This window comes from Macaca fascicularis, chromosome 1 (genome assembly GCF_037993035.2).
Source record: "Macaca fascicularis isolate 582-1 chromosome 1, T2T-MFA8v1.1".
NCBI classification, from domain to species: Eukaryota; Metazoa; Chordata; class Mammalia; order Primates; family Cercopithecidae; genus Macaca; species Macaca fascicularis.
This window is the reverse complement of record NC_088375.1, coordinates 206,478,058-206,764,879: the sequence shown is the minus strand read 5'-3', so window position 1 is coordinate 206,764,879 and position 286,822 is coordinate 206,478,058. Positions and strand designations below refer to the sequence as shown.

The window sequence follows — 286,822 nt, the reverse complement described above, 5'->3', positions numbered from 1 at the left end:
AAAAAAAAAATAGTTCATAAGGTCCTTATGTCTATTCAGTTAAATCAGTGGTTCTTACTTAGGGATGACTTTGTCCTCACAGGACATTTGGCAAAGTCTGGAGACATTTTTGGCTGTTACGGGGTGCCTCTGGCATCTAGTGGGTAGAGGCCAGGGATGCTGCTAAACATCCTCCAATGCACACGGCAGTCCCTTTGAATGCAGAGTTATCCAGTCCAAAAAGTCAATGGCCCTGAGCTTGAGAAATTCCGAATTATATAATGCATGTAATGTGTTCAATACAACACTTGGCACATATCAACTGCTTAGTAAATGGAAAACAAACAGACTTTGGGGAAAAACATGTTTTCAGGAGCAGGAATATGAGTCTGATGGATCCAAATCGTCATGGTCCTTTTCCCAAATATCTCTACCACAAGGCTGTTATGACGTGAGGAGGCTCGCAACAAAGAACAACTGGTTTTATCACCTAAATACCTCGGAAACCAAAAAGTGAGCAATATGTTCAAGACAGCAGACCTGCAGCCTTGGACCTTGGACTCCTCTGTGTGGGGGAGGATGGGAATGCTTGCACGTTCCATGCCTCCTCCCCTGCCAGGCAACATCTCCCCTGGCCTGAGTTCCAGCTATTGTCTGGGTCAGCGCAAACAAAGACCTTTGGGCTGCCCAAGATCCAGAATTTACAGCCCACAGACTCCTCCCAGTTTACCGGAGTGTTTGGAAGACATTCCAGGTCAGCAGGAATTAAGTAGGGCCCCCAAGGGGAGTATGTGTCACGTGGTCTGATGACACAGCCAGGATGAACTGGAGAAGGGCAAAGCATAGTCCAGAGGAAAATGCAGTCAAAGCAGAACTGATTCAATTAAACAGAGTCAAGCATTTAGCAACATTCGTGGTGCGCTTACTGTGCCAGCCTCTCTCTCTCCTACGTGGGAGGCCCTTTGGAATAGAGGTTAGGAGGACAGTCTCTATGTAGAGAAGGACATTTGAATCCCAGCTCTGACAGCACTAGGTGTGTGTCCTTTGCAAGGCACATCACCTCTCTGAAACACATGGCATATATGCAATAAATTATGTGTGTACGTATGTCTCAGTCCTCACAAAAATAAATTTATGGTAAGAACTACTACCATTCATATTTTACAAAAGAATAAACCAAGGCTCAAAGAGGTGAAGGACTTTGTCCAATGTCATAGGACTAATTAAGTAGCAGAGGATCACTGTGACAGGCTTTTAGGGAGATGGGAAGATGAGTAAGATGGAGTCCCTGACTTCAACAAGCTTGGGGTCTCATAGAGGAGATAAAGGCAGGTAAAAGTCTAATTTCCAGCAAAGAGACAATGAAAGGTGCTAATAAAGAGCATTCAGCGGCCAGGTGCCAGTGGCTCATGCCTGTAATCCCAGCACTTTGGGAGCCCGAGGCCGGTGAATCACGAGGTCAAGAGATCAAGACCATCGTGGCCAACATGGTGAAACCCCATTTCTACTAAAAATACAAAAATTAGCTGGGCATGGTAGCGCACACCTGTAGTCCCAGCTACTTGGGAGGCTGAGGCAGGAGAATCACTTGAACCAGGGAGGCGGAGGTTGCAGTGAGCTGAGATTGCACCACTGCGCTCCAGCCTGGCAACAGAGAGAGTCTCTGTCTCAATAATAATAATAATAATAATAAAGAGCATCCAGGTGTGGTTATGGTAGGACTGAGGTCAATTCCAGGTGAGGGGCCGGGCGCGGTGGCTCAAGCCTGTAATCCCAGCACTTTGGGAGGCCGAGGCGGGCGGATCACAAGGTCAGGAGATCGAGACCACAGTGAAACCCCGTCTCTACTAAAAATACAAAAAATTAGCCGGGCGCGGTGGCGGGCGCCTGTAGTCCTAGCTACTCAGGAGGCTGAGGCAGGAGAATGGCGTGAACCCAGGAGGCGGAGCTTGCAGTGAGCCGAGATCGCGCCACTGCACTCCAGCCTGGGCAACAGCGTGAGACTCCGTCTCAAAAAAAAAAAAAAAAAAAAAATTCCAGGTGAGGGCAATTAGGAAGGCTTCACAGAGGAAGTGGTGGCTCAGCTGGTCTTTGAAGGTGAGTCAGACTGAAAGCACAGTCAGAGACCCAAGTTCTAAGAAGTGTGACCATTGTGTTGGGCCATAGGATGTGTACATGTCAGGGTGGTCACAGATCTGGCAGGGAAAGTTGATAAATGGGGCCAAGATTCTTTGGTGAAAATGGGCTGGGATTACAGGCATGAGCCACCGTGCCAGACCCGATTCTTTTTTTTTTTTTTTTTTTTTTTTTTTTTTTTTTGAGACGGAGTCTGGCTCTGTCACCCAGGCTGGAGTGCAGTGGCGCGATCTCGGCTCACTGCAAGCTCCGCCTCTCGGGTTTATGCCATTCTCCTGCCTCAGCCTCCCGAGTAGCTGGGACTACAGGCGCCCGCCACCTCGCCCGGCTGGTTTTTTGTATTTTTTAGTAGAGACGGGGTTTCACCGTGTTAGCCAGGATGGTCTCGATCTCCTGACCTCGTGATCCGCCCGTCTCAGCCTCCCAAAGTGCTGGGATTACAGGCTTGAGCCACCGCGCCCGGCCCCGATTCTTTATAATAGTATTTCAGTCTCACTGGGCTTGGTGGCTCACGCCTGTAATACCAGCACTTTGGGAGGCCGAGGTGGGCAGATCACCTGATGTCAGGAGCTCGAGGCCATCCTGGCCAACATGGCAAAACCCCATCTCTACTAAAAATACAAAAATTAACTGGGCATGGTGGCGTGTGCCTGTAATCCCAGCTACTCTGGAGGCTGAGGCAGGAGAATCGCTTGAACTCAGGAGGCAGAAGTTGCAGTGAGCCAAGATCATGCCACTGCACTCTAGCCTAAGCAACAAGAGCAAAACTCCATCTCAAAAAATAATAAAATAAAAATAAAAATAATATTTGAGTCTCTAGATCCAGCAATGCCTGAAATCTTCACCTATGCTCTTCAATTCCATAAGCAAAACATTCTCTTTTATGAGTAAGACAGGTTGAGTTGGGTTTTTCGTCATTTGCACCTGGAAGAATGCTGACTTATACAGATTCTCAAATCTCACCCTAAGGAACTCTACATAGGTTCTAGAAAGACATGAAAGGGAGAGGAGAAAATAGCCAATGAGAAGGAAAAAGATGTGACAATTACTGAAACAAGCTCCCTAGAGGGCAGAAAGAATTCGAAGTGAAAGTAGAAGAGAGGGTAGGCCAGGCACGGTGGCTCATGCCTGTAATCCCAGCACTTTAGGAGGTCAAGGTGGGCGGATCACTTGAGCTCAGGAGTTCGAGACCAGCCTGGCCAACATGGTGAAACCCTGTCTCTACTAAAAATACAAAAATTAGCAGGGTGTAGTGGCTCACACGTGTAGTCCCAGCTACTTGGGAAGCTGAGGTAGGAGGATTGCTTGAGGCCAAGAGTTTGAGACCAGCATGGATAACACTCCATCTCTACAAAAACAAAAAAATTAACTCAGCATGGTGTTGTCCACATGTTGTTCCAACTATTCAGGAGGCTGAAGCTAAAGTGGAAGGATTGCTTGGACCTGTGAAGTCCACGCAGCAGTGACCTGTGATTGCGCCACTACACTCCAGCCTGGGCAACAGAGTGAGACTCTGTCTCAAAAAATATATATATAATAAAATCATGTTATCAGTGAATAGTATGAGTATGGAAAGATAGATCCAGCATATTGTTTAGTGATAAATCAAGTTACAAAACAGTATGGACTATACAATTTCTTTCTTTCTTTTTTTTTTTTTTTTTTTTTGAGATAAGAGTCTCACTCTGTCACCCAGGTTGGAGTGTAGTGGCACCATCACAGCTCACTGCAGCCTCGACCTCATGGGCTTAGGTGATCTTCCCACCTCAGCTCCTGAGTAGCTGGCAGGCACCACCACATCCAGCTAATTTTTTGTATCTTTTTGTAGAGATGGGGTTTCGCCATGTTGCCCAGGCTCAAACTTCTGGCTCAAGTCATCTGCCTGGGCTGGCCCAGTATGATTTCTTTTGTTTGTTTAAAAATATACGTATTCAGTTAATAGGGTTGATAATAAAGAAAATAAAAAAATAAGAAAAAACAAAAATAAATACATAAAAAATAAAAATAGATTTATATGTAGAACCAGGATGGTGGCACAGACCTGTAGCCCCAGCTACTCAGGAGGCTGAGGTGGGATGATCACTTGGGTCCAGATGTTCGAGTCCAGCCTGGTCAACATAACAAGACCATGTCTCTAAATACAATATATATTATATTTATATTTTTAAATGTCTGTAAGAAAAATACCCAAAAGACATTGAAACAGAGTATCATTACCTCTTTCTCCTTTCTTCTTTGTTCATTAACCCTCAAGTTTGTTTAGGTATTCACCTTTCAGAAAAGGTGACCACAGCCAGAGGTTAAGCTGGAGGCTTGATTCTAAGTCAGTCAAGGTAATGCCAGGGACTGGGATAGGGGCTGTCACGTGATAGAGTTCTGGCCAATGAGATGGGAAAGGGAGTCCGCTGGGAAGCTTAAGGGAAAAGTTTCTTTTAAAAAACAACAAAGAGGCTGGGCGGCGGTGGCTCACGCCTGTAATCCCAGCCCTTTGGGAGGCCGAGGCAGGCGGATCACAAAGTCACAAGTTCAAGACCAGTCTGGCCAACAGAGTGAAACCCCGTCTCTACTAAAAATACAAAAAATTAGCCGGGTGTGGTGGTGGGCACCTTTAATCCCAGCTACTTGGGAGGCTGAGGCAGGAGAATCGCGTGAACCTGGGAGGCGGAGCTTGCAGTGAGCCGGGATTGCGCCATTGCTCATCAGCCAGGGTGACAGTGCGAGACTCTGTCTCAAAAACAACAACAACAACAACAACAACAACAAAGAGAGGCGGGGCACGGTGGCTCACGCCTGTAATCCCAGCACTTTAGGAGACCGAGCCAGGCAGATCATCTGAGGTTGGGAGCTCCAGACCAGCCTGGCCAACATGGTGAAACCTCATCTCTACTAAAAATTAACCGGGTGGTGGCGCACGCTTGTAGTCCCAGCTACTCCGGAGGCTGAAGAGGGAGGATCGTTTGAACCCGGGAAGTTGAATCACGGAGGCTGCAGTAGCCAAGATCCCACCACTGCACTCCACACTGGTTAACAAAGCGAAACTCTGTCTTAAAAAAATATATATATCTGGGCATATAGTCCCAGCACTTTGGGAGGGCAAGGCGGGTGGATCACCCCAGGTCAGGAGTTTGAGACCAGCCTGGCCATGATGGTGAAACCCTTTCTCTACTAAAAATACAAAAAAATTAGCCGGCCATGGTGGCGGGCGTCTGCAATCCCAGCTACTCTGGAGGCTGAGGCAGGAGAATCTCTTGAACCCGGGAGAAGGAGGTAGCTGTGAGCCGAGACTGTGTCATTGCACTCCAGTCTGGGCAACAGAGTGAGACTCCGTCTCAAAAAAAAAAAAAAGACCAAAAAGTGGAAACAACCCAAATATCCATTAACCATGAATGGGCAAAAAATATGTAGTATGTCTATATAATGGAAGCTTATTCAGCAATACAAAGAAATGAACTACTGATACATTTTGCAACATGAATGAACCTTGAAAACATTACGCTAAGTAAAAAGAAGTCAGCACAAAAGACCACATGCTTTCTGATTCCATTTATATGAAATGACCAGAATAAGCAACTTTATAGGGACAGAAAAATAGGAGGGTTTGTTTTGTTTTGTTTTTTAGAGAGGATCTTATTCTGTCACCCAGTTGAAGTGTGCTTATCATAGCGTAACACTGCAGCCTCAAACTCCCAGGCTTAAGTGATCCTCCTGCCTCAGCTTCCTGGGTATCTGGGACACCATTCCTGGCTAATTTTTTTTTTTTTTTTTTTTTTATAGTATGTTTTGCAGAGACAGAATTTTGCTGTGTTTCCCAGGCTGGTCTTGAACTCCTGGGCTCAAGACTCCCAAAGCAAGCCAAAAGGCTCAAGCCTCTTGTCTCAGCCTCCCAAAGGGCTAGGGTTATAGGCATAAACCACCAAAAAGTAGATTAGCTGTTTCCTGGGGTGGAGGGGAGGAGAGTTGCGGAAAACTAGAGAATGACAGATAATAGGTGCTAAATTTCTTTTCTTTTCTTTTTTTCTTTTTTTTTTTTGAGACAGAGTCTCGTTCTGTCGCCCAGGCTGGAGTGCAGTGGTGCGATCTTGGCTCACTGCAAGCTCCGCCTTCCGGGTTCACACCATTCTCCTGCCTCAGCCTCCCGAGTAGCTGGGACTGCAGGCGCTCACCACCACGCCCGGCTAATTTTTTGTATTTTCAGTAGAGACAGGGTTTCACCGTGTTAGCCAGGATGGTCTCAATCTCCTGACCTCGTGATCCACCCACCTCGGCCTCCCAAAGTGCTGGGATGACAGGCGTGAGCCACCACCCCTGGTCAATAGGTGCTAAATTTCTGTGAGGGATGATAAAAATGTTCTAAAACTAACTGTGGTGATCGTTGCACAGCTCTGTGAACACACTACAAACCATTTATTTGTTTTTTGTTTTCATTTTTTTCTAACCCTCTTCATTAAGGTATGATTGATACCTAAAAAGCTGCGCTTACTTAATGTATACAACTAGATTAGTTTGGGATGTATATTTGATGGGTGAATTATATGATATGTGAATTATATCTCAATAAAGATATTATTTTAAAAAGAGAGGAAGATACTTCCAGGAATCGGTAGCCCTTCTTTGTTCCATTACAATCTAGTGGAGCTGGATGTCATGTCCTCAGGCAGTTCTTGGAACTATGAGAACAATCTTTTAACCACGGAAGAGCGAAAAATGGCAACGTGACAAGAATGGAAAAACACACAGAGAGAATTCGAGTCCTTGATAAAATCTTGGAGCTACTGAAAGAACCAATTCTAGAGCTTCTCTATTTTGGGGCTTCTTAATATAAGACATAATAAATTTTTCTTAAATAATTCTGACATGTTTTATTTCTAGTAAATTATTGAGGTAAAATCCACATAACGATAAAGTTAGCTTTTGGGGGAGAGGTATGATAGGGTCTCACTCCGTTGCCCAGGCTGGAGTGCCAGGCACAATCATAGCTCATTGCAGCCTCAAACTCCTGGGCTCAAGCAGTCCTCCCCTTCCAGCCTCTCTAGTAGTTAGAAATACAGGCACACACGACCAAGCCCAACTAATTAAAATTAACCATTTTGGCCGCATGCAGTGGCTCATGCCTGTCATCCCAACACTTTAGAAGGTCAAGGAGGGAGGATCACCTGAAGCCAGGAGTTTGAGACCAACCTGAACAGCAAAACAAGACCCCTGTTGCAAAAAAAAAAAAAAAAAGCCCGCATGGTGGCATGGACCTGTAGTTCCAGCTACTTGGGAGGCTGAGGCAGGAGGATCCCTTGAGCCCAGGAGTTTGAAGCTGCAGTGAACTATGATCTCACCACCGCACTCCAGCCTGGGCAACAAAGCGAGAATCTGTCTTAAAAAATAAATTAGGCCGGGCGCGGTGGCTCAAGCCTGTAATCCCAGCACTTTGGGAGGCCAAGACGGGCGGATCACGAGGTCAGGAGTTCGAGACCATCCTGGCTAACACGGTGAAACCCCGTCTCTACTAAAAAATACAAAAAACTAGCCGGGCGAGGTGGCGGGCGCCTGTAGTCCCGGCTACTCGGGAGGCTGAGGCAGGAGAATGGCGTAAAAACCCGGGAGGCAGAGCTTGCAGTGAGCTGAGATCCGGCCACTGCACTCCAGCCTGGGCGACACAGCGAGACTCCGTCTCAAAAAAAATAAATAAATAAATAAAAATAAATAAAATAAATTAACCATTTTAAAGTAAACAATTCAGGGGTCTTTAGTATAGTCACGATACTGTGCAACCACCACCTCTATCTAATTCCAAAACATTTTCATTATTCCACCAATTTGCATATTGTCCCTGTAGATTTATCTTTTTTTTTTTTTTTTTTTTTTTTTGAGACAGAGTCTCACTCTGTTGCCCAGCCTGGAGTGAAGTGGCCTGATCTTAGCCCACTGCAACCTCAGCCTCCCAGGGTCAAGGGATTCTTGTACCTGAGCCTCCTGAGTAGCTGAGATTACAGGCATGTGCCACCACGCCCAGCTAATTTGTGTATTTTTAGTAAAGACGGAGTTTCACCATGTTGGCCAAACTGGTCTTGAACTCCTGGCCTCAAGTGATCTGCCTGCCTCGGCCTCCCAAAGTGCTGAGATTATAGGCGTAAGCCACCATGCCGGCCTGATTTAGCTATTCTGAATGGCTCATATAACTAGAATTATGCAGTGTATGATCTCTTATGCCTGTCTTCATTTAGCATAAAATTTTTTGAGGTTCATTTAGATAATAGCATGTATCAGCACTTCATTCTTTTTTATGTCTAAACAATATTCTTTTGTATGTATTTTTTTTTTTTTTTTTTTTTTTGAGACGGAGTCTCGCTCTGTTGCCCAGGCTGGAGTGCAGTGGCCGGATCTCAGCTCACTGCAAGCTCCGCCTCCCGGGTTTATGCCATTCTCCTGCCTCAGCCTCCCGAGTAGCTGGGACTACAGGCGCCTGCCACCTCGCCCGGCTAGTTTTTTTGTATTTTTAGTAGAGACGGGGTTTCACCATGTTAGCCAGGATGGTCTCGATCTCCTGACCTTGTGATCCGCCCGTCTCGGCCTCCCAAAGTGCTGGGATTACAGGCTTGAGCCACCGCGCCCGGCCTCTTTTGTATGTATTTACTACAATTTGTGTATGAGCCATCCATTGACGGACACTTTGGCTATTTTGACTAGTGCTCCTATGAAAAAGTGTGTACAAATAATTGTTAGAGTACATTTTTTCTTTTCTTTTTTTTTTTTTTTTTTTTGAGACGGAGTCTCGCTCTGTCGCCCAGGCTGGAATGCAGTGGCCGGATCTCAGCTCACTGCAAGCTCCGCCTCCCGGGTTCATGCCATTCTCCTGCCTCAGCCTCCCGAGTAGCTGGGACAACAGGCGCCCGCCACCGCACCCGTCTAGTTTTTTGTATTTTTTAGTAGAGACGGGGTTTCACCGTGTTCGCCAGGATGGTCTCGATCTCCTGACCTCGTGATCTGCCCGTCTCGGCCTCCCAAAGTGCTGGGATTACAGGCTTGAGCCACCGCGCCCGGCCAGAGTACATTTTTTCAATTATTTCGGGTGTATGCCTAGGAATGGAATTGCAGGGTTATATGGTAATTCTATGTTTAACTTTTTTTTTTTTTTTTTTTTTTGAGATAGAGTCTCTCTGTGTCACCCAGGCTGGAGTATAGTGGCGCCATGTTGGCTTACTGAAACCTCCGCCTCACCGGTTCGAGCGATTCTCTTGCCTCAGCCTCCTGAATAGCTGGGACTATAGGCACATGCCACCACACCCAGCTAATTTTTGGTATTTTTTTTAGTACAGCCCAGGTTCCATGAGGTCAAACTCCTGATCTCAAGGGATCCGCCCGCCTCAGCCTCCTAAAGTGCTGGGATTACAGGTGTGAGCCACTGTGTCTGGCCGTCTATGTTTAACTTCTTGAGGAACTGCCCAAATGTTTTCCACAGAGGCTGAACCATTTGGCCTTCCCACCAGCAATGTACAAAGGTTCATATTATTCCATATTCTCACCAGCAGTTATTATCATTACTTTTTTAATTGTTAAAGCCAATGAAGTGGTACTTCATTGTTGTTCATTTTGTTTTTACTTGCAGCTAACAACATATAAATTGATACAGGTGTTAAAAGTGGTGGAATTATGGTTGTTTAAAATATTTTCTTCATTTTGATTATATTTTGTAATTTTTCTGTAATCATACTAATATTTATTAAGTCTTTACAATATATCAGTACTAATGCTAATATATAGTGTACTAAGCATTTTATATACAAAATATCACTTATTTCTTATTTCTCACAATAAATCTATAAGACAAGTAAAAACTAAGGGACAGGTAGGAAAAGCAACTTACTCCAGGACACATAGCATGTTTTAAGCAGAGGGCCTAGAATTTTTTTCTAATTAAACTTTTAATTTTGAGATAATTATAGCTTCACATGCAGCTATAAGAAATAATATAGGCCAGGCAAGGTGGCTCACGCCTGTAATCCCAGAACTTTGGGAGGCTGAGGTGGGCAGATCACTTGAGCCCAGGAGTTATAGACCAGACTGGGCAGCATAGGGAGACTCCATCTAAAAAAAATGTTTTAAAATGAACCAGGCGTGGTGGCACGTGCCTGTGGTCTTAGCTACTTGGGAGGGTGAGGTGGGAGGATAACTTGAGCCCAAGAGGCCGGGGTTGTAGTGAGCCACGATTGTGCCACTGCACTCCAGCTTGGGTGACAGAATAAGACCCTGTTTCAAAAAAGGAAGGAAGAAAGGAAGGAAGGGGAAGGGAGGAAGGAGGGAGGAAGGGAGGGAACAAAGAGATCCTATGTACTCTTCACCTAGTTTCCCCTGATAGTAACATCTTGAAAAAATACAACACAGTATCACAACCAAGATATTCACATTGATACAGTCAAGACACAGAATATTTCCAACACTACCAGGATTCCTCATATTGACCATTCAATGGCCACCCCCACTTCCTCCTGCTTCCATCTCCTCCTTTACACTGGTAATTCTGTCTCCATTTTTATAATTTTGTCAAGAGTTTTATGTAAATAAATCATACAGTGTTTAATCTTTCAAGATTGGCTTTTTTCCACTCATCGTGATTCTCTGGAAATTCATCCAGGTTGTTCCAAGTATTCATATTTATTCTTTTCTTTTCTTTTCTTTTTTGAGACAGGGTCTGGCTTTGTCACCCAGGCTGGAGTGCAGTAGTGCAATCAGAGCTCACTGGCATCATTGACCTCTCTGCCTCAAGTGATCCTGCCACTTCAGCCTCCTGTGTAGCTGGGACTACAGGTGTGCACCACCATGCCCAGCTAATTTTTGTATTTTTGTGTAGAGGTGGCGTCTGTCTCCCTATGTTGCCCAGGCTGGCCTTGAGCTCCTGGGCTCAAGTGATTCTCCCACCTCAGCCTCCCAAAGTGTTGAGATTACAGGCATGAGCTACCACACCCAGCCTCATTTCTTTTTATTTCTGGGTAATACTCCATGCTGAGTGGTATTCTGTGGATGTACCATGGTTTGCTTAACCATTCAGCTGTTGAAGAACATCTGGGTTGTTTCCAGTTTGGGGATACTACCAATAAAACTGCTGTAAACATTCAACTACAGGCTTTTGTCTTAATGTAAGTCTTCATTTCTCTGGGATAAATATTCAGGATTGCAATTGCCGGGTTATCTGGTAGCTGTGTGATTCTTTTTTTTTTTTTTTTTTTTTTTTTGAGATGGAGTTTTCCTTTTGTCGCTGCTCAGGCTGGAGTGCAATGGCAGGATCTTGGCTCACTGCAACCTCCTTCTCCCGGGTTCAAGCAATTCTCCTGCCTCAGCCTCCCGAGTAGCTGGGATTACAGGCTCCCACCACCACTCCCAGCTAATTTTTGTATTTTTACTAGAGATGGGGTTTCACCATGTTGGCCAGTCTGGTCTCAAACTTCTGACCTCAGGTGATCCACCTGCCTTGGCCTCCCAAAGTGCTGGGATTACAGGCATGAGCCACCGTACCCCACCTATGCGGTTCATTTTTTAAGAAACTGACAGGCTGGGCACAGTGGCTCACACCTGCAATCTCAGCACTTTGGGAGGCCGAGGCAGGTGGATCACCTGAGGTCAGGAGTTCAAGACCAGCCTGGCCAATATGGTGAAACCCTGTCTCTACTAAAAATACAAGTTAGCCGGGCATGATGGTGCACGTCTGTGATCCCAGCTACTCAGGAGGCTGAGGCAGGAGAATCACTTTAACCTGGGAAGCAGAGGTTGCAGTGAGCCAAGATTGCACCACTGCACTCCAGTCTGGGCGATAAAGTGAGACTCTATCTTAAAGAGTCTTAAAAAATAAAAAGAGAAAGAAAAAAGAAACTGACAAACTTTTCCAGGGTGCAGGGCCCAGGATTTTAATCATACTATTCTACTGCTTATAAATTAACCTTTAAAATTTTTTATTTTTAAAAGAATAAAAAGAAATTTTCTTCCTGTTATGGCTGTGATTAACTTTAGTAAGCGTATAGTTTAAAAAACAGCAACATAAGTTATTTTTTATTTTAAAAACTCTTCACAGGACACTTACACATTGAAATACATATAGCCAAGGGCTGCTGAGCTGTTGGCCTTTGGGGAAGCTTAAGCACTTCGTCTTTTCTCTGGCACGTGGTCTTTGTGGGCTCCCAGATGCTAGGATCACATGTTCTCTGCTCACTGAGCTCTTAGGAAGCCCCTGTGCTACCCTGTAGGCAGCATTTGCCCTTATTGAATCAGGTATGTAACAGAAACCTCCTCAGCTTTAAGCTAGAAAGGGGACTTTCTTTCTGAAGATACAGGAAGTGCAGCTGAGCCATGCAAAGGACTGGAGGTAGGAAAGGGAGAGTTCTGCAGATCCAATCAGCCAGCCCAGGGGGCCAGTCCCATGGTGCAGGTGTAGTTGCAGACAAACAAAATAGTTAAGATCTTGGGCTCAGGAGTCCAACAACTTGAGTTGAAATCCTGGTTCTACCACTTACAAGCCGTGTGAACCTAGGCAAGTTATTTAACCTCTCAGACCCCAGTTTCCTTATCTTAAAATGGGCTAATAAGCCTGGGCAACATAGTGAGACTTTGTGTTTGTAAAAAAAAAAAAAAAAAAAAAAAAAAAAAAATTAGCCAGGTGTGGTGGCACATGCCTATAGTCCCAGCTACTTGGGAGGCTGAGGTGACAGGAACACTTGAGCCAGGGAGCTTCAGGCTGCAGTGAACCATGATTGCACTACTGCGCCCCACCAGGGTGACAGAGCAAGACCCTGTCTAAAATAAAATAAGATAAAATAAAATAAAAATAAGGGGTAATAATTGTATCTACATTTTTAGGTTCATAGGGAAATTAATGAGTTGATGCATATAAAAAATACTTTAAAGGAGTCAGGCAGGCCGGGTGCAGAGGCTCATGCCTGTAATTCCAGCACTTTGGGAGGCTGAGGAGAGTAGATCACCTGAGGTCGGAAGTTCGAGACCAGCCTGACCAACGTGGAGAAACCCCGTCTCTACTAAAAATACAAAAATCAGCTGGGCGTGGTGGCACATGCCTGTAATCCCTGCTACTTGGGAGGCTTAGGTCGGAGAATTGCTTGAACCCAGGGGGCGGAGGTTGCGGTGAGCAGAGATCACGCCACTGCACTCCCTGGACAAAAAGAGCGAAACTCAGTTTCAAAAAAAAAAAGAGACAGGGTCTGTCTTTGTTGCCCAGGCTGGAGTACAGTGATGCCATCAAAGTTTAGCACAGCCTCCAACTCCAGGGCTCAACCCTCCTGCCTCTGCCTCCCCTTCCTCAGCAGCTGCAACTACAGGCACATGCCTCGATACCTAGCCAATTAAAAAAAACAAAACAAAAAAAACAACTCATACTGAACAATGAGTTCTAGATTGCTATATAAGTGCAGTGCTGGTTGCTTTTCGTTGTTGTTGTTATTAGACCTCAAGACCATTGGGAATGGTGGTTTTTTTACTACCTCTGGGTGAATGAGAAAGTACTCTACAATAGCAGGAGAGCAGGAGGGGCAATTTCTCTCTTTCTTTCTTTTTTTTTTTTTTTTGAGACAGAGTTTCACTCTTGTTGCCCAGGCTGGAGTGCAATGGCACGGTCTTAGCTTATTGCAACCTCCACCTCCTAGGTTCAAGCGATTCTCCTGTCTCAGCCTCCCGAGTAGCTGGGAATACAGGCACTCGCCACTATGCCCGGCTAATTTTTGGTATTTTTTTAGTAGAGACAGGGTTTCACTATGTTCACCAGACTGGTCTTGAACTCTTAACCTCAGGTGATCCACCTGCCTCAGACTCCCATAAAGCTGGGATTGCAGGCATGAGCCACTGCGCCCGGCCAGGAGGGGCAATTTCCATTTAGAGTGAAGGAAGGGGCAGATTTGGGCTCAGGAATCTAATAACAGTTTATGAAGAGTTTCTATGTTTCACGAATTTTACATCTTTTATCTCTAAAAGATAATTTTGACTGGACACAGTGGCTCACACCAGCACTTTAGAAGGCTGAGGTGGGAGGATCACTTGAGTCCAAAAGTTTGAGACCAGCGTAGGCAACATAGGGAGATCCCATCTCAATTAAACAATTAGCCAGATGTGGTGGCACATGCCTGTGGTCCCAGCTACTCAGGGGGTGGGCTGAGGCAGGATGATCACTTGTGCCTGAGAGGTTGAGGCTACAGTGGGCCGAGATAGCGCCACTGCATTCCAACCTGAGCACCAGAGCAAGAGCCTGTCTGAAAAAAATAAATAAAATAAAAATAAAAAGGTGAGCATTGTATAGAATAAGGAAGTTCAAACTTGAAAGGGTTGCCCAAAGTCTTATAGCCAGTGAGCAGCCAGAGCCAGGATGTGAACTCAGCTCTGCATGATGTGGATGCCAAAAGCCCAGGTCCTGGTCACCGTGCCAAGATGCCTCTTGAGAAATAGGACCTCTCCAGCCTCCAAAACATTCCCCTCTTCCTGACATTGGCCCTGGAAGGTTGTTAAACCAGAACAACGACCAGGAGATGTTGTATGCAACTTAGGTACCCCAGTTCAGTCATCTGTGACGCCTCAAGGACCAGAGTTCACAGTCTGTGCTTGGCACCCCCGTCAGAGCTTTGACAACCAATGTGTTTGTTAGACATGGTGTCCTCTCCAGGCTCAACCAAACAGCTCCAGTCTGCCCGCGCTGACTAGTAGAGCAGGCCTCCAGGCTGAGTCACCACCCGGGCTTGTTTCACAACCAACCTGTTTGTGCATTGAGGCAAGAGAGGCAGGAAAGGTCACTGGGCGGCCTCGGTCATCCTGAGCTCCTGGACAGAAAGGTGGTTCCCAGTGATAGGTGCAAGGAGAGCCTGGGTTACCTGTACCCATCCAGTTCTCACCCAGGTTTTCTTTCTCTTCTTGTAGGCTCTCTAACCTGAGGTACCATCCTGAGCCAAGGGAAGTTTCAACAAGCTCCAGTTCCTCATCTGTAAAATGGGAACTACATACATATTTAAATTACTGTGCACCCTACATGCCCTGTATAATTTAATCTTTATAGCAAATCAGTGAGATAGATGCTATTATTTCATTTTACAAATGCAGGTACTGAAGATCAGAGATGTTACATCACTCACCAAAGTCACACAGCTGGTTAGCACAGGGTCAGGAATCAACCCTAAGTCTGTATGACTAAAGAACGTGGGTTCAGAAGGAAATGTTCAAGAGAAAAGTCTGTCTATGGCTCAGGGCTTGCTATTCCCTGTTGAGTCATTTAGGCAATTCCCTTCCACTCTAGGGGTCTTGATTTCCCCATCCGTTCTGGGGGGTGGGAGATCGGAAGCGGGACTAACGAGGCTGGAGGCCTCTTTCACCTTTAAGTCTATGGTCCTATGATTTTATGCAGAAAGGCCTTTCCTTCATTCACACCTTGAGTGTGGTCTTTGTTTCCTGTACAGCCCCCTCTTGAACTTCCTCTGGGGGAACAGCAGACAGCAGTGATAAGAAGTTCTTTTACCTCGGAGATTTCCTAGCAAGCTGCAGCTCTTGCACATGACAACTTTATTGTGACTTCCATTGAGCCATGTCCACATCTGTAAAATTGGGATGACTATAGTACCAGCAACCCAGTCACAGTACTCACCATTGTGCTAGGTGCGTCATCTACATTTCCTCTTTATCTTATAATGACATAGGAGAGGATGTCACTGCTTGAGGCCACCCGATTTATAGGAAGTAGAGCTGCCATCTCAGCCTGGGCATGTCTGCCTCTTTGCCCTTCGCCATACTGCTTCTCTCCTAGCCCTGATGGTAGGAGAATGCACTGAAATGATGAATGAAAAGCACCTGGTGACCCAATGTTACTGGCTCGCTTTTTCCCATTATAATGGGAGCTGGGACTTGAGTCTTCAACTGTTTTTGCATCCACAAATAATGCCAATGTGGGCCTTTCTATGGGTTCTTGGCACATAATTGCTGACTGATATAATTCTATTCGCTGAGGACAAGCAGGTGGAATTAGTCAATAATACTCCGGCCAAGCAGGAAGGACAACAATGTTGACAATTAGCTCTGTGGTTGGCTTGGTCATTGCCAAGCAACTAAGCCCACTTCCCCTCCCCCCCTTTTTTTTTAATGGAGTCTCCTTCTGTTGCCCAGGCTAGAGTGCAATGGCGTAATCTCGACTCACTGCAACCTCCGCCTCCTGGGTCAAGCAATTCTCCTGCCTCAGCCTCCCGAGTAGCTGGGATTACAGGTGTCCACCACAATGCTGGCAAATTTTTTGTATTTTTAGTAGAGACGGAGTTTTGCCATGTTTGCCAGGCTACTCTTGAATGCCTGACCTCAAGTGATCTGCCCGCCTCAGCCTCCCAAAGTGGTGGGATTACAGGCGTGAGCCACTGCGCCAGGCCTTCCCCCTTTATTTATTCTTAGATTTTCTCTTTTTATTATTTTATTTTATTTTATTATTTTTTGTTTGAGATGGAGTCTTGCTGTTGTCGCTTGGGCTGGAGTGCAGTGGCACAATCTCGGCTCACTGCAAGCTCTGCCTCCTGGGTTCCAGCAGTTCTTCCTCGGCCTCCCAAGTAGCTGAGATTACAGGCACCTGCCACCACGCCTGGCTAATATTTTTTGTTTCGTTCTGTTTTGTTTTATGAGACGGAATTTCATTCTTGTTGCTCAGGCTGGAGTGCAATGGTGTGATCTTGGCTCACTGTAATCTCTACCTCCCAGGTTCAAGCAACTCTCCTGCCTCAGCCTCCCGAGTAGCTGAGATTACAGGCACCCACCACCACGCTCGGCTATTTTTTTGTATTTTCAGTAGTGACAGGGTTTCACCATGTTGGCCAGGCTGGTCACAAACTCCTGACCTCAGGTGATCCACCCACCTGGGCCTCCCAAAGTGCTGGGATTACAGGTGTGAGCCACCGCACCTGGCCTATTTTATTTTTTGAGACGGGGTCTCGCTGTGTTGCTCAGGATGGAATGCAGTGGCACCATCACAGTTCACTGCAGCCTTGACCTGTCGGGTTCAAGCAATCCTGCTGTCTCAACCTCCCAAGTAGCTGGGACCACAGGTATACACTACCATGTTCGGCTGATTTTTGTATTTTTTGTAGAGACGAGGTTTTGGCATGTTGCCCAGACTGGTCTTGAACTCCTGGGTTCAAGTGATCCACCTGTCTCATCCTTCCAAAGTGCTGGGATTATAGGGATGAGCCACCATGCCCATCCATACTCTTAGCTTTCCTTTGCCATTATGATTTTTGACATTTTTGTCCTGACACATTCTCACTCTCTTTTGTTTGTTTGTTTGTTTGCTTTGAGACAGAGTCTTGCTCTATTGCCCAGGCTGGAGTGCAGTGGTGTGATCAAGCTCACTGCAGCCTCTATCTCTCAGGCTCAAGAGATTCTCCTGCCTCAGCCTCCTAAGTAGCTAAGACTATAGGCATGTGCCATCACACCTGGCTAATTTTTATTAATTTTTAGTAGAAATGAGTTCTTGTTATATTGCCCACGCTGGTCTCAAACTCCTGAGCTCGGCCAGGCATTGTGGCTCATGCCTGTAATCCCAGAACTTTGGGAGGTCAAGGCGGGTGGATCACCTGAGGTCGGGAGTTCAAGACTAGCCTGGCCAACATGGCAATACCCCCATCTCTACTAAAAATACAAAAATTAGCCAGGCATGGTGGCATGTACCTGTAGTCCCAGCTACTGGGGAGGCTGAGGCAGGAGAATCACTTGAACCCGGGAGGCAGAGGTTGCATTGAGCTGGGATCGCACCACTGCACTCTAGTCTGGATGACAGACTCAAAAAAAAAAAAAAAAAAAAAATGTCCCCTGAGCTCAAGCAATCCTTCCGACTCGGTGTCCCAAAGTACATGAGCCGCCATGCTGGCCTCACATTCTCACTCTTTCCCCCAAGGAAATGAGAGAAGAAAATCCTAAAGAGTTTGTAGAAAAGCCATTCAAACACTGATTCCTTATCAGCTCACCTGTCTAACCTCCATTCTCACTTCTCTCCCACCTGTCGAACTCACACACCTATCTGCCACAGCTGACAGTCTTATCCTCTAGCAGGACTTCTAGATTTCTGTAGAAACCTGGGATTTCTGGGCACTCCAGTCTATTCATTCTTCTCTGCTTCCTAATGGGATTAATTATCTCTCTTACTCTGTTAGTTTATTTACTAATATTTACTGTGTACCAAACCCTGTGCTTAGAATTGTAGTGACTTTCTAATTTCTCAAAATGGCAAAAGTATTTTTTTTTCTGTACATTTTAGAGTTTTCTTCTAAAATAGTATAATTTCTAGGCCTGCCATGGTGGCTTATGCCTGTAATCCCAACACTTTGGGAGGCCAAGGGGAGAGGATCACTCGAGCTTGGGAGTTCGAGACCAGCCTGGGCAACATGGTGAAACCCCATCTCTACCAAAAATACAAAAAATTAGCCAGTCATGGTGGTGGGTGCCTTTGTTCCCAGCTACTTGGTGTTTGGTTGTGTTTTTTGTTTTTTGGGGTTTTTTTTAGATGGATTCTCACTCTGTCGCCCAGGCTGGAGTGTAGTGGCACGATCTCGGCTCACTGCAACCTCCGCCTCCCAGGTTTGAACGATTCTCCTGCCTCAACTTCCCGAGTAGCTGGGATTACAGGCGTGCGCTGCCATGCCCATGCCCAGCTGATTTTTGTACTTTTAGTAGAGACAGGGTTTCACCGTGTTGGCCAGGCTGATCTCGAACACCCGACCTCAGGTGATCTACCCACCTCGGCCTTCCAAAGCGCTGGGATCACAGGCGTGTGAGCCACCTAGCCCAGCTATTCACAGCTACTCGGGAGTCTTCAGTGGCAGGATCACCTGAGCACGGAAGCTGGAGGTTGCAGTGCCCAATGCACTCCAGCCTGGGTGACAGAGTGAGATCCCATTTCAAAATAATTAATAAAATAAAATATATTAGAATTTCTTTCTTTTTTTTTTTTTGAGACGGAGTCTCACTCTGTCGCCCAGGCTGGAGTGCAGTGACCGGATCTCAGCTCACTGCAAGCTCCGCCTCCCGGGTTTACGCTATTCTCCTGCCTCAGCCTCCCGAGTAGCTGGGACTACAGGCGCCCGCCACCTCGCCCGGCTAGTTTTTTGTATTTTTTTTAGTAGAGACGGGGTTTCACCGTGTTAGCCAGGATGGTCTCGATCTCCTGACCTCGTGATCCCTCCGTCTCGGCCTCCCAAAGTGCTGGGATTACAGGCTTGAGCCACCGCGCCCGGCCTAGAATTTCTTACAATGAGCACATAATGCTCTTGTAACCAGAAAAAAACTATAAATGTTTTTCATTATTTTAATCAATTTTATTGAGATACATTTACATACAATTAAAATGCATCCAGGTAGGCCGGGCGCAGTGGCTCACACCTGTAATCCCAGCACTTTGGGAGGCCAAAGCAGGCGGATCACCTGAGGTCAGGAGTTCAAGACCAGCCTGGGCAAAATGGCAAAACTCTGTCTCTACCAAAAATACAAAAATTAGCTGTGCATGGTGGTGTGTACCTATAATCCCAGCCACTTTGGAAGCTGAGGCAGGAGAATCGCTTGAACCCAGGAAGTGGAGGTTGCAGTGCACCGAGTTCATGCCATTGCACTCCAGCCTGGGTGACAAGAGCAAAACTCCATCTCAAAATAAATAAAATAAAATAAAATAAAATAAAACGTATCCATTGAAATGTACATCTTGATGAGTGTTGACAAATATACACACTTGAGCACCTGACATCACAATCAAAATATAAATATTTCCATTTTTCCAGAAAGTTCCCTTATGTTCCCTTGCAATGAGTCCTCTCTACTTCCCACCCTAGACAAGCACGATTTTATTTCTCTCACTGTAGATTAGTTTTGTCTCTTCTAGAATATCACATAGATGGAATCACGAATTACATACTCTTTTGTGTCTGACTTCTTTCACTTAGAATATGGTTATTATTATTTTAGAGGAAGGGTCTTGCTCCATCACCCAGGCTGGAGCACAGTGGCACAATCATAGCGCACTGCAGCCTCAAACTCCTGGGCTCAAGGGATCCTCCTGCCTCAGCCTCCAGAATATCTGGGACTATGGTTGCATGCCACTGCACTCAGTTTAGATTAATCTATCTTCTTATGTACATCAGTAGTTTTTTTTTTTTTTTATTGCTGAGTATTCCATTGTAGAAATAAATCACAATTTGTTTATCCACTTGTATGTGGACCTTTTGTTTGTTTCAAGTTTTTTTTTTTTTTTTTTTTTTTTTTTTTTTTTTTTTTTGAGATGGAGTCTCCCTCTGTCACCCAGGCTGGAGTGCAATGGTGCGATCTTGGCTCACTGCAACCTCTGCCTCCCAGGTTCAAGCGATTCTCCTGCCTCCGCCTCCCAAGCAGCTGGGACTACAGGCATGGGCCAACACACCCAGCTAATTTTTGTATTTTTAGTAGAGACAGGGTTTCACCATATTGGTCAGGCTGGTCTTGAACTCCTGACCTTGTGATCCACCCGCCTCGGCCTCCCAGAATGCTGGGATTACAGCCGTGATCCACTGCGCAGGGCTATTTTGTTTTTGTTTTTGTTTTTGTTTTTGTTTTTGTTTTGAGAGAGTTTCTCTCTCATTGCCCAAGTAGGAATGCAATGGCATGATCTCGGCTCACCGCAACCTCTACCTCCCAGGTTCAAGCGATTCTCTCACCTCAGCCTCCCGAGTATCTGGGATTACAGGCATGCACCACCACGCCCTGATAATTTTGTATTTTTAGTAGAGACAGGGTTTCTCCATGTTGGTCAGGCTTGTCTTGAACTCCTGACCTCAGGTGATCTGCCCGCCTTGGCCTCCTAATGTGCTGAGATTACAGACATGAGCTACTGCACCCGGCCATTTTTTTTTTTTTTTTCCTTTAAAAGAAAAAAAAGTTATTTTCTTTTACTCTTTTTAAGTAACCCACACTCATCAAAAATTTGGAAAACAGGCTGGGTGTCGTGGCTCACTCCCAGTTACTTGGTAGATTGAGGCGGGAGGATTGCTCGAGCCCGGGAGGTTGATGCTGCAGTGAGCTATGATCTTGCCACTGCACTCCAGCCTGGGTGACAAAGTGAGAGCTTGTCTCGAAAAAAAAAAAAAAAGAGGCAGGAGAATTACTTGAACCCAGGAGGTGGAGGTTACATTAGGCTGAGATTGCGCCACTGCTTTCTAGCCTGGGTGACAGAGCGAAACTCCGTCTCAAAAAAAAAAAAAAAAGGAAACCAGAGACAAGTAGAGATAAAATAATCTCTGGTCCCATTAAACAAAGTTAAACAAAGGCAATTATTGTTAATATTAGAGTGCTATGTTTTCTTCCCCTGTGTAAACATGTTTTAAGGACTGTATATAATTAAAATCACACTGTACATTTGTAACTGGCTTAATATTATATTAGTTAATATTATATCATAAATATTTTCCACCTTATTTCTTTTGTAACCATTTTAATATTAATATTATTTAATATTTTATCACTAGAATGTGGACTCTGTCAGGGTAGGGGTTTAGGTTGTCCCACTTATTCTTTATATCAAAGTCCAGCATGGTGCCTTGCCTACCGCAGGCACATAGTAAGTGCTGACTGTATTGTGTGCCACAACGCGCTTGCTATGCCCATACGGAGAATATGCCAACTCTCCTTACAATGTTCTTTTCACTAATTCTCTCTCTTTCTCTCTCCTTTTTTTTTTTTTTTTGAGACAGTTTGGCTCTGTCACCCAGGCTGGAGTGCAGTGGCAGCATCTCAGCTCACCATAGCCTTGACCTCATGGGCTCAAACAACACTCCCACCTCAGCCTCCCGAGTAGCTGGAATTACAGGCACGGGCTACCATGTCTGGATAATTTTTAAATTTTTTGTAGAGATGGGGTTTCCCTATGTTGCCTAGGCTGGTCTCGAACTACTGGGCTCAAGTGATCCACGTGCCTCGGTCGCCCAAAGTGCTGGAATTACAGGTATGATCCACCGTGTCCAGGACCCATCTTGTCCAGGACCCAACTTAAGTCCTAAGCACTAGTGTGTTAACCTCTGCCCTTCTGCTTCTCCATGAAGTCTTTTTGGGCTTCCTCATCTCCTCTGGGTTGTACAAAGAGTCTCCTCCAGAAAACATTTAAGTTGATGGTATAAATAATGGTGTAAAACCATTCGACCCAAGGAAGCGGGTAATTGTGATGAGATATTAGAGGACCAGAAACAAACCGTTTTACTTCCAAATAGATTATATAGCAGACTTGCAATTCTGGCAGCTAGGAGATGGAGACAATACCACCTGCTTCTGAGAGCTAGTATGAGGAGGAAATGAATTATACAGATTCAGCTGAGCATGGTGGCTCACACCTGTAATCCCAGCACTTTGGGAGGCTGAGGCGGGTGGATCACCTGAGGTCAGGAGTTGGAGACCAGCCTGGCCAATGTGGTGAAACCTCGTCTCTACTAAAAATACAAAAATTAGTTAAGCGTGGTGGTGCACACTCGTAATCCCAGCTATTTGGGAAGCTGAGGCAGGAGAATCGCTTGAACCTGGGAGGTGGAGGTTGCAGTGAGTGGAGATCGTGCCACTGCACTTCCGTCTGGGTGACAGAGTGAGACTTCATCTCAAAAAAAAAAAAAAAACAGATTCACAGAAAATGCTTACCCCAGAGCCTGCACCCAGTAATCACTCACTCAAGGGGAGCTGTCCAGGAAATTTGAGACCCAGTGGGTTAATTATCTTTAGACTAAAACCAACACTGATTTCCCCAGACAGCCTGGGAGGGGAGAAACCCAAACAGACAGTTACAGTTCAGCTAAAACAGAGCTAATCTTTAATCTTTTATGGATACATGTAATACATTAACTATTATAGCCTATCCCCTCAAGGCACCTCAACACCTGGTCAACCAGAGGCTAGAGTTGGGTTGGCTGGGCTAAGAGGAAGGGAGCAAGTAAATAGGCCAATTACCCTTCTGCAACAGACTTTCTCAGGGCCCCGCCTTGAGATTAAGAGAATTAAATGGCTAATGCTGCCTGTCATTCAGCCAGCGGCATGGGGAGGTGAATTTCTTGAGTCAGCACCCAATGAAGAACACTAGGCACAAAATTACATGAGATGTTTTATCTGTTTCTCAGCAAACTAAACTCCTTAAGAACAGGAGTAGTGTCATTTCTTATTTGTCATTGGGTGTTTGCTGATGGTCATTACTATTAATAATGATGCTGTAGTTGTCATAACAGGAAAAAAATCCAAAGGCAAAGAATTACTAAGGCTAAGTATCTATGAAATCATAAAGTTCGACTACTGCATTTTCTCAACTCTAACATGCATTTTGTGTCTGGGTTTATCGGGCTTCAATTTATAACAGATATATACATATATAGAGAGTGTTTATCAATTGCCTGAAACTCTGTTATTGAATCAATACTATGACTTAGAGTGGATAGTGTCTAGGAATCAAGGAAATACGATAATGCAATCTCTCCCACTCAGAGCAAGAATTCTTTCTTTTCTTTTTTTTGAGATAGAGTCTCGCTCTGTTGCCCAGGCTAGAGTGCAGTGACGCCATCTTGGCTCACTGCAACCTCCGCCTCCCAGGTTTAAGCGATTCTCCTGCCTCAGCCTCCCGAGTAGCTGGCATTACATGTATGTGCTACCATGCCCAGCTAATTTTTGTGTTTTTAGTAGAGATGGGGTTTCACCATGTTGCCCAGGCTGGTCTTGAACTCCTGACCTCAGGTGACCTGCCCACCTAAGCCTCCCAAAGTACTGGGATTACAGGTGTGAGCTACCATGCCCGGTCAAGAATTCTTTTTTTTTTTTTTTTTTGAGACGGAGTCTTGCTCTGTCGCCCAGGCTGGAGTGCAGTGGCCGGATCTCAGCTCACTGCAAGCTCCGCCTCCCGGTAGCTGGGACTACAGGCGCCTGCCACCTCGCCCGGCTAGTTTTTTGTATTTTTTTTAGTAGAGGCGGGGTTTCATCGTGTTAGCCAGGATGGTCTCGATCTCCTGACCTCGTGATCCGCCCGTCTCGGCCTCCCAAAGTGCTGGAATTACAGGCTTGAGCCACCGCGCCCGGCCTAAGAATTCTTTCTACCACAGTCTCTCCTTCAATATTTCCACTGGAAGGGAGTCTACTTCATATCTGGGCCCCCCTTCCATTACTGGACACCACCACTGTGACCAGTTAGTTGTTCCTTATATTAAGCTGAAATCTATATCCCTGTAATTTTCACCCAACAATTCTAGTCCTGTCCTCTGGAACTATACAAAAGCAGTCAGTTTTTCTCAGAAGGCTTTTATAGATTGAATGTTTGTGTCTCCCCAAAATTCATATGCTGAATCCTGGGAGGAGCAGAAATTTGCCCAGCACTACATAGGCACTGTGAACACCTGGAGGGCCTTTAAAAAAAAGAATCCTAACCTCCAATGTGATGGTGAGCCTTTGGGAGATAATTACGTCATGAGGGTGAAGTCTTCATGAATGAGATTAGTGCCCTTGTAGGAAAAAACAAGAGAGATGATTTTTCTTTCAGCCATGTGATGAGAACAAAGCCATCTGCAATCCATGAAGCCGACCCTCACCAGACACCATATCTATCAGCACCTCAATCTTGGACTTCTTAGCCTCCAGAAATGTGCGCAGTCATTCATTGTTTTGGCCGTCCAGTCTATGGTAATTTGTTATAGCAATCCAAAGTAACACAGAGCAAAGTCTTAGTACAATAAATCTCTGGAGGCAGACAGATTTGGCTTTTAATCCTGACTCTGACACTTATCAGCAACGTACTTAACTTCTCAGAGCCTATTTCCTCATCTGTTAAGTGGGCTGAAGTCCCCATGGTTGTGAGAGTTAAATGAGTTAAATATACCCTAACCCTAACCCTAACCCTAGCCCTCTCCTCTTCATCTCTCCTCAATCCCCACTGGCTTTGTCATATATTCATATACTGGAAGACAGATGTCATGTTCCACTCTTCGTAAGTCTTTTCTAATTAAACATTCCCCAGTTCTTAAACCATTCTCCTAATAGTAAATCTGATTCATTGCGTACCTACGATATACAGTATATGCCAGGCACTGCCAAAGACCTAAGAAGTTAAATAAACTGCCTAGACTCACAAAAGCAGTGGCCAGAATTATGGATCTGTCTGGCTGTAAAGCCACAGTTTCAAATCTAGATCCTATAGCAGTACTGTCCAATAGAAGTATGTGAGTCACATATGTACTTTTAAATATTCTAGGCCAGGCATGGTGGCTCACACAAGCAATCTGGGAGGCCGAGGCGGGGGGATCACTTGAGGACAGGAGTTCAAGACCAGCCTGGCCAACATGGTGAAACCTGGTCTACTTAAAAAAACAAAACAAAACAAAAAAAATAGGCGGGCGTGGTGGCATGATTCTGTAGTCCCAGTTACTCAGGAGGCTGAAGCATGAGAATTGCTTGAGTTTGAGAGGCAGACGTTGCAGTGAGCCAAGATTATGCCACTGCACTCCAACCTGGGAGACAGAGAAAGGCTCTGTCTCCAAATAAATAAACAAAAATATAAATAAATAAATATTCTATTAGCACCTTGTAAAAATAAGCTGGGCTCGGTGGCTTATGCCTGTAATCCCAGCACTTTGGGAGGCTGAAGCGGGTGGACACCTGAAGTCAGGAGTTCAAGACCAGCCTGGCCAACATGGTAAAACCCTGTCTCTACTAAAAAATACAAAAATTAGCCGGGCGTGGTGGCAGGCGCCTGTAGTTCCAGTTATTGGGGAGGCTGAGTTAAGGAGAATTGCTTAAACCTGGGAGGCGGAAGTTGCAGTGAGCCAAGATCACGCCACTGCACTCCAGCCTGGATGACAGAGCAAGACTCCATCTCAAAACAAAACAAAGAAATAAAAATAAATAAACAAGTTAAATTAAATGTAATAAAATATTTTTATTTAATTCCAATATCCAAAACGTTATCATTTCAGCAAGTACTCAATATAAAAAATTATTGACTTGGTGTTGTGCCTCACACCTATAATCCCAGCACTTTGGGAGGCCTAGGCAGCAGAATTTCTTGAGCCCAGGAGTTGGAGACCAGCCTGGTCAATATAGTGAGACCCTGTCTCTATAAAAAAAGAAAAGAAAAACAACAACAAAAAAAGCTGGGGCTGGGCGCAGTGGCTCACGCCTGTAATCCCAGAACTTTGGGAGGCTGAGGCAGGCAGATCACCTGAGGTCAGGGGTTCAAGACCAGCTTGGCCAACATGGCGAACCCCGTCTCTACTAAAACTACAAAAATTAGCTGGGTGTGGTGGCTCACGCCTGTCATCCCAGCTACTTAGGAGGCTGAGGCACAAGAATCACTTGAACCTAGGAGGCAAAGATTGCAGTGAGCCAAGATGGCGCCACTGCACTCCAGTATGGGTGACCGAGTGAGACTCTGTTTAAAAAAAAAAAAAAAATTGGCCGGGCGCGGTGGCTCAAGCCTGTAATTCCAGCACTTTGGGAGGCCGAGACGGGCGGATCACGAGGTCAGGAGATCGAGACCATCCTGGCTAACATGGTGAAACCCCGTCTCTACTAAAAAAAAATACAAAAAGCTAGCTGGGCAAGGTGGCGGGCGCCTGTAGTCCTAGCTACTCGGGAGGCTGAGGCAGGAGAATGGCGTGAACCCAGGAGGCGGAGCTTGCAGTGAACTGAGATCCGGCCACTGCATTCCAGCCTGGGCGATAGAGCGAGACTTCGTCTCAAAAAAAAAAAAAAAAAAAAAAATTTACATATATATATATATATATGATTCCTCACTTCAAGATGTTTATAATCTCTCCAGGTAGATGAGCCATGCACAAAATACATTCACAGATCCAGTGAGTCTCCCGAAAAATGAAAAAAATAATTTTGAAAAAATGAATTAAAAACAGAACAAAAGGCCGGGCACGGTGGCTCAAGCCTGTAATCCCAGCACTTTGGGAGGCCGAGACGGGCAGATCACTAGGTCAGGAGATCGAGACCATCCTGGCTAACACGGTGAAACCCCGTCTCTACTAAAAAATACAAAAAATTAGCCGGGCGAGGTGGTGGGCGCCTGTAGTCCCAGCTACTCAGGAGGCTGAGACAGGAGAATGGCCCGAACCCGGGAGGTGGAGCTTGCAGTGAGCTGAGATCCGGCCACTGCACTCCAGCCTGGGCGACAGAGCGAGACTCCGTCTCAAAAAAAAAAAAAAAAAAAAAAAAAAAAAACCAGAACAAAAATACACTCAGAATGTGGCTAGGGCAGGGCATGGTGTCTCACACCTGTAATCACAGCACTTTGGGAGGCCAAGGTGGGAGAACTGCTTGAGCCCAGGAGTTCAAGACCAGCCTGGACAACATAGGGAGACCCTCGATCTTTACCAAAAAAAAAAAAAATTAGCCAGGCATGGTGGTGTGCCCCTGTGGTCCCAGCTACTTGGGAGGCTGAGGTGGAAGGATCGCTTGAGCCCAGGAGGTTGAGGCTGCAGAGAGCCGTAGTCACACCCCTACCCTCCACCCTGGGCAACAGTGAGACCTCATCTCTCTTTTTTTTTTTTTTTTTTGAGACGGAGTCTCGCTCTGTCGCCCAGGCTGGAGTGCAGTGGCGCAATCTCGGCTCACTGCAAGCTCCGCCTCCCGGGTTCACGCCATTCTCCTGCCTCAGCCTCCCGAGTAGCTGGGACTACAGGCGCCCACAACCGCGCCCGGCTAATTTTTTGTATTTTTAGTAGAGACGGGGTTTCACCGTGGTCTCGATCTCCTGACCTTGTGATCCGCCCGCCTCGGCCTCCCAAAGTGCTGGGATTACAGGCGTGAGCCACCGCGCCCGGCCTAGAGACCTCATCTCTCAAAAAAACAAACAAACGCCAGACATGGTGGCTTACGCCTCTAATCCCAGCACTTTGGGAGGCTGAGGCGGGTGGATCACAAGGTCAGGAGATCAAGACCATCTTGGCTAACACGGTGATACCCCGTCTCTACTAAAAATACAAAAAATTAGCTGGGCGTAGTGGCGGGTGCCAGTGGTCTCAGCTGCTCAGGAGGCTGAGGCAGGAGAATGGCATGAACCCGGGAGGTGGAGGTTGCAGTGAGTGGAGATTGCACCACTACACTCCAGTCTGGGTGACAGAGCAAGACTCCGTCTCAAACAAAACAAAACAAAAACAAGGCCAGGCACGGTGGCTCACTCTTGTAATCCCAGCATTTTGGGAGGCCGAGGCGGGTGGAACACCTGAGGTTGGGAGTTCGAGACCTGCCTGACTAACATGGAGAAACTCCATCTCTACTAAAAATACAAAATTAGCTGGGCCTGGTGGTGCATGACTATAATTCCAGCTACTCAGGAGGCTGAGGTAGGAGAATCGCTTGAACCCGGGAGGCGGAGGTTTCAGTGAGTCAAGATCGCACCATGGCACTCCAGCATGGGCAACAAGAGCAAACCTCCGTCTCAAAAAAATAAAAATAAAACATAAAAGATAGCATATGACTCAAGTGACTGCTCCAATGAGAGCTATAAAATAAAATAACAGCTAATAGTGGCCGGATGCTGTGGCTCACGCCTGTGATCCCAGCACTTTGGGAGGCTGAGGCAGGTGGATCACAAGGTCAGGAGTTTGAGACCAGCCTGACCAACATGGTGAAACCCCATCTCTACTACAAATACAAAAATTAGCCTGGTGTGGTGGCATGCACCTGTAATCCCAGCTACTTGGGAGGCTGAGGCAGGAGAATAGCTTGAACCCAGGAGGCGGAGGTTGCCGTGAGCCAAGATCGCGCCACTGCACTCCAGCCTGGGCAACAGAGCGAGACTCCATCTAAAAAAAAAAAAAAGGCCGGGCGCGGTGGCTCACGCCTGTAATCCCAGCACTTTGGGAGGCCGAGGTGGGCGGATCACAAGGTCAGGAGATCGAGACCATGGTGAAACCCCGTCTCTACTAAAAATAGAAAAAAAATTAGCCGGGCGCAGTGGCGGGCGCCTGTAGTCCCAGCTACTCAGGAGGCTGAGGCAGGAGAATGGCGTGAACCCGGGAGGCGGAGCTTGCAGTGAGCCAAGATTGCGCCACTGCACTCCAGCCTGGGCGACAGAGCAAGACTCCGTCTCAAAAAAAAAAAAAAAAACAAAAAAAACGCTAATAGCTACTGCTTATTAATGCCTACAGACCAGGCACGATGGCTCACGCCTGTAATCCCAACACTTTAGGAGGCCAAGATGGGAGGATGGCTTGAGGCCAGGAGTTTGAGACCAGCGTGGGCAACACAGTGAGACCCCGTCTCTAAAAAAATATATAAAATTAGATAAAAATAAAAGAAAATAAAAATATTAAGTGCTTACAATAAGCCAAGCACTATGCTAAACGCTTTATAACCATCTCATTTGATTTTGGCAAACTTCTTTGAAAGTACTATTATTTATCTCTATTTTACAAAACAAGGAAGCTGAGGCTCAGGGAGGGGAAGTGAATTACCCAAGGTTGCACAGCTGTGTAGTGGCAAAGTACAGGAGTGAGTCCCATCCTAAGCTCTAGGCATCATATCCTTATCAGAGAAACTCATCCCTATAATCCCCAGGCCTCCTTCAGGTATTATCATATTGTTTAGCCATTTTCTGTCTATCTCCCCTACCTTTTCAAAAAAATTTACCCTTCTTCAAAATACCAGCTAAAATCTGGGTAAACCCTATGGAGTCTCAAATGACCTGTAATTCACTGGACTTTCTATGCTGCAATTACTGTCTGTATAGGAAAAGAGAGGCCAAAGAAGTTCACAGCCTCCTCTAATCATTACAGCACTTGAGAGCTGGTCACTCTGCCCAATCTTGTGCATCACCAGGTCGATCAGGAGGCACATGCTAAACCCTAGGGCATATGCAATTCTAATAACTGCCAGAGTGCTATGCAAGGCCCAGTCCTTGTCAATCTTCTTTTCCTATTTAGTACACTCTTTCAGGATGATCTCATTAAATGTCATGGCTTTTAGCTACCATCTATGAGGCTATGGTTTTGAAATCTCTATCTGTAGCCCATTTCTTTCCCCTGAACTTTGCCATTTGGGTGTCCCATAGACACCTGATGCTCAATGTGTCTACATATGAACTCATCTTTCCTGTCTCACCCACACTGCTCTGTGTTTTCTAGCTTAGAGAAAAAAAGTGCTGCAATAGCCACCCAAGGTAGAAATCTGGGCATTTGTGACTCCTTCATCTCTCTGCCTCTACCTCTGGTTAGTCATTAAAGAATTCTTTTACATATATATATATATAAATATATTTATATATATATAAAAATATAAATATAAATATATATATATATATATATATATATTTTTTAGGACAGAGTCTTGCTCTGTTGCCTAGGCTGGAGTGCAGTGGCACGATGTTGGCTCACTGCAACCTCCGCCTCCTGGGTTCAAGCGATTTTGGTGCCTCAGCCACCTGAGTAGCTGGGACTACAGGCGTGTTCCACCATGCCCGGCTAATTTCCTCTTTTACATTTTTAAAATCTTTTTCTGACAGTTGTTTCTCAGCCGGAGTTGTACTAAAGCGCCTAACTGGTCTTTTTTCTTTAATTTTTTTCCAGACAGGATCTCCCTCTGTTGCACAGGCTGGAGTGCAGTGGCACTACCTCAGCTCACCACAACCTCTGCCTCCTGGGCTCAAGCAATCCTCCCACCTCAGCCTCCCAAGTAGCTGGGACTGCAGGTACAAGCCACTACGTTCAGTTAATTTTTGTATTTTTTGTAGAGACAGGGTTTCACCATGTTGTTCAGGCTGGTCTTAATTCCTGAGCTCAAGCTATCTGCCCGCCTTGGCCTCCCAAAGTGCTGGGATTACAGGCCTGAGCCACCATGTCCCGCCTGGTCATTTTTCTCTAGGCTCTCTCCTTTCCCAAACTTTTCTCCATGTTGCAACCAGGGTTCTTTTAAAGCTCACACGTGTTCTTTTAGTCTGGCACTGCAGAGTACTCCTGGATCTGGACCTACTCCTTTTCCAGACTTTTAAATTTTTATTTATTATTTATTTATTTATTTTTTTGAGACAGAGCCTCTCTCTGTATCCCAGGCTACAGTGCAGTGGACGATCTCGGTTCGCTGCAACTTCTGCCTCCCACGTTCAAGCGATTCGCCCACCTCAACTTCCCTAGTAACTGCGATTACAGGCGCGTGTCACCATGTCCGGCTAATTTTTGTATTTTTAATAGAGACGGGGTTTTACCATCTTGGCCAGGCTGGTCTCAAACTCGTGATCTCAAGTGATCCACCTGCCTCGGCCTCCCAAAGTGCTGGGGTTACAGGCGTGAGCCACCGCGCCCTCAGTTCATTTTTCTTTTTAAGCCCATTATAATCTCTGTAAGTCCTATCAGTTCCAAGAGACTTTCTGCACAAATACATCTCCAGGTTGTCAAACCTAAAAATATTTTCCTAGAGGATGGCCTGTGACGTCAAGGCGCCAGGTAGACCCCGGAGGAAAGCTCCAAAGGAGGCCGCCATCTTTCTTACAGCAGCCCGGCATTTTGCGCATGCGCTTCTGATTGTCTGTCCGCAATGACGCTCTTCGGCCTTCTCGGCACCCATACGTTTGGGAACGGCAGTTTCGAGGTTTGTGAGACTTCGGCTTCCGACCGGAAGTGAGAAGAGCAGGAAGTTGGCTGGTTGCACCGGTCTGGGGGCTTCCCGGGCTCCGGTAACCGGAGGACTGGGATCTAATCGTCGCTCAAAGGCTCCTAGGTGCGCGGGTGCATATAATTCCCGACTTCTCGAGAAGACACTAGAGCCTCAAGGAGGTGTGCTTCTAGTGTTTAAGTGGACACGTGTTGTGGATGCTGGCTTAGAAGGACCTATATACCATCATTTTAAAATAACTTCCTCTTGGCTCTCTCTTTTTTTTTGAGACGGAGTTTCGCTCTTGTTGCACAGGCTGGAGTGCAACGGCGCGATCTCAGCTCACCACAACCTCGCCTTCCGGGTTCAAGCGATTCTGCTGCGTCAGCCTCCTGAGTAGCTGGGATTGCAGGCGCTCGCCACCAGGCCTAGCTAATTTTTTGTATTTTTAGTAGAGACGGAGTTTCTTAATGTTGGTCAGGCTGGTCTCGAACTCCCAACCTCCGGTTGATCCGCCAGCCTCGGCCTCCCAAAGTGCTGGGATTACAGGTGTGAGAAACCGCGCCTGGCCTTGGCTCTCTTTAAAAGGCATTTTTAGGCTAGCCGCAGTGACTCTCCCTCCTGTAGTCCCAGCTACTCGGGAGGCTGAGGTGGGAGGATCGCTTGAGCCCAGGAGTTCGAGGTTATAGTGAACTAGGAACTCCCCCACTGCACTCCATCCTGGGCTACAGAGCGAGATCCTGTCACCAAAAAAGAAAAGGGTATGGGGGAAAGGCATTTTCAGAGCGATGGAATGCCTAGATTCTAGTTTGGTCCCAACTCTGCTACCAAGTTGCTGTGTGTATCCTGTCCCTCTCTGAGTCTCAATGTCCTCATCTGTAAAAATGAAGGTCCCTTAAGACACTTTTCAGTTCTTCTGAATTTTGTTGCCTCTTTATTATCTCGTTTGAGCCACATAACCTTGGGAGTTAAAAATCATTGGCCTTTGGCTGGGCGTGGTGGCTCACGCCTATAATGCCAGCACTTTGGGAGGCCCACTCACCTGAGGATCATCTGAGGCCAGGAGTTCAAGGCCAACCTGGCCAACATGACAAAACTCTGTCTCTACTAAAAATATTAAAAAAAATTAGCCGGGTATGGTTGTGGGTGCCTGTAATCCCAGCTACTCGGGAAGCTGAGGCAGGAGAATCGCTTGAACCTGGGAGGCGGAGGCTGCAGTGAACAGAGATTGCACCATTGCACTCCAGCCTGAGCGACAAGAGTGAAACTCTGTCTCAAAAAAAAAAAAAAAAAAAAATTGCTGGTCTCATTTTATGAGGAAGATATTGAGTCCCAGGGTGAGGGGTTATAGACAGGACTTTCTCAAGATTGCACAGGTAACTTGGAGGTTTCAGAACTTGAGACTAGAAGGCAATGCTGTAACTCCATGACCAGATCTCCTTTTTATATTTCTGTATCATCAGTTCCTGGAACTGGCCATGTAAGACACTGAAATGTTTTTAAATGAATGAATCTTTTGATTTGAAGGCCAGTGCCACAACAGATTTGGTCTCTCTCGACTACTCTGATGTATAAACAAGTGAACTCTTTTCCAGGTATATCCCGTGCCTTACCTGACTGGGGGCTCTGAGTCCAGTTGTGTTGTCTTCAACTTAGACACCATGGAGGCACCTCCAGTCACCATGATGCCTGTCACTGGGGGCACCATTAACATGATGGAGTACCTATTGCAGGGTAAGTGAACCAGGGAACTTGGATTACCTGTTTTCCTCTTCTCTGTTCAGCTTCCCTTAAGATGAGAGACAACACAAAAGCAGCCTGCACAGTTTCTGGCACCCAACTATGTTTTTAACTGTTACTTTAAATTACAGTTTTACATGCACTAAACATATTAAATCTGCCATCTTGGCCGGGTGCAGTGACTCACGCGTGTAATCCGAGCACTTTGGGAAGCCGAGGCGGGTGGATCACGAGGTCAGGAGATTGAGACCATCCTGGCTAACACGGTGAAACCCTGTCTCTACTAAAAATACAGAAAGAAATTAGTCCGGCGTGATGGCGGGTGCCTGTAGTCCCAGCTACTTGGGAGGCTGAGGCAGGACAATGGTGCGAGCCTGGGAGGCGGAGATTGCAGTGAGCCGAGATCGCAACACTGCACTCCAGCCTGGGCGACAGAGCAAGACTCTGTCTCAAAAAAAAAAAAAAACCTTAACATATTTAAGTGTACTGTTCAGTATTGTTAAGTATATTAACATTGCTGAACAACAGATCTTTAGAACTTTGGTTTATTGTGAGTAGCTTGAAAAAATACTTAGTACAACTGTTTTTTTCTTTGAGACAGAGTCTCGATCGGTCACCCAGGCTGCAATGCAGTGGCATGATAACAGCTCATGCAACCTCCACTTCCCGGTTCAGTGGATTCTTGTATTTCAGCCCCCCGAATAGCTGGGATTGCAGGCGTGCATCACCATGCCCGGCTAGTTTTTGTATTTTTAGTAGAGAGTTGCAGTTTCATTATGTTGGCCAAACTGATCTTGAACTCTTGCCTTCAAGTGATACACTTGCCTTGGCCTCCCAAAGTGCTAGGATTACAGGGATGAGCCGCCACGCCCAGCCTAAAATGCTTGTTTATCATCCTATAAAACTGCAACTCTTTACCCCTTAAACACTAATTCCCACTCCCCTCTATGCCAAACCCTCAGCAGCTATCTTTCTAGGTCCTGTTTCTCTGATTTTTTTTTTTTTTTTTAAGATGGATTCTCACTCTGTTGCCCAGGATGGAGCACAGTGGTGCAATCTCAGCTTACTGCAGCCCCCACCTCCCAGGTTCAAGCAATTCTCCTGCCTCAGCCTCCTAAGTAGCGGGGTTACAGGCGTGCACCACCATGGCTAGCTAATGTTTGTATTTTTAGTAGAGACGGGGTTTCTCCACGTTGGCCAGGCTGGTCTTGAACTCCTGACCTCAGGTGATCCACCTGCCTTGGTCTCCCAAAGTGCTGGGATTACAGGCGTGAGCCACTGCGCCAGGCCAGATTTTGTCAACAAGTATCTGAATATGTTCCAAACATTTGAGCCATAGCCATGGAGGGAGAAAGATGACTAAAAAATAATGTATGTCAAGCCAGCTATTACAGGCTTATGACTGTAATTCCAGTCGTTTGGGAGGCTAAGGCTGCAGTATTGCTTGAGTTCAGGAATTCAGGATCAGTCTGGACAACATAGCAAGAACTCACCTCTACTGAAAATAAAGAAAAATTAGCTGGGCATGGTGGTATGTACCTGTAGTCCGAACTACTTGGGAGGCTGAGGTGGGAGGATCACTTGAACCCCCAAGATGGGGGCTACAAAGAGTTATAATCTCGCCACTGCTCTATAGCCTGGAGACAGAGCGAGACCCTATCTAAACAACAACAACAACAACAACAAATCTATGCCATAAAAATAAAGCAGGAAAGTGGCTAGAGATTGGTAGGACACATACTATTTTATTAGGGTGATCAGAAAAGGCCCTGATGATAAAGTCACTTGAGCAGACCTGACAAAAGTGATAGAGTAGACATGCAGATGGGAAGAACATCCTAAGCATAGAGAATAGGGGAAGGGGTCTGGCAGGAAGGTCACTCCTGAAGATAATGATCAAGGGGAAGAATAGAAGGAGATGTTGTTTGGCAGGTAGCGGAGACCATAATATGTAGGGCTTTGTCAACAATGGTAAAGACGTTGGCTTTTATTCTGAGTGACACAGGAAGCCACTGGAGTGTTCTGAGTAGAGGAGTGCTAGACATTGGCTTTTATTCTGAGTGACACAGGAAGCCACTGGAGTGTTCTGAGTAGAGGAGTGTTATTATCTGCCCAATAATATAATAGATCATTTGGCTTTTGTGTGGAGAAGAGAGGAAGAAGGCAAAGGTAGAAACAGGCTATTTGCAAAGACCAGGCAAGAAATGAGGGTGACTTCATTTGAAGGGACTATAGGTTGAAGTGACCAGAGGAGCAAGAAGTGATTGCATTCTGCATTTGTTTCAAAAATACGGATTAAATGGAGGGTGTGGGAGAAAGAAAGAAGTGAAAGATGATTTTCCGGGTTTTGGCCCGGGTGACCAACTAGAAGCAGAGAGTTGCCATTTACTGTGATGGTGAAGACTGCAGGATGAATAAGATTTTGGAGGAAAAAATCAACAGTTTGATATTGAACATGTTAAGATAAAGATGTCTGTTAGGCATCCAAGTGAGGAAATTGAGTAGTCAGTTGGATGTTTTCTTCTGTGGTCCAGAGATAAAAATGTGGGAGTCCTCAGGGCCTAAATGATATTTAAAGCCATGGGACCAAATAAAGTCACCTAGGCAGGAAAAGAGTATTGATACAGAAGAGGACCAGCATTGAGTCCTAGTCCTCCAGTGTTTAGGGAAGATGAGAGAGACCAAGCAAAGAAGACTTAAACGGGCTGCTCAGCAAGTTAAGTGAAGGACCAAGAAAGTTGTGTCTCGGCCGGGCGTGGTGGCTCAAGCCTGTAATCCCAGCACTTTGGGAGGCTGAGACTGGCGGATCACGAGGTCAGGAGATCGAGACCATCCTGGCTGACACGGTGAAACCCCATCTCTACTAAAAAATACAAAAAACTAGCCGGGCGAGGTGGCGGGCGCCTGTAGTCCCAGCTACTTGGGAGGCTGAGGCAGGAGAATGGCGTGAACCCGGGAGGCGGAGCTTGCAGTGAGCTGAGATCCGGCCACTGCACTCCAGCCTGGGTGGCAGAGCGAGACTCCGTCTAAAAAAAAAAAAAAAAAAGAAAGTTGTGTCTCAGAGGCCAAGGGAAGAATAGATTTCATAGTGGGTATAAGCTACTATAAGAACTGTGTCAGATGTTGCCAAGAGGATGAAGATTCTATGAAGCAATTCACTCTCTTCTACTTACACATAGAAGAGGAAAACTTTTCCTGATAAAAAGGAAACTTTAGCTGAGTGCGGTGGCTCCACGCCTGTCATCTCAGCACTTTGGGAGGCTGAGAAGGGCGGATCATGAGGTCAAGAGATCAAGACCATCCTGGCCAATGTGGTGAAACCCTATCTCTACTAAAAATCCAAAAATTAGCTGGGCATGGTGGCGCACGCCTGTAGTCCAGCTACTCAGGAGGCTGAGGCAGGAGAATCGCTTGAACCCAGGAGGCGGAGGTTGCAGTGAGCTGAGATCACACCACTGCACTCCAGCCTGGAGACACAGCTAGACTCCGTCTCAGAAAAAGGGGGTGAAACTTTATATTTCTATAAATGGAAAAGTTTGATTTGTTGGAAATAGAAGGCAATTGTTAAACTATATGACAACAAAATAGTGTTATTGGCTGGGCATGGTGGCTTGTGCCTGTAATCCCAACACTTTGGGAGACCAAGGCCAGGAGTTCAAGACCAACCTGGGCAACATAGTAAGACCCCATCTCTACCAAAATAAATAAATACATAATTAAAACAGTATTATTACATTCTAGATAGACCCTGTTGCTGATTAAAGGCTCTAAGCCCAAGGCCTGCTGGAGATTAGCATTAGAGGAGGCCTAAAGACATTGTAGTGTTAAATAAGAAAATTCCAAAAAATTGAAAAGGGAAATAACTTTCTCACAACGTTATACAATACCTTGGTAGTGCAACTTCTCTAAAATCTCATGTTTGGCCCTATGTTTTATGAAATGCTTCACTAAACTGTTTTGGTTTTTCATTAAGTTTTTTCAATTGTATGCTAACTCCATGACCTAAAATGAAAGATAGGACTCAGTGGTGCTTGTTCCGTTTTCAGGAAGTGTTTTAGATCACAGTTTGGAAAGCCTCATCCACCGCCTTCGTGGTTTGTGTGACAACATGGAACCTGAGACTTTCCTTGACCATGAGATGGTATTCCTCCTTAAGGGCCAGCAAGCCAGCCCATTTGTTCTTAGGGCCCGACGCTCTATGGACAGGGCAGGAGCACCCTGGCATCTGCGCTACCTGGGACAGCCAGAAATGGGAGACAAGAATCGCCACGCCCTGGTGCGAAACTGCGTGGACATTGCCACATCTGAGAACCTCACCGACTTCTTGATGGAAATGGGCTTCCGCATGGACCATGAGTTTGTTGCTAAGGGACATTTGTTCCGTAAGGGCATCATGAAGATTATGGTGTACAAGATTTTCCGCATCCTGGTGCCAGGGAACACAGACAGCACTGAGGCCTTGTCACTCTCCTATCTCGTGGAATTAAGTGTGGTAGCACCTGCTGGGCAGGATGTGGTCTCTGATGACATGAAGAACTTTGCAGAGCAGCTAAAACCTCTGGTTCACCTAGAGAAAATAGACCCCAAGAGGCTCATGTGACTAAGAGGATCTGTCCACATTTGGGGCCTGTCCTTACTTGCTTGAAAAAATGTTTGCTTTTTTTTTGGTTTTTGTTTTATTTTGTTTTTGAGACAGAGTCTCGCTCTGTTTCCCAGGCTGGAGTGCAGTGACACGATCTTGACTCACTGCAACCTCTGCCTCCCGGGTTCAAGCAGTTCTGCCTCAGCCTCCTGAGTAGCTGGGATTACAGGCACCCACCACCATGCTCAGCTAATTTTTGTATTTTTAGTAGAGATGGAGATTCACCATGTGGGTCAGGCTATTCTCAAACTCCTGACCTTGTGATCCACCCACCTTGGCCTCCCAAAGTGCTGGGATTACAGACATGAGCCACCATGCCCGGCCAAAAAAATATGTCTTAAATGCTTCATTTCACCATTGCCAGGCAGGCATTCTTCCTTCAGGGAGAGGATGGTGAGAATTAATTGGTTCTTTGCATTGTTCTTATGTGGTGATTTCACTTTCGTGACAGCCTTTCTACATTAAAGGCTCAGGATGTCACGGAGAATCTATCTAATCCCACTGTATTATTAAAAGGGGAAACCAGGCCAAGCGCAGTGGCTCACACCTCTAATCCCAGCGCTTTGGGAGGCCGGGGTGGGTGGATCACCCGAGGTCGGGAGTTTGAGACCAACCTGGCCAACATGGTGAAACCCCATCTCTACGAAAAATACAAAATTTAGCCGGGCATGGTGGCGGGCGCCTGTAATCCCAGCTACTTAGGAGGCTGAGGCTGGAGAATTGCTTGAATCCAGGAGGTGAAGGTTGCAGTGACCAGAGATGACACTATTGCACTCCAGCCTGGGTGAGAAGAGCAAAACTCTGTCTCAAAAATAAAAATAAAAATAAAGAGGGGAAACCGGAATAAATTAGCTTTTGGAAAGGAAAATTTCTTGTTTGGCCATTTGTGTATAAGGTTTGTAACATTAGAGGCTGTGAGCTTGTGTTATATGGTAATAAAGCCAATGAAGAGAAATGTCTGTGTAATTCTGATTCTTTATTCCTTTACCCTGTAAATTTGGGGTGGATTCATTACCAGTTGAAGCAAAAAAATGACAGTTCCTAGTTTTAATTATGGTAGAGATGAGGATGAGAGTTTTCACCTGTCATAAAAGTAGCACATTTATTGTTGAAAACTTATAAAATATGGTACAGATAAAAAATAACACCTATTATCCAAAGAGAGTACTAGTTCTATTTTGGTATTTATCCTTCTAGTCTTTACTTTTTATAAATTTATGTATATGAAATGTGTTTATTTTATAGAGAAGATTCCATATATACTGCTTTATAACCCTTTTTTCCCATTCATCTATCATTAACATCTTTCCAAGATATTTGTCTACAATCTCCTTTTGTTAAATTTTTTTTTGTTTTTTTGAGACAAGAGTTTCGCTCTTGTTGCCCAGGCTCAAGTGTAGTACTGCCATGATCTCAGCTCACTGCAACCTCCACCTCCCACTTTCAAGTGATTCTACTGCCTCAGCTTCCCAAGTAGCTGGGATTACAGGCATGCACCACCACGCCTGGCTAATTTTTTTTTTTTCTTTTTTTTTTTGAGACAGACTCTTGCTCTGTCACCCAGGCTGGAGTGCAGTGGCACAATCTCGACTCACTGCAAGCTCCACCTCCCGGGTTCATGCCATTCTCCTGCCTCAGCCTCCTGAGTAGCTAGGACCACAGGTGCCTGCCACCACACCCAGCTAATTTTTTGTATTTTTAGTAGAGATGGGGTTTCACTGTGTTAACCAGGATGGTCTCGATCTCCTGACCTCATGATCCTCCTGCGTCGGCCTCCCAAAGTGCTGGGATTATAGGCATGAGCCACCGCGCCTGGCCTAATTTTCTATTTTTAAGAGAGGGAGTTTCACCATGTTGGTCAGGCTGGTCTCAAACTCCCTGCCTCGGCCTCCCAAAGTGCTGGGATTACAGGCATGAGCCACCGCACCCAGCCAAAAAAATTTTTTTTAAAGCTAGTTTATTGAGTTCGTGTTATGTGTCAGTGCTATCCTAAGTGCTTCAGGTATGTTAAACCCATTTTGTAAACAGGAACTGGTGCATATGGATTAATTAACTTTCCCTGAGCTATACAGCTACTGATTGGCAGAGCTGGTATTTAAATATTGACAAATACAATTGTTATTTCTATTTCATCATATGAATTTGCTATAAATTATCTAATTGAATACTTCATGATTTTCAGTTTGATCCCAATTTTTTTGGTTTTATAAGCCGTGTAACAATAGAGCTTTTATTTATTTTTTTTTGAGACAGAGTCTTGCTCTGTCACCCAGGCCGGAGTGCAATGGCATGATCTTGGCTCACTGCAACCTCCGCCTCCCAGGTTCAAGTGATTCTCCTGCCTTGGCTTTTCAAGTAGCTGGGATTACAGGTTCATGTCACCATGCCAGGCTAATTTTCGTATTTTTAGTAGAGACAGGGTTTCACCATGTTGGCCAGGCTGGTCTTGAACTCCTGACCTCAGGTGATCCACTTGCCTCGGCCTTCCAAAGCGCTGGGATTATAGGCGTGAGCCACCAGGCCCAGCCCCCCACAACCTTTTTTTTTTTTTTGAGACACAGTTTTACTCTGCTGCCCAGGCTGGAGTGCAGTGGCACAGTCTTGGCTCACTGCAACCTCTGACTCCTGGATTCAAGTAATCCTCGTGCCTCAACTTCGCGAGTAGCTGGGATTACAGGTGTGCGCCACCACACCTGGCTAAGTTTTGTATTTTTAGTAGAGACGGAGTTTCACCATATAGACCAGGCTAGTTTCAAACTCCTAACCTCAAGCGATCCGCCCGAGTCAGCCTCCCAAAGTGCTGGGATTAGAAATGTGAGCCGCAGCGCCTGGCAAGTGTAAACATTAACATTTTCTTTGTGATAAGTACTTTTTTTTTTTAACATTTTTTTTTTTTTTTGAGGTAGAGTCTTGCTCTGTTGCCCAGGCTGGAGTGCAGTGGCTCCATCTCGGCTCGCTAAAACCTCCTCCACCTCCTGGGTTCAGGTGATTTCCAGCTAATTTTTGTATCTTTATTAGAGAGAGGGTTTCACCATGTTGACCAGGTTGGTCTCGAACTCCTGAACTCAAGTGATCTGCCTGCCTCCCAAAATGCGGGGATTACAGACATGAGCCACTGTGCCTGGCCCAATATGTACTTGTTACTCTGTGTAAATCTAACTCATAATTTCCAACTTGCATATGCTTTCATACTAATACAAGTATTAGTGTTTAAATAGTGCTTGCTCCATGACAGGTACTTTATTTTTATTATTTATTCATTCATTCATTTTTTGAGACAGAGTCTCTGTCTCGCCCAGGCTGGAGTGCAGTGGTGCCATCTTGGCTCACTGCAACCTCCTCCTCCTGGGTTCAAGCAATGCTCCTACCTCAGCCTCCTGGCTAGCTGGGATTACAGGCGTTTGCCACCACACCTGGCTAATTTTGATTTTTTTTTTTTTTGAGACGGAGTCTTGCTCTGTTGCCCAGCCTGGAGTGCAGTGGCGCGATCTTGGCTCACTGCAAGCTCCGCCTCCTGGATTCACGCCATTCTCCTGCCTCAGCCTCCCGAGTAGCTGGGATTACAGGCGCGTGCCACCACACCCGGCTAATGTTTTTGTATTTTTAGTAGAGATGAGGTTTCATCATCTTGGCCAGGCTAGACTTGAACTCCTGACCTCATGATCCACCCGCCTCGTTCACCCAAAGTGCTGGGATTACAGGTGTGAGCCACCGCGCCTGGCCTTTTTTTTTTTTTTTTTTAGAGGGAGTTTTGCTCTTGTTGCCAGGCTGGAGTGCAATGGTGCAATCGCAGCTCACTGCAACTTCTGCCTCCCAGGTTCAAGCGATTCTCCTGCCTCAGCCTCCCGAGTAGCTGGGATTACAGGCACCCACCACCACACCCGACCAATTTTTGTACTTTTAGTAGAGACAGGATTTCACCATGTTGGTCAGGCTGGTCTTGAACTCCTGATCTCAGGCAATCCACCCACCTCGGCCTCCCAAAGTGCTGGAATTACAGATTTGAGCCATCATGCCCAGTCATGACAGGTACTTTAAATGTTTCAACTCATGTACTTCTCATAACAACTGTATGAGGGTTGTGATTTGTTATTACTTCCATTTTATAAATGAGGTTATACAGAGAGGTTTCTCAATTTTTTTTTTTTTTTTTTTTTTTTTTTGAGATAGTCTTCTCACTCTGTTGCCTAGGCTGGAGCGCAGTGGCACAATCACAGCTCACTGCAACCTTGACCTCCCGGGCTCAGGTGGTCTTCCCACCTCAGCCTCCTCGGTAGCTGGGACTCCAGGCATGCAGGCACCACCACGCCTGGCTAATTATTGTATTTTTTTGTAGAGATAGGGTTTCACCATGTTGCCCAGGATAGTCTAAAATTCGTGGGCTCAAACAATCCGCCTGCCTTGGCCTCCCAAAATGGTGGGATTACAGGCATGAGCCTCTGCAACCAGCCTCAAATTTATTTTTTCTGTTGTCCAAAGTCAGAACTAGTAAGTGGTAGAGCCTGAATTTCAAATCAGGCAGATCATCTCCACAATCTAGGCCCATAATCACTGTGTATCCACCATGTTTTACTCATTTAGTCCCTTTGTTTGATAGAAACTTAGATTGCTGCTGGGTGGGTAGTTCATGCCTATAATCCCAGCACTTTGGGAAGCTGAGGTGAAAGGATTGCCTGAGGCCAGGAATTTGAGACCAGCCTGGACAACATAGTGAGACCCCATCTCTAAAACAAAAAAAAAATTTTTTAAAGCTTGGCATGGTGGCACAGGCCTGTAGTCCTAGCCACTTGGGAGGCTGAGGCAGGAAGATCATTTGAGCCCAGGAGGTTGAGGCTGCAGAGCTATTACGGTGTCATTGCACTCCAGCCTCAGGGACAGCAAGACCCTGCATCTATTAAAAACAACAATAAAAAACAAATCTGGCCGGGCATAGTGGCTCATGTCTGTAGTCTCAGCACTTTGGGAGGCTGAGGTGGGCGGATTACCTGTCAGGAGTTCGAGACCAACCTGGCCAACATGGTGAAACCCCATCTCTACTAAAAATATAAAAATTAGCCGGGCGTGGTAGCACATGCCTGTAATCCCAGCTCCTTGGGAGACTGAGGCAGCAGAATTGCTTGAGCCTGGGAGACAGAGGTTGCAGTGAGCTGAGATTGTGCCACTGCACTCCAGCCTGGCCGACAGAGTGAGACTCTGTCCCCCCACCAAAACAAAAACAAAAACAAAAAAAAAACAACACCTGAGATTGCCTACAACTCTTCACTGCCATAAAAAATGATAAAATAAGCAAATTCATAGATTGTTATAAAAATTCCCCTGGGTGACTGGGCACGGTGGCTCACGCTTGTAATCCCAGCACTTTGGGAGACCGAGGTGGACAGATTACCTGAGGTTAGGAGTTCAAGACCAGCCTGACCAACATGGAGAAACCCCGTTTCTACTAAAAATATAAAAATACAAAATTAGCCAGGTGTGGTGACGCATGCCTATAATCCCAGCTACTCAGGAGGCTGAAGCAGGAGAATCGCTTGAACCCAGGAGGCAGAGGCTGCGTTGAGCCGAGATCCCGCCATTGCACTCCAGCCTGGGCAACAAGAGTGAAACTCTGTCTCAAAAAAAAAAAAAAAAGAAAGAAAAAGCCCCTGGGCTATATAGCTATGGGCATGCTCACATTTGCCAACTATTGCAGGTTACTTTTCAGAATGGCTGTAACATTTACTATTGTATTGTATTTACTATTAGTATTGTAACAATTACTATTGCTAGTGAACAAGAACTCACAGCCTCATCCTCACCAGTTGGTGTGATGTGGCATGAGTCATCTTTCTAATTTTTGCCAGTTTGATGGATGTAAAATGGCAGCTCTTGGTTGCTTTGATTTGCTTGTCTCTGATTATAATTATATTTGAACCTTTTCATTTCTTTCTTTGTATGTAACAGTATATAAACTTTTTTAGTATGTGAAACTAAGGTATCTGTATTCTTTACCCATTTTTAAATTTTTTATTTTCAATGGTATTGATCTGCAGAAACTTTGTATATTCTAGATATTAATCCTTTGCTTAAAACATTGTAAATATCTTCTCTCAGTCTGTCACCTTTCTGTTAACTTTATCTGTGATGTCATTATTTAAGCAGATGTCCTAAATTTTGACGGTATTATGGTTTGGAATCTTGTTTCTTTGTTTTTCTTTTTGAGACAGAGTCTTACTCGTTCCCCCAGGCTGGAGTAAAGTGGTAGGATCTCAGGTCACTGCAACCTCTGCCTTGTGGGTTCAAGCGATTCTCATGCCTTAGCCTCCTGAGTAGCTGAGACTATACGTGTGCGCCACCACGCCTGGCTAAATTTTTTTACTTTTAGTAGAGACGGGATTTTACTATGTTGGTCAGGCTGGTCTTGAACTCCTGAGCTCAGGCAATCCTCCCGCCTCATTCTCCCAAAATGCTAGGATTATAGGCATGAGCCATGGTGCCCGGCCTAGAATTTTGTTTAGGAAGTCTTTATTTACCCCTAGGGAACACAGATTTTCCTTCTTAGCTTTATAGTTTTAACTTTCATATTTAGGTCTTTAATCCATCTGGAGTCCATCTTCTAGGTGGTTTCAAGTAAAAATCCAGCTTTCTTCTCCCTGCAGTGAATTAGTTTTTCTACCACCATCTGAAAAACAATTTTCAGTGCTTTCTGATGCTACCGTTGTTACATATTAGGTTTCCTTGTATATACTTTATTTTTAAGCTCTCCATTCTACTTTTTATTTCTTTGTTTCAGTGCCAGCAACACAATGTTTTTATTGTTATGGCTTTATAGTAGAGCCATTTCTACCAATAGGGCAGGTACCCTTACCTTTTTGTCCTCTAAAATAGACTTACAGTGTAGTAATATTTCAAAAAATAATAATAAAGAAAAGAAAATAGATTTAGCATCCAGGCATGATGACTCATGCTTATAATCCCAGTACTTTGGGAGGCCAGGGCAAGAGGATCACTTGAGGCCAGGAATTCAAGACCAGCCTGGGCAACATAGTGAGAACTTATCTCTACAAAAAAATTTTTTTTGAATTAGCCAGGTGTAATGGCATGCACCTGTGGTTCCAGCTATGTGGGAGGCTGAGGTAGGAGAATCTCTTGCGCTTGGGCAGTTGAGGTTGCAGTGAGGTGTGATGACACCACTACATTCCAGCCTGGGTGACACACTGAGACCCCGTCTCAACAACAACACAAATGTAGACTGGATTTTCATAGGCCTTTATTCTTTCATATTCATTTTAGAGTAAGTTGTAGATTCTCAACATTACTACTGGAATTTTTATTGGAACTTCATTGAATATGAATAGATTAATTTGAAAGAGAACCAGCATCTTTTCATGGAACACCCCTTGCCCAGAATTCAGTGTGGCTGGCTTTCTTCACCTTTTAGGTCTCTGCTAAAATGTCAGAGAAGAGTCCCTGACCATCCAGAATTAAGTAGCAAACTCATTCTCTACTCTCTATCTCTCTATCCCTTTATCTTTTTTTTTTTTTTTTGAGACAGAGTCTCACTTTGTTTCCCAGGCTGGAGTACAGTGGCACCATCTGGACTCACTACAACCTCCGCCTCCCGGGTTCAAGTGATTCTCCTGCCTCAGCCTCCCAAGTAGCTGGGATTACAGGCGTGCACAACCATGTCCAGCTAATTTTTATATTTTTAGTAGAGTTAGGGTTTCACCATGTTGGCCAGGCTGGTCTCGAACTCCTGACCTCAAGCAATCCACCTGTCTCAGCCTCCCAAAGTGCTGGGATTACAGGCATGAGCCATCACACCCAGCCTATCTCTTTATTTATTTTTTCATAGCATTTATTACTATCTGACTTTGTTATTTTTTATTTTTGTCTTTTGAGACAGAATTTCGCTCTTGTTGCCCAGACTGGAGTGCAATGGTGTGATCTTGGCTCACCGCATTGTCCACCTCCCAGGTTCAAGGGATTCTCCTGCCTCAGCCTCCCAAGTAGCTGGGATTACAGGCATGCACCACCATGCCTGGCTAATTTTGTGTTTTTAGTAGAGACAGGGTTTCTCCGTGTTGGTCAGGCTGGTCTCGAACTCCCGACCTCAAGTGATCTGCCCACCTCAGCCTCCCAAAGTGCTGGGATTACAGCATGAGCCACCGCGCCTGGCCCAGTTTTAGTATTATGAGCAAGACCGTATGCTTCCTAAGGAGAGGAGCTGTGTTTTGTAGTATAGCATAAGGATTAAGAGCACAAACTTTGGAATCTTAGGTTTAAATCTAAACTCCACGGCATGTATGTTGTTCAAGCTGGGTAAACCTCTGTGAGGCTTAGTCTTCTTGTCTGCAAAATGCCTATGATCATAGACTGTTCCTAGAGATTGTTGTAGAGATTAAATGAGATAATCCACTCATTTAGCACAGTGCCTGGCACATAATAATTGATCAATACATCAATATTTATGCTGGCACTGTGTTAAATGTTTTATTTAGCACTGTTCTAAATACTTTTTATTTCTATGAACCCCATAACCCCTACCTAGCTTAGTACTACTCATATAATGACCTTTCAAATAGTTGTTGAGTGAATGAGTGAGTGAACTTGTGAATGCTGACTTGGAGACCAAAAGAATCTTGCCTGTGTAAGCTGGTTTGTCCCAGGTTAACATTCCTCTTCAATGAGATGGTATGTACGCCATGAGGCTCAGCATCTGTAGCAAGCAGGAGGAAATTGTAGAAAGGGTAGCTTTTTGACCGTGGCTTTATCCTTTTTTTTTTTCTCTCTTTGCTGCCCAGGCTGGAGTGCAGTGGCGCAATCTCAGCTGACTGCAACTTCCACCTCTCGGATTCAAGCAATTCTCCTGCCTCAGCCTCCCAAGTAGCTGGGATTACAGGCATGCACCACCATACCCAGCTAATTTTTTGTATTTTTAGTGAAGACGGGGTTTCACCATGTTGGCCGGGCTGGTCTTGAACCACTGATCTCAGGTGATCCACCCGTCTCGGCCTCCCAAAGTGCTGGGATTACAGGCGTGAGCCACCATGCCTGGCTTATTATTATTATTTTTATTATTATTATTATTTTTTGAGACGGAGTCTCGCACTGTTGCCCAGCCTGGAGTGCAGTGGTTCGATCTTGGCTCACTGCAACCTCTGCCTCCCGGGTTCACGCTATTCTCCTGCCTCAGCCTCCTGAGTAGCTGGGACTACAGGCGCCCACCACCACGCCCGGCTAATTTTTTGTATGTTTTCTAGAGATGGGGTTTCACCATGTTAGCTAGGATGATCTCGATCTCCTGACCTCGTGATCTGCCCGCCTCAGCCTCCCAAAGTGCTGGGATTACAGGCTTAAGCCACTGTGCCCAGCACCGGCTTATTATTTTTTTTTTCAAATTTTTGTGAGACAGAGTATCACTCTGTCATCCAGGCTGGAGAGCAGTGGCACAATCTCGGCTCACTGCAACCTCTGCCTCCCAAGCAATTCTCGTGCCTCAAGCAATTCTCATATGTCAGCTTCCTAAGTAGCTGGGATTATAGGAATGTACCACCATGCTCATCTAAATATTTTGTATTTTTAGATAAAATTTTTAGACAGGGTTTTGCCTTGTTGGCCAGGCTGGTCTTGAACTCCTGGGCTCAGGTGATCTGCCTGCTTTGGCCTCCCAAAGTGCTGGGATTACAGGTGTGAGCCACTGCGCCTGGCCAACTGTGGCTTTTTCACTCTGAAGAAGCTGTTCATGCTTTAGTATCCTAATTTATTTCTCAGAACTGAAAAAATGAATTTTAAAAAGTTGCGCTAGGCAAAAATGTTAAAATTTACAACATTTAAGGTCACAGAGAACATGGAGAAAGGAGTACATTTTTGGAGGAAATAAAAATCAATGCCAATTCTTCTTAAGCTCATCTAGCCTAAGAAAAGAAGAATTTTCACAAAGGTTTAGTATAAGGTGGCTTATCTTAGTGATGTGTGTGATTTAGCAAAAAATGGAAATAATTTTCTATTTTTTATTTATTTTTTCGAGACAGGGTCTCGCTCTGTTGCCCAGGCTAGAATACAGTGGCACCAACACGGCTTACCGTAGCTTTCACCTCCAGGCTCAAACAATCCTCCCACCTCAGACTCCCAAAGTGCTGGGGTGATAGGCGTGCACCACCATGCTTAGCGGAAATAATCTTGTTGTCTAATAAAAAGTAATGGAATAAGTAAATGAAACTGCACATCCTTACAATAAGATATAGCCATACAAAAAGAATTTGTAGAAATGAATTTAATGGAAAAATATTCCAGATAGGTAACTTATTAACTGTGTGGCCTAAGGCAAATTAACTCCTCTGCCTTAGTCTCCTTATCATTAAATGGGATACTAATATTGCCTTCTTTTTTTTTTTTTTTTTTTTTTGAGACGGAGTCTCGCTGTGTCTCCCAGGCTGGAGTGCAGTGGCGTGATCTCGGCTCACTGCAAGCTCCGCCTCCCGGGTTCACGCCATTCTCCCACCTCAGCCTCCCAAGTAGCTGAGACTACAGGCGCCCGCCACCACGCCCGGCTAGTGTTTTGTATTTTTAGTAGAGACGGGGTTTCACCATGTTAGCCAGGATAGTCTCGATCTCCTGACCTCGTGATCCACCCGCCTCGGCCTCCCAAAGTGCTGGGATTACAGGCTTGAGCCACCGCGCCCGGCCAATATTGCCTTCTTTATAGTGTTATCATGAGGTTTAAATGAGTTATTATATATAATAACGTTTGGGATAGTACCTGGCCTAGAGTAAACATTATATACATGTAAGTTGTAATTTAAAAAAAGCTTTAAAATAATATGTTAATATGCTACCTTTTTACAGTACATGTACGTAGACACAATGGTATGAAAATAAATATTTCAAAACGTTAATAAGTGGCTCACACCTGTAATCCCAGCACTTTGGAAGGCCAAGGCAGATGGATCACTTGAGGTCAGGAGTTTGAGACCAGCCTGAGCAACATAGCAAGACCCTGTCTCTAAAAAAAATACAAAAATTAGCTGGGCATGGTGGTACACACCTGTAATCCCCGCTACTGGGGAGGCTGAGATGAGAGAATCACCTAGGCCCAGTAGGTTGAGGTTGCGGTGAGCCAAGATGTCGTCACTGCACTCTAGCATGGGTAACAGAGCAAGACTCCATTTCAAACAATAACAACAACAACACACACACACACACAAACATAAAACAAAGAAAGAGTATTGCTTTAGTAGGGGATTAAGGATGTCTGGGATTTTCTACCTTGCCTGTACCATGCTTGTTAGCCCTTGTGGCCAGTATATGAGTATGAAGGAGGAGTCAGCCTTCTCCATCTCCTTTGAAAAGTTATCTCCTCTTTTTTCAAATGAGAAAGGATCCCTAGGATGCTTTTAGCCAATGACAGTTCCTTTTTTTTTTCTGAGATGGAGTCTTGCACTGTCGCCCAGGCCAGCGTGCAGTGGTGTGATCTCGGCTCATTGCAACCTTTCTCCCAGGTTTAAGCGATTCTCCTGCCTCAGCCTCCCAAGTAGCTGGGATTACAGGTGCTGGCGACCGTGCCCAGCTAATTTTTTGTATTTTTAGTAGAGAAGGGGTTTCACTATGTTGGCCAGGCTGGTCTCGAACTCCTGACCTCAGGAGTTCCCAGCCAACAGTTTCTTGACAGATCAGATATGGGGCCCAACAATAAAGAACCAACATTTAACTTTAGAGGCAGACAGGATGTGAGTCATCACGCTGGCCTTTCGTCAAGTTGAAAGTTGACTATAATTGTTTCTGTATTTGTCCTCGATAGTATGAATGTGAACTGACAAGACTAATTTAGAAAAACAAATATATCAGAAGATAAACATTTAAATAAGTAGTTTCCTTCAAAGTATTTATTTTGATAAATGAAACACTTTAGCATTGTTCAAATAATCGTTGGATTTTTGGGGTGGGTTGGGGAGATGTCAAACAAATTGATTTCAAAATAGGTTTACAATACTATTTTAGGTATGGTATTTCTTGAAGAAAAAAAGTATACCTATTACTCTTGCTAGGTTGGCCAGGCTGATCTCGAACACTGGCCTCAAGTGATCCTCCCACCTCAGCCTTCCAAAATGCTGGGATTGTAGGCATGAGCCACCATGCCTGGCCCTAAAATGGGGGTATTATTATTATTATTATTATTACTTTTGCATGCAGTTTCGCTCTTGTTGCCCAGGCTGGAGTGCAGTGGCGTGATCTCGGCTCACTGCAATCTCCGCTGCCCGGGTTCAAGTGATTCTCTTGCCTCAGCCTCCTGAGTAGCTTGGATTACAGGTGCCCGCCACCATGCCCAGCTAATTTTTTTTGTATTTTTAGTAGAGACTGGGTTTCACCGTGTTGGCCAGGCTGGTCTTCAACTCCTGACCTCCTGATCCACCCGCCTCGGCCTCCCAGAAAGTTCTGGGATAACAGGCGTGAGCCACTGCGCCCAGCCACTTATATTTCTTAATAATAAAAATCTTGAAACAACCTAAATGTTCAACAAAAGAGAAGCGGTTGGCTGGGCATGGTGGCTCACACCTGTAATCCCAGCACTTTGGGAGGCCAAGGCGGGTGGATCACAAGGTCAGGAGTTCAAGACAAGCCTGGCCAAGATGGTGAAGCCCAGTCTCTACTAAAAATACAAAAAATTAGCCAGGCGTGGTGGCATGCGCCTGTAATCCCAGCTACTCAGGAGGCTGAGGCAGAGAATTGCTTATACCTGGGGAGCAGAAGTTGTCGTGAGCCAAGATCATGCCACTGCACTCCAGCCTGGGTGACAGAGTGAGACTCTGTCTCAAAAAAACCAAAAACAAAAAAAGAGAAGCAGTTAAATAAATTTTGGCAAACCCATTTGGTGGAATATTATGCAGCCATTAAAATTATTATTATTGTAACTGAGTATCTCAGACTTAAAATGTATTTTGGTTTTTTTCCCTTCCTTTCCTTTTTAATCTTTCTTCTTTTTTTTGAGACTGCATTTCACTCTTGTTGCCCAGGCTAGAGTGCAATAGCGTGATCTCTGCTCACTGCAACCTCTGCCTCCTGGGTTCAAGTGATTCTCCTGCTTCAGCCTCCCGAGTAGCTGGGATTACAGGCACCCACTACCATGCTCGGTTAATTTTTGTATTTTTAATAGAGACAGGGTTTCACCATGTTGGCCGTACTGGTCTAGAACTCCTGACCTCAGGTAATCCACCCACCTAGGCTTCCCAAAGTGCTGGGATTACAGGCATGAGCCACTGCACCTGGTCTTCCTTCTTAATTTTTTTTTTTTTGAGACGGAGTGTTGCTCTGTTGCCCGGGCTGGAGTACAGTGGCCGGATCTCAGCTCACTGCAAGCTCCGCCTCCCGGGTTCACGCCATTCTCCTGCCTCAGCCTCCCGAGTAGCTGGGACTACAGGCGCCTGCCACCTCGCCCGGCTAGTTTTTTGTATTTTTTAGTAGAGACGGGGTTTCACCATGTTAGCCAGGATGGTCTCCATCTCCTGACCTCGTGATCCGCCCGTCTCAGCCTCCCAAAGTGCTGGGATTACAGGCTTGAGCCACCGCGCCCAGCCGTCTTCCTTCTTAATTTTAAGATGTAGCCTTGAAACCTATTTTAGAATTCTTTTCTCTCCCTTTCCCACCTGACACTTTGTTGTACCATGCACAGCTAACTGAGTATATGTTCATTTAGAAATTCCAGGGGCTGGCCGGGCGCAGTGGCTCATGCCCATAATCCCAGCACTTTGGGAGGCCAAGGTGGGCAGATCACAAGGTCAGGAGTTCAAGACCAGCCTGACCAACATGGTGAAACCCCATCTCTACTAAAAATACAAAAATTAGCCAGGCATGGTGGCGGGTGCCTGTAATCCTGGCTACTCATGAGGCTGAAGCAGGAGAATCGCTTGAACCTGGGAGGCGGAGGTTACAGTGAGCTGAGATCACGCCACTGCACTCCAGCCTGGGTGACAGAGCGAGACTCCATCTCAAAAACAAAAAAAAAAAAGGAAGAAAAAAGAAATTCCAGGGGCTGATCTTGAAACTAACCAGGCATGAAGACCCAGCGCAGAATTCTTCCCCATGTTGAGATTACCTCAGTGTGGTTAATCAACAGTCCGGCTGCAGCTGAAATAGGGCCAGCCAGCCAGCACTCCAGGTGGACGATAACTCAACATAGTCATTGGAAAGAAACATACAGCCTGTACCCTGCATCACTCCTGCATGCTTCCCATACCAGTTTCCATTTTTAAACAACTCCACTTAGTCCAAAAATTAGAGATGCTTTCTTTGTGACTTGAGCCCAGCCATCTCCTCAACTTCTAGAATTTAAATTAAAGCTGCAGGCCAGGCGCCTTGGCTCACACCTATAATCTTAGCACTTTGGGAGGCCGAGGCGAGCGGATCACTTCAGGTCAGGGATTTGAGACCAGCCTGGCCAACACAGTGAAACCCTGTCTCTACTAAAAATACAAAAATTAGCCAGAAATCACTTGAACCCGGGAGGTGGAGGTTGCAGTGAGCTAAGATGGTGCCACTGCACTCCAGCCTAGGCAACAGAGTGAGACTTTGTCTCACTCTTAAATAAATAAGTAAATTAATTAATTAAAACTGCAGGCCAGGTGCAGTGGTTCACACCTGTAATCCCAGCACTTTGAGAGGCTAAGTTGGGAGGATAGCTTCAGCCCAGGAATTCAAGGCCAGCAACATAGCAAGGCCCCATCTGTACAGAAAAAATAATAATAATAAAAGGCCAGATGCAGTGGCTCACGTCTGTAATCCCAGCATTTTGAAAGGCTGAGGTGAGTGGATTACTTGAGCCCAGGAGTTTGAGACCAGCCTGGGCAACATAGCAAAACCCTGTCTCTACCCCGAAATTACAGAAATTAACCAGGCATGGTGATAGTGGGATTATGCATAATTTAATTTTTGTCCATATTGCTTTTATGAGTTTTGTTTCTGTGTGTGTTTGTTTTTGTGGGAGAGGGTTGAGACAGGGTCCTACTCTGTGACCCGGGCTGGAGTGCAGTGGTGTGATCATGGCTTACTATAGCCTCTACCTCCTGGGCCCAAGCAATCCTTCCACTTCAGCCTCTCGGGTAGCTGGGACTGCAGGTGCATGCCGCCACGCCCAGCTAATTTTTAAATTTTTTTGTAGAGACAGGGTCTGGCTTTGCTGACCAAGTTGGTTTCGAACTCCTGGCCTCAGACGATCCTCCCTCCTCAGCCTCCCAAAATTCTGGGATTACAAGCATGAGCCACCTCATCTGGCCAACAGTTTCCTAATATCACATGATATCCAATTATTATTCACAGTTCCCTAATTGCCTCTCTCTATATATATATTTTAAGATATATATTTTAAGAGTTAACTCTTAATGCCCAGGCTGGAGTGCAATGGGAAGATCTCGGCTCACCACAACTTCTGCCTCCTGGGTTCAAGCAATTCTCCTGCCTCAGCCTCCCAAGTAGTTGGGATTACAGGCATGCGCCGCCATGCCCAGCTAATTTTTTGTATCTTTTTTTTTTTTTTGAGATGGAGTCTGATATTTTATAGATCCTTTCGCTATGTCGCCCAGGCTGGAGTGCAGTGGCGCGATCTCGGCTCACTGCAAGCTCCGCCTCCTGGGTTCACGCCATTCTCCCGCCTCAGCCTCCCGAGTAGCTGGGACTACAGGTGCCCGCCCCCACACCTGGCTAATTTTTTTTGTATTTTTAGTAGAGAGATGGGGTTTCACCGTGTTAGCCAGGATGGTCTCCATCTCCTGACCTCATGATCTGCCCGCCTCAGCCTCCCAAAGTGCTGGGATTATAGGCGTGAGCCACCACGCCCGGCCAATTTTTTGTATCTTTAGTAAAGAGGGGGTTTCTCCATGTTGGTCAGGCTGGTCTCGAACTCCCAACCTCAGGTGATCCGCTTGCCTCGGCCTCCCAAAGTGCTGGGATTACAGGCATGAGCCACCACTCCTGGCCTAAAAATGTCTTTTTATGGTTTATTTGAGTCAGGATCCAAACAAGGTCAACATGTTACATTTGCTTGTGATGTCTTTGCTTCCTTTTTATAGTATAACATTTTCCTTCACTCAATACCAGGAAGCCCATCTTCTTTTAAAGACCCTAGATTCCCCTAGTGATCTCCTGGAGGGAGGATATTGGTGTGGCGAGGGGATGGCAACGGTTGCGCTAGCCTAGAAACTGTAGTATTACTACCTTTTTTTTTTTTTTTGAGATGGAAGTCTTGCTCTGTCGCCCAGGTTAGAGTGCTATGGCATGATCTCAGCTTACTGCAACCTCCGCCTCCTGGGTTCAAGCGATTCTCCTGCCCAAGTAGCTGAGATTACAGGCGCCCACCACGGCGCCCAGCTAATTTTTGTATTTTCAGTAGAGATGGGGTTACACCATGTTAGCTAGGATGGTCTCGATCTCCTGACCTCGTGATCCACCCACCTTGGCCTCCCAAAGTGCTGGGATTACAGGTGTGAGCCACCGCGCCCAGCCCCTCCCTCCTCTTGAGGATTCCTTTTGCTTTTCTCCTGTATTGACTTTCCTGTTTCCTGTGTCCCGAACTTTTATCTAAAGTTTCCTGAACTTTATCTGTGTTTGCCCTCTGGTTTTGGTAGACCATATCTGCTAGTAGTTTCTTGTGAAATGATGCATCAGAGGGAAAAATGTTTAGTTCTTGTATATCTGATTATGTCTTTACCCACATATTTGAATGATGGTGTTAATGTTTTAACAAGGTACAGAATCGTAGGTTGGAAATCATCACCTTTCAGAATTTTGAAGACATTCCTCCCTTCTTTTTTACTTCAAATGTTGCCATTGAGCAGTCTAAAGCCATTCTGATCTCTGATCTGCTATGTGGGATTTATATCTTTTCTGTTTGGAAACTGATAGAATCTTGTCTTTGTCTGCAGGTCCTGACATGTCACAGTAGTGAGTCATGATATAGGTTTATTCTCATTCATTGTTCTAGGCACGCAGTGGGCCCTTTCAATCTGGAAATTTATGGAAAATGTTTTAAATTATTTTGTAATATTTCCTCAACTTTTTTTTTTTAGACGGAGTCTCGCTCTGTCACCAGGCTGGAGTGCAGTGGGGCGATCTCGGCTCACTGCAACCTCTGCCTCCTGGGTTCAAGCGATTCTCATGCCTCAACCTCCCAAGTAGCTGAGATTACAGGCATGAGCCACTACACCCAGCAGATTTTTGTATTTTTAGTAGAGACGGGGTTTCACCATGTTGGCCAGGATGTTCTCGACCTCCTGACCTTGTGATCTGCCTGCCTTGGCCTTCCAAACTGCTAGGATTACAGGCATGAGCCACTCTGCCCGGCCTCCTCAACTTTTTAAAATCTGTTCTCTCTCTCTTTTTTTTGAGACAGAGTCTTGCCCTGACATTCAGGCTGGAGTGCAATGGCGCTTTCTTGGTTCACTGCAACCTCCGCCTCCCAGGTTCAGTGAATCTCCTGCCTCATCCTCCCGAGTAGCTGGGATTACAGGTGCCCACCACCATGCCTGGCTAATTTTTGTATTTTTTAGTGGAGATAGGGTTTCACCATGTTGACAAGGCTGGTCTTGAACTCCTGACCTCAAATGATTAGCCTCCCTCAGCCTCCCAAAGTGCTGGGATTACAGGCATGAGCCATTGTGCCTGCCTTTTGTTGTTGTTGTTGTTGTTATTGTTGAGATAGGGTCTTGCTCTGTCTCAGAAGCTGGAGCGCAGTGGCACAACAATCATGGCTCACGGCAGCCTGGACCTCCTGGGCTCAAGCAATCCTCCCATCTCAGCTTCCTCAGTAGCTAGAACTACAGGGACATGCCACCACATCTAGCTCTTTTTTTCAATTTTTTGTAGAGACAGCGTCTCGCTATGTTGCTTAGGCTGGTCTCAACTCCTGGACTCAGGAAATCATCCCACCTTGGCCTCCCTAAGTGCTGGGATTACAGGCATGAGCCACCGCTCCTGGCCACTCTCTCCCTTTTTATCTTTTTCTTTTTTAGAGATGGGGTCTCCTTCTGTGGCCCAGGCTGGAGTGCAATTGCATGATGATGGTTTGCTGCAGTCTTGACCTTCTGAGCTCAAGTGATCCTCCCACCTCAGCCTCCCTTGTAGCTGGGACTACGGGCACATACTCCCATGCCTGGCTGATTTTTTTTATTTTTATTTTTTGAGACAGAGCCTCATTCTGTTGCCCAGGCTGGAGTGCAGTGGTACGATCATGGCTCACTGCAACCTCTACCTCCCAGGCTCAAATGATCCTCCTACCTTAGCCTCCGGAGTAGCTGGGACTTCAGGTGGGTGCCAGTGCACCCAGCTAATTTTCATACTTTTTGTAGAGAAGGAGTTTTGCCATGTTGCCGAGTCTGGTAATTTTTAAAATTTTTTTGTAGAGAGAGTCTTGCTATGTTGCCCAGGCTGGTCTTGAACTTCTGAGCTCAAGAGATCCTCCTACCACCTGGGCATCTCAAAGTTCTGGGGATTACAGGCGTGAGCCATCATGCCTGACTGTTTCCTCTTTATGGAACTTTTATTCAGCTGTTGCACTAACTTGATTAATCTAATTTTCTTATTTTTTCTCCTATTTTCCATATCTTTGTCTTTTTGTTCTATTTTCTAGGAGATTTCCTCCACCACATGTTCTAATATTTCTACTGCACTATGATTTGTGCTTTCATATTTCTTTTTGTTTCATTTTTAAGAACTTTTTCTTCTGAAAATTCTTTATTATTGTTTCTTGCTATTGTTCTATATATTCAAGTATCAGTTCTTCTCTTTTTTTTCTTTGAGTATATGCAGTGTTTAAAGTTTTATTCTCTCAGCAGTGCATGGTGTCTCATGCCTGTAATCTTAGCACTTTGGGAGGTCAAGACAGAAGGATTGCTTGAGCCCAGGAATTTGAGGCCAGCCTGGGCGACGTAGTGAAAACCCGTCTCTATTATACAAAATAAATAAATGTATATATTTAATTAAAATAAATTAATAAAAAGTTTTCTCTCCACATTATCTCAATTTCCTACAAGTTTCTTTCTTTCTTTCTTTCTTTCTTTCTTTCTTTCTTTCTTTCTTTCTTTCTTTCTTTCTTTCTTTTTTAATTTTGCTAAGTGTTTTATAACCACAACAAACTGGTACAGAGAATGCCCTGTACAAAACACAATAAAAGTTCAAAGACCTAGGTGTTCCCTTGGCAAGCCTGAAAATTTCAGTCTCCAGTATTTGGAATTTAGGGTGCAGTCCTTGTTTTTGGATGGATACTGGGTGTGTGGCACAGTCCATGCTTTTAACCAGATTTGAACAGAAGAATGGCCATTTGGCCCAGGTAAAAGTAGATGAAGTATTTGGTTTCGTGTGTCACATGTTCCTCCCCATGACGCAATGCCAGATGGGATTTTACTTCTTGTCAAATTCTTTCCTGATATGAGCCGCAGTGTCCTTCTCTATGTTACATTTCTCCAGCGCCTGAGTATCACACTCCACCGAGTCCTGTTGTCTCTTCTGACATGCCTGCATTTTTTATCACAGCCTTTCTGTCACACATGGTTACCGTTGGGAAGGGGCCTGGCTGCCTGCAACGGTCTCCTAGGGGAGGTGCTAGTATCGCTGAGGGCCGGCTGGAGCTGCCGTCGCTATGGTATCTTGGCCCATCTCACGAGTTTCTTTCTTTTGTTTGTTTTGGTCTCTACCTTTTCTCTTAGAGGAAAGCCTTGTGTTTGGTAAACCTTGGCATCCTGCCCATGAATAAAAGTTGGGGACTAAAAGCTGATTGGAAGTTCTGTGCATGAAGATGGGAGACACCAGCCATGAGGTCATTTGTCTATGAGCCAGTGTCCCTTAGGTCACTGATCATGAAGAGCTATTTTGGGGGAGATCCCAGTGCCATTATATTTAGATCTTTCATACTTGGCTTCATTTTCCCCAAAGAAGAAGAGTCATTTGCCCAGCATTCTGGGAGCAGAGTGTAGGAAAAACCAACCAAATCGTAACTCCCCTTTTTTGAAATAGGGCCATTAACTGTGCCTGCTGACCCTTATTCCAGAGACTGTCTGTTTTACTCTCTCAAGAGAATAAACCTCTGTACTTCTGCTGAGAGGCTGCAGTGGGGGAAGTGAACTAGGTCTTCCACCAGTCCTTGTGATTTCAGCTGCATTTCACCCCTATTTCCAGGGTTATCAAAGGTATGTTAATTCCTTAGTATATCAGACTACTACTTCATTTTCTCATTTCTGGCCGAGATGCAGCATTCTTGGGCCTGCCAGGCTTATTCCTACTCATCTTTTTTTCTACCTGGAACATTCTATTGCATTTACTGCCCCCATCATTACAAATATGGCCCACTGCAGCCTCGACCTCCTGGGCTCAAGTGATCCTCCCACCCCAGCTTCCCATGTGGCTGGGACCACAGGCACTCGCCACCAAACCCAGGTAAATAAAAATTTTTTTTTTTTTTTTTTTTTTGAGACGGAGTCTCGCTGTCACCCAGGCTGGAGTGCTGTGGCCGGATCTCAGCTCACTGCAAGCTCCGCCTCCCGGGTTCCCGCCATTCTCCTGCCTCAGCCTCCCTAGTAGCCGGGACTACAGGCGCCCGCCACCTCGCCCGGCTAGTTTTTTTTTTTTTTGTATTTTTTAGTAGAGACGGGGTTTCACCGTGTCAGCCAGGATGGTCTCGATCTCCTGACCTCGTGATCCGCCCGTCTCGGCCTCCCAAAGTGCTGGGATTACAGGCTTGAGCCACCGCGCCCGGCTAAAAATTTTTTTTGAAGAGATGGGATCTCACTTTGTTACCTAGGCTGGTCTCAAACTCTTGGGCTCAAGCAATCCTCCCACCTCAGCCTCCCAAAGTGTTGGGATTATAGGCATGAGTCACCTGCTGGCCTATATACTGTTATTAACTATAGTTACTATGTTGTGCAATAAATCTCTTAAACTTATTCCTCATGTCTAACTGAAATTTTGTATCCTTTGAGTAACATCTTCCCAATTTCCCGACCTGCAAAATGCAATTTTTGATTTTAAGAGACACATTTTTCCCACTTTTTTTGTCTATGAAATCAAAATGCTTAGCAGAGGTCCAAGTATATTGTAAGCATCCAATAAACACTATTTTAGGTCTGGGCACGGTGGCTTACACTTGTAAAATCCCAGCACTTTGGGAGGCCAAGGCAGGCGGATCACCTGAGGTCAGGGGTTCGAGACCAGCCTGACCAACATGGTGAAACCCTCTCTCTATGAAAAATACAAAAATTAGCCAGGCATGGTGGCACACACCTATAATCCCAGCAACTCAGGAGGCTAAGGCAGGAGAATCACTTGAACCTAGGAGGTGGAGGTTGCAGTGAGCCAAGATTGCACCACTGCACTCCAGCCTGGGCGACAGAGTAAGACTCCATCTCAACAACAACGACAACAAGAACGTTGAAGACATGATTACTATTATGCACACTAAACCATAGTTAACATTCTGAAGCCTGTTTATTCCACATAATGTAATCTTCTAACCATCCTTCTACATTAGTATAAGTAGAGCTACCTTACTCTCTTTAAAGTTATATGATATTTTATAGAATAGATATACCATTAGTCTTTCCTCCATTAATGGATATTTTTCATAGTTTTTCTTTTACTTTTCTTTTTAATTTTTTTTTTAACAAATAGAGATGGGGGTCTACTTGTCGCCCAGGCTAGTCTCAAACTTCTGGGCTCAAGAAATCCTCTGGCCTTGGCCTCCCAAAGTGCTGGGATTACAGGTGTGAGCCACTGCGCCTGGCCTTTTTTTTTTTTTTTTTTAATTAAAAAAGAAGAACTTTTTTCTGAAATATCAATAGTAGACACCCCCTGGTAAAACATCTTTACATATTATGCCAGTATTTCTGCAACATAAAAACGTGGAGGTAGAATCACTCTATTATACTTGTATGGAAAATGCCTAATAGAAATTTCCATTGTGAAACAGGCATGTGAGTCATTAATCAGGACCCTGATTTGGGCAGGCAATATGCAATTATGGGACCGCTTGACCCCAGGAGTTTGAGACCAGTCTAGGAAACATGGAAAAACCCTGTCTCTACTAAAAATACAAAAAGTAGCCAAGCATGGTGGCACACTCCTGTAATCCCAGCTCCTCAGGAGGCTGAGGCATGAGAATTGCTTGAACCCAGGAGGCAGAGGTTGCAGTGAGCCAAGATCACGCCACTACACTCCAGTCTGGGCAACAGAGTGAGAATCTGTTTCAAAAAATAAAAAGAAGAAGAAGAAAAAAGAAGACCTAAATCCCAATTATGGCTCTGCCCCTTATCTTGGGAGTTATTGTTTGTTTTTCACTAATTTATTCAAAAATATTTACAGAATTATCTCTACTCTGTGCCAAGCACAGTGTTAGAACCTAGAAATACAGAATTGAAAAACACAGTCCTTGTCCAGGCATGGTGGCTCACGCCTGTAATCCCAACACTTTGGGAGGTCGAGGCGGGTGGATCGCCTGAGGTCAGGAGTTTGAGACTAGCCTGGCCAACATAGTGAAACTCTGTCTCTACTAAAAATATAAAAAATTAGCAGGGCGTGGTGGCAGTTGCCTGTAATCCCAGCTACTTGGGAGGCTAGGCAGGAGAATCGCTTAAACCTGGGAGGCGGAGGTTGCAGTGAGCCAAGATTGTGCCATTGCACTCCAGCCTGGGCAACAAGAGCGAAACTCCATCTCGAAAAAAAAGAAAAGAAAAATAAACAGTCCTTGCCCTTAAGAAACTTACACTAATTGTTGGGGGGACAGACACAGACAGATGCTACTTGCTAACCATGTGACCTTGGAAAGTTGCTTAACATCATATGTGTCTCTTTTTCTGTAAAATGGGTAATTGTCGTCATATCACAGGGTTGTCATGAGGATTATAAGTGAAATAATGGGGAATGCCCTGCACAGTGCGTGGCACATAATATGCACTCAATGAATAGACTCTATCATTGTTGTTTTAGTAATAATATATAATAAGTAATTTGTTATGGTTGCTGTGATAGAAGTTCTACCTTCTGTCTGAACTCCAGTTTCTACAATATTAATTGTTGAGATAATGATATAACATATACTAAGTGGTACTCAATAAGTATTAGTTTATTTTCCTGCATTTTTATGTTGAGACAAAGGACCGGTATGCAGATGGAAACACAAACATCCATATGTCTGGACACAACATTGATCTTCCTGGTTCATGTGTCACAGAGCCAATTCTGTGCACTTCCTTAGCCACACAGATTTCACCTGTGGCCATATCTGAACATATGGAACAAGACTGCATACCTCCCTGCTGATAGCCACAAGTAATCATGGAGACAGGATGTTCATACCGCCCAGGGCTGATGGTTGTCTCCTGTGGAATTATATTTTCCCTCCTAGTTTACAAAGCACGGCAGTGTGGTACAGCTTGTACCACATTCTTAATGGGGTCACTTTGTTGTCTGATACTGAGTTTTGCAAAATAGTTTATTTTCTTTCCTACATGTGTATAAAACAAGAATTAAAGGAACTATATCTTGATACCAGGGATTCTAAGCTTCAGTTATTAATTAAATTTAAAGATAATTCTAGAGGCAAATTTTGGCAGAATTAAATGGTAGAATGAAGTTCTTTACTTTCCTGGAGAGTTGTAAAAGCACCAATATTTATTTTTCCTTTCTGGATGTGTGCTTAGCTATATAAAATTCCACATTCCCCTGATTTTTGACTAGCTGACTCTCCTTAACAGAGGTAATGTGGTGTAATTGTCTAGAGTTCACGTATGGCATCAGGAATATCTGGGTTTGAGCTCTAGTTCTTCTCTTTTATTGTCTCTGGGATGTCAGGCAAAAATGTCCAAAGCTCATTTCCTTACCTGTAAAATGAGAAATGATAATATCATTGAACTATGATATTAGCCTTATGGAATGAACATGAGAGTTAGAGATAATAATATAAACTGCTTAACACAGAGCTCACAGTAGGCACTTTTAATTTATGATCATGACCTTTTTTTTTTTTTTTTTTTTAGATGGAGTCTCTCTCTGTTGCCCAGGCTGGAGTATAGTGGTGCAATCTCAGCTCACTGCAACCTCTGCCTCCTAGGCTCAAGCAATTCTCCTGCCTCAGCCTCCTGAGTAGCTGGGACTACAGGCACACGCCGCCGCACCTGGCTAATTTTTTTTTGTATTTTTAGTGGAGACGGGGTTTCACCATGTTGGCCAGGCTGGTCTCAAACTCCTGACCCCAGGTGATCTGCCTGCCTCAGCCTCCCAGAGTGCTGGAATTAGAAGCTTGAGCCATCACGCCTGGCCGATCATGACCATTTAAATTTTCATTAACGTACCTCATACAGTGCTTGGCACATGGTTGATGCTCAAACCTGTAGCTATTGCAATAAGTTACCTATGGTTTCTAACTGCCAGGGTTATGGCTTTGTTATTTATTTTTAAAAAATTGTTAGTGATTAACATGATCTTTAGCCTAGTACCTAGAAACTTGTCTCATCATCTTGGTAACTGACAAGGCCTGGCACCATGCCTGGCATCATGCCTGACATGTAGTAGGCACTTAATACATAGCTGTTGAATCATATTAAATTGAAATGAATATCCATTCAGATATTAGCAAAAGAGCTGTGTCACTAAATAGCTGTCATTGCAAAATTTACAGCCAACAATGACACAGACATGCTTGCATAGTTTGTAAGCCACAATTTCAACTTCCTGCATTGCAGACGTCTCAATTAATAATCCCATTCCACTCACATGATCCTTAGAAAGAAAGGGCAAACTAATAGAAATATTTGGTTTAGCAGCTAAAAGAAAGAGCTCTAGTCTAGGTGGATACAGGCTTACATCCTGCCTCCAACACCACCTAGTGGGTCAGTTACTTCACCTCTGAATTTGAGTTTTCTTATCTGTGAGAAGGGAATAATAATAGAACTTATTGAATGAAGTTATTGTGAGAATAGGGCCTTCCATCTGCTGTTCTCTTTGCCTGAAACACTCTTGTTTCATGAAGGGTGAAACCCCATGTTTGGATTTTGTGTGTGTGTGTGTATGTGTGTGTGTGTGTGAGAGAGAGAGAGAGAGAAAGAGAGAGAGAGAGAGAGACAGACAGACAGACAGACAGGGTCTAGCTCTGTCGCCTAGGCTGGAGTGAAGTGGCTTGATCTTGGCTCAGTGCAACCACTGCCTCCCAGACTCAAGTGATTCTCCTGCCTCAGCCTTCCAAGTAGCTAGGATTATAGGCATGTGCCACCATGCCCAGCTAATTTTTGTATTTTTATTTATTTTTTAAATTATCTTTTTCTTTACTTTTTTCTTTTCTTTTTTTTTTTAATTATACTTTAAGTTCTAGGGTACACATGCACAACATGCAGGTTTCTTACATATGTATACATGTGCCATGTTGGTGTGCTGTCTTTTTTTTTTTTTTTTTGAGACAGGGTCTCACTCTGTCACCCAGACTGAAGTACAGTGGTGTAATCTCAGCTCACGCCAACCTCCACCTCCCAGGCTCAAGGGGATTTTCCTGCCTCAGCCTCCCAAGTAGCTGGGATTACAGTCGCATGCCACTACTGCCCAGCTAATGTTTGTATTTTTAGTAGAGTCGGGGTTTCACCATGTTGGCCAGTCTGATCTCGAACTCCTGACCTCAAGTGATCCACCTGCCTCGGCCTCCCAATGTACTGGGATTACAGGCTTGAGTTACCGTGCTTGGCCTCCATGTTTCACCTTGTTAATTCCCCCTGATTTTTCAGCTTGACTGTCACTTCTTCCAGAATGCCTTCCCTGCCACCCATGGTAGGTTGGTTCACTGTTATATTCTCCTGGTAGCACCTGCCAATTACTCTTTATAATTACTTCCTTTTTTTTTTTTTTAAACAGTCTCACTCTGTCACTCAGGCTGGAGTGCAATGGCGAGATCCTGGCTCACTACAACCTCTGCCTCCTGGGTTCAAGCAATTCTCCTGCCTCAGCCTCCCAAGTAGCTGGGATTATAGGCACGCACCACCACACCCGGCTAATTTTTTTTTGTATTTTTAATAGAAACGGGTTTTCACCATGTTGGCCAGGCTGGTCTTAAACCCCTGACCTAAGGTGATCCACTCGCGTTGGCCTCCCAAAGTGCTGGGATTACAGACATGAGCCAGGTGCCCAGCCTATAATTACTTCTTCAACTACTCACTTCCTTTCTGAACTGTGAATTCCCAAAGGAGAGGGATGGTGTCTGTTTCATTTATTTCTGTCTCCAATGTCTAATAGTCTCTTGGTTCATAATATTTTGGGTGGACCGTTCTCGCTAACTCGGTGAAAAAAACAAGATAATAATGCACATAAATATAGAGCCCAACATTTAGCAAACTCTTAATAAATGAGATACATTAGTAGTATTACCAACGAAGTATTGTACTGAGTTTACTTGCCTTGAGAAAACTAATGGGAGGAGCAACAAATTAAGAGAGGTATTGTAAATCTAGCTCCATATCTCACTTGTAATATGCCCTTGACGAAATGTCTGGTCTTCTCATTTTTCCACTATTTAAATGAACATAAGATATTCATCTTGGCGTCCCACTTACCTTGGTTCCCGTAAAGTCTGCCTTTTGCCGGACCACACCTGAAAGGCTGTCCTGCGTGCCCACAGTTTCTTTCTTTCTTTCTTTCTTTTTTTTACTTTGAGATGGAGTCTCGCTCTGTCACCCAGGCTGGAGTGCAGTGGCGCGATCTCGGCTTACTGCAAGTTCCGCCTCCCAGGTTCATGCCATTCTCCTGCCTCAGCCTCACGAGTAGCTGGGACTACAGGCGCCCACCACCACGCCCAGCTAATATTTTGTATTTTTAGTAGAGATGGGGTTTCACCGTGGTAGCCAGGATGGTCTCAATCTCCTGACCTCGTGATCCACCCACCACAGCCTCCCAAAGTGCTGGGATTACAGGTGTGAGCCACCGTGCCCAGCCCACAGTTTCTAGATTCTATACTATCCTTGTGCTTCTCTGCCGTCTCAGCTGTTAATTATTGACCTCTGATCTTTCTCCCTTCTGTTTCTGTCTAGCTCCTCAGTTTGTTACACAATTGGCTACCTCGCAGCTTTTAGCTTTGAAATACATTTGTCCTCATGATAAAGACCAAAATCCTTAAGATGCTAACGGAAGCCTCATCTTCTTCCTATTGTCTTGCTCACTGTGCTCCGGCCACCTGGCTACCCTGAGGTTTCTTTGAGGCAAGAATCTTCCTGACCAAGGCCTTGGGACTCAGCAGTCCTTACGCTTGGAGCAGCATTCCCCACCTCTTTATCAGGTTCACCGCCAGTCAACTCCTGTCTCAGCTTTAGCATCACTTCTTCAGGGAGCATTGCTTAGCTTCCTTAGAAGAAATTAGGTTTCTCTGTTACGTGCCACCTTCCGTATAGATCAGTGTAATACACTGTCAGGACTTCACATTTTATTGTATTTGATTCTTTTCTTTTTTTTTTTTTTTTGAGACAGAGTCGTACTCTGTCGCCCAGGCTGGAGTGCAGTGGTGCGACCTCAGCTCACTGCAAACTCTGCCTCCCAGGTTCAAGCAATTCTCCTGCCTCAACCTCCTGAGTAGCTGGGACCACAGGCACGTACTACCGCATCTGGCTAATTTTTGTATTTTTAATAGAGACAGGGTTTCACCATGTAGGCCAGGCTGGTCTTTAACTCCTGACCTCAGGTGATCCCCTGCCTTGGCCTCCCAAAGTGCTGGGATTACAGGCGTGAGCCACCATGCCTGGCCTTATTTATTTCTTACTTTACAAAAATTGTTTTCAGGCTGGGCATAGTGGTTCACACCTTTAATCCGAGCACTTTGGGAGGCCTAGGCAGGCAGATCACCTGAGGCCAGGAGTTTGAGACCAGCCTGCCCGACATGGTAAAACCCCGTCTCTACAAAAAAAAAAAAAAAAAAAAAATTAGCCAGGTGTGGTGGGGTGTGCCTGTAGTCCCAGCTACTCAGGAGGCTGAGGCAGGAGAATCGCTTGAGCCCAGGAGGTGGAGGTTGCAGTGAGCCGAGATCCACCACTGCACTCCAGCCTGAGCAACAGAGCCAGACCCCGTCTCAAAAAAAAAAAAAAAAATTTGGCCAGGCACGGTGTCTCACGCCTGTAATCCCAGCAGTTTGGGAGGCCGAGGCAGTCAGATCACGAGGTTGGATCACGAGGTCAGGCGATCGAGACCATCCTGGCTAACACGGTGAAACCCCGTATCTATTAAAAATATTTAAAAAATTAGCCAGGCATGGTGGCAGGCACCTGTAGTCCCAGCTACTTGGGAGGCTAATCGCTTGAACCCGGAAGGTGGAGCTTGCAGTGAGCCGAGATCGCGCCACTACACTCCGGCCTGGGCGACAAAGCAAGACGCTATCTCAAAAATAAAAAAATAAAAATAAAACTTTTTTTGAGACAGGGTCTCACTCTGGTTGTCCAGGCTGGAATGCAGTGGTGCAATCTTGGTTCACTGCAACTTTGACCTCTCAGGCTTCAGATGATTCTCCCACCTCAGCCTCCCAAGTAGCTAGGACTATAGATGCATGCCACCACACCCGGCTAATTTTTTGTATTTTTAGTAGAGACCGACGTTTCGCCATGTTGACCCAGGCTGGTCTCAAACTCCTGGACTTAAGCAATCCCCCCGTCTCGGCCTCCCAAAATGCTGAGATTGTAGACATGAGCCACTGCGCCTGGCCCAGAGAGGGAGTTTCATTCTTTTGCCCAGGCTGAAGTGCAGTGGTGCAAACTCAGCTCACTGCAACCTCCGCCTCCCAGGTTCAAGCGATTCTCCTGCCTCAGCCTCCTGAGTAGCTGGGATTACAGGCATACGCCACCACGCCCAGCTAATTTTGTATTTTTAGTAGAGATGGGGTTCTCCATGGTGGTCAGGCTGGTCTCGAACTCCTGACCTCAGGTGATCTGCCTGTCTCAGCCTCCCAAAGTGCTGGGATTACTGGCATGAGCCACTGCACCCGGCAGATCTTCACATTTTAAAAGAGAAATTAAGAATTCAGACTTGAATGTAAAATTCCTGGGGTTAAAATGTAAATCACTGTGGGCCAAAACAAATTATCTGTAGGTTAGTGACTGCCTATGGCCTGCCTATTTGCAACCTGTGCTGCTCAACCTTTAGCTATACTTGGTAAGTATTTCTGTGTTAGTCATCACTCCATCATCATTCCACCTATTAACTGTCCACTCCATGCCAGGCACTGTGTTGGTGCTTTACACAGATGATTTCATGTAATCTCCAAAACCATCTGTGAGGTCAAGTAAGGTTCAGAGAGGTTAAGATGCTTGCCCACAATCAGTAAGTGGTGGAACCAGATGTTACAGGTCTTTCCGATAGACTTTTGCGTGTCCAGGTACAATTCGTCAGTTTAGAATGGGAGGGCCTTGAATCTTAAATTGAGCTGGGAAAAAAAAAAAAAAGAATGAGAGAGGCTCTGAAGCTCTGCCTGACAATGACAACTTGACAACCATTAATATTTGTTGCGTGTTCACTATGTGCCAGGCATTGTGCTAAGTACTCTATGTGATCTAATTTAATCCTCACAACACCTATGTAAAGGAGCTACTCTTATCCCCATTTTATAGATGAGGAAACTGAAGTGTAGAATAGGTATCTGATTGCTGTGCACAGTGGCTCACACCTGTAATCCCAGCACTTTGGAAGGCCTAGGCAGGCAGATCACCTGAGACCAGGAGTTCAAGACCAACCTGGCCAACGTAGTGAAACACTGTCTCTACTAAAAATACAAAAAATTAGCCAGGCATGGTGGCAGGCGCTTGTGAGGCAGGAGAACTGCTTGAACCCAGGAGGTGGAGACTTCAGTGAGCCGAGATCACACCATTGCACCCCAGCCTGGGCAACAAGAGTGAAACCCCATCTTAAAAAAAAAAAAAAGAAAAAAGAAAAAAAAGAATAGGTATCTGATTTACCCAAGGTAAAGACAGGATTCAAACACAGATAATTGAATGCCACAGCTCCCCGCTTTTAGCCATTTGAGTTTGTGGCAGAGTATGGGATGATGACAACAAAAATGGAGAAATCTGTAAATCACTCTTTCTCCAATCCAGAGCCTAACAGAGGACTCAATTGAAAGAAGAATCCCACCAGGTACTTCCAGGAACCTGATATTGAGAGATGTGGCCTGCAGGTGGCAGCAACATTCACAGTTTCTTCTCTAAATTCTGCAATGTTCAAAGCTGTAGGGAGGAAACTATAAATTCACACTTATCATTTGCATATTATCTTCTGATTGGCCTAATTCATTCTTTGCCAATAAATTTGACTTTTCGTTTCTTAGCTCAGTGAGAACTGCCAGGCTTGAGAGAACCCTCAGGATTTGAAGCTGCAGTGAAATCATCCAATCCAGCAAACGTCGTGGTGATTTTATTTATTTATTTTATTATTATTATTTATTTCTTTTAGATGCAGGGTCGCACTCTGTCACCCAGGCTGAAGTGTACTGGTACGATCATAGCTCACTGTAACCTCGAACTCCTGGGCTCAAGCGATTTTCCTGCCTCAGCCTCCTGAATAACTGAGACTATAGGTATCCACCACGGCTTGCTCATTTTTATTATTTTAATTTTTGCAGAGATGGGAGTCTTGCTGTGTTGCCCAGGCCAGTCTTGAACTCCTGTGCTCAAAAGTGAGACGTCTGGCTGGGCGCAGTGGCTCATGCCTGTAATCCCAGCACTTTGGGAGGCCGAGGCGGGCAGATCACAAGGTCGGATCACGAGGTCAGGAGATCGAGACCATCCTGGCTAACACAGTGAAACCCAGTCTCTACTAAAAATACAAAAAATTAGCCAGGCACAGTGGCAGGTGCCTGTAAGTGCCAGCTACTTGGGAAGCTGAGGCAGGAGAATCACTTGAACTGGGAGGCAGATGTTGCAGTGAGCTGAGATCGTGCCACTGCACTCCAGCCTGGGCGACAGAGTGAGACTCCTTCTCAAAAAAAAAAAAAAGAGTGAGCCTTCTGCCTTGGCCTCCCAAAGTGCTGAACCAGGCCCATCATGGTGATTTTAAACTGTTCAGTGGAACTGTTTTAGTGATCCCCAACCCTTTTTGAGTTTGCGTTTTAAAAAATTATTTGGCCGGTCGGGCGCAGTGGCTCATGCCTGTAATCCCAGCACTTTGGGAGGCTGAGGTGGGCGGATCACCTGAGGTCAGGCGTTCGAGACCAGCCTGGCCAACATGGTGAAACCCCGTCTCTACCAAAAATACAAAAATTAGCTGGCTGTCGTGGTGGGTGCCGGTAATGCCAGCTACTTGGGAGGCTGAGGCAGGAGAATAGCTTGAACCTGGGGGTGGGCAGAGGTTGCAGTGAGCTAGATCGCGCCACTGCACTCCGGCCTGGGTGACAAAGAGCGAAATTCCATCTCAAAAAAAAAAATTTTTTTTTTTTTTTTTTTTTTTTTGAGACGGAGTCTCGCTTTGTCACCCAGGCCGGAGTGCAGTGGCGCGATCTCGGCTCACTGAAAGCTCCGCCTCCTGGGTTCACGCCATTCTCCTGCCTCAGCCTCCCATATAGCTGGGACTGCAGGCGCCTGCCACCACACCCAGCTAATTTTTTGTATTTTTAGTAGAGACGGGGTTTCACCGTGTTAGCCAGGATGGTCTCGATCTCCTGACCTCGTGATCCGCCCGTCTCGGCCTCCCAAAGAGCTGGCATTACAGGCGTGAGCCACTGCGCCCGGCCCAAAAAAAATTATTTGGCCGAGTATAGTGGTTCACATCTGTAATCCCAGCACTTTGGGAGGCCAAGGCAGGCAGATCACCTGAGGTCAGGAGTTTGAGACCAGCCTGGCCAACGTGGTGAAACCTCGTCTCCACTAAAAATACAAAGAATTAGCCAGGCATGGTGGCATGTGCTGTAATCCCAGCTACTCGGGAGGCTGAGGCAGGAGAATTGTTTGAACCCGGGAGGCAGAGGTTGCAGTGAGCCGAGACAGTGTCATTGCACTCCAGCCTGGGGGCATAAGAGTGAAACTCCATCTCAAAAAAAAAAAAAAAAAAAAAAAATTCAATAGCACAAAATGGTATACAGTGAAAAGTCAATCTTTCTAGTATACTTACCCCAAATCCCACTATCTTCCTACCCCAGAGGAAAGCTTGTGTATTCTTCCAGGTTTAGACTGAATAGAAAAGTATATGCATGGGCAAGTGTGGTGGATCACGCCTGTAATCCCAGCGTTTTGCGAGGACAAGGTGGTCGAATCACTTGAGCTCAGGAGTCAGAGACTAGCCTGGGCAACATGGCAAAATTCTGTCTCTACAAAACACACAAAAAATTAGCTGTGTATGGTGGTGTGCGCCTGTAGTCCCAGCTAGTTGGGAGGCTGAGGTGAGAGGATCACCTGAGCCTGGGAGGTCAGGGCAGTGAGCCATGATCAGCCGCTGCACTCCAGCCCTAGTGACAGAGTGAGACTCTATCCCAAATAATCCTTAAAAAAAAAAAAAGGCAATCTAAAAATATACACGGCCAGGTACAGAGGCTCATGCCTGTAATCCCAGTACTTTGGGAGGCTGAGGTGGGTGCATCACCTGAAGTCAGGAGTTTGAGACCAGCCAGACCAACATGGTGAAACCTCATCTCTACTAAAAATACAAAAAAATTAGCCAGGAATGGAGGTGGTGCATGTCTGTAATCCCAGCTACTTGGGAGGCTGAGGCAGGAGAATCACTTGAACCCAGGAGGTGGAGGTGGCCGTGAGCCGAAATCGCGCCATTGCACTCCACCTGGGCAACAACAGCGAAACTCCATCTCGAAAAAATAAAAATAAACATAAAACTATACATTTCTAGAAGAAAATTTAGGCGGACATTTTTGTGATCTTGGATTAGACAAAGATTTCTTAGATATGACACCATCCATAAGATTAAAAAATGGAAATATTGGACTTACTCAAATATTTTATTTTATTTATTTCTTTTTGAGATGGAGTTTTCTTCTTGTTGCCCAAGCTGGGTGCAATGGCTCGATCTCGGCTTACTGCAACTGCCTCCTCCCGGGTTCAAGCAATTCTCCTGCCTCAGCCTCCTGAGTAGCTGGGATTACAGGCGTGTGCCACCACACCCAGCTAATTTTTTTGTATTTTTAGTAGAAACAGGGTTTCTCGATGTTAGCCAGGCTGCTCTTGAACTCCTGACCTCAGGTGGTCTGCCTGCCTCAGCCTCCTAAAGTTTTGGGATTACAGGTATAAGCCACCATGCCCAGCCTTCAAAAATTTTAAATTCTGCTGTGTGAAAGATTCTGTAAAGAGAATGAAAAGACCAGCCACAGGCTGGGCGCGGTGGCTCACATCTGTAATCCCGGCACTTTGGGAGGCCGAGTTGAGTGGATCACGAGGTCAAGAGATCGAGACCATCCTGGCCAACATGGTGAAGCCTGTCTCTACTAAAAATACAAAAATTAGCTGGGCATGGTGGCTTGCAGCTGTAGTCCCAGCTTCTCGGGAGGCTAAGGGGCTGAGGCAGGAAAATCGCTTGAACCTGGGAGGCACAGGTTGCAGTGAGCTAAGTCGCGCCACTGCCCTTCAGCCTGGCGATAGAGCAAGACTCTGTCTCAAAAAAAAAAGAAAGAAAAGAAAAAGAAAGACAAGCCACAGATTGGGAGAACGTATTTGTAAATCACATATCTGATAAGTAATACCAGCAAAATCTCCTCTCATCCCCCTTCTAGACACTGCTCTCTTACCCCAAAGGATGGCTGCTATCCTGGCCTTGAACAGAATATTTTTGCCTGTCTTGTATTTTATCCACATGAAATCAAATGTTGTACTCTTGTCTGGCTGCTTTCACTTAACACTATTGGTGAGAATCATCTATATGGTTGAGTATGGTATGTTATAGGGCACAAAAGGCATACGGGACAACAAACATTTTGCAAAGAATTTTAAGCACCACTGAGTTTTCTGTCAAGATGACAGCTAGCCATTATCTTGAAAACTAGGTGATGGACTGGATCTAATGGAGCGCATGGATGAATCTGAGCACCGCAAGGGATGGTGTGGGACATCTTGTCCCTTACCTTCCATCCTCTCAGCCTTCCCAATGGGCAAAGCTTTTGAAAACAATTCAGTGAAGGCTTCAATTCTCCTTGTATCTTTCTCTATGTTCTGGAGCTTTTCCTAAACCATAATGTAGGACACTGGTGAGTGCCTACCCAGAAGTGCAAGGAAGTTAATGCCTCCTGGGGAAATCCAAACCAATGGAGAATATAAACCAAGGGTTAAATGCTTCTCTGTCAGCCTTTCAGAAGACCATAATGAGAGGCATTACAGAAAATACTCAGATGGGGAGTCGCTGAGCCCACTCTGGTTCAGGAGGCTGCCCAGTTGAAAAAAAGAAAAAAAGAAAAAGAAAGAAAGAAATAAAATTATCAGATGGGCTTGGTAGGATCCAGCCCCAGGTGCCCACAGCAGTGAACACGTTGTTAATACATCCTTGTGTTGGCTTTTCTCCTCTTCCTATTTTATTCTGGACTTTCACTTTAAATCCCTGGGATCACCTTTTAAGTAAATTACCTGCAACTAACACCTGTCTTAGGTTCTACTTTCTGGATGGAATTTTTTTTTTTTTTTTTTTTGAGATGGAGTTTTGCTCTTGTTGCCCAGGCTGGAATGCAATGGTGTGATCTTGGCTCACTGCAATCTCCGCCTTCTGGGTTCAAGCGATTCTCCTGCCTCAGCCTCCCAAGTAGCTGGGATTACTGGCACGCACCACCATGCCCAGCCAATGTTTTTGCGTTTTTTTAGTCAAGCCAGGGTTTCACCATGTTGGCCAGGCTGGTCTCGAACTTCTGACCTCAGGTGATCCACTCGGCTTGGCCTCCCAAAGTGGTGGGATTACAGGTGTCAGCCACTGCACCCGGCTTCTGGATGGAATCTTAATTAAGATGTATGCAAAATATCTGGTACATGGTAGGTATTCAAGAAAAAATTGTTTTATTATTACTGCTGTCACTGCTACTATTGTTCCCACTGCTATTATTACCTAGGATTTCAAGTTGCCATCCATTAGTCCTCTTCCTTGAAACCATGGATGATATTGAAGCTCTACAATAGAGTTTTTTTTTTTTTTTTTTTTTTTTTTTTGAGATAGAGTCTCACTCTGTCACCCAGGCTAGAGTGCAGTGGTGCAATCTTGGCTCACTGAAACCTCTGCCATCCAGGTTCAAGCAATTCTCCTGCCTCAGCCTCTTTTTTTTTTTTTTTTTTTGAGATGGAATCTCGCCCTTGTTGCCCAGGCTGGAGTGCAGTGGCACGATCTCGGCTCACTGCAACCTCCGCCTCCCAGGTTCAAGTGATTTTCCTGCCTCAGCCTGCTGAGTAGCTGTAATTACAGGTGCCTGCCACCACACCCCACTAATTTTTTTGTATTTTTAGTAGAGATGGGGTTTCACCGTGTTGGCCAGGCTGGCCTTGAACTTTTGACTTCAGGTGATCCACCTGCCTCGGCCTCCCAAAGTGCTGGGATTCCAGGTGTGAGCCAGTGCGCCCAGCCTGCAATAGTTTCTGTGGCAAAATAATTTTGTTTGTCTGTTTTTCCTGAGGGTACTGGAAAGCCATTGACGAATTTTCTTTCTTTTAATTTTAATTTAAAAAAATTTTTTTTAAATTTTTTTAAATTTTTCTTTTAATTTTTTCTACTATACTATTTTTCAGATTTAGTGAAGTATAATTGATGAGCAATGAAATGCACTTTTTTTATTTTTTATTTTTTTGACAGGGTCTTGCTCTGTTGCACAAGCTGGAGTGTAGTGGCATGGTCTTGACTCATTTCAACCTCCACCTCCTGGGCTCAAGCCATCCTCACAACTAAGTCTCCCACATAGCTGGGGCTACAGGTGCCCGTCACCATACCTGACTAATTTTTGTATTTTTTTTTGTAGAGACAGGATTTCACCATGTTGTCCAGGTTGGTCTCGAACTAGTGAGCTCAAGCAATCTGCCTGCCTTGACCTCCCAAAGTGCTGGGATTACAGGCATAAGCCACTGTGCCCAGCCTTGATGAGTTTTGATATATTTATACACCCTTGAAACCATAAACACAATCAGGATATTAAAAAAAAAAAAAAACCTGCCAAACCAGTTTCCAAAGTGGTTTTTATCATCTTAAAATGGTACCATCAATGTATGAGAATTCTTGTTGCTCTGTATTCATGCTAATACTTGGTATTGCCAGTCCTTTTAGTCATTCCAGTGGTGGGTAGTGTAATCTCATTGTGTTTCCTTTTTTTTCCCCTAACATCTTTCATGTTATTTGCCATCCATTTAGTTTCTCTTCTTTGGTAAATTGTCTGTGCTAATCGTTTTTCAAATTGGGTTGTTTGTCTTCTTGTTGAGTTGAAAGAACTCTGTATATTTCCAGGTAATGGTTATATGTTTTGCAGCAATTTTACTCTGATCTGTGGCTTGTCTTCATTTCTTTTTCTTTCTTTCTTTCTTTTTTTTTTTTTTTTTTTTTTTTTATGGAGTTTTGCTCATTGCCCAGGCTGGAGTGCAATGGCACAATCTCTGCTCACTGCAACCTCCACCTCCTGGATTCAAGCAGTTCTCCTGCCTCAGCCTCCCAAGTAGCTAGGATTACAGGCATGCACCACCACACCCAGCTATTTTTTGTTTTGTATTTTTAGTAGAGATGGGGTTTCACCATGTTGGCCAGGCTGGTCTTGAACTCCTGACCTCAGGTGATTCACTTGCTTCAGTCTCTGAAAGTGTTGGGATTACAGGGTGAGTCACTGTGCCTGGCCAGCTTGTCTTTATTTTCACAACAGTCTTGAGTAAAGTTTGAAATTTTGATGATATACAATTTATTCAATTTTTTAAAAAATTTTTATTTATTTATATTTTAGAGATGGAGTCTCACTATGTTGCCCAGGCTGGTCTTGACGCCATGGTCTCAACCAGTCCTCCAGCCTTGGCCTTCTAGAGTGCTGGGATTACAGGCATGAGTTATCATGTGTAGCCTAATAATTTCAAAAATATATTTTTGAATTTAAATTTAAATTTTATTTTTGAGACTGAGTTTCCTTCTTGTCACCCAGGCTGGAGTGCAATGGTGCAATCTCGGCTCACTGAAACCTCCGCCTCCCAAGTTCAAGCAATTCTCCTGCCTCAGCCTCCTAAGTAGCTGGGATTACAGACGTGGGCCATCACGCCCAATAAATTTTTGTATTTTTAGTAGAGAGAGGGTTTCACCATGTTGGCCAGGCTGGTCTTGAACTCCTGACCTCAGGTGATCTACCCGCCTCAACCTCCCAAAGTGCTGGGATTACAGGCGTGAGCCACCGCACCGGGCCAATAAATATATTTTAAAATTTTTTCTGAGACAAGGTCTCCCTCTGTCGTCCAGGTTGGAGTGCAGTGGCACCATCACAGCTCACTGCAGTCTGGACCTCCCCAGCTCAAACAATCCTCCCACCTCAGCCTCCTGAGTACCTGGGACTATAGGCATGTTCCACCATGCCCAGCTAAGTTTTAAAATTGTTTTTGTAGAGATGGGGTCTCACTCTGTTGCCCAGGCTGACAGGCTGGTCTCAAACTCCTGGGCTCAAGGAATCCTCTCACCTCGGCCTCCCAAAGTGCTGGGATGTATAGGTGTGAGTCACTGCACCTAGCCAATTCTTTTTTTCTTCCTTTTTCTTTTTCTACTGAGACAGGGTCTCACTCTGTTGCCCAGGCTGGAGTGCACTGGTGCGATCTCGACCTCCCAGGCTCAAGTGATCCTCTCACCTAAGCCTCCCAAGTAGCTGGGACTACAGGCGCATGCCAGTAAGCCCGGGATAATTTTTTTGTTTGTTTGTTTTGAGACAGAGTCTTGATCTGTCGCCCAGGCTGGAGTGCAATGGCGCGATCTCGGCTCACTGCAACCTCCGCCTCCTGGGTTCAAGCGATTCTCCTGCCTCAGCCTCCTGAGTAGCTGGGATTAGAGGCACACGCCACCGCGCCTGGCCAATTTTTTAAATTTTATGGATTGTGCATTTGAAAAGTCACATCGATTTTTCTCCTGGAATGTCCTCTAGACGTGCCGTAGCTTCAAGTTTTACATGTAGGTCTAATTTAGGTTGTGTGATACAATGGGTTTGCATTTAGAAGGGTCGTCTGGCAGCAGCAAGGAAAGATTTCGGAGGGTGATAGCCTAGCGGCCTGAAACTACTGAGACTTGGAGAGAAGTGATGGTGGTTTTCACTAGGTGATAGCAGTGAAGGATATCGAAATGAATTAAAATACTGGGGATGTAGAATGACTGGACTTAATGGCTTGAGGGAAGTGTCCAGAATGATTCCTGGGTTTCTTACAACACTGAGGGTAGATAACTTGCGTGTACGTTTTTTGCACTTCAAATTGGTCCTCAATAAATAGTTTTTCCTTTGGAGAGGTTATGATTGAAATTTGGCCAGTCAGGGACACAGTATTCTCAAACAACACTCTTGTGTCAGTGCCCTTTTTGGATACTGCCTGGAGCCCACTATTGAACCCTGCCCTCCCAAGTCCAAAGACCTTTGCCTCCCACAGTAGCAGGAAAGGTGCCCAAGTTCTTCTACACACAAGGTGCGCACAGCGGCCAGCGCATGCCCAGAGAGGCTGTAAGGAAGACGACCGCGCGGAAAGGACGCACGCTTCCCGCCATTTTGTTCAGCTCACCGCGCAACCGGCCCCTGCTGGGGACTACAAGTCCCGTGAGTCTCCGCGGCGGCACGTCCTACCCCTCACTGTCCAGCCCGCTCCCTTTTTCCCCCCCTCCCCGGGGGCCGAGGGCTCCGGCTGCTGCCTGGCGGCCAACGGGCCAGGTAGGATTTCCGGGAGAGGCTGCTGTGGAGGCTGAGGAGGCGGCGGCGGAGACCTGGGTGAGTTCAGCGAGCAAGGGAAAGTGAGCAGGACCTGCTCAGTATCAGGCTGCGGGCTCCTCTCAGGCTGCGGCCCCGTTCTTGGCTGTGCGAGAGGGTCCCGGTCCGGGCAGAAGGTAACGGCCCGGGTCGCCGTCGCTTCGGGCCAGGGCGGGGCGGGGCCGCTGCCTCCCTCCTCAGCCCTCCCACAACGGTCCAGCCCGGGCGTCTCCGCCTGCGGCAGGGCCCGCGCAGGCTCGCCCTCTCCGCCCCCCGAGACTTGGCTGGGCCCTTTTGTCTGGGCTGCGTTGCGCCCCCTTTGTGCCGGTGCATGGAGTGTCCGCCACGGGGGAGCCTGTTCCGCCGGTCCCCAACGGGGACTGCTCCCTGGGGATCCGGTTACAGTAACCGGATCGGGTCAAAGTACATTTTTCAAAACCGTCCTGCCTCAGACCTCCGCACCCCGGCTGGTTAGAGCGGGGGCTTCGGAGCCAGGCGGAGTTTCTGTAGAAACCTGGAGGTTATTATTTAACTTTTAAACATCAGCCCGGGCGGCTTCAGGGCACGAAACTCCAGCGTTTTTCTTGGTGGAGAGATGAGTTTAAGAAAAAGAAGTGACCCCCTCTCTGCCACCCTTTACACCCCGCTCCGGGAAACCGGGAAGGCATCGAATTTGCTGCGATGTCTATGCAGCTCACATCTGTGATCGCTGTACCAAAGAACCAGTGGTGAATGGTAGAATGGCAGTTCACGCACCTCCCAAATCTCGGAGGAGAGTGACTTACAGGGCATCACTGATTGCTTACAAAAAAAAACCCAAAAAACCTCCAGTGCTTCATTCAGACACTCAGCGAGGGCTCCGTCCAACCTCTTTCTTTTCTTTTTCTTTTTAAAACAAAAAGTGGAAGGAAAAAGTCCTTCAGTGGAAGGATTTGCTTTATAGAGGAACCAGAAACCCAGTGGCTTCTAGAAGTCACTTACTTTTTCGCTAAATTAAAGGAATGAATTTCGAGCGTGGTGGCACGCGCCTGTAATGCCAACTATTCTGGAGGCTGAGGCAGGAGAATCGCTTGAGGCCAGAAGTTCGCGACCAGCCTGGGCAACACAGCAAGAACCCCGTCTAAAACAAAACAAAACAAAAGGAATGAAGCCAGTTTAGGGGATGAGGTGTGGTAGATTCTTACCAGAAACCGCGGAATTGCTTGGATTGTGGATTTGATCAAATTTGGCTAGATAGTGGTAACTGTGTATGTCCTCCTGTTGGAGGACTGCATTGTTAAAATCAGCTTAAGGTAAAATTTGTTTGTTTGTTTCATTTAAGAGACCAGAGTCTTGCTTGGTTGCTGAAGCTTGAGTACAGTGGAGAGCTCCTAGTTCACTGCAGCCTCGAACTTCCTGGCTTAAGCCATCCTCCCACCCGAGGCTCCCAGATGCCTGGGAATAGACGTGTGAGCCACTATGCTCGACTATTTAAGTTATTTATATGTATTTATTTATTTTGAGACCGAGTGTCACTCTGTTACTCAGGCTGGAGTGCAATGGTGTGATCTTGGCTCACTGCAACCTTCACTTCCCAGATTGAAGTGATTCTCCTGCCTCAGCCTCCTGAGTAGCTGGGATTACAGGTGTGTGCCAGCAAGCCCAGCTAATTTTTGTATTTTTAGTAAAGATAAGGTTTCACCCTGTTGGCCAGGCTGGCCTTGAACTCCTAACCTCAGGTGATCCACCTGCCTCGGTCTCCCAAAGTGCTGGGATTACAAGCATGAGCCACCATGCCTGGCCAATTTTTATGTATTTATTTTTTGAAATAGGGTCTCGCTGGGTTTCCCAGGCTGGAATGCAGTGAGGTGAGCACTGCTCACTGCAGCCTGGACCTCCTCCTGGGCTCAAGCCTCAACCTCCAGAGTAGCTGGGTCAACAGACACAGGCCACCAGCCCAGCTAATTAAAAATATTTTTAAAAAAATTTCTTAGTGATTGGGGTCCCACTCTGTTGCCCAGGCTGCTCTTGGACTCCTGGCCTCAAGTGATCCTCCCTCTTAAAGTGCTGGTATTAAACCTTAAGATAAAGAATTCTATTTTTGTTTTTTGAGGTAGAGTCTTGCTCTGTTGCTCAGGCTGTGCAGTGGCATCATCTTGGCTCACTGCAACCTCTGCCTCCTGGTTTCAAGCGATTCTCCTGGCACAGCCTCCCGAGTAGCTGAGATTACAGGCATGTGCCACCACGCCTGGCTAATTTTTTTTTTTTTTTTTTTTTTTTAGTAGACATGGTGTTCTACCGTGTTGGCCAGGCTGGTCTCAAACTCCTGACCTCAAGTGATTCGCCTGCCTCCACCTCCCAAAGTGCTGGGATTACAGGTGTGAGCCACCATGCCCGGCCAATAAAAAATTCTAAAGAAGGTCACTGCAAATAACCCTTTTGAAAAATAGATTAATTCGTGTTTCAAGTCTCTGGGATGAGGATAGCCAGGAGGATTCCTTTACATGAATCAGGGAAGGTTAATGAAGTCAGATAGGTTAATTCCTGCCCTAGCCAAGTAGGCAAATAAAGCCCTTCACACTGTATAACTTTGTTTGATATCTCACAATGGAAATGACTTACTCTTGAGAATCCTAGATTGTATTAGTAATACTGTATAGGGATAATGCAGTTCTTCAGTTTTTAATCCAGCAGTGAGTGAAGGTCTTCTGTGTTTTCCTGGCTATGGTTTGAAGAAGCAACCATAGAATTGCTCTAGTTTTAATAATAAACTGGCGGGGCGCGGTGGCCCACACCTGTAATCCCAGCACTTTGGGAGGCCGAGGCGGGTGCATCACCTGCGGTCAGGAGTTTGAGATCAGCCTGGCCAACATGGTGAAACCCTGTCTCTACTGAAAATACAAAAATTAGCCAGGTGTGGTGGTGGGCATCTGTAATCCCAGCTACTTGAGAGGCTGAGGCAGGAGAATCACTTGAACCTGGGAGGCGGAGGTTGCAGTGAGCCGAGATTGTGCCACTGCACTCCAGTCTGGGTGACAGAGCGAGACTCAGTCTCAAAAAAAAAAAAAAAAAAAAAAAGAAACAGCAGTTGCTATTGACTGTTACTTAATTGTACAAACACGACAATTTTCTCAATATTATTTATTTTTTATGATTATGATTATGATTATTTTTTGAGACAAGGTCTTGTTCTGTCCCCCAGGCTGGAATACAATGCTATGATCGTGGCTCACTGTAGCCTTAACCTCCTGGGCTCAAGTGATCCTCCCACTTCAGCCTTCTGAGTAGTTGGGACTACAGGTGCTCACTACCACACTTGGCTAATTTTTTAATTTTTTTGTGAACCCAAGGTTTCCCTATGTTGCCCAGGCTGGTCTTGAACTCCTGGACTCAAGCAGTCCTCCTGCCTTAGCCTCTGAGAGTGCTGGGATTATATGCGTGAGCCACTGTGTCTGGCTATATATTTATTTATTTTGTTTGTTTGTTTTAAACATAAGTTTTCTTTCTTTTTTTTTTGAGACGGAGTTTCACTCTTTTTGCCCAGGCTGGAGTTTAATGACACGATCGTGGCTCACTGCAACCTCTGCCTCCTGGGTTTAAGTGATTCTCCTGCCTCAGCCTCCTGAGTAGCTGGGATTATAGGAACGTGCCAACACGCCTGGCTAATTTTGTATTTTTAGTAGAGACAGAGTTTCTTTTTTTGTTGTTTGTTTGTTTTTTTCTTTGAGATGGAGTCTCACTCTGTCACCTAGGCTGGAGTGCAGTGGCGCAATCTCGGCTCACTGCAAGCTCCGCCTCCCGGGTTCACACAATTCTCCTGCCTCAGCCTCCTGAGTAGCTGGGACTACAGGCGCCCGCCACCATGCCCGGCAATTTTTTTTTTGTATTTTAGTAGAGATGGGGTTTCACCGCGTTCGCCAGGTTGGTCTTGATCTCCTGATCTCGTGATCTGCCTGTCTCGGCCTCCCAAAGTGCTGGAATTACAGGCGTGAGCCACCACACTTGGCCAAGAGGAGGTTTCACCATGTTGGCCACGCTGGTCTTGAACTCCTGACCTCAGGTGATCCGCCCATTTCGGCCTCCCAAAGTTCTGGGATTACAGGCATCAGCTATCGTGCCTGGCCCATAATTTTATTTTATAATTTTTATAGAGACAGGTCTCGCCATGTTGCCCAGCCTGGTCTCAAATTCCTTGACTTAGGTGATCCTCTCACCTCAGCCTCCCAAAGTGCTGGGATTACAGGCGTTAGTCACCATGCCCAGCCTCCCAGTATCATTTTTTAAACAAGTTAATATACTTTGTGTCATTTACTCCTCACTACAGTTCTATGAGATGGTTGTTACTCTCGTTTTACAACTGATAAAGCCTAGCCTCTAAAATGTTTAAGTGACTTGCTCAAGGTTATAGTTAACCCAGGTAGTAAATATCAGAGTAAACCATACTTCAAGTCTAGTTCTCGTTCAGTTACCTCACACTTACTACAGTTACTAATCTTACCAGCACCAACAGCTTTAATTTGCTAAAATCTAAATATTGGAGAAAATGGAAAATATTTTCCAGTTAAGGCAATCGATTTACAAGGAACTGGAATTTCTGGAACCATAAACAATGAGTCTTTCTCATAAATTATTATTATTATTATTATTATTATTTTTTTTTTTTTTTTGAGACGGAGTCTCGCTCTGTCGCCCAGGCTGGAGTGCAATGGCGCGATCTCGGCTCACTGCAAGCTCCGCCTCCCGGGTTCACGCCATTCTCCGGCCTCAGCCTCCCGAGTAGCTGGGACTACAGGCGTCCGCCACTGCGCCCGGCTAATTTTTTTCTATTTTTAGTAGAGACGGGGTTTCACCATGGTCTCGATCTCCTGACCTTGTGATCCGCCCGCCTCAGCCTTCCACAGTGCTGGGATTACAGGCATGAGCCACCGCGCCCGGCTCTTTCTCATAAATTATACTGAACATTGGTGCCATTACTTTGTCTTCTGATATGCTGTGATTACCTTGTGCCTAGGCAGAATGGCAGTTTTATGCAAACGCTCAAAAAGTGATGAGTTACTGAGTTTTGCTTTCCCCTAATCTTTGCTATAAGGTTGATTAACTGTGTTGGAGAACATAAATACAATAGCTTTGGCTGCTGAAACTAACATTGAAGATAGAACTGAAATTAAGATACTGTACTTTTTTAGTCAGACCATTGGGACTCAAGAGAATGCTTTCTCTAGTTTCTGCTTTTAATAAAAACTTTTAATCAGTTTCAAACCTGCAGTTAAGTCTTGGATTTATGTTAGTACATGCCATGAATGTGACATCAGAAACAGAAACCTACTTCACCTCCCTTACTTATTAGGTAAAATGCATAACATGCCAATGGAATTGAGTCAATACAATTATGTAGTCTAGCCTTTCTAACTGGTAGAAGCCTGTTTGAAATCTTTTATTAGTGCATTATAATGGGAAATAACTTTTTTTCCTTGTGCTTTTGCTGTTGGTTTACTTCATTTCCAAAACCATCTGTTCATTCAGTCAACAAATACGGAAAGCCTGTTATATTCTAGGCACTGTTGTAGACACTGAGGACAAAACAGTGAAAACAAGTGTTTTCCCTCTTGGGGTTTACCTGCTGATTAGGGTTGGCTGGGAAGAGGAAGGAGTCTGACAGTAAATAAGCACTGAATAAATAAAATCCCCTCATATAATTGCAACCTTGAGCAACTCAACCTCTTTGAGCTTTAGTTTTCTTGTCTTTAACATGGATGTAATTGATTCCTGCTCCTCCTATCTTGTGAATTGTTTCCAAGAGGGAGTAGAATAAGTATTTGGATACATTATATGCTTCAAATTCCTGTAGCAAGTTATTTTTACTAGTATTAGAAGAAGAGGCCCATCATGGTGGCTCACGCCTGTAATCGCAGCACTTTGGGAGGCCAAAGCAAGCAGATCACTTGAGGCCAGGAGTTCGAGACAAGCCTGGCCAACATGGTGAAACCCCATCTCTACTAAAAATACAAACAATTAGCTGGGGGTGGTGGCCCATGCTTGTAGTCCCAGTTACTTGGGAGGCTGAGGCATGAGACTTGCTTGATCCCAGGAGGCAGAGGTTTCAGTGAGCAGAGATTGTGCCACGGCACTCCAGCCTGGGTGACAGAGCAAGATTCCATTCCCCTACCACCCCTACACCGCCCCCCCAGAAAAGAAAAGAAAAGAAAACAAGGAGCATTGGAAGAAGATTATTTATAAAGAAAGAGAGAGGCTAGGCCTGGTGGCTCATGTGTGTAATTCCAGTGCTTCAGGAGGCTAAGGCAGGAGGATCACTTTATGTTTATGCCAGGAGTTTGAGACCAGCCTGGGCAACATAGCAAGACTTTGTCTCTGCAAAAAAAAATTTTTTTTTAAATCAGCCAGGCATGGTAGTGGACATCTGTAGTCCCAGTTACTCAGGAGGCTGAGATAGGAGGATCACTTGAGCCCCACGGTTTGAGGCTGCAGTGAGCTATGATTGTGTCACCATACTACATTCTGGGTGACAGAGCTGGAGACCCTGTTTCAAAAAATAAGTAAATAAATAAAATAGGAAAGAGAGAACGGAATGGATGGATTCTTTATTCTGAGGGAGCTCTAAATTCCCGTTGTAAAACTTTCACAGTCATTTCTTCACAGGGGCTACCATAACCAAATTATGTAGACCTTTTTCTATTCTCTTCTTTCTTTCTTTTTCTTTTTCTTTTTTTTTTTTTTTTTCACTCCTGTGGTCCCAACTACTCGGGAGGCTGAGGCACAAGAATCACTTGAACCCAGGAGGTGGAGGTTGCAGTGAGCCAAGATTGTGCCACTGGACTCCAGCCTGGGTGACAGAGTGAGACTCTGTCTCAATTTTTTTTTTTTTTGAGACAAGGTCCCACTCTGTCACCCAGGCTAGAGTCCAATGGCATGATCAGGGCTTACTGCAGCCTTGATCTCTCCCAGGCTCAAGCACTCCTCCCACCTTAGCCCCCTGAGTAACTGGGACTACAGGCGTGCACCACCATGCCTGGTTAATTTTTTCTTTTTTTTTTCTTTTAGTAGAGACAAGGTCTCATTATGTTGCCCAGACCAGTCTTGAACTCCTGAGCTGGAGCGATCCGCCCACCTTGGCCTCCCAAAGTGCTGGGATTACAGGCGTGAGCCACTGCGCTGGGCCTATGTAGACCTTTAAACTGTTTTTTTGAAATGGAGTTTCACTCTTGTCATTCAGGCTGGAGTGACCCTGTGATCTCAGCTTATTGCAACCTCTGCCTCCCAGGTTCAAGCGATTCTCCAGCCTCAGCCTCCCGAGTAGCTGGGATTACAGGTGCCCACTACCATGCCCAGCTAATTTTTGTGTTTTTAGTAGAGACAGGGTTTCGCCATGTTGGCCAGGCTGGTCCCGAGGTCCCAAACTCCTGACCTCAGGTAATCCACCCACCTTGGCCTCCCATAGTGCTAGGATTACAGGCGTGAGCCATCGCGCCCACCTTTTTTTTTTTTTTTTAGATGGGAGTCTCGCTCTGTTGCCCAAGCTGGAGTGCAGTGGTGTGATCTCAGTACACTGCAACCTCTGCCTTTTGGGTTCAAGCGATTCTCTTGCCTCAGCCTCCTGAGTAGTTGGAATTACAGGCATGCACCACTATGCCCTGATTATTTTTTGTATTTTTAGTAGAGATGGGGTTTCACCGTGTTGGCCAGGCTAGTTTTGAACTCCTGACCTCAAGTGATCCACCCGCCTCGGCCTCCCGAAGTGCTAGGATCACAGGCGTGAGCCACCACACCCAGCCCATCAAAGCCTTTTAAAATGATCTGTAGGCCGGGCATGGTGGCTCTGGCCTGTAATCCTAGAATCGTTTGAGGCCACAAGGTGGAGTTCAAGACTAGTCTGACCAACATGGTAGAACCTTGTCTCTACAAAAAATACACAAAGGTTAGCTCAGCATAATGGCACACTCCTATAGTCCCAGCTACTCTGGAGGCTGAGATGGGAGGATTGCCTGAGCCTGGAAGGTTGAGGCTGCAGTGAGCCATCATTGCGCCACTGCACTCCAGCCCAGGTAGACAGAGTGAAAGCCCATCTCAAAAAAAAAAAAAAAAAAAAAAAAAAAATTGCTTACTCTCTTGAAGGTAGATGAGAGGGTTTAGAGAAGGTATTTATTTACTTGTTAAAATTTTTTGACCGGACGCGGTGGCTCACACCAGTAATCCCAACACTTTGGGAGGCCGAGGCGGGCAGATCATGAGGTCAGGAGATGGAGACCATCCTGGCTAACACGGTGAAACCCCGTGTTACTCTACTAAAAATACAAAAAATTAGCCGGGTGTGGTGGCGGGCGCCTGTAGTCCCAGCTACACAGGAGGCTGAGGCAGGAGAATGGCGTGAACCCGGTAGGCGGAGCTTTCTGTGAGCCGAGATTGCGCCACTGCACTCCAGCCTGGGTGACAGAGCAAGACTCCGTCTCAAAAAAATAAAAAATAAAAAATAAAAAAATTAGCCAGGCATGGTGGCGGGCGCCTGTAGTGTCAGCTGGTTGGGAAGCTGAGGCAGGAGAATGGCGTGAACCTGGGAGGCGGCGCTTGCAGTGAGCTGAGATCGCACCACTGCACTCCAGCCTGGGCGACAAAGCGAAGACTCTGTCTCAAAAAAAAAAAAAAAAAATTTTGGCCAGGCACAGTGGCTCACATTTGTATTCCCAGCACTTTGGGAGGCTGAGGCGGGTGGATCACCTGAGGTCAGGAGTTCAAGACCAGCCTGGCCAACGTGGTGAAACCCCGTCTCTACTAAAAAAAAAAAAAAAAAAAAAAAGCCTGGTGTGGTGGCCCGCACCTATAGTCCCAGCTACCCCAGGAGGCTGAGGTGGTGCAAGGATCACCTACCTGAACCTGAGGAGGTAGGGGTTGCAGTGAGCTGCGGTCGCACAACTGCACTCCAGCCTGGGTGAGAGAGTGAGACTTCATCTCAAAAAAAATTTTTTTTTTACCATTTTTTTGTCTTCGTTCCTTCCGTCCTTCCTTCCTTCCTTCCTTTCTTTCTCCCTCCACCCCCCCCCCCCGTTTTTTTTAACAACCCAAGGGCACAAGGGGAAAAAATAGAGGAAGTATATAGAATGTTTTGTTTTGTTTTGATTTTAAGGATGGGAGAGGTTTGACATGTTTGAAGTGAAAGGGAAAGCAACCAGCAGAGAGGCAGATATTGGAGATCTGCACAGAGAAAATGTAGATAATGAAGAAGCCTTAGATGGAAATAGATGAAAAGCTTATAAAGCAGTCAACTTTGAAGAGGAACATGAAGAAATAAAGGGTGAGAGAAGATATATTTGGAAGTGGTGACATGGAAGGTGAAATAAGAGTAGTTGTTACCAGTTGATTATTCTGTTACCCAGGCACTGATCTAGGTTGGTTTATTTTCATTTTTATTTATGCATGTATTTATTTTTTTAAGACAGTCTTGCTCTGTTGCCCAGGCTGGAGTACAGTGGCACAGTCATGGCTCACTGCAGCCTCAACCCCTCAGGGCTCAAGCAATCTTCCCATCTCAGCCTGCTGAGTAGCTGGGACTACAGGCACACCGCCACGCCTGGCTAATTTTTGTGGTTTTTGTAGAGACGGGATTTCGCCACATTGCCTAGGCTGGTCTTGAATTCCTAGGCTTAAGCGATCTTCCTGCCTGGGCCTCCCAAAGTGCTTGAATTACATGCATGAGCCACCATGGCCAGCCTGTAATTTCTTTCTTTCTTTTTTTTGAAATGGAGTCTCAGTCTGTCACCCAGGCTGGAGTGCAGTGGTGCAACCACAGCTCACTGCAACCTCTACCTCCCCAGACTCACATAGGTGATCCTTCCACCTCAGCCTCCCGGGTAGCTGGGACTATAGGTGCGGGCCACCAAGCCAGGCTAATTTTTAAAAATTTTTGTAAAGATGGGATTTCACCATGTTGCCTAGGCTAGTCTTGAACTCCTGGTCTCAAGTGATCCATCCACCTTGGCCTCCCAGAGTGCTAGGATTACAAAGGTGTGAGCCCCTGTGACTGGCCCTGGCCTGTAATTTCTTATATTTCATAATTGTAAAATTATTTGTCCATAAGTGGAGTAAATATTGTATTCTCAACTTGTGTTTCTATTATCAACTTTTTTTAAACTTTTGGACAAACTAATTTAGATGTGTGGGATAAAAATGTTATTCTGTGTTTTTTTTAATTTAACTTTTATGTTCAGAGAGATATGTGCAAGGTTTGGTGTATAGGTAAACTTGTATCATGGAGGTTTGTTGTGCAGATTATTTTAGCACCCAGGTATTAAGCCTAGTGCCCATTAGTTATTTGTCCAGATCCTCTCCCTGCTCCCATCCTCCACTCTCTGATAGGCACCAGTGAGTGTTGTTCCCCTCTGTGTCCATGTGTTCTCATCATGCAGTATTTGGAACATGTGATATTTGTTTTTCTGTTTCTGCATTATTTTGCTAAAGATAATGGCTTCCAGCTCCACCTGTGTTCCTCCAAAGGACATGATCTTGTTGGATTTTATGGCAGCATAGTATTGCATGGTGTATATGTACCACATTTTCTTTATCTAGTCTACTTTTGATGGACATTTAGGTTGATTCCATGTCTTTACTGTTGTGAATAGTGCTGCAGTGAACATATGTGTGCATATGTCTTTATAATAGAATGATTTATATTCCTTTGGGTATATAACCAGTAATGGGGGGATTTCTGGGTTGAATGGTATTTTTGTTTTAAGTCTTTGAGGAATTGCCACACTGTCTTCCACAATAGTTGAACTAATTTATACTCCCACCAACAACGTATAAGCATTGCTTTTTCTCCACAACCTCGCCGGCATCTATTATTTTTTGACTTTTTTTTTTTTCTGAGATGGAGTCTTGCTGTGTCACCCAAGCTGGAGTGCAGTGGTGCGATCTTGGCTCACTACAGCCTCCGCCTCTGCCTCCCGGGTTCAGGCAGTTCTCCTCTCAGCCTTTCGAGTAGCTGGGATTACAGGCCCACATCACCAAGCCCAGCTAATTTTTGTATTTTTGTAGAGACAGGGTTTCACCATGTTGGCCAGTCTGGTCTCGAAATCCTGAGCTCGTGATCTGCCCGCCTTGGCCTCCCAAAGTGCTGAGATTACAGCCGTAAGCCACTGAGCCTGGCCTTTTTTTTTTTTTTTTTTTTTGAGACAGAGTCTCGCTCTGTTGCCCAGGCTGGAGTGCAGTGGTGCGATCTCAGCTCACTGCAACCTCCGCCTCCCAGATTCAAGCGATTCTCCTGCCTCAGCCTCCCGAGTAGTTGGGACTACAGGCGCATGCCACCACGCCCGGCTAATTCTTTGTGTTTTTAGTAGAGACGGAGTTAAACCATGTTAGACAGGATGGTCTCAATCTCCTGACCTCGTGATCCACCCGCCTCAGCCTCCCAAAATGCTGGGATTACAGGCATGAGCCACCGCACCTGGCCTGGCCTATTTTTTGACTTTTTAATACTAGTTATCCTGACTGGCATAAGATGGTATCTCATTGTGGTTTCGATTTGCATTTCTCTAATGGTCAGTGATGTTGAGCTTTTTTCATATGATTGTTGGCTGTATGTATGTCTTCTTTTGAAAAGTGTTAGTTCATGTCCTTTCCCACTTTTTTCTTTTTGAGACAGAGTCTTGCTGTGTTGCCCAGGTTGGAGTGCAGTGGCACAGTCTTGGCTCACTGAAACTTCTGCTTCCCAGCTTCAAATGATTCTTGTGCTTCAGCCTCCCAAGTAGCTGGGATGACCACACCACCACGCCTGGCTAATTTTTGTATTTTTAGTAGAGATGAGGTTTCACCATGTTGGCCAGGCTGGTCTCGAATTCCTGGCCTCAAGTGATCCACCTGCCTCGGCCTCCCAAAGTGTTGGGATTACAGGTGTGAGCCACTGCCCCCAGCCCTTTGCCTACTCTTTAATGGGGTTGCTTGGTTTTCTTCTTACAAATTTAAGTTCCTTATAGATGCTGGATATTAGACCTTTGTCAGATGCATAGTTTGCAAGAATTTTCTCCCATTCTGTAGGTTGTCTGTTCACCCTGTTGATAGTTTCCTTTGCTGTGCAGGAGCTCTTCAATTAGATCCCATTTATCAGTTTTTGCTTTTGTAATAATTGCTTTTGGTGTCTCTTTCATGAAATTTTTACCTATTTTTATGTCCAGAATGGTATTGCCTAGGTTATCTTCCAGGGTTTTTGTAGTTTTGGGTTGGACATTTAAGTCTTTAATCTGTCTTAGGTTAATTTTTGTGTATAGAGTAATGAACAGATCCATTTTCAATCTTCTGCATATGGCTAACCAGTTATCCCAACACTGCTTATTTATTTATTATTTATTTATTTATTTTTAGACAGAGTCTCGTTCTGTCACCCAGGCTGGAGTGCAGTGGCATGATCTCAGCTCACTGCAACCTCTGCCTCCTGGGTTGAAGTAATTCTCCTGACTCAGCCTACTGAGTAGCCGGACTACAGGCACCCGCCACCATGTCTGGCTAATTTTTGTATTTTTAGTAGAGACAGGGTTTCACCATGTTGGTCAGGCTGGTCTCGAACTCCTGACCTCAAGCGATCCACCCGCGTTGACTTCCCAAAGTGTTGGGATTACAGGCATGAGCCACTGCGCCTGGCCTCCTGCACCATTTATTGAATGGGGAATTCCTCATTGCCTATTTTTGTCTGGTGTATCAAAGATCAGATACTTGTAGGTGTGTGGCCTTTATTTCTGAGTTCTCTATTCTGTTCCATTGGTCTGTGTGTCTTTTTTTGTACCAGTACCATGCTGTATTGGTTACTATAGCCTTGTGATATAGTTTGATGTTGGAGAGCATGATGCCTCCAGCTTTGTTCTTTTTGCTTAGGATTTCCTTGGCTCTTTGGGCTCCTTTTTGGTTCCATATGAATTTCAAAACAATTTTTTTTTCTAGTTTTGTGAAGAATGTCAGTAGTACTTTAAAAGGAATAGGATGGAATCTGTACATTTCTTTGGGCAGTATGGTCATTTTAACAATATTGATTCTTCCTATCCATAGGCATGGGATGTTTTTCCGTTCGTTTGTGTCATCTCTGATTTCTTTGAGCAGTGTTTTGTAGTTCTCTTTGTAGACATCTTTCACCTCACTGGTTAGCTATATTCCTAGGTATTTGTGTGTGTGTGTGTAGCAGTTGTGAATGGGATTGTGTTCCTGATTTGGTGCTCAGCTTGACCATTGTTGATGTATAGGAATGTTAGTGATTTTTCACATTGATTTTATATCCTGAGATTTTGCTGAAGTTGTTTATCAGCTTAAGGAGCTTTTGTGCTGAGACCATGGGGTTTTCTGGATATAGGATCATGTTGTTTACAAACAAAGATAGTTTGACTTCCTCTCTTCCTATTTAGATGCCCTTAAATACCTACTTTATTGAATTTTTAACATGAAGCGGTATTGAATTTTATTGAAAGCCTTTTCTGCATCTGTTGAGATAATCATGTGGTTTTTGTCTTTAGTTCTGTTTATGTGATGAATCATATTTACACATTTGCGTATGTTGAACCAACCTTGCATCCCAGGTCTAAAGCCTACTTGATCGTGGTGGGTAAGCTTTTTGATGTGTTGCTGGATTTGATTTGCCAGTATTTTGTTGAGGATTTTTGCATCGATATTCATCAAGAATATTGACCTGAAGTTTTCTTTTTTTGTTAATGTCTCTGCCAAGTTTTGGTATCAGGATGATGCTGGCCTCATAGAATGAGTTAGGAAGGAGTCCCTCCTCTTCATTCTTTTGGAATAGTTTCAGCAGGAATGGTACCAGCTCTTCTTGGTACATCTGTTAGAATTCAGCTGTGAATCCATCTGGTCCTGGGCTCTTTTTGGCTGATAGGCTGTTTATTACCGACTCAGTTGCAGAGCTCGTTACTGGTCTGTTCGGGGATTCAGTTTCTTCCTGGTTCATTCTTGGGAGGGTGTATGTGTCTAGGAATTATCCGTTTTTTCTAGATTTTCTAGTTTATGTACATAGAGGTGTTCATAATATTATCGGATGGATATTTGTATTTCTGTGGGGTCAGCAGTAATAGCCCCTTGTCATTTCTGATTGTGATTATTTGAATCTTCTCTCTTTTCATCTTTATTAGTCTAGCTAGCAGTCTATTGTATTACTTTTTTCAAAGAACCAACTCCACCAGACGCAAGGGCTCATGCCTGTAACCCCAGCACTTTGGGAGGCCAAGGTGGGTGGATCACTTGAGGCAAGGAGTTTCAGACCAGCCTGGCCAACACAGCGAAACCCCATCTCTACTAAGAATACAATTAGCCTGGCATGGTGGTCCATACCTGTAATCCTAGCTACTTGGGAGCCTGAGGCATGAGAATCGCTTCAACCTGGGAGGTGGAGGTTGCAATGAGCCAAGATTGCACCACTGTGCTCCAGCCTGGACAACAGAGTGAGACCATATCTCAAAAAATAATAATAAATAAATAAATAAAATAAAACACAAAAAACCCAAATCCCTCCTGGATTTGTTGATCTTCTGAATGAGTTTTCAGTGTCTCAGTCTCCTTCAGTTCAGCTGTGAGAAGAATGTATATTCTGTTTTTTGTTTGTTTGTTTTTTTGAGACAGAGTCTTGCTGTGTCACCCAGGCTGGAGTGCAGTGGTATGATCTCAGCTCACTGCAGTCTCCACCTCCCAGATTCAAACAATTCTCCTGCCTCAGCCTCCCGAGTAGCTGGGACTACAGGCATGTGCCACCAATCTTGGCAAATTTTTGGACTTTTAGTAGAGACAGGGTTTCGCCATGTTGGTCAGGTTGGTCTTGAACTCCTGACTTCAGGTGATCCACCTGCCTCGGCCTCCCAAAGTGCTGGGATTACAGATGTGAGCCATCATGCCTGACCAATTCTGTTGTTTTTGGATGGAGGGTTCTGTAGGTGTCTTATCAGGTCCCTTTGACCCAGTGCTAAGTTTGAATCCCGAATATCTTTGTTAATTTTCTGTCTTGATGATCTAATATTGTCAGTGGGGTGTTAAAGACTCTCACTATTATTTTGTGGGAGTCTAGGTCTCTTTGAAGGTCTCTAAGAACTTGCTTTATGAATCTGGTTGCTCCTATGTTGGGTATATATATGTGGTGGTGTGAGTCACCATGCCCGGCCTTGTGTTTTTTTAAATAATGTTATCCAATTATTTTCAGTAGCAATTGCTTTGTGAGGGCATTTTGAACCTTGTAAGACACCAAATTACGAAGTGTTTTTATTAGTCTTGTGATACTGGTGTCCACTTAGGTCATTAGATATTTAAAATCTTCACTTTATATAGGACCAACGATATTTAAAAAAATAGTGAAGTATCTTTCTCACACTAGTGTTGATGATGTGTATAATTTCTTGTTTACCTGAGAATAGGACTCATAGAGAAATGGTTGTTTTTTGGGAAAGCTTAGGTGAGTTGATTGTTTATTAAGCAAGGTTAAAAAGCAGAGCCCTCAGGCCGGGCGCAGTGGCTCACGCCTGTAATCTCAGCACTTTGGGAGGCTGAGGCAGGCGGATCACGAGGTCAAGAGAGGGAAACAATCCTGGCCGACATGGTCTCTACTAAAAATACAAAATTAACTGGGCATCGTGGCACGCGCCTGTAGTCCCAGCTACTCGGGAGGCTGAGATAGGAGAATCGCTTGAACCTGGGAGGCGGAGGTTGCAGTGAGCTGAGATTGTGCCACTGCACTCCAGCCTGAGCAACAGAGACAGAAATTCTGTCTCAAAAAAAAGAAAACAATTCCAGGCTGGGCACAGGTGATTCAAGCCTGTAACACAGCATTTTGCTAGGCGGAGGCAGGCAGATTGCTTGAGCTGAGGAGTTTGAGACCAGCCTGGGCAACATGGTGAAATCCCATCTCTACAAAAAATATGAAAATTAGCTGGGTGTGGTGGTGTGCACCTGTAGTCCCAGCTACTTGGGAGGCTGAGGTAGAAAGATCTCACCTGAGCCCGGGGAGGTTGAGGCTGTAGTGAGCCGTGATTATGCCACTGCATTCCAGCCTGGGCGACAGAGTGAGATTCTGTTTTTAAAAAAAATAATAAAATAGGACAGGTGCGGTGGTTCACACCTGTGATTCCAGCACTTTGGGAGGCTGAGGCGGGTGGATCACGAGGTCAGGAGTTCAAGACCAGCCTGGCCAACGTGGTGAAACGCCATCTCTACTAAAAATACAAAAATTAGCTTTGCGTGGTGGCGGGCACCTATATTCCCAGCTACTCAGGAGGCTGAGGCAGGAGAATTACTTGAACCCGGGAGGCGGAGGTTGCAGTGAGCCTAGATCATGCCATTGCACTCCAGCCTGGGCAACAAGAGCGAAACTTCATCTCAAAAAAAAAAAAAAAAAAAAAACTATCTGGGTGTGAGTGGTACATGCCTGTAGTCCGGCTACTCGGGAAGCTGAGGTGAGAGAATCTTTTGAACCTAGGAGGTGGAGGTTGCAGTGAGCTGAGATTGTGCCACTGTAGTCCAACCTGGGTGACAAAGCGAGACTCCATCTCAATAAGAAAAAAATAAATGAATAAATAAAAATAATAAAATAGGCTGGGCACAATGGCTCACACCTGTAATGCCAGCGCTTTCGGAGGCTGAGGCAGGCGAATCATGAGGTCAGGAGTTCAAGACCAGCCTGGTCAACGTGTTGAAACCCGTCTCTACTAAAAATACAAAAATTTGCCAGGCATAGTGGCACACATCTGTAACCCCAGCTACTTGGGAGACTGAGACAGGAGAATCACTTGAACCCAGGAGGCGGAGGTCGCGAGCCAAGATGGCACCACTGCACTCCAGCCTGGGCGACAGAGCGAGACTCCGTCTCAAAAAATAATAGTAATAGGCCTGGCACGGTGGCTTATACCTGTAATCCCAGCACTTTGGGAGGCCAAGGCGGGCGGATCATGGAGGTCAGGAAATTGAGACCATCATGGCTAACATGGTGAAACCCCGTCTCTACTAAAAATACAAAAAATTAGCTGGGCGTGGTGGCAGGCGCTTGTAGTCCCAGCTACTCGGGAGGCTGAGGCAGGAGAATGGTGTGAACCCAGGAGGCAGAGGTTGCAGTGAGCTAAGATCGCACCACTGCACTCCAGCCTGGGCTACAGAGGGAGACTCTCTCAAAAAAAATAAATAAATAAAAATAAATAAAAATAATAATATTAAAGTAAAACTCATAGAAGCAGAGAATAAAATGGTGGTTACCAGGAGCTGTGTCGGGGTGGAGATTGGGGGGCTGGTGGTCAAAGAGTATAAAATTTCTGTTAGAAGGAATAAGCACAAGAAATCTGTTGTACAACATAGTGACCTTAGTCTCTCTCTCTCTCTCTCTCTCTATATATATATATATTTTTTTTTTGAGACAGAGTTTCGCTCTTCTTGGCCAGGCTGGAGTGCAATGGCACGATCTTGGCTCACCGCAACCTCCGCCTCCCAGGTTCAAGCGATTCTCCTGCCTCAGCCTCCCGAGTAACTGAAATTACAGGCATTCACCACCATGCCTGGCTAATTTTTTGTATTTTTAGTAGAGATGGGGTTTTTCCATGTTGGTCAGACTGATCTCAAACTCCCAACCTCAGGTGATCCGCCCACCTCGGCCTCCCAAAGTGCTGGGATTACAGGCATGAGACCTCGCCCGGCCAGTAAAAATATGTTCTATACTTGAAAATTGCTGAGAATAGATTTTAAGTGTTCTCACCACAAAAAAACTTAATTATTTTAGGTAATGGACATGTTAATTAGTTTGATTTAGCCATTCCACAGTCTTCACTACAGTAGCGCTCCCCATTATCAACAGTTTTGCTTTCTGTGGTTTTACTTACCCAAGATGAGCCATGGGCTGAAGATATGAAAAATTCCAGCAACAAATAATTTGTTAGTTTTAAATAGCGTGCGTGCCATTCAGAGTAGTGTGATGAAATCTCCCTTGCCGTCCTGCATATGTCGTGAATCATCTCTTTGCTCAGTGTCTCCACACTGAGTATGCTACATGCCCTTTAGTAGCAGACTTGGTTATCAGATTGACTCAGGCTATTGCAGTGCTCGTGTTCAAGTAACCCTTATTTTTACTTAATAATGGCCTCAAAGTGCAAGAATAGTGACGCTGGCAATTTGGATATACCAAGGATAAATTCTTTTTTTTTTTTTTTTTTTGGAGACGGAGTCTCGCCCTGTCGCCCAGGCTGGAGTGCAGTGGCCGGATCTCAGCTCACTGCAAGCTCCGCCTCCCGGGTCTACGCCATTCTCCTGCCTCAGCCTCCCGAGTAGCTGGGACTACAGGCGCCCGCCACCTCGCCCGGCTAGTTTTTTGTATTTTTTAGTAGAGACGGGGTTTCACTGTGTTAGCCAGGATGGTCTCGATCTCCTGACCTCGTGATCCGCCCGTCTCGGCCTCCCAAAGTGCTGGGATTACAGGCTTGAGCCACCGCGCCCGGCCTCTTTTTTTTTTTTTTTTTTGAGACAGACTCTTGCTCTGTTGCCCAGACTGGAGTTCAGTGGCCCCATCATTGCTCACTGCAACCTCCACCTCTCCTGAGCTCAAAGAATCCTCGCACCTCAGCCTCCAGAGTAGCTGGGATTGCAGATGTGCATCACCATGCCTGGATAATTTTTGTGGTTTTTGTAGAGATGAGGTTTTTGCTGTGTTACCCAGGCTGGTCTCGAACTCCTGGGCTCAAGCGATCTGCCCGCCTCAGCCTCCCAAAGTGCTGGGATTACAGGTGTGAGCCACCACTCCCAGCCAATAAACTATTAAGTGCATCCTTTAAGCAAAAAGATGAAAGTTCTAGACTTACTAAGGAAAAAAAAAAAAAAATATTAGGTCAAGATTGCTAAAATCTATTGTAAAAATGAATTTTTTTTGTTTTTTATGAACCCTGCATGTTACATTTGAAAGAGTGAGTTTTCTATCTGTGAAATTGTGAAGACAAAAAAAGAAAATTGTGCTAGTTTTGCTGTTGTACTCCACATTGCAGAAGTTACAATCACAGTGCACGATGAGTTCCTAGTGAAGAAGGAAAAGATGCTAAATTTGTGGGTGAGAGACATGAACAAAAACATGCTTTGATTGAGTGCAATTGGATTCAGTACTGTCCATTGTTTCAGTTATCCACTGAGGGTCTTGGAATGTATCCCCCGAGGATAAGAGGGGACTACTGTATTTCAAAATGTCATTTTATACACCATAACTATATATAATTTTTGTCAGTTAAAAACCAAAATATGGCACAATCTCTTTTAACCTATTGGTGATACCAATATGATTGGGAATTTTACTAACAATCTTTTACATACTTTACTTTCTTAAATAAAATTAGGTAGGAGATAAGACTTCTGGGACAACATCTTTATATACTTGGGAGAAGTGTTCATCCTTCCACTATGGCAACACTAATTTCTTGGTAAATGCAAACCACTACAGTAGGCTCATTCTATTAAATGAATGCACTGCATAGTAACACTTCCGTCAGTGCTGGACTGCACATATGATGGTGGTCTTGTAAGATTAAAATGGAGCTGAAAAATTCCTATTGCCTGGTGATGTAGCCATCCTGATGTCATAGCACAATGCATTATTCACGTTTGTGGTAATGCTGATAGTAAACAAACCTGTGTTGGCAGTCATATAAAACTATAGCACATACAATTATGTATAGCATATAATACTTGATAATGATAATAAATGACTATATTACTGGCTTATGTATTTACTATACTTTTTAATTGTTAGTGTGTATTCCTTTTACACACACACACACACACACACACACACACATTTTTATTTTATTTTATTTTTATTTTTGAGATGGGGTCTCACTCTGTTGCCCAGGCTGGAGTGCAATGGCACAATCAGGGCTCACTGCAGCCTTGACCTCCCAGGTTCAGGTGATCCTCCCACCTCAGTCTCCCAAGTAGCTGGCACTACAGGCACATGCCACCATACTGGCTAACTTTTTTTTTTTCTTCTTCCCTGTAGAGACAAGGTTTTGCCATGTGGCCCAGACTGATCTTGAACTCCTGGGCTCAAGCAGTTTGCTCACCTTGGACTCCCAAAGTGCTGTCATTACAGGTGTGAGCCACCTCACCCAGCCTTATTTTTTTTTAAAGTTAACAGTAAAACAGCCTCTAGCAGGTCCTTCAGTAGATATTCTACAAGAAGGCACTGTTATTATAGGAGATGACAGCTCCATGCCTGTTAGTACCCCTGAAGACCTTTCAAGAAGTCAAGATGTAGAAGTGGAAGACAGCGATATTCATGATCCTGTCCCTGTGGAAGCCTAGGCTAATGTGTTGTTAGTGTCTTAGTTTTTAACAAAAAGGTTTAAAAAGTAAAAAAAGGCCGGGCGCGGTGGCTCAAGCCTGTAATCCCAGCACTTTGGGAGGCCGAGACGGGTGGATCACGAGGTCAGGAGATCGAGACCATCCTGGCTAACACGGTGAAACCCCGTCTCTACTAAGAAATACAAAAAACTAGCCGGGCGAGGTGGCGGGCGCCTGTAGTCCCAGCTACCTGGGAGGCTGAGGCCGGAGAATGGCGTGAACCCGGGAGGCGGAGCTTGCAGTGAGCTGAGATCCGGCCACTGCACTCCAGCCTGGGCTACAGAGTGAGACTCCGTCTCAAAAAAAAAAATAAAAAATAAAAAATAAAAAAAGGGAGGGAGGGAAACGAAGGAAGGGAGGGAGGGAGGAAGAAAGAGAGAGGGAGGAGAGAGAGAAAGGAAGGAAAGGAAAGGAAGAAAGAAAGGAAAAGAAAAGAATCCTCCTGCCTTATCATCCTGAGTAGCTGGGACAACAGATGTGCGCTACCACACCAAGCTTATTTTAAAAAATTGTTTTTATGGAGATGGGATCTTGCTATGTTGTCTGAGCTGGTCTCAAGCTCCTGGCCTCAAGTGATCTTCTTGCCTTGACCTACAGAAGCACTAGGATTACAGGTGTGAGCCACCTCTCCTGGCCATCTTTTTTTTTTTTTTTTTTTTTTCTTTTTTCTTTTGAGACAGAGTTTTTCTCTTGTTGCCCAGGTTGGAGTGCAGTGGTGCAATCTCGGCTCACCTCTGCCTCCCAAGTTCAAGTCGTTCTCCTGGCTCAGCCTCCTGAGTAGCTGGGATTACAGGCATGTGCCACCACGCCCAGCTAATTTTGTATTTTTAGTAGAGATGGGGTTTCTCCATGTTGGTCAGGCTGGTCTCGAACTCCCGACCTCAGGTGATCCACTTGCCTCAGCCTCCCAAAGTTCTGGGATTACTGGCATGAGCCACCACGCCCGGACTTGGCCATCTTTTTTTTTTCCAAGATGGAGTCTTGTTATTGTTGTCCAGGCTGGAGTGCAGGGGCGTGATCTCAGCTCACTGCAATCTCTGCCTCCTGGGTTCAAGCGATTCTCCTGCCTCAGCCTCCTGAGTAGCTGGGATTACAGGCACCCGTCACCACGCCCAGCTAATTTTTGTACTTTCAGTAGAGATGGGGTTTCGCCATGTTGGCCAGGTTGGTCTCGAACTCCTGACCTCAGGTGATCCACCCACCTCGGCCTCCTAAAGTGCTGGGATTACAGGTGTGAGCCACCGTGCCCAGCCAGCCATCTTTTAAAAGTATGTTTCGTCTTTGAGGTTTCCTCAAAATGTGATACATACGATGCCAGAAATAAATACGGCTTCATTTTTGTGTGTGTTGATTTTGTCATGATCAGTGATGATGAAGAATTGCCCTTCCTGAGCTCTGTAAGCATGTTTTCTGAAAGTAATGTCCTTTGTAAGTCACTAGTGTTATTTTCTGAGATAATTTGGATTAGCACGCAATGGTTTTGCTTATCAGTAAGCCATACCTCTGTTTTAAAGAGCTGATTCATGCTTCTTAATGGTAACAGAAGTACTATGTTTAACAAAGAGGAGGAGGTCAGTTTTTCTTCAAAGGAGAAAGTTTCATTTTTATGTCTTTACCCTTCAGTAATATGTTAGACGTTGAATATTTGTGCTTAAAAACAAACTTTTCTTAAGCATAACTTTTTTTTTTGAACAGGCTTTTCCATTTGTAAAACTCCATCTTTACTAAGAACATAATTGTAAACCTCTGTATAATGTTTCATTTTCTTTGTGATAGGCAAAAACAAATTAAGTTCTTTATTAACTGCTTTTGTTTGTAGCTACTAAATTTCTCTAAGTAGTAACAAAAATAGTTTAGAAATAGCAAAGAAAGTTAGGGAAATGTAGAGGATTTCTAGGCTTCCAGATTTCCAGGGAAAAGGGTAAATTGGTGACAGATAATTAAGATGCATGTAGCCAGGCACAGTGGCTCACGCCTGTAATCCCAGCACTTTAGGAGGTCGAGGTGAGTGGATCTCTTGAGGTCAGGAGTTCAAGACCAGCCTGGCCAACATGGTGAAACCCCATCTCTACAAAAACACAAAAATTAACTGGGCCTGGTGGTTTACACCTGTAATCCCAGGTACTCGGGAGGCTGAGTTGGAAGAATTGCTTGAACCCAGGAGGCAGAGGTTGCAGTGAGCCGAGATCGTGCCATTGTTCTCTAGCCTGAGCGACAGAGACTCCGTCTCAAAAAAAAAAAAAAGTGTGTAGATTACAGTATTTACTCCTTATATTAATGTAGTAGCATCTGAAGGTCACTCTAGAAGAATAGGTGATACCTTACTACTTTCTTAATTTTCTCTAGTGATGTGCCTTTTTTTTTTTTTTTTTGAGGTGGTGTTTTGTTCTTGTTTCCCAGGCTGGAGTGCAATGGCACAATCTCAGCTCACTGCAACCTCTGCCTCCTGGGTTCAAGCGATTCTCTTGCCTCAGCCTCCCGAGTAGCTGGGATTACAGGCTTATGCCACCACGCCGGCTAATTTTTTTTTTTTTTTCATTTTTTTAAAATTTTTAGTACAGACGGGGTTTCACCATGTTGGCCAGGCTGGTCTCAAATTCATTACCTCAGGTGATCCACCCATCTCGGCCTCCCAAAGTGCTGGGATTGCAGGCGTGACCCACCGTGCCTGGCCGTGATGTGCTTTTAAATCAAGTCCAAGAAAATGTGGAAATAACACTTTAGTTGTTCATTCTGCCAATGTAAATTTAGGTTTCATTATCTTGGTGTTTTTAGACATTGTGTATTTTGATCAGGCTTAGAATCATGATAGAATCAAAATCTGCTTTTTTTTTTGCAACTGAAATGTAGGAGTGGGGTGAGCTTTAAGACTGCCCACTATGTGCCAGGCACAGCCCATTTCTTAGTGTTTTATTTTATAATAAATGCTATTTCATGAGATTCTCATTGAAGATGAGTATTATTATTCCCACTTGAATCCCCAAAGACAAGAAGGTTAAATTATTCTATAGTATTGTATTTTGTAACCAGAATCATTAACCAGTTTGTGTGTGATTGATATTTGAACTTGTGCTAATCATTAACCAGTTTGTGTGTGATTGATATTTGAACTTGTGCTCATTTGTCCAATGAAAGATAATGGAAGTTCTCTTAAGCAGTAAATTTTTGTTCTTTTGATTTTTGCCTGACTTGTTAAGCTTTATCAGGATGGAGAAGGTTATTTTGAAGAACACAGGTCTAGCATTACAGCAATTGCCCATAAAGGAATAGAAAAGGCAGAAAATATTTTCATACTTGATGGTTTCCATCTTAGTAGATTCATTTATATCTGTGTGTACAACCTGAGGCTATCTTGGACATTCAAAATGAAACAAGGAATGAAGCTATTATTAGGGTAGTTGAGAAAAAAAATAAAGTTTGCTTGTTTTTTGTTTGTTTTTTTTTTGAGAGTCTTGCTCTGTTGCCAGGCTGGTGTGCAGTGGTGTGATCTCGGCTCACTACAACCTCCGCCTCCCGGGTTCAAGCGATTCCTCTGCCTCAGCCTCCCAAGTAGCTGGGACTACAGGCGCGTGCCACCACACCCTGCTAATTTCTGTTGTTGTTGTTGTTGTTGTTGTTGTATTTTTAGTAGAAATGGGTTTTCACCATGTTGGGTAGGATGGTCTTGATCTCCTGACCTCATGATCCGCCCGCCTCTGCCTCCCAAAGTGCTGAGATTACAGGTATGAGCCACGGCCCCGGCCTAATTTTTGATTTTAATATCAAGTTTCTAGCCTGTAATACATGCTTCTGTGTTGCTTTCACTGAACTGACCTAGCCATGGTTACCAAGTTGAGGAATTGATGCATTCGAAGAGTTCTGTTAAAGCTGGGAAGAGGATAATATATTTTAGAATTCTCGTATACCTATGTTAACACCACCAAGGCTGTGGCTGCCATTAGCAACAGCAGCATTAAATATCTGTTGGGTGGCTGGCCAGGGTGGCTCATGCCTGTAATCCTGGCACTTTGGGAGGCCAAGGCGGGCAGATCACAAGGTCAGGAGTTTGAGACCAACCTGGCCAGCATGGTGAAACCCCATCTCTACTAAAAATACAAAAAATTAGCCAGGCATAGTGGCACGTGCCTGTAGTCCCAGCTGCTCAGGAGGCTGAGGCAGGAGAATCACTTGAACCCCACAGGCGAAGGTTGCAGTGAGCCAAGATCATGCCACCGCACTCCAGCCTGGGCGACAGAGTAGGTTGACCCTGTCTCAAAAAATAAAATAGGCTGCACGTGGTGGCTCATGCCTATAATCCCAGCACTTTGGGAGGCTAAGGCAGGCGGATCACTTGAAGTCAGGAGTTCGAGACCAGCCTGGTCAACATGGTAAAACCCTGCCTCTACTAAAAATACAAACATTAGCCAGGCGTGGGGGCACATGCCTGTAATCCCAGCTACTTGGGAGGCTGAGGCAGGAGAATTGCTTGAACCTGGGAGCTGGAGTTTGCAGTGAGCCAAGATCATGCTACTGTACTCCAGCCTGGGCGACAGAGCAAGACTCTGTCTCAAAAAAGAAAAAAAAATTAATTAATTAAATGCTAATATTCCAAAAGAAGCACTTTTGAGGCAATAGTTTTATCAGATCTCAAATATGTATGTTTTGTATCCATCCTCTGGTTCTGTTTCTGAGAAGAACTCTAATACAGAAGGTATTATGGAAGATACATTATCCAAGCTTGAGATTTAAAGGAATTAGCTGTATAAAGAGGTAGGAAAGGCCGGGCGCAGTGGCTCATCACATCTGTAATACCAGCACTTTTGGAGGCCAAGGCGGGTGGATCACATGAGGTCGGGAGTTCAAGACCAACCTGACCAACATGGACCAACCCTGTCTCTACTAAAAATACAAAATTAGCTGGCTGTTGTGGCGCATGCCTGTAATCCCAGCTACTCAGGAAGCTGAGTCAGGAGAATCGCTTGAACCCGGGAGGTGGAGGTTGCAGTGAGCCAAGATTGTGCCGTTGCACTACAGCCTGGGCAACAGGAGCAAAACTCGGCCTCAAAAAATAAAAAAAGAGGTAGGAAAATTAGTTTTTAAAGGTAAAGGGAACAGCATGTGTAAAGGGGTTAGGTGAGAAGGAATATGATTCGTTTAGGAAATGGGACATCATTTGGTTTAAGCAACGTAAAAAACTGGCAGGGGATGAGGTCAGGAAAGTCAACAGGCTGGATCACACAGGATTATGTAAATCAAGTTAGGACTTTGAACTTCAACTTGGGCAACTTTGTCTTGGGCAATGAAAGGTTATATATGGAGCAGGGGGATGTTGTGGTAAGCTTTTTGTTCTAGAACAGGATTTCTTAATCCAAGTAATGCTTTTTAAAGGAAAATTTTTATTGTTAATCCTCAGTATTGGCTTAAAATATTTTTATTATACTGGTAAGTCAATATTACAAACATAAAAGTAGGTATAAACTGGCCGAGTGTGGTGACTCATGCCTATAATCCCAGCACTTTGGGAGGCCAAGGTAGGTGGATAGCTTCAGCCCAAGAATTTGAGACCAGCCTGGGCAACATGGCAAAACTCTCTCTCTACAAAAAAATAGAAAAATTAGCCGGGCGTGGTGGCACGCACCTGTAGTCCCAGCTACTTGGGAGGCTGAGAGGTGGGAGGATCACTTGAACCCAGGAAGTGGAGGTTGCAGTGAGCCATGATCATGCCACTGGCACTCTAGCCTGGGTGACAGAGCCAGACCCTGTCTTGAAAAAAAAAAAAGAAAGAAAACGTAAGTATAAACTTACAGGTCTTGAGTATAAAACTAACAAGTTTTCAAATTTTAATATAACAATTATAAACTGTTAAAATTACTATTAATATGATGAATAGGCCACGCACAGTAGATCACGCCTGTAATCCCCGCACTTTGAGAAGCAGAGGTGGTTAGATCACCAGAGGTCAGGAGTTCGAGACCAGCCTGGCCAACATGGTGAAACCCCATCTCTACTAAAAGTACAAAAATTAGCTGGGCGTGGTGGCACATGCCCGTAATCCCAGCTACTCGGGAGGCTGAGGCAGGAGAATCGCTTGAATCCAGGAGGTGGAAGGTTACAGTGAGCCAAGGTCGTGCCACTTCACTCCAGCCTGGGTGACACAGCGAGACTCCGTCTCAAAAAGTATATATATGATGAATAATTTTGTGTTGAAATGAAATTTCTGCTGTGTATAATTCTTTTTTGAGTTTAGTATGTCTCTACTATTAAGTGATATGGGATGATTTATTTCTTTTACCACTTTTCAGTATTCACATTGCCAGGAAACTTGTTCCTTTGAAGTTATTTGGTTTTCTCATGGCTCACATGCATCATGGACACTTACTTAATTCCATTCCTATTAATTTCTTGTTGGTCTCAGACTATGTAGTACTGTTTGGTGCTAGTGTTAATTTGTTTATTCGGTAAGTATTTTTTTAGTACCTAGTGTATGCACATTCTAAATGCAGGGATATAGTGGTGAACAGAACAGATAAAGTATCTAATGATACTTTCCAGATTGGGAGAGACACAATAAGAACTTAGGTAAGCATATCTATAGATAAATTACAGATAGTATACCATCAGATAGTGATACATTAAAAATAAAAATAAAACAGGATAAATGGATAGAAAGTGATGAAAAGGAGTTGCCAAGGAAAGGCCTCTTTGAGGGAGTCACATTTGAGTGACCTGAAATAATGGAGCAAATCATGCAGTTTCTGGGAAAAGAGCATTCCAGGCTGACTGAACAACAACTGCAAACCCTAGGGTAAAAATGTGCTTGTTATGTTACAGAAACAATTGTAAGCTCAGTATGGCTGAAACAGAATGAGCAAGAGAAGTTGGAAATGTGGTCAGTGGAGTAGACAGGGACCAGGACATGTAGGATCTTATAGGTCGTGGTAAGAAATCTGCAGTTGTCAGGTGTGATGGCTCATGCCTGCAATCCCAGCACTTTGGGAGGTCGAGGTGGGCAGATCACTTGAGGTCAGGAGTTTGAGACCAGCCTGGCCAACATGGTGAAACCCCATCTCTTCTAAAAATACAAAAATTAACCGGGCCTCTTGGTGCATGCCTGTAATCCCAGCTACTCAGGAGGTTGAAGCAGGAGAATCGCTCGAACCCGGGAGTCAGAGATTACAGTGAGCCAAGATGGTGCCACTGCACTCCAGCCTGGGTGACAGAGCAAGACTCCATCTCAATTAAAAAACAAAAAAAGAGAGAGAGAAATCTGAAGTTAATTTCAGATGTGATGGTATAGCCGGCTTAAGTCTGGCTGCTTGCCACTCAGAGGCTGAAAAAGAGAGAAGCCAGGTGTGGTTTAAAGAAAGCAGTTTTATTAACCAAATGGTAGGAGCTGAGGAATGGCCAGGCTCATGTCTTCAAAAGACCATTCCAGTTTTTTGGGCTGAGTGAAAGGTTTTTTTTGAGATGGAGTCTCACTCTGTCACCCAGACTGGAGTGCAATGGCATGATCTCAGCTTACTGCAACCTCTGCCTCCCAGGTTCAAGCGATTCTTCTGCCTTAACCTCCAGAGTAGCCAGGACTACAGGCGCACGCCACCATTCCCTGTTAATTTTTGTAGTTCTAGTAGAGACGGGGTTTCCCTGTGTTGGCCAGGCTGGTCTTGAACTCCTGACCTCAGGTGATCTGCCTGCCTCAGCCTCCCACAGTGCTGGGATTATAGGTGTGAGCCACCACTCCCAGCCTGAGTGAAGGGTTTTAAGAAGGCAAAGATATGGGAAATATGTGATAGTGGTACAGGAGAGGGTAGGCGTTCAAATCTTGTTCCCATGGCTGTCTTGAGTTCATCACCTGTCTGGAGTTCTGGTTTTCTTCATCCTGACTTCCGCCCAATAGTGGTGGGCCAACTGTTCAGGACTCCTCTTAGGTGGGAGGATTCTGCAACTGGCTCTCTCTGCCTGGTTTGTTTCAAAATTGGCCCCTGGAATTTGTAAGCAAGCACATAATTAGATAAGTGAGCATTGTTCATGGAAGTACCTGATAGGAAAGGGAAACAAAGAGTTTCAAAGTATATTTCAAGGCTGAAAGCAAGAAAGGAAAAAAGTTTTAAAACGCATTTTGAGGCTGGGATACTTGGTTACAGTAGGAATATATGACATGCTTTACTTTTTTTTTTTTTTTTTTAGAGATAGAGTCTCGCTCTGTCATCCAGGCTGGAGTGCAGTGGCAAGATCTTGGCTCACTGTAACCTCCACCTCCCGAGTTCAAGCCATTCTCCTGCCTCAGCCTCCCAAGTAGCTGGGATTATAGGCGCCTGCCACCACACCCAGCTAATTTTTGTATTTTTAGTAGAGATGGGGTTTCACCATGTTGGCCAGGCTGGTTTTGAACTCCTGACCTCAGGTGATCTGCCCCCCTTGGCCTCCCAAAATGCTAGGCGTACAGGCGTGAGCCACCGCACCTTTTTTGTTGTTGTTGTTGTTAGTAAGGCAGGGTCTGGCTCTGTTGCCCATGCTGGAGTGCCATGGTGCAATCATAGCTCACTATAACCTCAAACTTCTGGGCTCAAGCTGTCCTCCCGCCTCAGAGTAGCTAGGACTACAGGCACGCACCACCACGCTCATCTAATTTTTAAATTTTTTTGTAGAGACAGGGATTTTACTATGTTGCCCAAGCTGGTCTCGAACTCCTGGCCTCAAGTGATCCTCCCACCTCAGTATCCCAAAGTACTGCGATTATAGCCATCAGCCACTGCATCCAGCTCTGCTTTACTTTTTGGAAGGATCACCCAGGCCAGTCTGAGGATAACAGAATATAGGAGTCTGAGTAGAAGGGAGGTTAATTAGGGGTTGATTGTACTAGCCTAGCAAGAGATGGTGATAGCTTGGACTAGGGTGAGAAGTGGTTAAATTATGGATGTATTTTGGAGGCAGAGGCAATAAGACTTGGTAATGATTTAATTGTAGCTGTGAGAGAAAGAGAAGAGTCAAGGATGACACCTTGTTGAGCAACTAGAAAACTTAAGCTACCATTTTACTGAAATGATGATACAAAATAGCAGCTTAACACAGATGCCTACTCTTTTTCTAAGTGCTTTACATCTGTTGCCCTACTCATGAATAGGGAATACTGGGGGAAGAACAAATTGGGAGTGGGAAATCAAGAATTTGTTCTTTAAAACATGGTATGTTTGTGAAACTTGCCAGATTTCCAAATAGAGTATTGAGTATGCTGTAGATATATCAGTCTGATGAAGTTCAGGGGAGATGTTCGGCCTGGAAATAAGAATTTGTTTATATCATCAGTGTATATAGGGGGTATTAAAAATGGTAGAACTAGGCTAGGCATATTGGCCTATGTCTGTAATCCCAGCACTTTGGGAGGCCAAGATGGGAGGATCGCTTGAGGTCAGGAGTTTGAGACCAGCCTAGACAACATTGTGACCCCATCTGTACAAAAAATTTTAAAAATTTAGGCTGAGCACAGTGGCTCACCAGGTGCTGTGGCTCACCATATAGGTCTGAGCACCATCTGTTTATGGGTGGTTACAGAGGCCACAGGAATATTTCTGTCTTGCACAGGCATAATCCCAGCACTTTGGGAGGCTGAGGCAGGTGGATCACCTGAGGGCAGGAGTTCGAGACCAGCTGGCCAACATGGTGAAATCCTGTCTCTACTAAAAATACAAAAATTAGCTGGGCGTGATGGCAGGTGCCTGTCATCCCAGCTACTAGGGAGGCTGAGGCAGGAGAATCGCTTGATCCCAGGAGGCAGAGGTTGCAGTGAGCTAAGATCACGTCATTGCACTCCAGCCTGGGCGACAAGAGTAAAACTCCATCTCAAAAAACAATAAAATAAAATAAAAATAAAAAATTTTACAGTTAGCTGGGTGAGTGGTATATGCTTGTAGTCCTAGCTACTCAGGAGGCTGAGGTGGGAGGATCAGTTGAGCTCAGGAGTTCACAGCTTCAGTGAGTTATGATTGTGCTGCTGCACTCCAGGCTGGGTGACAGAGACCCTGTCTCCAAAAAAAAAAAATTGTAGGACTGGATGAGATGACTAGTCAGGGTTCATTTTGCAGGGAAGGGATTGATTACTGCTTCTCTAGGAGGTATTTAGAAATTTAGTGGGCTGGGCCAGGCGTGGTGGCTCACGCCTGTAATCTCAGCACTTTGGGAGGCCGAGGCAGGTGGATCACGAGGTCAGGAGTTTGAGATCAGCCTGACCAATATGGTGAAACCCCGTCTGTACTAAAAATACAAAAATTAGCTGGGTGCAGTGGCAGGTGCCTGTAATTCCAGCTACTCAGGAGACTGAGGCAGGAGAATCGCTTGGACTTCGCAGCAGAAGTTGCAGTGAACTGAGATCACGCCACTGCACTCCAACCTGGGCAACAGAGTGAGACTCCATCTCAAAAATAAATAAATAAATAAATAAAATTTAGCAGGCTGATTTTGGACATCCTAATCACTGGGGAGGCTGTGGGCATCTAATGGGCTGGAGTGAGGGATACTAAGTGAGGGTTGCTAAATGTCCTGCAGTGTATAGGACAATACACAATAAAGAATTATTTCTGCCACATGCCAATTATATTCTAGGGAGTAGAGGAGTAAAGATAGCAAGGAGATGAGATTTAAGGACCAAATCTTGGGATTCTGCAATATGTAGAGGTCAGGAAGAGGAGGAGGTTTCTGCCAAAGAGACTACCTCAGTTGAACTAGGAAAACAAAGACCAGGAGGTCCATAGATCCCAGTTTAGTGAACACTTAACAGTTACTAGGCCTGTGAAACACAGATTGGAGGGGAACAGTCCAGAGGAAGTGAGAGTATTTTGGATTCTATTGTGTGTTTAGGCAATGAAGATGAAGACAAAGATCTAAGATATGTTTTGGAAGTCACTCATGAAGTAGAGGATGAGACTTCTCATTTGGTCAGTTAGGTGGATGGTGAAAGCTGCAGGAAGAAGAAGGACTAAGGTTAAGTAGGAGGTAGATAATGAGTTGTGCATGTAGAACAGAGGTTTGTAGATATCTAAGTGGAGATGTTGAGTGATTTGGACATGTGAATTTGGATCTCGTTCATATGAAAAAATAGTTATTGAGCACTTGCTGTTTTTCAGGAACTATTTTAGGTGTTGGAGATACAGCAGTGGACAAAAACAGGCAAAATACCTGTCCTGAAAGAGCTTATATTTTAATGAGAGGAGATGACAAATTTAAAAGGTAAATATGTAGTATATTAGAATAAGTGCTTTGAGAAATAGCTGGAAAAAGAGATAAAGCTGAGGTAGAGTGGTCTTGGTGATTGCAATTTAAGGTAGGGTGATGAGGAAGACTTAACTGAGAAGGTAACATTTAAGCAAAGTCCCAAAGGAATTGAGAAATGAATATGTAGGGGAAGAATATTCCAGTGCAGAGAGCCTCAGCATGCCTGGCACATCGAAGGAACAGCAAGGAGGTTCATCTGCCTGGAGTTTAGTGAGAAAGGGGAAGAGTACTTGAACATGATGGGAGTATGTGACTTTTGTCTTAGGGCACTATAAGCTGTTGAAAGGGCTTTGGCTTTTACCTTGAGCTTCCAAGAAAGATCTGGACTGAAAATATGTATAGGTTTGAGCATTATCTGTTTATGGGTGGCTACAGAGGTCATAGAAATATTTCTGTCTTGCACAGGCATCCAGTTAGTGGAGACACAAAGTAGGCTTCTCTGCAAAAACTACACAGGATTTTTCTAGCAAGACATCCTTCTGTTTGTGATTCTGTAAGAACAGGGGTATTTTGTTACTGGAAACTTTCCATCACAAACCTAGGATCATCCCCTAGGATTGATATTATAACATCAATCAAAAGAAGTAGATGAATTCTGTGCTTTGGAAGAGTTCAGTATAATCTAATAGAGAAATTAGAGGTCTATAAGAGTCCCTTGGAACATGTGAAAGGATCATGTGGTATTGGAAAATTGCGGTCTGTGATTTCAGTAGCTTAGTATTAGAATTGGAAAGTATCAGATGGCTGGCAAACTGTCAGCAAAGTCCTATTCTTAAAGGAGTACTGTCCTAGGTTGGGTTATCTTTGAGGCAGACTCTGATAGTACAGCCTGAAGAATGCTTTTTAGGAAGTGCTCTTGGGATCAACACCCGTGGAAGGGAGGGGACAGGAGCAGCAGTATTTGGCCACAGGGAGAAGTCAAGCGGCAATAGAGATCCAACAGGAGCCTTAGTGGACCCCACGGGGGCTCTGGAGCTAAAATGACCTTTTAGAGTTGTCTCATGTGTACTGTAACGGCTGGGCTTACACTCTGGTCTTGACTGGATGTGGACTTCTGAGAAGGATGTGACCTTCCTTGAGTCAACTCTTCATATCTGGGGCACTCCCTGAAAGGATTGACAGTTCTAGGCTGTCTCCCAACAGCAGTCCTGTCATTCCTTAATGGGGGATCCAGCCAGGGCAACAGCATGCTCCCATAATATACCCTTTTGTTGCAAATCTACTGCTTAAAAAACAAAACAAAACAAAACAAAAACCAGTATTTTTGAGATATAATTGATATACTGTAAAATTTACAGTTACTTTACAGTTTATAGTGTACAACTTAATGGCTTTTAATATATTTGCAAGTTGTATAACCATCACTCTAACCAATTTTAGAACATTATAATTACCCCCAAAAAAACTCTGTTCCCCTTAGCTGTCACTCTCTAATCTCCTCCCCACCCACCCCCAACATAGGCCACTGCAAACTTTCTGACTCTATAGACTTACCTATTATGGACATTTCATGTAAGTGGAATCATAGGCTGTATGGTCCTTTGTGATTAGCCTCTTTCATTTAGTGTGTTTTAAATGTTTATCCATGTTATAACATGTATTAATACTTCATTTCTTTTTATGTTGAATGTTCCATTGTATTCATTTTGTTTATCCAGTGATCAGTGGATAGACATTGGGTGGTTTTCACTTTTTAGCTATTATGAATAGTGCTGCTATGAACATTTGTATAAAGGTTTTTCATTTGTTTGTTTTGGGGACGTTTGTTTTGTTGTTAGCTGGGACTACAGGCACGGGCCACCACGCCCGAGTAATTTTTGTATTTTTTGTAGAGACGGGGTTTCACCATTTTGCTAGGCTTGTCTCGAACTCCTGACTTCAAGTGATCTGCCTGCCTTATCCTCCCAAAGTGTTGGGATTACAGGCATGAGCCACACACCTGGCCTGTGTACAAGGTTTTGTATGGACATCCTTTTTTTTTTATAAGATGGAGTTTCACACTGTAACCCAGGCTGGAGTGCAGTGGCGCGATCTCAGCTCACTGCAACCTCCATCTCCCGGTTTCAAGTGACTCCTGCCTCAGCCTCCCAAGTAGCTGGGACTACAGGCCCCCGCCACCATGCCCAGCTAATTTTTGTATTTTTAGTAGAGACACGATTTCACCCTATTGACCAGGCTGGTCTCAAACTCCTGACCTCAGGTGATCTGCCCGCCTCGGCCTCCCAAAGTGCTGGGATTACAGGTGTGAGCCACCGCACCTGGCCTTGACATATGTTTTTACTTCTCTTGGATGTATACCTAGGAGTGGATCATATGGTAAACTCTATGTTTAACTGTTTGGTGAACTGTTACTCTTCCAAATCGGCTACATCATTTTACATTCTCACCAGCAGTGTATTGAGGCCCCAGTTTCTCTACATCTTTCCTAATACTTGTTATTTATTTATTTATTTAACTTTTATTTTACGTTCGGGGTACACATACATGTTCTGGTTTGTTATGTTGGTAAACTGTGTGTCACGGGAGTTTGGTGTACAGATAATTTAGTCACCCCGGTAATAACTATAGTACCTGATAGGTGTTTTTTCTGATCCCCTCATCCTTCACCCTCAAGCAGGCCCAGTGTCTGTTGTTCCCCTTCTAGTATCCATGTGTTCTTGGTTTAGCTCCCAACACTGTTATTACCTTTTTTATTTATTATAGCCATCATAATGGGTGTGAAGTGTTATTTCATTGTGACATTGATTTGCATTTCCTATAGGGCTAAAGATGTTAAAGATCTTTTCATATGCCTATTGACTGTATATCTTCTCTTATGAAATGTTTATATACATCCTTTGCCCATTTTTAAATTGGGTTGTCTTTGTTATTGAGTCATTGTTCTTTATGTATGCTACATATAGGTTCCTTATCAGATAGATGATTTGCAAAAATTTTCTCCCATTCTGTGTGTTGCCTTATCACTTTTTTGATGGTGTCCTTTGAAGCACAAAACTTTAAATTTTTTTCTTTTTCTTTTTTCTTTTTTGAGACCGAATCTTACTCTGTTGCCCAGGCTGGAGTTCAGTGGCATGGTCTGAGCTCACTGCAACTTTCGACTCCCAGGTTCAAGCGATTCTCATGGCTCAGCTTCCTGAGTAGCTGGGACTACAGGTGCAGGCCACCATGCCCAGCTGATTTTTGTATTTTTAGTAGAGACAGGGTTTCACCATGTTGGACAGTCTGGTCTCAAACTCCTGACCTCAGGTGATCCACCCACCTCGGCCTCCCAAAGTGCTGGGATTACTGGCATGAACCACCACGCCTGACCCCAAGTATGTGTATTTCAATTTCACATTCGGTGACCAGGGAATGACCACCAGTTAGGAGTTCGAGATCAGCCTGGCCAACATGGTAAAACCCCGTCTCTACTAAAAATACAAAAATTAGCAGGGCATGGTGGCAGGTGCGTGTAATCCCAGGTACTCAAGAGGCTGAGGCAGGAGAATCACTCGAACCCAGGAGGCGGAGGTTGCAGTGAGCTGAGATTGCACCATTGCACTCCAGCCTGGGCAATGAGCGAAACTCAGTCTTAAAAAAAAAAAAAAAAAAAAAAAGAGGCCAGGCGCGGTGGCTCAAGCCTGTAATCCCAGCACTTTGGGAGGCCGAGACGGGCGGATCACGAGGTCAGGAGATCGAGACCATCCTGGCCAACACGGTGAAACCCCATCTCTACTAAAAAAATACAAAAAAACTAGCTGGGCGCGGTGGCGGGAGCCTGTAGCTCTAGCTACTCTGGAGGCTGAGGCAGGAGAATGGCGTGAACCCGGGAGGCGGAGCTTGCAGTGAGCTGAGATCCGGCCACTGCACTCCAGCCGGGGTGACAGAGCAAAACTCCGTCTCAAAAAAAAAAAAAAGAAAGAAAGAAAAAGAAAAAAATAATCTCACTAGCACAGAACTCAAATTTCTACCTATCTTAGTAAACAATCAAAAGCACATTTCACTTTATGCCTCAATTGACTGCTGGCCAACCATAACTTCTATAGCAGCTCTCACTTTGATACTCTCTAGTAAATTTAAGTTATATTTAAGGTTAATTTCAATTGAATTTAATTGTTTAATAAATTTGATTGATAAGATTATATTAAAATTTAGGTTATGTTTACTTAAGTGAAGCAAGGAGGTAAGTCGGAATGAAAACTTAGGTTTCCAGTACAAACCTATGGAGTTGTCATGTATTATTCTAGTTTATCATGTGGTCATGTTCTTTAGAATTTGTCACCAGGCTACTATGATAAAACTCAATTTACCAAATTCTTCAAGAATTAACTTGGTAATAAAGCTACAAAATTTATGAATCAGTACAGACTGCCCTCTTGTGTTCAAACTAAGGATGGATCTAATTGATGAACTAGGTAAAAACTACTCTTGAGGGGGAAAAAAAGCCAAGGTCCTAAAGAAATAATCTAAAGTCGTTAAAAGCAGAAAAATTCTGATCTTACAAGGTAATAAAGAGCAGTCTTCTCAAAGCAAGACAAAAGCTCTTAATCTGAGCCAGATGATTGCTAGTACCAGTAGCCTGTGAGCCACTGCGCCCGGCCCTATAACTGCATCTTACTCCCAAGTTTCTCCAATCATTCCTGTCCAGTAGGTTGTGATTTATAAAAAGCAGGCTCTGAATTGGAGTTTTGTATTTAGACTGTTAGGGAATGACCTTAGGATAAAAACCACAGGAGGAGTAGGAAGCTGGATAGGGCAGATTTGACACTTGTCTTGACTAGGGGTGCAGGAGGTTGTATATTATACTTAGTCAACTTTCATTTGAAACATTTTTTGTTTTATTTTCATACTTGAGTGGACAAACTTACAGCTTACTGAACCATCCTTCTGTGTCTAAAATAACTTCCATTTTCCTTAGGCAAAACCAATTTCCTTCTTCAAAGATGTTCCTCGTGCCCTTTCTCAGGTGTTGTATTTTTCTTACAAAAAAACTTGCCTTTTTCCTTACACTCTCGTAAATTCAAAATGAGGATTGGAAAGGGAGCTTATTTGAGGAAACTGAGAATAATATATTTTAAGACAAAAATTAGCCTTAAATGTTTTATGATAATCTAATATTGTACATCTGTATCTCAATTCCCCTAAAATAACTCCCAGCCTGGCACAGTCGCAGGCTGTTGTAATCCTCAAGAGGCCGACGTGGGAGGATCACTTAAGCCCAAGAGTTAAAATCCAGTCTGGGCAACATAGGGAGCTCCTATCTCAAAAAAAAAACCCCTACCATTTAATAAGTTGTACATTTGTATAATGTTCCACTTTTAAACTACCGTCAATGTTACTGAATTAGGATTATTATTATTATTTTTTTTTTTTTTTTTTTTTTGAGACGGAGTCTCACGCTGTTGCCCAGGCTGGAGTGCAGTGGCGCGATCTCGGCTCACTGCAAGCTCCGCCTCCCGGGTTCCCGCCATTCTCCTGCCTCAGCCTCCTGAGTAGCTGGGACTACAGGCGCCCGCCACCGCGCCCGGCTAATGTTTTGTATTTTTAGTAGAGACGGGGTTTCACTGTGGTCTCGATCTCCTGACCTTGTGATCCGCCCGCCTCGGCCTCCCAAAGTGCTGGGATTACAGGCTTGAGCCACCGCGCCCGGCCAGGATTATTTTTTTAAAAGCATAAAAGGTGGCCGGGCGCGGTGGCTCAAGCCTGTAATCCCAGCACTCGGCGGCTCAAGCCTGTAATCCCAGCACTTTGGGAGGCCGAGGCGGGTGGATCACGAGGTCAGGAGATCAAGACTATCCTGGCTAACATGGTGAAACCCCGTCTCTACTAAAAATACAAAAAACTAGCCGGGCGTGCTGGTGGGCGCCTGTAGTCCCAGCTACTTGGGAGGCTGAGGCGGGAGAATGGCATGAACCCGGGAGGCGGAGCTTGCAGTGAGCCGAGATCACGCCACTGCACTCCAGCCTGGGAGACACAGCGAGACTCCGTCTCAAAATAAATAAATAAATAAATAAATAAATAAATAAATAAAAGGTGATGGGGACTATATGTATTAAGTGTATCATTTACCTTTTTCTCTTTTTAGAAACAATATCTCATCTCCCTAAACTGGTTAATAGTGGCATGGAAGATCCATTTGGTGAGTATCACCTGCATTTTTCTTAGTAAATGACATTTCTGTTTTATCCTTACCTCCATTAAAGCTTTGAGAGTTAATTGGTTTTTTTCATGTTCAGTATGCTACTCTCCAGAATAATGGGTCTCAAACTTTTTGCTTCTATAAGGATCCAGTTATATACTTAATGATAGAGTGCCAATGACCTTTTGTTTATATGACATGTCTATTGATATTTGCTGTATTATAAATTAAACCTGAGAAACTTTAAAAATATTACTTTGTTTAAAAACATTGATAAACCCATTATATATTACACAAATAACATTTTTTTTTTTTTTTGAGACGGAGTCTCGCTCTGTCACCCAGGCTGGAGTGCAGTGGCCGGATCTTAGCTCACTGCAAGCTCCGCCTCCCGGGTTCACGCCATTCTCCTGCCTCAGCCTCCCGCGTAGCTGGGACTATAGGCGCCTGCCACCTCGCCCGGCTAAGTTTTTGTATTTTTTTTAGTAGAGACGGGGTTTCACTGTGTTACCCAGGATGGTCTCGATCTCCTGACCTCATGATCCGCCCGTCTCGGCCTCCCAAAGTGCTGGGATTACAGGCTTGAGCCACCGCGCCCGGCCACAAATAACATTTTTAATGAAAAAAATCAAGAACCATTTGACAAGTTAAAATGAGAAATTTAAATTTCTGTATCTTATCTGGGTGTGGTGGCTCACGCCTGTAATCCTAGCACCTTGGGAAGCTGAGGCAGGCAGATCACTTGAGGCTGGGAGTTCGAAACCAGCCTGGCCAACATGACAAAACCCCGTCTCTAAGAAAAATACAAAAATTTAGCTGGGCATGGTGGCACACACCTGTAATCCCAGCTACTCTGGAGGCTGAGGCACGAGAAACGCTTGAATCCAGGAAGCAGAGATTGCAGTGAGCTGAGATCTTGCCATTACGCTCCATCCTAGGCAACAGAGCAAGACTCTGTCTCAAAAAAAGAAAAATAAGTAAATAAATTTCTCTATCTTAATAATTCAGTAACTTATATATACTTCTCTTTGGTTGGAAATGTAGTTCTGCTCATATTTCAGGAACAAGTGTGCTTTGTAGTGCTTCATTAGTACTTGGCCAATGAAAGATAACGTGGAAGTGACTGGGCGCGATGGCTCATGCCTGTAATCCCAGCACTTTGGGAGGCCGAGATGAGCAGATCACTTGAGGTCAGGAGTTCGAGACCAACCTGGCTGACGTGGTGAAACCCCATCTCTACTAAAAATACAAAAATTAGCTGGGCATGGTGGCGGGGGCCTGTAATCTCAGCTACTTGGGAGGGTGAGGCAGGAGAAACACTTGAGGACCGGAAGGCGGAGGTTGCAGTAAGCTGGGATCACACCACCGTACTCTAGCCTTGGCGACACAGGGAGACCCTGTCTCAAAAAAAAAGAAAATAAAAGAAAATAAAAAGATAACATGGAAGTAATCATAATAGCAGGCATGTGTAATATATATGTGTGTGTGTGTCTATATATATATATATATATATAATTTTTTTATTTTTTTATTTTTGGAGATAGTGTCTCACTCTGTCACCCAGGCTGGAGTGCAGTGGCACCATCAGAGCTCACTGCAGCCTTGACCTCCTGGGCTCAGGCAATCCTTTCAACTCAGCCTCCTGAGTAGCTGGGACTACAGGTGTGCACCCCTATGCCAGACTGATTTTTTTTTTTTGGTAGAGACAGGGCTTTGCCTTGTTGAGCAGGCGCTTCTGCAATTCCTAGGCTCAAGGGATCCACCTGCCTTGGCCTCCCAAAGTGTTGGAATTACAGGCATGAGCCACTGCACCCAGCCTAATACTTCTAATTAAGTTTAGCCTGCGTATATTTCATCTAACAACATGAGTAAGGGAATGTAAGTCTAGATATACAAAGGTTTAATGTTTAATGCCTTTTTGGCGATAAAGTCATTTACTGTGTGTGGAACCCCTTTTTCTCTTTCTTTCTTTCTTTTCTTTCTTTTTTTTTTTTTTTTTTTGAGACGGAGTCTCGCTCTGTCGCTCAGGCTGGAGTGTAGTGGCCAGATCTCAGCTCACTGCAAGCTCCGCCTCCCGGGTTTACGCCATTCTCCTGCCTCAGCCTCCCAAGTAGCTGGGACTACAGGCGCCCGCCACCTCGCCCGGCTAAGTTTTTGTATTTTTTAGTAGAGACGGGGTTTCACCGTGTCAGCCAGGATGGTCTCGATCTCCTGACCTCGTGATCCGCCCGTCTCGGCCTCCCAAAGTGCTGGGATTACAGGCTTGAGCCACCGCGCCCGGCCTTTTTTTTTTTTTAAGACTGGGTATCACTGTGTTGCCCAGGCTGGAGTTCAGTGGCTATTCACAGACGCAATCATAGCATGCTACATCCTTGAACTCCTGGGCTCAAGCAGTCTTCCTGCTTTAGTCTCCCACTGTGTTTGGATGTTAAGGGGTGAAGAAGACTGAGTTAAGAGGCTGTTGCATTCAGTATTAATTATGCATATTTCCCACGTAGCTAAGACTACAGGCGTACTCCACCACTCCTGGCCCTATTTTTAACTGATGCTTATTTCAAAGTGAGAGATATGTCTTAGGATATCACATTTTTTGAAACCATAACATTGACTAGGAAGACTAGTTAGGAAGTACTTTTCATTTTAAAATACACATTAGCAAAAAAGAAAAAAAAGAAATCAGAGGCAGTTTTACTGGTTTAATTTCAGCATGCTGGAGGAAGCATTCAATTCAAGCATTTTCTGATCCTTCATCACACGGAAAGAAGTCTGAATCCCTTTTTATGCCAGTGCTTGAGGAAGTATAGTAAAAATACTACTATATAATACTCACTGAGATTAGGTTTTTTGGGCTACTGGTACTAGCAATCATCTGGCTCAGATTAAGAGCTTTTGCCTTGCCTTGAGAAGACTGCTCCTTATTACCTTGTAAGATCAGAATTTTTCTGCTTTTAGCAACCTTAAATGATTTCTTTAGGACCTTGGCTTTTTTTTCCCCTGGAAGAGTAGTTTTTAGGATTACACCTAGTTCATCAATTAGATCCATCCTTAGTTTGAACACAAGAGGGCAGTGTGTACTTAGTCATAAATTTTTTTTTTTTCTTTTTTTTTTTTTTTTTTTTTTTGAGATGGAGTCTCGCTCTGTCGCCAGGCTGGAGTGCAGTGGCGCGATCTGGGCTCACTGCAACCTCCGCCTCCCGGGTTCAAGCGATTCTCCTGCCTCAGCCTCCTGAGTAGCTGGGACTACAGGCATATGCCACCACACCCGGCTCATTTTTTGTATTTTTAGTAGAGATGGGGTTTCACCATGTTGGCCAGGATGATCTCGAGCTCCTGACCTCGTGATCTGCCCGCCTTGGCCTCCCAAAGTGCTGGGATTATAGGCGTGAGCCACCGTGCCCGGCCACTTATTCACAAATTTGTAGCTTCATTACCAAGTTAAATCTTGAAGAATTTGGTAAATTAAGTTTTATCATAGTAGTCTCGTGACAAATTCAAAAGAACATGACCATATGATAAACTAGAATAATACATGACAACTCCATAGGTTTGTACTGGAAACCTAAGTTTTCATTCTGACTACCTCCTTGCTTCACTTAAGTAAACATAACCTAAATTTTAATATAATCTTATCAATCAAATTTATTATTAAACAATTAAATTCAATTGAAATTAACCTTAAATATAACTTAAATTTTCTAGAGAGTATCAACGTGAAAGTTGCTATAGAAGTTATAGTTGGCCAGTAGTCAATTGAAGCATAAAGTGAAATGTGCTTTTGATTGTTTACTAAGATAGGTAGAAATTTGAGTTCTGTGCTAGTGAGATTATTTTTTTCTTTTTTTTTTTTCTTTTTTTTATTTGAGACGGAGTTTCACTCTTGTTACCCAGGCTGGAGTGCAATGGCACAATCTCACTTCACTGCAACCTCCACCTCCCAGGTTCAAGTGATTCTCCTGCCTCAGCCTCCTCCTGAGTAGCAGGGAATACTGGCACCTGCCACCACGCCCAGCTAATTTTTCTATTTTTAGTAGAGATGGGATTTCACCATGTTGGCCAGGCTGGTCTTGAACACTTGACCTCAGGTGATCCACCCGCCTCAGCCTTCTAAAGTGCTGGGATTGCAGGCATGAGCCACCATGCCCGGCTGAGATTATTTTTTATTTTTTTGGTTTGTTTTTGGTTTTGGGGGGTTTTTTTGAGATGGAGTCTTGCTCTGTCATCCAGGGTGGAGTGATCTCAGCTCACTGCAACCTCTGCCTCCCGGGTTCAAGCAATTCTCCTGCCTCAGTCTCCCAAGTAGCTGGGACTACAGGCGCCTGCCACCATGCCCAACTAATTTTTGTATTTTTAATAGAGACGGGGTTTTGCCATATTGGCCAGGGTGATATTGAACTCCTGACCTCAGGTGATCCACCTGCCTTGGCTTCCCAAAGTGTTTGGATTACAGGTGTGAGCCAACACACCTGGCCTGAAATTATTTTTTTCTAAACACTTATTTAAATCTTAGAATTTATAAATTAACATTTATTCAATCATAATATGGATTTTAGAGAAAAACAGAAATGATTCATAGTTATATTTAACAACCAGTCTGCTCTGTCTCCATTTTTCCTTCTAAACGTTATACTGATTTTTTTCTTAGTTGTTTACTATACATATACATATGATAAGAATTTGGTGTGCTCAGTGCCATTTGACAAAGAAAAGAATTGAGGATGTAAAATGAGTTTATTTCTTTTGGTGGAGTGAGAATTTTGTTATAATTAAGTTAGCTAATAATTAAGTAAAAATATTGAAAAAGAGATAAAAGACTACACATTGTGTACAGTGTACACTGCTTGGATGATGGTTGCACCAGAATCTCAGAAATCACCACTAAAGCACTTATTCATGTAACTAAATACTACCTGTTCCCCAAAAACCTATTGAAGTAAAAAATAACATAAAGAAAAGAAAAGACAAAAAAAACCCAGAAACCGCCCCCCCCACCACCGCCGAAAGAAAGAAAGAATTATTTGTAGTATTCTGGAAATAAAAGTAGTGAGGGATTTTTACGAATAAAGTACTAGAAGGATAAACCTAAGGTCTCTAGGACCTTTTCTACCTGGACAGATACTTACACATTTCATTATATGATATTTAAATATCATGTTCGTTAATATCACTGTTGGTCTCATTGAAAAAAATGTTAAATGTTGGGAAGCTGTCAAGCTCACTCTGGATGTAAATTTTCCAAAATTGGAATTTCACTTGAAAGCTTGAATTCTGTCACTAGCAACAAATACTGTTAATTTTCGTTATTAGTGACAGGCTTACTTTTGAGAAAATGCCTGTCAGCTATCTAAGCTTGAATAACATAGCTTTTTGTTCAGTCTTTCAAGTAAAAATAGTATTCCATGAAGAAAACTGTGTAGTTCAGTTTGCAACTCAATTACACAAATGCCTTTCCTGGAGATAACCATCATACTTAGTATACAAATGTGCTTTATACATATTTCTGTTTCATCATATACAGTAATAAAAATATATGTAATAAAGGGTTGATATTTATTAAAACTAATATTTTTTATTGCTTTATCAAGGACATTCTTAAAAATGAATTTATTTTTCACTATAACTGTGTAGTTATGAAGAATACAATGATTTCTGCTACAGTTTGGTGCTGTTGCCTTGATTTGTGTTAAGGTGCTAACAGTTTTGCTCACCATTTCTTTTGTACAATCAGTGCAAGTGTCAACACAGTGGAAAAGGCAAATAATTTTTTTTTTTTTTTTTTTTTGAGACAGAGTCTCGCTCTGTCACCCAGGCTGGAGTGCAGTGGCGCAATCTCAGCTCACAGCAAACTCTGCTTCCCAGGTTCACGCCATTCTCCTGCCTCAGCCTACCAAGTAGCTGGGAGTACAGGCACCCGCCCCAAAGCCCGGCTAATTTTTTTGTATTTTTAGTAGAGACAGGGTTTCACCATGTTGGCCAGGATGGTCTTGATCTCCTGACCTCGTAATCCGCCTGCCTCGGCCTTCCAAAGTGCTGGGATTACAGGCGTGAGCCACTGCGCCTGGCCAATTTTTTTGTATTCTTATGTATTTAGTTTTACCTCTTGGACTTCTGAAAGGATCTCAGGGATCCCCAGAGATCAGCAGATTATACTTGCTTCATTTTCCTGATGTTCTTAGAGGCCCATCTATGGAAGTCATGAGTAAAGTTAAGACTTAATCATGGAGATTGTATTGGGCAGGGTTTCAGTGTGGACTAGGTCTTGGGCATTTGACAGAAATATGGTCAGAGGGAGTGATCAACTCTGTGGTTTCTCCTAAGCAGGAGTACCCTGCACCACTACCCCCCCGCTGCAGGAGGTGAGCAGTGGGCCAGTGAGCATTACAGTCTGAGCTCCACTTCCTGTCAGATCAGCAATTAGGTGGAACAATTTCATCCCAAACCACCCCAACACCCCTGTCTGTAGAAAAATTGTCTTCTATGAACCCGGTCCCTGGTGCCAGAAAGGTTGGGGACCGCTGGGTTAAAGAAACTTCTGTGGGGTGAAATGAGTGTCTGGAACTCATTAGGCAACCAAGTATGTTCAAAAAAGAAATCCATAAGCATTTAGTCAAGACAGGCTGAGGGCCAGGCTCTCCTGGGTACTGTGTTCTTAGCTTTAAAAAGGATAAGTGGCAGCAGAGATATTGATGATGACGGCCTTCAATATGTCTCTTGAGTCACATGGCTCTAGTCTGTTCAGGTGGCCTTGCAGTCTGTAGAGGTGGTACGCGACTGTCATCCTGGGTTATCCAGTCTCCATTTTCCTGGCAACTTTGCTTCTTTCCTGTGTTAGCTCCTTTGTTTCCTAAACCCTCATGTCTTCCTCTGTCTTGGTTGCCAGTAGCTTCTTGATGTTGAACCTCCTGGAATAATTAGTTCATTTCTTTTTCCTTTAGATATGTTTCCTGCAAGATTTATTCAACTTTATCTTCTACTTTTATTACATTTTTCTTTTCTACTATTAGTTTTTGATCTCCAGGAGGTCTTTTTTAAGTCTCTGAATGTTTCTTTTTATAATATCCTTTCATTCTTTCAACTGATTTTCCTTGCCCTGCATAGTCTCTTTTTTTCCTAACATTGTTTTTAAATATTGATTGATTTCTTTTATGTTAGGGTTTTTCTCTAATGTCTAGTAATAATTAGCTGTCTGCTGACGATTAAAAGTGAGGGACTAAATAGTCAGTTAGAAGCTTTAAATGCATAGGCAGGTTGCCTTGGGTGAGCTTCTTGGCTTTATTGTTGATGAATATTCTCATACCAGTATCAGGGTCTAAGAGGCACAGTCTTCCCACTGTGTTTTGATGGTAAGGGGTGAAGAAGGCTGAGTAAAGAGACTGCTGCATTCAGCATTAATTACGCATATTTTCACTTAATTATCTTCCATTTTAAAATTTTATTTATGTTTGTATTTTGTTTTTATTTTTTGAGATAGAGTCTTGCTCTGTTACCCAGGCTAGAGTGCAGCGGCGCCATCTCAGCTTACTGCAACCTCTGCCTCCCTGGTTCAAATGATTCTCCTGGCCTCAGCCTCCCGAGTAGCTGGGATTACAGGCACCCACCACCGCCGGGCTAATTTTTGTAGTTTTAGGGTTTCACCATGTTGGCCAGGCTGGTCTTGAACTCCTGACCTCAGGTGATCTGCCTGCCTCGGCCTACCAAAGTGCTGAGATTACAGGCATGAGCCTCTGCACCTGGCCTTTTTATTTTTCATTTCATTTTTTTTTTTTTTTTGAGTTGGAGTCTTCCTCTGTCTCAAAAAAAAAAAAAAAAAAGGCATTGCAACCTCAACCTCCTGAGCTCAAGCAATCCTTCCACCTCAGCCTCCCAAGTAGCTGGGACTATAGGCACGTACCACCATGCCTGACTAATTTTTTTACTTTTTGTAAAGGTGCGGTCTCCCTATGTTGCCCAGGCTAGTCTTGAACTCCTGGGCTCAACTGATCCTCCCATCTCGGCCTCCCAAAACGTTGAGAGTGCAGGCATGAGCTATTGCACCCAATCCCTTCCATTTTTTGTACCATATCCCTACCATAAGTTGCCTTTTGTGACCCCATTCCAGAAACCATTTGCTTTACACTTTCTTGGAAAACAGATTCCAAAATTCCATCAGGGTTAGTGTAGGACAGACATTGAAGATCATGGAGCAGGGAAAGTGATAGAGGAATCAAACAGCTTTTACCTTGCTTCTCCTGATTTTAGGTCACCTCCCTTTCATCTCATTTCAAAGACCTGGGTAAAATACAATGAATATATTACTTGTTAACCTGTATTGGTGTATACTACCAGTTAAAAGAAAAAATTGGCCGAGCGGGGTGGGTCACACCTGTAATCCCAGCATTTTGGGAGGCCAAGGCGGGCGGATCACGAGGTCAGGAGATCGAGACCATCCTGGCTAACACGGTGAAACCCTGCCTCTACTAAAAAATACAAAAAACTAGCCGGGCGAGGTGGTGGGTGCCTGTAGTCCCAGCTACTCGGGAGGCTGAGGCAGGAGAATGGCGTAAACCCGGGAGGCGGAGCTTGCAGTGAGCTGAGATCCGGCCACCGCACTCCAGGCTGGGTGACAGAGCGAGACCCCGTCTCAAAAAAAAAAAAAAGAGTGGCCGGGCGCGGTGGCTCAAGCCTGTAATCCCAGCACTTTGGGAGGCCGAGACGGGCGGATCACGAGGTCAGGAGATCGAGACCATCCTGGCTAACACGGTGAAACCCCGTCTCTACTAAAAAGTACAAAAAACCAGCCGGGCGAGGTGGCGGGCGCCTGTAGTCCCAGCTACTCGGGAGGCTGAGGCAGGAGAATGGCGTAAACCTGGGAGGCGGAGCTTGTAGTGAGCTGAGATCTGGCCACTGCACTCCAGCCTGGGCGACAGAGCGAGACTCCGTCTCAAAAAAAAAAAAAAAAAAGAGAGAGAGAAAATTAGGCTGGGCGCGGTGGCTCACCCCTGTAATCCTAGCACTTTGGGAGGCCGAGGTGGGCGGATCACCTGAGCTGAGGAATTTGAGACCAACCTGGGCAACACAGTGAATCCCTGTCTCTACTAAAATACAAAAATTTACCTGGGCGTGATGGCGTGCACCTGTAGTCCCAGCTACTCGGGAGGCTAAGGCAGGAGAATTGGTTGAACCCGGGAGGCAGAGGTTGCGGTGACCCAAGATCATGCCACTCCACTCCTGCCTGGGCGACAGAGCGAGACTCTCTCAAAAAAAAAAGAAGAAGAAGAAAGGAAAGATTAATGACTACACTGTACGTAAGTACTGAGTGAAGGAAGGATCCAGAGAGGATGTGCATAGAATTTGTGCTACTATGATGCTCCACACCCCACTACTTTCAAAAATAGCTAATTCCTGCTTCTGTTTTCTTCCTCCCTTTTCAACTGTTTATAGAGTTAACAGTCACTCTTCCAACAGCATGCCAGAATAAAAGGGACTGAAACCCTGGCATATCACTTATTTAAAAATACTGAGTTATGACTTCCTTCTAAAGATTTTTGAGGTGGAGGAGGATCTACATACTAATTGCCTTCCCAAAATGTTTTAAATCATCTGAATACTTCATTAAGTTTCTATATACCCTCTCTTGTATAAATATGAACATGACGTGTCGAAAATTTTTTTGGGTGTGTGTTTGATGATTGTTTAATGAGATATGGATTGTCAGTTTGCATTCTGAACTTAAAGCTAGTTGCAAAGGCTTTATTCATATGCATGACATTCTGGAAACAAATTTATAAGATAATACCTCCTTTTGATTAGAATTTGTATCATATAGGAAATAGGAGAAGCAGTTTGTTAAGGTAGCAAATAGAATTTATTATTTCCTAAACAAAGTCAATTATTTTTTTCTTATTCTGTATCTGAATTTATAAATTATTATTATGATGCTGTAAAGGAGTTTTTTTCTAGCTGTTTAAGAACGTTTGCCAAGGAGCCAAACTCAAGACATAATGCACTTCAAAGTTCATGGGAAAACATTTTTGATGTTATGTTGTTACCACTTGAAGCTCAAAATATGCCAGTAACATAGTCCTTCCCTCCCTCCCCTTTAAGAATGAAAGACAAAATACAAGCTTAATTAGTTTTGACATCCTTGGGGTGTAGGAGATAAATTCCTCCAGTATTATGTGATGCCAAAAATGATGCTAGTTCCATTTTTTCTCCTAGTAATCTTGATGAGAAATTTAATATAGCATTATTATAAATATATATTAAATATCCTCTGTCATCTTATTTCCTAAAGGAGTATAAACTTATGGAGGTCAACATCTTTTTACTGTTACATCCTACCCACCGCCCAGTAGTAAACACACAATACATATCTGTATGTGTTTCTTCCAGTGGTTTTAATTTTTCTGCATAAGATAGAATTACCAATCTTAAGGAAAATAGAGTACACAGACACCAAATTCTGTGAACTTGAATAACAGATGTTATGTAATTATTTTTTCTGTAAGTAGAAAAAGATGAGCTGTAGTAGTAGTAGTATACAAGCCTGGAAAGGCAGTAATGTTGACATTCTGTACTATTGCCTGTGTCCTCTCACCACTTTTTATCACTTCTGACTATGCCTTACTCCTAGAAAATCATATCAAGTGGGATAGGTTGACTAAATGCATGGACTGATTTCCATCTGAATTTATTGCTGCAAACTGAGCCCTTATCAGTGTATCATGCACCCTGCACAGACGATGATGTATGTCATACAAATGTTTTCTTCCAGTCTGTGGCTTGTCTGTTTGTTTTCAGAGGCTTTTAAAGTAATGCAATCCAATTTAATCTATTTTGTCTTTTATGGTTCATAATTTTTGTGTTTTCTTGAAGAAATCTTTGCTTAACCAAAGTTCACAGAGGTTTTCCTCTATTTTTTTTCTTTATGATGTTTATAGTTTTGGGTTTTATTTTAAGTCATTGATTCTTTTTGAGTTAATTTTTAGATATGGTACAAAGTTGGAAATATTCTCCTTTGTCCACTGAATTTCCTTGACACCCTGTTGAATTCCTGATAAAATGGGTAATTTTCTTTTTCTTTTTCTTTTTTTTTTTTTTTTGCTGGTCCCGCTTCCTTCGCCCCGAAATGGATAATTTTCTAGGAAAATATAATTTGCCAAAGTGACTCAAGAAATAAAAATCCTATGTAGACTAGTGTTAAAATGTGATTAGGCCAGGGGTTTTATGGACAATTTAATTCATATTGATGAAGCAAGTCATTGCAGTAGTCCCTCCTTATCTATGGGGGTTATACCAAGACCAATACTACTAGTGGATCCCTGAAATCATGGATAATACTGAACCCCAGTACGTACTGTTTTTTCCTATACATACATACATACATATATATACCTGCTATAAAGTTGGGATTATAAATTAGGCACAGTAAGAATTTAATAATAACTAATAATAAAATGGAACAAATAAGTGAAACAAGGATTACTTGAACACAAGCACTGCAATACCGCCACAGTTGATATGGCAACTGAGATGGCTGCTAAGTGATTAACAGGCAGTGAAACACATACGGTGTGGATATGCTGGACAAGGAGATGGGATTCACACCTGGGCAGGACAGAGCAGGATGGCATGAGATTTCATCATGATACTCAGAGTGGCACATGATTTAAAACTTACAAGTTATTTATTTCTAGAAATTTTCCATATTTTATCTTTGGACTGTGGTCAACCACAAGTAACTGAAACTGCAGAAAGTGAAACTGCAGATAAGAGGGGACAGCTCTATAAAGCTATATCAATCAGTATAGCAGAGAAAAAGAAAGTATACCTGTTTATTTTATAAAGTTGGCAAAATCTTAATAACTAAAAACTGACAGGCTGGGCACAGTGGCTCATGCCTCCAATCTCAGTCCTTTGGGAAGCCCATACGGGAGGATTGCTTGAGCCCAGGAGTTCAAGAACAGCCTAGGCAACATTGGGAGACCCTGTTTCTACAAAAAAAAAAAAGAGCCACAAGAATCTTTTAAAAAGTTAGCCAGGTTTGCTGGCGCACATCTATAGTCTCAGCTGTTTGGGAGGCTCAGGTGGGAGCATTGCTTAGCCCAAGAGGTCAAGGCTGCAGTGAAATGAGATTGTGCCAGTGCACTCCAGCCTGGAGGACAGAGCAAGACCCTATCTCTAAATAAATAAATAAATACTGACAAAGACAGTGTAAAAATACATTTGTCCAGCTGGGTGTGGTGGCTCACTCCTATCCCAGCACATTGGGAAGCCAAGGCAGGCAGATCACCTGAGGTCAGGAGTTTGAGACACCCTGCCCAACATGGCAAAACCCTGTCTCTACTAAAAATACAAAAAAAAAAAAAAAAAAAAAAAAGCTGGGCATGGTGGCAGGCACCTCTGTAACCCCAGCTACTTGGGAGGCTGAGGCAGGAGAATCATCTGAACCTGGGAGGCAGAGGTTGCAGTGACCCAAGATCGCACCACTGCACTCTGGCCTGGGTGACAGAGCAAGACTCTGTCTCAAAAAACAAAACAAAACAAAATAAAACAAACAAAAAAATACATTTGTTCTATTCCACTTAATACAACTGTAGAAAGTCTATATAAATTACATGTAGATTAAATCCAACAAATCATTGTTTTTTTCTTATTACAAAAACAATATGTATTTCTTTGAGAAAAATGAGAAAATATGGCATAAAGGAGAAAATTTTAAGGCCAGATACAATGGCTCACACCTGTAATCTCAGGACTTTGGGAGGCTGAGGCGGTGGATCACCCGAGGTCAGGAGTTTGAGACCAGCCTGGCTAATATGGTGAAACCCTGTCTCTACTAAAAATACAAAAATTAGCCGGGCATGGTGGCATGCGCCTGTCGTCCCAGCTACTTGAGAGGCTGAGACAGGAGAATTGCTTGAACCCTGGAGGTGGAGGTTGCAGTGAGCTGAGATTGTGCCACTGTACTCCAGCCTGGGTGACAGAGTGAGACTCCATCTCAAAAAATAAAAAAAAGGAGAAAAATTTAAATCATTTGACCTTTCTATCCATTGATAATTACTAATAACATTTTGATATATCTACTTTTATGATTTTTTTAAGGAAGTTATCTATGTACAGTAGTTACATTTTTTTAACATGCCAATTTATAGCTGTTTTTTGCTTGTTTGTTTGGTGCCCACCACCATGCTCAGCTAAATTTTTTGTATTTTTAGTAGAGACAGGGTTTCACCGTGTTGGCCAGGCTGGTCTCGAACTCCTGACCTTAAGCGATCCACCCGCCTTGGCTTCCCAAAGTGCTAGGATTACAGGCGTGAGCCACTGTGGCTGGCCTGCTTTTTTGCCCATTTGATATGTCAAATCTATAAATATATTGAAAGAATATGACCCAAGAGGATTTATTGCAATATCTAAGGGTTATATATATTGTCACTTTACATATATATACACACACACATAAAGTGTAAACGTATATGTGTATATATACGGTGTAAAAAATATATATAAAGTGATTATGTGTGTATATATATTTGTGTGTGTGCATATATATATATGTGTATATATATACACACACACACTTTTTTTGAGATGAAGTCTCACTCTGTCGCCCAGGCGGGAGTACTGGCGATAGAGGTGGGAGTACTCGATCTCAGCTTACTCAAACCTCCGCCTCCTGGGTTCAAGCGATTCTCCTGCTTCAGCCTGCCAAGTAGCTGGGACTATAGGTGAGCGGCCACCATACCTGGCTAATCTATAAATAGTTACAAATTATTACCTTGATAGGTCAAAAACTAGAACAAAAATGATACGCTTGCTTATCTTTGTAGATGAGAAAATTCAGCTCTTCTAGTTAAAAGCTTTAGTTACCCTAGGAATAGGATAATTTATTTTTATTCTTAAATATTTAAATAATAGTGACGCTGGCATTTCTACCAAATTGATTTAAAAACTGATAACATTAAGACACATTTTATAAAGTAAAACTTGTTAGGTAAAGTCTCCTTTGACCACCTTTGTCTAGTGACAACCCATACATACCATGAATGTTGTATATATCCTTCTAGTTCATTTTTTTCTGTTACAACATTGCTTACATACTTTGATAGGATCAAGACCAGTTTTCTAGACCAGGTGCAGTGGCTCACACCTGTAATCCCAGTGCTTTGGGAGACTGAGGCAGGCAAATCATCTGAGCGCAGCCTGAGCAACATTGTGAAACCCCAGCTCTACAAATAATAGAAAAATGAACTGGGAGTGGTCTCGCAGTCCTGTGGTGCCAGCTACTCAGGAGGCTGGGAGGATCACTTGTTCCCAGGAGATTGAGGCTGCAGTAAGCCATTGATATGGTTAGGCTTTGTCTTCCCACCCAAATCTCATCTTGAATTGTAAACCCCATAATCCCTATAATCCCCACATGTCAAGGTAGAGACCAGGTGGAGGTAATTGAATTATGGGGCAGTTTGCCCCATGCTGTTCTCATGATATTGAGTTCTCACAAGATCTGATAGTTTTACAAGGAGCTCTTCCCCCTTCACTTGGCCCTTCTCCTTCCTGCCACCTTGTGAAGAAGATGCCTTGCTTCTCCTTCACCTTCCACCGTTATGGTAAGTTTCCTGAGGCCTCCTCAACCATACTGAACTGTGAGTCAATTAAACCCCTTTCCTTTATAAATTACCCAGTCTTGGGCAGTTCTTTATAGCAGTGTGAGAACAAACTAATACAAGCCATGATTGTGTCACTGCACTCCAGCCTGGGTGACAGGTTGAGACCCTGTCTCAAAAAAAAAAGAGGATTGTTAGCTATAGAAAATCTAAAGGAGTTGAGTAATTTACAATAACAACCCAAATTATAAAATACCTAGGAGTGATCTCAGCAACATAGCCTATATGATAAAACTAGAAGTGTGCTGTAGATAAGTAAATTAGATCCATTATGTCAAGTAATGGGAAAAACTGGAAAAATTATTGGTGTCATTCCTAAATTTATTATATAGGTTTAATACAACATTAATAGTTGAAGAGAACTTACATTTGCTTTTGATATTTGACAAAGCGATTATCAAATATAACTTAGAAAAAAATTAAAGCTAAGAAGTTAGCAAACTCCCCTTTTTAATTGGTTTATGATGCCAGTTTGGTCACACTAAGTTTTGTAAGGTCTTGGGTGCATTTTTGGACTTTATGTTCTTTTCCATAGAACAATTTGTCAGTTTTTGTACCAGTTCTACAATGTGTTTATTACTGCAGTCAAAACAGCCTCACTGGCTGGCTTCTGCATGTCCTATCATGTTCAAAATGACCTTTCATGATCAGAGCTTTGAGTTGACCCAAAGGCAGGGTAATTTTTACAAGATTACTGTTTGAAACATCAATGAAACCAGAGCACATGGGCATGTTCACATATACACACACACATACACACTCACATGCTATAATTGAGGCTTCCACTGAATGAAGGTAATGGTAGTATAATGGACCATCTTGTAGATGGTGCTGATGGCCTTTGATCCTCATTGAAGATTTCATGGGGCTTTTTTTGTTGTTGTTGTTGATTCCTCATCAAACCAGTGTTTATCTTGCGGTAGCCAGAGTAACGTCATATCAGATTGTAATCTATAGCTATAGCTTTCCTTTTTATTATTGCATAAAAAGATTAATACTATATTTGACCTCTTTAAGAATTTTAAAATTTCTTATTTAGGTTTCCTTTGATGCTGCTATATTCTTTGTTTCTTTTCATTGATTTCTTAAAACTAATTTAGATGCTCTAAAAGGTAGGCCTGGCTGCTTTATTTTGTCCATTTCCCCGCACAGGGTGAGTCAGTCTTTTCGTCACTTCAGTTTAGAGCTCAGTAATCAAAGGGCACAAATAGCAAGAAGGCTTAAGAATTATATCTTAAATAGTACAAGACAAAAGTGGAACCAAAGAAGGACATTCCTGCTAGGATAGGGAACTTGGCTTAATACTGAAGGTGTGTATTTGTTTAGTTCTAGTTATAATCTCATAATGAATCCAGGATACATGGCTTAATGTTGGTTTCAATGAAGGCCAGTTACTATCCTAACCCTACCCCAAAGGTGAATGATGGATGGATGTATGATTGACTGACTGAATGACTTACTGATTCATTCAATAAAGTTTTGTTGGCTCACTGCCCTAACTGCCATGCAGAAAAAAATGAGTAAGTTACATTTTCAGCTCTCAAAGAGGAGATTGAGAACTTTTAATGTGAGACAGAGTGAAGTGATTTTATACAGATAAAAATACTTGTGTTATTGGAATTTCCTGCCATGTTATTCAGCATGATTTGTACTTGTGGAAATATTAAAACTTAATTGTATAGCATGTATAGTCAGCCTTCTGTTTCTGAGGGTTTCACATCCATGGATTTAACCAACCACAGATTGAAAATACTTGGGGAAAATTAATAATTATATAACAATAAATGGTAATGCAATTTTTTTCAATACAGTATAAAAACTTTACATCACATTTACAGTGTTAGGTATTATAAATAATTTAGAGAAGACTAAGTATTATGGAGGATGTGTATAGGTTATAAGTAAACACTTTGCCACTTTATATAAGGGACTTAAGCATCCATGGATTTTGGTGTCCAAGGAGAGTCCTGGAACCAATCCCCCTTGGATACTGAACGATGACTGTATTTCCCTTCTTTTCCTTTATTTATTTTTAAGGCTAGTCAAATGAAGCAGTGGGAGGGGAGAAGGAACAAATAATCTGTAAGTGGTTGTGATCAATTAGTTGTAAACCACACTGCTTCTGACCAGCCTGTATTTCTTTCTCTATATCTATGTTCTTTAAACAGTTTAGTGGCAGTTTCTTTAGGGCAAGTTTTTTTGTTTTACTGTGTTTGTTTTGTATCTAAAAAGAGAATTTGGTGACCATGGGGAAATAGGTAAAAAATAGAGACTTCTTTTCTTTTGAGACAGAGTCTTGCTCCAGGCTGGACTGCGGTGGTGCCATCTCAGCTCCCTGCAGCCTTCACCTCCCGGGTTCAAGCAATTCTCCTGCCTCAGCCTCCCAAGTAGCTGTGCCACTGAGCCCAGCTAATGTTTTTGTAGTTTTAGTAGAGATGGGGTTTCCCCATGTTGACCAGGCTAGTCTCAAACTCCTGACCTCAAGTAATCCGCCTGCCTCAGTCTCCCAAATTCCTGGGATTACAGGCGTGAGCCACCACACCCGGCCTAAAACTAGAGACTTCTTAACTACCTTAGAGAGTATACACAGGGCTGGGTGTGGTGGCTCATGCCTGTAATCCCAGCACTGTAGGAGGTGGGAGGATCCCTGAGCCCAGGAGTTCAAGACCATTCTGGGGCAGCATGGCAAGACCTTGTTTTGACAAAAAAATAAACAAAATTAGCCAGGTGTGGTGGTGCATGCCTGTAGTCCTAGCTACTTAAGAAGCTAAGATGGGAGGATTGTTTAAGCCAGGGAGGTCGAGGCTGCAGTGAGGCGTGATCACGCCACTATACTCCAGCCTGGGCAACAGAGTGAGATCCTGCCTCAAATAAATAAATGAGTAAATAAATATCTTGTACTCTCATAAAACATATTTGTACATTGCTAATAATAATGCTCCAAGTAGCATAAGTATGGTTAAAAGGTTATATAAACCTGTGCTTCAGTAATTTTGGGTTTCTAATGAAAGACTAGGGCTAGAGAGTTTTTGTTGTATATCCAGGTTTATGGTGTAGCAAAGGATGGAGACTCAGATCCAGATTACTTAGATATAAATCCTAACTTTGCCGGTTTTTACCTTAGACCAGTTTACTCCTATGTGACTCAGTTTCCTCATATAAAATGGGGATAATAAATGCCGTCTTTCTCATAGACTTGTAAGAATTAGACAAGTTAGTATGTGTAAAATATTTAGAACAATCGTTGGGATTATAACACATGTTCGATTCATGTTAGCTATTATTATTCATAGATAATTGGGAGAAAGAATACTTGGGAAGTTGAATTTAGTTTATTTTCTAAGTTTTAGCTTTCTTCAAATCTTTTCTTTTTTTTTTGAGATAGAGTCTCACTCTGTCGACCAGGCTGGAGTGCAGTGGCACGATCTCGGCTCACTGCAGTCTCCGCCTCCTGGGTTCAAGCGATTCTCCTGCCTCAGCCTCCCGAGTAGCTGGGATTACAGGCGCCCGCCACTACGCCCAGCTAAATTTTTGTATTTTTGGTAGAGACGGGGTTTCACCATGTTGGCCAGGCTTGTCTCGAGCTCCTAACCTTGTGATTCACCCATCTCAGCCTCCCAAAGTACTGGGATTATAGGCGTGAGCCTCTTCAAATCTTTTCACACATAACAGAGTAGATAAATTTGAACTTAACTTTATTTTATTTATGTTCTAATTTTTCAGATAGCAGTTTTTACCATTTAGGGAAATGATTAGAAACTAGGAAACATAAATCAAGGAGAGAAGAAACAGAGACCAGAAATCAACTTTGAGTGATTAAAAACTGGTAGTGCTGCAGTTTTGTCCTTCTAAGTGTTTCTGATAGGAATTAGAAAAGCAGAACTATTTTTAAAAATTATTAATTAATTAATTAATTTATATTTTTGAGACAGGGTCTCACTCTGTTGCCCAGACTGGAGTATAATGGTGTGAACACGGCTCGCTGCAGCCTTTACCTCCTGGGTTCAAGTGATCCTCCTGCCTCAGCCTCCCATGTAGTTGGAACTACAGGCATATGGCCACCACTCCCGACCTTGTTGCCCAGACTAGTCCCCACCTCCTGAGCTCAAGCGATCTTCCCACCTCAGCCTTCCAAAGTGCTAAGATTACAGGCATGAGCCACCATATCCAGCTGAAGAGCTATTTTTATTTATTTTTATTTTTAAATTTTATTTATTTATTTTTTTTAGACGGAGTCTCTCTCTGTCACGCAGGCTGGAGTTCAGTGGCACCATCTCAGCTCACTGCAAACTCCGCCTCCTGGGTTCAAGCGATTCTCCAGCCTCAGCCTTCCAAGTAGCTGGGACTACAGGTGTGTGCTACCACGCCCCGCTAATATTTTGTATTTTTAGTAGAGACAGAGTTTCACTGTGTTAGCCAGGATGGTCTCAAACTCCTGATCTCGTGATCTGCCTGCCTTGGCCTCCCAGAGTGCTGGGATTACAGGGGTAAGCCACCAAGCCTGACAACAACAAAGTGCTTTTGAATTACTGGCTTGAACAGGTTTGATAGAAACACTATTTATATAGTAATTCTAGTTCTTCTATAGGAATTTTTATTGAATCGTAGTGTAACTAGATGTTCATTACTGAGAATTTTTATTTAGTAGAGAATGAAGGCTATATTCTCCTATACATGTACTGGAAAACAATATTGTTTAAGGAGATTTCTTGTTAGGAATTTCTGCATAACTTTTACAAATGTTATAGCTAGCTGTCATCAGACACATACTGTGTTCCCACTGGATATCTAGTGTTGGTAATATTCAGGTTTCTTTCTCACTCACTTAAAGTGAATATTGAGGGCCAGTCAAATTAGGAAGAGTTGTGAAACAGAGAGAAGGAAGATTAAGTGGCAATGGCTAATAGTCATCTCTTTGAGTCACTAGTCACAGTCAACATGTTTCAGACCTCTGTGATGTGGGCTCCTTGATTTCTGCCTAGTTTCTACACATCATTGATACCTCTTGGTTCCTTAATAGATGTCAACTGGGCTGGGCGCGGTGGCTCACACCTGTAATCCCAGCACTTTGGGAGGCAGAGCTGGGTGGATCACCTGAGGTGAGGAGTTTGAGACCAGCCTGACCAACATGATGAAACCCCGTCTCTACTAAAATACAAAAATTAGCTGGGCGTAGTGGCGGGCACCTGTAATCTCAGCTACTTGGGAGGCTGAGGTGGGAGAATCGCTTGAACCCAGGAGGCAGAGGTTGCAGTGAGCTGAGATCACACCACTGCATTCCAGTCTGGGCAACAGAGTGAGAAACCTTTTCAAAAAAAAAAGATTGCGAATATAAATAGTCCAAGAGTTTGAAACTAAATAAGATGAAACTTTTATTTAGCTGTGATGATTTCTTCAGCCTATACTACCAATAGTAGTTGGTACTATGAAAAACAGATACCACATGCTGATGAAACGTGGAATTGGTTCTTTGAGATACCCTGTTATTACTAGAAGACTTTTTTTTTTTTTTTTTTTTTTTTTTTTTAATAGAGACAAGCTCTGCCCCCACTGGTCTCAAACTCCTGGGTTCAAGCAATCCTCCCACCTTGGCCTCCCAAAGTGCTGGGATTACAGTAATGAACCTGGACTGCACCTGGCCTTGGAAGACTTCTGAGTGGGCTTTAAAAATCCTTTAAGTTCAGCATGTCCAGTAGAACTTTGTGCAAAGATGGAAATGTTCTGCATCTGCCACTCTCCAATGTGTAGTTATATGTAGCTAGCTACTGAGCACCTAAAATGTGGCTAACAAAACTGAGAGACTGAATTGTAATTTGTATCTCATTTTAATAATATAAATATAAATAATCATATGTGGCTAGTGGCCACATATTGGACAGTGCACATAGACAGTGCACATAGAGAACTGAGCAGCATATTTGATAACCAATACTTCTCTACCAATGATTAAAATAATGTAATTCTTATTTACTTTTAGTATGCTTGGAAATGTTGCTTCTTGTTTTGCTGCCATTAGAACTAAAAACAGTATAGTATTTGGCCAGACGCAGTGGCTTACACCTTTAATCCCAGCACTTTGGGAGGCAGCAGGATGTGGATCACTTGAGGTCAAGAGTTCGAGACCAGCCTGGCCAACATGGTGAAACCCCCGTCTCTACTAAAAATACAAAAATTAGCCAGGCATGGTGGTGCGCACCTGTAATCCCAGCTACATGGGGGCCTGAGGCAGGAGAATCACTTGAACTCAGGAGGCGGAAGTTGCAGTGAGCTGAAATTGCGCCACTGCATTCCAGCCTGGGCAACAGAGCGAGACCCTGTCTCAAAAAAAAAAAAAAAAAAAAAGTGCTATAGTGTTAGGAAGAAGACAGAGGAAGTTAATTTAAGAATGTGTTGTTTACTGCGGGTCTTCACTTATACGTCATCTTCCCACTGAGGCCCTTCCGCTCACCCAGTTTATAATTTAGCTCCCTCCCTTTCAGCCCACCTTATTTTCCTTTCCTCCCGTTTTTACTCTGTGGTACTTGTCACCATCTAATGTAATAGGAAGAGGGCAGGGATTATTTTCCCCTGTTGTATTCACTGCTGTGTCCCAACACCTAGCATAATAACTGACACATTAGAGGTACTCAGCAAATATTTGTGGAGTGAATAAATGAGGGTTGTGGTTTCTCAATAATTATAATCTAATTCATTTAACACTTATTTTGCATATAGCAAGCATTGAATTAGATTAGTTATATAGAGTACACTATGGTCACTACCCTTTCCATAGTAAAACATTTATTTATTTGTGAGCTTAAAATCACTGACAAAAAAATTTAGAAAACTAAAAACTGAAAACATTTCTTTGAACCATTATTTGAAACAGAATGTTGAATCGGTTAAATCATTGGTTGGAAGGGACCTTGGCAATGATTTGAATCAATTGTCTGATGTCACATGGTGGTTTAAAGTTCCATCAGTGTCATTTACATCCTCTTCTCATTTCCCCTTTTCCTTCATCCCACAACATATGAATCTTTTTGCTCACTTATTTTTTCTACATCTTCTCATCTCCATTCAGCTAGTTCTCACCTTCTTCTAGGCCTACCTTTCCCACTGACTTTACTGGACCCTAAGGAACTCCTCAAATCCCTATCCAAATCTTTCACCTATATTAACTGAAACTTTCCTGTTGATTATGATTTCTTATAACTCCTTCCTCAGTTCCAGAAGCTTCTCCCTATCCCCTGGGATATCCTCAAGAGCTTATTGGCCAGAAAACCAAAACTTGAAAAGAAAACAACAAGGCAAAATCCCTATAGCTCCAGTTTCTTAGAGTGTGATCTTTCATTTTGTGGAGCTGAAAGCTGTCCTGCTGGCATAATTTCAGTTTCTCTTGCTAATAAAAGTCCAACGTATTGTAGGTTTTAAACATATACATTACTTCGTGCCTACCATTATTGAGAGAAGAAGAGATAATGTAGCTTCTGTGACATAAAAGCATAACAGAACCTCTCCAGTTTTTCCTAAAGAACCGTGGTGGTTTAATTTAAACTATTGGGGAGGTGGGGTTCATTTATATAGAGAATCTAAATGGAAGGAGAGGAACCAAAATATATTAAGCACCTCTAATCATTAGGTAGTCTTTGGAAATTTTTCTTATTTAATTTTTATAACTCTATGAACAGTTTTCTTCATTTTACAGATGTGTAAACTGAAGTGCATGTAAGTAAAATAATTTTCCAGAGTAACCTAATCAGTAAATGGGAAAGCTGAGATTTTACATAGTTATATGACTGTAAACCCTGTGCTTTTTTCCATTGGTAAACCATGCTGCCTTCTAGAAGTGGAGGCAAAGGAGGGAACAAGAGTTATAGTGTTTGATGTAGAATAGGAGGCAGTTTGTTTTTTGCATCCAATGAGCTAGCCACAGAAATAAACCAGTATTATTTGGGGTAAGTGGCATGAGTATCTGGTGATTCCAATGGCCCTGCCTTAACTTTAACCTTCTGTCACTTTCAGCCTGTTCTTCAGGCTAGTTCACATGAAGTACAAACACTTCCTACTAAGGATCTTGAGCCTCACAGTTGTGATTAAATGAGGGAGTATGTGACGGTTCATATGACAAATCTATCTCCTTTGTTACTACTTGCAAAGCAGTATGTTCTCAAAAACCACATGAACATATTTTTTTTTCCCCCACAAAAGTAAGAGTTTCACAGCAGCTCCTAGGATTATGTGGAATGATAGAACAGTCTATAGTCTCGACATTTTTTCTGGCCTCCATGAGAAAAGTTCTACTGTTGGAGGTCAGAAGAAATGTAGAGATGATGGCCTATCCATGGTAGAATAGTGGATGAATAGTCTACCTTGGATGAATATAGTGGATGAATATTCTACCAGGGTAAAATAGTCTATGGTAGAATAGAATCTCTGAGAAAAGCTTAAAATTAAAGAATGCTGTTTCTTTCCTTATACTCAAGATTAATAATACTCGGTGCATGTATACTGTACATCATGTGTGACAAGCATTGAGAATTTAAGGATAAATACATCATGGGCCCTGCCCACAAGGAGTTTCTAGCTTAATTGAGAAGTCTGAAGATTACTGCAGTTCAGGCTGGTGTACTTTATAACAGAGTATGAGAACTTAGGCACCATGCAAACATATATTGGTAGGTGTAAGTGTGTCTAGCTTTATCCTGAGATCAGAGAAAAACTTTTTTTTGGTGGTGTGTCCAGAAAAACCATAGTTATGATTAGTTCTTTACCTCTCCAGTATTATCCCTTGGTGCTTGTACCTTTTTCTCACTTCTGTCATCCCTCCTATGGCTGACTCTTTCAGATTCTTTTTTTTTTTTTTTTTGAGACAGAGTCTCGCACTGTCGCCCAGGCTGGAGTGCAGTGGCACGATCTTGGCTCATTGCAAGCTCTGCCTCCTGGGTTCACACCATTCTCCTGCCTCAGCCTCCTGAGTAGCTGGGACTACAGGCACCCACCACCACACATGGCTAATTTTTTTTTGTATTTTTAGTAGAGACAGGGTTTCACCATGTTAGCCAGGATGGTCTTGATCTCTTGACCTCGTGATCTACCCGCCTCGGCCTCCCAAAGTGCTGGGATTACAGGCGTGAGCCACTATGCCCAGCTGACTTTTTCAGATTCTAGATGTCACTTCATTTGAGATATTTTCTGTTGCCAGGCACTGTGGTTCACACCTGAAATCCCAGCACTTTGGGAGGCTGAAGCAGCAGGATTGCTTGAAGCCAGGAGCTATAGACCAGCCTGGGCAACATAGGGAGACTCTGGCTCTACAAAAAAAAAAATTGTTTTAAAGCCATGAGTGGTGATGTGCACCTGTAGTCGTACCTACTTGGAAGGCCGAGGCAGGAGGATCGCTTAGACCCAGGGGTTTGAAGCTGCAGTGAGTCATGATCACACCTCTGCACTCTAGCCCAGGTAACAGAGCAAAACTCTGCCTAAAAATAAAAATAAAATTTATCTGACATCAGGACAAAGCTAGACACACTTATACACACCAATATGTGTTCGCATAAACCTAAGTATTCATACTCTGTTATAAATCCTGTTGTCTTTTCTTTTTTTTCCTTTTCTTTCTTTTCTATTTTTTTTTTTTGAAACAGAATTTCACTCTGTCCTGCCCAGGGTGGAGTGCAGTGGCTCGATCTTGGCTCACTACAACCTCTGCCTCCCGGGTTCAAGCAATTCTCCTGCCTCAGCCTCTTGAGTAGCTGGGATTACAGGCATGCACTGCCATGCCTGGCTAATATTTGTATTTTTAATAGAGATGGGGTTTTGCCATGTTGACCAGGCTGATCTCAAATTCCTGACCTCAAGTGATCCGCCCACCTTGGCTTCCCAAAGTGCTGAGATTACAGGTGTGAGCCACCGCACCTGGCCTAAATCCTGTTTTCTTGAGCTATAATCACCTTATGGGCAAAAACTGTTTTTTTTAGTACCAGCATAGTGCTGGGCACACAATTAGGGTTCAGTAAATTTTTATGAGAATTCTGCTTGAGTGATTAAGGAAAGTCCCACACAGAGGTAGCAACAGTTGAGCGAGTTCTTTTTTTTTTTTTTTTTGGTAAATTTTTTTCTTTTTTGAGGCTGGGTCTCACTCTGTCTCCCAGGCTGGAGTGCAGTGGTACAGTCATGGCTGACTGCAGCCTTGACTTCACACAGTTCTTAATGGATGGGTAGGAATTTGCCAAATGGATCTAGGAAAGAAATTCCCGGCAAAGGGAGCAATTTGTACAAATAGATGAGAAGATGAAGAGTTTGCAGATTACTAGCAAGGCTTTCTAATTTCCACATGTAGGATGTTACCTCCCGTAACTATCCAGTGCTGGCCAGCCTAGAGTAGATCATGGGGTAAAGAAAAGAAAGCTGCTCTTTCCCCTAATTATATATTCAGAGGTTGAAAATTAGTCTTTGATGTGAATATGTATTTGTATGATTTGCTAGTAATTTCTGTTGGTCATCGTGTCCTAGAGGAAAGTGACTTCTTCCTAACTCCTCGCTGGAGTTTACCTCCCTCAGACATCTCAGGCCATAAGAAAGAAGTATGCTGAATTAAGCTGAGGGAGCTATAATTAAAATAGTCAAGAGCTGATTTTCCTAGGTAATCCAATTTGTATTCGTACTTCAGCATAAAAATACATTCAATTTTAAGCATTATACTCCTGTGATTGATCTTGTAAAGTGTTTATTAAAAATATAGGCTGGGCACGGTGGCTCGCACCTGTAATCTCAGCACTGTGGGAGGCCGAGGTGGGCGGATCACGAGGTTGGGAGATTGAGACCATCCTAGCTAACATGGTGAAACCCCGTTTCTACTAAAAAATACAAAAAATTAGCCGGGCATGGTGGCAGGCGCCTGTAGTCCCAGCTACTGGGGAGGCTGAGACAGGAGAATGGAGTAAATCCAGGAGGTGGAGCTTGCAGTGAGCCAAGATCATGCCACTGCACTCCAACCTGGGCCACAGAGTGACACTCCATCTCAAAAAAACAAAACAAAACAAAACAAAAAATATATAAACATGGGGCCAGGCGCAGTGGCTCATGCCTGTAATCCCAGCACTTTGGGAGGCCGAGGCAGGTGGATCATGAGGTCAGGAGATCTAGACCATCCTGGCCTCCCAGTGACTAACATATAAGAAGACAATCAAACTATATTTTGTTCAGGAAAAGGAAGATAAAGTCTTCCACATCTTCTGGATGGAACCTGGGGAAGATATTCCACAATGTCTTACTGCTTATAAACAATTTTAACAAATCAGCATTAGTTTAGTGGAGGGAAGGAACAATTCATGGCTTCCTGATGAGAAATTCAGTTCACATTTATGTGGCCTACTTTGGAGCAACTTGTGCTGTTAGGTGATGATCTTAAGTTTCTCTGTTGAGCACTACCTGTGGAACTGTCCAAATCTAGGCTTTTAGGAAAATAATATATTGGCCGGGCACAGTGGCTCATGCCTGTAATCCCAGCACTTTGGGAGGCCGAGGTGGGCGGATCATGAGGTTAGGAGTTCGAGACGAGCCTGACCAATGTGGTAAAACCCCGTCTCTGCTAAAAATACAAAAATTAGCTGGGCATGGTGGTGCACACCTGTAATCCCAGCTACTCAGGAGGCTAAGGCAGGAGAATCACTTGAACCTGGAAGGCGGAGGTTGCAGTGAGCCAAGATCGCGCCACTGCCCTCCAGCCTGGGCAACACAGCGAGACTCTGTATCAAAAAAAAAAAAAAAAAAAAAAAAAGAATATATTTGGTATGCCCAGCAATTTATAGGTTATACGTGGTAATTAGAAACAGTTCTTTAATAAAACAAGGACTGCTTGGGTCGGGTGCAGTGGTTCATGCCTGTAATCCCAGCACTTCGGGAAGCTGAGGCTAGAGGATCTGCTAGAGGATCTGTCTCTCTCTCTCTCTTTTTAAAGTAAAACTTTAATTTTTTTCTCCCACTAGGATCTGTTGAGTCCAGGAGTTTGAGACAGCCTGGGCAATATAGTGTGACCCTGTCTCTACAAAAAAAAAAGTTTAAAAATTAGCTGGGTGGGTGGCACATGCCTGAAGTTCTAGCTACTCAGGAGGCTGTGGTGGGACGATTGCTTGAGGCCAGAAGTTCCAGTGAGCTATGATCGCACCATTGCATTCCAGCCTAAGTGACAGAGCAAGACTCTGTCTCTAAAGAAAAATAAAAATGAAAAAAGACTCTTATTAGAGGGCTTTAAGTGCTGTCTAAATCTCAATGGTAGCTTCAGTTGCTTTGCCTATTAAATCTTATTTTTCTAAGGTGTTTAGTTTTTTTTTGAGAAGGGGTCTCACTCTGTCATCCAGGCTGGAGTGCAATGGCACGATCTCAGCTCACTGCAACCTTTGCATCCTGGGCTCAAACAATCCTTCTGCCTCAACCTCCCAAGTAGCTGGGACTACTGGCATGTGCCACTATGCTTGGCTAATTTTTGTTTTTTTTTTTTTTTTTTTGTAGAGATGGGGTTTTACCATGTTACCCAGGCTGGTCTTGAACTCATGTACTCAAGCAGTTCACCCACGTTGGCCTCCCAAAGTGCTGGGATTAGAGGCATGAGCCACTGCACCTGACCGAAGGTTTCTTGCTCTTTCCCTAAATAGAATAGGAAGAGAATCACAAATTTTAGTTCTGCTACTTCCCCTTGAGGCACTAAGCTGTGAAGAGTAAGTACTCTAAAAAGGGAGTATCTTATTAGCTAACAAATAACAAGAGATACCTGTCTACTTCTTACAAAGTTAAAGTGAGACTTCCTTTTAAATTTCTAAAACATAATGCGACCGGGCACGGTGGCTCACGCCTGTAATCCCAGTGCTTTGGGAGGCTGAGACAGGCAGAATCACGAGGTCAGGAGATCGAGACCATCCTGGCTAACACGGTGAAACTTCGTCTCTACTAAAAATACAAAAAATAAAAATAAAAGAATTAGCCGAGCGTAGTGGCGGGTGCCTGTAGTCCCAGCTACTCGGGAGCCTGAGGCAGGAGAATGGCGTGAACCTGGGAGGCGGAGCTTGCAGTGAGCCGAGATCGCGCCACCGCACTCCAGCCTGGGCGACTGAGCAAGACTCCATCTAAAAAAAAAAAAAAAAAACCAAAAAAACCATAATGCATAGAAGACTAAAATGAACTCAAGGCTTTATTGTTAATTTTAATGTCATTGGTGTGCCAGTATCGTCCTACATTTCTGCTTGTCTGCTTACCAATTAGCACAGAGTAAATACTGATTGTTAGAAGAAAAATTAAACATGATTGTCAGGGAGCATGTAGTGTCTTGGCACATAGGCAACAGACTTAGCATTTCTTTCTTCTTTTCTTTTCTTTTCTTTCTTATTTTGAGACAGTCTCGCCCTGTTACCCAGGCTGGAGTGCATTGGCACGATCTCAGCTCACTGCAACCTCCGCCTCCCAGGTTCAATCGATTCTCCTGCCTCAGCCTCCTGTATAGCTGGTACTATAGGCGCCAGCCACCACGCCCGGCTAATTTTTGTATTTTTAGTGGAGACGGGGTTTTACCATGTTGGCCAGGCTGGTCTCGAACTCCTGACCTCAGGTGATCCTCCTGCCTCGGCCTCTGAGAGTGCTGGGATTACAGGAGCAAGCCACTGCACTGGGCCTAGACTTAGCATTTCTCTTTATTTTGTTTTTTATTTTATTTTTTTGAGACAGAGTCTTGCTCTGTTACCCAGGCTAGAGTGCAGTGGTGCAATCTTGGCTTACTGCAACCTCTGCTTCCTGAATTCAAGCCATTCTCCTGCCTCAGCCTCCTGTGTAGCTGGGATTGCAGGTGCCCGCCACCACGCCCAGCTAATATTTGTATTTTTAGTAGAGACGGGGTTTCACCATGTTCGTCAGGCTCATCTCAAACTCCTCATCTCATGATCTGCCCAGCTCAGCGTCCCAAAGTGGTGGGATTACAGGCGTGAGCCACTGTGCCCCGCCTAGACTTAGCATTTCTGAGAGATTAGTTGTAGAGTGTGGACTTCCTTGGAAAATGAATATTTCTTTTGGAGCTTAAAAATTCTTGGCCATTTATACAAGAGCTTCAGTGAGTCTGGGAGTCAGAATAAGGATACCTGGATTTTAGTTCTTGCTCTGAGCAAGGCATTTAACCTCTTTGAACCTCAGTTTCCTCCTTCTGCAATAAGTAGGAGATTGAAATTGAGCCAAATGATCACTAAGAATCCTTTCATTCTTTTTTTTTTCTTCGAGATGGAGTTTCACTCTTGTCGCCCAGGCTAGAATGCAGTAGCCAGTAGCGCTATCTTGGCTCACTGCAACCTCTGTCTCCCAGGTTCAAGTGATTCTCCTGCTTCAGCCTCCTGAGTAGCTGGGACTACAGGCGCGCACCACCATGCCCGTCTAATTTTTGTATTTTTAGTAGAGATGGGGTTTCACCATGTTGGCCAAGATGTTCTCAATCTCCTGACCTTGTGATCCGCCTACCCTGGCCTTCCAAAGTGCTGGGATTACAGGCATGAGCCACTGTGCCCAGCCCTTTTCATTCTTGAAGTTTTATTGCTACTCTCACAATATTGTAGAATCAGCAGTGAGCCATGACAAGATTTGGCTTTTATTTTATTTTATTTTATTTATTAGAGACAGGGCCTTACTTTATTGCACAGGCTAGTCTCAAACTCCTAGGCTCGAGGGATCCTCCTACCTTCACCTCTCCAAATGCTGGGATTACAGGAATGAGCCACTGTGCCTGGCCTTTTACATTTGGCAGGTGGTTTTTATTTTGGCATTTAAATTTGGCAGATGGTTTTAGCAGCTCTACCTAGATCCATAAATCTATCTTGTTATACTCTTGTATGGTCATGTCTACATAGATTAGAAGGTACTGTTTCTGGGCTGTGTGTGTGTGTGTGCATGTTCAATGTGCCGGGTTTGAACTTACCCAAATATTCAAGGTAATGCTTATATCTGGGTCCTTCCATTTGCTTAATGTTTCTATACAGCAACTGGTTGTGTTCAGACTTTCTCTCTGGCCTGCTTCTTCCAACTTGCTCTCTGGAGTCATACTCTTGACCTGGCCTCTCCTTTCTTGATTTGCATTTATTGAGAGGTTTTCAGGTCCCAGGAACATTACAAAGCACTTCATTTCTGTTCATGTCATTTAATCCTTACAAATTCCCTGTACTAGTAATTTTTTTTTTTTCTTTGAGACAGGGTCTCGCTCTGTTGCCCAGGCTGGAGTGCAGTGGCATCATCGTGGCTCACTGCAACCTCTGCCTCCTGAGTTCAAGCGATTCTCATGCCTCAGCCTCCTATCTGGGATTACAGGCATGTGCTACCACTCCCAGCTAATTTTTGTATTTTTAGTAGAACCGGGGTTTCACCATGTTGGCCAGGCTGGTTTCAAACTCCTGACCTCAAGTGACTTGCCCGCCTTGACCTCCTAAAGTGCTGGGATTACAAGCGTGAGCCACCACTTTCAGCCTTGTACTAGTAATTGTTGTTGTGTAGTTTTATAATACTAGAAAACTGAGACTTAGAGAGGTGAAGTAACTTGTCTTGAGTTAACACTTAATAAGTGGTAGAGCTGGAATTAAAATTTCAGTCTGACTGCAAAGTTCATGCTCATAAGTAATATACCATATTGGCTCCATGATGATGATGATGATGGTGATAATGATGTTGTTAATTACAATATGTTGAGCACCTCCTGAGTGCCAAGCAATGCATTTGCCACTTTTTGCATTCCCATTTTACAACAATGGAAACTGCTCTTGCTATGGTCTGCTTTTATGCTAATAAGTATAAGTACCTAGGTTCCAAAGTATTGGGCATTATTAAATTGAATTGTGCTTTCAGTGCATTTTTCCTTTTACTTTCTTTCCTGTTTTAATGGTCAACATCATAATGTTTTTCTAATTACTACCAATATTAACAATTTAATGTTGTCTGAATGTTTCTGCACTTTTTTCCCTCACTGATGCCTTAGCATTGAGGTTTTCTTTTTTGTTACCTTTGCTGTTTTTTTCTCTATCAAAAACAGATAATGGGGCTAAGATAATAGAGAAGAGAATGTACCAAGGACAGGCTAAATACGGGAAAGTTCAGATGCTAGAAATCTTCTGGGATCTCAGTTTGGAGACTAAAGATTTAAATGAAAAACTCCCTTTTTTTTTTTGGTAGCTGTCTTTTTTAAAAAATTGTTTTGGCCGGGCACGGTGGCTCAAGCCTGTAATCCCAGCACTTTGGGAGGCCAAGACGGGTGGATCACTAGGTCAGGAGATCGAGACCATCCTGGCTAACACGGTGAAACCCCGTCTCTACTAAAAAATACAAAAAACTAGCCGGGCGAGGTGGCGGGCGCCTGTAGTCCCAGCTACTCAGGAGGCTGAGACGGGAGAATGGCCCGAACCCGGGAGGCGGAGCTTGCAGTGAACTGAGATCCGGCCACTGCACTCCAGCCTGGGCGACAGAGCGAGACTCCATCTCAAAAAAAAAAAAAATTGTTTTAATTTTTTTTTTTAGAGACAGGGCTCACTGTGTTGCCAAGGCTGGACTCAGACTCATGGGGTCAAGTGATCCTCCCACCTCAGCCTCAGTCTCAGTCTCAGTAGCTGAGACTACAGGTGCACGCCACTCCACCCAGTGGTTGCTGTCTTTTATTGAAGGAATATTAGCGCTTTGGTACTTACTAGCTTGGTGATATAAGACACAGGATTTGACCTTACTAGCCCTAGTTTTCTTATCTGAAAATAGGGTAAATAAATATACCTCACAATGCATGGTTAGTTGTGGTGATGATTAAATGCAGTAACCAGTGTAAAACTCCTTAATATATTACTCAAAATTGTTAGCTTCCTCTTTTACCTTCAGATGTTAGTGGAATAATCCAGGTTATGTGGAGGTTATGTTAAGGTTGTGTTATGTTTGTCTTTTTAACATTTAGAAAATTTGGTGTTACTATACTAAATAAAAATTTATCAAGCTGTATCCTTAATATTTATGTACTTGGCTGTATGTAAGTTAGTTATGGATAAAAAAGGAAAAATCAATGTGCAAATTGGACATTCATTTGCTGCATGTGATTAGGTGATATTTCTATGTATTATGCCCAGCATGTAGGGCTACTCTTTGTAATTTCTTATTCCCCAAGATCATATGGAGATTATTGATATTTAGCAGGAAGAGACTATTATATAATGCCTTCCAAATATTTATTTCAAGTTTATTGTTTTAGTAAGCAGATTTTCAGAAATAGTTGTCCGTATTCTCAGAAAAGATATATTCAGTCCTAAAATATTGTTTCTAATGTTATTAATTCCCAGTACATAGATCTCACCTTGCTTTGGGCATGCCCACCTATAGGTAGGAAATAAAATTTTAGAATAAGTAGCATGTCTTAGTCTGTTCAGGCTACTATAACAGAATACTATAGACTGGGGGGGCTTAAACAAACATTTATTTCTTTTATTTTTATTTGTTTATTTTTGAGGCAGGGTCTTGCATTGTTGCCTAGGCTGGAGTGCAGCGGTGTAATCACAGCTCACAACTCACCTCTGGGCTCAAGCAATTCTCCCACCTCACCTCCCCTCCCTCCAGTAGCTGGGGGCTGCTGGCACACGCCACCATGCCTGGCTAATTTTTAAATTTTTTAGAGTCAGAGTCTCATTATGTTACCCATGCTGATCTCAAGCTCTTGGGCTTAAATAATCCTTCAGCCTTGGCCTCCCAAAGTGCTGGGATTACAGGCATGAGTCACCAGGCCCAGCCACAGACATTTATTTCTAACAGTTCTGGATACTGGGAAGTCCAAGGTCAAGGTACCAGGAGACTGGGTATCTGTGAGGGCCTTCTTCCTGGTTTCCAGACAGTTGTCGTCTTGCATAGCCTCACATGATGGAAAGGGAGAGCTGTCTGGGTCCTTTTTGATAAAGTACTAATCTTATTAGCAAGGGCTTTACCCTCAATGACCTAATTATCTCTCAAAGAACCCACTTCCTATACCATCACACTGGGCGTCAGAATTTCCATATATAAATTGTAAGGGGACACAAACATTCAGTCCGTAACACAGTGAAATCTGATACTTTTGAGGTAAACCTGTGTCTAAAACACACCTTTGAATGGATTACTGCTCCCATTAGCCTTTTACTCATAACCATCCTGGTGTTTTTGTGTGATTAAATTTGTAAATTCTTTGGTGTACTCTTGAGCAGGCTCCCTTTCTTCTATGACTCAGAGCCTGGAGAGTTCCAGCCAAGCTCAAAAGTCAGGAACAGGGGGTGTGGACTTTTGGGCTATGCCAGTCAGCAGCTAGAATGTGGTTGGCAGTCTCCTCCCCTTCCTGCACTTCAGCTCTACACAGTGTGCATTCTGGAATGACAGGCATTCCTGGGTGAAGAGAGCCAGTGTGAAGAGAGTTTTGTAAGAACTGTAAGTGCCCAGGCTGTATGGGAAACAGAAACTTCAGCAGATGAACTGACCTTATGCCATTTCCTGATGTTTGGCAGTGACACTGAAAGAGGACCGCATGTCCCCTCTTTATGTGGATTTATCTTTTATGAAAAGTTTGCTTTTGTCCAGGACAGTTTGTTGTCGTGAGATACATCAGACAATATAATCATGGGGCAAGCCGATGTCTCCAGACCGGTAAATCCAGATGCAGTTGGTGAGTAATAGAAGGCAGAGAAACAGAAAATCTTGACAGAAGCAAGGCAGATTTACAGGTGAACTTGAGTATTTATGCGAAGTTAAACACGAGAATGTTGATGATCCCAACTTTGAAATGTTTATGTTTGTGAAGAATGAATGAAGTCATGCAGAACATGGCGAGAAACTTAAAAAAATTAGGTTTTTTAAAACTTAAAACCTTAAAAAATTTAGTTTATTAATTTATCACTCACAGTTTTGTTTTACTTGATCTCTTTGAAGTTTTTTATATTATATTGCTAAGGAATTGTCTGTTAATTTCTTGCCGTTACTAAAGATAAATGCTACAGAAATGTATTTAGAATTCAAAGATATTTTGCTAGTATTTTACAAAACTTGGAAAATAGAACTGTTAACTTCTATAGACAGAACCACTTTTAAGAATTAAGTTTTTAGACTTGGTTATACATTTTCCTAATAAGTCTCAGGCATTTTCCATTGCGCTAGTGTTTCCGTTTCTCTTAAGTCAATGCTTTGATATAAACTTTTCTGAAGTTGGTACATTTGAAATGTTACTGCCTAAGGGATAGCTAGAGACCAAGCTGATTGTGAGTATAGCTCAGAATTTCAAATCTTCTACGTGCAATGGTAGTCACTTGTCACTGCAAGCTCATTTTCCTAATCTTTTAGGGTTTTATATAAGATGACAATCATAAATTGGGAAAAACAGTTTTAAGCGGATGTTCATTAAAGGGTTGATTAAATATAAACAAAACTAGGGAAAGCCTGTGAATCATTTCTGGACATTATAATATTTAAATAAGATTTATACCTTCACTTGGATTTATGGAGAAGCAGAAAACATGTTCAGTCCTAGGCTGTGTTTTTTGTTTTTTCAGAAACAAAAAATGTTGGTGACTTTTAAAAAATGCATAAAGTGTGGAAACACAGGTAACACTCCCAAATGTTTCGTAATGTAATGAGATTTTGTTTCTAAGGGTAGTATTTTCACCTGAGAACTTCCTAGATGAAATATCTTCAGCAGTATTTTTCATGTGTTACTGACACTGAGGCACATGGATCACAAAGTGAGTCATTCAGCAACAAATTTTCAGAACTGAAGTCAGGACTTGACTCACTTTACCTTGATCACTAGGGCTGTGTCTTTATCAATTCATTAACTCACTTAAAAAAATGAAATGTTGGCCGGGCGCGGTGGCTCAAGCCTGTAATCCCAGCACTTTGGGAGGCCGAGACGGGCGGATCACGAGTTCAGGAGATCGAGACCATCCTGGCTAACACGGTGAAACCCCCATCTCTACTAAAAAAATACAAAAAACTAGCTGGGCGTGGTGGCGAGCACCTGTAGTCCCAGCTATTCGGGAGGCTGAGGCAGGAGAATGGCGTAAACCCGGGAGGGGGAGCTTGCAGTGAGCTGAGATCTGGCCACTGCACTCCAGCCTGGGCGACAAAGCGAGACTCCTTCTCAAAAAAAAAAAAAAAAAAAATTGAAATGTTTCATAAATAGAAAAAGGTATAAAGAAAAACATAAAGAATCATCTGGGACCACTACCCAGCCTAACAGATGAAATTTAGAACATAAAGATAAACCTCATCTTATCCTTCTCTTCTGCATTCCCTTCTGATGACATTTTGCTTCTTTGTTTCCAGAATTAAACATTCTCCTATATTTGATAAATAACTCACTTTGGGGCCATAAATTCTCCTGTGGTTTCTATGCCAAACAGTAGTTGTTTGTTAGCAAGTATAGTAAGGACTCAATGCTGGGCATTTATCTATGAGATGGAAATGAAAGGGCTTTGAAAAACAATAAATTGTAAAGCAAGTACAATTTAGTGGTAAGTGGTGGTATTTAAGAAGAATGTCCATCTAACATCTATATACTGTATAAAAAAGTTCATCTGAGTAAAGTTTGGTATTTTTATGCTTCTGAAAAAAAGTAAGAATCAAATTCATCAATTCTTTTTTTTTTTTGAGATGGAGTCTCACTCTGTCGCCCAGGCTGGAGTGCAGTGGTGCGATCTCGGCTCACTGCAACCTCTACCCCCCGGGTTCAAGTGATTCTCCTGCCTCAGCCTCCCAAGTAGCTGAAATTCATCAATTCTATTCCTACCAGTAGCCCTAATAAAAGACATTTGAGGAAGAAATAGAAATCAGGAGCCTAACTAAGGTTTTTATGTTTCCTCTGGATTTAATTTTGGGGTTTTACTTCCTATTACCTAGATAATAAGTAGTTGACTATAAGCTATTTTCATGGACTGACTCCATTATTGTGCTATTTATAATTCAGGATGTATTCTCTTTGAGCAGATCAGGATCAGGTTATGAAGGTTTAACATTGAAAACCTTGAGAACTATACCAATTCCATTAAAGGTTTTCACCAAACAACAGTTTCTTCATTTAAGTTTAAAAGCCTTTATGTGGGTAGCTGATTGGAAAATCTTACCAGATTATTTGGAATGATAAATGTACAAAGTAAATTAAAACCTAAATTATTTGTTTACTCTTCTAGGCCTATGATATAGCACTTAATTTTGAGCTTTGAAATTAACAGTGCTAGGTTTGACAAGTCAACTGATGCAAAACACATGATGAATATATTGAATTGATTTATTATTACTTTCAGGCACTGTGAATAACAGAGAGGCCCCTGTGTAGATACTATTCATGTCTAGGCCCTCAAGAAGTTTGTTTTGTAGTTGAGAATTTAAAATATGAAAAAGGTATCCAAAATATTTATATATTTTTTTTTTAAATTAAGGCATACTTCTTTTTTTTATTTGATTTTTTTTTTTTTTTACTTAAAAAATTTATTTTTGTAAAAATGGGGTCTCACTGTGTTGACCAGGCTGGTCTCCAACTCTAGCCTCAATTGATCCTCCCATCTTGGGCTCCCAAAGTGCTAGGATTACAGGTGTGAGCCACCAAGCCCATCCCACTCCTTTTTTTAAGTTAATTGATTCCCTTGACTTGTAATGGAAGCCCAGAGCTATTAACCAAAGAGTCTGCTTTCAAATAAATAATCTTTGCGTGAGGACTCGTATGCAAATTTATGAGCTATTACAACCATATCCAACCAGAGTTTCTACTGTAGGATCTTTCTGACAACCGGTAAACTGAGTATTTGAATGTAGATTAGGAATCTGTGCTGTGGTATCCATTCAAGGAAATATGTTCTCATCAGTTAATTGAAAAAAATTATCCTTAAATAAAATATGTTCATAGGAGAAGCATGTAGATTTATCTAGATAAAGCATTGCAGTTGGGGCAGAGCACATTAGTTCATGCCTATAATCCCAGCACTTTCGGAGGCTGTCGCAGGAGGATCACTTGAGTCCAGGAGTTTGGTACCAGCCTGCGCAATGTAGGGAGACACCGCTTCTACAAAAATAAAACTTTAGCCATTGTGGTGGTACTCATCTGTAGTCCCAGCTACTTGGGAAGCTAGGTGGGAGGATTGCTTGAGCCTGGTAGGTTGAGGCTGCAGTGACTCATGATTGCCCCTCTGTACTCCAGCCTGGGTGTCAGGGAGACACTGTATCAAGAAAAAGAAACACAAACTTTCAAATCCTACTTGGTAGTTCTTAATGAACATAAAAACTGTTTTTTGCTTACCAAAATTCTTTACTATGTGTCATATTAAAACAACTAGCTAATTATCACATATCCTTAAATTAGGCACAAGACCAAAGAATTCTTTCAATAGATTTTTTATTTTTAAACGTTTTTTTTTTTTTTTGGCCGGGTGTGGTGGTTCACAAAGCCTGTAATCCCAGCACTTTGGGAGGCCCAGGTGGGAGGATCATGAGGTCAGGAGATTGAGAACATCCTGGCTAACACAGTGAAACCCTGTCTCTACTAAAAATACAAACATTAGCTGGGCATGCTGGTGCGTGCCTGTAGTCCCAGCTACTCGGGAGGCTGAGGCAAGAGAATCGCTTGAACCAGGGAGGCAGAGGTTGCAGTGAGCCAAGATCGCGCCACCGCACTCCAGCCTGGTGACAGAGCCAGACTCTGTCTCAAAAAAAAAAAAAAAAAAGGTTTTGTTTGTTTGATTGTATAGTTATTTACTTATTTTCGAGATGAAGTCTCACTCTGTCACCCAGGCTGGAGTGCAGTGGCGTGATCTCGGCTCACTGCAACCTTTGCTTCCCAGGTTCAAGTGACTCTCCTGTCTCATCCTCCCGAGTAGCTGGGACTACAGGTGCCCACCACTAGGGCTGGCTAATTTTTGTATTTTTAGTAGAGATGGGGTTTCACCATGTTGGCCAGGTTGCTCTCAAACTCCTGACCTCAAGTGATCTGCCTGCCTTGGCTTCCCAAATTGCTGGGATTACAGTTGTGAGCCACTGCCCTGGCCAATTTATTTTTTTTTAATTGAAAATAATTGTACCTGTTGATGGGATACATAGTGGATATTTCAATATGTACGATGTGATTAGATTAGGGTAATTAGCATATTCATCATCTCCAATATGTATTATTTATTTGTATTGGGAAGGTTGAAATACTCCTCAGCTGTTTGAAACTATATATTATTGTTAACTATAGTCATCCTGAAGTGGTATAGAACACTAGAACTTTTTTCTCCTATCTAGCTATAATTTTGTATTCTTTAACAAATCTTTTCCTATCCTTCCCTTCCTGTTATCTCTCCCAGCCTCTAGTAGCCTCTGTTGTACTTTTTACTCCTATGAGATCAACTTTTTTTTAGCTTCTGTGTATGAGTGAGAACATGTGGTGTTTAACTTCCTGTTCCTAGCTTATTTCACTTAAAATAATGTCCTTAGTTCCATCCATGTTGCTGAGAATGACAGGATTCCTCCCTCCCTCCCTCCCTCCCTCCCTTCCTTCCTTCCTTCCTTCCTTCCTTCCTTCCTTCCCTCCCTCCCCCCTCCCTCCCTCCCTCCCTCCCTCCCTCTCTCTTTCTTTTTTTCTTTTTCTTTTCCTTTTTTTTTTCAGGCAAGTCTCACTCTGTTGCCCAGGCTGGAGTTCAGTGGCATGATCTCAGCTCGCTGCAACCTCTGCCTCCCAGGTTCAAGCAATTCTCCTGCCTCAGCCTCCCGAGTAGCTGAGACTACGGGCACACACCGCCACACCCAGCTAATTCTTTTTTTTTTTTTCTTGATACAGGGTCCCACTCTGTCACCCAGGCTGGAGTACAGTGACACAATCACAGCTTACTGCAGCTTCAGCCTCCTAGGTTCAAGCGATCCTCCCACCTCAGCCTCTCAAGTAGCTGGAACTATAGGCACATGCCACCACACCTGGCTAGTTTTTTTGGTTTTTGAAGAGACCAGGTCTCACTCTGTTGCCCTGACTGGTCTCAAATTCCTGGACCTGGAATCAAGTGATCTTCCTGCCTCAGCCTCCCAAAGTGCTGGGATTATAGTTGTGAGCTAGTATACCTGGCTCATTCTTTTTTGTGGCTAAATGGTATTCCATTTTTTATGTATACCACATTTTCTTTATCCATTCATCTGTTGTTGAACACCTAGGTTGATTCCATATCTTGGCTGTTGTTGTAAACATGGAAGTGCAGATATCTCTTCAGTATAATGATTTCCTTTCCTTTGGATGTATTCTCAGTAATGGTATTGCTGGATCATACGGTAGTTCTATTTGTAGTTTTTTTTGAGGACCCTCCATACTGTTCCCCATAGTGGCTGTACTAGTTTACATTCCCACCGACAGTGTATAGCGTTCCCTTTACTCTGCACCCTCACCAGCACTGGCTACTTTTTGTCTTTTTGATAATAGCCTCCTAACTGGGGTGAGCTGATACCTCACTGTGGTTTTGATTTGCATTCACCTGATGATTAGTTATGTTGAGCATTTAAAAAATATATTTGGCCTTTTTTTTTTTTTTTTGAAACAGAGTCTCTCTCACTCTGTCGCCAGGCCGGAGTGCAGTGGTGCGAGCAGTCTCAGCTCACTGCAACCTCCAACTCCCTGGTTCAAGCTATTCTTCTGCCCCAGGCTCCCAAGTAGCTGGGATTACAGGCACGTGTCACCATGCCCAGCTAATTTTTGTATTTTTAATAGAAACGGGGTTTCACCATGTTGCCAGGATGGTCTTGATCTCCTGACCTTGTGATCCGCCCGCCTCAGCCTCCCAAAGTACTGGGATTACAGGCATAAGCCACAGCCCTTGGCCTGTTTGGCCATTTTTATGTCTTCTTTTGAGAAATGTCTCTTCAGATCATTTGGTCTTTGCCATTTTTATATTATTTAATTGTTTATTTATTTATTTAATTTCTTCGAGGCAGAGTCTCGCTCTGTTGCCCAAGCAGAGTGCAGTGGCACAATTTCAGCTCACTGCAACCTCCGCCTCCCGGATTCAAGCAGTTCTCTGCCTCAGCCTCCTGAGTAGCTGGGATTACAGGTGCCTGCCAGCACACCCAGCCAGTTTTTGTATTTTTAGTAGAGACAGGGTTTCACCATCTTGACCAGGCTGGTCTTGAACTCCTGACCTCGTGATCTACCTGCCTCGGCCCTCTGAAGCGCAGGGATTGCAGGCGTGAGCCACCTTGCCCAGCCATATTTAATTATTCTTTTTTAAGACAGTCTCGCTATGTGCCCAGGCTGGTCTTGAACTCCTGGGCTCACACGATCCTCCCACTTCGGCCTCCCAAAGTGCTAGGATTACAAGCATGAGTCACTGTACCCAGCCCTTCCTAATTTTAATTAGAAGGACCAAAGATTTTTAATAAATTCTTTCCAACCATTTGGTTTGGAACTTTCCTCCTCTGTCTTTCCATTTCACCTCTCTTTTTTTGTTTTCCTTTTTGCCCCTTCATTTACCCTAATTCACTAATTAACTTTTCCCCCCACTTTTCTTTTGCGTAATAATACATTGCTATAAAAGATACTGTATATTCTCTTTCCTACATTCCTTTTCTATCACCATTTGATTTATTTTCTCTGAAATTTGGAGTTATGGGGTTCTCACCCTTATGATAATGGAAGTAGTTTTTGGGAATGTGATTTGGAAATATATCATCCCCCATCTCTACAAAAAAATGTAAAAATTAGCCAGTCGTGGTGGTGCACACCTATAGTCCCAGATCTTCAAGAGGCTGGGATGGGAGGATCACTTGAGCCCAGGAAGTTGAGGTTGCAGTGAGCCATGATCATGTCTGCAGGCTGGGCAACAGAGCAAGACTATGTCTGAAAAAAAAGAAAGGAAAAGAAATACATTATCACTTAGAGGCAAAATCCTAAGGAGATTGCTGGATGAATAAAATTTAACATAGCTACATAACAACAATAAAACAGGAGTAAATAATAGATAGGTTAATTTAAAATAAAGTACTTCATGGGATTTTGTAGAAAAAGTCTTAGTAGTATTTGGTTATCAGAATTAAAAAGACATTTCTCATACCTGTCTGCTGTTTATCTAACAGTAAATGCTTCCTTTTAAGAAGAAACAGGCTTACTTTTCTCATGTAATCCAGTGTTCAGGAGGAGGTGGCAATATAGGGGTCTGTCATAAACTCCTTAAAGGATTCTCTGTTATTATCAAATTTGGAATACCAACCAAAAATTTTTGATCCCTCTCTCTGCTCCAGTGGATTTTCTAAATATACTATTGATAAGGTTTGGCTCTAGGTCCCCAACCAAGTCTCATGTTGAATTGTAATTCCCAATGTTGAAAGTGGGACCTGGTGGGAGGTGATTGGATCATGGGGTGGATTTCTCATGAATGGTTTAACACCATCCGCTTAGTACTGTATTCAGGATAGTAAGTTCTCATGAGATCTGGTCATTTAAAAGTGTGTGGAGGCTGGGCGCGGTGGCTCATGCCAGTAATCCCAGCACTTTGGGAGGCTGAGGCAGGCGGATCACGAGGTCGAGAGTTCAAGACCAGCCTGGCCAACATGGTGAAGCCCTGTCTCTACTAAAAATACAAAAATTAGCTGGGCATGGTGGCACGTGCCTGTAGTCCCAGCTACTTGGGAGGCTGAGGCAGGAGAATCCGTTGAACCCTGGAGGCAAAGGTTGTGATGAGCCAAGACCACCACTGCACTCCAGCCTGTGCAACAGAGTGAGGCTCCATCTCAAAAAAAAAAAGTGTGTGTGGCACCTGCACCCTTGCTCTCTTGCTCCTGTTCTGGGCCATGTGACATGTCTACTCCCCCTTCATCTTCCAGCATGATGGTAAGTTTCTGCAGCTTCCCCTGAAGCCAGGCAGATACTAGCATCATTCTTCCTATACAGACTGCAGAACCATGAGCCAGTAAAACCTCTTTTCTTTATAAATTACCCAGTCTCAGGTATTTCTTTTTATTTATTTATTTATTTATTTAGAGTCTCACTCTGTTGCCCAGGCTGGAGTCCAGTGGCATGATCTCAGCTCACTGCAATCTCTGCCTCCTGGGTTCAAGTGATTCTTTTACTTCAGCCTCGTAGCTGGGACTACAGGCACGCACCACCATGCCTGGCTAATTTTTTTTTTTTTTTTGAGACAGAGTCTCGCTCTGTGGCCCAGACTGGAGTGCAGTGGTGCAATCTCGGCTCATTGCAAGCTCCGCCTCCCGGGTTCACGCCATTCTCCTGCCTCATTCTCCTGCCTCAGTCTCCCAAGTAGCTGGGACTACAGGTGACTGCCACCACGCCCGGCTAATTTTTTTTGTATTTTTAGTAGAGACGGAGTTTCACTGTGTTAGCCAGGATGGTCTCGATCTCCTGACCTCGTGATCCACCCGCCTCAGCCTCCCAAAGTGCTGGGATTACAAACGTGAGCCACCGCACCCAGCCAAATTTTTATATTTTTAGTAGAGACGGGGTTTCGCCATATTGGCCAGGCTGGTCTCAAACTCCTGACCTCAGATGATCCTCCTGCCTCGGCCTCCCAGAGTGCTGGGATTACAGGTGTGAGCCACTGTACCCGGCCTCAGGTAATTCTTTATAGTAATGCAAGAATGGACTAATAGACCTATTATCACAACATACATGTGTATTTCCTCTTTCTTTTTTTTTTTTTTTTTTTTTTTTTTTGAGATAGTCTCACTCTGTCGCCCAGGCTGGAGTGCAGTGGCACGATCTTGGCTTACTACATCCTCTGCCTCCTGGATTCAGGCGATTCTCCTGCCTCAGCCTCCCAAGTAGCTGGCATTACAGGCGCCCACCACCATGCCCAGTTATGTATTTCCTCTTTCTACTTGCAAGTAAACTTTGGAAAGTTTGAAGGTTTTTTCCCATGAGTGAATAGCTTATATTCTGGCCCTTCACTATAAAAACATACCCTTAACCTGGAATTTTTTTATCAGAGCAATGTGCACATTAAGTTGCCAGTGGTAAAGCAACATCACTACTTGATACAATCATGGGCAGAAATCTGTGTTTTTCCAGAGGTAGAATCTCAGACATAACTGTACCTGCAAGTTCAGAGAGAGAGACCTTCCACCTATCTTCTCCTGACTGCTTTGCCCAATTCTTTCTGATTCCCAAAGGTCAGAGCTATGCAGTATTTCCACAGGAAGTTGTGGGCCTTCTCTAGACAAAGCCTGCTTTGTTCATTAGTGGCAGGTTTACTTTCTGTAATTTTGCCGAAGTTTTCTGAAACAGTTCTTTAAAGCCAATAATAATCCTCTTTTAGAAGGCAAAAATAAGTTCAGTAGTGTAAATACCATAAATGAATGTTCTACATTTACAATGTTCTGATACTGTGGAAAGGTTGTTTATAGCAAATCTGTTTCCAGCTAGGTGGGCTTAAAAATAGACTAAACCGTTATATTATGAAGATACTTGGTACTTCTTCATAGTGAAGTGTATATATACCTTGGAATAAAATCATACATTGGCCGGGCGCGGTGGCTCACGCCTGTAATCCCAGCACTTTGGGAGAACGAGGCGGGCAGATCACGAGGTCAAGAGATCGAGACCATCCTGACTAACACAGTGAAACCCCGTTTCTACTAAAAATACAAAAAAATTAGCTGGGCATGGTGGCGGACTCCTGTAGTCCCAGCTACTCGGGAGGCTGAGGCAGGAGAATGGCGTGAACCCGGGAGGCGGAGCTTGCAGTGAGCCGAGATCGCGCCACTGCACTCTAGCCCGGGCCACAGAGTGAGACACCAAAAAAAAAAAAAAAAGAAAAGAAAAGAAAACCTGATAAGGTATAAAACATAAAGATAGAATTCATACAGATCCAATAACTTTTGTTACTTATTACTAAGTCAAATAAAGCGGGGGGAAAGTGAGGCTATGCTGAAAACTGTTTTCTGTGGATTCCCATTGCCTGTGCCTTATCTTGCCATCAACGTGGATGATTAAGAGGTAAGGCATGGTAGCTCACACACTTTGGGGGACTGAGGCAGGAGGATTGCTTGAGGCCAGGAGTTCGAGACCAGCTTGGGCAATATAGCGAAACCTGATCTCTACTCAGAAAATTAGCCAGGTGAGGTGGTATGCGCCTGTAGTTCTAGCTTCTCAGAAGCTGAGGCGGAAAGATTGCTTGAGCCCAGGAGTTCAAGGTTACAGTGAGTTATGATCATGCCATTGTACTCCAAGCTGAGTGAAACAGTGAGACAGTGTCTCAAAACAAAACAATAACAACAAAAAAAAAAACTGGCTGTGCCGGGTGTGGTGCACCCCTAGAGCCCCAGTGATTTGAGAGGCTGAAGCAGCAGGATTACTTGAGACCAGGAGTTTGAGGCTGCAGTGCACCATGATCGTGCCCCTTAATAGCCACTGCACTCTAGCCTGGGTAACATAACCCCATATCCAAAAAATATATATATATGTATAATAAAATAAAGGATTGGTTGTAAATCTAATTCTAAAATTAACATTATCTTTGACCTAGGACATATCGTTTAATCCTGTTTTATATCTCCATCAAGTTATGCAGGTATAATATGCATCTATAGTAAATAGTTAATGAATATTTTATCTGAAGATGAAAGGTGCTAAGTGGTTTTTATAAATATCATACATTTATTTAAAAATCACAGCCAGTGGCCAGGCGCTGTGGCTCACTCCTGTAATCCCAGCACTTTGGGAGGCCAAGGTGGGTAGATCCCTGAGGTCAGGAGTTGGAGCCCAGCCTGGCCAACATGGTGAAACCCCGTCTCTACTAAAAATACAAAAGTTAGCCGGGTATGGTGGCGGGCATCTGTAATTTCAGCTACTTGGGAGGCTGAGGCAGGAGAATCCCTTGAACCCAGGAGGCAGGGGTTGCAGTGAGCTGAGATCATGCCATTGCCCTCCAGCCAGCGTTACAGAGTAACACTGTCTCTCAAAAAAAAAAAAAAAAAAAAATTGCCCCTGAAATTTGTATGAACCAACTACACTTGCACTTAAAAACTTCAATTAAATATTGACTAGGAAAAATATGGTGGTTGAAGAAACTACTAGAACTCTGCATAGTTCATGATATAAGAAACAAGCCTATGATATGTGGGGTGCTACAACTTGAATAAGGGAGTAAGTAGTTTAAATACCAGGCCTGGTTTCAGGGTACTACTCAAACAGGAAACTCCAACTGTAATTTGGTTAGTTATCTTCCACTCCCAGCCTCCGCCCCCTCCAGAAAACACCAAGACTGTCAACTCTGTGACGTGCTTTCCTAATGGCCTGTAGCTACATGACTCAAAGAAAAGGTGTTTTCTTTGGAACACACAATTATAAAACTATACCCAGCATCCTACACCCTGATATCTGGCAAACAAAGGGAAATTTTTTTTTTTTTCACTCATAGAAAACAGAATGGGGCCATAGGCCATTTAAAATGCCGTAACTAGTTTAAACAGAAACAACAGGATATCCAAATGTGACTGCCTGCCTATATTTTCTCTGTCAAATTGGAAATTAGAGGGAGCATTTTATAAAATCAGAGATGCTGAGAACAAAGATTTATATGCAAAATTGGCATATGAACAGTTTCAGGCTCATTTTTCTTAGTCCTTTATTAGTATAGAACAAATTTGGGTGTACTTATATCATTTTTTAAAAAATAGTGATGATTTCTGGATACCTGAGTATAGTTTTTGTTTTTTTGTTTGTTTGTTTTTTGAGGCAGGGTCTCCCTCTGTCACCCAGGTTGTAGTACAGTGGCACGATCACAGCTCACTGCAGCCTCAACCACCTGAGCTTAATTAAGGAGTTCCCTCACCTTAGTCTACCAAGTAGCTGGGACTGCAGGTGTATGCCACCACGCCCAGCCAATTGTTGTGTCTGTGTGGTTTTTGTTTTGTTTTGTTTTGTTTTTGAGAGGGAGTCTTGCTCTGTGGCCCATGCTGGAGTGCAGTGGAGTGGTCTCAGCTCACTGCAACCTCTGCCTCCCGGGTTCAAGAGATTCTCGTGCCTCAGCCTCCTGAGTAGCTGGAACTACAGGCACGTGCCACCACACTCAGCTAATTTTGTTTTTTTGTTTTTTGTGTTTTGTTTTAGTCGAAACAGGGTTTCATGTTGGCCATTCTGGTCTCAAACTCCTGACCTGAAGTGATCCACCCACCTCAGCCTCCCAAAGTGCTGGGATTATAGGCACAAGCCACCACACCCAACCTAATTTTTGCATTTTTGTAGAGATGACGTCTCAGTATGTTGCCCAGGCTGGTCTTGACCTCCTGGGTTTAAGCAGTCCACCCACCTGGCCTTCCAATGTGCTAGGATTACAGGCGTGAGCCACTGCGCCCGGCCTGCTCTTTGTTCTGTAATGTATTCATCTGTCAGTTTCTCTTTGTTTCTGTTACAGTTTCTAAACATTGCAATTGAATCTTCTTGTTAAACAGAAATTCATACTGAGAAGCTTGAAGCTTGGACTATTGTAGCAGGGGTTTTTTTTGTTTTTGTTTTTTATTTATTTATTTTTAGATAAAGGGTATTGCTGTGTTGCCCAGGCTGGAGTGCAGTGGCTATTCACAGGTGCAATTATACATAACACAATACAGCCTCAACTCCTAGACTCAAGCAATCCTCCTGCCTCAGCCTCCTGAGTAACTGGGACAACAGGTACATATCACTGTGCCCTGTCCGGTGTTATTGTAGCAGTTTTAGAGATAAATGGCTTAATTAGATCTAGTCAGCCACTGCTATGAAGGACTTATGCATTAATTTTTTTTTTTTTTTGAGACAGGGTCTCACTTGTTGCCCAGGCTGGAGTGCAGTGGCACGATCACAGCTCACTATAGACTCAACCTCCTGAGATCAAAGGATCCTCCTGCCCCAGCCTCCCAAGTGGCTAAGACTATAGGCAAGCACAACACCTGGCTAATTTTTTTTTTTTTTTTTTTTTGTAGAGACAGGGTCTCCCTATGTTGCTCAGGCTGATCTCAAACTCCTGGGCTCAAGTGATCCCCACGACCTTGACCTCCCAGAGTGCTAGGATTAAAAGCATGAGCCACCATGCCTGGCAAATTTATGCATTCTTCAAAACTCTTCATTTTGCAGCTAAAACACTTTTACCTGGCATATTTAGATCTTCATTAAATTTGGTTTCTAGCTCCTTTAGCACAATATTTTACTCGTGGCAAACTAGGAGAATATACTTAAGAACTCTTAGAATCCAGATTACAGTTCACAGGTTTCAACTGTGTAAGTTCTTATGTGTGGATGTTTTTCAATAAATGTACTGACAAATTGTTTGGAGATTTACAACGATTTGAAAAAAACTCACAGACAGGCCAGATGTGGTGGCTTTTGCCTGTAATTCCAGCACTTTGGGAATCTGAGGCAAGAGGATTACTTGAGGCCAGGAGTTCAAGGTCAACCCGGGCAACATAGTGAGACCCTATCTCTAGAAAAAATTTAAAAGTTAGCCAGCCGTAGTGGCGCATGCCTGTTGTCTCAGCTACTCAGACAGCTGAGGTGGGAGAATCGCTTGATGTCCCCAGGAGTTGGAGGCTGCAGTGAGCTCTCATCCTGCCACTGCACTCTAGCCTGGGCAAGAGTGAGATGCTGTCTCAACAATTTTTTTTTTTTATTTATTTTATTTTTTTTATTTTATTTTTTTTTTTTGAGAGGGAGTCTCGCTCTGTCGCCCAGGCTGGGATGCAGTGGCCGGATCTCAGCTCACTGCAAGCTCCGCCTCCCGGGTTTACGCCATTCTCCTGCCTCAGCCTCCCGAGTAGCTGGGACTACAGGCGCCCGCCACCTCGCCTGGCTAGTTATTTTTTTTTTTTGTATTTTTTAGTTGAGATGGGGTTTCACCTTGTTAGCCAGGATGGTCTCAATCTCCTGACCTTGTGATCCACCCGTCTCGGCCTCCCAAAGTGCTGGGATTACAGGCTTGAGCCACCGCGCCCGGCCTCAACAATTTTTAAAAAGAGGCTGGGCATGGTGGCTCATGCCTGTAATCCCAGCACTCTGGGAGGCCAAGGTGGGTGGATCACTTGAGATCAGGAGTTCAAGACCAGCCTGGTCAACATGTCGAAACCTCATCTCTACTAAAATTAGCTGGGCATGGTGGTGCATGCCTGTAGTCCCAGCTACTTAGGAGGCTAAGGCAGGAGAATCACTTGAACCTGGAAGGCGGAGGTTGCAGTGAGCTGAGATCGCACCACTGCACTCCAACCTGGGAGACAGTGAGATTCCATCTCCAAAAATAAAAAATACAAATAAATAATAAAAATAAAAATAAAGCCAGGCACAGTGGCTCACACCTGTAATCCCAGCACTTTGGGAGACCAAGGCAGGTAGATCACCTGAGATCAGGAGTTCAAGACCAGCCTAGCCAACATGGCAAAACCCCGTCTCTACTAAAAATACAAAAATTAGCTAGGTGTGGTGGTGCACACCTGTAATCCCAGCTACTTGGGAGGCTGAGCAAGAGAATTGCTTGAACCCAGGAGGCAGAAGTTGCAGTGAGCTGAGATCATGCCATTGCACTCCAGCCTGGGTAACAAGAGCGAAACTTTGTCTCAGAAAAATAAATAAATAAAAATAAAAATGAATTAAATTAACTATAGCATATACTGTACTGCTGTAATTTCATAGTTACCTCCTATTACTATTGAAGTGAGCTCAAGTATTGCCAGTATCCACTTAAAATGCTGTATGATGCTAATCTTCTAGTGAGCAGTTTTTCTTTTTTTTTTTCTTTTTTTTTTTTTTTTGAGACGGAGTCTTGCTCTGTCGCCCAGGCTGGAGTGCAGTGGCCGGATCTCAGCTCACTGCAAGCTCCACCTCCCGGGTTCACGCCATTCTCCTGCCTCAGCCTCCCGAGTAGCTGGGACTACAGGCGTCCGCCACATCGCCCGGCTAGTTTTTTGTTATTTTTTAGTAGAGACGGGGTTTCACCATGTTAGCCAGGATGGTCTCGATCTCCTGACCTTGTGATCCACCCGTCTCGACCTCCCAAAGTGCTGGGATTACAGGCTTAAGCCACCGCGCCCGGCCTAGTGAGCAGTTTTTCATAGCTTAGGGCATATCATAAATCTTGAATAACACCATGGGACCTCTACCACGTGCCACTAGGGATACTGGAATTGCTCTTAAAAAGCAGAGAAGAGTCATGACATTATAAGAAAAAGTTGAAAATGAGAAAAAGAAAAAAAAAAGGAAAAGTTGAATTGCTTGATGTGTACCATAGATTGAGGTCTATAGCTGCAGTTGCCTGCCATTTTTTTAAGTATATAGTACATAGGTGGTGGCTGGGCCCGGGAAATGGCGGCATCAGGAGAGAGCAGGACTTTGGGCAGCGGAGGCAGCACAGAGGACATATTTCTGACCTTCTACAGTGAGGTGACACAAATAGAGAAGAGAGACTTAGTTCCAACATCCAAAAATCAGATTGAAAGACGGACCTGTCCTGGTTCCTCTTACTTTAGTTTGAACCCATTTGAGGTTCTTCAGAAGTTACAGATGAAGAAATTAAAAAAAAGAGGTTTCGGCAGTTATCCACATTGGTATGTCCTGACAAAAATCATGATGCTGACAGAGCACAAAAGCCTTTTGAAGCTATGGACAAAGCTTACAAGTTGCTACTGGATCAGGACCAAAAGAAGAGGGCCCTGGATGTAATTTAGGCAGAAAAGGAATACGTGGAACACAACCGGGCACAGTGGCACACGCCTGTAATCTCAGCACTTTGGGAGGCCGAGGTGGGCAGATCACCTGAGGTCAGGAGTTCGAGACCAGCCTGGCCAACATGGTGAAACCCCGTCTCTACTAAAAATACAAAAATTATCCAGGTGTGGTGGCAGGCACCTGTAATCCCAGCTACTTGGCTACTTGGGAGGCTGAGGCAGGAGAATCACTTGAATTCGGGAGGCAGAGGTTTCATGAGCCGAGATCACGCCATTGCACTCCAGCCTGGGCAACAAGGGCAAAACTCTGTCTCAAAAAACTAAAAATAAAAAAGAATACGTGGAACACACTGAAAGAGTGAAAAAAAAAAAAAAAAAAAAAAAAAAAGAAATTGAAAGGAAAGAGAAGCCAAAGAGATGCATGAAAGGAAATGACAAGGGGAAGAAGAGATTGAAGCTCAAGAAGAAGCCAAACAAGAAAGAGAGTGGCAGAAAAACTTTGAGGAAAGTGGAGATGGTCGTGTGGACAGCCGGCGAAACTTCCAAGCCAATACAAAGAGGAAGAAAGAGAAGAAAAATCAGACCTTCCTGAGACCACTGAAAGTAAAAATGAAGCAGCGTGAGTGACCACCCAGGTCACAGGCACAGAACCTTCCCCCTGCTATCTCCCTTCCTGCTTTGAAGGACTCAGTCTTTCCTCCCACTTCCACCCCAACATAGAGTAGAATTTGCTTTTTGGTCCATTTTGGTGTGTGTGTGGTTGTTTGTGGTTTTTTTATTTTTGAGATGGAGTCTCGCTCTGTCACCCAGGCTGGAGTACAGTGGCGCTATCGCGGCTCACTGCAAGCTCCACCTCCTGGGTTCATGCTATTCTCCTGCCTCAGCCTCCTGAGTAGCTGGGACTACAGGCGCCCGCCACCACGCCCGGCTGATTTTTTGTATTTTTAGTAGAGACGGAGTTTCACCATGTTAGCCAGGATGATCTTCTGACATTGTGATCCACCCGCCTCGGCCTCCCAAAGTGCTGGGATTCCAGGAGTGAGCCACCGTGCCTGGCCTCATTTTGTTGTCAATACAATTTAATATTGATCAGAGCAATTCTTTTGTACATCGAAATGAAGGGCTTGGTTAAAGAAAAGACCTTCCCCTCTCCCTGCCCCTAGAACAACCAGGATTGGAAGGTGCCACCATTGGTGCTGCCTTCTCTTCCCACAGCCTGTAACTCAGTGTTTTGTACTTCACTGAATTGTGATGGTTAGAAATTTCATAGATAGTTTGTGGAAATCATCCATTAAACATACTGCTTAAAATGGTGTTGCTGTGACTTCAGAGACAAGCCTGGTGCACCTTAGGAAGCCCCTTGGCTTCAGTTGCTTGCTTCTGGGTGTGCTCCCTTCGAAGGCCCAGATGAAACAAGGAACACTTGTGGGCACACAGAGCAGGCATCTGATGTCCTGATGCCCTGTGGTGTTCGGCATGTGTTTGGCACAGGGGCATCCACTGACCAATCAGCGTGGCATGAGGCCCACGCCACCCAAACCTTTCACTTTCCAAAGAGCTAGCTGTCCTCCACCCAGTACCATGGTGTCCTAGCCTGTCTGCATTTGTTAGTGGTAACATTCTTTATAATAAGTTTTTATAACCCCCCCAAAAATATAGTATATACCTATAACATACCAAGTATGTGTTAAATGACCATTTTTGCTATCAATAAGGCTTCTAGCCTAAAGTAGATTATTAGTGGTTAAGTTCTGGGGCAGTAAAAGTTAAATGTGGGTTTTCTACTCCAAAGAGATTGGTGCCGCTAACTCCCATGTTGTTCAAGAGTTAATTTTATTTTAAATGTAAAATCAGAAAATGTTTGGGGCTGGGCATGGTGGCTCACACCTGTAATTCCAGTACTTTGGGCAGAAGGATCACATGAGTCCAGAACTTTGACACCAGTCTGGGCAACAAAGTGAGACTCCATCTCTGCAAAAAATAAAAATTAGCCACACGTGGTGCATGGCATTAGTCCCAGCTACTTGGGAAGCTGAAGCAGAAGGATGACTTGAGCCTAGGACATCAAGGCTACAGTGAGCAGTGATTGTGCCACTGCCCTCCTCTAGGCCGGACGGCCAAGAGAGCCTGTCTGGGGAAAAAAAAAAAGAGGTCAGGCGCAGTGGCTCACGCCTGTAATCCCAGCACTTTGGGAGGCCGAGGCGGGAGGATCACTTGAGCCTAGGAGTTTGAGAGACAATTGTGGGTAAAATACTGATAACCCACCTCCACAAAAAATTTAAAAATTAGCTGCATGTGGTAGTATGCACCTGTGGTCCCAGCTACTTGGGAGGATGAGGTGGGGGAATGGCTTGAGCCCAGGAGGTCGAAGCTATAGTGAGCCATGATCGCACCACTGCACTCCAGCCTGGATGACAGAGTCAGACCCTGTCTCAAAACAAAATTTTAAAAGAAACCTAATTTTAGAATTTCTACCATTTTAAGATTTTAACATTGAACAATGTTTGAGATGACTATCAAATTGTTAAAATAAACTATATAGAGATGAATACCAACCATCTAGATGGTGAGAATTAAATCAGATCATGCCAGCTTTGTAAATTATATTCTGAAAACCATTGTGAGTGAAGGAAACCAGATGTTGCAAAGACTTGTAAAATTTCAGCTGAACCTTTATTCTGCAGGCATTATGGTAGAAAGAATCACAGACTTTGAAGTCAGAGAGATGTAGATTTAAATCCCAGCCTGGCCAGGCACAGTGCTTACAACTGTAATCCCAACACTTTGAGAGGCTGAGGTGGGCAGGAGTTTGAGACCAGCCTGGCCAACATGGTGAAACCTCGACTCCACTAAAAATAAAAAAAAGTAGCCGGGTGTGGTGTTGCGTACCTGTAATCCCAGCTACTCAGGAGGCTGAGGCAGGAGAATGACTTGAACCCAGGAGTCAGAGGTTGCAGTGAGCCGAGATCACACCACTGCACTCCAGCCTGGATGACAGAATGAGACCCTGTCTCAATAAATAAATAAATAACACAGAGCGAGACTCTGTCTCAATAAATAAATAAATAGGTCAGGGACAGTGGCTCATGCCTGTAATCCCAGCACTTTGGGAAACTGAAGCAGGAGGACCACTTGAGGCCAGGAGTTCAAGACCAGCGTGGCCTGCATAGTGAAGCCCCATCTCTACTGAAAATACAAAAATGTGCTAAGCATGGTGCATGGTGGCCCGCACCTGTAGTCCCAGCTACTCGAGAGGCTGAGGCAGGAGAATCGCTGGAACCTGGGAGGCAGAGGTTACAGTAAGCCAGGATCGTGCCACTGAGAGCAAGACTCCATCTAAAAAAAAAAAAAAAAAAAAAAAAAAGATCCTTGCATTGTTGAAAAGCGTTAAAAGTACTAAATTAACAAGTTTGTAGTAAGTCAAGGATGCACTGAATAAATGAGCCAAATAGAAAATGAATAGCAAAATAATAGACTTAAAATTCAACTATGCCAGTAAAAGCATTAAATATAAATGGCCTAAACACTCTAATTGTCCCACCATGTTGGGAGACGGAGGCAGAAGGACCACTTGAACCCAGGAGTTTGAGACCAGCCTGGGCAACATAATGAGACCCCATCTCTACAAAAAATTTAAAAATCAGCAGGGCATGGTGATGCATGCCTATAGTCCTAGCTACTGAATAGGCTGAGGTGAGACAATTACTTGAACCTGGGAAGTTGAGGCTGCAGGAGCTGAGATCACACCATTGCATTCCAGCCTTGGTGACACAGCAAGATCTTGTTTCAAAAAAAAACAACTCTAATTAGATAATTGTCAAGCTGGGTGCAGCTGCTCATGCCTGTAATCCCAGCACTTTGAAAGGCCAAGGTGGGAGGATCCCTTGAGCTCAGGGGTTTGAGACCAGCCTGGGCAATATAGCAAGACCTTGTCTCTACTAAAAATTATTATTATTTTTTAGTTAACCCGTTGTGGTGGCACACGCACTTAATCCCAGCTACTCTGGAGACTGAGGCCAGAGGATTAATTGAACCTACAAAGATAAAAGAGTCCATTCAAAAGGAAGATATAATAACTCTAAATTTGTATATACCTCATAACAGCTTAAAGTATATAAAGCAAAAATTAATAGAACTAAGAGAAATCACTTTCATAATTAGAGATGTTAACATACCTCTCTCAGTTACTGATAGAGCAAGCAGACAACAAATCAGAAGAGATCTTAATGATTTGTATATTATTAACCACCTTGACGTAATTGGCATATTTAGAACACCATACCAAACAATTGCACAATACACTTTCCAAATACACATAATTGGAGATAATGTATTATAAATTTGGAAAGCAATAACTGTAAACTTCTGTTGTTTATTTGTAACTTGGACCATATTTGAGATACATAGGAAAAGCATTAAGTATAAATGGTCTAAACACTCCAGTTATCCTACCACGTTGGGAGACTGAGGCGGAAGGACACTTGAACCCAGCAGTTTGAGACCAGCTCTGCTCACTGCAACCTCCACCTCCTGGGTTCAAGCGATTCTCCTGCCTCAGCCTCCCAAGTAGCTGGGATTATAGGCATGTACCACCACACCCAGATAATTTTTGTACTTTTAGTAGAGACGAGGTTTCACCATGTTGGCCAGGCTGGTCTCAAATTCCTGATCTCAGGTGGTCTGCCGGCCTCGGCCTCCCAAAGTGCTGGGATTACAGGCATGAGCCACTGTGCCCGGCCTCTAGTTCATTTTTCTTCAACAAAGAAGCAGCCTAGGCCGGGCGTGGTGGCTCACGCCTGTAATCCCAGCACTTTGGGAGGCCGAGGCAGGCGGATCACAAGGTCAGGAGATCGAGACCATCCTGGCTAACACGGTGAAACCCCGTCTGTACTAAAAATACAAAAAAAAAAATTAGCCGGGCGCGGTGGCGGGCACCTGTAGTCCCAGCTACTCAGGAGGCTGAGGCAAGAGAATGGCGTGATCCCGGGAGGCTGAGCTTACAGTGAGCCGAGATCGCACCATTGCACTCCAGCCAGGGGAACAGAGCGAGACTCCGTCTCAAAAAAAAAAAAAAGCAGCAGCCTATAGCCAAAGAATGCCTGCCTCTGTCTCTTTTAACCTCCATGAGGTTTCCAGATAATAATCTGGTATTGGGTTTAACACACCCGGCTGACCTTAGGACCCTAGGCTGACCTGGAGGTATATTTTCAAACAGATTCTCAAGTCCTACCTCCTGGAGATTCTGTATTTTGAAAAGGCAATTGGGCTGATTCCAAGTATTTGGACAGATTTCAGAGTCTTGGAAATAAGGTACTGTTTGTCCTGGAGAGCAGGAAGAAGAGGGGAAGGAAAGAGGGAGAATATGAGGATATGAATATGTATGTGTGAATTTGAGATAACTGAGTCAGGGCCAGGTGTGGCTCGACCCCAACACAGGAGGTAGGAGGAAAGAAGGACATCAGCCTCTAAAAGTTTTGTAAACATGAAAATCAAGCACATTTGCATAACAAGCAAAGAAAATGTTGCTCTCTTTGTTTTTTGTATTCAGTGGCTTTTTTTCTTTTTTAATACATATTCTGCTTATGTATCAACTACTTTTTTTTGAGACAAGGTCCTTGTATTAAGCCATTCTTGCATTGCTATAAAGAAATCCCTGACACGGGGTAACTTATAAAGAAAAGAGCTTTATTTGGCTCGTGGTTCTGTAGGCTGTACAGGAAACATAATGCTTGCAATCTGCCCTGCTTCTGGGGAGGTCTCAGGAAACTTACAATCATGACAGAGGACCAACCAGGAATAAGCATGTCACATGACCAGAGCAGGACCAAGAGAGCAAAGAGGATGACGCCACTTACTTTTAAACGACCGGATCTCATGAGAACTCAATCACTATTGCTAAGGCAGCACCAAATGGATGGTGCTAAACCATTCATGAGAAATCCACCCCCAAGATCCAGTCACCTCCAACCAGGCCCCACTTCCAGTACTGAAGATTACAATTCAACCTGAGATTTGAGCATGGACATATATCTAAACTATATCAGTATGGCTCTGTTGCCCAGGCTGGAGTGCAGTGGCACGATCACAGCTCAATGCAGCCTGGACCTCCTGAACTCAAGCGATCTTCCTACCTCAGCCTCACAAGTGGCTGGCACCAGGCACATACCACCATGCCCAACTAATTTTTTTTTTTTTTGAGACGAGTCTCGCTCTGTCGCCCAGGCTGGAGTGCCATGGCCGGATCTCAGCTCACTGCAAGCTCCGCCTCCCAGGTTTACGCCATTCTCCTGCCTCAGCCTCCCGAGTAGCTGGGACTACAGGCACCCGCCACCTCGCCCGGCTAGTTTTTTGTAGTTTTTAGTAGAGATGGGGCTTCACTGTGTTAGCCAGGATGGTCTCGATCTCCTGACCTCGTGATCCGCCTGTCTCGGCCTCCCAGAGTGCTGGGATTACAGGCTTGAGCCACCACACCCGGCCTTTTTTTTTTTTTTTTTTTTTTTAAGAGATAGGGTTTCTTCATGTTCCCCAGGCTGGTCTGTCTTTACCTAAAAAAGAGGAGAAGCCAGATGTCGTAGCCAGTGTCTGTAATCTGAGACATTCTCATAATTTCAAGTATTTGCCTGTAATCTCAGCTACTCAGGAGGCTGAGGCAGAGTATTACTTGAGTCCTAGAGTTGAAGGCCACAGTGAGCTGTGATTGTGTCACTGCACTCCATGCTGGGCAACAGAACGAAACCCTGTCTCTAAAATAATTAGAGAGAGAGAGAGAGAGAGAGAGAATCAGATTCTATTGTATTTCATGTAAAGTGTTAAAGCAATTGAGATCCAGAATGTCCTTGAATAAGACATGCAACTAGGAAGAGTCACTGTCCTCTTATCATTTCCATCTTTTGCCCTTTAGTAATGAGGAGACTATTTTGCCTAAGTCTTCTGGGTATAGCAAACTAATGCATCAGTAGTCATCATTGCATTTACTGTGGTAATTACGATTGTATAAATCTAACCTTTACTGAAAAACTTCCTTAGACCTCCATCAATCAACTGAAAAAAAGATTGAATTTGCCAGTTGTTTCTTTTAAAAATGTAATCCTGTTGGTTGTGTATTTTCTTTTTTGAAAATATCTAGTTTTGGCCGGGCGCGGTGGCTCAAGCCTGTAATCCCAGCACTTTGGGAGGCTGAGACGGGTGGATCACGAGGTCAGGAGATCGAGACCATCCTGGCTAACACGGTGAAACCCCGTCTCTACTAAAAAATACAAAAAACTAGCCGGGTGAGTTGGCGGTCGCCTGTAATCCCAGCTACTCGGGAGGCTGAGGCAGGAGAATGGCGTAAACCCAGGAGGCGGAGCTTGCAGTGAGCCGAGATTGCGCCACTGCACTCCAGCCTGGGCGACAGAACGAGACTCCGTCTCAAAAAAAAAAAAAAAAGAAAATATCTAGTTTTAAAAGAGGGGCCAGGTGTGGTGATACACACCTTTAATCCCAGTGCTTTGGGAGGCCAAGCAGGGAGGATTTCTTGAGACCAGGCATTTGAGACCCTCTCTGTACAAAAAAAAAACTTTCTAATTAGCCAGGCATGATGGTACTTGCCTATAGTCCTGGCTACTCAGGAGGCTGAGGCAGGAGGATCATTTGAGATCAGGAATTTTAGGCTGCAGTGAGCTATGATTACACCACTGTGCTTCTGCCTGGGCAACAGAGTGAGACCCTGTTTCTAAAATAATAATAATAAATTTTTTTAAAAAGATTTTTTAGTGATTATTATGATCTTTTTACCCTCCTCCAAAAGTGTGATTTGCTTCAGATGTGAAATTGTTTGCAGTCAACATGTTAGCTTATCATATGCTGTTCCTTGATGTATTTCTACAAAATAGAGGTTCCACTTTAATTTCGGGATGGTTTTTCCACATGACTCTTTTTTTCTTCCTCTCTAGACTTCTCCAGAGAACCTTGGAACAGTAGGTGGAGTGCAAAGCTGCATTGTGTACCTTCCTGCTTTTTTTTGTTGCTTTCCTGCTGGGTTTATTATTTTTTTTTTTCTTTAAATTCTTGGCCCTGCCTTGGCTCTCCTTTCTCTGCCATTAAAACTAACTAAACCCTGCATGTGTCATCATTATGAGGGGTTCATGGCCTTTTATTTCAATTCTGCACATGTATCATGTCAGTTATGTTTTGTGTCAAATCCTTAATATTATTATTATTTTTGTTTTTGTTTTTGAGACAGGCTCTCACTCTATTGCCCAGGCTGGAGTACAGTGGCGTAATCACGGCCCACTGCAGCATTGACCTCCCGGGCTCAAGTCATCCTCCCACCTCAGCCTCCTGAGTAGTTGGGACTACAGGTGCACACCACCATGCCCGGCTAATTTTTGTTTTTGTATTTGTTGTAGAGACAGGGTTTCACCTTATTGCCCTAGTTGGTCTCAAGCTTCTGAGCTTAAGCGATCTACCTGCTTCAGCCTCCCAAAGTGCTGGGATTACAGAAATGAGCCACTGTGCCTAGCCTATAATAGTCTCTAAAGCACTACTATGGTAGGCAAATTGGAATCTCACCTCTACTTTCTGAAAATATTTCGCTCCAATTTAATGCACCCACTTTCTAATGCTTCTGCACCTTCCAGTACCTAGGGTCCTTTTTGTGAAGGGAGAAAATAATTTGATGAGCAGATATAAGTAAGGTATTAACAATTAATGTGTTACCTCTCCCTGAACTATTTATATCCTGAAAAGGTCAGGGAAAGGGCAATGTTTAATAGAGAAAATGACTCACTTACTAATGAGGTAGGAATTCCCTGCCTCAGTAAGGCAAGATCTCATGCATTTGGTAAGACATCCACATTTTGTATACATGCACCTTTAAAAGATTTTGAGCTGGCTCTGATCATTGCACCAGATTTTGTCCTAAAAATGATGTCAGCTTGGTTTGGTTCCTTTTCCTCCTTAGTAATTTATCTGTTAATGGATTTTGATGTTTGGTGTCCATGTGATGTCCAGGAGTCTCTCTGTCTGCATGATTGTTTATCATTGCTCCGATCCTTTCCAACTACCACAGGAAGAGAGGGGAAGGGGCATTTTAGAGATTATGCTGAAATAATACATTTGCTTCCTTCCCTCTCTTCTCTCCATGTAACAGAGGAAGCAGATCAGCCCGCTACAGAGCCAGGCATGGTCATGGACAGTGTGGAAGCAGGAGACACAACACCTCCTACCAAAAGGAAGAGCAAGTTCTCAGGCTTTGGCAAGATCTTCAAGCCCTGGAAATGGAGGAAAAAAAAAAGTAGTGATAAATTTAAAGAGACTTCAGAAGGTGAGATATTAAGGGTTAAATGTGTGTTCTGAGTTAGAGTTCTCTATGTTAGAAGTATTTAATTTTTCCTTATCTTACCGAGTTTCTGTAGTCCTCTATTTGAAGAGGGTGTTTAATCTTTTATTCTTTTCTTTTTTTTTTTTTTTTTTTTTTTTTTTGGTGAGACAGGATCTCCCTCTGTTGCCCAGGCTGGAGTACAGTGGCGCAGTCACAGCTCACTGAATATTCAACCTCCTGGGCTCATGCAATCCTCCTGCCTCAGCCTCCCAAGTAGCTGTAAGTACAAGCATGAGCTACTGTGCCCAGTTAATTTTTAAATATTTTGTAGAGACGGGGTCTCCTTATGTTTCCCAGGCTGGTCTTGAACTCCTGGGCTCAAGCGATGCTCCCACCTCAGCCTTCCAAAGTGCTGGGATTACAAGCGTGAGCCACTGTGGCTGGCCAGAGTTTAATCTTTTAGAATTAAACATCAAAATGGTCATTTACTAAACCTAATGTTGTATACCCTCATCCCCAGGTTTGTATTTTGATGGGATATACGTATCTATTGAGTGGTGAATGGAGTTCCTGAACTGTAGCAAATCTAAGATGCTTCTTTCCATCAGAACTTGGTGAAGAAAATGATTAAATGAATTAATACATACATAAATAAAATGCTTATTTTTTTTCCTACTCTGCCCATCCACACAAAGTTCATCCATAAATAACTTACTAATGAAATTTTCTCTTAAGTTACAATTATGTAAGGCTAGTTTTTTGGAAGTGATGCTTTCCTGATAGCACAGGTTATAAAAGAAATTTAAGATTTTAAATTTGAAGTTAGTCTACTAGTTATTTTCTTTCCTGAGAATATAAACTTAAACTACTTTATTCTTTTACCTGTAGAATTAGAATGTTAAGTGTAAGGTTGACTTTCAACTATCACATTTCTGAGTGCCATTTTCCAATTTAATGTTAGTTTTAGAACGGAAAATATCTATGCGAAAACCAAGAGAAGAGCTGGTTAAAAGAGGGGTTTTGTTGGAAGACCCTGAGCAAGGTGAGTTTACAAATGAATAGCATATGCCTGTATCTGTGCACTTAGTCTTTCATTGGGTCTGACTAGGTATTTGAATTTTCTTTCTTTCTTTTGTATTGCTATTTTTGGGTTGGAGGGTGGCCTTTAAAAAACAACAAAAAAGTTCACCCTTCCTTCCTTGGGGCAAACATTCCTTTCCTCTTTGTACATCCTCAACTTTGTGCCAGCTGCAGTATTGTGTGTCTTTTTTTTTTTTTCCCCTTGAGACAGAGTCTCACTCTGTTGCCCAAGCTGGAGTGCAGTGGTGCAGCCTCGGCTCACTGCAACTTCTGCCTCCTGGGTTCAAGCAATTCTCGTGCCTCAGCCTCCCAAGTAGCTGGGATTACAGGCACCTGCCACCACCCCCAGCTAACTTCTGTCTTTTTAGTAGAGATGGGGTTTCACCATGTTGGTCAGGCTGGTCTTGAACTCCTAACCTCAGGTGATCCACCCGCCTCGGCCTCCCAAAGTTCTGGGATTACAGGCGTGAGCCACTGTGCCTGGCTAATTTTTGTATTTTTAGTAGAAATGGTGTTTCACCAAGTTGGCCAGGCTGGTCTCGAACTCCTGGTCTCAGGTGTTCTACCCACCTTGGCCTCCCAAAGTGCTGGGATTACAGGCTTGAACCACTGCGCCCAGCTCATTTTCTTTTTTGAACACATTTGTACCCATGCCCATCACTGCACCAGTCCATACTCATTATTTGTTTAATAATGTCAAAACAAAAAAACAAAACAAAACAAAAATAATGTCAAGACTTTCTTCAGTGTGTGACTCTATGAAGCAAGTTATTGTAAATGTAAAAGTATAGTACATTGGTTGCATCTCATTTCTCTTCATTTGAGTTATATGGCATGAGGCAAAATCTGAAAGCCAAGTTTTAAAAACATATTGTATACTGGCCAGGCATGGTGGCTCACGCCTGTAATCCCAGCACTTTGGGAGGCTGACACAGGCAGAACACTTAAAGTCAGGAGTTTGAGACCAGCCTGGCCAACATGGTGAAACCCCGCCTCTACTAAAAATACAAAAAATTAAGAGGGCATAGTAGCAGACACCTGTAGTTCCAGCTACTTGGAAGGCTGAGGCAGGAGAATCACTCGAACTCAGGAGGCAGAGGTTGCAGTGAGCTGAGATGGTGCCACTGCACTCCAACCTGGGCAACAGAGCAAGACTCCTAAAAAAAAAAAAATCGCATGCTTTGAAGAATAGGGGAAAGGAACCAAACAGATGGAGTATTACTGTATACTTTTTGGGCTTTAAACCATGTGAATATATTGCCTATTAAAAAAATTAAATTGTATGTATTGAAGATTTATTATCTCAACTGTATAAAAACTAACCAGAGAAAATAAGCTTGACAGAGCAATTTGAAATATTATTACAATTGATTACCTCTGAAGTTGAAGTGGGAACTTGAGTGGGTTTTTTTTTTTTTTTTTTTTAATTGAGACAGGGTCTCCCTATGTTGCCCAGACCAGTCTCAAACTCCTGGGCAGCACAAGCAGTCCTCCTCCCTTAGCCTCCCAAAGTGCTGGGATTACAGGCGTAAGGTGCTGTGCCCAGGCACTATGGGATAGTTTCTTTCCTTTTTTTTTTTTTTTTTTTTTGTATGTGATTAGTTATGAGCATGTGTAACTTTTGTTTTACATAACTCTATTTGTTTTTTACATTAGGACACAAAATCTTCTCAGTATTTAGGTAGTTACATACTATTATAATGATTCCACTGTAGCACCTCTGTGGCCCTTGGTTTGCTTTCTTTTTTGAGACAGTCTCACTCTGTCTCCCAGGCTGGAGTACAGTGGCGTGATCTTGGCTCACTGCAACCTCCATGTCCTGGGTTCAAGCAATTTTCCAGCCTCAGCCTCCCGAGGAGCTGGGATTACAGGCACCTGCCACCATACCTGGCTAATTTTTGTATTTTTAGTAGAGACAGGGTTTCACCATGTTGGCCAGGCTGGTCTTGAACTCCTGACCTCAAGTGATCCACCCACCTCAGCCTCCCCAAGTGCTAGGATTACAGGCGTGAGCCACCACACTTGGCCTGGCCCTTGCTTTTTTGATACAGCCATTCCACTTTCCATGGCCTTTCTTTTCACCTTTCTTGCTCACTTATCATAAACCACATACATTACTTATTTCTTGTTTTTCATCTTCAATCTCTTTTGCCCTATACTCATGGCAACCTCTGCCTCCTGGGTTCAAGCAATTCTCCTTCCTCAGCCTCCCAAGTAGCTGAAATTGTAGGCATGCATCACCACGCCCAGCTAATTTTTGTATTTTTAGTTGAGACGGGGTTTCACCATGTTGGCCAGGCTGGTCTCAAACTCCTGAGCTCAAGTGATCCACCTGCCTCGGCCTCCCAAAGTTCTGGGATTACAGGCATGAGCCACTACGCCCAACGATCTTTTGCCCTACACTTTCTATTAGCTCCTAATCCAAGTTGTTTTTAGCCTACACGTTCAAAGGCCCAATTAATAAACAAGTTGCAGCCATTGGACAAGATGCCACTCTGCCAACCAGATAACGGACCTAAGCTTTATTCTGTATCTAAAAACAGGGATGGGCCTCATGCTGGCTTATAGATCTGCATTTTAGACCAAAGATAGTGTTTGAACCTTGAAGTCCTCTTCATACTTAAAGGGGGCCTTTGTTTGGCCAGGCATGGTGGCTCATGCTGTAATCCCAGCACTTTCGGAGGCCAGTGTGGGAGGATCCCTTGAACTCAGTAGTTCAAGACCAGCCTGAGCCACATAGTGAGTCCTCATCTCTATAAAAAAAATTTTTTAATTAACCAGGTATGGTATTGTAGGCCTGTAGTCCTAGCTACCTGAGCCCAAAAGATGGAGGAAGGCTTGAGCCCAGGAGATGAAAGGCTGCAGTAAGTATGTATTGTACCACTGCACTCTAGCCTGGGCGACAGAGTGATACCCTGTTTTTGTTGTTTTTTTTTTGTTTTTTTTAAAGGTGGCTTTTGGCTTGATTGTAGTGCTAACTTGACTATACTATAAAATACTTAATAGATTTTAATTGATTTTCTGGGTTTAGGGAGAACATTCAATGATGTTAAAGCCCCACAGTACTACTGCACTTCATTAACATTGCAGAACCCTCTGTATTTCATATAAGAAATGATACTGCAGGCCGGGCACGGTGGCTCAAGCCTGTAATCCCAGTACTTTGGGAGGCCGAGGCGGGTGGATCACGAAGTCAGGAGATCGAGACCATCCTGGCTAACATGGTGAAACCCCGTCTCTACTAAAAATACAAAAAAACTAGCCGGGCGTGGTGGCGGGCGCCTGTAGTCCCAGCTACTCGGAGGCTGAGGCAGGAGAATGGCGTAAACCCGGGAGGCGGAGCTTGCAGTGAGCCGAGATCGCGCCACTGCACTCCAGCCTGGGTGACACAGCGAGACTCTGTCTCAAAAAAAAAAAAAAAAGAAAAGAAAAGAAATGATACTGCAAAGTAGACATCCCTGATTAAGTAACTTGAGATAACTGATCAGTTTTACATGTATTTTACTAGTGTGTACTGAGTAGAAACTAATTAACACCGTCTTAAACTTTGATTATGTTGTTTTCACGAAGAGCAGTCTTTGTTGGCTTTGAAATCATTGCTTCGAAATTCTAGAAAATCTTGTTTTTGTTAAACATGGGCAGTAACTTACTATTTTTGTATAGTTGTTGTCATCTTACCACCACCCTGTTTTAAAAGTAAAAAGTAGTTGTCAGATTACTTTGGCTTTTGAAGTACCTTTTCACTTGCCTTAGAATCTTCATTACTTTGAGCCCACACTCCACCTCTTATTGGAACTTCATGAAGAATAATGCTAGATATAACTCTGTCACCCAGGCTAGAGACCAGAGGTCTGATCATAGCTTACTGCACCCTTGACCTCCTGGGTTCAGACAGTCCTCCCACCTTAGCCTCCCAGTTAGCTGGGACTAGGTGCGTGCCATCACACCCAGCTAGTTTTTTTACTTTTTCTTAGAGACAGGGTCTCACTATGTTTCTCAGGCTGATCTCAAACTCTTGGGCTCAAGCAATCCTCCCACCTCAGCCTCCCAAATTGTTGGGATTATAGGCATGAGCACCGCTGTGCCCAGCCCATAACCATTTCTTTTTTTTTTTTTTTTTTGAGATGGAGTCTATTGCCTCACCTCCCGAGTAGCTGGGATTACAGGTGCCTGCCACCACACCCAACTAATTTTTGTATTTTTAGTAGAGACAGGGTTTCACTGTATTGGCGAGGCTGGTCTCAAACTCCTGACCTCAGGTGATCCACCCGCCTCGGCCTCCCAAAGTGTTGGGATTACAGGTGTGAGCCACTGCACCCGGCCCCCCATAACCATTTCTTATGTGAATCTATTCTCCTGCCAGACCAAACTAGTTGCCAGTGCCCCAGACATGTTGAATAACTTCACACCTTTATACATGCTATGCTTCTTCCAAACAGACTGACTTTATTCAGTATGGTAGGCTCCTACTCCTTCACGATCCAGTTAAAAGCAAGGCATGGTGGTGTGTGCCATAGTCCCATCTAATAGGGAGTCTGAGAGAGGAGGATTGCTTGAGCCCAGGAGTTCAAGACCCATCCTGGTAACATAGCAAGACCATCTCAACTCCAGCTCAGATACTTTCTGTGATGCCTTCCTAACTCTGTTCTTACTCCAGGAGAATGATTTATTCTTCATTCCTACCACAGTACTTCACTAATTAGAGCTCTTGACATTTAACATTGTAGTTACTTATATATAATAAGTTTGCCCTATTCATCTGTCTTTTTTTTTTTTTTTTTCCTTTGAGTTGGAAGTTTTGCTCTGTTGCCCAGGCTGGAGTGCAATGATGCAATCTTGGCTTACTGCAACCTCTGCCTCCTGGGTTCAATTGATTCTCCTGCCTCAGCCTCCTGAGTAGCTGGGATTACAGGCACCTGCCACCATACCTGGCTAATTTTTGTATTTTTAGTAGAGACAAGGTTTCATCATGTTAGCCAGGCTGATCTCGAACTCTTGACCTCAGGTGATCCACCTGCCTCAGCCTCCCAAAGTGCTGAGATTACAGGTGAGACACTGCGCCTGGGTTTTATTGGTCTTATTCATATAACAACATACTTGGCACATGATAGCCTATCAAACATGTATTGGAAAAAGAAATTACTTATTTCTGTTTAAGCATCCAGATAATCTAGATCTCAATAATAAACAAAAACAGGAAGATGGGGGAAAGAAGATAAGAAAGTTTAGAAATCACCAACCCTGGGCTGGGCGCAGTGGCTCACGCCTGTAATCCCAGCACTTTGGGAGGCCGAGGCAGGCGGATCACAAGGTCAGGAGATCGAGACCATCCTGGCTAACACAGTGAAACCCTGTCTCCACTAAAAAATACAAAAAATTGGCCGGGCGCGGTGGCTCAAGCCTGTAATCCCAGCACTTTGGGAGGCCGAGGCAGGCGGATCACGAGGTCAGGAGATCGAGACCATCCTGGCTAACACGGTGAAACCCCGTCTCTACTAAGAAATACAAAAAATAGCCGGGCGAGGTGGCAGCTCCTGTAGTCCCAGCTACTTGGGAGGCTGAGGCCGGAGAATGGCGTGAATCCGGGAGGCGGAGCTTGCAGTGAGCTGAGATCCGGCCACTGCACTCCAGCCTGGGCTACAGAGCGAGACTCCGTCTCAAAAAAAAAAGAAAAAAATACAAAAAATTAGCCAGGTGTGGTAGCAGGCGCCTGTAGTCCTAGCTACTCGGGGCTGAGGCAGGAGAGTGGCATGAACCTAGGAGGCAGAGCTTGCAGTGAGCCGAGATTGTGCCATTGCACTCCAGCCTAGGCGGCAGAGCGAGACTCCGTCTCAAAAAAAAAAAAAGAAATTACCAACTCTGGTCCAGGTGCTATGGCCCACACCTATAATCCCAGCACTTTTGGAGGCCGAGGCGGGTGGATCACTTGAGCCCAGGAGTTCGATACCAGCATAGGCAACATAGTGAGACCCTATCTCCATCAAAAATAAAAAAAATTAGCTGGGTGTGGAGGCACACACCTGTGGTCCCAGCCATTTGGGAGGCTGAAGCAGGAAGATCACTTCAGCCTGGGAGGCAGAGGCTGCAGTGAGCCAAAATCATGCCACTGCACTCCAGCCTGGTCTGTGAGACCCTGTCTCAAATCACCAACTCTGGCCAGGTGCAGTGGTTCATACCATTCATCCTAGCATTTTGGGAGGCCAAGGCGGGCAGATTGCTTGAGCCCAGGAGTTCAAGACCAGCCTGGGCAACATAGTGAGACCCTGTCTCAATTTTAAAAAGAGAGAAAAAGAAGAAAAGAAATTACTAACTCTTCTATCTGTTCATGCCAACTTCATCACTTTGTACTCTTCTTTCACCTTGCAGGTGGTGAGGATCCAGGAAAGCCAAGCCATGCCATGTTAAAGAATGGCCATACCACCCCTGTAGGGAATGCTACATCACCTAGTCCAGTCCAAGTAGAGGAAGAGCCAGTAAGATTAGCAAGTCTTAGGAAAGCTATTCCAGAAGAGGACCTAAAGAAACGACTAGGTAAGAAACTCTGGATTTTTGAGTTTAAGAGCCATGAGCCAGTTATTCTCCATTACATAAGGAGTTTGCAAGAGAATAGGGAAAAGTAAAATCTAGAGAGAATTACATTCTCCTTTAGCAATACCTTAATTAGCAACTTTAAGGGGAATTTCCTCCCCTGCTCCACTTTTATTCACAAAATACCAAATTTGTGATCCTCAAGAAGGGAAGAGGATGTTTAGTATCAGATACCTATAGGATTTTTTTCCAGCCACACATTCCACTTCTTTCACCCAAGGAATTTTGTTGTGGCTCTCCTCCAGTAGCCTAGCCCTCATGTGAAGAATCACTACCACAATGAGCATCTCTTACTGAGCCTTTCTTACTGACATTTCCTAAGTATGGGGAGGTTGGGAGGCATCGAGAACGGTAACCTATGAGCTAATCTATAAATTAATTGGTGAAATTGGCCATAAATTCATAGATGTGTTAGCTTTTTCAGTCTCTCTTGTTACTCTCTCTTCCCTTTTTATATCATACATGTTATTACACAGGCTCAACTGGAAGCCAGCCTAGTTCTGAAGCAGAGTCTGTTCCTGAGAATGTACCCAAACAACCTTTACTTCCTCCCAAAAGACCCTTGTCCTCTTCTCATGAAGCAAATGAAGGTCAAGCAAAGGATGCCACTTCCTCTGGCGGCATGGCAAGGTTCATCATCTCCACCTCCATCACCACAGCACCCGCTGCCACCACTGCTGCCACAAGCCTCGCAAAGACTGTTAATCTGTCTGTCACTCCTTCCCCAGCACCCAGGATTCTGCCTGCTACTCCTGCCAGCACTAACACTACTGCTACCTTAAGCCTCACTCATATGGTCCCTGCCAAGCAGCCCCCTATCCCTCCCCCTAAACCAGCTCACAGAAATAGCAACCCTGTCATTGGTAAGTAAGTCTTTAGGCTTCTGGTGTTTTGGGTTTGGTTTGATGTTGGATGGTTATTTTATTGGATAACTGGTATAATATTGATAGTCTCTGAGAATTTTCCATATCTTGTCCCTTTGAATGACCTCAATATGGAGAAAAGTCTTAGGTTAAGAAAAAATAGGCTGGGTGCAGTGGCTCACGCCTGTAATCCCAGCACTTTGGGAGGCCGAGGTGGGTGGATCACAACAAGGTCAGGAGATCGAGACCATCCTGGCTAACATGGTGAAACCCCGTCTCTACTAAAAATACAAAAAATTAGCTGGGCGTGGTGGCACGTGCCTGTAGTCACAGCTACTTGGGAGGCTGAGGCAAGAGAATTGCTTGAACGCAGGAGGCGGAAGTTGTAGTGAGCCAAGATTGTGCACTCCAGCCTGGGCGACAGAGAGAGACTCCGTCTCAAAAAAACAAAAACAAACAAAAAAAGTCGTGAAACTGAGGCAGATGGCCATAAATGTAAACATCACTAAGATTAGATTTAAGTTTGGGGGGTTTTAATCTACTTTTTAATCTAATATTTAATCTGTTTTTCTAAAACAATGATTCCAAAACACTATATTTGTGTGTGTGTGTGTGTGTGTGTGTGTGTGTGTGTGTATGTGTGTGTGTATAGTTGGACTGGATATGTGAAGACCATAACAGATTCCACCTGCATGGAGTTATCTGTGGCACTTGTGAAAAAATTAGAATAATGCCTCAGCTCACAAGGGGCAAGGCAAACTTTTCAAATGAAAATTTGTTTAATCTACTTAAAACTACCTATGCCTTCCATAAGCATAAATGAGTCTAGTAGATAAAAGGATGATTCTGTAGATGTCAGTGGAACTTGGGATTCAGTGTCTGGCATAGTTATTTTCATAGGGAACTGCAGAAGGTATTACTTAAATTGTTCTGAGAAAATCATGTTTTATCTTGGGAGAGTTAAGAATGCTATTCTTATATTAAAATAAGTGATGGTAGAGAAAGCAGGTAACATAATCAGTAAATTTGTATGGGTTTAGTAAATTTTTTGCATTTACCCAAAGTTCTATTTAAGTCTACTTTCTTTATATAAATGTACAGTTTCTTAGAAGAATTTTCAAGAAAGGGAGAGGAAAGCTAATGAGTGCTTCAAAGCTAATAAAAATATAGTTTTTTCAGGAAAAATGATACTAGGCTTAGTACTGCTTAAAGTTCTTGTTCAGGATTGAATGAATGAATAAAAACTATACTCATTAAATATTTAATATCACCAAGTTGGGTGGAGTGATTCAAACCTTGAAAAACAGGCTTAGAATATTTTATGAGTATGACAGTTTGGAGTAGCTTGATGAAAACAGGGTGAAGTTGTTATTACCACCACTTTGGAAGGATAGTGTCATGTTGACTTATCTGTGAGGAACTTGGGGAGCCTTCACATACTTATTTTCAAAACTACCTTGTGCTGCAGGAAACCGATTTTATCTTTTCTATAGGTAGGGCAATTAGAACATGAAGACATTGTGTGTGATTCATTCAAGGTTGTAGGCCGGGCGTGGTGACTCATGCCTGTGATCCCAGCACTTTGGGAAGCAGATCACCTGAGGTCAGGAGTTCAAGACTAGCCTGGCCAACATGGCGAAACCCCATCTCCACTAAAAATACAAAAAATTAGCTGGGCATGGTGGCAGGCACCTGTAATCCCAGCTACTCGGGAAGCTGAGGCAGGAGAATTGCTTGAACCCGGGAGGCAGACACTGCAGTGAGCTGAGATTGTGCCACTGCACTCCAGCCTGGGCAACAAGAGCGAAACTCCATCTCAAAAAAAAAAAAAAAAAAGGTTGTAGTTAGTGAAAGATAGAAACTGAACATAGGCTTTTCAACTCTCAGGTCCAGACCTCTGTTCCTTACAGTAGTGTTCGCAAACTGGTGTTCTCCTCAGGATCACCTAGAAAGCTTATGATAACAGACTGCTGGATGCTTCCCCTAGAGTTTCTGATTTTAGTAAGTCTGAGATGGGCTTGAGAATTTGCCTTTCTAATAGGTTCCCAGATGATACTGATGTTGCTGTCCAGGGAGCACACATTGACAGCCTCTGTGCTAGACCAGTGGAATACCACCCTTTTCAAATTAAGGCAACATATAAAATGATCATTTGTGTATGATACCCTGGACTACACTGCAGAGCTCATTCTTGGCTTGAGGTAAATAGACCTTGTAACTGAGGACCTTGTAACTGAGGAATCAGTATTAGTCCATGAGGGGTCCTCAGCAGAAGAAGAAAAATAGAACAGTTCACAGAGCATTACTTAGAGCTAAATAGATTTAATTTAACGGACTCTCTTTTATTCTAAAATTATAATCTTCGTAATCCTTTGGGGTTAAAATGCCATTTCTTTCACAAAAGGATTATGTTCATAAATGGTTTACTTAATATCAAGCCTTATTTGGAAATCTTAGAAAATGACAACCTCAATAAAAAAACTAGAAAAAAAAAACCAACAATCTAAGGTTGATCAAGATTTTTTTTATTGTTTTAGTCACTGAAATCCAAAAGTTTGGAAACCATTGCTTCAAAAGTACTACTGTCTTCTCATTGGTATAACATGGAGTATTAGGACTAAGGAAAAACTACCAGCAATAGCTGAACAGGTGAAAGAGAATTATTACCCATCCCAGAAACACTCTGGAATTTTTCCACAAAACTACAGCCAGATGCTGTTGTCAGGGTATATGTACCGGAATTTACTTCCTTAACATATATGCCTTCCTCAGATTACCAAATATAATTTATCTTATTAATTCAAAAGTAAAAATATTCATTTATGGTCTCATCAGGAATGAGTTTTGTTGTAGATGGAATAGCTAACAGCTGTTTTTAGAGAATCAGCAAAAATCCAATCTTTCCAAAAATATATCTTTCACTGCTCCTAAAATTCATATTTTTAGAATCTTTTTGTGTGTGTATGAAGTGTTTTTCTAGAAAGCCTTTTTAAAAATTTATTAATGGGCCCAGGCACGGTGGCTCACGCCTGTAATCCCAGCACTTTGAGAGACCAAGGAGGGCAGATCGCTTGAGGCCCAGAGTTTGAGACCAGCCTAGGCAACATGGTGAAACCCCGTCTCTACTAAAACTACAAAAAATGATCTGGGCATGGTGGTGCATGCCTGTAATCCCAGCTACTCAGGAGGCTGAGGCAGGAGAGTCGCTTGAACCCGGGAAGTGGTGGTTGCATTGAGCCAAAACTGCACCACTGTACTCCAACCTAGGCAACAGAGCGAGACTCTGTCTCAAAAAAAAAAAAGAAAGAAAGAAAGAAAGAAAGTATTTATAATGAGTGACATTAAAACATTATAAAATTAGGCCAGGCACAGTGGCTCATGCCTATAATCCCAGCATTTGGGGAGGCCGAGGTGGAAAGATCACTTGAGGCCAGGAGTTCGAGACCAGCCTGAGCAACGTAGCAAGACCCCATCTCTATAAAATATTTAAAAATTAGCTGGGCATGGTGACATGTGCCTGTAATTCTAGCTACGTGGGAGGTTGAAGTAAGAGGATTGGGTAAGCACAGGAGTTCAAGGCTGCAGTGAGTTATGATTACACTACTGCACTCCAGCCTGGGTAACAGAGCGACATCCTGTCTCTAAAAAAAAAAAAAAGGCTGGGTACGGCTGGTTGGCTCACACCTGTAGTACCAACACTTTGGGAGGTTGAGGCAGGTAGAATGTTTGAGACCAGCCTAGACAATGTGGAGAAACCTATCTCTACAAAAAGTAACCCCCAAAAAATTAGCTGGGCATGGTGGCACATGTCTATAGTCCCAGCTACTTGGGAGGCTGAGGTAGGAGGATCACCTGAGCCCAGGGAGGTTAAAACTGAAGTGAGCCGTGACTGCGCCACTGCACTCCAGTGACACAGTGAGACCCTGTCTAAAATAATTTAATTTAAAAAGAAAAAGAAAGGCCGGGCGCGGTGGCTCAAGCCTGTAATCCCAGCACTTTGGGAGGCCGAGGCGGGCGGATCACGAGATCAGGAGATCGAGACCATCCCTGGCTAACATGGTGAAACCCCGTCTCTACTAAAAATACAAAAAACTAGCCGGGCGTGGTGGCGGGCGCCTGTAGTCCCAGCTACTCGGAGGCTGAGGCAGGAGAATGGCGTGAACCCAGGAGGCGGAGCTTGCAGTGAGCCGAGATCGCACCACTGCACCCCAGCCTGGGCGACACAGCGAGACTCTGTCTCAAAAATAAATAAATAAAAAAGAAAAAGAAAAAGAAAAGAAGCTGGGTGTGGTGGCTCACATCCATAATCCCAGCACTTTGGGAGGCTGAGGTGGGCCTATCACTGGAGCCCAGGAGCTCAAGACCAGCCTGGGCAGCATAGCGAGACCTTGTCTCTACTAAAAATTAAAATTTAGCCAAGCATGGTGGCATCGACCTGTAGTCCTTGCTACTTGGGAGGCTGTAGCAAGAGGATCACTTCAACCCAGGAGATCGGGGCTACAGTGAGCTATTATTCATGCCACTGCACTCCAGCCTGGGCAACAGAGGGAGACCTTGTTTCAGAAGAAAAAAGAAGAATTACAAAATTAGCTAGCCTTGGCCGGGCACAGTGGCACACACCTGTAATCCCAGCACTTTGGGAGGCCAAGGTGGGTGGATCACCTGGGGTCGGGAGTTCAAGACCAGCCTGACCAACAGAGAAACCTGTCTCTACTAAAAATACAAAAAATTAGCCGGGCCTGGTGGCGCATGCCTATAATCCCAGCTACTTGGGAGGCTCAGGTAGGAGAATCACTTGAACCTAGGAGGTAGACGTTGTGGTTAACTGAGATGGTGCCATTGCACTCCAGCCTGGGCAGCAAGAGCGAAACTCCGTCTCAAAAAAGAAAAAAATATTTAGCCTTTTACTTTGAACATCTCCAATTTTTGGGATTTAGGACAAATACAGTTTTATTTAAGGGAAGTTTTTGAGACCATTTGAGAATACTGAATGGGATGAAAATAAAAATAAAGGGTTTGAGTAGGTTACAGGTTGGTGATCAAAAGAACTATTTTTTTTTTTTTTTTTTGCTTTCAGCAGGGAAAAAATGACTACTCTAATTATTTTACCAGTTTTGCTCCTGTGTGATCTAATGATCCACTTTTACAGGTCTTCTGCAGCCCTCCAAAGGAATTTTGCTGAAACAACAACACCTTTGCTGAGTCATTGTGGGCTTTGGTGAAACCATAGGAATATATACTGTCATGATACAGGGTGAGGGCTTCTCATCTCATAAGCATATATTGAGGGTCCACTAGATGCCAGGTACTGTGCACAGCCTTGTGGATGATATGTTGATGGAGACAAGGTTGCCCTGCCATCAAGGAGCCCATCATATAGTGGAGAGTGAACATGGGAAGCTGAGGTGCAAAGGGAACATAAGAGGTGTACACAGTAATAAAAATTAGAGACAGTAGGCCGGGCGCGGTGGCTCACACCTGTAATCCCAGCACTTTGGGAGGCCAAGGTGGGCAGATCACGAGGTCAGGAGATTGAGACCATCCTGGCTAACACAGTGAAACCCCATCTCTACTAAAAATACAAAAAAAAATTAGCTGGGCTTGGTGGCAGGCACCTGTAATCCCAGCTACTCGGGAGGCTGAGGCAGGAGAATGGCGTGAACCCAGGAGGCAGAGCTTGCAGTGAGCCGAGATCGTGCCACTGCACTCCAGCCTGGGCAACAGAGTGAGACTCTGTCTCAAAAAAAGTAAAATAAAAAAAGTAATAAATAGAGACAGTAGGATGCAGTCAAATAGTCAGAGACCTGGATACTAGCTGAGTCCATGCCAGTTTGTAGTATGATCTTGGGCAAAGTCGCCTAACTTCTGTGGCCTCGCTTTTTCCTTCTGAAAAATGGTAAAGATGCTATCTTGTTTCCCCTGTCACCTCAGGTGGTAGAAGGAGAATATGACTTCAAGGACAGAAAACACTGATTTATTCAAAGGACTTTGCAATTGCTATAAAAATTCAAGATGTCGGCCGGGCGCGGTGGCTCAAGCCTGTAATCCCAGCACTTTGGGAGGCCGAGGCGGGCGGATCACAAGGTCAGGAGATCGAGACCACAGTGAAACCCCGTCTCTACTAAAAATACAAAAAATTAGCCGGGCACGGTGGCGGGCGCCTGTAGTCCTAGCTACTCAGGAGGCTAAGGCAGGAGAATGGCGTGAACCCAGGAGGCGGAGCTTGCAGTGAGCCGAGATCGCGCCACTGCACTCCAGCCTGGGCAACAGCGTGAGACTCCATCTCAAAAAAAAAAAAAAAAAATTCAAGATGTCAGTATTGATAGTTTTATAACACAGAGCTGAGATATTGAGATATCATTCATTATCAGGATATGGTAACAATACCCACTAATATTTATTTTATGCTATCTGAATGTTTAAATTTTTTAATGGAGTACTGTTATACAAAATAACCTTTTTTTTTTTTTTTTTTTTTTTTTTTTTTGAGTCAGAATCTTGTGCTGTCCAGCCTGGAATGTGGTGGCGTGACCTTGGCTCACTGCAGCCTCTGCCTCCCAGGTTCAAGAGATTCTCGTACCTCAACCTCTCCCGAGTAGCTGGGATTACAGGTGCCTGCCACTACACCTAGCTAATTTTGGGGTTTTTTTTGTTGTTGTTTTTGTTTTTTAAGTAGACGGGGTTTCATCATGTTGGCCAGGCTGGTCTCGAACTCCTGACCTCAAGTAATCTGCCCACCTCGGCCTCCCAAAGTATTGGGATTACAGGCGTGAGCCACCGTGCCCAGCCACAAAATAACTTTTTGTTGGATGTTTTTGTCTCTATTCATATTAACTACACAAAGATCAAATTACAAAAAGTTGTCAGCCAGGTGCCGTGGCTCACGCCTGTAATCCCAACACTTTGAGAGGCCAAGGCAGGTGGATCATTTGAGGTCAGGAGTTTGAGACCAACCTGGCCAACATGGTGAAACCCCATCTCTACTAAAAATACAAAAATTAGCCGGGCCATAGTGGCATGTGCCTGTAATCTCAGCTACTTGGTAGGCTGAGGCAGGAGAATCACTTGAGCCTGGGAGGCAGAGGTTGCGGTAAACCGAGATCGTGCGCACTGCACTCCAGTCTGGGTGAAAGAGTGAGACCCTGTCTGAAAAAAAAAAAAAAATTGTCATATCTGTTGCCATAGCAATGAAGTAAGCTACTCATCAGTCTTCCTACACCTCTGTACATTTATTAGGCCTTCTATTTGAATAAATATAAACTTCGTTTCAGGATAAAATATGTAGGGAATGGCAAAACTATGAAATTATTTAACTTGCTTGAAAGATTAAAACTGAACTCAACTTTAATTCTAGGCCCTGGGCCAGCCCTTCAAAGCATTGGAAAGTCATGTGAAATTCATGTGTTGCTCTCTCTTTTCCAGCTGAACTGTCCCAAGCAATAAACAGTGGTACATTGTTATCAAAACCGTCCCCACCCTTACCACCTAAGAGAGGCATTCCATCGACCTCAGTACCCACCTTGGAGTCTGCTGCTGCCATCACCACAAAAACACCAAGTGATGAAAGAGAGAAGAGCACATGTTCTGTGGGCTCAGAACTGCTATCAATGATCTCACCTCGCTCTCCGTCCCCCCCACTGCCTGCTCATATACCTCCAGAGCCTCCACGCACCCCTCCATTCTCTGCTAAGACTTTTAAAGTTGTGCCAGAAATTGAGTTTCCACCATCCATAGATCTACACCAGGAGATTCCCCAGCAGGAAGATCAGAAAAAGGAAGTCCCCAAGAGGATATTGGACCAGAACTTTGGGGAGCCCCATATACCCTCTAGGTTGCCTCCACTCCCACTGCATATTCGAATCCAGCAGGCCCTCACCAGCCCACTTCCCATGACTCCTCCTCTGGAGGGTTCTCACAGAGCTCACTCGTTGCTCTTTGAAACCAGTGACGGCTTTTCTGAGGACAGCAGTACGCTGGGTCGGACCAGGTCTCTTCCCATCACTATTGAAATGCTGAAAGTGTAAGTGCCTTTGAAGCTTGCCTCTTGTTTCTCCTTTACTCTAGATAGCCCTGCTTGGAAAAAATTACTCATAGAAAGAAAATGTGGGCCGGGCACGGTGGCCCACACCTGTAAGCCCAGCACTTTGGGAGGCTGAGGCGAATGGATTGATCACCTGAGGTCAGGAGTTCAAGACTAGCCTGGCCAATATAGTAAAGCCCTGTCTCTATGAAAATAACAAAAATTAGCCAGGCGTGGTGGCGCATACCTGTAATCCCAGCTACTTGGGAGGCTGAGGCAGGAGAATCGCTTTAACTGGGAGGTGGAGGTTGCAGTGAGCCAAGATTGTGCCACTGTACTCCAGCCTGGGCGACAGCGAGATTCTGTCTCAAAGAAAAAAAGAAAATGTGAATAAAGTTTTTTTTTTTTTTTCCCGAGATAGAGTCCTGCTCTGTCACCCAGGCTGGAATGCAGTAGCACAATCTCAGCTTACTGTAACCTCTGTCACCCAGGTTCAAGTGGTTCTCCTGCCTCAGCCTCCCGAGTAGCTGGGATTACAGGCATGTGCTACCACATCCAGCTGATTTTTGCATTTTTAGTGGAGATGGGGTTTCACCATGTTGGCCAGGGTGGTCTCAAACTCCTGACCTCAGGTGATCCACCCATCTTGGTCTTACAAAGTGCTGCGATTACGAGCGTGAGCCACCGCACCCAGCAATGTGAATAAATTTAAAGTACAAAGAATACTCTGCCAAAAGGATAAGTTACAGAATTTGGACTCTTTCTTTTTTTAATCTTATCTTAAAACTTTATTTTTATTTATTTATTTATGTTTGAGACAGGTTCTCACTCTCTCACCCAAGCTGGAGTGCAGTGGTGCAGTCTTGGCTCACTGCAACCTCCACCTCCTGGGTTCAAGCCATTCTCCCTCCTCAGCCTCCCGAGTAACTGTGACTACAGGCGCATGCCATCACACCCAGCTAATTTTTGTATTTTTTGTTAGAGATGGGGTTTTGCTGTGTTGCCCAGGCTGGTCGTGAACTCCTGGGCTCAAGCAGTCTGCCTGCCTCAGCCTCATAGAATGCTGGGATCATGGGTGTGAGCCACTGCGCCTGGCCAAATTTCAACTTTTTACTCTCGTGATTTTTTTTTTCATGGAGATTTTTGTGATGACACAAAATTTACAAAATTATGTACATAAAAAATTACAACTGTTAGTTTTATATACTACAGAGAAGGCATTGTATAATGTGGTGCTTAAGAGCATTCACCTTGGAGTGAGATAGCGCTGGGTTCAAATTGCAGCACTACCACTCTTAGCTTATAGTAATGTTAAGTTACTTAAGCCTTCTGCTCTTTAGTTATATCATCTCTAAATGGGAATAATATTTACTCTGTAGGCTTGTGAGAATGACATTAGACAAATGCTGGAAAGCACCAGTGCCTAATAAGTGGTAAAGCTGGAATTTGAACCCTTAGATTAATACCTGCTAAAAAGTTTTTTAGCAAGATTGTTAAAGTTAAGGGAGAATGGCCGGGTGTGGTGGCTCACGCCTGTAATCCCAGCACTTTGGGAGGCCGAGGTGGGCGGATCACGAGGTCAGGAGATCAAGACCATCCTGGCTAACACGGTGAAACCCCGTCTCTACTAAAAAAAAAAATACAAAAAATTAGCCGGGCGTGGTGGCAGGCGCCTGTAGTCCCAGCTACTCGGGAGACTGAGGCAGAATGGCATGATCCCGGGAGGCGGAGCTTGCAGTGAGCCGAGATCGTGCCACTGCACTCCAGCCTGGGCGACAGAACGAGACTCTGTCTCAAAAAAAAAAAAAAGTTAAGGGAGAGAATTATAAGTTACTTCATAGATTTTCTTTTTTTTTTTTTTATGGTTATTTCAGTCCTTTTGTCTTTTTTTTTTTTTTTTTTGAGACGGAGTCTCGCTCTCGTCACCCAGGCTGGAGTGCAATGGCACAATCTCGGTTCACTTCAACCTCCGCCTCCTGGGTTCAAGAGATCCTCCTGCCTCAGCCTCCCAAGTAGCTGGGATTACAGGTGCCCACCACTATGCCTGGCTAATTTTTGTATTTTTAGTAGAGACAGGGTTTCACCATGTTGGCCAGGCTGGTCTCAAACTCCTGACCTCAGGTGAATTTCCCCATCTCCATCTCCCAAAGTGCTGGGATTACAGGTATGAGCCACTATGCCCAGACTTTATTTCAGTCCTTTGTCTTAAAAGTCAGTTATCCTTGGCCGGGCGCGGTGGCTCAAGCCTGTAATCCCAGCACTTTGGGAGGCCGAGATGGGCGGATCACGAGGTCAGGAGATCGAGACCATGCTGGCTAACACGGTGAAACCCCGTCTCTACTAAAAATACAAAAAATTAGCCGGGCGAGGTGGCGGGCGCCTGTAGTCCCAGCTACTCGGGAGGCTGAGGCAGGAGAATGGCGTGAACCCAGGAGGCGGAGCTTGCAGTGAGCTGAGATCCGGCCACTGTACTCCAGCCTGGGCGACAGAGCGAAACTCCATCTCAAAAAAAAAAAAAAAGTCAGTTATCCTCTTTGTTTCTAAAAAGAAAATATAATTATGTTAATTTGTTAGTCCAGATGATGAAGAAGAGGAGGAGCAAACCTGTCCATCCACATTCAGTGAAGACATAACATCTACCTCAGTCATTTCTAAATTACCACAGTGTGTACAGGAGGAAGAAGAGAAGGAGAGCGACTCTGATTCAGAAGGTCCCATTCAGTACCGAGATGAAGAAGATGAAGATGAAAGCTATCAGAGTAAGAAAGGGAGGGAAAAGCAAAAGGGAAAATTCTTTTCCAGATAAAGCTATTTGCTGATCTTAGCAAGTGTCAAAAGAGATATGGAAACAGGTACCTTCTCCCATTAACTCATCTGGCTAACTGATGTTGGAAGCCACTGTGAAGTACTCCTTGTCCCTGTTATCACCCCTCTGATAAAACAAGCCAAGACAGGGATCCAAGTAGATTGAGTCACTCAGTTAGGTTTTTCGGGGTTTTTTAATTTAATTTTTTTTTTTTTTTGGACAAGGTTTTGCTCTATCACCCAGCTGGAGTACAGTGGTGCAATCGTAGTTCACTGCAGCCTTGAACTCCTGGGCTTAAGTGATCCTTACTCCTCAACCTCCCAAATAGCTAGGACTACAGATGTGTGCCACAACTGGTTAGGTTTCTTTGGTTTTTTGTTTTGTTTTGTAGAGATGGGTCTCGTTATGTTGCCTAGTCTGTTCTTTTTTTTTTTTTTTGAGACGGAATTTTGCTCTTGTGCCCAGGCTAGAGTACAATGGCACAATCTCAGCTCACCTTAATCTCCACCTCCCAGGTTCAAGTGATTCTCCTGCCTCAGCCTCCCAAGTAGCTGGGATTACAGGCATGTGCCACCATGCCTGGCTAATTTTGTATTTTTAGTAGAGATGGGCTTCACCACATTGGTCAGGCTGGTCTCAAACTCCCGACCTCAGGTGATCCACCTGCCTCAGCCTCCCAAAGTGCTGGAATTACAGGCGTGAGCCACCGCGCCTGGCCATAAAGGATTTTTTTTATTTTATTTTATTTTATTTTATTTTATTTTATTTTATTTTGAGAAGGAGTCTTGCTCTGTCACCCAGTCTGGAGTGCAGTGGCACGATCTCAGCTCACTGCAACCTCCACCTCCCGGGTTCAAGCAATTCTCCTGCCTCAGCCTCCCAAGTAGCTGGGATTACAGGCGCCTGCCACCAGGCCCAGCTAATTTTTTTTGTATTTTTAGTAGAGGCCGGGGCTTCACCATATTGGCCAGGCTGGTCTCGAACTCAATCTCATGATCTGCCCACCTCCCAGAGTTCTGAGATTACAGGCGTGAGCCACTGTGCCCAGCTGCCCAGGCTGTTCTTGAACTCCTGACCTCATGTGATCCCCCTGCCTTGACCTCCCAAAGTTCTAGGATTACAGGCATGGGCCACCATGCCTAGCTTATTTTTAATTTTTATAGATATATAATAGTAGTACATTTTTATGGGGTACATGAGATATTTTGATATAAGCATGTGTGTATGGGTAATCAGGGTATCCATCACCTCAAACACTTACCATTTGTTTGTATTGGGAATATTCCAAATCTACCTTTCTGGTTATCTTGAAATATACAATAAATTATTGTTAACTATAGTCACCCTATTGTGCCACCGAACACTAGATCTTATTCCTGTTTTTTGAGAGTGTCTCACTTTGCAGGCTGGAGTGCAGTGGCACAGTCTTAGCTCACTGGAACCTCCATTTCCTGGCTCAAGTGATGCTCCCGCCTCAGCCTCCTAAGTAGCTGAGAACACAGGCATGAGCCACCACACCCAGCTAATTTTTGTATTTTTTTGTAGAGACAGGGTTTCACCATGTTGCCCAGGCTGGTCTTGAACTCGTGAGCTCAAAGTGATCTGCCCACCTCAGCTCCCAAAGTGCTGCAATTACAGGCATGAGCCACCACACCCGGCCTAGATCTTATTCCTTCTATCTAATTATATTTTTCTACCCATTAACCAGTCTTTCTCTCCCCCATCCCCTCTACCCTTCCCAACCTCTAGTAACCACCATTTTATTTATTACCTCTGTGAGATCAACTTTTTTAGCTCCCACGTAAGAGTGAGAACATACAACATTTATCTTTCTGTGCCTGGCTTATTTCACTTAACATAATGTCCTCCAGTTTCATCCATTTTGTTGCAATTACAAATTGCAACAAATTACAGGATTTATTTCTTTTTCATGGCAGAATAATATTCAATTGTGTATATACACCACGTTTTCTTTATCCCTTCGTTTATTGATAGACACTTAGTCTGATTCCATATCTTGGGGATTATAAATAGTACTGCAATAAGGATGACATTGATTTGATGATTTCCTTTCCTATATATATATATATATATATATATATTTTTTTTTTTTTTTTTTTTTTTTTTTTTTTTAAGTAGACGGAGGCTCACTCTGTTATCAGGCAGGAGTGCAGTGGCTTTTTCTCAGCTCACTGCAACCTCTGCCTCCCGGGTTCGAGCGATTCTTCTGCCTCAGCCTCTCAAGTAGCTGGGATTACAGGTGTGTACCACCACACCCAGCTAATTTTAGTTTTTTGTTTGTTTGTTTTTTTGTTTTTTTTTTTTTTAGTATAGACGGGGTTTCACCATGTTGGCCGGGATGGTCGCGATCTCTTGATCGTGACCGAGTGATCCACCCACCTTGGCCTCCCAGAGTGCTGGGATTACAGGCATGAGCCACTGCGACTGGCCCAGTAGTTGTATTTTTAAGGGTGTTTTGTTGGTCTTGTTTTGTTTTTTAAGTAGAAACGGAGTCTTGCTGTGTTGCCCAGACTGATCTCAAACTCCCAGCCTCAAGCAATCTTCCTGCCTTGGCTTCCCAATGTGCTGCATTACGAGCATGAGCCACCTTATTTGGCCTATTTTCAGTCTTTTGAGGAACCTCCATACTGTTTTCCATAATGGCTGTACTAATTTCAGGTTTTTGTTTGCCCCCAATTTTATTTTATTTTTTTTTTTTTTGAGACGGAGTCTTGCTCTGTCGCCCAGGCTGGAGTGCAGTGGCCAGATCTCAGCTCACTGCAAGCTCCGCCTCCTGGGTTCACGCCATTCTCCTGCCTCAGCCTCCCGAGTAGCTGGGACTACAGGCGCCCGCCACCTCGCCCGGCTAGTTTTTTGTATTTTTTTTAGTAGAGACGGGGTTTCACCGTGTTAGCCAGGATGGTCTCGATCTCCTGACCTCGTGATCCGCCCGTCTCGGCCTCCCAAAGTGCTGGGATTACAGGCTTGAGCCACCGCGCCCGGCCTGCCCCCAATTTTAAAACTATTCACCTAAGTGCCTCTAATCCCAGCACTTTGGGAGGCTGAGGTGGGTGAGATTAGTAGTTTGAGACCAGCCTGGCCAACATGGTGAAACCCCATCTCTTCTAAAAATACAAAAAATTAGCTGGGCATGGCCAGGCACGGTGGCTCATACCTATAATCCCAGCACTTTGGGAGGCCGAGGCAGGCGGATCACCTGAGGTCAGGAGTTCAAGATCAGCCTGGCCAACATGGTGAAACTACGTCTCTACTAAAAATAAAAAATTGGCTGAGCATGGTAGCAGGTGCCTGTAATCCCAGCTACTAAGGAGGCTGAGGCAGGAGAATTGCTTGAACCCGGGAGGCAGAGGTCGCAGTGAGCCAAGACTGCACCACTACAATCCAGCCTGGGTCACAGAGCAAGACTCCATTGCAAAAAAAAAAAAAAAAAATTAGCCAGGCGTGGTAGCGGGCACCTGTAACCCCAGCTACTCAGGAGGCTGAGGCAGGAGAATTGCTTGAGCCTGGGAGGTGGAGGTTGCAGTGAGCCAAGATCGTGCCACTGCACTCCAGCCTGGGTGAGAGAGCAAGACTCCATCTCAAAAACAAACAAACAAAAAAAAAGGCCAGGCACGGTGGCTTACGCCTGTAATCCCTACACTTTGGGAGGCCGAGGTGGGTGAATCACCTGAGGTCAGGAGTTCAAGACCAGCCTGGCCAACATGATGAAACCCCGTCTCTACTAAAACTACAAAAAATTAGCTGGGCGTGGTGATGCACGCCTATAATCCCAGCTACTCAGGAGGCTAAGGCAGGAGAATCACTTGAACCCAGGAGGCGGAGATTGCAATGAGCCAAAATCGTGCCACTGCACTCCAGCCTAGGCAACAAGAGCAAAAACTCCGTCTCAAAGGAAAAAATAAAACAATATGGAGTAGAGGAAAGGTAGCACATGGGCTAAAAGATAAAAGTGATGTTTTCCCTTTGGTCTAATGAACTTATTGCCATAGGGCAGAGAAAAATAAACATGTTCATACCCGCACATCTTTGCAAATAACTGAATCTTGATAAAGTAGAAAGGCAGCTTTAAAAACAGACTATGGGGTGTTAGTATGAAAGCCTTTATGTTTTAATTCAGAGGGCTGTCCCATGCTTAGATTCTCTCTCCTGTCGCAACTCTTATCAAGGAGGAAAAATGTAGAGGCCTGATAGAAGAGAAAAGATACCTTTTAACCATCTGAGTCCATCTGGCTAAAAAGATTTTTAGGTGTCTTTAGCTTTACCCCCACCTCAGTGTCTGGCTGGATCATTTGAGGCCAGGTGGGAACTGGGAATTAAATATTGTATTTGTTCAGACTCTTGCCTAGCTCTAGGTAAGGTTGAACCTTTCGCTTTAAGCCTCAAGTTCTACTGTTTTTCTTCCCTGTGTGCAAAGGTGCTCTCGCCAACAAAGTGAAGAGGAAAGACACACTGGCAATGAAGTTGAACCACAGACCCAGTGAACCAGAGTTGAACCTGAATTCTTGGCCTTGTAAAAGCAAGGAGGAGTGGAATGAAATACGGCACCAGATTGGAAACACACTGATCCGGTAGGCCTTTGCTTAGATTCGCTTGATTGATTTGGTTATGCCAGTATTTGTGTTAGATGTTGTTAGATGTGTTGGTTTTTTATTTTGTTTTGTTTTGTTTTTTTGAGACAGTCTTGCTCTGTCACCCAGGCTGGAGTACAGTGGCGCGATCTCAGCTCACTGTAACCTCCATCTCCCAGGTTCAAGCAATTCTTGTGCCTCAGTCTCCTGAGTAGCTGGGGTTATAGGCACCCGCCACCACGCCAGGCTAATTTTGTATTTTTAGCAGAGACAGGGTTTCACCATGTTGACCAAGCTGGTCTCGAACTGCTGGCCGCAAATGATCACCCACCTTGGCCTCCCAAAATGCTGGGATTACAGGCATGATCCCCTATACCTAGCCTATATGTTTACTTTGTCATGGAGTATTCATTTATCTTTTTTAGTGTAATTTTTTGAACCACTGGAGTGCAGTGGTTCGATCATGGCTCACCGCCTCCAACTCTTGGGTTCAAGGCACCCTCCCACCTCAGCCTCTTGAATAGCTGGGTCCTCAGGCATGCGCCACCATGCCCTGTTAATTTTTATAATTTTTTGTAGAGACAGGGTCTGTGTTTCCCAGGCTGGTCTCGAACTCATGGCCTCAAACATTCCTCCCACGTTGCTCTCTGAAAGTCTTGGGATTGTAGGTGTGAGCCATCACACCCATCATTTTGAGTATAATTTTTAAAAATACATACTGGGTTTTGTATGAAAGGTGAGAAGGTTAGCACTCCACTTGACAAGGATGGAGAGTCCCTTTGGGCCTGACAACACACATACAAGGCATTGCCATCTACCACGTAGCATCTAACTTTATAAAAAAAAAAAAGAAAGAAAAGAGGCTGGGTGCGGTGGCTCATGCCTATAATCCTAGCACTTTGGGAGGCCAAGACAGGCAGATCATCTGAGGTCAGGAGTTCAAGACCAGCGTGACCAATACGGTGAAACCCCATCTCTACTAAAAATACAAAAATTAGCCAGACATGGTGGCATGCGCCTATAGTCCCAGCTACTCGGGAGGCTGAGGCAGGAGAATTGCCTGAACCCAGGAGGCGGAGGCTGCGGTGAGCCGAGATTGCGCCACTGTACTCCAGCCTGGGTGACAGAGTAAGACTCTGTCTCAAAAAAGAAAAAAAGAAGAAGAAGAAAAGAAAAGAAACAAAAAATATATTGTATACAGTTGGGTATCCTCTAAGAATTTGGAAATTGAAGGTGTAGCTGCCTGTGAGAGCTTTATTTTGTTTTATTTTATTTATTTTTTTTTTTTTTGAGACAAAGTCTCGCTCTGTCGCCCAGGCTGGAGTGCAGTGGCGCCATCTCGGCTCACCGCAGCCTCCACCTCCAGGGTTCAAGCAATTCTTCTGCCTCAGCCTCCCGAGTAGCTGGGACTACAGGCGCCCACCACCATGCCTGGCTAATTTTTTGCATTTTAGTAGAACGGGGTTTCACCATGTTAGCCAGGATGGTCTCGATCTCCTGACCTCGTGATCCACCCATCTCGGCCTCCCAAAGTGCTGGGATTACAGGCGTGAGCCACAGTGCCTGGCCTATTTTATTTTTGAGATGGAGCCTCACTCTGTCACCCAGGCTAGAGTGCAATGGTACGATCTTGACTGACTGCAACCTCTGCCTCCTGGGTTCAAGTGCTTCTCCTGCCTCAGCCTCCCGAGTAGCTGGAACTACAAGCGCATACCACCACATCTGGCTAATTTTTGTTATTTTAGTAAAGATGGCGTTTCACCATGTTGGCCAGCCTGGTCTCGAACTCCTGACCTCAAGTGATCCACCCACCTTGGCCTCACAAAGTGCTGGGATTACAGGTGTGAGCCACCACTCCCAGCCAGCCTGTGAGAGCTTTAAACCATGAGATAGACATAAGGTTTTGCAAAACTTTCTGCAGAAATCAGAATGGTTCCCAGAACAGAAAAGCTTCTCTGTCACTTTTTTTATCTGGTTGCTCAACCATAAGATGCCAACCCAATTAACAGTCACACCCATATTTGCATTATATCTGTTTCGTATGTTCCATGTAACTGCCTCCTTTCAAAATGTTAGTATATTTTTCAAGTCAACTGGAACCAAAAGTATAGAGAAACTGAATGCAAGCCAGCTTTCTACATATGTAACACCTTAAGAATCCAGGTTGTATAGACAGGTTTTTGTTTGACACAGATATTTCTCCCAATAAAGAGAGGATAAGGAGCTGGAACTCATGGCACAGTTCCCTACAAAATAATTAATTTATCATGTCTACTAATTAAAATATCTTTTTCTGTACTATTGCAGATACCTGGTTTTGGCTGGGCAAGGTGGCTCACACCTATAATCCCAACATTTTGGGAGGCTGAGGTGGGAGGATCACTTGAGCCCAGGAGTTTCAGACCAACCCGGGTAACGCAGTGAGATCCCATCTGTACAAAAAATTAAAAAATTAGCTGGGCATGATGGCACATACCTCTAGTCCAGCTAGCTATTCTGGGAGCTTAGGTAGAAGGATCACTTAAGCCCTAGAGATCAAGTCTGCAGTATGCTGTGATTGCACCACTGCACTCTACCCTGGGTGACAGAGCAAGACCCTGTCTCAAAAAAAAAAAAAAAAAAAAAGACACCTGGCTTTACTGTGTATGCTGTACCTCAGGGCAGGTTTTCCCTTTGTCTTCTAATAGACACTTTTTGGATGCAGAAATTGTTCTCTGCAATTTCTTTACTTAAACATAATTATCATCCTGTATGACCTCTGTGGTCTGACTACTTTGAAATTAAGGGAGAAGTTTGGGCACAGTGGCTCACTCCTGTAATCCCAGCACTTTGGGAGGCTGAGGTGGGTGGATCACTTGAGCCCAGGAGTTTGAGGCAACATGACAAGACCCTGTCTCGACAAAAAAACAAAAAACTTAGCCAGACGTGCTGGCACATATTTATGGTCCCAGTTACTCAGGAGGCTGAGGCAGGGGGATTGCTTGAGCCTAGGAGGGGCTCAGGGTCGGCTCAGGAGGTCAAGACTGCAGTGAGCTGTGCTCATGCCCTACTGCACTCCAGCCCAGTCATCAGAGCAAGACCTTGTCTCAAAAAAAAGTAAAGACAGACATGTTTATTATATGGTAGTTTGAAAAATTACCAAAATAAAAGAGATAAATCATGACCGGAGGTGGTGGCTCACGCCTGTAATCCAGCACTTTGGGAGGCCAGGGCAGGTAGATCACAAGGTCAGAAGATTAAGACCATCCTGGCTAACACGATGAAACCCCGTCTCTACTAAAAATACAAAAAATTAGCCAGGCATGGTGGTGGGCGCCCGTAGTCCCAGCTACTCAGGAGGCTGAGGCAGGAGAATGGCGTGAACTCAGGAGGCGGAGCTTGCACTGCACTCCAGCCTGGGTGACAGAGTGAGATTCCCTCTCAAAAAAAAAAAAAGAGAGAGAGAGAGATAAATCAGCCATAATCCTATACCTGATAAGCCAGGATTTGGCAAACTTTTTCTGTGAAGAACCAAATAGTAAATATTTTAGGATAGGGTGCAGTGGCTCATGACTGTAATCCTGGTACTTTGGGAGGCCAAGGTGGAAGAATTGCTTGAGGCCAGGAGTTTGAGACCAGCCTGGGCAATATAGCAAGACTCTGTCACTACAAAAATAAAAATAGGTCAGGCACAGTGGCTCACACCTGTAATCCTAGCATGTTTGAAGGCCAAGGCATGTGGATCACATGAGGTCAGGAGTTCCAGACCAGCCTGGCCAACATGGTAAAACCCTGTCTACTAAAAATACAAAAATTAGCCAGCTGTAGTGGTGCTCACCTGTAATCCCAGCTACTCAGGACTATGAGACAAGAGAATCACTTGAACCCAGGAGGTAGAGGTTTCAGTGAGCTGAGATCACACCATGGCATTCCAGTCTGGGCAAGACAGAGTGAAACTCCATCTCAAAAAAAATAAAGGCCGGGCGCAGTGGCTCAAGCCTGTAATCCCAGCACTCTGGGAGTCCGAGACGGGCGGATCATGAGGTCAGGAGATCGAGACCATCCTGGCTAACATGGTGAAACCCCGTCTCTACTAAAAAAAAATGCAAAAAAACTAGCCGGGCGAGATGGCGGGCGCTTGTAGTCCCAGCTACTCGGGAGGCTGAGGCAGGAGAATGGCGTAAACCTGGGAGGCAGAGCTTGCAGCCAAGGTCTGACCACTGTACTCCAGCCTGGGTGACAGAGCGAGACTCCGTCTCAAAATAAATAAATAAAATAAATAAAATAAAATAAAATAAAAATAAAATAGCCAGGCATGGTAGCATGCCCCTGTAGTCCTAGCTACGTGGGAAGCTGTGGCAGCAGAATTAAGCCCAGTAGTCTATATACTAGACAGGGTATAAATATAGTTATATTTAATATATAAGTATATATTAATATATATTTAATATATAATTTATGTATGTATGTATAAAATATATATTTATAAATATATATAATATATACACATATATAAATAAAAATATATATTAGGATTTGCTGGCCATATAAACTCTTTTTTTTTTTCCTACCTTTAAAAATATAAAAACATGGTCCAGGTGCAGTGGCTCACACCTGTAATCCCAGCACTTTGAGAGGCCGAGGCAGGTGGATCACGAGGTCAGGAGATCGAGACCATCCTGGCTAACATGGTGAAAACCCGTCTCTACTAAAATTACAAAAAAATTAGCCAAGCGTGGTGGCGGGCACCTGTAGTCCCAGCTACTCAGGAGGCTGAGGCAGGAGAATGGCATGAACCCAGGAGGTGGAGCTTGCAGTGAGCCAAGATCGCGTCACTGCACTCCAGCCTGGGTGACAGAGGGAGACTCCGTCTCAAAAAAAAAAAAAAAACTGTGGGCTCCTGTAATCCCAACTACTTGGGAGGCTGAGGCAAGAGAATCGCTTGAACCTGGGAGGTGGAAGTTGCAATGAGCCCAGATCATGCCACTGCACCCCAGCCTGGAGGACAGAGCGAGACTCCATCTCGAAAAAAGTTAAAAAATGAATAAATAAATAAATGAATAATATACAAGATTTGACCGGGCGTGGTGGCTCATGCCTGTAATCCCAGCACTTTGGGAGGCTGAGGCAGGCAGATCACTTGAGGTCAGGAGTTCGAGACCAGCCTGGCCAAAATGGCGAAACCTTGTCTCTACTAAAAATACAGAAATTAGCCCGTCATGATGGCACACACCTATAGTCCTAGGTACTCGGGAGGCTAAGGCAAGAGAATCACTTGAACCTGGGAGGCAGAGGCTGCAGTGAGCCGAGATCACGCCACTGCACTCCAGCCTGAGCAACAGAGTAAGACTCTGTCTCCAAACAAACAACAAAAAAAAGAATTTATGGGCCAGGCATAGTGACTCACACCTATAATCCCAGCACTTTGGGAAGCTGAGGCGGATAGATAGCTTGAGCACAGGAGTTCAGGACCAGCCTGGGCAACACGACAAGACACCATCTCTACAAAAAATACAAAAAATTAGCTGAGCTTGGTGGCATGTGCCTTTAGTTGTAGCTACTTGGGAGGCTTAGGTGGGAGGATGGCTTAAGCCTGGGAGGCAGAGGTTGCAATGAGCCAAGATCGCACCACTGCCCTCAGCCTGGGTGACAGAGCCAGACCTTGTCTCAAAAAAATTAGAATACGTGGGCTAGGTGCAGTGGCTCACACCTGTAATACCAGCACCTTGGGAGGCCAAGGCGGGTGGATTCTACTTCTGTGAGGTATCTGAAATAGTCACATTTATAGAAGCAGAGAGTAGAAAGGTAGTTGTCAGGGGCTCAGGGATTGAAGCAAGGGTGATAGGGAGTTGCTAATAAATAAGTATAAGGTTTGTTATGATCTGCTGTACAACATTGTGTTTATAGTTAATACTATAGGCTGGGCATGGTGGCGCACACCTGTAATCCCAGCACTTTGGAACACCAAGGCAGGCAGATCACGAGGTCAAGAGTTCAAGACCAGCCTGGCCAACGTGGTGAAACCCTATCTCTACTAAAAGTACAAAACTTAGACGGGTGTTGTGGCGGGTACCTGTAATCTCAGCTAGTCAGGAGGCTGAGGCAGGAGAATCGCTTGAACCCGGGAGGCAGAGGTTTCAGTGAGCTGAGATCCCGTGCCACTGCACTCCAGCCTGGGCAACAGAGTGAGACTCTGTCTCAATCAATCAGTCAATAGTTAATACTGTATTGGCCAGGTGCCGAGGCTCACGCCTATAATCCCAACACTTTGGGAGGCTGAGGCAGGCGGATCACAAGGTCAGGAGTTCAAGACCAGCCTGACCAACATGGTGAAACCCTGTCTCTACTGAAAATATAAAAATTAGCTGAGCGTGGTGGCACGTGCCTGTAACCCCAGCTACTCAGGAGGCTGAGGCAGGAGAATCGCTTGAACCTGGAGGCGGAGGTTGCAATGAGCCGAGATCGTGCCACTGTACTCCAGCCTGGGCAACAGAGTGAGACTCCATCTCAAAAATAATAATAATAATAATAATAATAATAATAATAATAATGTATTGTACACTTAAAAGTCTGTTCAGAAGGTAGATCTCATAGTAAGTGTTGTTATCACTATAAAATAAGATTGAAATTTTAAAACACACACACAATGAGAGACCACCACGATTACACTAGGATGGCTAAAGTTATGCAATTTAAAAGACTGACAAGGCCGGGTGCGGTGGCTCACCCCTGTAGTCCCAGCACTTTGGGAGGCTGAGGCAGGCAGATCCCCTGAGGTTGGGAGTTCGAGACCAGCCTGACCAACATAGAGAAACCCCATCTCTACTAAAAATACAAAATTAGCTGGGCGTGGTGGCACATGCCTGTAATCCCACTTACTTGGGAGGCTGAAGCAGGAGAATCGCTTGAACCCGGGGAGCAGAGGTTGCAGTGAGCTGAGATCGCACCATTGGACTCCAGCCTGGGTAACAAGAGCGAAACTGCATCTCAAAAAAAGGCCAGGCACGGTGGCAACACCTGTCATCCCAGCACTTTGGGAGGCCAAGGCAGGAGGATCACCTGAGGTCAGGAGTTCGAGACCAGCCTGGCCAACATGGTGAAACCCCATCTCTACTTAGAATACAAAAAATTAGCTGGGCATGGTGTTATTCACCTGTAATCCCAGCTACTCGGGAGGCTGAGGCAGGAGAATCGCTTGAACTAGGGGGCGGAGGTTGCAGTGAGCTGAGATCACGTTGTTGCACTCCAGACTGGGGGACAAGAGCGAGACTTAGTCTCAAAAAAAAAAAAAAAAGACTGACAATATAGGCCTGGTGCAGTGGCTCACGCCTATAATCTAACACTTTGGGAGGCCAAGGCAAGCAGATTATTTGAGGTCAGGAGCTTGAGACCAGCCTGGGCAACGTCGTGAAATCCCGTCTCTACAAAAAAATAGAAAAGTTAGCCAGGTGTGGTGGCCTATGCCTGTATTACCAGCTACTCGGAGTGGGGCTGAGTTGTGAGGATCCCTTGGGCCCTGGAGGTCAAGGCTGCAGTGAGCCATGATCGCATCACTGCACATCAGCCTGGGTGACAAAGTAAGACCGGCTCAAAAATAAAAATAATAAATGAAAGACAAGGCCAAGCATAGTGGCTCACGCCTGTAATCCCAGCACTTTGGAAGGCCAAGGCAGGCAAATCACCAGGTCATATGTTCAAGACCAGCCTGGCCAACATGCTGAAACTTCATCTCTCCTAAAAATACAAAAATTAGGCCGGGCGTGGTGGCTCAAGCCTGTAATCCCAGCACTTTGGGAGGCTGAGACGGGCGGATCACAAGGTCAGGAGATCGAGACCATCCTGGCTAACATGGTGAAACCCCGTCTCTACTAAAAAATACAAAAAACTAGCCGGGCGAGGTGGCGGGCGCCTGTAGTCCCAGCTACTCAGGAGGCTGAGGCAGGAGAATGGCGTAAACCTGGGAGGCGGAGCTTGCAGTGAGCTGAGATCCGGCCACTGCACTCCAGCCTGAGCAACAGAGCCAGACTCCGTCTCAAAAAAAAAACAAAAAACAAAAATTAATTGGGTGTGGTGGTACACACCTGTAATCCCAGCTACTCAGGAGGCAGAGACAGAAGAATTGCTTGAACCTGGGAGGCAGAGGTTGCAGTGAGCCAAGATCAGGCCACTGCACTCCATTCTGGGTGACAGAGAAAGATTCTGTCTCAAAAAAAAAAAGAAAAGAAAAGAAATAAATACCAGGAGTTGCTGAGGATGAGGAGCAACTGGATTCTCATACACTGGTAATAAGGATGTAAACAATAGAAGTATTTAGGAAAACACTTTGGCAGTTTTTTAAAAAATTGAACATACTTCTACATATGATCCAGCCATTCCATTGGCTGTTATTAGTAATGGCCAAAAGCTAGAAACAGCCCAAATCAGTAAGTGAATAGATGTGAACAATCTGTGGTATATTCATATAATGAAATACTACTCAGCAGGCAGGGCGCAGTGGCTCATGCCTGTAATCCCAGCACTTTGGGAGGCTGAGGCAGGTGGATCAGCCGAAGTCAGGAGTTCAAGAACAGCCTGACCAATATGGTAAAACCCTGTCCCTACTAAAATTACAAAAATTAGCCAGGCATGGTGGCACACAACTGTAATCCCAGCTACTGGGGAGGCTGAGACAGGAGAATTGCTTGAACCCAGGAAGTAGAGGTTGCAGTGAGTTGAGATCACACCACTGCACTCCAGCCTGGACAATAAAGCGAGACTCAGTTTCTCCAAAAACAAAGAAATACTACTCAGCAATAAAGAGGAAAGAATGATTGCCAATGTCACAACTTAGGTAGATCTCAGTTACGCTAAGTAAAAGAAGCTAGACAAAAAAGAACACACTCTTTGAGTCCATTTTACATAAAATTATAGAAAATCTATATGGAAAGCAGATCATTATTTGCCTTGGGTTAGGGAGGATGAAATTATAAAAGAATGTGATGAAATGGGATGGGGTTTATAGGTGGTAAAATTGTGTCTCCCAAAAACACATGTTCAAGTCCTAGCCCCCAGTACCTGTTAATGTGACCTGACTTGGAAGTGGAGTCTTTGCAGGTATAATCAAGTTACGATGAAATCATTCTAGATTATGGTGGGCTCTAATCCAATGACTAGTGTTATTTAAGAAGGAAATTTGGACACAGACATACATGAGGAGATTGCCATGTGACAGAGCAGGGGTCGGGATGATACGGTTTTTTTGTTTTTTGTTTTTTTAATTTTGAGACGGAGTTTCACTCTTGTAGCCAGGACTGGAGTGCAGTGGTGCGATCTCAGTTCACTGCAACCTCTGTCTCCCACGTTCAAGCGATTCTCCTGCCAAAGCCTCCAAAGTAGCTGGGAATACAGGTGCCTGCCACCATGCCCAGCTAATTTTTGTACTTTTAGTAGAGACAGGGTTTCACCATGTTGGCCAGGCTGGTCTCGAACTCCTAACTTCAGGTAGTCCACCCACCTCGGCCTCCCACAGTGCTGGGATTATAGGCATGAGCTACCGTGCATGTCCATGGATGATATGTTTACAGACGAAGGAATATTAAGGATTGCTAGCAGCCACCAGAGGCATGGAGTGAGCCGTGGAACAGGTTCTCCCTCAGAGCCTTCAGAAGGAACCAATATTACCAATACCTTGATTTTGGACTTCTAGCCTCCAGACCTATGACAGAATACATTTCTGTTTTTTTTAAGCCACACAGTTGCGGTAATTTCTTAGAGCAGCCCTAAAAAACAAATACAGGCAGGGCGCAGTGGCTCACGCCTGTAATCCCAACACTTTGGGAGGCCAAGGTGGGTGGATCACCTGAGGTCAGGAGTTCGAGACCAGCCTGGCCAACATGGTGAAACCCTGTCTCTACTAAAAATACAAAAATTAGCCAGGCGTGGTGGCACGTGCCTATAGTCCCAGCTGCTAAGGAGGCTGAGCCAGAAAAATTGCTTGAACCTGGGAGGCAGAGGTTGTTGTGAGTCAAGATTGCACCACTGCACTCCAACCTGGACAACAGAGTGAAACTCTGTCTCAGAAAAAAACAAAAGGAGGCCAGGCACATTGGCTCCCACCTGTAATCCCAGCATTTTAGGAGGCCAAGGCAGGCAGATCACAAGGTCAGGAGTTCGAGACCCACCTGGCCAACATAGTGAAACCCCGTCTCTACTAGAAATACAAAAACATTAGCCGGGTATGGTGGCAGGTGCCTGTACTCAGCAACTTGGGAGGCTGAGGCAGGAGAATTGCTTGAACCTGGGAGGCGGAGGTTGCCATGAGCCGAGATCAAGCCACTGCATTCCAGCCTGGGCGACAGAGCAAGACTGTCTCAAAAAAAATAAAAATAAATAAATAAAATGGAAGGTCCTTGAGGTAGGAGGATCATTTGAGCCTAGGAGATGGAGCTGTGATCGCACCACTGCACTCTAGCCTGGGTACAGAGTGAGACCCTGACTCAAAAAAAAAAAGGAAGGTCTTGTTCAGAAAGAAAAGTTGTATGTAGAATGGGACTGGAAGTTCCTTATGCAAGCAACAAAAGAGTTGAAAAATTTGCAAGTACTAGCTAATTAGTGCAAATACTGTCTGAGAAGTATAAATTAAAAGAAAGAAATGAGTAACTTTCTGATTCCAGAAATGACAAATTGTAGTTTTTGTTTGCTTGTTTGTTTTAAGATGGAGTCTCACTCTGTCGCCCAGGCAGGAGTGTAGTAGTGTGAGCTTCAGCTCACCACAACCTCCATCTCCCAGTTCAAGCATTTTCCTGCCTCAGCCTCCCAAGTACCTGGGACTACAGGAGCACGCCACAACCTCTGGCTAATTTTTCTGTTTTTTAGTAGAGATGGGGTTTCACCATGTTGGCCAGGCTGGTTTTGAGTTCCTGACCTCAGGTGAGCCACCGGCTTCAGCTTCCCAAAGTGCTGGGGATTACAGGCATGAGCCACCACACCTGGCCAACAAATTGTTATTGGTGAATAACATCTCAGAACTGTGATGAGGTGAGATAACTTTATCAAATGCTTCACAGAAAAGACTGATATTTAAATCATAGAATTATAGAATATCACCCAGAAAGAGACAAACTTAAATTCCAGTGGTTCCTAAACCACTGATTTAAAAACCTAGCTGTGGCCGGGCACGGTGGCTCAAGCCTGTAATCCCAGCACTTTGGGAGGCTGAGGCAGGTGGATCACAAGGTCAGGAGATTGAGAGCAGCCTGGCTAACACGGTGAAACCCCGTCTGTACTAAAAATACAAAAACTTAGCCGGGGCGTGGTGGTGGTCACCTGTAGTCCCAGCTACTTGGGAGGCTGAGGCAGGAGAATAGCATGAACCTGGGAGGCGGAGCTTGCAGTGAGCTGAGATGGCGCCACTGCACTCCAGCCTGGGCGACAGAGCGAGACTCTGTCTCAAAAAAAAAAAAAGGCCGGGCACAGTGGCTCAAGCCTGTAATCCCAGCACTTTGGGAGGCCGAGACGGGCGGATCACGAGGTCAGGAGATCGAGACCATCCTGGCTAACACGGTGAAACCCCGTCTCTACTAAAAATACAAAAAAAAAAAATAAGCCGGGCGAGGTGGCGGGCGCCTGTAGTCCCAGCTGCTCGGGAGGCTGAGGCAGGAGAATTGCGCGAACCCGGGAGACGGAGCTTGCAGTGAGCGGAGATCTGGCCACTGCACTCCAGCCTGGGCGACAGAGCCAGACTCCGTCTCAAAAAAAAAAAAAAAAATCTGTCCTTAAAAACCTAGCTGTGCATGGCCGGGCTTGGTGGCTCACGCTGTAATCCCAGCACTTTGGGGGGCCGAGGCGGGCGGATCACGAGGTCAGGAGATCGAGACCATCGTGGCTAACATGGTGAAACCTCGTCTCTACTAAAAATACCAAAAATTAGCCAGGCATGGTGGCAGGCACCTGTAGTCCCAGCTACTTGGGAGGCTGAGGCAGGAGAATGACGTGAACTGGAAAGCAGAGCTTGCTGTGAGCCGAGATTGCGCCACTACACCTATAATCCAGCAGTTTGGGAGGCCAAGGTGGTAAGATAGCTTGAGCCCAGGAGTTCAAGACTATCCTGGGCAACAGAGTGAGACCCCCATCTCTATTTTTAAAAAAATTTTTTAAGAATCTGAAGAGAGACATCTGAGTCATAGGAGAAGTTTTGTGTTAAAAAAAAAAAAATCTATATATTAGATAGATGTAATTTCATTTTTCATCCTGATTTTCTGAATCAGAATTTCTGTTAACGTTTCTTGGGAATCTGTGTTTTCTAAAAAGTCTCTAACGCTTCTGAAGGAGCAAATTTGTTTAGGAGCCATCTGAAACCTTCGCTTCACAGATGAGGACACTCAAGGTCTAACTGAACTTTTTTTTTTTTTTTTTTTTTTGAGATGTAGTCTTGCTCTGTCACCCAGGCTGGAGTGCAGTGGCACGATCTCGGCTCACTGCAAGCTACAGCCACCGCGCCTGGCCAAGGTCTAACTGAACTTTTTTGTGCTAATAGCTCTTATCAAGGTCTAGAACTAGAATCCTGGCCACTTGTTTGCATATATAGTTCCTTTTTATAATGCGATATCTGTGTTAACACTTTTAATGTGAAATTGTTTTATAAACAATTGTAAGTGAAACATATTGGTTTGAAAATTTGTTGATTTCTTACTTATATAGGGGCTAATATATACTGTGACCAAAAAAATCTTTATAAACAAGATTAGGAGGTTCAACATAAACATTACCCTTATCTCATTTTTAGGCGACTGAGTCAAAGACCAACACCAGAAGAACTAGAACAACGCAATATATTGCAACGTGAGTCCAGTTATGGAAATAAAGTTGTATAGATTTTCTTTGTATGTTTCTGACTTTAATACACATGAAAGAGAAAAGAAGCATTTGCTACAAGGGCTAAGGGAGAGGGTTCCAGCCAGGCAAGGACTATTTATTTCCCCATGAAGGAACAGAGCTCACCAAGCTTCCTTTGGAAGATGCTATTATGGTACTGTTTAGTGTGCTGTGATACTCTAGAAAGCTTTGTTTCAGTGTTCTCACCGTATCCTGGAACTGCCTTGGGCATTTGGGAGGATTTGACAGTATATGGGAGATGTGCCCAATTTTTCTGTGTTCAGGGAGCTAAGGAGGTAGCTGTGCATATGGAGACCTTCCTATTCCTAGAATTTGAGGGCTGAGGCCCAAAGCAAGTCCCAAATGCAGCAGTTTTCCTCTTGCTTTAATCTCTTAAGACTTTCTTACCTCTGTACTTACCAAATGGGACCAGGTATTTAATTTGCTGTCTGTGTACATAATTAACTTCCTGAAATAGCATTCTAATCTGGCACATACTTGATTTGTTTTTCCAGAATATAGAGTAAAATTTGGCCTTAAAAGTTTCCTCACTGAGAAGGTTTGGGTTTCCTCAGGGCTATTTGTGAGCATGTTCAGTCTGACCAATCCATCCCCTGTTCCCTCAGCACTACTTGGGTATACACAACTTAAATCACTTAGTAAATTTTCTAGTGTGGGAGCCCTTATAGACATATCACACAAAACTCCATGTAATCGCCATTGCCCATTCTTAGCAGTTACTCTTGAGCAAGAATCTGCAGGCTTTTCCTTAAAGCGTACATAGTAAAAATTTTGGGTTTTGCAGGCCAAAAAGCAAATGAACAACTATATGTAATAGGTACTTACAAAACCATTTAAAAATGTAAAGACTATTCTTAGCTCATGGGCAGGAAAAATACAGGCAACCGGCAAGATGTGGTGCCATAGTTTGCTGACTCTTGTTCATACCTGTTTGTATCGTTGACAAGAAAATTGTTTTGTTTAGCCATCTCCAGAGTTAGTATTTTATTCTGATTTGGGCCTATAGGAAATATCTGGGCCAAGGCGAGTGGATCACAAGGTCAGGAGATTGAGACCATCTTGACTAACACGGTGAAACCCCGTCTCTACTAAAAATACAAAAAAATTAGCTGGGCATGGTGGCAGGCGCCTTAGTCCTAGCTACTTGGAAGGCTGAGGCAGGAGAACGGCGTGAACCTGGGACTCAGAGCTTGCAGTGAGCCGAGATTGCGCCACTGCCCTCCAGCCTGGGTGACAGAGCAAGACTCCGTCTCAAAGAAAAAAAGAAATATCTGGGCCAGGCACGGTGGCTCACACCTATAATCCCAGCACTTTGGAAGGCCAAGGCAGGAGGATCACCTGAGGTCAGGAGTTCGAGACCAACCTGACCAATATGATGAAACTGTCTCTATTAAAAATATAAAAATCAGCTGGGCATGGCATGTGCCTGTAATCCCAGCTACTCGGAAGGCTGAGACAGGAGAATCGCTTGAACCCAGGAGGCGGAGGTTGCAGTGAGCCGAGATTGCAACATTGCACTCCAGCCTGGGCAACAAGAGCAAAACTCCGTCTCAAAAAAAAAAAAAGAAAAGAAAAAGAAATATCTGTAATGTAATTACTAAAACATTTGATATGCACATTGTCATTTGTGAGTAATCTTCCTTCCTTCTGATTGTCAACTGTAGCTAAAAATGAAGCTGATCGTCAGGCAGAAAAACGAGAAATTAAACGTCGGCTCACTAGAAAGGTACTACTCCCTGTGTGTTCAGTTAACTATATGTGTTATATTTGGATGACCTATTTGATTGGAAATTAATTTGCAGTTAGGCACAGTGGCTTGCGCCTGTAATCCCAGCACTTTGGGAGGCCATGGCAGGAGGATTGCTTGAGCCCAGGAGTTCAAGACCAGCCTAGGGAAAACAGTGAAACCTTGTCTCTACGTTTAAAAAAAAAAAAAAAGAAAGAAAATAAAAAGAAAAAAAATGAATTTGCAGCCCAGTCAACATGGCAAGACCCCATCTCTACAAAAAAAATTAAAAAATAGCCGGGCATGGTGGTATGTGCCTGTAATATCAGCTACTTGGGAGGCTGAGGTAGTAGGATCATTTGAGCTTGGGAGGTTGAGGCTGCAGTGAGCTGTGATTGTGCCACTGCACTCCAGCCTGGGTGACAGGGCAAGACCCTGTCTCAAAAAAAAACAAAACAAAAAATCACCAGATAACCATAATCACTGGGGGCTGGACCTCCAGGGATCAATAGTGTATAAAGCTCCCCCAGGTGATTCCAGTGAAGATTGAAGCACTGGGTTAGAGGCAATTTGAATGCATGATTGATGCCTAATTATTGGCTTAGTGAACTAAGAGGCTCCATTTCCTTCAGCTCAGTCAAAGGCCAACTGTGGCTGAACTCCTTGCCAGGAAGATTCTGAGGTTTAATGAATATGTAGAGGTAACAGATGCTCAAGATTATGACCGGCGAGCCGACAAACCTTGGACCAAACTGACCCCTGCTGATAAGGTACCTGGAAAGCGCTCTCTTGCTCTTTTTCTCCTTCTCTTTTTCTCTTTATTTGGAGGATCCAAGATGCTAACTAGAAGGGAGAACCATAAACAAAACTTTAGTTTTAATATAATATTAAATTTCAAATCACGATACAAAATGCCAAGTTGAACAAGTCAAAACGTTATACTAACTCAGTATAATGTTTTGGTAATTCCACCACCAATACTGAAAGAAAGAAAATCCCTGCTATATCAGAGTAAAAATACTGGAAGGAATACATTTTAAACAGTGGTTGTTTGGTTAGAGAGAATTTGGGCTATATATTTTAGTAATTACCCATATCTCATTTTTATAATGCTGTGAAAAACTGTAAAAGCTGGCCAGGCGTGGTGGCTTATGCCTGTAATCCTAGCACTTTGGGAGACCAAGGTGGAGGGATCCCTCGAGGTCAGGAGTTCGAGACCAGCCTGGCCAACATGGTGAAACCCCGTCTCTACTAAAAATACAAAAATTAGCCAGGTTTGTGATGGCGTGCACCTGTAATCCCAGCTACTCGGGAGGCTGAAGCAGGAGAATTGCTTGAACCCAGGAGGTGGAGGTTGCAGTGAGCCGAGATCATGCGAATGCACTCCAGCCTGGGCAGCAGAGTGAGACTCCATCTCAAAAATAAAAATTAAAGGCTGGGTGCGGTGGCTCACGCCTGTAATCCCAGCACTTCGGGAGGCCAAGGCGGGCGGATCACGAGGTCAGGAGATCGAGACCATCCTGGCTAACACGGTGAAACCCCGTCTCTACTAAAAATACGAGAAATTAGCCGGGCGTGGTGGCGGGCACCTGTAGTCCCAGCTACTCGGGAGGCTGAGGCAGGAGAATGGCGTGAACCTCGGAGACAGAGCTTGAAGTGAGCCAAGATAGTGCCACTGCACTCCAGCCTGGGTGACAGAGCAAGACTCCGTCTCAAAAAAAATAAGTAAATAAAAATTAAAAATTTAAAAAAAAAAAAAACTAGCCAGGTGCAATGGCTCACACCTGTGATCCCAGCACTTTGGGAGGCTGAGGCAGGTAGATCTCTTGAAGTCAGGAGTTCAAGACCAGCCTGGCCAACATGGTGAAACCCCATCTGTACTAAAAATACAAAATAGCCGGGCATGGTGGTGTGCACCTGTAATCCCAGCTACTCGGGAGGCTGAGGCAGGAGAATCACCTGAACCCAGGAGCCGAAGGTTGCAGTGAGCTGAGATTGCGCCATTGCACTCCAGCCTCAGCAACAGAGGGAGACTCCATCTCAGGAAGAAACAAAAACAAAAAAACTATAAAAGCTACAATATCTCTTTCAAGATTTTCAAGTACTTTGATTAAACTAGAAATTTTAGGTTTACTATGAGACAGATGGGTATCTCTGGGTTGCCTGTGAGGGGTTGCAGTGACTTACAAAGTTAAACACAGTAAAGAAAAAATGACGGCCGGGCACGGTGGCTCACGCCTGTAATCTCAGCCCTTTGGGAGGCCGAGGCGGGCAGATCACGAGGTCAGGAGATCGAGACCATCCTGACTAACACGGTGAAACCCCGTCTCTACTAAAAATACAAAAAATTAGCTGGGCATGGTGGCGGCGCCTATAGTCCCAGCTACTCAGGAGGCTGAGGCAGGAGAATGGCGTGAACCCGGGAGACGGAACTTACAGTCAGCCGAGATTGCGCCACTGCACTCCAGCCTGGGCGACAGAGCAAGACTCTGTCTCAAAAAAAAAAAAAAAGGCCGGGCGCGGTGGCTCAAGCCTGTAATCCCAGCACTTTGGGAGGCCGAGACGGGCGGATCACGAGGTCAGGAGATCGAGACCATCCTGGCGAACACGGTGAAACCCCGTCTCTACTAAAAAATACAAAAAACTAGCCGGGCGAGGCAGCGGGCGCCTGTAGTCCTAGCTACTCGGGAGGCTGAGGCAGGAGAATGGCGTAAACCCGGGAGGCGGAGCTTGCAGTGAGCTGAGATCCGGCCACTGCACTCTAGCCCGGGCGACAGAGCCAGACTCCATCTCAAAAAAAAAAAAAAGAAAAAATGACAAGTTACACTGCTGTACAAAGCAGCCAGAAGAAGCTGAACATTTTTGTTTCTACTCCACAGGCTGCCATAAGAAAAGAATTAAATGAATTTAAAAGCTCCGAGATGGAGGTTCATGAAGAGAGCAAACATTTTACACGGTAAGACCCAAAAGACCCAGTCATACATGTGCTAGGTAGAGTTTTCCAAAAAACATTGTTCAGGTATGAAGGGCTCTAATGACGTCAGTAAAAAGAAAAACACTCAGTGTTGATTGCAAGACTGCATTCAAAGGGATGAAAAGTAAGAAGCCATAGTAAATGCCTAGGCCAGCTCACGCCTGTAATCCCAGCACTTTGGGAGGCCAAGGCAGGTGGATCACCTGAAGTCAGGAGTTCTAAACCAGCCTGACCAACATGGCGAAACCCCGTCTCTACTAAAAATACAAAAATTAGCTGGGCGTGGTAGCAGGCACCTGTAATCCCAACTACTCAGGAGGCTGAGGCAGGAGACTCTCTTGAACCCGGGAGGCAGAGGGTGCAGTGAGCCGAGATTGTACCATTGCACTCTAGCCTGGGTGATAAGAGCAAAACTCCATCTCAAAAAAAAAAATAAGCAAACGCCTATTCTGATTGTGGCATTTTATGTATATTATTTCATCCTTGCAATAAACATGCAAAATGTGTTAACATCCCCATTTTATCACTGAAGAAATGGAGGCTCACAATGGTTAAGTAACTTGGTTGACTTGCTAATAAATTGCAGAACCAGGATTCAGAGAAAGAAATCAATGACTTCAAGGATAATGAGGTGCTCTCTTCGTTGTACCTTACTCTCTCAGGTTATAAACGGTGCTAAGTTAGACAAGATCTTGCCCTCTCTGGTTTCAGTTCTGTCTAGCACAGTTGATCTTACCAACTTAATGTATAAACAACATTTTAATTAGCTGTCCTCATGAAACAAGCCAAGAAATCCAGCAAAGCCAACAAGCCAACAAATCAAGTGTTTTGATTTGGAATTACGGTTGTGATTAAGGAGCCACCCATATCCAAAGAATCAGCTAGCCACAAATGGAAGCAGTCAGAGTATCTTTACATGATTCTTAGAACATTTATAAAAAGAGGCAAATGAGGTTGAGTGCAGTGGTTCATGCCTGTAATCTCGACATTTTGAGTGGCTGAGGCGGGAGGATCACTTGAGCACAGGAGTTTGAGACCAGCCTGAGCAACATAGTAAGACTCCATCTCTACAAAAAAAAAAAAAAAAAATCTATTTTTTGAATTAGGCAGGGGCCTGGTGCAGTGGCACACTCCTAGCACTTTGGGAGGCCAACAGGGAAGGATCACTTTGAGACCAGCCTGGGAAACATAGTGAGCCCCATCTCTACAAAAAATAAACTTAAAAAAATTAGGTACAGGCTGGGCATGGTGGCTCATGCCTGTAATCCCAGCACTTTGGGAGGCCGAGGTGGGCGGATCACAAGGTCAGGAGTTCGAGACCAGCCTAACCAATATGGTGAAACCCCATCTCTACTAAAAATACAAAAATTAGCCGGGTGTCGTGGCTCATGCCTATAGTTCCAGCTACCCAGGAGGCTGAGGCAGAAGAATTGCTTGAACCCAGGAGGCAGAGGTTGCAGTGAGCCGAGATTGCACCACTGCACTCCAGCCTGGGTGACAGAGCAACACTCCATCTCAACAACAACAACAAAAATAGCCAAAAGGTGCAGTGGCTCACTCCTGTAGTCCAGCTACTTGGGAGGCTGAGGTGGGAAATTCACTTGAGCCTGGGAGATTGAGACAGCAGTGAGCCATGGTCACACTACTGCACTGAAGCCTGGACAACAAAGTAAGATTCCATTGCTAAAAAGAACAGTTTTGCTAAAGGAAAGAGTTATAGGATGTGACATTTATGCTAAATCTTAAGGTACATAAAAAAAATCTGAACAAAAAGGAAGGAAAGGCCGGGCGCAGTGGCTCAAGCCTGTAATCCCAGCACTTTGGGAGGCCGAGACGGGCGGATCACGAGGTCAGGAGATCGAGACCATCCTGGCTAACACGGTGAAACCCCGTCTCTACTAAAAAATACAAAAAACTAGCCGGGTGATGTGGCGGGCGCCTGTAGTCCCAGCTATTCGGGAGGCTGAGGCAGGAGAATGGCGTGAACCCGGTGGGGCGGAGCTTGCAGTGAGCTGAGATCCAGCCACTGCACTCCAGCCTGGGCGACAGAACGAGACTTCGTCTCAAAAAAAAAAAAAAAAAAAAAGGAAGGAAAGAACCTTGTAAGCAGAAGGACCAGTATAGGCTGGGCGCAGTGGCTCACACCTGTAATCCCAGCACTTTGGGAGGCTGAGGCGGGTGGATCACTTGAGGCCAGGTGGAGACCTGCCTGGCCAACATGGTGAAACCGTGTCTCTACTAAAAATACAAAAATTAGTCGGGCATGGTGGCATGCTTGTAATCCCAGCTACTTGGGAGGCTGAGGCAGGAGAATCACTTGAACCCTGGAAGCAGAGGTTGCAGTGAGCCAAGATTGTGCAACTGCACTCCAACCTGGGCAAGAGATCGAGACTGTGTCTCGAACAAAAAAAAGAAAAAGAAGGACCGGCTTATGCAAGATGATGGGAGAGAGGAAAACACATGGCGTTTCTGAATAATAGAAAATGTAGCTTCAGCCGGGCGCGGTGGCTCACGCCTGTAATCCCAGCACTTTGGGAGGCCGAGGCAGGCGGATCACAAGGTCAGGAGATCGAGACCACGGTGAAACCCCGTCTCTACTAAAAATACAAAAAAAATGAGCCGGGCGCAGTGGCGGGCGCCTGTAGTCCCAGCTACTCGGGAGGCTGGGGCAGGAGAATGGCGTGAACCCAGGAGGCAGAGCTTGCAGTGAGCCAGGATTGCGCCACTGCACTCCAGCTTGGGCAACAGAGCAAGACTCCGTCTCAAAAAAAAAAAAAAAAAAAAAAAAAGAAAATGTAGCTTCAACAGAGGATGTATGGGGCAGTGTGATGAAAATAAGCTAGGAAATGGGTTGCAGTCCCTCGCAATGCTTTCACTGTTATGCTAGGATGTTGGAACCATTGGCAGTTTATAAACAGGAAATTCTGTGTATTTCAGAACAAGCTCTGATGCAAACAAGGAAGATGATATGGAAGGATGAAGAGACTAGCAGCAAAGAAAACAGGAAGTGTCTGAAATAATCATAGTGAGCATAGTGGTAGCTCAGACCAGCGACAGTGAGAATGCAAAGGTGATAGATTTGAAAGACATTTCAAGCATAGAATCAACAAGATGTGGCAATCTGTTGTATTCCAGAGATGAAATAAAGGAGTAGTCAGAATGACTCTGATATTTCTAAGTTGTATTTTTTGAGAGGTCTGTGAAGGTGATAAGGAGTTTAGCTGAACAGTTTAGTTTATTCAACAAATACTGAGCACCTACCACATGATAGGTATAGTGCTAGGTCCTTGGGATACAGCAGGAAATAAGATAAAATCTCTGTCCTCAATGAGGCTTTATTCTTTTTTTTTTCTTTTATTTTTTTAATAGAGATGGGGTCTTGCTATGTTTCCCAGGCTGGTCTTGAATTCCTGGCCTCAAGTGATCCTCCCATCTTGGCCTCCCAAAGTGTTGGGATTACAAGTGTGAGCCACTATGCCTGGCCAAGCTTTTATTCTAAAAGAAGAAGGCAGACAATGAACAAGCTAGAAAATAAATTGCATGTGTTGAGTTTGATGAGCCTATGACATATGGAGTTACCTAGAAGACCGTTAGATAGGCAGCCTAGAATCCAGAAAAAAAGCAAAGTCTCAAGATACAAATGAAAGGGCCGGGCACAGTGGCTCACGCCTGTAATCCCAGCACTTTGGGAAGCCGAGGCAGGCGGATCACGAGGTCAGGAGATCGAGACCATCCTGGCTAACACGGTGAAACCCCGTCTCTACTAAAAATACAAAAAATTAGCCAGGCATGCTGGCGGGCGCCTGTAGTCCCAGCTACTCAGGAAGCTGAGACAGGAGAATGGTGGGAACCTGGGAGGCAGAGCTTGCAGTGAGCTGAGATCACGCCACTGCACTCCAGCTTGGGCAGCAGAGCGAGACTCCGTCTCAAAAAAAAAAAAAAAAACAAATGAAAGAAGATAGTGGACCTTTAGGGGGGAATGTATTTATTTATTTATTTATTTTATTTTTATTGAGACAAGGTCTCACTCTGTCACCCAGGCTGGAGTGCAATGGCATGATCATGGCTCATTGCAGCCTCAACTTCTCAGGTTCAAGCCATCCTCCCACCTCAGCCTCCTCAGTAGCTGTGACTACAGGCACGGGCCACCACACCTGGCTAACTTTTGTAGAGACAGGGTCTCCCTATGTTGCCCAGGCTGCTCTCAAACTCCTGGGCTCAAATGATCTTCTCACCTTGGCCTCCCAAAGTGTTGGGATTGATTACAGGCATGAGCCACCGTTCCCGGCCAAGGAAGTTGTTTTTTATTTAAAGGGTGGACAGAGGAAAATGAACCAGGACAGCATACATTCATTTGAGGAAGATCAAATGAAGAAGAGAGAAAACTATGGAAAAGATAGTGTTACAGAAGCCAAGAGGAGTTTCAAGAAAGAAGGAAGCAGATGAGGAGTATCAGATGCAACAGAAAGGTCAGGTAGAATTAGAGCAGAGGAGAGGCAGTATTAATTAGGATATAATTTCATTACTACTGATACATTAATAGCAAAGCAATGGACATCATGTGGTAACTTGTCTCTTTTTTATCTGTTTTAGCTACCATCGTCCATGATGCCAAAGGTTGAGAGAGGAACTCAACATGGCTGCTTTGCTGCTTCCTTCTCCAGAGTGACATATGGAGGGAACTTTAGCACTTCCCAGCACAGCCAGAATTGCATCCTCTGGGATCTTCTGAGGTGGACAGCACTTCTTTGAATGTAGCATTTCACTGGAACAGAGTCTCATGTGCTGCACCTGGGGCAAAACAACACTTTGTCAGTGCTTTTGAACCTTTCAATATTGTAGCTTACTTGAGGAGTTTTTCCCTCACTGGCCACCAAAGTTCTGGACCACTTGCAGGTTCCAGGTTTTACTGGCTGCATCACCCCTTCCCCTAGATGACTGCCTGTGCTGAGGCACAGTTTGCACCATTAGCCTTACCTGCTCTGCCCTGATTGTGAGACCCAAATGTGTAGGCTCTAAATCCCAGCCATCAAATCCAATTCCTGATGGGGAAAACCTCCTGGAGGCCCCCAACCTTCTGGTAAAAGAGTCCCTACCTCCAGGGGAAGCCTTACCACACTGGCATATCAGATGAAGCCATTGCACTGTACCTCTCATAACACAGCAATACAGTCTCTTGAGGGCACTCAAGCCTGAGAGGAAGCTCAGGATCTGACATGTTCTTCCTTTTCCTCACAAGTCATCATGATTTTTTATTTTAAAATAATCTGGAAGTAATGGGAAGTTATGTTTTTCGTGAACTCCAACCAGAATCCAAATTGGTTAGATGAAGCCAGGCGCAGTGGCTCATGCCTATAATCCCAGCACTTTGGGAAGCCGAGGTGGGTGAATCACCTGAGGTCAGGAATTCAAGACCAGCCTGGCCAACATAGCGAAACCCCATCTCTACTAAAAATACAAAAATTAGTCAGGTGTGGTGGCGCCTGGCTGAGGCATGAGAACCGCTTGAACCCAGGAGGTGGAGGTTGCAGTGAGCCAAGATCACCGCCCACTGCACTCCAGCCTGGGCAACAAAGTGAGACTCTGTCTTAAAAAAAAAGTTGGTTAGATGAGAAAGCACATATATTTTCTATATACAAAACAAGAAAGGCCTTTTGAGCCCCTGTGCTCAGGCCCACTCCCACACTGTAGAGTGTACTTTCATTTTCAATAAATCCTTTTATTCCTTGCAAAAAAAAAAAAAAAGCCTTAGCCAGGTTCAGTGGCTCGTACCTGTAATCCCAACACTTTGGGAGACTGAGGCAGGTGGATCACCTGAGTTCAGGAGTTCAAGACCAGCCTGGCCAACACGGCAAAAACCCTGTCTCTACTAAAAAACACAAAAATTAGCCGGGCATGGTGGCTTGTGCCTGTAGTCCCAGCCACTGGGGAGGCTGAGGCAGGAGAATTGCTTGAACCTGGGAGGCGGAGGTTGCAGTGAGCCAAGCGCCACTGCACTCCAGCCTGGGTGACAGAGTGAGACTCCGTCTCAAAAAAAAAAAAAAAAAAAGCCTTAATATTAATGCTAACGTGGCAGAAAACTGAGTTGTGGGTTACATTTTATAGGCTATTGTAGTTTTATTTACCAAATGATATTCTCTAAATCACTTCGACCAATAAATGTATTCTCCTCCTTAAAGCAGAGTTGTATCAACTCTGTGGGAGCATTTATGAGCTGTCGGTCCCCACACTTCCAGCCAGAATCACAGTAAGGTCTGGCTGGATGTGGGTTGCTGCATAGGAAAGGGTCTCTGGAGAAGCAGAGGGCACGATCATGGCCCACTGCTCCCCTCTTGTTCTCAGCGCTCTTTGCCCTCTCCTGCTGCGTGCTTCCTCTTCACTCCAGTGCTGATCCTCCTGCTGACTCTCTCTGGCAGCTTCCACCTCACCCGCCCCTCTTCCACACTATAGCCAGTATGGTTGGTGCTGGGGCATTGACTCAGCCCCCCTACTTTATGCATTTGTAATAGATATTAATACGATTTCCTAAAACAGAAGGTTTTGTTGCTTTCTTTGAATTTGTATTGAAAACCATATGGTCTCACTGTTTCGCTTCAATTCTTATCCACACTATAAATGGAAGAAAAAAAATTAATAGTTTCTGTTTAATCTGATGAATGTGGCTTTTTTCCCTTCACTTTAATGTTCAAGAAGTTGTGGCTATTTCACATATTTCTTCTGATTTATTCTGTGGGTCCCTGTTATTTGTCCTGTATATAATCTTTCAGTATATTTTCATCCTTTCATATCCACATAAGACTTGCTGAAGAATCAGAATATCAGTTCAAAACAAAACCTAGGCCAGGCATGGTGGCTCTCGTTTGTAATTTCAGCACTTTGGGAGGCCAAGGTGGGAAGATCACAAGGTCAGGAGTTTGAGACCAGCCTGGCCAACATGGTAAAACCCCATCTCTACCAAAAATACAAAAATTAGCCAGGTGTGGTGGCAGGCACCTGTAATCCCAACTACTCAGGACGCTGAGGCAGGAGAGTCACTTGAACCCGGGAGGTGGAGGTTGCAGTGAGCCAAGATCACACAACTGCACTTCAGCCTAGTCAACAGAGCAAGACTCCATCTCAAAAAAACAAAAGAAAGAAAGAATGAATGCTGGATCCATATCTCCTTGAAGTTCTATTGTTATTGTTGTTGTTGGGTTTTTTTTTTTTGAGATGGAGTTTTGCTCTCATTGCCCAGGCTGAAGTGCAATGGTGCGATCTTGGCTCACCACATCCTCTGCCTCCCAGGTTCAAGCGATTCTCCTGCCTCAGCCTCTCGAACAGCTGGGATTACAGGCATGTACCACCACGCAGGGCTAATTTTGTATTTTTAGTAGAGATGGGGTTTCTCCATGTTAGTCAGCCTGGTCTCAAACTCCCGACCTCAGGTGATCCACCCGGCCTCCCAAAGTGCTGGGATTACAGGCATGAGCCACCGTGCCCGGCCTTCCTTGAAGCATTTTGTTTGGTTTTGATTTGTTTTGTTTTTGGAGATAGGGTCTCACTCTGTCACCCATGCTGGAGTGCAGTGGCACAATCTTGGCTCAGAGCAACCTCTGCCTCCCAGGCTCAAGTGATCCTCCCACTTCATTCTAAGTAGCTGGGACTACAGGCACGTGCCACCACAGCCAGCTCATTTTTGTGTTGTTTTAGAGATGAGGTTTTGCAATGTTGCCCAGGCTGATCTTGAACACCTGGGCTCAAGGACTTTGCCCATTGTGGCCTCCCAAAGTTCTGAGGTTGAAAGTGTGAGTCATCGTGCCCAGCCTCCTTGAAGTTTACTAACACTTGGGATAACTGAGGGAAAAGAAGTGACAATTCCACTCAGTCTGTTAGAGGTCTGGATATAAGGTAGCCACACAATAACTCTAACTTAACTTCTTCTAACCATTCTATCTTATTGGTTTAGAGACTGTCTTCTGCCAGCATTTTTTGTGGCTTGAGATGATATTTTTGAACCCTTCTTTCACTACCTTTCTTACCTTTAACGTGCCAAGCTTGAAACAGGATTTGATTTCCTGAGCTACTTGTTCGCCTTCTGTGCGTCACCAAGTAATCTGGTTCATCTTTCATCTCATTCATGTTCTTTTCAAGTGAAACAAGACATTTTGGGGGTCAAGTCTCTGGGTGTTTATTTTGTTTTTATGTATATAAAAATGGATTTTATGTTCCCTTTCCTTACCAACTGATATGGAAACTCAGAATCATAAAGAAATGAAAGCCTGGTGTATTGTACTTCAAGATGCCTCCCCGATGTATAGAATCTCCTTGTAAAATAAATAATTGCATTGTATATCATTTTTCCCATCAATATTAATTATTAAATGTTTTAGAATTTTTAAATACCAACTATACTATTCTGGTGTGAGGTATTTTCTTTTACATTACACTCTATCACAAAAGATTAAACCCAGCTTAAAAATGATATGTAGGCCAGGCATGGTGGCTCACACCTGTAATCCCAGCATTTTGGGAGGCCGAGGCGGGCGGATCACAAGGTCAGGAGATCGAGACCATCCTGGCTAACACAGTGAAACGCCATCTCTACTAAAAATACAAAAAAACTGGGCATGGTGGTAGGTACCTGTAGTCCCAGCTACTCGGGAGCCTGAGGCAGCAGAATGGCATGAACCCGGGAGGTGGAGTTTGCATTGAGCTGAGGTCACACCACTGCACTCCTGCCTGGGTGACAGAGCAAGACTCTGCCTCAAAAAAAAAAAAAAAAAAAAGGTAAGTTATTTCTAATGTCCCAAAATGAGAAATGGATGAGGAAGAGAAAAATAGTAGTGAGGACATTAAATGTAGACAGAGGTGAGGGTCATTCATGTTTATTTCTGTCAGTGCACAAATACGGAGAAAGAATAGGCTACAGACTAGAGCCGACTATGAACCCCGTATGTACCAGACACTTGATCCTATTTAGCCCACTGCAGCCTGTTTGGTAAGTGATAGTATACTCATTTCACCAATTAGGAAACTGAGATTAAATTGCTTCCCCAAGTTCAAAACAAATTATGTAATCTTCTAATATATTCAAGGACAAGCACTTGCATGCCCATCAACTGCCCCTATGAAAATTTACTCTAGGCCGGGTGCGGTGGCTCACACCTGTAATCCCAGCACTTTGGGAGGCCAAGAGGATCACCTGAGGTCGGGAGTTTGAGACCAGCCTGACCAACAGGCAGAAACCCCATCTCTACTAAAAATACAAAATTAGCCGGGCGTGGTGGCACATGCCTGTAATCCCAGCTACTTGGGAGGCTAAAGCAGGAGAATCACTTGAACCTGGGAGGCGGAGGTTGCAGTGCACCGAGAACCACTGCATTCCAGCCTGGGCAAAAAGAACAAAACTCCGTCTCAAAAAAAAAAAAAAAAAAAAAAAAATTAACCACATATAACGACCCCCAAGATGACATCACAAAAGGACACTTAGTACTTTTTCTTTTTTTTTTTTTCCTCAGGACGGAGTCTTGCTCTGTCACCCAGGCTGGAGTGTGGTGGCATGATCTTGGCTCACTACAACCTCTGCCTCCCGGATTCAAGCGATTCTCCTACCTCAGCCTCCCGAGTAGCTGGGAATACAGGCATCTGCCACCACCCCCGGCTAATTTTTTGTATTTTTAGTAGAGATGGGGTTTCACCGTGTTGGCCAGGCTGGTCTCGAACTCCTGACCTCAGGTGATCCATCCGCCTCAGGCTCCCAAAGTGCTGGGACTACAGGCATCAGCCACCACACTGGACCCAGGACACTTAGTACTTCATGTTATCTTTTCCAGCAAGCAGCCCAGTTTCAGTCCAGGTGGCCTCAGCAATGACTCACTTCTACTTGTCCCTTAAGAGACTGGCCATGTTTAGTGCACTACCGTTGACCAAGAGTTAAACCATGAGTCAGAACTCCTTGTGTCCACCTGCTCCCGGACTGCCCTTCTACTAGCCCTCTAAAGAAGCCTCAAATTGCTATTGCCCTTTTGAGTTAAATTGTCTCAAGAAAGCTGTTTTGAAGATGAAGATTGCCCAGTGTTTGCCAAAATGATGAATGAATTTTGGGTCTCTGTGGATTTATATAACTATCCCCCAAGAAAAGGCAGGTCCAGCCTGGTGCAGTGGTGCACACTTGTAGTCCCAGCAGCTTGGAAAGTTGAGGTGGAAGGATCACTTGAGCCCAGGAGTTCAATACCAGCCTGGGCAACATAGACCCTATCTCTTGAAAAAAGAGGAGGGGCAAGTCCAATGGATACTGAATAGGCAGAGAATGAAATAGTAAGCATAAACAGATGACAATGTGCAACAAAGAAAATCCTAGCCCTGAAGCCAAAACACAGCCAGCACCACTGTTTCAATGTTCTATTCCATTTCAGCCCTAGGAGGCATGAAGGGAAAACCAGGAATGACCAGCAACCCAGACCTCTTGCTCCATCTGTCGTTTTGTGTGGATATTGTTAATTTCTTCCTGAAAGAATTTTGCCTCCTGTGTAGAACATAGACGTCATCTGACAGGAACAAATAGCTATAATGTTCCTTCATCTGGCACTGAGAACACACAGTCCTCAGTGAGGACTGTGGGAGGGGGAGCATTAAATAAATTATTTAGTGCTTACCTCCTTCCTACCCTCCCCCGCAACAAAGACACAATCTTCCTGTGACCCCAATTTCTCTTCAATCTATTACCCTCTTTCCTGCTTTTCCTATACTCCCTTCACAAAATCTATTCCAATGTTAAACAACCCAAGTTCCCAGGCCAGGCAGCTGAGCTAAATGACTGACAGAGGAAGAACTAGTGATGGAGATATAAACTGAACAGGCTTCTTGGCCTTGCTTCATAACCTCTGGTCTGTGCACGTTGTTTTCCCTATCTAAGGCCATATTCACTCAGCTCATTAAAATCTAAATGAAATCCAAACCAATATGGCTTTCCTGTGGTAACCAGGGATTTTTCAGTTAACTGCCACTTCCAAAGGCCTTCAGTTATTGCACTTGGCTGCTTTGCAACATTTGGTGCTTTGGGCAATGTCCTAGTCCTCAAAACTCTTCTTCCTTGGCTTCTGAGGCACCACTGTCTTCTGGTTCTCCTTCCCTGACTGACCTTTCTTTGTGCTGCTGGCTTCTTCCTTGAACACCATTTAAATGCTGGGTTTTCGGCCACGTGTGGTGGCTCACGCCTGTAATCCCAGCACTTTGGGAGGCCGAGGCAGGTGGTTCACCTGAAGTCAGGAGTTTGAGACCAACCTGGCCAACATGGTGAAACCCCATCTCTACTAAAACTACAAAAAAATTAGCTAGGCATGGTGGCAATGTGCTTGTAGTGCCAGCTACTAGGGAGGCTGAGGCATGAGAATTGCTTGAACCCGGGAGGTGGAGGTTGCAGTGAGCTAAGATCACAACACTGCACTCCAGCCTGGGTGACAGTGAGACTCCATCCAAAAATAAATAAATAAAATAAAATAAATAAATGCTGTGTTTTACCGGGTGTGGTGGCTCATGCCTGTGATCCTAGCACTTTCGGAGGACAAGATTGGCAGATTGCTTGAGGCCAGGAGTTCAAGACCAGCCTGGGCAGTATAGTGAGACTCCATCTCTATCAAAAATTTAAAAAACTAGCTGAGCACAGTGGTGCATGCTTCTAGTTCCAGTTACTCAGAAGAGGCTGAGGTGAGAGAATCATTTCAGCCCGGGTGGCCCAGGCTGCAGTGAGTCCTGATCATGCCACTGCATTCCAACCTCAACAACAGAGCGATATCTCAAAATAAAATAAATGCTGGGTTTCATGTCCTCCCATCACTCTCCTCATTCTTCCAAGATGACTTTAGCCACCACCCTAATTCTGACAACTTCTATATCTTTTATCACCAACTCACATTTCTTACAGGAACCCCAACCCCATATATCTAATTGCTCTTTGGACTTACATACAACCAGATGTTACTCAGGTAACTCATATATACTCCAATGTGGACGTTACTCCTCCCCCACTGCCCGTGTTTCCACTTATCAAGGCTAGAGACCATAGTATGTTCAGTCTCCTAAGCCTAGCATCTTCAAGTTCCTCTCTTTTTTTTTTTTTTTTTTTTTTTGAGGCGGAGTCTTCACTCTGTCGCCCAGGCTGGAGTGCAGTGGCACCATCTGGGCTCACTGCAAGCTCCGCCTCCCAGGTTCGCGCCATTCTCCTGCCTCAGCCTCCCGAGTAGCTGGGACTACAGGCGCCCGCCACCGCGCCCGGCTAATTTTTTTTGCATTTTAGTAGAGATGGGGTTTCACCGTGTTTGCCAGGATGGTCTCGATCTCCTGACCTCGTGATTCGCCCGCCTCGGCCTCCCAAAGTGCAGGGATTACAGGCGTGAGCCACCGCGCCCGGCCTAAGTTCCTCTCTTACCTTGCAATTCCAGTGGGATGAGAAACCCTACGTCAGAAATGTCTTTATTTATTTATTTTTTGAGATAGGTTACTGCTCTGTTGCCCAGGCTGGAGTGCAGTGGCATGATCACAACTCACTGCAGCCTCAATCTCCTTGGCTCAGGTGATCCTCACACCTCATAAGTGGCTGGGATTACAGGCATGCACCACCACACTCAGCTAACTGTTTAAAAAATTTTTTGGGCCGGGCGCGGTGGCTCAAGCCTGTAATCCCAGCACTTTGGGAGGCCGAGACGGGCGGATCACGAGGTCAGGAGATCGAGACCATCCTGGCGAACACGGTGAAACCCCGTCTCTACTAAAAAATACAAAAAACTAGCCGGGCGAGGCGGCGGGCGCCTGTAGTCCTAGCTACTCCGGAGGCTGAGGCAGAAGAATGGCGTAAACCCGGGGGGCGGAGCTTGCAGTGAGCTGAGATCCGGCCACTGCACTCTAGCCCGGGCGACAGAGCCAGACTCCGTCTCAAAAAAAAAAAAAAAAATTTTTTTGTAGGCCGGGTGCGGTGGCTCATGCCTGTAATCCCAACACTTTGGAAGGTCAAGGTGGGCGGATCACGCGGTCAGGAGTTCGAGACCAGTCTGGCCAATATGGTGAAACCCCGTCTCTACTGAAAATACAAAAATTAGCGGGGCATGGTGACACGCACCTGCAGTCCCAGCTACTCGGGAGGCTGAGGCAGGAGAATTGCTTGAACCCAGGAGGCAGAGAATGCAGTGAGCTGAGATGGCGCCACTGCACTCTAGCCTGGCTGACAGAGCAGACTCCATCTCAAAAAAAAAAAAAAAAATGTTGTAGAGATGGGGTCTCTCTCCATGTTGCCCAGGCTGATCCTGAACTCCTTGGCCTCAAGCGATTCTCCCTCCTCAGCCCCGCAAAATGCTGAGATTACAGGCGTGAGACACCACGGCTGGCCAGAAATATCTTGATTCTTATATCTCTTCTCACCTTGTTTACCATCTGAGTTCAAAGGCAACATAATTTAATGGGACTTTATGACATCCTCCCCACCAGTCTCTCCCATCTATCCTCCTATTTTGCCACTAGAGTTACCTCTCTAAAATACAAACATGGGCTGGGTGTAATCCCAGCACTTTGGTAGGCCGAGGCGGGTGGATCACTTAAGATCAGGAGCTCAAGACCAGCCTGGCCAACATGGTGAAATCCTGTCTCTAATAAAAATACAAACATTAGGTAGGCATGGTGGCTGGTGCCTGTAATCCCAGCTACTTGGGAGGCTGAAGCAGGAGAAACACTTGAACCGGGAGGCAGAGGTTGCAGTGAACCGAGACTGCACCATAGCACTCCAGCCTGGGCAAAAAGAGCAAAACTCAGTGTCAAAAAATAAAAAATAAAATAAATATTTAAAAATTAAAAAAAAATAAAATGCAGGCCAGGCACGGTGGCTCATGCCTGTAATCCTAGCACTTTGGGAGGCTGAGACGGGTGGATCACTTGAGGTCAGGAGTTCGAGACCAGCCTGGCAAACATGGTGAAACCCTGGTCATGGTGCCATGCGCCTATAGTCCCAGCTACTTGTGAGGCTGAGGCACAAGAATCATTTAAACCTGGAAGGCAGAGGTTGCAGTGAGCTGAGATTGCGGCACTGCATTCCAGCTTGGGTGACAAAGTAAGACTCTGTCTCAAAAATAAAAATAAATAAATAAAATAAAATAAAATGCAAACCTGGTCAGAGCAAACTTTTACTTCGAAATTTATTGGCCCCCCAGTTACCTGCAGGATGAACTTTATTTAGTTAGTTGGTTAGTTTTGTTTATTTTGAGATGGAGTCTCACTGTGTCACCCAGGCTAGAGTGCAGTGGTGCCATCTTGGCTCACTGCAACCTCCGCCTCCCAGGTTCAGGCAATACTTCTGCCTAAGACTCCCAAGTAGCTGGGACTACAGGCTCACACCACCACACCTGGCTTTTTTTTTTTTTTTTTTTTTTTGAGACGAAATCTCACTCTGTCACCCAGGCTAGAGTGCAGTGGCGCAATCTCGGCTCACTGCAACCTCCGCCTCCCGGGTTCAAGCAATTCTCCTGCCTCAGCCTCCCGAGTAGCTGGGACTACAGGCTTGCGCCACCACGCCCGGCTAATTTTTGTATTTTTTTAGTAGAGACAGGGTTTCACCATATTGGCCAGGCTGGTCTCGAACTCCTGACCTCGTGATCTGCCTGCCTCGGCCTCCCAAAGTTCTGGGATTACAGGCATGAGCCACCACACCCAGTCACACCCGGCTAATTTTTTTATATTTTTAGTAGAGACGAGGTTTCACCATATTGGCCAGGCTGGTCTCAAAGTCCTGACCTTGTGATCTGCCCGCCTGGGCCTCTGAAAGTGCAGGGATTACAGGCATGAGCCACCGTGCCCAGCCTTTTTTTTTTTTCTTTCTTTCTTTTTTTCTTTTTTTGGTGTGTGTGACAGAATTTTGCTCATCGCCCAGGCTGGAGTGCAGTGGTGCAGTCTCGGCTCACTGCAACCTCTGCAGCCAGGATCAAACAATTCTCTTGCCTCAGCCTCTCAAGTACCTGGGATTATGGATGCCCACCACCACACCCAGCTAATTTTTGTAATTTTAGTAGAGACAGGGTTTCACCATGTTGGTCAGGCTGGTCTCAAACTCCTGACCTCAGGTGATTCGCCTGCCTTGGCCTCCCAAAGTGCTGGGATGACAGGTATGAGGCACCGCGCTGGGCCTCCAGGATAAATTTTAAACTCCTTGGCTTGGGCTACAAGATATTTTGTAATTCATCTCTTGCCTATTTCCCAAACTCATGGAAAGTCCAACAGTTCTACCTTTACATTCCTCACTGAGCTGACCTCTTACTCTTCCGGGAGACCACAGGCCTTCCTTTGCACCTGCTAGTTCCTCAGCATGAAATACTGTCATCATCCACGCTCCACCCCTTTACTAATCCCATAAGTTTTATCTATTTTATTTATTTATATATTTTGTTTTTGTTTGTTTGTTTGTTTTGAGATAGAATATTGCTCTGTCGCCCAGGCAGGAGTGCAGTGGTGAGATCTCAGCTCACTATAAACTCCGCTTCCTGGGTTAATGCGATTCTCCTGCCTCAACCTCCCGAGTAGCTGGGATTACAGGTGCGTACCACTACACCTGGCTATTTTGTATTTGTAGTAGAGACGGGGTTTCACCATGTTGGCCAGGCTGGTCACGAGTCTTGGCCCCACGTGATCCACCCGCCTCGGCCTCCCAAAGTGCTGGGAGTATAGGCGTGAACCACCACACCCATTCGAATCCCATAAATTTTAGCTCCCCAGTGAAACTTTCTCTGCCTTTAACAAATTATTCAGTGTCTATGTCCTTTGTTTCAGAATACTTTATCCATGTCAGTTTTCATCAAGTACTGGTATAATTTCCTGTCATGTGTATTTCTCCCACTGTGAGTTTGCAAGGACAGAAACAGTGTTTCATTTCAGAATCTCCAGTGTCTTAACACCGCACATAGCAAGTAATAAGTAATATTCATTAAGTAAATGTTGAATAAATGATTAAAATTGAATTCTGATAATGTGGCCAAAGAAGTAGAATTATTAGTCTTCTTTCCTCTAAAACTACTGCTTCTTGGGCGGGCGCGTGGCTCACATCTGTAATCCCAGCACTTTGGGAGGCCAAGGCAGGTGGATCACTTGAGGACATGAGTTCCAGAGTTCCAGACCAGACTGGCCAACATGGTGAAACTTCGTCTCTACTAAAAATACAAAATTAGCCGGACGTGGTGGCACATGCCTGTAATCCCAGCTACTCGGGAGGCGGAGGCAGGAGAATCGCATTAACTCAGGAAGCGGCGTTTATAGAGAGCTGAGATCTCACCACTGCACTCCAGCCTAAGTGACAGAGTGAGACTCCAACTGAAAAAAAAAAAAAAATTTGTCCGGCATGGTGGTGGGCACCTGTAACCCCAGCTACTTGGGGGCTGAGGCAGGAGAATAGCTTGAACCTGAGAGGTGGAGGTTGCAGTGAGCCGAGATCATGCCATTGCACGCCAGCCTTGGCAACAAGAGCGAAACTCTGTCTCAAAAAAATAAATAAAAATAAATAAAATAAAACAATAATCTAACTGGGCGCGGTAGCCCACGCCTGTAATTCCAGCACTTTAGGAGGCCAAGGCGGGCAGATTGCTTGAGCTCCAGAGTTCGAGATCAGCCTGGCCAACATGGTGAAACCCTGTCTCTATTAAAAACACAAAAATTGGGCCGGGCGCGGTGGCTCAAGCCTGTAATCCCAGCACTTTGGGAGGCCGAGGTGGGTGGATCACAAGGTCAGCAGATTGAGACCATCCTGGCTAACACGGTGAAACCCCGTCTCTACTAAAAAATACAAAAAACTAGCTGGGCGAGGTGGCGGGCGCCTGTAGTCCCAGCTACTCGGGAGGCTGAGGCAGGAGAATGGCGTAAACCTGGGAGGCGGAGCTTGCAGTGAGCTGAGATCCGGCCACTGCACTCCAGCCCGGGGACAGAGCGAGACTCCGTCTCAAAAAAAAAACACACACACACACACACAAAAATTAGCCCGTTGTAGTGGTGGGCACCTGTAATCCCAGCTACTTGGGAGGCTGAGACAGGAGAATCACTTGAACCTGGGAAGCAGAGGTTGCAGTAAGCTAAGATTGCACCACTGCACTCCAGCCTGGGCGACAAAGCTAGACTCCATCTCAAAAATAATAATAATAGCTGCGTGCGGTGGCTCACGCCTGTAATCCCAGCACTTTGAGAGGCAGAGGCGGGCGGATCACTTGAGGTCGGAAGTTTGAGACCAGCCTGACCAACATGGAGAAACCCCATCTCTACTAAAAATACAAAATTAGCCAGGCATGGTGGTGCATGCCTGTAATCCCAGCTACTCAGGAGGCTAAGGCAGGAGAATCGCTTGAACCCAGGAGGTGGAGGGTGTAGTAAGCCGAGATCGCACCATTGCATTCTAGCCTGGGCAACAAGATGGAAACTCCATCTCAAAAAACAATAATAATAATCCCACTTCATGTTTACATTAATAATATATTTTAGGCCGGGTGCGGTGGCTCAAGCCTGTAATCCCAGCACTTTGGGAGGCCGAGACGGGCGGATCATGAGGTCAGGAGATCGAAACCATCCTGGCTAGCACGGTGAAACCCCGTCTCTACTAAAAAAATACAAAAAACTAGCCAGGCGAGGTGGCGGGCGCCTGTAGTCCCAGCTACTCGGGAGGCTGAGGCAGGAGAATGGCGTGAACCCGGGAGGCGGAGCTTGCAGTGAGCTGAGATCTGGCCACTGCACTCCAGCCTGGGCGACAGAGCGAGACTCCGTCTCAAAAAAAAAATATATATATATATATATATATTTTTTTTTTAATTTTTTTAACCAATTTCTCTAGGAACTTGAATATATAAATTTTTTTTTCTTCCAAGACGGAGTGTTGCTCTGTTGCTCAGAACTGGAGTGCAATGGTGCGATCTTGGCTCACTGCACCTCCACCTCCCAGGAATTCTCCTGCCTCAGCCTCCCAAGTAGCTGGGATTAAAGCCGTGCCCCATCATGCCCAGCTAATTTTTGTACTTTTAGTAGAGACGGAGTGTCACCATGTTGGCCAGGCTGGTTTCGATTACAGGCATGAGCCATCACGCCCACCAGCAATGTATTTTTATGGAAAAAAAAAGTTTTCCAAAAATAATTAGTGAGAACAGTGGTACTGTTTTACATTTTTTACAAATCTCTTGAATGTTTGGTTTAATAGAATCCAGTTCAATTCTCGTATCTGCACCTACATTCAATCTGTTATTATGTGTTGTTTTGTTTGAGTATATAGTTAGAATATATGACTTTGGTTTAAGCCAGGTGCAGTGGCTCACACCAGTAGTCCCAGCTCCTTGGGAGACTGAAACAGGAGGATTGCTTGAGACCAGGGCTTTAAGGGGTGCAGTGTACTATAATTGCTGCAGTGCAGTCTAACCTGGGTGACAAAATGAGACCCTGTCTCTAAAAAAAAAATTGTAATAGGCCAGGCACGGTGGCTCACGCCTGTAATCCCAGCACTTTGGGAGGCCAAGAGGGGTAGATCACCTGAGTTTGGGAGTTTGAGACCAGCCTGACCAACATGGAGAAACCCCATCTCTACTGAACATACAAAATTAGCCGGGCATGGTGGCACATGCCTGTAATCCCAGCTACTCAGGAGGCTGAGGCAGGAGAATCACTTGAACCCGAGAGGCGGAGGTTGTGGTGAGCCGAGATCACACCATTGCACTCCAGCCTGGGCAACAAGAGCAAAACTCCGTCTCAAAAAAAAAAAAAATTTAATAAAAAGACTTTTGTTTCAGTCTCACATGGATATGTAGTTGGAAAAGATGTCAGCCATTCTTTCAAGTTAAATGTTATTCCGTGAAAAATGTGGCTCTTTCAGCTTATAACTCACATTAGTTCCTAGAGAAATCCCCCGTACTGTATGCAGTGTTCTATGTGTGCTTCTCACTTTATCATGCAGACTATTAAAGAGGCAGATATTTAAACGTTGACAGTTAGTAAAACTAATGATTTGTATTTCCCCATCAAGAATATTCTTAGCTGGGCGCGGTGGCTCACTCCTGTAATCCTAGCACTTTGGCAGGCTGAGGCAGGCGGATCACAAGGTCAGGAGATGGAGACCATCCTGGCTAACATAGTGAAACCCCGTCTCTACTAAAAATACAAAAAAAATTAGCCGGGCTTGGTGGCGGGCGCCTGTAGTCCCAGCTACTTGGTAGGCTGAGGCGGGAGAATGGTGTGAACCCGGGAGGCGGAGCTTGCAATGAGCCAAGATGGCGCCACTGCACTCCAGCCTGGGCGACAGAGCAAGACTCCGTCTCAAAAAAAAAAAAAAAATCTTGGCCGGGCGCGGTGGCTCAAGCCTGTAATCCCAGCACTTTGGGAGGCCGAGGCGGGTGGATCACGAGGTCAGGAGATCGAGACTATCCTGGCTAACATGGTGAAACCCCGTCTCTACTAAAAATACAAAAAACTAGCCGGGCGTGGTGGCGGGCGCCTGTAGTCTCTGCTACTTGGGAGGCTGAGGCAGGAGAATGGCGTGAACCCGGGAGGCGGAGCTTGCAGTGAGCCGAGATCACGCCACTGCACTCCAGCCTGGGAGACACAGCGAGACACCGTCTCAAAAAAAAAAAAAAAAAAAAAAAAAAAAAAAAAAAAATCTTAACTTTTTCACTGATATTGTGATTTTTGTTAACTGATTTTGAGATTTTGTGATGATACCTACCAGGACACATTGGTGACAGGCCCTTGAATTGTGCTAGGGCATATGCAGTTTTACCCACTGTTGTTTTTTAAAATTAATTAGTTAATTCGTTTATTTTTAAAATGGGGCCTCACTATGTTGCCCAAGCTGTTGAAATCTGGAGCTCAAGCAATCCTCCCACCTCACCCTCCTGAATAGCTAGGATTGCAGGCCCATGCCACCATGCCTGCCACCATGCCTGCCACCACTGTTTTTTACATCATTTTTTATCAACTAAGCAAAAAAGGTAAATAAAGTCTAAGTATTATTATCAAATAGTTCTGACCTTATGAACCTCCCAAAAGGTCTCAGGAACCCTGTGGTCTGCTGATCACACTTTAAGAACCACTGCTCTGGGCCTGCTTCACATCTTAAAATCTGGATAATTATACCAATGTCTTAGAATTGCTGTAATAGTAAGTAATTTGCGTAATAAAGCATTCAGAACAAAATCTAATGTGTAGGAGGAACACCATAAACGTTACTACTCAAGATAGCCCAGCTGTGATAGCTCTGTCCGTCTAGCCAACGTTTTTTCACCTTACACCATACTAAAAATTCCATCATATTTGCAACATTTCACATGTATATATATCGTAAGCATTCTTTACTTGCCTACTTCATATTGGGAGTGTTTTGTCTGTGTGGTAAAATATACGTACAAATTGCCATTTTAACTAGTTTAAAATGTATAGAGGGCCAGGCGCGGTGGCTCAAGCCGGTAACCCCAGCACTATGGGAGGCCGAGGCGCATCACTTCAGGTCAGGAGTTTGAGAGCAGTCTGGCCAACATGGTGAAACCCCGTCTCTGCTAAAAATACAAAAATTAACCTAGCACGGTGGCAGGCACCTGTACTCCCAGCTACTCGGGAGGCTGAGTCAGGAGAATCGCTTGAATCCAGGAGGCGGAGGTTGCAGTGAGCCGAGATGGCCCCACTGCACTCCAGCCTGGGTGACAGAGCAAAACTCCATCTCAAAAAAAAAAAAAAAAAAAAAGTATAGAGCAGTGCTTTTAAGCACATTCCTTCACCCTGTTGTGCAAAGGAGTTTTTTAGTTTTATTTATTTTTATCCGCGCCAGGCCTGGTGTTTTTTATTTTTATCTGATTCGTCTAGAGGCACTTTCATCCTATTTACCCTCACATTTATCAAATGATTTCTTTCACTGGTCAGAGGGTAGATTCAATTCCTTTTGATACTTCGTATTTCTCTGGATGTTTTTCAATTCTGCATTCTTATTATTCCCCAACGTTTTACTTATTTATTTATTTGGAGACAGAGTCTCGCTCTGTCGACCAGGATGGAAAGCCCTGGCGCGATCTCGGTTCACTGCAACCACGGCCTCCCAGGTTCAAACGATTCTCATGCCTCAGCCTCCCGAGTAGCTGGGACTGGAATTTGGCGGCACCACGCCCGGCTTCTGTTTTGTATTTTTTGTAAAGACTGGATTTCGCCACGCTGCTCAGGCTGGTCTCGAACTTCTGGCCTCAAACGATCCGCCCCTCACGGCCTTCAGAAGTGCTGTAATCACAGGCGTGAGCCACCGCGTTCGGCTCTTCCAAAAATTTTTTGGCCAGTTTATCTACGGGCATATCCTACAGACTGGGTCCAATGATTGCACAGAAGTAAACGTCCTCTGTAGCTACATACCTACAAACCTATTTCTGTAACGTACATTCCCCAGCAAGGTCCCGCGCGAAGGCTCCACTACCGCGAGAGCATTCCGAGCCAGGAAGGTGTGGGACTCAATCTACAGTAGATTCCCAGCAGCCTCCGCGAGTTTCTGATTCTCTAACGGCGCATGCTCTTGCGCACGCGCACTATACATTCCATGACTTCCGGGCACTTCGTAAGGTTTAAATAACGATGCTTTGCGTTCACTCGGCCTTTTGGAGACAAGATTCGCGGTCGTCTCTTCGGTTTGGTAAGTGTTATCAGATGCCTGCCGCCGGAGTTGTGGGTCTAATACCATGAATCAGCAGCCGGGCTTCCGTAGGATCATATAGTATTTTATTTATTTATGTATTTATTTTTTTGAGACGGAGTCTCGGTTTGTCACGCAGGCTGGGCTGCAGTGGCACGATCTTGGCTCGGTGCAATCTCCGCCTGCCGGGTTCAAGCGATTCTCGTGCCTCACGCTCCCCAGCAGCTGGGATTGAGGCATGCGCCACCACGCCCGGCCAATTTTTGTATTCTTAGTAGAGACAGGGTTTCGCTATACTGGTCAGGCTGGTTTTGAACTCCTGACCTCCGGTGATCCACAGGCCTCGACCTTCCAAAGTGCTAGGATTACAGGCATGAGCCACCACGCCTGGCCGAGAATCACGTAACTTAAAACTATATATGGATGTCGTAGGCGGCATCTGTCCCAACTAATGTACGCGTTAGAAGGGCCTGGGCCAGAAGTGGGCCATGGAGACCTCGGGACCTGCAGGGCTGCCACCCGACCCGCTGAGTCTCTGAATCTGAAGGTGCACCGCCACCACCATTGTTTATCTTACTGCCTCTCAGTATGCACATTGTCGTTCTCAATGGAATTGCACAGTTTTATTCCGGATCCTTACTTGCCTTTAAGAATTTTCTCAATTTTTCTTTTTTTTTTTTTCTTGATCGCGACCCCTACTGGGCTCAAGCAATTCTCCTGCCTCAGCCTCCCGAGTAGCTGGGACTACAGGCGTGTACCACCACGCCCGGCTTATTTTTATATTTCTAGTAGAGACGGGATTTAACCATGTTGACCGGTCTCCAACTCCTTACCTTGCGGTCCTCCCCGCCCGGCCTAAGATTTTCATAGTTTCGAAGCATACTGTTCGTAATTCTCTCGTACTTTTCTGAGTTGGGTCATTTTTATTTTTGCTTTTTTAGGATTACAGGCGTGAGCCACCGTGCCTGTCCGATTTGGGGGTAATTTAACGAGTCCGCGTGTTTGATTTGAATTTAGGATAGCTGGGCCTAATTTTTGTCTTTGCTTCTGCCATACCTTCCGCATGGTACTAACCGCCTATTGAAAAGTAATCAGAATAGCTGAATATGACATGTTACCCGTCTAGAAACCGATTTTTTTTAACACCCCACTGTGGACAGGGTGGAAACTCGTTTGCGTTCTTGTTTAAGATCTGTAGTGACATGAATGGATGAAATTGTTTCCTATTGGATTCTGTAAACTTACGCATTACACTGATTGTCCAACGTGGATACACCCGGGAGGTCACTCTCCCCGGGCTCTGTCCAAGTGGCGTAGGGGAGCATAGGGCTCTGCCCCGTGATGTACAATCCCTTTCCACAACGTTGGAGATAAAGCTGGGCCTTGAGTCTGCGCCTGCATATTCCTACAGCTTCCCAGAGTCCTGTGGACAATGACTGGGGAGACAAACCATGCAGGAAACAACCTTCTAGAGCACTCAATCTGGATTGAAGTCTTAATAAGTGTTTAAGAAAAATTGGCTAAAAAGTAGCCAGGCATGATGATAGGTAGCTGGAGGCAGGAGAATCGCTGGAGCCCAGGAGTTCAAGGCTGCAATGACCTATGATTGTGCCACTGCACTCCAACCCCAGGCTATACCGTGAGGCCCCTCATTGAAAAAGATTAGTGTTTTGCTGTACTAATAGATTAATACCTTGTTTTGCAGGATTTGTTAAGGATTCCAAGTAACTCTTACTTGGTAAGTAAATTTAATTGTTTTTGGCTTATCAGCTCTTGTGTCAATGATTTCTGTGATGGAAGCAGGATTGAAGAGACCTTTATTTTAGTCGGTCAGGATTTATTTACCTCTGAGGCACTGAATCATTCTCAGAGCAATACTTTTGTTTGATACACCCAAATGTAAACTTTGCTGCATTTTTGTAGGCATGTTGACATAACCTCAACATACACTCTAATGTAAAAATTGCTTTTTTTAATCAGCTGATTAAAAGTGTGCAATGTAGTAAAAGTTAACCTAGTGTGAACTGTAGGAAGCCTAATTGGCTGTCTACATCTGTAGTCTGAGCTGAGAAAAAGATTCTAGCCCTTGAAAATACTGTGGGTGATTAGCAATATTGGATTTATCAGTTACTCCAATTCCTCACTAATGAGCATTCCAACGTGGATACCCTGGGAGGTCACTCTTCCCAGGCTCTGTCCAAGTGGCCTACGGGAGCTTAGGGCTCTGCCCCATGATGTACAGTCCCTTTCCACAACGTTGAAGATGAAGCTGGGCGTTGTGTCTGCGCCTGCATATTCCTACAGCTTCCCAGAGTCCTGTGGACAATGACTGGGGAGACAAACCATGCAGGAAACATGTCCAGTGTACTAGATTTTAAGTTGAAATAGGATCTTCAGGAGTCTAATCGTTATTTATTTTCTTTTAGGAAAGAAGACAGTCTGCAGTTCACACTTCAGCATTGATGTTTAATTTTGGGGTCCTTTATATAGTAGGGAGAGTAGGTAAACCGATTTTTTTTTAACAGGGAGGTTTGGACAGTCTTTGGCAGACTTAGAGCAAAAGATTGGGGTGCGTTTCATACCTCTTTGAGATAGTCTTGCTCTGTCGCCCAGGCTGGAGTGCAGTGCCGCAATCTTGGCTGCAACCTCAGCCTCCCAAGTAGTTGGGATTGTAGGCGTAAGCCGCCACACCTGGCCCTCTTTTAAGAGTCTGCTGCTGTTTTGTATTAAAGACTTCGGAGTTTGGCATTTGGTTAGGAATGCACCTTCTTTCACCTCATTCATACCTTAAGAACCAGAGAAGTGACTCTGCTTGGCCTTACGCCAGATTCCAGAAGGCACACAGTGTTGGTGGGTATTTTAAAAGTCCTTGAGTATTTTGCTTTTGTGTGATTTCTAATGTATTTGTAATTTACCTAACAAATTGCTTAATCTGCTTTGTTAATGTATTAAAATAAATATGGCTGTACATGTTTGTGGTTCATTTTTATGTGGAGATGGCTGTGGTGACATCAGCCAAGAATCTGAATGGTACTGCTGAAGGAAACTAGCATGATAGCTTCAGTTCTAAAGGCCCTGAAACCTAGTCTCAGGTGGGTCCCCCTTGGGTTCACTTTATATTGGCAAGTTATTGGGAAAATGGTTATTAGATCCTGACCAATAGGACCATAAGTCTGGGTTGAGTGCAAGATGAGTTGTTAGACCAATCCTTTAGCTTCCTGCAATATAGTGGAGGAAAATCAATGGTAGCAATGGGAGGTTGTGGTATCCCTAGCTGAGTTGTATGAGCCTTTGCTACCTGGTGCACCTCAGCCTGAAGATTGCTAGAGTTGCTTGCCTCATGACATGGGTCATAATGGGAACTTTGTCAAGCCCCCTACACTGGCTGCCAACATAAATATTCAGTACCCTGAAGGATGGGAAGTAATGGGGAATCATCTAGAAGGTAAAGTCTATCTGCTGGCATAGGGGAGGTGGGACAGCCATTTGGAAGTTGATGGGACAGGTTTGAAGGAGGTGGGTGAGATTGGAGTTTGGTGGACTAGAGCTTGCTTGTCAGGGTGTTCAGGGCAGGACTGGTCTGAGAATGGAAGCTAGTTACTAGCTAGGATTGCAGGGGAATACACAGCTTGATTTTTCTTAGAAGTGGAGTGGAGTGAGGCAGTGTTGAAGAGGGCATCTTAAATGTAGCCGGGCTTGGTGGCTCACCCCTGTAATCCCAGCACTTAGAGAGACCGAGGCAGGTGGATCACAACATCTAGATACCCTGACCGACATGGTGAAACCCTGTCTCTACTAAAAATACAAAAATACCCGGACATGGTGGTGTGTGCCTGTAGGGGCTGAGGCAGGAGAAATGCTGGAACCCGGTAGGTGGAGGTGGTAGCGGGCTGAGAGCGCCACTGTGCTCCAGCCTGGTGACAGTAAGTCTCAAGGCATCTTCCTAAACCAGTTGCATTTGCGCTTACCTGTGCCAGGCACTGTTCTAGGTAAGCACTTAGCATATTAGTGCTGAGGGGGGCTTTAATACAGCATATTCCCATGGGGAAACCCAGGAACCAAAAGGCTAATCCAAGTCCACAACCAGAAGTGGCACCTCTGCAGAAGCAGGCCTCAAGTTCCCTGCTCAGGCAGAAGCCAGATAGTCAGTCCCATCCATCTGTGTATGCCCAGTCCCGTTCGTGTCTTGCTCTAACTACATAGATCTCTCCTGAGTAAGGTTTTTTTCTGAACCAGTGACTTTAGTATGTTTTCAATTCATATTCTCAGGTGGAGTTCGGTAACTGCAGTGCTGGGCAGGAAATGAGAATTTCTATTGACCTACAAGATACAGCTGAAGCAAAGCTGTCAGTAGGTGTTCAGATCCCACTCTGCTGAACTTCAGCTTGCAATACCCCTTTAGACTTTCCAAACAGGCACTCTGGCCTTGTTCTTTGTGTAGGCAGACAGTATTGGTTGCCCATCTTAGAAGTCCTAGACCGCCCGGATTTGAATCCTGATCCCACCACTTGCTGTTTATGAGGCTCTGGGTGAGTTACTTAGCCCCTGTGCCTCAATTTCGTGTCACAAAATGAGAATGATAAACTACCTCGTGGAGTTGTGATAAGGACAAAGGAGTATATCGGTGAAAAGCTTCTTAGGGTCTCTGGGTGGAGTGCAGTGGCATGATCACTTATTAAATAACATTTTCTGACTTCTCAGGAACCAAGGATACAGTATCCAATTCCGATTTTTTTTTTTTTTTCAAGACAGTCTCGCTTTGTTGCCCAGGCTGGAGTGCAGTGGCACGATCTCAGCTCACTGCAAGCTCCACCTCCTGGGTTCATGCCATTCTCCTGCCTCAGTCTCCCCAGCAGCTGGGACTACAGGCACACGCCGCCACGCCCAGCTAATTTTTTTGTATTTTTAGTAGAGACAGGGTTTCACCATGTTAGCCAGGATGGTCTTGATCTCCTGACCTTGTGATCTGCCCGCCTCAGCCTCCCAAAGTGCTGGGATTACAGGCGTGAGCCACTGCGCTCGGCCTTTTTTTTTATTTCACCACCGAGTCTCACTCTGTCTCCAGGAGGGAGTGCAATGGAGCCATCTTGACTTGCTGCAACCTCCGCCTCCCGGGTTCCAGCAATTCTCCCACCTCGGCCTCCCAAGTAGCTGGGATTACAGGCGTACACCACCATGCCCAGCTAATGTTTTTTGTATTTTTTAGTAGAGACGGGGGTTTCACCATGTTGGCCAGGCTGGTCTCGATCTCTTGACCTCAAGTGATCCGCCTGCCTCGGCATCTCAAAGTGTTGATTACAGGCGTGAGCCACTGCCCCTAGCGTCAAGGCTGATCTCTTTTTTTTTTGAGATGGAGTCTTTCTCTGTCTCCCAGGCTGGAGTGCAATGGCATGATCTGGGCTCACTGCTACCTCTATCCTGGGTTCAAACGATTTTCCTGCCTCAGCCTCCCAAGTGGCTGGGATTACAAGCGCCTGCACCACACCCAGCTGATTTTTGTGTTTTTTTAGTAGAGACAGGGTTTCGCCATGTTGGCCAGGCTGGGCTCAAACTCCTGACCTCAGGTTATCCACCCGCCTCGGCCTCCCAAAGTACTGGGATTACAGGCATGAGCCACCATGCCTGGCCAGCTAATTTTTGTATTTGTAGTAGAGACAGGGTTTCACCATGTTGGCCAGGCTGATCTCGAACTCCTGACCTCAGGTGATCCACCCGCCTCGGCCTCCCAAAGTGTTGGGATTACAGGCGTGAGCCACAGTGCCTGGCTGTCCTTGCTAGTTTCATACCTACTTCGCTCTATCATTTATCGAGAGGGATATTGAAATCTCCAAGTGTAATTGTGGATTTTTATATTTCTCCTAGCAGTTCTATAAGTTTTTGCTTCATGTATTTTGCTTCATGTATTTTGAAGTTCTGTTATTAGTTGTATATAGTTATACAACTATGTTTTAGATATTGTCTCTTGATTGATTGACTCCTTTAAATACTCTGCCATAAAATCTACTTTGTCTCCCACTCCAGCTTTTTTTTTTCTTAATCTCACAAAATGGTGAAGTAGGCTTTGTTTCTATTTTTTAATAATAAACTGAAATTCAGAAAACTTTAGCAATTTGCTCATAGCTGCATACCTCCATCTTTCTTTATTTTATTTTATTTTCTTTTTTTTTTTTTTTTTTTCCGAGACGGAGTCTCACAGCTGGGGCTACAGGCGCACGCCTCCATGCCCGGCTAATATTTTGTATTTTTAGTAGAGACGGGGTTTCACCGTGTTAGCCAGGATGGTATTGATCTCCTGCCCTCGTGATCCACCCGCCTCAGCCTCCCAGAGTGCTGTGATTACAGGCGTGAGCCACCACGCCCGGCCTCTTTTTTTTTTTAGACAAGAGTCTCACTCTGTCACCAAAGCCAGAGTGAAGTTGCACAATCTCACCTCACTGCAGCTTCTGCCTCCGGAGTAGCTGGAATTACAGTCACGCACCACCATGCCCAGCTAATTTTTTTGTATTTTTAGTAGAGACGGGGTTTCACCATGTTGGCCAGGCTAGTCATCAACTCCTGACCTCAAGTGATCCACCTGCCTCGACCTCCCAAACTGCTGGGTTCACAGGCGTGAGCCACCACAGCTGGCCACCAGTGTTTCTTTTGACTAGTGTTAAAACAATAGCCTAGGCAACACAGCAAAAGCCTGTCTCTACAAAAAAATACAAAAATTAGCCAGGGGTGGTACTGTATGCCTATGGTCCCAGCAACTGGGGAGGCTGAGGTGGCTCACTTGAGCCCTAGAGGTGGAGGCTGCAGTGAGCTATGATTACACCACTGCACTCCAGCCTGGGTAACAGAGCAAACCCTGACTCAAAAACAAAACAACAGTGTATCTTTTACTTTTTGTACAAATTTATTATTTGTGTATTTACTTTTATATTATTTTTCTTTTTGCAGATCCAGCATTGGCTGAGCATATTTATTTACATATTCATTTATTTTTTGGAGACACATTCTCAATCTTTTGCCCAGCTAAAATGCAGTGGTGCGATCTCAGCTCACTGCAACCTCTGCCTCCCAGCTTCAAGCAATTCTCATGTCTCAGCCTCTAGTGTAGCTGGTACTACCACATGCACCACCATGCCTGGCTAATTTTTTGTATTTCAGTAGAGATGGGGTTTCACCATGTTGCCCAGGCTGGTCTCAAATTCCTGAGCTCAGGCAATTTGCCTGCCTTGGCCTCCCGAAGTGCTAGAATTACAGGCATGAGCCACTGTGCCTGGCCTTATTTTTAAATTTTATTTCTTGTAGGTAACATTTTAGGTTTTTCAGTATGACAGTCTCTGCCTTTTAATTGGAGACTTTAGGCGATTTACTTTTTTTTTTTTTCAGACAGGGTCTCACTCTGTCACCCAGGCTGGAGTGCAGTGGCAAGATCATGACTCACTGCAGCCTCAAACTGGAACTCCCAGGTTCAAATGATCCTCCCAGCTTGGTCTCCTGAGTAGTGAAGACCACGGGCATGTGCCACTATGGCTGGCTAAATTTTGTATTTTTTGTAGCGACAAGGTCTCACGATGTTGTCCAGGCTGGTCTTGAACTCCAGGGCTCAAGCAATCCTCCCACCTTGGCCTCCCAAAGCGCTGGGAATACAGGCATGAGTCACCATGTCCAGCCATATTGTACATTTTTAATTTATAATAGTTTACATTCCATTGATATTAAACCAGTTCACCTGTAGTATAAGAATCTTCCCCAGCCTGGCCAGTATGGTGAAACCCCACCGCTACTAAAAATGAAAAAAAAAACAAAACTGGCCAGGTGTGGTGGTGCTCGCCTGTAGTCTCAGCTACCTGGGAGGCTGAGGCAGAAGAATCACTTGAACCTAGAAGCAGAGGTTGCAGTGAGCTGAGATCGTGCCACTGCACTTCAGCCTAGGCGACAGAGCGAGACTCCGTCTCAAAAAAAAAAAAAAAAAAAGGCCGAGTCCGGTGGCTCACGCCTGTAATCCCAGCATTTTGGGAGGCTGAGACCGGTGGATCACCTGAGGTCAGGAGTTTGAGACCAGGCTGGCCAACATGGTGAAACCCCCTCTCTACTAAAAACACAAAAATTAGCCGGGCATGGTGGCACGTACCTGTAGTCCTAGCTACTAGGAGGCTGAGGCAGGAGAATTGCTTGAACCCGGGAGGCAGAGGTTGCCGTGAGCTGAGAACACGCCACTGAACTCTATCTAGCCTGGGCGACAGAGTGACTCCATCTCAAAAAAAAAAAAAAAAAAAACACTTAAAAATATTTCTGGCCAGGCGCGGTGGCTCACGCCTGTAATCCCAGCACTTTGGGAGGCCGAGGCAGGCGGATCACAAGGTCAGGAGATTGAGACCATCCTGGCTTAACAGGGTGAAACCCCATCTCTACTAAAAATACAAAAAAATTAGCCATGCGTGGTGGCAGGCACCTGTAGTCCCAGTTACTCAGGAGGCTGAGGCAGGAAAATGGCATGAACCCTGGGGGCGGAGCTTGCAGTGGGCAGAGATCATGCCACTGTACTCCAGCCTGGGCCACAGAGTGAGACTCCGTCTCAAAAAAAAAAATACATACATACATACATACATAAAAATAAAAATATTTCTTCCATTTCTCACTATATAGTCTTTGATACTGTCATGTATTTTACTTTTATATATGTTATAAAACCCACAGTACATTATTACAACCAGGACCTCCATATCAGCTGGTTGCAGTGGCTCACTCCTGTAATCCCAACACTTTGGGATGCCAAGGCAGGCTGACTGCTGATGCTCAGAAGTTTAAGACCAGCCTGGCCAACATAGTGAAACCCTGTCTCTACCAAAAATACAAAAATTAGATGGGCAATTAGCCGGGTGCACACCTGTAATCCCAGCTACTCAGGAGGCTGAAACAGGAGAATTACTTGAACCCAGGAGGCAGAGATTGCAGTGAGCTGAGATCATGCCATTATACTCCAGCCTGGGCAACAGAGTGAGACTTTGTCTCAAAAAAAAAAAAAAAAAAAAATTAGCTGGGCATGGTGGTGCACATCCGTGTTCCCAGCTTCTCAGGAGGCTGAAGCAGGAGGATCTTTTGAGCCGGAGAGGCAGAGGTTGTAGTGAGCCGAGATCTGCCACTGCATTCCAGCCTGGGTGACAGAGTGAGACTCAGTCTCAAAAGAACAACTGGGGCGCGGTGCGGTAGTTCACACCTGTAATCCCAGCACTTTGGGAGGCCAAGGTGGGTGGATCACTTGAGGTCAAGAGCTCAAGACCAGCCTGGCCAACATGGTGAAACCCGGTCTCTATTAAAAATACAAAAATGAGGCCGGGCGCGGTGGCTCAAGCCTGTAATCCCAGCACTTTGGGAGGCCGAGACGGGCGGATCACGAGGTCAGGAGATCGAGACCATCCTGGGTAACACAGTGAAACCCCGTCTCTACTAAAAATACAAAAACTTAGCCGGGCGAGGTGGCAGGCGCCTGTAGTCCCAGCTACTCGGGAGGCTGAGGCAGGAGAATGGCGTGAACCCGGGAGGCGGAGCTTGCAGTGAGCTGAGATCCGGCCACTGCACTCCAGCCTGGGTGACAGAGCAAGACTCCGTCTCAAAAAAAAAAAAAAATACAAAAATGAGCCTAGCATGGTGGTGCGTGTCCATAATCCCAGCTACTCCGGAGGCTGAGGGAGGAAAATTGCTTGAACCCATGGGGCAGAGGTTGTAGTGAGCCGAGACTGCACCACTGCACTCCAGCATGGGCAACAGAATGAGACTCCATCTCAAAATAAAATAAAAAATACAAATACAAAACTAAAAAATAAATAAATGCCAGGTGCAGTCGCTCACGCCTGTAATCCCAGCACTTTGGGAGGCCAAGATGGGTGGGTCACCTGAGGTCAGGAGTTCCTGACCAGCCTGGCAAAAATGGTGAAACCTGGTCTCTACTAAAAATACAAAAAATGGCCAGGCACGGTGGCTCATGCCTGTAATCCCAGCCCTTTGGGAGGCCGAGGCGGGTGGATCACCTGACGTTAGGAGTTCAAGTCCAGCCTGGCCAACATGGCGAAACCCTGTCTCTACTAAAAATACAAAAATTAGCTGGGCATGGTGGTGGGCACCTGTAATCCCAGCTACTCGGGAGGCTGAGGCAGGAGAATCGCTTGAACCCAGGAGGCAGAGATTGCAGTAAGCTGAAATCATGCCATAGCACTCTAGCCTGGGTGGGTCAGGAGTTTGAGACCAGCCTGGCCAAAATGGAGAAACCCCATCTCTACTAAAAGTACAAAAATTAAGGCTGGGTGCAGAGGCTCACGCCTGTAATCCCAGCACTTTGGGAGGCTGAGGTGGGTGGATCATGAGGTCAGGAATTCAAGACCAGCCTGGCCAAGACGGTGAAACCCTGTCTCTACTAAAAATACAAAAATTAGCCGGGTGTCGTGGTGAGCGCCTGTAATAATCCCAGCTACTCGGGAGGCTGAGGCAGGAGAATTGCTTGAACCCAGTTGCAGTAAGCCGAGATTGCGCCACTGCACTCCAGCCTGGGCAACAGAGACTCCATGTCAAAAAAAAAACAAAGAGTTCAGGTTACCTTCCACCACTTGTGCGATGACCCCAGAAAACTTGCTTTACCTCTTTAAACTTCAGTTTTCTTATATTCCAACTGCCATGAGGTTTTCATGAGGAACACATGAGCTGACATGGATATGTTTCTGTAGTTAACAAAATAAAGGCTCTTACAAAATAGGCAATAATAATCATCATCATTTATTATTATTACATGAAGCTACATGAATAAGATCTTGGAGGAAGACAGCAGAGAGAGAGAGGGAGATCAGAGATCCCAGGGTTAAAAGTTGGAGAAATTTCACAGTACATCATCCAAAAGAGGAGTCCATGATGGAGGCAGAGGTAAACTTGGAGAGGTAAGAAACTCTGAAGACGGGGGAGTCCTTTGTGGCAGGCCCTGCATAGAAGAAATTCAGCCTGGCCAACATGGCGAAACCCTGTCTCTACTAAAAATACAAAAATTAGCCAGGTGTTGTGGCAGTCACCTGTAATCCCAGCTATTCAGGAGGCTGAGGCAGGAGAATCGCTTGAACCCGGCAGGCAGAGGTTGCAGTGAGCCGAGATCACAACACTGCACTCCAGCCTGGCTGACAAGAGCGAGACTTGGTCTAAAAAAAAAAAAAAAAAGTTCAGTTGGTAAGAACTCATCAAAAGTGTCCATCTAGACTTTGGGTGCAGTAGAATGACTCAGAGTCTGAATCAACGTGAAATCAACAAAACATCATTTGCAAGGGTTTCAGGGAACACCTGAAATCCTGAAGAACTGTTTGTATCCATCCTGAAGAATGGGTGTATTAACAAGAGACAGCCTTTCCTTGGTACCTGTTTTCCATCTCCAACCCAACCCCAACTCACACCCTTATCTCCTATTTTATCTGGTCTCTCTCGTTCCTCTTGCTCTTCCCCACTTGGCTCCCGTTTTCCCCAAGTCCATTCTCTATTTTGTTCTATAAGATCTGATCATATCGGGATGCTTTTGTAGCTCATAAGAATGATGACTGGGTGTTCACACGCATGTGAGATGTGCCTCCCTCAAACCTTAAGACATGGGCACATACCCATCTGATGTTAACTCACGGGGCACAAAATCTGATCATGCCATTCCCGTGCCCAAATCCTCATATATCCCCACTGCCTCAGGATACAGGCTGGACCCCTTGGACACACAAGACCCTGCATCCATGATCTGTCACTCCCACAGGCACCCTCTGCTCCCATCTACTTGGCAGTTTCCCACAACCTCCCTGGGTTCTCATGGTTCCCTGTCATTGCAAACGTCGCTTCTCCTAGGATGTCCTGCCCTCCTAGACTTAACTTGGAAAGCCGTTCTTAAGCCCCGCGCTGAGTAAGATGCCCCTGTGGGTATCACGGTCATAGCGCTGTGTGGTTGCTGAGAGTCTGATTTTTCATCCTTCTCCATGCCCTCTTGAGGGTAGGGAAGATATCTTTTTTCTCCGTACAGACCCTACCGCACGAGATTTTCCTAAACAGACCGAATTCAAGGAGTCTTTCTGGTTGTTAGTCCACGTGTCCCGATTTGGGGTTTCCAAAATACACACTCACTGGAACCGGGCCAGGGGAGCCAGCCTGGCCAAGAGCTCCCCCCAGCCCGGGAGCGCGCCACATGCAGATCCTGGGATGGCCGCCAGGGGCCGCCGGGCTCTTTGTTTTCCTTTCTCGCCCGGGTCGGGGCCAGAGGCCTGCAGAGCGCATGCTCTGGGGCAGTACGCGGCCCGGCGGGGAACGCTGGAGTTCCTTGTGGCCGACGTGCACCGAGGTAGGTCTCGCTCAGGGCGCGCGGAGGGTCCGGGCAGAGGGCGGTGCGCGGGGCGGCCACAGCCGGAGCACGGGCCGGTCCACGCGGGCCTAGGTCGCTGTCCGCTTTCGCCCGTGTCGCGCGGCGCTGGCCCCACGTGAAGCCCGGCGGCAGGAAGGCGCGATGCGGGCTCGCGATTCCCCGGCCCCGCGGGGCGCTCCAGCGGCCGCTGGGCCCCGCCTCGCGGGAGCTAGGGCCGCGCTGCCCCTCCGCCGCCGCGCCTCTCACGCCTGCACCGCGGCGCCCGCGCAGGCGGGAGATTCAAACGGCGCGAGCGCGATGGGCCGGGTGCGCGCGGCCGCCCGGGCGGGGGATGGGTCTCTGCCGCGAGGAGAATGGTTTTGTCCAGCATGCGTTTGGAGAAGGCGGTTTGCAGAGCTGACAGGGAGCCCTGCCCGGGAGAGGGTGGATCTTCAGAGCTCGAGGGTGGGTAGTTGGGGGTCTGCTGCGGCGAGAGAAGTCCCAGCGTCGGCAGGCACCCAGGCACCGCTGTGGACCTTTGGGAGCCGTGTGTCTCGAACTCCGCAGCAGCTCAATCTGTCAGCAAATTATTTGCTGGCCATCTATTCCGTGCCGCTCTTGCAGGGCTGGGGGACAGTGGTGAGAAGGGCAGGCCCGTGTCATTAGCGAACTATGCCCTGGAGCCCGGGCGACGAACGCTACTGCCAAGTCTTCATTCATCACATATTGACCTAACTTCGACCACGTGTGACTTGTGTGGCCTAGCAAAAGTTGAGTGTGTGGGGTGTTACGGGAACCCTCAGGGGGACCCCCCGCCCTACCCAGGAGGCTCAGGGATGGCTTTCTAGGTGAAGTGACTCTTGAATGGGGTTTTGAAGGAACAGAGTTTTTCGGGCAGTCTGAGGGTAGTGGGATTAGGGTGATTCAGGCAGAGGGACTGCAGGTGCAAAGGCATGAAAGTATAGATATTGTGGTAAGGGATATCACAGGTCTTGAGGTGACTGGAGGAGGAGAGTAACAAGATGATACAGCAAGGGCTGGGTCATGAAGGGTCTTGGGTGCAAGACTAAGGAACACTGCGGGGTGGAGGAGGCAGGGAAGGATTGCCCCAAGAAGGACATCAGAGTGAAACCTGGACAGATGAATTAGGAGTTCCCGAGGCTCTTGTTTCAAAGACATCCCAAGAGCAGGAATCCTGTTCTGTTCCTCTTTACAACTTTCTCATCAGATGCCCTTGGGCAACCCACCCAGTCCCCCAGAGCATTGGTTTCCTTATCTTTATAGCAATGGTAGGGGGCATGTGGTGAGGATATATATATATTTTTTTTTTGAGACGGAGTTTCCGCAATTATTACCCAGGCTGGAGTGGAGTGGTGCGATCTCGGCTCACTGCAACCTCCGCCTCCCAGGTTCAAGCAATTCTGCCTCAGCCTGCCGAGTAGCTAGCTGAGACTACAGGAACAGCGCCACCAGGCCCCGCTAATTTTTGTATTTTTTTTTTTTTTTTTTTTAGTAGAGACGGTGTTTCACTATGTTGGCCAGGCTGGTCTCGAACTCGTGACCTCAGGTGTCCACCTGCCTCGGCCTCCCAAAGGGCCGGAATTACGGGTGTGAGCCACCGCACCCGGCCAATTTTTTTTTTTTTCCTGATACGAAATCTTGCTCTATCGCCCAGGCTGGAATGCAGTGTCGTGCTCTCGGTCATTGCAGCCACCACCTCCCGGGTTCAAGCAATTCTCCTGTCTCAGCCTCCCAAATAGTAATATCCTATAATTTTCATAAAGCAGTCATTCCAACATCTAGTGGAAGTTGTGGGTCCCTTCCCCCAGGAAAAATGAACACATAGACCCAAGCACAGGTTGTATCCAGTGGGGATCCCAAGTGAGAAACTCCTAGTGTGAAATATACCAGCTCTGTGCCTGGCGTAACAGCAGCTCACCAAATGTATATTGTTGACACACGAGCCCTCTCCTCCCTTCCCTCCTGGGGACCTTTCACACAAAGAGATTTTTCAGCCTGAGTCTGGCAGGCAAGTTCTCCCTCCTGGCGTGGGGGACGGAGGGCACAGCTGCAGTGGTCTGGGAGGGCTCTGTCTCCTTTTACAGAAATTGAGGCTGTGGTGAGGTCACTGGAGGTCAGGGCAGGAGCACCAAACTCCAGGCAGACTGTTTAGACTGGCATGCCTACCCACTTTCTTCAATAAATAAGGAAAGTGAGGTGGGGTAGGGCAGCTCTGGCTCTGGTGGAGCAGGGTCATGAGACTGGGGTTTCATTGCACCTCTGTGGGACCTGGGCCACCTTTCCCTGAGCCTCATCTTCCCCTTGGCTGTAAAACCGGGATGAATCTGCTCACCTCAAAGGGCAGCTGTGGGCATTCTGGAGTGCCTGATGGTGGAAGCTGACTCTGTAGCCAACTTATCTGGGACTGTCTCACTCTTCTCCCAGAGACTGTACGCTCCTTGAAGAAGGAAGCTGTGTTGGGTGGGGCTGGGCAGGGAAGCGTGATGCTAAAAGCCGACTCCTTATTCCCAGCCCAGACACTGCCAGGTTAAGAAAACAGCCACAGGCCGGGCGCAGTGGCTCACGCCTGTAATCCCAGCACTTTGGGAGGCCGAGGCGGGTGGATCATGAGGTCAGGAGATTGAAACCATCCTGGCTAACACGGTGAAACCCCATCTCTACTGAAAAAAAAAAAAAAAATACAAAAAATTAGCCGGCCATGGTGGCAGGCACCTGTAGTCCCAGCTACTTGGGAGGCTGAGGCAGGAGAATGGCATGAACCTCAGAGGCAGAGCTTGCAGTGAGCCGAGATCACGCCATTGCACTCCAGCCTGGGCGACAGAGCAAGACTCCGTCTCAAAAAAAAGAAAGAAAGAAAGAAAACACAGGCAGAGAGAGAGAGCCCAGGCTCGTAACCCCAGCAATTTGGGAGGCCGAGGTGGGCAGATCACCTGAGGTCAGGAGTTCAAGAGTTCAAGACCCGTCTGGCCAACATGGTGAAACACCGTCTTTTTTTTTTTTTTTTGAGACGGAGTCTCGCTCTGTTGCCCAGGCTGGAGTGCAGTGGCCGGATCTCGGCTCACTGCAAGCTCCGCCTCCCGGGTTTATGCCATTCTCCTGCCTCAGCCTCCCGAGTACCTGGGACTACAGGCGCTCGCCACCTCACCCGGCTAGTTTTTTTTTTTTTTTTTGTATTTTTTTAGTAGAGACGGGGTTTCACCGGGTTAGCCAGGATCGTCTCGATCTCCTGACCTTGTGATCCGCCCGTCTCGGCCTCCCAAAGTGCTGGGATTACAGGCTTGAGCCACCGCGCCCAGCCTAAACCCCATCTTTACTAAAAATACAGAACAATTAGCCAGGCGTGGTGGCATGCGCCTGTAGTCCCAGCACTAGGGAGGCTGAGGCAGGAGAATCACTTGAACCTGGGAGGCGGAGGTTGCAGTGAGCTGAGATTGTGCTGCTGAACTCCAGCTTGGGCAACAGAGTAAGGCTCCATCTCAAAAAAAAAAAAAAAGAAGATGAAGAAAAAGGGAAACACACCCAGAGCAGTGAGAGAAGAAGTCTGTACAAAAGACCCAAGAAGTCTATACAAAAGACCCGTTTGTGCAGTAGAGGCTGTGCAGGCAGGTACCGGGAACAGGGCTCCACCTTTTAGAAGGTGGCCCTCCGGCCGGGCGCGGTGGCTCACGCCTGTAATCCCAACACTTTGAGAGACCGAGGCAGGTGGATCACGAGGTCAGGAGATCGAGACCGTCCTGGCTAACACAGTGAAACCCCGTCTCTACTAAAAATGCAAAAAAGTAGCCGGGCGAGGTGGGGGGCGCCTGTGGTTCCAGCTACTCGGGAGGCTGAGGCAAGAGAATGGTGTGAACCTGGGAGGCGGAGCTTTGCAGTGAGCCGAGATCGCGCCTCTGCACTCCAGCCTGGGCGACAGAGCCAGACTCCGTCTCAAAAAAAAAAAAAAAAAAGAAGGTAGCCCTCCATCCCCTGCCCTTCCCTGGCAGTTGCTCACAGCAGCCCAGTGCGGGGCCTCAAGTCTTCATTTTGGAGAGGAAGCCTCTCCTCTGGGACTCAACGAGCACTCAGGCTGTCTCCACCACAGCAGGGAGTTGTTGCCACTGTCCTACCCCATGTCTGTCGTCTGTCGTCGGATCTGTCACCACCCACCCCACCTTCCCTCAGGCCCCAGCTGCCTCAGTGTCTCCTCTCTGGTCTCACTGTCCTCTCCTTCTCTGCTGGCTTCTGCTCTCTGCTTCTGGGACTTGGCCAAGCGCGTGGGGGATCCTCGGGAGGCCTGTCCAGGCTGCCTTAGCCCCTGCCTGGACCATGGTCAGCCTTCAGAATCAGTCAGATAGGCCTGGGTTGTTTTTCTAGGCTCCCCTTTACTTGCTGTGTGAACTTAGGCCAATAAAGTTATCTTCCTAAGCCTCAGTCCCTTAACTGTGAAATAGGAGTGACAGTGCTGCCTTCTTCAGCTTCCTGTGAGAAGTAAAAGGGTTTTGCATATGGAAGATACAGTGAGTTGACTGGTGCCCCCAGGGGCTTTTAGGAAGTTGATTGGTGTGGTGGATAGGCATGTAAATTAAAGTGATTGTGATCTAAAAGTCTGTCCCAGTTTCTTAGAGAGAATGACTCCATCCTCAGGATGGAGGAGGGATCAGAGGAGATGACTTTGAGACACCAGTAGATGTTCTTCCAGTGGGATAAGGGATGGGAAGGCATTCAAGGTAAAGAGATGCAAATAGTATGGAGAGGACAGTTAACATTCTGGCCTAGTGGGTCTGGCAAGGAGATTGTGTGGGAAGAGAAGGGAGGATGTGGTAGATAGGATGTGAAGCTAAAGGTTCTGTCAGTACCTGATGTTGGACACCTCTAAGACCATGCTAAGAAACGTGGGCTTTATCTTTCAGGCAAAGGGAACCAATAAGGAGTCCAAGCAGGCCAGCAGCTTGCTTCAGGTTTGAGGTTTGGAAAGATCATGAATGAGGCCGGGCACAGTACCTCACGCCTATAATCCCATCACTTTGGGAGGTCGAGGTAGGAGGATCACTTGAGCCTGGGAGTTTGAGACCAGCCTGGGCAACATAGTGAGACCTTGTCTCTACAAAAAAAAAAAAAAATTACACATTAGCCAAGCATGGTGGTACATGCTGTAGTCCCAGCTACTCTGGACGCTTGGATGCTGAGGCAGGAGGATCGCTTGAGCCTAGGAGGTGGAGGTTGCAGTGAGCCATGTACGTGCTACTGCACTACAGCCTGGGCAACAGAGTGAGACCCTGTCTCAAAATATATATATACACACACACACACATTTATTTATCACGAATGACTTGGAGAATGAGATGAGGGGATGAGGGTGGGGACCAGAAGACCAGCAACAAGTTGCTGTCTTTCCTAGGGGAAGGAGGAAGAGAGATAGTTCCAGGCAAGCTGAGAGACTACTAAGGAGCATGGGGAGGAAGGAGGCAGAAGAAATTTTTTTTTTTTTTTTTTTTTTTTTTTGAGACTGAGTCTTGCTGTGTCGCCCAGGCTGGAGTGCAGTGGCGTGGTCTCGGTTCACTGCAACCTCCGCCTCCCGGGTTCACACCATTCTCCTGCCTCAGCTTCCCGAGTAGCCGGGACTACAGACGCCTGCCACCTCGCCTAGCTAATTTTTTGTATTTTGTATTTTTTGTTTGTTTTTTTGAGGCGGAGTCTTGCTCTGTCGCCCAGGCTGGAGTGCAGTGGCGCGATCTCGGCTCACTGTAACCTCCGCCTCCTGGGTTCACGCCATTCTCCTGCCTCAGCCTCCCGATTAGCTGGGACTACAGGCGCCCGCCACCACGCCCAGCTAATTTTTTGTATTTTTTAGTAGAGACGGGATTTCACTGTGTTAGCCAGGATGGTCTCGATCTCCTGACCTCGTGATCTGCCCTCCTCGGCCTCCCAGAGTGCTAGGATTACAGGCGTGAGCCACCGCGCCCGGCCTGTATTTTGTATTTTTAGTAGAGATGGGATATCACTGTGTTAGCCAGGACAGTCTCGATCTCCTGACCTCCTGATCCACCCGCCTCGGCCTCCCAAAGTGCTGGGATTACAGGCGTGAGCCACCGTGCCCGACTGGAGGCAGAGAAATTTCTAATAACACTCAAGGGCACCAGCTCTGGAGTCTGACTAACTTGGTTCAGATCTTGGCCTCCTCTTCCAATCTTGAGTAAAATACTTGACGTTGCTGAGCCTCAGTTTTCTTCTCTGTAGAGTGGGATCATTGTGGCCAGCTTGTAGTGAAACGCTCCAGAGTAATAGCCAAACACAGATAACTAAGGAGATGTTGATTGACTGGGTCTGTTCCATCCACGATAACAGATTTTTTGGTTAATGCCCCATGACACCAACACTTCACATAGCCCTTATGTGTCTGACTGCATTCCAAGCTGTGCTCATGGCAGCCCAGCCATCAGCACCAACTGTGCTGACATAATTATTTCCTGCTTTTTCTCCTGACTTCTTGTGAGTACTTTTTCATGCTAATACAGTCTCTCTCCCAGGCACAGGAGACTGCTACAGATTATTCTGATAAACTGATGGGATATTTGCCTTGGCACACAGCTGTCTATCTAAAACAAGGGTGCCTCTTTTTTTGGTGGAGGGATAGAGTTTCACTCTTGTTGCCCAGGCTGGAGTGCAATGGCGCAAACTCGGCTCACTGCAACCTCCACCTCCCGGGTTCAAGCGATTCTCCTGCCTCAGACTCCCGAGTAGCTGGGATTACAGCATGGGCCACCACGTCCGGCTAATTTTGTATTTTTAGTAGAGATGGGGTTTCCCCATGTTGATCAGCCTGACCTCAGGTGATCTGCCCGCCTTGGCCTCCCAACGTGCTGGGATTACAGGCGTGAGCCACCGTGCCCGGCCACAAGGGTGCCTCATATTCCACACCCCTAGCCCTTCTAACTTTGCCTGCCTGACATCCTTTCTGGGATGGCGCCCAAGCACTTCAGATTGAATGAAAATACCTAGCAACATGGAGCTTCACGTCTCTCGTCTCCTGTTTGTTCACCAGTGTTGTGTATCTCACTACATGGAAATCTACCATCTACTTGGTCATTTAAGCCCAAGCCTGGGAGTCTTTGTGTTTGGCCAGCTCATAGGGGGATCCTGGGCAGGCCTGCCAAGAATCCCCTGGACTTTTTTAGGATGAACAAATCAAGCCAAGTGCTGTGGCATGTGCCCATGATCCCAGCCTCTTGGGAAGCTGAGGTGGGAAGATCGCTTGAGTCCATGAGTTTGAGGCTGCATTGAGGTAATTGCACGAGTGCACTCCAGCCTAGGTCACAGAGTGAGACCCCCTCTCTTAAAAGAATAAAATAAAAGGCCGGGCATGGTGGCTCACACCTATGATAACACCTTTGGGAGTCTAAGGCCAGAGAATCGCTTGAGCCCAGGAGTTCAGGACCAGCCTGGGCAATATAGCAAGACGTTGTTTCTACAAAATGTACAAAAATTAGCCGGGCGTGGTGGTGCACGCCTGTAGTCCCAGCTACCCAGGATGGCATAAGCCCAGGTGGTTGAGGCTGCAGTGAGCCATGATCATGCCACTGCACTCCAGTCTGGGCAGGACCCTGTCTCAAAAATAAACAAATAAAAAGGATGAACAAATTATGAGAGTAAAAAAGGGTTAGTCTCCTTTATCCTTGCTACGCCTCCTGGCCCAAAGCCAAGCAATAGTGTAGCAGGATAAGCCACAGACAAAGCCCCTCAGACGCCGAGTTAAAGAAGGAAGGGCTTTATTCGGCCAGGAGCTTCGGCAAGACTCATGTCTCCAAAAACTGAGCTCCCCAAGTGAGCAATTCCTGTCCCTTTTAAGGGCTTACAACTCTAAGGGGGTCCGCGTGAGGGAGTCATGATTGATTGAGCAAGCAGCGGGTACGCGACTGGGGGCTGCTGACTGGGGGCTGCGTGCACCGGTAATCAGAACAGAACAGAACAGGACAGGGATTTTCACAGTGCTTTTCCATACAATGTCTGGAATCTATAGATAACATAACCGGTTAGGTCAGGGGTAGATCTTTAACCAGATCCAGGGTGCGGTGCCGGGCTGTCTGCCTGTGGATTTCATTTCTGCCTTGTAGTTTTTTGTGTTTTTTTTGAGATGGAGTCTTCTCTGTCGCCCAGGCTGGGGTGCAGTAGCCGGATCTCAGCTCACTGGAAGCTCTACCTCCCAAGTTTACGCCATTCTCCTGCCTCAGCCTCCCAAGTAGCTGGGACTACATGTGCCCGCCACCTCGCCCGGCTAGTTTTTTGTATTTTTAGTAGAGACGGGTTTCACCGTGTTAGCCAGGATGGTCTCTGTCTCCTGACCTCGTGATCCGCCCGTCTCGGCCTCCCAAAGTGCTGGGATTACAGGCTTGAGCCACCGCGCCCGGCCTGCCTTTTAGTTTTTACTTCTTTCTTTGGAGGCAGAAATTGGGCATGAGACAATATGGGGCATGAGACAATAAGTGAGGTGGTCTCCTCACCTAGTAGTAGTAAGCACTATAAATATTTGTGGATTTAAAACCATTTCATTCAGTCTTGATGACAGCCCTGAGAAGTAGTCATTTCATCTCCTTTTATAGATGAGGATATAGTTCAGAGAGGTTAAGGTCACTGGCCAGCCACAAGCTCTGGAAGGTGAATCCAGTTCCCTCTAATCCCAAAGAATGTGCATTTTTAGTGTGGGACAAGAGGTCTCAAAAGACAGGTTGGAGGATTCCCAGCTTTGGGAGAATAAAAGTTGGGTGAAGTTCAGAACTGCCAACTCATCAGTCAGAACTGGGCCAGTGACAACCCGCAGAAGCTCAGCCTGCAAAGGCTTGTCAGGCTTCTGGGCCCTTGGTTACTTTCCCATCTTTAGTATTTTGTTCTCCTTCCACAGGATAATCAGCAGAAAAGTGCCTGGCCTTGTGTCCATATACCATGGAGGGGAGAGCTAGAGAGGCTGGGCTTTTGGGAACCACTAGAAGGAAGGAATGAGGGGGCTGCTGGTTAGGCCCACAGCTGAAACTGAGAAGGGCTCCTGGAGTTCTCCTTCGCTTTGTAACATTAAGTAAAGGCTTACGCAACTTGACTGTTTTTTATAACCTTAAAGACGATGGCTCCGGCGGGCATGGTGGCTCACCCCTGTTGTAATCCCAGGACTTTGGGAGACTGAGGCGGGTAGGTCGCTTGAGCCCAGGAGTTCTAGACAAGCCTGGGTAACTTAGCAAAACCCTGTCTCTACAAAATATATAAAAATTAGTGGCCGGGCGCGGTGGGTCAAGCCTGTAATCCCAGCACTTTGGGAGGCCGAGGCGGGCGGATCATGAGGTCAGGAGATCAAGACCATCCTGGCTAACATGGTGAAACCCCGTCTCTACTAAAAAATACAGAAAACTAGCCGGGCGAGGTGGCAGGCACCTGTAGTTCCAGCTACTTGGGAGGCTGAGGCAGGAGAATGGCGTGAACCCGGGAGGCGGAGCTTGCAGTGAGTGGAGATGGCGCCACTGCACTCCAGCCTGGGTGACAGAGCAAGACTCCATCTCAAAAAAAAAATAAAAAATAAAAATAAATTAGCTGGGAATTGTGATGCGGACTTGTAGTCCCAGCTATCTTAGAGGCTGAGGTGGGAGGATCACCTGAGCTCAAGAGGTCAATCAAATCTGCAATGAGCCATGATTGTGCCACTGCTCTTGAGCCTGGGTGACAGAGAGTGAGACCCTGTCTAAAAAAAAAAATATGTATATATAAATAAAAATTTATTTCCAGAGCTGTATGTTTAGAGAAAAAAAAGGCATTGGACACAATTTGGGCTGGATTAGAATTAGAGAGCTGGGGAGCATGTCTGTATTCCCAGAAGCCTGGAGAAGACATGGAAGTCTTGGGAAGCAGCAGTAGCAGTTAAAAGACTAGGAGTGTGGAGGGGCTGAGACTTCCAGCTGCCCTGGATCTTCCCACTGCCGCCCCTCCTAATCACCCGTAGATGGTTTCCTTTCCCCGTTTATGTCATACTTGGTGTTTGTATTTTGGTGTGACTGCATATACAGCTTTGATCTCTTTTTTTGTTGTTTTGTTTTTGTTTGTTCCGTTTTGAGATGGAGTGGCTAGATTTTTGTATTTTGTTTAGTAGAGACGGGGTTTCACCATGTTGGCCAGGATGGTCTCGATCTCCTGACCTCATGATCCACCTGCCTCAGCCTCCTAAAGTGCTGGGATTATAGGCGTGAGCCACCGCACCGGCCTGATTTCTCTTTTTATTTTTCTTTTTTTTCCTGAGAGGAAGTCTCGCTCTGTTGCCCAGGCTGGAGTGCAGTGGTGCAATCTCCACTCACTGCAGCCTCTGCCTCCTGGGTTCAAGCAGTTCTCCTGCCTCAACCTCCCGAGTAGCTGGGATTACAGGCACCCGCCACCATGCCCAGCTAATTTTTGTATTCTAGTAGAGAAGGGGTTTCACCATGTTAGCCAGGCTGGTCTCGAACTCCTGACCTCAGGTGATCCGCCCACTTCAGCCTCCCAAAGTGCTGGTATTATAGGCATGAGCCACCGTGCCCAGCCTACAAACAATCTTTTCTTTCTTTTTTTTTTTTTTTTTTGAGATGAAGTTTCACTCTTGTTGCCAAGGCTGGAGTTCAGTGGTACAGTCTTGGCTCAATGCAACCTCCACCTCCTGGGTTCAAGCAATTCTCCTGCCTCAGCCTCCTGAGTAGCTGGGATTACAGGCATGCGCCACCATGCCCGGCTAATTTTGTATTTTTAGTAGTGACAGGGTTTCTCTGTGTTGGTCAGGCTGGTCTCAAACTCCCAACCTCAGGTGATCCGCCCACCTCAGCCTCCCAAAGTGCTGGGATTACAGGCATGAGCCACCACTCCGGGCCACAGATAATCATCTTTAAAATGATAAAAGCAGGTTTCAACTGTGGTTCTTCTCTGGGGTGAGAAGGTGAAGATACACATGGGCAAGCTACTGATTTACCTTCTGAAAATACTCTTTGGAAGCAGCTGGATTTGGCTCGATTTTTAGAGAATCCTGTGTCCAATTCACTGGGCAGACTTCTCCATGGGTTTCTACATACTGGAACGCCTTCACCAAGAGGCGGGTTTCTTCCACACTTTAGCCCACTGGGAGATCATTAACACTCAAGTGCGGCCAGGTGTGGTGGCTCACGCCTGTAATCCCAGCACTTTGGGAGGCTGAGGCGGTCAGGAGATCGAGACCATTCCAGCTAACATGGTGAAACCCCATCTGGCCGGGCGCGGTGGCTCAAGCCTGTAATCCCAGCACTTTGGGAGGCCGAGACGGGCGGATCACAAGGTCAGGAGATCGAGACCATCCTGGCTCACATGGTGAAACCCCGTCTCTACTAAAAATACAAAAAACTAGCCGGGCGAGGTGGCGGGCGCCTGTAGTCCCAGCTACTCCGGAGGCTGAGGCAGGAGAATAGCGTGAACCCGGGAGGCGGAGCTTGCAGTGAGCTGAGACCCGGCCACTGCACTCCAGCCTGGGCGACAGAGCGAGACTCCGTCTCAAAAAAAAAAAAAAGAAACCCCATCTCTACTGAAAAAATACAAAAAATTAGCTGGGTGCAGTGGCGGGCGCCTGTAGTCCCAGCTACTTGGGAGGCTGAGGCAGGAGAATGGCGTGAACCTGAGAGGCAGAGCTTGCAGTGAGCCGAGATTGCGCCACTGCACTCCAGCCTGAGCAACAGAGCGAGACTCCTTCTCAAAAAACAAAACAAAACAAAAAACACTCAAGTGCTTGATGACTCAACTGGGGTCAGTTATGAAGAGACCTCTTAGTGCAAGACTAGGACCTTCTACCAGCACACCGTAGTCTCGGGAATTCGCTTAGTGAAATGTGACAAAGGTGTGATGTTCATGGGACCCAAACCGCCATTCTTCTTTGGTGTATTTATCCAGGCAAGATGGCTAAAGTGGGAATCCACCACGGTGGCTCACGCCTGTAATCTCAGCACTTTGGGAGGCTGAGGCGGGTGGATCACCTGAGTTCAAGAGTTCAAGACCAGCCTCACCAACATGGTGAAATCCCATCTCTACTAAAAATACAAAAATTAGCCGGGCATGGTGGCAGGCACCTCCCAGCTACTTGAGAGGCTGAGGCAGGAGAATCGCTTGAACCTGGGAGGCGGAGGTTGTAGTGAGCCGAGATCGTGCCACTGTACTCCACCCTGGGTGACAGAGCAAGACTCCATCTTGAAAAAAAAACAAAGAAATCCAAAGGATAGAAGAAAGGCACCAAATATTTCCCCTCAAAGTCATCAAGGCTTAAGTCTTTGAACTCTCCATTGACAACGGCTGTACCCTTAAAATAGGGTGCATGCTGGGTGACATCAGGTGCACAGTATGAGGAACTGGTGCCAGAATTTTGCTTGACCGGAACCAGACCACAACATGTTTGTCAAACTTGTTCTTCCAGAATCAGCAGGCCTGATGGCTGCAGTGGCAGAAATACCCCAAGGAATGACACTCACATGCCGGCAGCTGATGCTTGGAGCAACCTGCCCACAGCAGCTGCCGTCTTAAAGTGCATACGTATTTTTGGTTTTTTTGAGACAGGGTCTCACTCTGTCGCCCAGGCTGAAGTGCAATGGCACAACCTCAGCTCACTGCAGCCTCAGCCTCCCAGGCAGAAGCCATCCTCCCACCTCAGCCTCCTGAGTAGCTGGGACTGCAGGCGTGCACCACCATGCCCAGCTAATTTTTGTAATTTTTTGGATAGAGATGGGGTTTCGTCATGTTGCCCAGGTTGGTCTTGAACGCCTGGGCTCAAGCGATCTTCCCGCCTCGACCTCCCAAAGTGCTAGGATTACAGATGTGGTGGCACCTTGTCTCTAAAAAAATCAATCACATAAGAAAAGATAATAGCTTTTCTCCCCCTCTGATTTTAACAGTAACACATTACCAAAGTTACTGGTGCTTACATGGGGTTGAATGAAGTTACGATGGATATTTCACTTAATGTTGTTCTTGAATGCTTTAATTTTTTACAACAGACTTAAATTTTTTTTTTTTTTTTTTTTTTTTTTTTTTTTTTTTTTTTTGAGATGGAGTCTCGCTCTGTCGCCCAGGCTGGAGTGCAGTGGCCGGATCTCAGCTCACTGCAAGCTCTGCCTCCCGGGTTTATGCCATTCTCCTGCCTCAGCCTCCCGAGTAGCTGGGACTACAGGCACCCGCCACCTCGCTCGGCTAGTTTTTTGTATTTTTTAGTAGAGACGGGGTTTCACCATGTTAGCCAGGATGGTCTCGATCTCCTGACCTCACGATCCGCCCGACTCCAAAGTGCTGGGATTACAGGCTTGAGCCACCGCGCCCGGCCGAGACTTAAAATTTTTTAAGATACATGTGACTGGGCACGGTGGCTCACGCCTGTAATCTCAGCACTTTGGGAGGCCGAGGTGGGTGGATCACCTGAGGTCAGGAGTTCAAGACCAGCGTGATCAACATGTTGAAACCCCATCTCTACTAAAAATACAAAATTCAGGAAAATCACTTGAACTTGGAAGGTAGAGGTTGTGGTGAGCCGAGATCGTGCCATGGCACTCCAGCATAGGCAACAAGAACAAAACTCTGCTTCAAAAAACAAAACAAAACAAAAAACATGTAATTGGTCGGACGCAGTGGCTCACGCCTGTAATCCCAGCACTTCAGGAGGCTGAGGCAGGTGGATCACTTGAGATTAGGAGTTTGAGACCAGCCTGGCCAACATGGTGAAACCCTGTCTCTACTAAAAATACAAAATTTGGGCCAGGTGCAGTGGCTCACGCCTATAGTCCCAGCACTTCGGGAGGCCAGGGGTTGGAGGGGGTGGATCACCTGAGGTCAGGAGTTCGAGACCAGCCTGGCCAAACTGGTGAAACCTTGTCTCTACTAAAAATACAACAATTAGCTGGGTGTGGTGGTGGGCACCTGTAATCCCAGCTACTCGAGAGGCTGAGGCAGGAGAATCACTTGAACCCAAGAGGCAGAGGTTGCAGTGAGCCGAGATTGCACCATTGCACTCTAGCCTGGGTGACAGAACGAGACTCCGTCTCAAAAAAAAAAAAAAAAAAGCAGGGCATGGTGATGCACGCCTGTAATCTCAGCTACTCAGAAGGCTGAGGCACAAGAATCGCTTCAACCTGGGAGGCAGAAGTTGCAGTGAGCTGAGATGCCTGTGCACTCTAGCCTGGCGAGGGAGTGAGACTCCGTCTCAAAAAAAAAGAAAAATACATATAGTGCTCCTTGTTAAACATCTTAGATAATATAGGAAGTTACAATGAAACAAGTAATTATTATCTATAATACCATTTTCCAGAGGTTACCATTGTTAATATGGGATATATTTTCTTCCCCAGATTTTTCTCATATTTTTTATGTGTATGCATTTTTTTTCCAAAAAAAAAAGGATGATAGGCTGTTTTTCTTTTTTTTTTTTTTTTTTTTTTGGTGGGGGGATGGAGTTTCACTCTGTCACCCAGGCTGGAGTACTGAGTGCAATGTTGTGATCTTGGCTCACTGCAACCTCCACCTCCTGGGTTCAAGCAGTTTTCCTGCCTCAGCCTCCCGAGTAGCTGGGATTACAGTCACGCACCACCATGCCTGGCTGATTTTTGTGTATATATATATTTTTAGTGGCACTGGGGTTTTACCATGTTGGCCAGGCTGGTCTCGGACTCCTGACCTCAAGTGATCCACCCAGCTTGGCCTCCCAAAGTGCTGGGATTACAGGCATGAGCCACTGCGCCTAGCCTTTTTTTTTCTTTTTTTGAAACAGAGTCTGGCTCTGTTGCCCAGGCTGGAGTGCAGTGACTCCATCTTGACTCACTGCAACCTCCACCTCCCAGGTTCAAGCAATTCTCCTGCCTCAGCCTCCTGAGTAGCTGGGATTACAGGCGCCCATCACTGCGCCTGGCTAATTTTTGTATTTTTAGTAGAGATGGGGTTTTGCCATGTTGGCCAGGCTGGTTTCGAACTCCTGATCTCAGGTAATCCGCCCGCTCCGGCCTCCCACAGTGTTGGGATTATAGATGTGAGCCACCGCACCTGGCCATCTGTTTTTCATTCTGCTTTACTTGGCAATGGGGAACATCTTTCTATTCAATAGATTGATCTCTGAAAACATCACTTTTGATGACTTCATACTGTTCTATCATGAATATACCACATATTTAACTAGTTCACTACTACTGAACCCCTGGGTGGTTCTGTTTTTGTTGTTTTTACAATGTTATGAAGAATACAGTAGAGAATATTTGTGTAATTGATCTTTGGGTGCATCCATTATTCTGTTCTTGGGATACATTTTGAGAAGTGGAATTGCTGGGCAATTCCTCTTAACCTATTTCTAGGGTTTTTGATAAATATTGTCTAATTGGCCCAGGAAAATGTTTGCCATTTCTGATATGTAGTATTTGACTGACTTTTTCAGGACAGGAAGATGTCACCCAAGCGCATAGCTAAAAGAAGGTCCCCCCCAGCAGATGCCATCCCCAAAAGCAAGAAGGTGAAGGGTAAGTTGGCCTTGGCCTCTTTGTGGGTACAGGTGGCCCCTTGAAACCCTGAGAACCCGGGACTGGGCTCCCTCCTTCCTGACACTTGAAACTGAAGGGTGTGGATGAGCAGAAACCCCACCCAGCTGGAATGTTTCCCATAGCTCGTTGAATCCCACTCTTTGGGAATCACAAAGTAGGCAGAAACTCCTCCCAAGGCACTTAGGCAGTACTGGCAAAAAAAACTAGGCCCTAGGCCTTCACCCCAGCCAGTGATGCATTGTGGTTAGGACCACTGACTTTACGACATGGGTTCAAGTCCTTGCTCTGCCACTTTCTAGCTGATGGGCAAGTCACTTAATCCTGCAGTTTGGATTATCAACTTCATAAAATGGAGGCAGCCAGAGCAGCACCACCCGCTCTGGGCTGTGTGAGGATGAGATGAGATAATGGCCTGGCAGAATTTGAGGGAGGTGGCTGTGGTTTCCTCTCTCCTGGGACACCGGAGGGGCACAGGGAGGAAAGAAAAGCCAGCACTAAACTGGGAGGGGAAGTGTGGACCCACGCTCAGACAGTGTCTGTCTTTTGCAGACGCGAGGGCCGCTGCCTCCCGCCGCATTCCTGGCGCCCGCTCCTGCCAAGGTGCCTGTGGGCCGAGCCCTCCTGACCAGAAAACCCGACCAGGTGGCTCCGCGCCCGGCGCGCCCTCTGTGCTGCCAGCGCGGGCTCCTCAGCGGTGCCACAGCCTCGGGGGAGGGGCTGGGCGCCATTGGCTGCCCGGGACTGCGGGTTGGGGGGCTGCCTTTGGCCCACAGAGGGCCCCGGGCCGCCCACTGGTTGGTGCGTACCTCCTGCAAATGCCGCTGGCCGCTCTTCCTCCTGCCCCTCCTGCCTTTCCACTGGATGGCGGAGGGAGGAGTCCGTTTCTGCAGTGGATTTGCCCAGGAGCTGAACTTACTCACTGGCGGACGGCCTGGGCATGGAGGAGGGCTAGGATGGAGATTGGGCACTGTGCTCTGACCCACGTAGTCTCCCTTGCTTTTGGTGCAGATTCTATTATAATTAGCTTTCGGCCAGGCACGGTGTCTCACGCCTGTAATCGCAACACTTTGGGAGGCTGAGGCTGGTGGATCACGAGGTCAGAAGATCCAGACCATCCTGGCTAACATGGTGAAACCCCGTCTTTACTAAAAATACAAAAAATTAGCCGGGCATGGTGGTGCGCGCCTGTAGTCCCAGCTACACGGGAGGCTGAGGCAGAGGAATCACTTGAACCCAGGAGGCAGAGGTTGCAGTTAGCCGAGAGCCGCCACTGCACTCCAGCCTGGCAACAGAGGGAGACTCCGTCTCAAACTAATAATAATAATAATTAGCTTTCTTTTCTTTTTTTTTTTTTTTTGAGATCGAGTCTCACTCTGTCACCTAGACTAGAGAGGGCAATGGCGCGATCTCGGCTCTGCCACCTCCGCCTCCTAGGTTCAAGTGATTCTCCTGCCTCAGCCCCCCCGAGTAGCTGGGATTACAGGCTACTGTTGGCCAGGCTGGTCTCGAACTCCTGTCCTCAAGTGATCCGCCCGCCTTGGCCTCCCAAAGTGCTAGGATTACAGGTGTGAGCCACCGTACCCGGCCCCTCTTGCCCTCTCCACCAAGATTCATTTCACAGTATCCAGTGTCTCCTTGTTTCCCTTTCTCCCCTTTCATGTGAATAATGTCCTCAGTTCTTAATCTCCACAAAAATCCTGTGAGAGAGGTATTTTGTTGTCCCCATTTCACAGATGACAAAACTTAGACTCAGAAAGTTCATACTAACGGTCTGTGGCAGAGCAAGGGCTTCCGCCCAGGTTTGTCTGATCGCAGAGCCTGTGACCTCTCCTCGCTGTAGTCATCCTCTACACTCAGGGTCTATCTTCTTCACCCTTCAGTCTCACACAGGTCCCACAGCACAGAACCCGGCTTGGTGCTGACACTAGGCCAGGGCGATGTGGGCCAGCTGGGGCTGGGTGAGAATGTGATGGAGAGGAAGAAGCCGGCCCTGGTATCCATTCCAGAGGATGTTGTGCAGGCTGAGGCTGGGGGCATGCACACCGTGTGTCTAAGCAAAAGTGGCCAGGTAGGTGTTGGGGGCTGGCATAGGGTTGGACAAGGCCTGGGATTGGGTGGCTTGGGGCAGGGCTTTTGAACCACACATGTTCACTGTGGAAATGGAGCTGGCTAGTCCAGCGGGGAGTGGCCTACATGAGAATGGACTGCGAGGCCAGACTTTGCATTAATGAGGGCATCCTGGGCACAGGTCTATTCCTTCGGCTGCAATGATGAGGGTGCCCTGGGAAGGGACACATCAGTGGAGGGCTCGGAGATGATCCCTGGGAAAGTGGAGCTGCAAGAGAAGGTGGTACAGGTGTCAGCAGGAGACAGTCACACAGCAGCCCTCACCGAGGATGGCCGTGTCTTCCTCTGGGGCTCCTTCCGGGTAAGGCTGGGTCTGGAAGTCTGCATGGGGCCTGAAAGGCAGAACTAACTGGTGGGGCCCCAAAGATAATCCACTTCCATGCATCCGTGGTACTTACTAGTGGGGAGATGAAAGCCCACAGATAGAGCTGAGGCCCAGACCCAGGATTCTAGCTTCTTCATGTGGGCCACACCACCAGCTGCTTCCTTGGATCCAATGTCATCAAGTGTCTGTCCTGGGAAGCGAGTGGGTCAAGGATGTCCCTGGGTTGAGGCTGATCCAGGAGGCCTGCTGTCTTCACCCATCTCCCTGACTTCCGTCTCCACCTCACCTCGCCAGCACTGCTTCTTCCACATTCCTCAGAGGCTTGGATGGGGCAAGCAGGCAGGGATTGTTGCATCTCAGAGTTTCCAAGGTAGAGAGGAGTGTAGTTTAAAAAATAGATTCTGGCCAGGCGCGGTGGCTCAAGCCTGTAATCCCAGCACTTTGGGAGGCCGAGACGGGCGGATCACTAGGTCAGGAGATCGAGACCATCCTGGCTAACACGGTGAAACCCCGTCTCTACTAAAAAATACAAAAAACTAGCCGGGCGAGGTGGCGGGCGCCTGTAGTCCCAGCTACTCAGGAGGCTGAGACAGGAGAATGGCCCGAACCCGGGAGGCGGAGCTTGCAATGAGCTGAGATCCGGCCACTGCACTCCAGCCTGGGCGACAGAGCGAGACTCCGTCTCAAAAAAAAAAAAAAAAAATAGATTCTGGTTTTTTGTTTTTTTTCTTTTGAGAGACGAAATTTCACTCTTGTTGCCCAGGCTGGAGTGCAATAGCGCAGTCTTGGCTTACCACAACCTCTGCCTCCCGGGTTTAAGTGATTCTCCTGCCTCAGCCTCCCAAGTAGCTAGGATTACTGGCATGCGCCACCACGCCTGGCTAATTTTGTATTTTCAGTAGAGATGCGGTTTCTCCTGTTGGTCAGGCTGGTCTCAAAATCCTGACCTCAGGTGATCCACCCGCCTCTGCCTCCCAAAGTGCTGGGATTACAGGCATGAGCCACCGTGCCCAGGGCCAAATTCTGTATTAAAATTGTTTTCTTCTTACTATTTTTTTTTTAGATGGAGTCTCGCTCCATCAGCCAGGCTGGAGTGCAGTGACAAGATCTCACTGCAACCTCCTCCTTCCAGGTTCAAGCGATTCTTCTGCTTCAGCCTCCCAAGTAGCTGGGACTACAGGCGCATACCATCACGCCCAGCTAATTTTTGTATTTTAGTAAAGATGGAGTTTCACCATGTTGGCCAGGCTAGTCTCGAATTCTTAACCTCAAGCGATCTACCCGCCTTAGCATCCCAAAGTGCTGGGATTACAGGCGTGGGCCACCGCACCCGGCCTGATGGGTGTTTTCTTATCACGTCTATTTTGAATTTTTTATGGAGAATGTCACCCAGGCTGGAGTGCAATGACACAATCTCAGCTCACTGCAACCTCTGCCTCTTGGGCTCAAGCAATTCTCCTTCCTCAGCCTCCCAAGTAGCTGGGATTACAGGCACGCGCCACCATGCCTCGCTAATTTTTGTATTTTTAGGAGAGATGGGGTTTCACCATATTGGCCAGGCTGGTTGCGAATTCCTGATCTCAGGTGATCCGCCCCTCTGGGCCTCCCAGAATGCTGGGATTGCAGGTGTGAGCCACCGCGTCTGGCCTCCTTTCTTTTTTAATTAGAGATGAGATCCTGCTCTGTCACCCAGGCCAGAGTGCAGTGGCATCATCTTAGCTCACTGCAGCCTCAACTTCCTGGGCTCAGGTGATTTCTTCCACCTCAGCCTCGCAAGTAGTTGGTACTATAGGCTTGTGCCACCACACCCAGCTAGTTTTTGTATTTTTTTGTGGGGACGGGGTTTCACCATGTTGCCCAAGCTGGTCTTGAGCTCAAGCGATCTGCCTGCCTGGGCCTACCAAAGTGCTAGGATGACTGGCATGAGCTACCATGCCTGGCCCAGAATAGTATACTGAACGCCCGTTTACTTGCCACACAGTTTCAATGATTATCAACTTATGGCCAGACTTGTTTATCTCTATTTACATCCACTCTCTGACTCCTTGATTATTTTAATGCAAGTTGCAGACCATAAATGATTTCATTCGTAAGTATTTGAGTATGTGGCCCGGCTCCTGCCCACCTCTCCATCCCCATCTGGTGCCACTGCCCTTCTGGATTTCACTGGTATGGCGCAGGCAGGACTGGCTGATAAGTGCCCTGTCCCTCCCTTCTAGGACAATAACGGTGTGATTGGGCTGTTGGAGCCCATGAAGAAGAGCATGGTGCCAGTGCAGGTGCAGCTGGACGTGCCTGTGGTAAAGGTGGCCTCAGGTGGGTCTGGGGGTACTTGCTCGGGGCAGGACTTGGAGGACCTTGTTCTGGGGCTGGCCCAGCCTTGGGCCTTACAGATGTGGCCTGCATCCCTTACCTTTTCATCCTCAGGAAACGACCACTTGGTGATGCTGACAGCTGGTGGTGACCTCTACACCTTGGGCTGCGGGGAACAGGGCCAGCTAGGCCGTGTGCCTGAGTTATTTGCCAACCGTGGTGGCCGGCAAGGTCTTGGTAAGTGGCCTTGGTACCTCCAGCAGGGCAAATTGGCAGGCCACCCCCACAGTGAAGGCCAAAGGCGGGAAGGATTTGCTGTGGTCAGGCTTGCATCAGATGGACTTGTGGTATTGGTTAAGACTTTGGAGACAGACTGCTCTGGTAATTTTGCCACCTACTGTCTATGGGACTCTGAACATAGTTTCTTCATCATTAAATCTACCTACCTATAAACCTACTTCATTAGGTTGCTCTGAAGTTAAATGAGTTAATGAGAAGAATATCAGGCAGATGGTAAGTTCCATGTAAATGATACCTCTAATAACTGTGGGAATCTGAGCAAGGCACTTATATTCTCTTGATCTCAGTTTCTTTTTCTATAAAATAGGGATGAGAGTCCCTACTTAGCCTGTCAAGGGCTTTTATAATGGAGGAGAATTAAACTTGGGGCAGAGGGAAGCCGTGTGTGTCTGTCTGTCACTGACTGTGCCTTTCCCTCTGCCTGCAGAACGACTCCTGGTCCCCAAGTGTGTGATGCTGAAATCCAGGGGAAGCCGGGGCCACGTGAGATTCCAGGATGCCTTTTGTGGTGCCTATTTCACCTTTGCCATCTCCCACGAGGGCCACGTGTACGGCTTTGGCCTCTCCAACTACCATCAGCTTGGTGAGCCCTGAGCCCAGCTTCAGGCGTGATCCAGTAGCCTGCGTTCCTGTCCTGGCTCTACCACTCATTCATTGTGCATCCTTTGCGGGGTTGTCTAACTCCTCGAAATCACAGTTTTGTCATCTGTAAAGTGAAAATGTCCATATCCTGATGGGAGGTGGCCTCACTGTGGGAGGGATTGAGAAGGGCAGCTTTCAGAACACGTTCACCCCTGATGGCTCCGGCCTTTCCCCCAGGAACTCCGGGCACAGAATCTTGCTTCATACCCCAGAACCTAACATCCTTTAAGAATTCCACCAAGTCCTGGGTGGGCTTCTCTGGTGGCCAGCACCATACAGTCTGCATGGATTCAGAAGGTAGGTCCTTTACGTCCTTCTCTAGTTTGGGGGCGGAGTGTACCCTGGCCTAGACTTAGCCAGATTCCTGAGACCGTGGTCCTTGGAGCCTGGGTCTGTTCCATGGGTTGTGCCACACGTGGGTCCATGAGAGTCACTCTCATCCTCCTAGAGTCCTGGTGCCCTTCCAAGTGTGAGTTCAATGGGGGCCTATGTAGAGATTCTCCTAGGTCTCCTCCAAAACTGGGAAGAGACACTGCAGATCTCCTTCTGATCGCCCTGGGAGCAGTGACACACTCCCATGGACAGGGGCACTCACCTAGCCTGCCACCCATTTTGCCTGTAGCATGCCATCTGCTATTGCTCATCTCTCTCCCTCCTCCCACAGGAAAAGCATACAGCCTGGGCCGGGCTGAGTATGGGCGGCTGGGCCTTGGGGAGGGTGCTGAGGAGAAGAGCATACCCACCCTCATCTCCAGGCTGCCTGCTGTCTCCTCAGTGGCTTGTGGGGCCTCTGTGGGGTATGCTGTGACCAAGGATGGTGAGTGGGGCTGCCTACACTCTGTCTAGTTGGGTCCTGTGGGTCATGGTTCTTACCCAGTTCCCCAGTAGGCTGTGATGTCCACTCTCAGGTGGAGCCGAGGTGCAGACAGCAGTGTTTGTGATGCACTCTGTTCCTGCTTCTCAGAAGCTCTGGTGTTGATGAATATGAAATGAGTACACAAATTATTTTAGTAAAGGTGACTTATTATGCAGAGGAGAGAAATAGCAAAGAGTGAGATATCACTGAGGCCTAAGGAGGCAATGGGACTGGAACCCAAGTCTCCAGACTCCTAACCCAGGCTGCTCTCTCCATCAGGGTAACCTCTTCATATATCACCTTGTATGTGCCCGCTTCCCAGGCACTTGTACTTAGAATCTAAATCAGGGGAAAAAAAGACTTAGTAGTCAGAGTTGTAGCAAGTATGGCGGAGGAGGGTGTGAACAAGTGACCACCAAAGCCTGAGTAGATGAGAGGGACAGCCATGGAGGTCCTGTAGAAGCCTGGAGCTGGCAGAGGTGCTGGACCTGAGATATCTGGAAAGACTTCCTGAGGAAGTGGGGCCTGCACTGCACCTTGAAGGTTCCATTCTTTGTGAAAAGCAAAGAATGCCATTCCAGGCAGAGGAACATCAGGGCAGTCTCAAAGGTGGCTGATCCTGGGAACAGAGGGTGGGGTTGGGGTCTTGAATGCCACACCTAGGAGCAGCCTTTGGCAATGTGTAGGGACTGTGGTCTCTGGTTTACAGCGTTCTTTTTCATCCATCATCTCCTTGGGTTCTCCCAACTTCCCTGAACTCCGAGAGTCTGGGATCTTGCCAAGCTGCTGTTGGCCAAGGCCACAGTCCACACCCATCTCCCAGGTTTCTCCTGCCACAGAAAAGTGGGCTGGGGATCCTGGAGACAGCTATACCCATTTCTTTCTCTTGCAGGTCGTGTTTTCGCCTGGGGCATGGGCACCAACTACCAGCTGGGCACAGGGCAGGATGAGGACGCCTGGAGCCCTGTGGAGATGACGGGCAAACAGCTGGAGAACCGTGTGGTCTTATCTGTGTCCAGCGGGGGCCAGCATACAGTCTTATTAGTCAAGGACAAGGAACAGAGCTGATGAAGCCTCTGAGGGCCTGGCTTCTGTCCCACTCAACCTCCCTCACAGAACAGGGAAGCAGTGACAGCTGCAGATGGTAGCGGGCCTCTCCCCAGCCCTGAGCACTATGTCAGCTCCTGCCTTTTCCCATCAGCAGAACAGCATCCTTTTCCTATTTTTCTTCCTCCTCTTTGGAATTCTCCTGGGACCTACAGAATAAAGGAGGGGATGGACAGGGGATTTTCAGAAGGAACATGGCTCGTTCCAGAGCTATATGGTTAGACGTTTCTCCCCTTTTCCCGACCTTCCATGGTCCTGGTTGGCCCGGGTTTTACCTACTAGAAAACCAAAACCTCCCCCCTGGGGTTTGGTGCCCACTCTCTGAGAAGTTGGGCTCCATCAAGCCCCATTCTAGTCATGTGCCCCTTTCCTGTCCCTAACAGTCTACAGGCAAACAAATGGTATAGTCATAAGACCCGTCTGTCGTGGACCCACGCCCAGAGGAACGTGCAGAAAAAGCAGAGCTGCATGGCTGTGGGCAACTGTAAGCCAAATATTTGGCTCGGAACAGGTGTCCATGGGACAAAAAAGAATGATCCTCCACTTGACCAAGAGAAAAATGATTCTCCCAGAAGCACAAAGCATACTCTTGCCCCTCAGGCATTGCCTTTGTCCATCACACCCATCCATTCGTCTTTACCTGCAGCCAAGGGCCTGGAATCGCAAAGAGAAGCCATGCTGGGCTGGGCAGAGCAGAGCAGGGTGTGGGGTGGGGAGAGAGGGTGGAGGGTTTTATAAACAAACTTAACAGCAATAGTAAAAGGGGAGGGATTGAGGGAAGGACAGAGTGTTGGAGGGCCAGAGACTAGTCCTGGGACAGAAACAGCAACTTGTACAGTGGCTGAGAAAATAGGATATAGTTTTGATTTTTTTTAAATTGTAAAATATTTTGGAGGTAGAACAAAATCTTTTAACATTTTGAATAAATTTAGAGTTTTATAAAATAGGCCATTTGTTTTCTACACACTCCCTGCTTTTTAAGGGAGCACATACTATGTGCCAGGCACTGCTGGGAAAGACAGAATGAACTATAAACCTGGTGTTGAGGCTACAACCCAACTTAAGTGATGTCAAGATGTCCTTAGGTGCCAGCCAGCTGTCAGTGTGACTAACAAAGTCTTCAAATCTGTCAAGAAGGAAGAAAAAAGTTGAGTTTTGTTTGGGTATTTCTGTTTCGGAGTCACTGGATTATTTTTAAATGCTGCATAGTACAATAGAGGTGGGGTGGATCTTTTAATGCCAAACGAAGATTTTTTTTTTTTTCCCCCGAGACAGACTTTCTCTCTTGTCGCCCAGGCTGGAGTGCAATGGCACAATCTCGGCTCACTGCAACCTCCGCCTCCCGGGTTCAGACAATTCTCCTGCCTCAGCCTCCCGAGTAGCTGGGATTGCAGGCATGCGTCACCACGCCTGGCTAAATTTTTTTGTATTTTTAGTAGATACGAGGTCTTGCCCCGTTGGTCAGGCTGGTCCCAAACACCTGATCTCAGGTGATGTGCCTGCTTCGGCCTCCCAAAGTGCTAGGATTACAGGCGTGAGCCACTGCGCCTGGCCTTTTTTTTTTTTTTTTTTTTTTGAGACAGTTGCTTTTTCTACCCAGGCTGGAGCGCAATGGCGTGATCTCGGCTCACTGCAACCTCTGCCTCCTGTGTTCAAGCGATTCTCCTGCCTCAGCGCCTCAAGTAGCTGGGATTACAGGCACACACCACCAAGCCCAGCTAATTTCTAAAAATGTTTATTTATTTATTTTTTGGGACGGAGTCTTGCTGTGTTGCCCAGGCTGGAATGCAGTGGCACGATCTCGGCTCACTACAACCTCCGCCTCCCAGGTTCAAGTGATTCTCCTGCCTCGTCCTGAGTAGCTGGGACTATAGGCGTGTGCCACCATGCCTGGCTGATTTTTTTTTTTTTTTTTTTTTTTTTGAGACAGTCTTGCTCTGTCATCTAGGCTGGAGTGCAGTGGCGCTATCTCGGCTCACTGCAACCTCCACCTCCTGGGTTCACGCCATTCTGCTCTCAGCCTCCTCAGCAGCTGGGACTACAGGCACTCGCCGCCATGCCTGGCTAATTTTTTTGTATTTTTAGTAGAGACAGGATTTTGCCATGTTAGCCAGGATGGTCTTGCTCTCCTAACCTCGTGATCCGCCTGCCTCAGCCTCCCAAAGTGCTGGGATTACAGGCGTAAGCCACCACGCCTGGCCATGCCTGGCTAATTTTTTTGTATTTTTAGTAGAGATAGGGTTTCACTATGTTGGCCAGGCTGGTCTCGAACTACTGACCTCCTGATCCGCCTGCCTCCGACTCCCAAAGTGCTGGGATTACAGGCGAGCCACCGTGCCCGGCAATTTATTTATTTATTTAGAGACTGAGTTTTGCTCTTGTTACCCAGACTGGAGTCCAATGGTGCAATCTTGGCTCACTGCAACCTCCGCCTCTCGGGTTCAAGTGATTCTCCTACCTCAGACTCCCGAGTAGCTGGGATTACAGGTGTGTGCCACCACACCCAACTAATTTTTGTATTTTTAGTAGAGACAGGGTTGTTGTCTCTACTAGAAATACAAAAATTTTAGACCATCCATGTTGGCCAGGATGGTCTCGATCTCTTGACCTTGTGATCTGCCCACCTCAGCCTCCCAAAGTGCTGGGATAACAGGCATGAGCCACATGCCCACTATACTATATTTTTTAATACAGTACCATCTCCAGAAATGCTTACTGAGGCCAAGTGCAGTGGGTCACACCTGTAATTCCAGCACTTTGGGAGGCCAAGGTGGGTGGATCACTTGAGGTCAGGAGTTTGAGACCAGCCTGTCCAACATGGTGAAACCCCATCTCTACTAAAAATAAAAAAATTAGCTGGGCGTGGTGGCACATGCCTGTAATCCCAGCTACTGGGGAGGCTGAGGCAGGAGAATTGCTTGAACCCAGGAGGTGGAGGTTGCAGTGAACTGAGATCACACCACTGCACTTCAGCCTGGGTGAAGAAGCGAGACTCCATCTCAAAAAGAAAAAAGAAATGCTTACTGAGCCACTTAGGTATTCTTTTCAGACATCATTAATTGCATAATAATAAAAAGTAGGGCATACCCCACCACACCCAGCACTTTTTTTTTGAGACAGTGTTTTGTTCTGTTGCCCAGTCTGGAGTGCAGTGGCACCACCTTGGCTCACTGCAGCATCTGCCTCCTGGGTTCCAGTGATTCTCCTGCCTCAGCTTCCCGGGTCACTGGAATTACAGTCATGCGCCACTATGCCTGGCTAATTTTTATATTTTTAGTAGAGACAGGGTTTCATCATGTTGGCCAGGCTGGTCTCGAACTTCTGACCTCACGTGATCCGCCCTTCTCAGCCTCCCAAAGTGCTAGGGTTACAGGCATGAGCCACTGCGCCTGGCCTTATTTTTTTTTTTTTTTTTTTTTTGAGACGGAGTCTCGCTCTGTCGCCCAGGCTGGAGTGCAGTGGCCGGATCTCAGCTCACTGCAAGCTCCGCCCCCCGGGTTTTTACGCCATTCTCCTGCCTCAGCCTCCCAAGCAGCCGGGACTACAGGCGCCCGCCACCTCGCCCGGCTAGTTTTTTGTATTTTTTTAGTAGAGACGGGGTTTCACCGTGTTAGCCAGGATGGTCTCGAACTCCTGACCTCGTGATCCGCCCGTCTCGGCCTCCCAAAGTGCTGGGATTACAGGCTTGAGCCACCGCGCCCAGCCTTTTTTTTTTTTTTTTTTCTTTGAGATGGAGTCTTGCTTTGTCGCCCAGGCTGGAGTGCAGTGGCTCTATCTAGGCTCCCTGCAGTCTCCACCCCCTGGGTTCAAATGATTCTCGTGTTTCAGCCTCCTGAGTAGCTTTGTACGTTTAGTAGAGACAGGGTTTCACCATGTTGGCCAGGCTGGTTTAGAACTCCCGACGTCAGGTGATCCACACTGCTCCGCCTCCCAAAGTGCTAGCATTACAGGCGGGAGCCACTGCACCGGCCTTACACAATAACTCTTAACGATGATATATATTACTGTAGATTTTCTTTTTTTTTTTTTTTTTTTTTGAGACGGAGTCTTGCTCTGTCGCCCAGGCTGGAGTGCAGTGGCCGGATCTCGGCTCACTGCAAGCTCTGCCTCCCGGGTTTACGCCATTCTCCTGCCTCAGCCTCCCAAGTAGCTGGGACTACAGGCGCCCGCCACCTCGCCCGGCTAGTTTTTTGTATTTTTTAGTAGAGACGGGGTTTCACCGTGTTAGCCAGGATGGTCTCGATCTCCTGACCTCGTGATCCGCCCGTCTCGGCCTCCCAAAGTGCTGGGATTACAGGCTTGAGCCACCGCGCCCAGCCTACTGTAGATTTTCACAAGCACTTGACCTACAAAAATCATACAGAGCTGACCTGTGCAATACAGTGGTCACTAGCCACATGCGGCTATTTACGTTGAAATCAATATACTTTTAAAACGAAATAAACTCAGTTGTACAAGCCACATTTCAAGTAGTCAGTAATGACAAGCTAGTACTTGTGGTATGGGACTGCAAATACAACACATTTCACATTGCAGAAAGTTACAGCGGACAGTGCTGATACAAAGAATCGGTGTATGGTAACAGGAAAGTTTTATTAGCACCAGGAGGATTACTGGATGTCAGAGACTTGGGAAAATGAATATGATGTTAAAAAAATTTAATATGCGGCTCATGCCTGTAATCCTAGCACTTTGGGAGGGCAAGGCAGGCGGATCACTTGAGGTCAGGAGTTCAAAACCAGCTTGGCCATCATGATGAAGCCCCGTCTGTACGAAAAATACAAAAAATTAGCTGGGCATGGTGGTGCGCACCTGTAATCCCAGCTACTCTGTAGGCTGAGGCAGGAGAATTGCTTGAACCCGGGAGGCGGAGGTTGCAGTGAGCTGAGATCGTGCCACCACACTCCAGCCTAGGTGACAGAGCGAGATTCCATCTCAAAAAATAAATTAGGCCTGGCGCGGTGACTCAACGCCTGTAATCACAGCACTTTGGGAGGCCGAGGTGGGTGGATCACGAGGTCAGGAGTTCAAGACCAGCCAAGACGGTGAAACCTGTCTCTACTGGGGAAAAAAAAAAAAAAAAAAAAAAAAACCTTGGTGTGGTGTCAAGCGCCTGTGATCCCAGCTACTCGGAAGGCTGGGGCACAGAATTGCTTGAACCTGGGAGGTGAAGGTTGCAGTGAGCCACGATTGGGCCACTGCACTCCAGCCTGGGTGACAGAGCGAGACCTCGTTTCAAAAAAAAATAAATTTAAAAACTTTAAGGCCAGGCGCAGTGGCTCATGCCTGTAATCCCAACACTGGGAGGCAGAGGCAGGCAGATCACAAGGTCAGGAGATGGAGACCATCCTGGCTAACACGGTGAAACCCCATCTGTACTAAAAATACAAAAGATTAGCCGGGCGTAGTGGTGGGCGTCTGTAGTCCCAGCTGCTCGGGAGGCTGAGGCAGGAGAATGGTATGGTGTGAACTCAGGAGGTGGAGCTTGCAGTAAGCCAAGGTCACGCCACTGCACTCCAGCCTGGGCGACAGAGCGAGTCTCCGTCCAAAAAAAAAATTATATATATATACTATTTTTTTTTTTCTGAGACGGAGTCTCGCTCTGTCGCCCAGGCTGGAGTGCAGTGGCCGGATCTCAGCTCACTGCAAGCTCCGCCTCCCGGGTTTACGCCATTCTCCTGCCTCAGCCTCCCGAGTAGCTGGGACTACAGGCGCCCGCCACCTTGCCCGGCTAGTTTTTTGTATTTTTTAGTAGAGACGAGGTTTCACTGTGTTAGCCAGAATGGTCTCGATCTCCTGATCTCGTGATCCGCCCATCTCGGCCTCCCAAAGTGCTGGGATTACAGGCTTGAGCCACCGCGCCCGGCATATATATATATATACTATTTTAATATTTGCTTTGTGAAAAGTGCTTGTATGTCTGCTACTCCACCCCCAAAAAAATCATTTGGGATTATATTTATTGGAGTTTTCCAACTCAGCAATATAATATAGCAGGGTGGAAGTACCTCTTTTTTGTTTGTTTTTGAGACAGGGTCTTACTCTGTTGCCCAGGCTGGAGTGCAGTGGCACAGTCACCACTCACTGCAGCCTTGACTTCCCCAGGTTCAGGTGATCCTCCCACCTCAGCCTCCCAAGTAGCTGGGACTGTAGGCGTGTGTCACCACACTTGGCTAATTTTGTGTTTTTTTGTAATTACAGGGTTTTGCCACGATGTACAGACTGGTGTCAAACTCCTGGACCCAAGTGATCTGCCTGCCTACCTTGGCCTCCCAAAATGTTGGGATTACAGGCGTGAGCCACTACACCTACAAAAGTACCTCATTATTGGTCAGGTGTGGTGGCTCACACCTGTGTGGGGACCAGCACTACAGGGCCTGTGGGTTTTTCTTGTGTGTGGAGACGAGATTGTAGAAATAAAGGCAAAAGACAGAAATAGAAGAAAAGATAGCTGGGCCGGGCACGGTGGCTCACACCTGTAATCCCAGCACTTTGGGTGGCCGAGGCGGTCGGATCACGAGGTTGGAAGATCCGTAGCCATCCTGGCTAACACGGTGAAACCCTGTCTCTACTAAAAATACCAAAAAAAAAATTAGCCGGGCGTGGTGGCAGGTGCCTGTAGTCCCAGCTACTCAGGAGGCTGAGGCAGGAGAATGGCATGAACCCAGGAGGGGGAGCTTGCAGTAAGCCAAGATCGCACCACTGCACTCCAGCCTGGGCGACAGAGCGAGACTCTGTCTCGGGGGAAAAAAAAAAAAAAAAAAGACAACTGGGCCCCAGGGACCACTACCGTCAAGATGCGGAGACCGGTAGTGACCCAGAATGTCCGGCTGTGCTGTTATTTATTGTATACAAGGCAAGGGGACAGGGTAAGGAGTGTGAGTCATCTCCAATGATAGGTAAGGGTCACGCGAATCACGTGTCCTCCAGACGGGGGCCCTTCCCTGTTTGGTAGTTGAGGTGGAGAGAGAGAGGACAGCTTATGTCATTATTCTATGCATTTCTTGGAGAGATCAAAGACTAATATTCTCACTAATTCTGCTACTGCTATCTAGAAGGCAGAGCAAGGTGTACAGGGCGGAACGTGAAAGTGGACCAGGAATATGACTGCTGAAGCACAGCATCACAGGGAGACTTTCAGGCCTCCAGATGGCTGCCAGCGGGCTTGACTGTCAGGCATTCCACAAGAAGTGGTGGAGCAGTCTTTTCTAACTCCCCAGAGGAAGGGGAGACTCCCTTTCCCGGCCTGCTAAGTAATGGGTAATGGGTGCCTTCCCAGGCACTGGCGCTACTGCTAGACCAAGGTCTGCTAAGTAATGGGTGCATTCCCGGGCACTGGCATTACCGCTAGACCAAGGAGCCCTCTAGTGGTCCTGTCCGGGTGTGACAGAGAGCTCACACTCTTGTCTTCTGGTCACTTCTCACCATGTCCCTTCAGCTCCTATCTCTGTATGGCCTGGTTTTTCCTAGGTTATAATTGTAGAACAGAGATTATTATAATATTGGAATAAAGAGTAATGCTACAAGGTAATGATTGATAATATTAATATATAATCATGTCTATATTCTGTGTCTAATATAACCTCTTATTTTAAGCATTTTCTTTATGATACTGGAACAGCTTGTGCCTTCAGTCTCTTGCCTCGGCACCTGGGTGGCTTGCCGCCCACACACCTGTAATCCCAGCAGTTAGGGAGGCTGAGGTGGGCAGCTCACCTGAGGTCAGGAGTGTGAGACCAGCCTGGCCAACACGGTGAAACCCTGTATATTTTTAGTAAAAATATAACAAATTAGTTGGGTATGGTGGCACGCAATTGTAGTCCCAGCTACTCAGGAGCCTGAGGCTCGAGAATCGCTTGAACCCAGGAAGAGGAGGTTGCGGTGAGCCGAAATTGTGCCACTGCACTCCAGCCTGGGTGACAGAGCGAGACTCTCAAACAAAACACAAACAAAAAAACAGTACCTCCTCTTTTTTTTCTTTTTTTTCTTTTTTTGGAAACAGAGCCTTGCTCTGTTGCCTGGGCTGGAGTGCTGTGCTGCAATCTTGGCTCACTGTAACCTTCACCTCCCGGGTTCAAGTGATTCTGCTGCCTCAACCTCCCGAGTAGCTAAGAGTCCAGGCGTGCACCACCATGCCCGGCTAATTTTTTTGTATTTTTAGTAGAGACAGGGTTTTGCCATGTTGGTAAAGCTGGTCTCGAACTCCCAACCTCAGGTGATCCAACCGCCTCAGCTTCCCAAAGTATTGGGATTACAGGCGTGAGCCACCATACCCGGCCAGTATCTCATTCTTAATAACTCGTATACATTGTGACTTCAATAGGGTAGGCATTGTATTGAGCACTTTACATGCAATAGCTTGTTTAATCCTCACATCAGCTCTACTATCGTTCAGGAAACTCCCTGCCAGTTGAAGTGACTTGCTTGAGGTCAGGAGGCTACCAAGTGCATAGTCTAATCAGCCGCCACCTGAGCCCAGAACCACGTAGTAAATGCGCTACAATTCTTTGCTATTATGATTATTTTACATTTTATATTCCCTGTAGTTAATAATTGCCTTGTTTTTAATGTACTTTGTTTTGTTTGTGTAAGTATCATTAATTCAGTTCCAATATATCAGAAGTATAAATCTTTTGGGTATTCAAACACATCACCTACTTTCAATTTTATCCTTTCCTCCATCCTCTCTTAACCTGGATTAGTTACCCCGAAATAAATGTAATGTAATACAACATATGGCTCAGCTATAAATAATACTTACAGTCATGATAATGTGGATGTTCAACAGTGCTTTAACAAAATATCAGGAAGGCTGGGCATGGTGGCTCACGCCTGTAATCCCAGCACTTTGGGAAGCCGAGGTGGGAGGATTCCATGAAGGCAGGAGTTTGAGACCAGCCTGGGCAATATAGTGAGACATCTCCCCACCCCCAATCTCTACCAAAAAAAAAAAAAAAAAATTCTGGGTGTGGTGGTGCACACCTGTAGACCCAGCTATTGAGAGCAGGGAGGCTGAGGTGGGAGGACAGCTTGAGCCCAGGACATCCAAGCTGCAGTGGGCCATGATTATAACACTGTACTCCAGCCTGGGTGACAGAGCAAGACCCTGTTTTTAAAAAAGTCAGGGCACGGTGGCTCATGCCAGTAATCCCAGCACTTTAGGAGGCTGAGGCAGGTGGATCACCTGAGGTCAGGAGTTCGAGGCCAGCCTGACCAACATGGTGAAACCCCATCTCTACTAAAAATACAAAAATTAGCTGGGTGTGGTGATGGGTTCCTGCAGTTCCAGCTACCCCGGAGGCTGAGACAGGAGAATTGCTTGAACCCAGGAGGCAGAGGTTGCAGTGAGCAGAGACCCTGCCATTGCACTCCAACCTGGGTGACAGAGTGAGACTCTGTCTCAAAAAAAAAAAAAAAAAAAAAAAAAAAAGGCTGGGCATGATGGCTCATGTAATTCCAACACTGTGGGAGGCTGAGGTAGGCGGATCACCTGAGGTTGGGAGTTCGAGACCAGCCTGACCAACATGGAGAAACCCCGTCTCTACTAAAAATACAAAATTAGCTGGGCATGGTGGCATATGCCTGTAAGCCTAGCTACTCAGGAGGCTGAGGCAGGAGAATCACTTGAACCCGGGAGGTGGAGGTTGCAGTCAGCCAAGATCACGCCATTGCACTCCAGCCTGGGCGACAAGAGCAAAACTCCATCTCATAAAAAATTCACAAATAAATCGAAAGAAAGAAAACATAGGAGATGGAGAGATAAGTGTCTATGTATATGGGGAGGGGGCAGCAGCTAAATACCTGAAACTGCAAGTGAGAAAGTAGTGTAGTAGAAAGTATATATTTTATTTTATTTTATTTTATTTTATTTTATTTTTTTTTTTTTTTGAGACGGAGTCTTGCTCTGTCACCCAGGCTGGAGTGCAGTGGCCGGATCTCAGCTCACTGCAAGCTCCGCCTCCTGGGTTTACGCCATTCTCCTGCCTCAGCCTCCCGAGTAGCTGGGACTACAGGCGCCCGCCACCGGGCCCAGCTAGTTTTTTGTATTTTTAGTAGAGACGGGGTTTCACCGTGTTAGCCAGGATGGTCTCGATCTCCTGACCTCGTGATCCGCCCGCCTTGGCCTCCCAAAGTGCTGGGATTACAGGCTTGAGCCACCGCGCCCGGCCTATTTTTATTTTTTTTTTTTTGAGACGGAGTCTCACTCTGTCGCCCAGGCTGGAGTGCAGTGGCCGGATCTCAGCTCACTGCAAGCTCCGCCTCCCGGGTTTACGTCATTCTCCTGCCTCAGCCTCCCGAGTAGCTGGGACTACAGGCGCCCGCCACCTCGCCCGGCTAGTTTTTTTTTTGTATTTTTTAGTAGAGACGGGGTTTCACCGGATTAGCCAGGATGGTCTCGATCTCCTGACCTTGTGATCCGCCCGTCTCGGCCTCCCAAAGTGCTGGGATTACAGGCTTGAGCCACCGCGCCCGGCCGAAAGTATATATTTTAAAATACACAGGTAGGTTCTAGGAAAAAGACTTGGAAATAGTCGACTCAAGGGAAGTGGGAACTGGGGGACAGAGGATAAGGGACTACTGTCTCTTTCCATTTTGTTATGACAGAGTATCTCTCTGTCCCCTAGGCTGCAGTGCAGTGGCACGATCTTGGCTCACTGCAGCCTCTGCCTCCTGGGCTCAAGCAATTCTCATGCCTCAATCTCCTGAGTAGCTGGGATTACAGGCACGTGTTACCATGCCCAGCTAATTTTTGTATTTTTAGTAGAGATGGGGTTTCACCATGTTGGTCAGGCTGGTCTTGAACTCCTGACCTCAGGTGATCTGCTTGCCTCGGCCTCCCAAAGTGCTGGGATTACAGGTGTGAGCCCTTGCACCCAGCCAAAAATAAAATTTTTTAATAAAGAGCAAAGCACAGTGACTGGCAAATAATATTAAATTAATAGCTATCGGTTATAATTTTAAGGCTTCCAACTGCCATGTTGGAGGATTTACTGAATGCTAGGCGTTGGGCCAAGTACTTTCCCAATTTATTTTTTTCCTCACGACCATCCTGTGGGGTAAGGAAGCACTATCCACATTAGGCCCAGAACTTAAATAAGTAATTAGCAAGAGGTGGGGCCGGGATCATGCTCCATTTGTTTGAATCTACAGCCAAAATGCCTAACCACTACACTACTATTGCGGTGATGGTAGGATACGGCCAGAAATATGGCAACTCGTGGTTGAACCTCAGGTTTTCAGACTGATGAATCTTTGGCTTGAGAGCACAACATCCTAAGTTGAGGATGTGTAGACTGGTAGGAAAGGACTTTGGGTGCCCATTAATCCAGAGGGAGCCCCAGAAAGTGGCCTTTAAACACTCGGAGTGAGTTTCACTCTCAGAGATGCCAATCACTGCATACAGAAGAAGCTTTCCATACTGAGGACTGGGCACCAAAGTAAGTCCGAGGCCTGGGACACTCCCAGTGTAGGAGCATCTCAAAATTAAACTGTCTGGATTTTCTAGCCATCTAAATCATGTTTATGATGGCCTACTGTGGCAAGGTCACTGTTATGGGACAAGTCAGAGCTCCAGATGATTTGGAGTAGGGTAGTGGGACTCAAGAAAATAAGAGTAGGCTGGGAGCAGTGGCTCACGCTTGTAATCCCAGCACTTTGGGAGGCCGAAGCTGGTGGTTCATCTGAGGTCAAGAGTTGAAGAGCAGCCTGGCCAACATGGTGAAACCCCATCTCTACTAAAAATACAAAAATTAGCTGGGCTTGGTGGCACCAGCCTGTAATCCTAGCTACTTGGGAGGCTGAGGCAGGAGGAGCGCTTGAACCTGGGAGGTGAAGGTTGCAGTGACCAGGATAGTGCCACAGCACTCCAGCACGGGCAACAGGAGCAAAATTTCGTCTCAAAAAAAAAGAAAAAAATAGAGTGACAGAACTTGGGGACTGATTGGTTGCCAGATGACAAGGTTACTCCAATTTACACTCCCTTTAATTCTTCCCACCTCCCACCCCAGGGCCCTATATGGGAATGAGGGAAGAATCCCATTCCAGCTCCAACAAGTCTTATGTATTTCAGACTGGTAAACACGGAGTGAGGGAATGGCTTGCACAGAGCAGTGGCTTGCCCTGGGTCACAGTGAGACAGTAAGAACAGGGCTTGACTTCAGCTCACCAAGACTAGAGCAGCAGTTCCCAACCTTTTTTGGCATGAGGGACTGGTTTTGTGGAAGACAATTTCCACGGACAGAGAGGGGATGGTTTTGGGATAACTCAAGCGCATTACATTTATTGTGCACTTTATTATTATTAATGTAACATTGTAATATATAATGAAAAGATTATATAACTCACCATAATGTAGAATCAGTTGGGAGCCTTGAGCTTGTTTTCCTGCAACTAGACAGTCCCCTCTGGGGGTGATGGGAGACAATGACAGATCATCAGGTATTAGATTCTCATAAGGAGGCCAGGCGTGGTGGCTCACGCCTGTAATCCCAACACTTTGGGAGGCTGAGGCAGGTGGATCACCTGAGGACAGGAGTTTGAGACCAGCCTGGCCAACATGGCAAAACCCTGTCTCTATTCAAAATACAAAAAAATTAGCTGGGCATGGTGGCAGGGCCTGTAATCCCAGCTACTGGGGAAGCTGAGGCATGAAAATTGCTTGAACCTGGGAGGCGGAGGTTGCAGTTAGTTGAGATCGAGCCACTGCACTCCAGTCTGGGTAACAGGGTGAGACTCTGTCTCCAAAAAAAAAAAAAAAAAAAACCAAAAAGATTATTATAAGGAGTGAACAGCCTAGATCCCTCACATGCAGAGTTCACAAAATAGGATTCGTGCTCTTATGAGAATCCAATGCCTGGGCTGATCTAACAGGAGGCGGAGCTCAGGCGGTAATGCAAGGGATAGGCACCCTGTAAATACAGATGAAGCTTTGCTGGCTAACGTCCTGTTGTGTGGCCTGGTTCCTAACAGGCCATGGACTTGTTCTGGTCTGTGACCTGGAGACTGGGGACCCCTGCACTAGAGCATTTTTTTTTTTGGTTTTTTTTTTTTGGTTTTTTTTTTTTGTTTTTTTTTTTTTTTTTGAGACGGAGTCTCGCTGTGTCTCCCAGGCTGGAGTGCAGTGGCGCGATCTCGGCTCACTGCAAGCTCCGCCTCCCGGGTTCACGCCATTCTCCTGCCTCAGCCTCCGAGTAGCTGGGACTACAGGCGCCCGCCACCACGCCCGGCTAATTTTTTGTATTTTTAGTAGAGACGGGGTTTCACCGTGTTAGCCAGGATGGTCTTGATCTCCTGACCTCGTGATCCGCCCGCCTCGGCCTCCCAAAGTGCTGGGATTACAGGCTTGAGCCACCGCGCCCGGCCTTTTTTTTTTTTTTTTTGAGACGGAGTCTCATGCTGTTGCCCAGGCTGGAGTGCAGTGGCGCGATCTCGGCTCACTGCAAGCTCCGCCTCCCGGGTTCCCGCCATTCTCCTGCCTCAGCCTCCTGAGTAGCTGGGACTACAGGCGCCCGCCACCGCGCCCGGCTAATTTTTTGTATTTTTAGTAGAGACGGGGTTTCACTGTGGTCTCGATCTCCTGACCTTGTGATCCGCCCGCCTCGGCCTCCCAAAGTGCTAGGATTACAGGCTTGAGCCACCACGCCCGGCCTTTTTTTTTTTTTTTGATACGGAGTCTTGCTCTGTCGCCCAGCTGGAGTGCAGTGGCACGATCTCTGCTCACTGCAAGCTCCGCGTCCCGGGTTCATGCCATTCTCCTGCCTCAGCCTCCCGAGTAGCTGGGACTACAGGCGCCCACCACCACACCCGGCTAATTTTTTTGTATTTTTGGTAGAGTCGGGGTTTCACCGTGTTAGCTGGGATGGTCTGGATCTCCTGACTTCGTGATCCGCCCGCCTCGGCCTCCCAAAGTGCTGGGATTACAGGCGTGAGCCATCATGCCCGGCCTGCACTAGAGCATTCTTTCATGGATTCCCACTTAAAAAACCCACACCACTATACCCACTAACTCTGAGGCTTTAGTCATATAAAGAAAAATAGCCATTATATATGTTGTTCTTTTGTGCTCTTATAATGTGTAATCATGCCCTTTACTTAAAGAATTTCAGGATCTAGAAAAAAAGAAAGAAAGAAAAAAGCCGGGCGTGGTGGATCACACCTGTAATCCCAGCACTTTGGGAGGCCAAGGTGGGGGGATCATGAGGTCAGGAGTTCAAGACCGGCCTGGCCAACATAGTGAAACCCTATCTCTACTAAAAATAAAAATAAATAAAAATAAAAAATTAGCCAGGCGTGGTGGTGGGTGCCTGTAATCTGTCTCAAAAAAAAAAAAAAAAAAAAAAAAAAAAGAAAAGAAAAGAAAAGAAAAGAAAAAAAAGCGTCTGGGCGCTGTGGCTTACACCTATAATCCCAGCACTTTGGGAGGCCAAGGCAGGAGGATTGCTTGAGCCTAGGAGTCCAAAACGAGCTTGGCCAACATAGTGAGCTCTCCTGTCTACAAAAAAAAAAAAATAAATAAAATAATAATAATAAAATAAGCCAGGTGTGGTGGTGCACACCTGTAGTCCCAGCTACTCTGGAGGCTGAGGCAGGAGGATCACTTGAGTCCGGGAGTTTGAGGCTGCAGTGAGCCAAGATTGTGCCAATGTGCTCCAGCCTGGGCGACAGAGAGAGACCCTCTCTCAGAATGACTGACTGAATAAATAAATAAATAAATAGAATTCTAGGATCTGGCCTTAGGAGATCCAAATTATCCAACCAAGGTTGTGAAATGTCTCATCTCAGGAAGAAATGCTGAACACTTCATTTAAAGCCTTGTTGCTGACAGCCAAACCACCAGGTAGCCCAGTACTCAAGATAATCATTGGCTGGGCGTGGTGGGTGGCTCACGCCTGTAATCCCAGCACTTTGGGAGGCCAAGGCGGGTGGATCACCTCAGGTCAGGAGTTCGAGACCAGCCTGACCAACATGGTGAAACCATGTTGTTTCTACAGAAAATACAAAAATTAGCTGGGCGTGGTGGTGGGCAC

At 45.3% G+C, this 286,822-nt stretch overlaps 3 protein-coding genes, 2 long non-coding RNA genes, 2 other non-coding genes and 4 pseudogenes across 61 annotated transcripts; 9 read left to right on the top strand and 2 right to left on the bottom strand.

Annotated features, from left to right (window-relative positions):
• Window positions 1-31,691: 31,691 nt before the first annotated feature.
• Window positions 31,692-39,017, top strand: MED18 (mediator complex subunit 18). 4 transcript variants are annotated; one of them, XM_005544235.4, is made up of 3 exons: window positions 31,692-31,806; window positions 33,276-33,414; window positions 37,467-39,017. In XM_005544235.4, exons 2-3 carry the CDS (start codon window positions 33,342-33,344, stop codon window positions 38,018-38,020), a joined length of 627 nt encoding a protein of 208 aa, XP_005544292.1. In that variant the 5' UTR covers window positions 31,692-31,806; window positions 33,276-33,341; the 3' UTR covers window positions 38,021-39,017. The 4 variants fall into 4 exon arrangements, with proteins under 4 accessions (XP_005544292.1, XP_065382609.1, XP_073871140.1 ...); XM_065526537.1 differs by having other exon boundaries at window positions 31,692-31,862; XM_074015031.1 differs by lacking the exon at window positions 31,692-31,806 and adding an exon at window positions 32,053-33,056.
• An 18,142-nt stretch (window positions 39,018-57,159) lies between these two features.
• LOC123572784 (dynein light chain 1, cytoplasmic-like) lies at window positions 57,160-57,817 on the bottom strand (annotated as a pseudogene).
• An 18,996-nt stretch (window positions 57,818-76,813) lies between these two features.
• Window positions 76,814-223,019, top strand: PHACTR4 (phosphatase and actin regulator 4). 50 transcript variants are annotated; one of them, XM_065526494.2, is made up of 18 exons: window positions 76,814-76,901; window positions 85,996-86,163; window positions 114,511-114,564; window positions 171,767-171,790; window positions 172,966-173,139; window positions 173,308-173,415; window positions 174,098-174,178; window positions 180,583-180,747; window positions 181,281-181,667; window positions 188,162-188,278; window positions 189,090-189,687; window positions 192,262-192,446; window positions 196,929-197,082; window positions 209,825-209,880; window positions 211,599-211,660; window positions 212,293-212,430; window positions 214,540-214,616; window positions 219,228-220,519. In XM_065526494.2, exons 3-18 carry the CDS (start codon window positions 114,549-114,551, stop codon window positions 219,241-219,243), a joined length of 2,358 nt encoding a protein of 785 aa, XP_065382566.1. In that variant the 5' UTR covers window positions 76,814-76,901; window positions 85,996-86,163; window positions 114,511-114,548; the 3' UTR covers window positions 219,244-220,519. The 50 variants fall into 50 exon arrangements, with proteins under 50 accessions (XP_065382566.1, XP_065382560.1, XP_065382529.1 ...); XM_065526488.2 differs by lacking the exon at window positions 85,996-86,163; XM_065526457.2 differs by lacking the exon at window positions 85,996-86,163 and having other exon boundaries at window positions 171,767-171,794.
• LOC135966690 (dnaJ homolog subfamily C member 8-like) lies at window positions 163,446-164,459 on the top strand (annotated as a pseudogene).
• On the top strand, window positions 197,805-197,922 carry LOC123571180 (U6atac minor spliceosomal RNA; annotated as a pseudogene).
• LOC135966691 (uncharacterized) lies at window positions 219,228-236,096 on the bottom strand. Its single transcript, XR_010580235.2, has 2 exons — window positions 235,995-236,096; window positions 219,228-219,425 (listed from the first exon to the last, which is right to left on the bottom strand). It is a non-coding gene; the product is annotated as an uncharacterized lncRNA (long non-coding RNA).
• Window positions 236,097-236,230: 134 nt separating this feature from the next.
• Window positions 236,231-239,236, top strand: LOC141408503 (uncharacterized). Its single transcript, XR_012423588.1, has 3 exons — window positions 236,231-236,268; window positions 237,974-238,006; window positions 238,695-239,236. It is a non-coding gene; the product is annotated as an uncharacterized lncRNA (long non-coding RNA).
• Window positions 237,530-237,734, top strand: LOC123571022 (small nucleolar RNA SNORA73 family). Its single transcript, XR_006695199.2, has one exon. It is a non-coding gene; the product is annotated as a small nucleolar RNA SNORA73 family (small nucleolar RNA).
• LOC123571023 (small nucleolar RNA SNORA73 family) lies at window positions 238,424-238,627 on the top strand. The gene has a single exon (XR_006695200.1). It is a non-coding gene; the product is annotated as a small nucleolar RNA SNORA73 family (small nucleolar RNA).
• An 8,559-nt stretch (window positions 239,237-247,795) lies between the features above and the next one.
• Window positions 247,796-247,893, top strand: LOC123571227 (small nucleolar RNA U13; annotated as a pseudogene).
• Window positions 247,894-248,543: 650 nt separating this feature from the next.
• On the top strand, window positions 248,544-272,740 carry RCC1 (regulator of chromosome condensation 1). Of its 3 annotated transcripts, XM_005544231.4 has the most exons (11): window positions 248,544-248,602; window positions 264,024-264,105; window positions 264,676-264,726; window positions 266,007-266,194; window positions 266,375-266,554; window positions 268,798-268,894; window positions 269,006-269,128; window positions 269,619-269,774; window positions 270,011-270,130; window positions 270,498-270,650; window positions 271,582-272,740. In XM_005544231.4, the coding sequence occupies exons 2-11, from the start codon at window positions 264,033-264,035 to the stop codon at window positions 271,755-271,757; spliced, it is 1,317 nt and encodes a 438-aa protein (XP_005544288.3). In that variant the 5' UTR covers window positions 248,544-248,602; window positions 264,024-264,032; the 3' UTR covers window positions 271,758-272,740. The 3 variants fall into 3 exon arrangements, with proteins under 3 accessions (XP_005544288.3, XP_005544289.2, XP_073871100.1); XM_005544232.4 differs by lacking the exon at window positions 264,676-264,726; XM_074014999.1 differs by lacking the exons at window positions 248,544-248,602; window positions 264,676-264,726 and having other exon boundaries at window positions 264,026-264,105.
• The last annotated feature ends 14,082 nt before the right edge of the window (window positions 272,741-286,822 follow it).

Coding starts and splice junctions, on each gene's coding strand:
- MED18 (XM_074015031.1), top strand. CDS start 32,994: ATGAGGAAGATATTGAGTCCCAGGGTGAGGGGTTATAGACAGGACTTT. Junction 33,057..33,275: donor ACTTTCTCAAGATTGCACAG/GTAACTTGGAGG, acceptor ACTCTTTTCCAG/GTATATCCCGTGCCTTACCT. Junction 33,415..37,466: donor GATGGAGTACCTATTGCAGG/GTAAGTGAACCA, acceptor TTCCGTTTTCAG/GAAGTGTTTTAGATCACAGT.
- PHACTR4 (XM_065526480.2), top strand. CDS start 147,813: ATGGGGCAAGCCGATGTCTCCAGACCGGTAAATCCAGATGCAGTTG. Junction 181,668..188,161: donor AAATAGCAACCCTGTCATTG/GTAAGTAAGTCT, acceptor TTTTTGAGTCAG/AATCTTGTGCTGTCCAGCCT. Junction 212,431..214,539: donor AACTGACCCCTGCTGATAAG/GTACCTGGAAAG, acceptor TCTACTCCACAG/GCTGCCATAAGAAAAGAATT.
- RCC1 (XM_005544231.4), top strand. CDS start 264,033: ATGTCACCCAAGCGCATAGCTAAAAGAAGGTCCCCCCCAGCAGATGCC. Junction 264,106..264,675: donor CAAAAGCAAGAAGGTGAAGG/GTAAGTTGGCCT, acceptor TGTCTTTTGCAG/ACGCGAGGGCCGCTGCCTCC. Junction 270,131..270,497: donor AGTCTGCATGGATTCAGAAG/GTAGGTCCTTTA, acceptor CTCCTCCCACAG/GAAAAGCATACAGCCTGGGC.